Below are 288358 nucleotides of genomic sequence, written 5' to 3' on the forward strand. Positions count from 1 at the left end.
GGATCTGGAGCTGTCACAGGTGGCTGACCAGTGATGCTCTGCCTGGTCCAGGGGGCTGCCTCTCCCTCAATCCTTCTAAAGGCTGAAATTTGACATGGCCTTGCAGGTATGTCAAGAAAAGGAAAGTTGTTGCTTTGATTATGTTTTATCTTTTTGTCCTGAAAAGTTGCTTTGAAAGCAGTTTGCACAGCTGATCTACGGACACCTTTCTCCTGTAATTCTGCTGTGACCTTTTCACCATCCTTCCACAAGTAACTGAAAAAAAAAACCAAAAAAAACCCCACAAAAAACCCAAAGCCAAACCAAAGGGTTATAAACAGATATTTTCTTTCTTCTGCCTTCAGAGAGTGTGGGGTTTTTTTTCCCCTCACAAAACATATTCTTGTTTTACAGGCTTCAAATCTGAAGGAATCAGAACAAATGGTCAGAGCCATGGCAGCAGAAAGCTTTGGACTGAGCACCAGAGAGGTGCAGTCTCAAACCAGTTTGCACTAATGAGCAATACATCTTTTACCTGTGGAAAAGGTCGCACTTGAATTTCTATTTGGTGTTAATATCCTCTGGAGAAGTGACAGGTATCTGTTGGGACAGGAGTTGAAGGGAGAATATGAATATGAAAAAAAAAAGAAAAAATGAAAAAAAATGAAAAAAAAAAAAAAAAGAAAAAAGCCCCAAACAATCCAAGCCTGAAAATGAAGTGGAATTTTTGGCCAGACAGAAATGTTTTAAAATCTTCACTGCTGATGAAATTTTGAACACAAGCTTACAAGGGGTTTAAGGACACCTTTCAAATATGACTGAACTATATAATCTCATTTTGGTCAGATCTGGAGGCTTTGAAATATCTTGGAAAAGGAGAGCTTGTGAATGGTATTTAATTCTCCTAAAAAATGAAAAAGTTGTATAATAAAAGCTTCCTAATATCACCTGCTTTTGTAAGAGCACTTTTTTCCCTCACAGGGTATATTTTCACATGCCATGTAAAAGCACTCCAGTTCCTAGATTTTTATATTTTTGCAGAAACACAAATCTGACCTGTATTCCATGCTTTCTAAGAGTTCACTGTCCCAAATCTATTATGTGCCCCTAAGCCAAGCTCCAAGCTCTGGAGATGACACAGTCACTGGTATGGATAATTTGGCTCCTAAATGTTTGCTTTGTGCCTTGAAAAAACATCTTTGAGCAGTTTTTAAAATGTCATTCCTTGCAGTACACAGAGCAGGCAATAAACAATAAAATTATTCACCTTGAAGAAACCATCTGCAGTCTTCAGGGACATCACCAGGTTTTTTGTTGCTTTGAATGGTCCTCTGGGATGCTGTAAGTGTCATTTCAACGCTGTGTTTCCCATCATCTCCGTGCCAGCTTCATTTTGCTTCAGAAACAAAAGCGATGATGGGCAAATTAAGAAGAAATTCCACTCTCTATTAGTTCCAATATTTCATTTATTTTTGTAACTGCCTAATGTAACTCTTAGCATTTGGAATTCTTATTTGGAGGCAGCATGAGGAAGGTTTCTCCCTGGAATGAGCAGTGCTGTGGGTGCAGCAGGGTGACCCAGCTGCAGGCTCTGCTGCCCGTGGTGATCCTTGCTCAGCTCAGGAGTGCTGACCTGTGTGATGTGCTCAGCCTGGCATGCAGAGGTTACACTTAATCCAGGCACATCTGTCACCATTTTCCTCCTGTTTTTCTCATGGGTGGAGCAGATGTTGCCATTTTCAGTGGAAGCTCAGCTCCCTTCATCCCCTTCCTGCAAAATTTGTGCTGCCTGCTCTGATCTGTTCCTCTGCAGGGGTGACACCCCTGAGAGCAGCAGTGTATTCCTGTGCATGGGGACATCCTTCACAGCCTAAAGAGGACTGGTCTCTGGTTCCCTCAGACAGAAATCCTCAGGGGAAGGCAGGCAGAGTTGCTCCCACTGCCTTCTTTCCTGCTCTGCACCAAGTCTTTGTTCTTTTACTGAGTTTAAAACAAAATGCCCCCTAAAACTCCATCCCCACTTCATAGGAAGAACCTGAGGCTCGAGATCGAAGTTATGGAAGAAACTGCAGGAATGTCCATCTCAAAAAAGGCTCTCACTCTCAGGACATAGATTATGGGAGATGAAATCCACCTGCATCCACCTCCAGGCTGAGCCCACTCCTGGCAGAGCCCTTGGCATGGGCAGCTTCCAGACAGGGTGATGCTGCTGGGCTGGGGGATGGAGCCCAGTTAAAGGTTAGATAAGATGCTGCTTTTCTGAGAGAACAAAGGCTGAGAGCTGCATTTGGAATGGGCTGGGAGAAATAAAGGGTTTTTTTTTAAATTAGGCTCCACTGTTTTAAATGCTGTATTTTTCAGGATGTGCCAGCTTCCTCCTAATGAAAGCCTGCAAGAGCCATCACTGATGCAATGGTCTCTGCCTTGCAGGGTTCAAATGTAGTTAAAAGGTTGTGAGGTTTATTTCTAGAGGCTAAATTTACTGTATAAAATCTTTCCAAGTGCCAGCTAGCTAATGTAATGAAAAAGCAATCAAACTCTAAGAAAGAGCCATTGCAACAGAGACAACCCACTATTATTAATCCAGCTAAAACCAAAGGCTAAGGTCTGTCAGCCTTAAAAATGGAATGAATTCCTTCTTAGCTCTACAACCTTTAATTATTTTCACTAATCGATGAGTTATAAAAATATAAAGAAAAGATTTCAAGCTAAACCAGAGCTCCTTTTAAAATGAAATTAAATAAGAGCACAGTAGAACCAGCCCAAGGTTGGAGTGGCACTGGTTTTGCTGTTGTGCTTTCTGATTTCAGAGCACTCTGTGATGGGATTATTTCTCCATGCCTCATGATCCATCCATTATAGTGCCCATATTGTAGACTTCATGTCACAGTCAACAATAAAAAACACCCTTGGCAAACTCCATTACATCCTGCAGTTAATTTGTGTTCTCACAAAGTGCTTATATTTACTATGAGTGATAATCATAAATATGCATGAGACCTTAAGTGAGGGAGAATGTGCTTAGGAGCTAATACAGCAGGAGGTTTGCCTAGAAGAGATGTCAAAATCAGTTCACTTTTGTTATATATGAGTAATTTAATTTCCTCTACAGTGTTATTAGGGCAAGAATGAAGTAACATTCTTTGGTGTAATTGAAGCAAATCCTGGCAAGACAAGAGGATAACAAAGCTTTTCCATCTCGTCATGTCAAACTCTTACCTTCTATTCAGTGCACACAGACGGGTTCTTTGTGCTGAATTAAATTATCCAGTTGAGTTTATTAACTTGTGATGTCCCATGACCTTCAGCATATTTACTGCTGGATCTTTAAAACTGTCTATAATTTACTCCTTCACAACCGGCCTCGCTTTTGTGCCAGATCAGAAATACTGGTGGCATTCAATCCTTCCTCAGCTCTTGATTTTCAGCAGCAGCATCCCTTGTTGAGCCCTGAAACATGGAGCATTTCCAGTGCTCCCAGACAGATTATAAACCCATCAGCCAAGGATTCCTGGGACTGGGGAGGAGATGTGGGAAGCTGCTTCCATCCTTTCCCCACATTCCCTGTAGCAGGGTGATGCTCAAAGGCATCGTGGCTGTAGCCCAGGGAGACCAAAGCCACTGAGAGCTGTGGGACAAACCTGCTGCTGGGGCCTCTCAGGGAGGGTGATTTCAGTCAAATTTAATTGAGTTCAAGCTGTAATATTCTTCAAAGGATAAACTGGAGCTTTTTCAAAAGAATGCGTGGATCACAGGAAAGTCTGTTCTGTAGGTGAGCCGGGCCATGGTGGCTGGACCCCTCCAACCCAGAATTTCCAACCCTGCATTGCAACTCAGAGCAAATCCTCTGACTCCAGAGCTTGGTGGCCAAGTACCAGGGCTTGGGTTTCACAGCCCTGCACTGCAGGCACTGACTGATGGCCACTCAGCAAGATCTGCCTTTGATATTTATTTGATACTTACCAAAATCTCAGGCAGTACTGATCCAGCATAGCAAAGGCACATCTCACTCTTGCTGAGTGACACTTGCCTCTCCTGCTGCTGCCATCCCTCTTACCTCATCTGTAAAACAGGAATAAATGCTATTTATGCAGCTGGGTAAACACGTGAGAGCATCAGAGGTGAGGCACTGTGCATGTGGCTGTGTTATTAGCTCTATTCATACAGGGAAAAATAAAATGACAACACATAAGCAATTTGCAACACCTCCTTTTAGCACTGTTCAGCCTGGGAACAGTTGCTGGAGAGAGAGAAAACTCCCCAGCTCTGAGCAGAGCTTGCCTGAAGGAGGAATATTCCCTACACCAGGCTCAGGCAAGCCTCAGCTCACACATCAGCTTATCTTGGCCATGCACAAGTTACCCTTTCTTCACACGGTATTTAAAACCCTTCAACTTGTACATTCCTGAATATGTGAGATAAAAACAAGTCATTGCAGGATGAACCTTGGCTCCCTAAATCTCCCCAGACAGGAATGGAATGGATAGAAGCAAAAAGAAGGAGATATTTCCCAGGTGTATTGGGTGGAGCCACATATTTGTTGCAGATGCTGTATGTCTCATTTATCACATTGTTCTACTCTTGGCTTGTTTTTAATTGTTTTCTTGAAATGTTATTGCTACATACCTGAATTGTGGGACTGTTTGAGAAAGGTGGTAAATTGCAGTCATTTCTGGAAGAGAGTAGTAGATAAATAGCAGCAAAAATAAAACAAAATTGAATATCAGCAAGTAAAACGAGGCTTTCTGAAATTTCTTACAGTGATAAATCAATGACAAACTCCTTCACATCCAAAGAAGGGTAAATCATGGAAATTAGGAGTAGCCTGTTACCTTTTCTTGGACTTAATGGATGATCTACCTTTAGGTATTAGACATTTTCCAGGTGTTCAGGATAATTCAACCCTTTAGCCTTTGGACAGAGACAGTTTGCTGTCCCCTCACCCTCAGCACAGCAATAGGGATCACTGCCCTTCAGGATATTGAACTGGGCCAGGGAGCTCATCCCACATTTAGAAAAGGAGAGTCAGGAGGTGCCTGCAGCCACCTGGGTCCATCAATAATGTCTCAGTTTAAAACATACTCCTTGGTGAGTTTAAAAAAAAAAATTAATTCTACCCTGTCTGCTGTGCCCTACATCAGTGCCAAAACTGCTGTGTCCTCACTGTGCTCCACATATCCAACCTGAAACACACCTCCAGGGAAATTAAAGGCATGTGTTTAGAGCACAGCCAGAGCTTCTTGGTGGGCTTAATCGAGATGGGAGGAACATTTCACCGTGCTTCTGTTACGTGCCTATAAATTGATGCAGTGATTCTGAGATTTTTAAGGCTAGAAGAAAATACAATCATCTGATCAGAACTCCTGAATCACATGAGATCACCCACAGGTCGTGGGTGCTGTCTGATGCTGGAGGAGTGTAGCAAAGCTCCATCTGTGATTTTACCCCACTCCAGACCACTGTTGGTGGAACTGAAATGGAAGCTCTTGAACTCTGTCAGATGTGGAATAGAAAACTGTCTTCTGGCTGGTGTAGGCAAAACTGCATTAAGCTAAGCTGCAGATGAAATTATTGTTATATTCATTGTGAGGGCTGCTATGACAACAGATGAATGCTGCAGGTAATTTAATTACATTTCTGTCAGCCCCTGTGCCTTTCAGGAGACAATGCAGAAGTCAGCAGCATTTTCTTTTAATATTGCAGGTGGCACAGAAAATGCCAAATTCTCCTCCAGAGGGCCTAATGAGAGCATTTCACTTGAGTCACAAAATGTTATTTAGGTATCTTGAAGGATCACTCACAGTTTTTTCCCAGCATTTCCCACTCCATGAGCGTTCCCTTCACTCTGCTCACAAGGCTGTGCCAACACCTAGAGCTGAATCCTGACACAAGCTTTCTGCACATCTGCCCACCCCACCAGAAAACCAGATTTGTGCACCCTAAGGTGACTCTGATATCCCCTTCCTGCTTCTCTGCCTTTCCTGGGTGTTTTTGGGAACCACCACTCACTTGGCTGCATTAATGGGAAAGAGCATCAAGGGATGGAGGTGAGAAAATTCCCTTTTTCCTCTGATCATGAGCTGTGCAGCAGAGAGAGGGAAACAACTGCTTTAAAGACAAGGTATTGAGTTACAGAGCTGAGGGAAGTTAATAGATATTGACTCCCACTTGTTTCAAGTAGGTCACACAGTGCAGGATTGCGTTGCACGGCCTCTGAGGGTTGAGGGTAGGGAATTCTTGCCACAAGGAGCAAAATTTTAAATATTGCTCTGTGTGTGTCATTTCCTCACACTGAAGGACAGTATTTTCCTATGCAAAAGTCCTATTTTCTGTAGAGCTGGGTGAAAACCTGCTCTGATGGACTGCATTGACTTCAGTGGGTGCTGTGTGAGCTCAGCATGACTGGAGAAGTGATCTGTGTCTTACCAAGGCTGGACCCAAGATCATTCAAATAATCTTATAATTCACATTATATTAAAGTAGGAGCATGGCAGTTATCTATTGTTTATCTGAGGAAACCATCTGAGGAGCAATTCTGCCATACCAGGGTATAAACTCAGTTGCCATGTAATTAAGTCATGGCTACAGAAGCACTGAACAAATGTGCAACAAGATTCAGATAATACCTTAATGTGATAAGAAATACCCAGGCATTTAGCTGGCATTGAGGAAATTAGCCACACCAAATTAGATATCAATGAACACATTTGCTACCATGTCAGTTACCATTCTGAGCATAAATTGAAACCTAATCAATTATTTCTACAGAGCTCTTGCATAAACTCAGATTAGGAATTGAAAAAATACTGTTATTTTATCATGTTATAAATGTTGTTCTATAAGTGTGTGTTTTATGACACTGACAAAGATGGTGTGACATCACTGCCTTCTCCCCTGTACTTCCCTGGAATGAAGAAAGAAAGATGGAATAACAGCAAGACACAGTTTAAAGTCAACACTGAAGGTAGTTGACAAAACTCTGAAGTCTTGGGACACCTAGCCTTTTTCTCATCTCCTGAACACCTTTGTGCCTTGATTTCTCCTTTGACATGTGGAGGTTATGATATTTCCATTGTAAGGAGCTCTGAAATGCCTCCTGATGGAAAACTACCAAATGACAAGGATGCACCCAAAGCTGCCCACAGCCTTTCCTCATCACCTTCCTCTCAACATACTCCAGGAAGAGTTTCTTGGGAATTCTAATAAAAGCTGGTGCCTCCATCCTGAGGCAAAGAGGGGACTCTCCTAAGGGACACACTCCAGGATCATGAGCTCAATTCCCTGTGTGTTGCAGTCCTTTACACTTACACAGAAGCATCTAACCCACTAGATTTTTCCATATGCATCTTCCCCCAAACACAGTGTGCTCCACGTCCATATGATTATCTCCTAGCATCCCTACAAGATCAGGACCCATTTCCAGTTTCTCAAAAATGCAAAAATTGCCCTTTAGCGTCCTACCACCACCTCCCTCTCTCTGTGAGGCACAGCCTCTCACTCTGGCTGTCAGTTTTTACATGATTATTCATAGTGCCTTTATTCATCCTTCAGAGATAACTGTCTGGCATCTTCCAACCACCAATTTCTCTCAGGGTCTGTCTTTTTCTCCGATGAAAAGGAAATATTTTGGTATGTGCATCCAGCCTTGCTGCTCAGACAGTTTAATGAATACATCAATAAAGCACCGACCAGAGAAAGAGAGGGAGGTGCACAGTCATTAGGATCCATCATTAGCATTTTGCACACCACCACAAGCTTTTGTGCATGAGCAATTAATACAGCAATAAATACCACAATGAGCTGCAGAAACCTCATTGAGGCTGGGAAGTGTAAACAGTGCCCTCCACTTAAAATAATTGTGAGAAGCATTTAAGAACCTTCACGGAATGGAATGGCTGAAACTTCTGCTGAAGGCACAAAAATCCATTCATGATGGAGAAACCTTCCACCATCTTAAAAAGAAGCCATCTGAGGGAGTCAGAACAAATGCTGGCCACATATCAGCTACTGAAGCAAATATCTGAATATCCTTCCAGGTCCATAAGCTACCAGCCCACCAAAGTGCAAACACTAGGTTTAGAAAAGTGTTAACAGGGAGTTAACTCCAGTCAGTTTATCCCCAGACATGATCTACAGCATCAACTGGTTTATTCTGGCTGCATGAAGGAGGACAGGTGATACCTTGGTGATTGGTACACCAAGAATTTTTGAACATTCTTGAACAATGGGTTCAAGAGTTTTTGCAAGAAAAATGTTTTTCTCTGTATCTTTGACTTGGCGTTACAAACCCTATTGCTGGATTTCCTGTCCTGTAAGACCCTGGCTGGAGATAAGAGTGACAGTAATATGGGAATGTTCTGTATGGCCAGAGACAGGGCCTGGCTCTGCAAGATCTGTCCCACATGGAGTCAGAATCCTTGCACTCATTTCAAACCTTTGCCTTGGGTACAATTCTTCACCCATCCATCTAAAACACCTCACAAGGTTAAGTTTGCCCAAGGAAAGCATGGGCAGAAAGAGTCTTCTCCCACAGTTTGCTTGTACACACCAGTTACCAGCAACTTTGTTAATAACACATTGCCCATGCAAATTAATTCAGCTTAGAGAAACAAGTCTTGATGATTATAAAATGCTGCAATCACAGTATTGCTTCCGGCCAGCTGAGAGTAAATTCATCAAGCATTTGTTATTTAAAGCTGCTGTGGTGATAAATGCTTGACTTCATTTATGATTGTACACCAAGACAGAGAGAAAATGGAATACATAAAATGACTGCATGATGGGAATCCCAACAGAAACCACCCGAAACAAAGGCGGGGAGATGGAATCTCTCACCAGCGACGCTGATATGCAGCCACTCATCCTCCTGTAACGAGGCTCTGCTGGAACAACAGCAACAACAAACACCAGTTTTGCTCAGACAGAAGTACTGAGTGTGCTCTTGTTGGCTGCATCTGATCAAAGCCTTATTATGCCAAGGTCAAGGACAGGGGTGCTGCGGTGTCTCTCCTGCCCAGCGCTACACACAGAGCAGCTGTTATGATTACGGATGCTCCCTCCATGTGTGCAGAGCATATAAAGAGGAGGATAAACTCCTCTGAGTTTTTGATAACAGCCCTGCTGCTGCTGTGGACCTTTGCTCTGTATATGACATTACAGTAAAAACGAAAGGAAAATGAATCCAACAGTAAATACCCACAATTACACTGCACTAATTGTTTTAATGGGTTTATGTGGAGTCAACGTTTCAGGCAGTGCTGCCCATACAGAGCAAGTAATTAACTCCACTGGTATTCAGAGTAATGGCAATTAAATACAATGAGCTGTTCTACTAATGAATGTGGTGAGAGCAGTGCAAGGCAGGGGGAGTTAGCTGTAACTTTTAATTCGATGAGCTCTGCCCAGCTGCCTCCTGGCAAGTAGCTGATGGCAAGTCGATCAAGCTGATGATCATGGCCAGACCCAAGAGCATCTGAGGGTGGGGGGCTTCCAGGAGATGGCCAGAGGCTGTTTTTCCACATTTGCCATCAGGACTCACTTTGTCCTGTGGCAACCACAGGGTATCTCACCAGCAGGATGCTGGTAGCAGCAGCACTGACCTGTGGCTGCTTGGCTTTGTGAGAGTCTTTCCAATATACGAGACAGGAAACGTCCTTGTGCAGTGTGGGGATGTTCAGCATCCTCCAACAGGTCCCCTGGGCAATGCTTTATAAATTCCACCTGTGCTGTCCCTGGGCAGGGAGGAAATGCTCCTCTGGAGTGGGCTGGCATATCAGAGTCCTGGTTCCAGGTGGAGGGAAAAAAGAAGATCTAAGGACAAGAGGAAGCAGAAAACCCTTGGACAGAAACCTCTTGGCAGACTGTATTTGCCAAACCACTGTTGTCATTTATCCTAGGATAACATCTTAGAAAAAGGAGCTGAGTTCCCATCTACGGCTCTATAAGGAAATTATAAAGCAGCTATCTATTTTTTCATTAAAATTAAATAATTGAATCTGTCCAGATTCATGTACTTTCCCCCCATGAGATATCCAGGAGAATTAAGTTTCAATTGACTTTCCAGACCTTGGTTATCATAGGAAGCTTTTAAAAAATCGGGACATTTGGCAATTTGAAATTCAAATAGGTTTCAGTCAATATGTTTACTATTGCTAGACAGGCATCTTTGTCCCCTGGGTGTTTAATGCCTCAATAAGTAATTGGTCCTTTCATCTTTTATAGGCACAGAGTGAAGAGTTTATGGCTCATACAATGAATTGTCAATACAAAGGATCTTTGCACCAGTTTTAAATAACCCAGCTCCCAGCTCCATTAAATCCTATTTAAAATTCCCCCATCCCTCTACACACCCACTACTAGCCTTGAAGCACTTCTTCCCTCCCCTGATATTCAGTGGCATCCTTAAAGTAGCTCTGCTTCACTCCCCAAGCCCAGACACAGGCAAAAAAGGGGGTCAACATAAAGAATAAGAATTCGCCCCCAACAGACTGAAATTCCAAGGATTTCCAGGAAAATTCTTGTTATGCCTTTATCCATTAGGTCTGAAACTCAAAGTAGCCAATGCAGAGCTGTCTAAACTGAAATCAGAATTTCTGTTTTCCATGAAACTGTCACATGATTTTTTGTGTTCAGTTTTTTTTTTTTTTGCTGTAAGTTAAAATACTTGAGACTAATTTTCAGACCACTGAAACACTGTGTTTCAAGCAAGAAAGAAATCTGTCATTGAAATTGGACAACACTTTTATACGTTGTGCACTATATACACATTCATACCAAGTGCAAGTATTAAACCCCAAGAAAATGTTTGGTTTTTTTCCTGAACAAAAAATGGTTGTGTTAATTTCCAAGAAACTCAGAACTGAAAGTTATCTCATTTATTCAAAACAGGCAGTTTCATAATGTGCTTTTCTTTCAGCGAGCCAGGATTTTGCCAGAGGAGCTGTTTCCCTTGGCCAGTTTCCAATGAGGCAGGACACCAGGAAAAGCTGTTTTCCTCTGTGGAGCTCTGACTGTGTTACACACTGGCAGCAGAGGTCTGAAGCAGCTCAGGTTTGCACTGAGTTTGTGCCAGCTGCAGGACAGATGTCACCTGTGCTGCTGCAGAGCCACGCTCACCCCTGTGCGGTCACACCGAGCTCACAAGAGCCTTTGTGCAAGGACCAGACTCTGAGAAGCACAGCCAGCCTTCTATATTTTCCTTCTTGAATATGGCACTGCCTGCCACTTGAGGATGTGGAGGAAGCCTAATATCAAAACTTGCATTTGGGTTTTGGGCTGTGAAGAGTTGTGGGATGTGCAGAGTTTGATTTAACTTTCTGTAATGATGGGGATAATTTATCTTCTTGTGTGCGGTGTTTTGTTTATTTGTTGGGGTTTTTTAAGTCAACCAGCACTAAATATCGTTCTCAGGCTAAGCTTCTAATTTAGTCAGATCTAAAAAGGTTTGGGAAGTCCCATTTCTTGAGGCCTTCAACCCAAAGGGCTGCCACATGATTCTGGTCAGCCAATGCTGCTTCTGAGCCACAGAGATTTTTCTCTGACTCAGCACACAAGAAAATATCGAGCCTCTTCACACTGGATCTCCTCCATTACCCCTGTCCTGGCCCTCAAATGGGGATTAGTAGAGAGGCTGTATGGATTGATACCACATCTGGCAAACTGCTTGCAGAAACAGGTTTGTGTTGTGAATGAAGGAATAACTCTGCATTACTTTTCCTTATCAGAATGGCAGCATGTCCTCTTGGCAATGAGACATCAAATGCATCTACAAGTAGCAGCTATCTTATCCCTTAGTCTGTAAAGCCAGTCAGAATCAGAGCCCAAGCTGATCAGGATGAAAAAAACCTTCTCTTCAGTTTGTCATTTTTTCAGTCCATGTTTGCTCAGCCCTCAGAGGAATAAATAGACTATAAAACAACTTCCAGAGGAACAGTCCTTGTATCAGCTAAAATATTACAACAAGGAACTTTGCTGGGTATTTTGCCAGTTGTTGAACCTGCTCTGGGACTGTGGCAGCTCTTGGCCTCTGCTGTCTGAGCAGCCACATTGTGTTTATCCTCACGGGCTCCTGCTGCTCGTGGTGCTGCAATTCTGCATCAGCTTCCCGTGGCTTGGCATGAGAAATGTCTTCTCCTAGGATCAGACAAGGCAAAATTAATTAATAGATAAGGGTCCTCACAGTGGAGACTGATTTGCTTTCTTATCCAAAAAGCATTGCAGATTAAAAACTGGAACTGAACAACTCACAGAAAACTGGAACTGCTGGAGAAGTGGGTGCTTTCATCCTTTGCACATTAGGGAGACCCTCACCTGCAATCAGGATTGCAAAATTCCCCAGTCCAGCCTGGCCACTAATCATTCCCTTTGCTTCATTCAAAGGAGCACAAAGGGAAATTTCCTTCCCTGATCAGGAATGTGGAGAAGGCAATCACTGCCATTTGCATTCAATCAGATGTTTGTTCCCAGTGATAGAAGAGCATGAAGACTACTTGAAAAGCACCAAGAAAGTACTATGCCATTTCACTAATTAAACCCAACATTCTGCTCTAAAATTGATGAATAATGACACAACTTGACTCATAATCCCTTTGTCTTTTATTATTTACTCTTTTTAAACAATGATTTAGGGGAAGGTAGTGCTTTCATTATTCTTGTTAATTACCTCTGTTCTCTACTTCAGCTTGTAGAATGTAATTGCCTGAAACATAAATCTAGTCTTGCCACCTATGGTCACACATCATTAATATTATTCCGGCCATTCCTATAAAATCTTTATAAAACATAATTTTACCTGCACCACTCAGTGCCATGCTGTGTTGAAGATGCATTAAGCATTTTCTGAGGACTAAACTTTTCTGTGTATTAAACTTCCCTGTTTGTGCTATGTTTCCCTATGTTCCCTAAGGACAAAAAACCCAAACAGCATTAATTGGTCAGTGACTGTAGATCCAATCCACAGCCCTCCATGAGCCCAAGCCCTGCTAAGTGGCTGCTGCCACTTCTGCACAGGGAAGCAGAGGCAGCTCGATGAGCAATGAGCTCTCCTTCACTCCCCACCCCTGGAAACAATAATTTCATTGCATTCAACAACAATTACTAGGCAAGAGGGTAGCAGACTACTCACTTGAGTGATTATCAAGTTTCTTTCTGTAGGTAATCCCCAAACAAATTATTTTCATCCTCTCTGCACTTGATACCTCAAGTCAGACAAACTGAATTACAGAGAGCAGACACCTTCCAGAGGCTATTTTTTCCCCCCACTGTAATTTTTTAGTATTGCTTATGATTATATAAGGAAAGTATTGCTTATGATTATATAAGGTAAGGAAAAATCTATTAGAAGGAGAGGAAAGGCATTATCCCCAGCTTGTTGTTGACACGATATTAGCTCAGTGTTTGTCAGGTTTCTGGTAGTGAACAAGTTTATACACAGCACTTCATCTCTCCAGCAAAACACTTGGCTATATGAACAGCAGTAATATCCCAGCTGAGCCTACTGAGAAACATCTCTATTATCTCTCTCAACGACAAAACCAACCAAAAAACACCCAATTCATTTATTGCAGATTCATCTACTGCATTATTTCCTAAGTGTGCATTTGGAGGTACTGGATCAGCTAATGGGAGCCCTTCAGCCAACAACTATTATCAAGTGTATTTCCATTAACTTCCATTCCCCACAATCATAGAAAGGACAGTCTATAATACACTGCAATTGCATTTACAATTGTTAATTACTGTAAATTCAGTGTTTGAGATAAGAGCATTTGCTCTCTCCAGGTTTTCTACCTGATGGATGGTGGCTATTTCAGCTTTTAGTTGGATTTGCAGCAACGAGGTCCTGCCTGGGGGGTTTCTCCTGCCTTACACCAGTGTGCAAGATCCAAATCAGACCTTCCCAGCACTTTGAAAACTCAAACAGCAATGCAGATCTGAGAGGCATGGGCCAAAGGGAACCAATGGGGTGAAGTCTGATAAATGAAGTCAAGACATTTCTCTGTCTTTTCCTATTCTTTCGTCAGCTGCAAGGAAAAATATTTCCTGCCTGAGTGCACCTGGGGTGATGGCATTCTCAATAATGCATTTTATCTGAGGAAAGCTTTGTAATTTGGTTACTTTGGGGGTGGAGGGGGGAGGGAGGGTGGGGAAGCATGGAACAGGATAAGAAATATCAGTCTTTAAATCAATTTTGTAAATCTATGCCAGATTGGGGCAGGGAGCATGAAAGAGGTAAATCAAAGGCCATACTCACCAACAATTACAGTTCCCAGAATAAGAAGGCAGCTTAAATTTTTTCTTTTCCTCAAGGAAACATTTATTTCTTAAAATCAAGTCTATCTGATATAAACCATAGAGGCAAACAAAGTTCTGGGACTTCTCAGTGCAGATGCACTACAGAGGTGCATGTGCCTTCTGGAGATTTCAGGCTCGAAAGGACTGGATAAATTTCACTCCAGTCCTAATTTAAACTGCTAGAAGTGACTCTCCAGCCTAAAGCAGTAACCCAATAGGGTCAACTCTGAGACATCCAACCCCATTTTAGGCTGGTTTTGTAGGAAAGGTTAGCTGGCTTGCTTCTTGGCAGCCTGTTTTTCTACATTTAGATATCTGAGATGTCTGCTGAAAGTTAAAATTCTGCCCTGGTGGTTGAAGCCCTTCACTTGGGAAGTGCCTCCCTGTCTCCTGCCTCCTGACCTCCCCACCAATGCTGCTTTGGAATAGAAGTGTCCAATGGGGATGGTCAGCAAGGAAGGTTTCACCACCAGGGGCTCCTTACAGTCAGACACTGAATATATTTTCATGCCAAGCAGGTCCCTCTGCAAGTGATTTAATTAAAACTTCTGAATTAATAAGCTTATCCTTCATTAGTAGTCAGAGTAATAAAAGCAGCATGGAACTTCTCTTTAATGAAACAAAACATATCTAAAAAGCAAAAAAGAACGTGAAGAAGCAGCTGTAGCTCTGTGAGCTGCTTTTGCTGCCATTAGTGCATTAATAGAATGACTATCAGGCAACTGCTGGGTGTGTTTTAGGGAAGGAAGAAAGGCTGGACAAAGGAATGTGTGTCAGAAATAATGGAATCAGCTTTGGAGGTTAAAAACACAGGGATGACAGGAGAACACTGAGGTTTGGTGCTGCTCAGTGTTCTTATAAACCTCAGGAATGCAGAGGTGATTGCTGTAAGGCACCTGATCACTTCCCAGGAGTGCAGTGGAGCAGATCAGCTAAAATCTCTTCTCCCTTTGACTTTGTGAGGAAAAGTCATAAAAACACGGAGATCCCAGTCATGGCAGATACTGAGACCAGATCACAAGGCTGTACATCAGGCTCATCTTTAATTCTGGCTGCATCACACACCACTTAATGCCTTTTGTCTTTTCTTAAAGTTTTCTGTTGTTTCATAGTTCTGCCCAAGTTTTACAATCTTCTGTTACAAACCCAATGTGATTGTATCTCCTGCACAGCTGGGGGTTCCTGAAGCCAGATTTCTAAAGAAAATGTGCTTTCTATCCATTGCTTCCATGAGCCTCCCTACTGAGAAGAGTTTATGCTTAGCTACACTAAGGACATAATAAATGCAAAAGAAAAGGAGGCAGAACGAGGATTTAAAGACCTGTATCAAATTTTATCACTGGAAGGCCTGGCAATGAACAAAATCCTATTTTTTTTTCCTGTTTAATGCATTTTGGAATTCATTTTTTTCACAGACACCTCCACATCCACCTAAGGGGTATTTTTTGTTTTTATTTCAAGTACCTAAATGGGTGAACTGGTCAGACTCTTAATTGTGTCTGAAAGGCTGCAGCTGACACACACTGGAGACTTAATTATGTAGTGTGTGGCTCCATCTGTCAGCTGCAATATCTTTTGTTACCAAGAATCAGGCTGCCATAGAAGATGACTTGACAGATTCAATTTACTTTCACAGGGATAAGAGTTATGTGGGCATTTGAATGATGCTGGAAATGAGAACTGCATTTACACTCCTTGTGTAGAAATTGAAACGCTATTTACAGCAGAGTTTGTCCAAAATATGAAGCCAAGATTGAATGGGTGGCAGTCAATGTGAAGCTGAAAACCAGGAAACAATTAATTAAATTATCATTAAATGGAGGATAGACTTCAACAAAACTGCCTGAGTAAACATGCACCCATGCACAAGCAGAAGAATTCTGAAGAGTGCTTTTGTGTTAAGTTACTGTAAACAGCAATTGTACTAAAATTCAAGCACTTCTACAGGAAATTTGAGAGCAAAATGCAAAGATAAGGAAATTCCATTTGGGAGGGAGAGGGGATAAAGTTTTCCCTTAGAATAGAGATTTTTGACCTTTTTCAACCTATTTACTAGAAATATTTTCCTAGGCTGATGCAGGTTACTGTAAAACTCTTTAGACATGATGGCTGTAAGGTTGTCTTTCTGCCTTTGTAGACAGCTCACAGATCATATAGTGAGGTACACATAATTTTTTCATAATTTTTGTTAATACACACCTCTCCCATTTCAGTTTCTGAAGCCCAAACAGACAACATGGGAAGCAAAGCAACCAATGATGGCATATTTACAAAGAGAAAATACAGAAGAGTGAAAAGAATACTGTAAGGGATTTTGATATTTGCTCTAAAATGAAGCCTTGTTAATTAGGAAATGCTTTTCACAACGGATTTAATTTGAAATTTGGAGAGGACCCTTTTCATTTGCTTATAGGCTGTCATATATTTCAACTGATGAACAACAACATTATTTTTAGCAAGCTATACATTCATCACAGAGAGATGCATCTGGCAGTCTAACCTGCCATTAAGTCAGTAGGCAATGAACAGTTTTGAAAAACTCCCTATATTTATCAGCTCTTGAATTCAACGGTTGCCCAATTACCCCTAAAATTGTTATAATCTTAGTTTTAGGTGAAAAGCTTTTATTGAAAATTTACTAGTTATCTTCCATAAATGTTAGTCATAAACAACACCACTAAATCATAAAAAATACAACAGCTTGTGATTAATCTGGAAGGAGACTTGTATTCAGTTCTAAATGTTCTCTCGCCCCAGCACCCGACCAGGACTGATAAATTGAATTAGCTTACTTGGTGTGAGGTTTGCTGTGAGTTTGCTTGCAAACCTCCCTGGAATTTCTATTTTAGCATCCTGGCAGAAGTGTGAAAATTCAAACTCCAAACCAGGTTTTCTGAAAATGGGTGAGGATCTTACAGAATCCTCTATCTGCACTCTCCTGAACATGCCTCTAACATTCATTTTGGACTCTGTGTCTGTGCAGGTTTTACTTCCCAAAGGCCAAAGTAACCCGAGGCCAAGCAAACCATGATTTCTCCATAACTCATCCTGCATCAAGCCCACCCTTTCTGATCAAACTGAGCCCTTACCCTACTCTGTGTTTAGGTTTTCAGTGTGAGCTACAGCCATGAAACAAACTGGAGACACGAGCACAAGGGGTGGGCACAAGGACAATGTTCTGGGCTGGTGACAGCTGCAGCTCAGAGCCAGGATGAGTAAAACCAGGACTTTATGGACTCCACCAAGCATATGTGGATGCATTTTCCACACTAATTTCTGCTTTGCAACTACTGAAATACACCCTTTCCTCTGCAACGATTCATTCACATCCACTCCCCGTTTGACAATCTGTAACTGGAGCTGGAGCTGAGCAAGAACTAATTCTGGTTAATGAGAATTCACTAAACACTGGTTGGAATATTGCTCTTGTTTGCAGCCTAACTTGAGAGCTGCTGGAGGAAACCTAACCCATAAAACCAGGGCACCAGTGCTGCAGGCTAAGGAAGGAATGGCTGAAGGGAGGATGCTGCTGGAGCAGCTGCAGAGATCTGCTCTCCCTGGCAGGGAGGTGCCCAGAGGGACAGAGCTCAGGGGGCTGCCCCAGGCCCTGGGCTGCTCCCAGCTCCCTCCTGGCAGCCTCTGAGCTGTGCTGGGGACGAGCCATTCCCTGCCAGCAGACAGAGCCAGCCTGTGAACTGACTCCTGCCAGCTGGCTGCAGCCCTGGGATGAAGGTGCTTTTTATTTCATCCCCATATTTATCTTCTCAAACGCCTCCCCTTTGCCTCCTTGCCAGCAGAACCCCCCTGAGGAACCCCAGGGCTGGGGGGACAGAGCAGTGGGGGATGCTGGAGCATCCCAATGGAAAAGTGGCACCTGCTCTGCAGAGTTTTGTTTTGCAGCCACACGGGCACCTTGGTACCTTCCACATGCAGATAATGTTCCTCACTTCCCAAATGTGCAAATCAAGCAGAAAAAACCTCCAGACCTTTCAATTAAATCCCATCTAACTGACACCACAGGAGGCTTTTGACCAATGCAGAGAACTGAGATATGTTTCACTTCAGTAAAATGGGTAAATAGTTTCTGCTGCACACCAGAAAAATGTAGACGACATACAAACTTTAAACAGCCATTTGGCATTAAATACTTGTAAAAGCCTTTTTTCCATAGATTAATATCTCACATTTATCTGCACTATACATTTTGGAGACATGGTGAAAATTGCTTATTTCTAATAAAATGCAGCAACAGTACCCTGAGGAAAAATTACTGTGTTATGAGATATTTTCCCCCTCTACCACAGCCAATTTAGTTTTCATTTAAAATTCAATAACTGCATCATACTCAGAATCTTCCATGACTGTCATAATGACTTTGAACAAAAAGTGTGCTGTAAACAAGGAAGATTAGAAAGACATTATTGAGGTAATTTCTCCCCAAGTTTCTCTCACACAGTCAGGGATGCAGAAAACGGATGCAACAGTTAGTGGGGATATGATTTAGAAATAAGAAGGAGAAAGTAAGCACTTTGTTCTGCAGATACTTTGGTAATAAAAGCATTACTGGCCCCATTTTATTTGAGATATATTTTACTGCTAGATGGAAGGAAACACTTTGTTGTTTTCTCACTGAAATGTTGATGTAAGTGAAGAAGACAAACAGTATAACATCCTTAGGAAAATGCTGCCTACTTGCTGTAGCATCTTCTTTCCTTGTTTCTCCATAAGGGGCTCTGACAGCAGCACTGGGATGGATCTGCTGGGCAGGGGCTGCTGCTCCAGCCTCTCCATCCTGCACCCTGCTGCTCTGTCAGTAGCACCATTTCAGGAGAAAGGGCAGAAGGAAAAGAATCTTTTCCTTTCCTCTTTGCCTGGTGAGTGGCTTGTACAGTCCCCTTACATTTTTAAGAACCTGCTCTTCCCTGCTCTCTCCAGGGGTGCACAAAAAAGACACCCAAGTAGCTGCCTTCTCCCCAGAGAAGGACTGAGTGCTCTTATCTAACAGAAGCATGCAAAGTCAATTAAAAAAAAAAAAAAATCTGGTCAGATTCTTTGCCTCTTGACTAATCTAATCAATGGATTTTAAAATGCTGATAGCAAATTTCTGGGGCTTGCCAGGTAATTAAACCAGAGGAGGTCTCTGTAGGCCAAACCCTGATCACATTTATACCAGACAGTCTTGCTGTCTGGTGTTCTACAGACACAGGATCATGTTAACAACATTGACTTTCTCCCCTTTTCATTCATCAACATTTATATCCCAGGAACTGATAGGCCACCTGCAACCAGAGGTAGCTTTTACATAGCTATGGCATAGATGTCTTATAAAGCCCAGGAATCTTTGGACAAATTGATTATGAAGAGCAAACAAAAGTTTCAAAAGTAAAATAAACTCCTGTAAGTGAGCAAGAAAGTTGTGGTGGGCTCTCTGCCACACACAGAGTAAGAACCAGTCTCATTGCACAGGGTTGTCCTCAAAAGATAACTGACTATATGGATTTTCTACATCTCTGTGGTGGGGTGGTCTCTATCAGTCACAAAGAATTGGGTGCTCTGGTTCACTCTCTGTTCAGGGCTGGATCTGTGATTTGCTATAAACACTTGGCCCTAGCCCTCAGTTTTGAGAAAGGTAAGAAGCAAAAGGATGGATTCTGCTTCATCCTCATGCCATGCTTTTGTGCAAGAGCAAAACAATTGTGTGGGTACTTTCCTACAGCCTGGCCACGCCACGCTGATTCAACAGTTGGGATTATGAGATAAAAGGATGCTGTTCAAACTGATTAATCAAACCCCCTTATGCTTGCCAAAGCCTAATTATTCTTTGATCTACATTAATGACTTCAGAAAGCATAGCACACCTGGTGGGAGTTCTCAATGGGGAGCATTTTAGACTAAAAGGAAAACTCCACCCTGTGTCACAAAAACCTAATTTGCTTATATCAGTAGAATCAATTGTTTTATACAGAACTGTGTCTCCCACAGGTGCTGTTGGTTGTGTGGGAAGATAACTTAGGCAGCTTTTACTTCTATTTTATCAAAATGGTATTGTTTGACAAATAGCAAACTCCATCTCAGGGTAACTTGAAAAACCACATTGTTATCACAAACTATGGCTATCTGCAGCTTTTTATTGAACAACCAGGCTGTAACTCACATGAGCACAGGGGTCTTATCTCATGGTTTCTGCATTCTCTGGGAGATGAGTGAGTGGCTCATACCCCAATTTAAAACTCAGCAAGAGATTAATTTACAATCCAGATCCAGAAGTATTCACATGGATAAGGATGACACAGCATCAAAAAAGGAAAAAAAATCATATTTCTGAATAAAGCAATTCACCCCAGCTCTACTTGATTTAAAAAAAAATCCCAATGCTGAGACAAGTGAAATGTTGAAAGCATAAGGTCTGTGCTTGTGCACAGGGAATTTACTGCATCAAACAGCTCTTTATGATCATCAAACAGAAACATCTGAATATGACAAAGTTTTCTCTGGCAAATCTACCTGGAACTGAAATTTTAAGATTGGCATGAGTGACAGACAAACAAAGAGGTGTAGGTGAGCACCACAGACAATAATAGAACAAAGGCTTAAAGAACAGCATTTGCAACCAGAACAAGTCGTGATAAACTGATAATGCCCACAGGGATCTTGTTTTGGTCTCCTCTATACTGTTGAGGATAACCTTGGGAAGAAGATATAATTTCCTTTAGAAGGAATATTTGCTCAAATCCCAAAGCCAGGAGTACAATTTCCTGAGCTTTTGTGGATGAGACCACCTTGACGACCCTCTACATTTTGAGAAGCTGATACTCTTTACAGAAAAATTTAACAAAGGAAACAAAGAACAACGTTTTCACATCAGAGAGAAGGACATCAAAACAGGTGTTGTCTATGCAGAACTCAGAGGAAGCAAAGAAACCAACAATCTGGTGTTTCTCTGGGTATATGAATATTTGAGAAGCCTGGAATAAATCAGTGCTGGAGTTTTGCAACAAGATGACAGGCAGGAGTTGTGTTTGCCAGATAATCTTGGAATGTATCAATTTCACAGCATCACAGGGAGAAGAGAAGCAAATCTGCATGGCACCAACAGTCTGCCAAACCAGAACACATCCCCCAAGGCTCCTGCACCTTATTTTAGGCCCTTTGAATTTTAATGCCCTGGGCACAACCTGTTCAAGGTACCCGTGGGCCAAACTCTGTGGCTGTAGGGCAGCTCATGGCTGGGAGAAAACAGCACCTGGGAGAGATGTTTGTTATAAACCAGCCCTTTCCATCCACAGCCAGCAGGTTTCTAAGGACCTGCACAAACCATACTGCATGGAACAGCCAGGAGCCTCACCCTGCCAGCCCAGTTCAGGGACCAGGGCTTTAGCTGGTCTCCATCTGTCAACAGGACTTCACTTGCAAGAGCAGACATTCCTGCCCTGTTATGTTTGCTCTGTACTATCATTTTCTTCTCATCAAGAAACAAACTCAATTATACTTTTCTCTGCTCCAGGCATAACTAATCAGCAGGCAACTCCCTCAGTAAGCCCAGCCATTTCAAACGCCTCCTCACACACAGATATCTCAAATAAGAAGTGTTACGTCTATACCCCTCAAGGGGTGCAGGCACAGTCATTAATCTTTCTTTCATCTCACAGAATGCTAATAAAACAATCACCTCGCTATTTCTGAATTGGGTAGGTCCTAATTAACATGCTAATTGGGCAGATCTTCCCTAATGACTCCCAAACCTCAGCAGTAATATGTTATTTAGATAGAAAACAGTTATCTAAAAGATAGGTAGAATTAAAAAACTGGTGAGACAGAGCAGAGTTTGGATAGGCAAAATACTGAAATAGATATTTCTGCTGTGAAAATTAAAATTCTCCACCTCTCTATGCTACAGATCACAGATCCAGCACCTTGCAACGTCAGGAGCAAGAATTATTTTGGAGCTAATATACAGCTGTAATAAAGAATATTATTCATGCACAGAGAAGAACCATATGGGTAACAGCGATGTTTTAAAATATATTATTAAATCTGTTCATTTTAATATCTAAATAAATATGACTTTTATTATCTGACACATAAATGTACAAGTTGCTTTGCAAGCCCAGTAATGCCAGCAGCTCTGGCACTTTGTATTCATGAGCAACTTCAAGGTGGATAGTTCAAGTCTTAGTGGAATTAGTCCACTGGGGCTGGTATTGTGTTTATTCAGTTAGAGGCTCAATATAATCAAATTTCTCAAAGACAGCATTTGCTCTCTTCAGAAAATAGGACTCAATAATAATTTAAATCCCCCGTTAAGCTAAAATGAAAATATTGGCAGATGCCATAAAAGTAATTGTTCTGAAGTTTTCTTTCATGCACACCTCGTAGGTAAAAGCTGAGTTCTTCCAGGAAGAAATTAGGTTTGAACCTTAGAAAAGAAAATCTTTGATGTGTATTGCTTGAAATACACATCACTACAGGAGTCCCTGCAAACCTGGCCTTGCCCTGCTGCAGCTGTGCATGTGCAGCTCCAGTGAGCACCAAAATGCTCTGAAAAGCAGAATTTCTGTACATGCCACACGTGCAGCCAGGAGAGCCTCACACCCTGGGCCAGGCAACTGAGGCAAACCTGAAACCTGGGCCCTAAACTGGAAAACCACAGAAGAAAAACAGATTTTTTTTTTCCCCTTGTGCTTTTGGAGCACCAAAAATAAGAAATGCTGGCACTGGGACACCATGGTGTTATTTTGTATAACTTTCTGGACTTTAGCTCCATTTAAAAAGCCATGAAAAGCAGTCAAAACATTTCACTGAGATATTTTGTTTGCTCATGCAGAACAGTTTTTCATTGAAAGGTTTTTTACAAACTGCCAAAAGCGAAAATGAAATGTTTTTGTCTTGTGTTCCGCTATTCTTTCCAGTTTTGATTTTTACGACTCTTGTTCATAAAACCAAGATTTTTTCCTCTCCCCCTCCTCATTTTACAATGTCTAAAAGTAAAAAATAATATCTCCAACTATTCATATGTTTTTCTTGCATAAGAGATAGGGACAGGCAATGCAATTCTCATTACCCATGGCTGGTACAGACCAAAAAAAAATGAGTACAGCTGAGCTTTTAAGAGTTCAGGTCCTGTTTTTCATTATTGCAAATCTCCTCTCACTTCTGAAGGCCCATTTGATAGAGAATTTGCTGGTTTCATTTACTGGCAACTGCAGTACAAACAGTGGCTTTAGATGTATCATCAAAAGCCCTGTTAGGGGGTCAACACCCTGCTCCACTAAAGTCAACAAAACATTGATTTAAGCAAAGCCCCTGAGCCCCTCTGGCACCTCACTGCTGCTCTTGCCTCCACATGAGGCAGTTTATAACATACATTTAGATAAAATACAGAACAAGAAGCATCAGTCTGCACAGATAAGACAGCCTCAGTAATATAAAATAGAGCCTAAAAGAAATCTATCCCCTTTTTATGCATGCAGTACTGAAGTGCACAGGATCACAAAGACACATCACTTTTCATATCCATTGTTTTGAACAATATCAGGTGTTTTTTTAGGAGCTGCTGACAGAAAACAACATTACAATGGAATGCAGAGTGTCTGGGGCTCACCTGTGTTTCTTGTTGGTGAGATGTAGGATCAGGGGGCTTGGGTCAACACTGCTGAGTTCCAGACCAGGCTTTCATTCCACAGCAAGCTCTTATGGAGCATTCTCAGCCCTGCCTGATCAATGTCTGAGCACCCAGAACTCTTTGACAGAACCACTAAAAAGCACCTGCTTATGGTGTCTTCATTCACCAGCAGATAAGGGGCCTGCCACTGATGGCAATCCCCAATGGTATTTACAATAAAATAACTCTTCTGCCTGGTTGAATTTATAAAGCTGACTCATGCTCCACACAGCAATCAGACATTGGATATTTTGCCATGTGAAAAGGGACAGCTTTGTACCTGTATTTATTTATCTAAAAATACCTGTAAATGCATAGATATACTTTTTTTTTTTCCTGCTATAGAACCTCTTCAGAAGACAGCATCAGTATTTCTGTGCATCACACTATGGCAATGTGCTGCAAAAGCTGGGCTTGAAGGAAAGGCAGTCATGGAAAAAGGCTCTCAGACAGAGGCTCAAAAATAATGTAGCCAAAGAGCTTTAGGGTGAGGTATCTTGTAGGGTGTGTTTTTCTGTCAGAAACACATTTCCCTCAGCTGCATTCACATCTTCTGCACACTCACATCATGGTTCAGTGATATAATTTATCCATCTTAGACCAAACCTGCTGCAGCTGTTAGACACAGAGCACTGACCCACTATGAATTGGCTCCGCTGATTCAAATTTTTCAGAGTTGACAGGTTCAGTTTTCACTGTCAGGATCATGTACCAGCTGTCTGAAGCACTTTAACATTTTCTGAGATCCTGTATCCTCTTCAGCTATCAGAAAATAAACAGAAGCTCCTTGTTTTACGTTTTACCTAATCCACTAGAGATGCAATTGCATGCTTGATCTGATTCCAATCCCTGTGGCTAGATGGTCCCACAGGAGCATGAATTTGGTCTAAAGACTGGAGAATGACCCCCTCAGCCTCTGCTGGAACGGTTCCAGGATGTATTGCCCCAGGGCAAAGCCTCTGGTCTAAGCAGGGGGCCAGGGGAGTGCTCAGGGTGGCAGCAAAAGCCCCTCTTTGAGATGTGGAGCCAAAATCACAGTGAACAGATCTGACCTGAAACCCAAAGCTGGATTTGCTAAGGTTGGACCAGTTACATAAATACACTTGAGGTAATGTGGACTGTGAAGCTGTTGAAAGGCTCTTTTTGAAAACATAGCCTTTTGCTCTTTGTTTCAGAATTGCTTTTCTCCCTTTTGTCTTCTTTTGGTGTTTTTCAGAAACCAGCTTTAACAGAAAGAACTTTCAGCTGCCTGGAAAGAACAAAACAAAGAGAGGAAACTTTTGATTTATAACCTTTTCTAAACAACAAAAAACCCCATGTAAAACATCCCCTGATGAGACCTGGGTCATGATGCCACCCCTGCTCAACTGAAGGTGAAATGGTTCTAAGTGAGCTCAAAGAGAGCTCAAAAGAGAACAGACTGCTGAGCCAGCTGAGGGTCTAACCTAGGTCTTTCTGAGATGACCTGTTTATTGAAGTTGCTGTGTGGAGTGTAATAGATCAGTGGGTTTTGAAAATTCACTAAAGGATGCGTGGGCTGAAAGCATCACGGCTATGTAACTGGAAATTTTCTTTCTAAAAAGTGAAATATGCAGATTTTGCTCATTGCTTCTACATAAGCGAGTGACCAAATGAAAAGAAAACTGATCAAGAAAAATGTATGCATAATAAAAATGTGTACATGCTTCATCTAAAATTCATTGCCTCCAAAGCCTCACCATATAATTACTTAATCTTGAGCAGCTGCATGCACAATAAAATTTGCTTGCACTAGGTCTGAACAGAATTAATTCTTCCTGAGGATTGTAACATAACCAATACCCTCCAACTGTTCAGCAAGAGGCAACTGAAAGCACCATTGAAGTAACATGAATCAAAAAGAACCTGCTCAAACCAGATTGATTCTGAGCTGACATTTGCTGGGTTTAATCATGTACTTCATTGTATAGCAGCAAGAGCCTGAAGAAAAAACAGAGCTACTGCACACAGAAGTTTATTAATGAATCAGATCTGATCCCTGCCTTGCTCTGCTCAACAAACATGAGAGGCTTTATGTCACAGCTGAAATATTTCATTCCTGCTGTGAGCTCAGGAAATTTGGGCCCTAGGCAGGAGATTTTAGACATTGTGCCTATTGCCATGTCTTAGTTTCCTTAGGTTCCCAGAAACGCTGTAGGCTGGAGTCTGAGGAAGGGTTTGGGGCATCGTGCCTCCATGTGGAAGGAAAGGGAGAGCCTCAGTAATCTTGTTTGAGCAGAACTTGAAAGGAAAGATTCTCTCCACCCTGCCCTTTCAATAAAATCACTCCTGTGCTGACAGCAGGATTTGTTTCAATGTGCCTCATCTTTAAAATATCTGTTCCCATCAAATTCCCTTGAAAAATGTTTATTACTGGGTCACTTGCCTTGAGATGGGAGCTGCAGGCAGTGAAGTGACCAGGCTGATTGCTGTCCTGGAGCACTGCTGTCCTTCAGCTGTGTCCTCACCAGCCCTCCTGCACTGCTGCTGCTGTCAGGAATTCTCTGATTGCCAGTGAATTATTCTAACAGCTCTGTGCTTGCTGCCTGTCCAAACCACACAGGAGGTGACTGACCTGGTTACACTGGAGTTAAGAGAACATCTCCCACTGACTGGACCAGACCCCAGGCAGGTGTACAGAAAATTCAAAGTCCCAGTCTCGTCAGCTTAAAAGTTTAAATTTGTGAATTTAAAAATTTACTCCAGTAAGAGGAGCTGCTTGACAGAGATTCAGCTCCTACAGTGAGCAGGGGGCTGAGGGATGTCCTGAATTTATCAGGGGTAGCTCTTCCTCACAGAACCAGGCTGCCCACTGCCATGCTCAGCTGTGAAATAAAAGAAGTTCTACACTAATCACAGGACCAAAAACTGCCTTTCCCCTCCCCAAAATCCAAAAAACCCAAGATCAAAATGCTTGGGATGACAGCTGACAACAGCCATAGCCAGACAAGGAGGGTAGTGGCCTGTGCAGTTTTGTAATTAAGCTAGGTTTGCAAAGTTTTTATTTTGGAGGAAAAAAAAACCTCATCAGGATATCTTAAAATTGGAAATGAAACGAAATGAATGCCACTACTTTTATTCTGGTAGCTGAATTCCAGTAATGCTTAGCAATTGCTGTGTTTGTAATGTAAATTTACTACTGTCGCTGCACTGAAATAGATTTCTTCTTTCCCCCTACTCATCAAAGTAAAAAATTTGCTCCAGCTGCTGCTGATGAAGAACTTGGAGAACATTACCCAGACTATCAGTATTCAGCACACACTGCCAGGTGCACAAATAACTCACTAGAATCTCTCTCAACCTAGTTAATTGAATCATGCCTTGATTAGGTTCAACAGACAATACAAAATATTTTCCAAGTTTGAAAAGTTTGACCTACCTTGGATGAGTAAAGAGTGATAATGGACACGTCCAGAAGAAAAATCAGCTTTTCCTGTCTCATCTAAATCCATGTTCAATTTTCTGAGCTCTCTGGTTTTAATTTGCTTCCTTCTTCCTATTTCTGTTAGTGCTGGAAGACAAATGAGCTACCAGGTATCACAAAAGGTCAAAAGACAGAGCAAGAGAAATTTCAGCATAGCTAGATTTTCTCATCCATTGCACGATTCTGCTGCACACAGATGGGATTTCTGCTCTGGCTGTGCTCTCACCCAGGGCTGCCACAGCTCCATTTGGCAGAGGAGAAGGGATACTGAGGAAGGTTTGAGCTCTGGTCCATCCAGCTGAGTGTCCTGCCTCCCCCAGGAGAGCACCAAGGACTCCTCCAGGCTGCAGTGTCTCAGCCTACAAAACAATTCTGTGGCTTAGAATAAGCACAGGTACCCCCAAAGACAGGGAGAGATGTTGGTTTGCCTGCTGAATTCACCTGGAATAGAAGAAATTGCAAGGGAAATGAGGGAAAGTTACAGGTGAGAGGATCTTTGCTGCTGTGCAGAAAAGCCAGACCTTTTCTTAATGGAAACCCCCCTTTTTAATGGAAGCAGAGAGTCTTGTGCTCCTAATTGTCCAAAGGGTTTGTGTATTTGCCAGAAGTAGCATGGAAATCAGCTGTGCCAGAAGAACACACTCTCCTGCTGTGTCTCCTGCTTTTCTTTTGCCTCAGCTGACAACTCCCAAACTCCCTGTCTGCCATGCTGGGCTGTCCCAGATCTCTCCCAGCCCAAATCCTGGGATTTAGTCCCATCTCCAGCACAGCCACAACACCGAGCCACTGAAGGGAGACCTGCAGAACCCCTGCAATCGCAGCCAGATCTGGGAGTCTGAGAAGCATTGCCTGGAAAGGAGCAGAAGGTACCAGGGCACAGAGCAGGGTGCTCTGTCAGCACCTCAGCACCGACAACTTTCCAATTTCTTGGTGACCTGGCACCTAACAATGGGGATGAAGGCACCTGGAGACCCCTGTGAGGGTTGGTTTTGGGCCAACACTGGCATTTGCTGCCTGCTTTGTGCTCAGGTTTGACCTTTCAGACCTATCACCACTGCGTATTTTCCCACCTATCACCCCCTGCCCCTTTTCTGGATTGCAACAGGACAAGAGTCACAGTGGCTGTAAATCACAGCACACCTCCAGCAGAACTCACAGGGCTCTGCACAACCAATCTCTCATTCAGAAGCGCCCACAGATTTTATTATTTTGTGAAATATTAGGCATTGCATATCAGGGATGAATTTGGGTAATTCTGACAGAGTTGAACTTCCATTCATTAGCATCTGTATAATATTTTCAATTTCCTTGTTTATTGAAAATGGGGATTTCCTACATATTCACCAAGGGTACTTTCTAAATAGACATCAGCCTCAAATAACTGGCAATCCACTCAAACTCTATTTAATAAGCTCTGGAGTAGAGCTTTCTCTTCCAAATCTTGTTCTGTTTTGGGCAAACTTCAGTGAAGAACAGGCCAGCTCTTAGCATCTAGCTTTGTTGTGTTAACAGCCATGTGGAAAAAGAAAAGGCCCATCCCATAAAAAACAAAATACAAATCAAGAATTAAGAGCTTTCAGCTGCATTCAGTTGTCAAACAGGCTCTGGAGTATTAACAGATGGAAACAGTACATATTTCGGTGTGATAAACACAGAAAGAGAAGAGTGATGGTGCAGAATTAAGCATCAGATTCTGAATTAAATCCAGGTTTTATCTGCTTGACAGAGGAGTGCTTTATTACAGCATGACTCTCACCTGCACTGATACAGTTCAGGGTCTGTCAGCATTTTGCAGTCTGTGTTCCAGAGGGGGAAGGAGGCCTGGGCTGTACCCAGCTGTACCCATCCTTTCCAGTCACTGCTCTGGCACACAAAGTGTCCTCTGGGAACAGCAGGGTTTGTTCTGCTAATTATTTTTCCAACTGGTTTGACTTCTTGTTTTTATTTTAAAGGAGAGTTTGAAAGGAAAAGTGTGTGCGGGTCAAATTGTGTTTTCCACAATTTCAGATAACTTTTTGCGGCTTGAGATATTTTGTTTTTTAGCAAAAAAAAAAAATTGTTTTTCAGTAAGCACAGAACACGGATGAGATGCTAAATACTGAATATGCTCCTTCAGGTAATTGATTCTAACTCTTCCCAGAAAAGACCTTTAGGCTGTAGGACTAATTTGGATTCCTTCAGATCCCAAAGATGTCAGTGTACTCCAATTTGGTTTGGATGGCTGTTGACTCTAAGTCAGACATCTTTGCAAACAACACACTCTTTTTCAGTGTTTTTCAGGCAGGGTGGAAGCAAGGCAGTAAATAAATATAAAGCTTCTATCAGCAATATTACTCCTGCAAATTTTTGAAATGAATATGGTAATTGGAAATTGTTAAAAATTGATAAACACATGTGAATGAAAAGGAATTGCTGTGAGACAATTTAAACAGAGAAACCATAGAACAAAGAAAAAGAAGCATTAGAATTTTTTTTTTTTTGGCACATAAGCAAGTTTTTCTTCTTAAATATGTATGTACACAAAAAACCAGAAGATATGAGAGAAAGAAAGTTGGAAAATATTTCCATGAAGGGACATGTACGATCCATCCAGCAATGCCTTTGGAATCAGAAGATAAAAAATGGGTATTAAATAAGCACTAGCAGGGAACTGGTTTTGACTCCATCAGTTATGCTTATGCTGAACTTGGAAGAAGTTTTGATGGAAAACCTTAGGATGAATTATAAGGAACCTCAGAATAAGAGGCCTGATCCTGCCACATCTGGGAGTTTGCCTGAGTGAGAGTGGTACAAAAACATCCAGATTAAGAAGCTGCTCTGTAAAGAGTGCCTATTTATGACAGCTTGCCCTCAGAATCAGAAATTGCAGCCAAAAAGCTGGCATGTCAAACTCTAGAGTATCTGAAGATAATAATAAAATGAGATAATCAATAGTTAAGATAATGAATAAAACTTTTTTTAACACATGAGATTAAACTGGGTATAAGGATTTAATGAAAACTCTGCTGGCTGCAGTGCATAAAGATCTTATAAAGAAAAAGGATTCAGAATGTTGGTGAGAAACTGGGACTAATCTTATGCCACAAATTTTGTATGTTCAGACAAAAGAGAGAAAGAGAGGACATAGCTAAAGAGAAAACTGAACCATGTCTGTCACCTACAGTTATAAAAATCAGGCCAGAGTCTGATTTTGCCTGAGAACCAAATATTTCTGGCAAGTGGGAAGTGTCTTGGAGCAGCCTGAACCCTCAGCAAATGATGTTGTGTGCCATGAAACCCTGGAGAATCCTTCTCTAGACACTGATGGGGTGTGGGGAGATCCATTTCACCATGATTCTCCTTAGAGGACTGAGGCCCAAGGACCCCAGACTAGAGGTAGATATGGATATTCATTTCTTAAAAGCTGGAGGTTTACAAACACTTAGCAGCCCTTCTGGGTAGGTGTCATTTTTCATCTTCTTTGACTGCCATGAGGTCCTACAATATTTACAGCAGCTCTGCAATATCTCAGTAACTTATCCAAGATCCAGCAAGTTTCCCCATCTGTCACACTTTAAGTATCCAGAAGGAGTCTCCTGAAGAAAAGATGCTCTTGAATTTCTCTGCTCAAACCACTCTGACTTAAAGACCAAACACACCCTTCAGAAATGGCACAAACCTGATTGTTTACACTTGTAAGGATATATTTATGCCAGAAGTTACTTTGGACTCTCATTCCATGTGTGATTGTGCTTATCCTTGAACAACATTTTCAGACTTTAAATCAAATTTGTTTAATCCATTTAGAAGAGGGTTTCATTCAGAAAAGGCACTCCTCTTCCAAAATAGGAAAAAACAACTCACAGAGCCAATTGGGAGCCAATTATGGCTTGACATTCAAATGTAGCATCTTATTTTACACTTTCTTGAGAATAAATCTTGGCTCACCTCTTTCTCCTTCCCTTACAGCCATCCCCTACCCAAGGCCATTTGAGAGAGATAATTCAATGAGGGGTGAGATAACACTTGCCTGAATAAAGACACTGTTAAGCCTGCTGCAGATGCACATGGAGAGCTTTCATCCCAGCCCCTCTCTCCTGTGCTGCCACAGCTCCTCCATCAGATGCCGTCACTTTGCTAAGGCACACAAAGCTGGAGCCATCTGCTTGCTTCAATTAATTACAACTTGCTCCTGAGATTTCTGCTGGGACTCTCCTTTTACAGGCGTGCTGAAATGAGAGCTGCAAGCATTAGGGGAATTGACCATGTTGTCCCACCTTTTAAATGAGAATAAAAACAGATGCCCTCACTAAATAAGAAAAATGTAGCATTTCAGCTCCCTCAGAAGTGTCTGGAGATGTCTTTCTCTGTAAATGACTTCACCACTTGCACAAATAAGGCTGGGAATGGCTGCAGTGTCAAGAATAGTTGAATTTTCAGGTACTTGCTCTTTAATAAATAATGACAGGCTGCACTTGGAGTTCAGCAGAGAAACTCCATTGCCTTTCTCCTGCCAGGACATCTAATGCATAATTACAGGATTGGACACAAAGTTTCCTGACACAGCAAGGTTAGTGCAGTCATGCACTTGAAAAGATGACCCAGTGAAATTCAGGGTCGAGAGCTGATAAGTATTAAACTGCTCAGGTGTTATGCACTTGGGTTTTGACCTGCTCCATTTGCATGCTTGCTGGAGATGTGTTATGGGGAAACTGGCCATGAACACAGTGACTATGGGGGCTCACTGTAAAAGAGAAATGTTCATAACTCTGACAGGGAGATTTTTCTAAATACCTAAGTTGAACAATAGTAATCTAATTTGCCAAAATTGAAGCAAAATTTCTGGCTCACAGCCTAAAAAATACCATGGTATTTTTCCTCTCCTCTCAAAGGAAGGTCATGAAGCAAAAAACCCCCTCACCCTTACACGAATGCTCATGTAAGCATATGATGTTACAGCTTCTATCACAAAAATATTGAGTCATCTGCCTAATTATTTCCAAATCATTGAAGTAAAATTTCCATCATCTACTTCATCTGACTGCTCTTTGATCAGATCCTGGAGAATCATTACCTTGTCACCAGCCTTATGACCTGTTCCAAGCACAGCTTGACATTGCAGCATAAAGAACAAACCAGAATTTTGCTGGATTATTCCCAAATTCACTAGAACCTCCTCCTCATCAACTCAATGTGAGGCTAAACATAAAGAGGAGGCTAAGTCTAAGTGCTCTGGTGTTGCTCAGAGTCAGCCAGCCAACAGCTCCTTAAGGTTCCTAGCAGATTCACCCTTCCTTCCCAGGAGAATTCAGAGCACTTGTTTATGTTAGACTAGCATCTGCTGGCTCATCCCAAACACAAAGAGAAATCTAAAAGGCAAAGTGAGTTTGCAAAGCATTTCAGATTTGTGTCTCTCCCTGGTTTCCAGCCCCTGCCACAGAAGAAATGAGTTAAAATGCCCTGAGCTCAAGGGGAGCACTGGGGTTGCAAGGTGAAGTGAGAGCAGCTTCATTAGCAGCTCTGCTGCTGGCAGGAAAAGTGCTGGCAGTTTCTCTCTCAGTTCAGTCTGCATGGGAGAAGGAACCAGAATGGAAATCAGTGTAACCTGCTCCGTTCACACTGCCTTTGAGAGAGCCACAGCCTCCTCCACCAGCAAAACCTGGCAACTTGCTCTGAAATACAGAGTTAGGAAATTTGGAAGCTTCTGAGGAGGACTGGCACAGTTTATTAGTTTCTGCCTTTTGTTCACAATATATACAGGCATCTGAAGTCTAAAGGGTCATAAAAGTCACTGAACAAGTGCCACTTTAAGAGATCAACTGCAAATAAAGGAACATATATCCAGCTGTTAAAATGATGCAGCCCATAAATGCCAAGAAAGAGTGAGTGTTTATAAGAGCTGTACATCTGCTGCTTCTCCCTCTCCTTCCTATCCTTTCTGGATGCCCTTCAGAGTCTTCCTTCTTGTAAAAAAAGGAAGAAGGGAAGGGAAAAGATGTGAAGGAAGAGCTTTAAATCAGAAACCCAGGTTGTGAACTCTTTTTTGATAGAGAACTGAGTCTGACAGTTCACCAGCCTGAAACCTGACTTCTCTCTCCTACTCCCACCACAAAATGAAGGAGATGGCAGGTTGCAGCATTAGTTCATTAAAGTCCCTTCTTAATCTATTCTTGCCAAGCAGCTGATTTTGGGTGAACTTGCTGACAGCTCTGTAAACCTTTCTAGACTAATCTCTGCCAGTGACTGACATTCACAAGGGTTAGATGGTCAGATTACAACCTTGGGCTGGAAGCCCTTTACAGACTCTCAAATTCAATAATCTACTGTGAACAATTTAATTAGAGAATCATCTCCAGTCAGTTTAACAAGAATGTTCTTCACATTATGTTCTAGAATTCACTTTTCTTCAATAAATCAGGGAATTTATTCTCCCTGTCACACATCATCTACTTGTTATTTGCTTGGCTTAAATATTTCAGCAAGTGCTTTAAGAACACTTGCTGTTAAAAAATTTAGGTGGTGAATAAATATGCCAGTTTCTTATTTCTTAAGCCCCACTGATGCCAGGGACCAGATATTAAAGGCAACACTTCTGCTGAGATCTCACCACCAGAATTATACATTCACAGTGTTGTCAGAGGGCTTAGCACTGGATTGAATCAGTTCAGTGCTCTTAGCACATCATCCCTTTAAACATCTGTAAATGAATAAAGCATATTTAATGAAAATCTGTCATGCACTAGTCATCTGCATTAGCAGGTTTTAGAATTTTAATGAGAATTATGTTAGGCCTTAATAATAATAAAGAGCCCAACCTTGCCCACATGGAACATAGGGGAACGTTTTTTGCCCACAGATTAAGGAGTTTTAAACATATGAACTGGACAGCAGAACTTGCATCAGGGATGGTGAAGAAAAACATCCATGGTCTAGAAATTATTCACAGGTTACAAAGAACATAAGGATCAAGCAAGGAGAATTAATAAAAAATATGTACAAGGAAATGTATGTACACTGGATTTATTCATATTCATATTGAAAAGAGAAGAAGTAGAAATCTTTATTTTAGGGAGGCCAGTCCACACCTCATTAAAGTCCCATGTACCTAAAGCTGGGTACACCTGGACATTTGATTAGTGCTGAGTTCAGCCAAAGTAAAAATGTGAGAATTACTTTTTGGGAAAAGGCTCTCTGTTGTGGCCAAGGAATTACCCTCACTTTAGAATAGGACTTATTGATTCTCTTCCCAGACTCTTGGGATTTATTTCCTGATAATTGTGGGTCCCAGAAAAATCCCCCTCATTAGTAGTAACAGCTTAATGAGTCAGATTCTGGGAAAAAAATTAAACCAGACCCCCATGAGATTTTATCAAGAACCTAAGGAGATTATCCCCTCTTTACCCAATCACAAACTATCCATGGGATCGAGCAGCGGGCCAAACAAGAACCACAAACATCTCAGAAGTCAGTTGAACAGTGGGATGCCTTTCATGTTCCCCTTTCCTGTGGGATCAGTCAGAATGACAGACAGCAGCCCACTGCTAGCAGAAAACAATGCTTTGATGGAGCTGCACAGCCTGCCAGAGCTTTGCCCAGCACGTGCCTTTGCACAGGACGTGTCAGCCACCTTCTGAATTCGTGCTCCCACGTGTGCAAAACAGCACTGAAAGGTTTGCTTCACTACACAGCAGACAATGAACAGTAATTTAAGAGCCTGTCTGCCTAAACAAGACTTGCAAGAAATGAAAAATGACATTCCTGATACAAGGTAATTACTGTAGTTCCAGCCATCCAGTTAGGGGCAAGGTACAAGGGAATGCTTCCTGCATTCCATTTCCTACAAAATCACAGGTATTAATTAACTTGACTTTTCAAAAAGGTGCTGCCTTTGACATTTGAACACATGCAGATTTTACAGAGGTTTGTAACCATCTGTTTTTTGAAAATTTACCCTGGTTTCTGTGACCTGACTGAATGACCATGGAGAGCAGCATTTAACTGCTGAGAAATAGAATTATTTTCTTTTCTTGCTTTATCCCAGATATTTAGCAGCTGTACTAATAGAACAAACTCTGTTTCAGATAAGTCTGCTGACTTTTCAGCAGCAGTAACAATTTCTGTGGACATTATCCAGGGGAAGTAAATAAGGAGCACATTCAGAGCTCATGACCATGCTGGTTTTCTGATTAGGAAGTAGAGGAGGTGAGTTAAATGACCAGATTTAGGTGAATCTTTGTTTCAATAATGAAGCACTAGGGAAACTGTGATGCCATACAAGACTGGCAAGCCATGGATATCTTTTCCTCCTCAAATCCTAACAGTTTTTCCAAAACAAAAGCCTCTCCTAGAATGAGGCTGTTAAGTCTGGCTGAGGGTTCTGCTCTTCCCAGAATCTGAAAGGCAGCATCTTTCTAAGAGCCTTGAGATCAGTAAAATGAAAAAATAAAGTCTGCTATTTCAGCTCATGCCACATCCCAAGCCAAATTTTCATCTAATTATCATTACACAAAAGCAGCTTGGTCCTTCCCATGGGGTCAGGGCAGAAACTTTGCCACATCCCCATGGGCAGCAGATGCCACCCCCCTCTCTGAACATGAGCACAACTCCACTCACAGACTGGCACATGCTCCCCACACCAGCTGCTGCATCTCTGCTTAAAATTCTTTGCTTTCTGTAAGTAGGAAAATGCCTTTGTCTGTCCCGAGCATCCCTGGATGAGACGGTACATTTAAAATCTGTGCTGTGGTAGCCTTAATCCATCGCTGGCACCAGGCCTCCAGAGATGCCCTGTGAGCTGATCCAGTGCCACAGCTGCTGACAGATGTCAGAGGCAGCAGCCAGGTACCCACACACTGAAAGTCCTCACTGCACAAAACTGAATATTCCCCTGGCTCTCATTAGTGCTCCTCACAATTCTCATTTATGATCTTTCCACCATACTTACAAGTGTCTGACTGTTAATAAGCACTATCACTCCGGCTATTATGTTTCTGATAAATACATTGCAGTAATTAATAGAGAGTAACAATTTGATTTTAAAGATATTGACTATACCCCAGTATGAAAAATGTCTTGACTGTCACTGCAAGCTCAGCTAGTCCTCCATTAGATTAAACATGCAGTTCGTATGGGGAATCGTACAGAAATCCCTCATCAGTAAAATTATATTCATTAGCCTGCAGTTTAGAAATGAAGCTGGTAAACCAACTTTATCTGCTCTCTGTGGGGTGAAGAGACTTTTGATAACAGCTTTTTAATTAGATGAGGCTCCTTAGCATCAGCATGCAGATAAGTGGAACTGCATGAATTACCTATACTTTGTAGATCCTTTGATTTGGAATACAACAACAACAAAAAGATTTTAACATCAAAAGTACTGGGGACAAGACTGCTTGTGAGTAATAGCATCTGTATAAATTATAGCAGGAGCAGCTGCAGCAGAGATGAATGCCTGTAAAAATGAGCGTGCTAGAAGAAGCCTGTTCACATCAAAACTCAGAAAAATCCAGTGCCAAGTGAATATTAAAACTTCCAGCCGGTTCCCACTCGGATGAGAGCTGCCTAACACTCACTTTTGCTTGTGGGACCTTGATTATAAAACATTTATCACATTTTCATCCCTTGTTAAATGATTTCTTCCAGGGGAGTTCTTTACTGGCAAGCATATCTAGTGATTCCATATGCCAAGCAGGCAGGAAAAACTGCAGGAGAATGGTAAGGCTGAATATTTCATTCAGTCCCTGGTTGCACAGGTTTATGCTTCTGGAGCACTCAGCACAAGGTACAAGGTTTAAATAAAGCTATTTCCAAGAAAATGGCTGCTAAGTTTCCCCCTTTGCACCAGCAAGTCACACAGCTTCTCAGGTGGGAAGGAACCCAGAGCAGACTCAGTGGTTCCCACAGGAGCACTGAAACTGGACTCCTGAGAAAACTCACTTCCTCACATCCAGTTTTATTCACACTCGAGGCTTTCACAGACACCCCACATTCTCCCTTTGCTGCTCTCTGTGTAGAGACAGGAGGAAAAAACAAGATATTGGCCAACAAGATGCCTGCAAAGGCACCTGTGGGAGGAGGAAGGGATCCTGCTCTTGGCCTCCTAGTTTTGGTAGAAGATTGCTTTCCATGCTGGCTTGGAGCCTCCTGTTTGCTCACTCATGGAGCTTGTCAGGGTTTGGGCACTCAGAATCAGGAGATTGCTGCATTTGTCTGTGCCTTTGAAGATTCTGATGGGCACCTCTCTTTCTCCACAAGGTGAGTCTACACACACTGAACAATGAACCTGATGTGTATTTCCCTTCAGCAATTACTGGGCACCCCAAGCTTGCCCTGAACTTCCTCTCATCATCCCCATGCTCTAGGTGCAGAGACAAAGTGCTGCTGGCACTCAGGCTCAGAGCTGCCATTTCCATGGTGAGTGTCCAAGGGCAGCACTTCCCGACTCATCAGCCACTCCTCTTTCCCCTGTCACACCCTTCCTGGCTGGAGGTACCCTTAAATACGTGTTACCTACCAGAGCCTGGGTTCTGAAGGCAAAATGTAACAATCCAGCAGCCACAAACTGGCACAAACCCTGTGCCCACAGGGGTTGGAATCTTCCTGGGTAAAGGTTGACCACCAGGTGACCCAAAGCCCAACACTGAGGTGTTTTACAGGGACAGAGCTTGCACAGAGAAGCAGAACAGCAAAAGCTAAGCCATGGGCTCTATTCTCCTTTCCACATGGTTTGCACCACCCAGCCTGGCTCAGAAACCACCTCAGGGTCCTACACGTGGCAATTGCACCTATTTCTTACCATTCTGTGTAAGAGAAAGATTATTGTCATCGAAGGAAATTGCAGAAAATGCATTTTCTAGAGGCTCCAGGAACTGCAGGATTTCTGAGGTCCAGGCCAGGATGAGACAGGTTCTCACCTACTTTACATGAGTTAGGAAGCACAAACATCCTCCTGAGCAATGACTTTTAACACCAGGGTGCTGGATAGGAAAATACCTGGGCTGTGTTTGAGGTGTATCCAGTCCCATGGGAGCAGGGATGAGTGGGATATCTCGGGTCTGATCCTCACCTTGCTGTTCCAGAGTTGCACCACAGAGACCTGCTGCAGGAAAAAAATCAAGTGTGCCAAATTCCCAGGAGCTTTTTGTGTCCTCCCAGCAGGCCCCCAGGCCCAGGATCCCTCTCCTGGCCTTGCAGCCCTTCCTCCTGCTGAGGTTCAGATCCATGAACACGCTTCCCCCGAAGGATTCCTCCTCTCCCAGTGCACATCTTTGCTCCCCCCGAGGCAGAGAAAGCCTCCTGCCACGCAGCTCTTCACTGAGGCTCTTCCTGTTATCACCAAGTTCTCCTGAAAATTCTTTAATACTCCCCTGTCTGCTCAACGCTGAATTTTGTGGGGAAAGGTCTTGCCTGGGTTTGAAATAATTGCGGGGAGAGAGGAGGCGAGCAGAGGAGCACACACACCTTGCTGAACAAAGACAGTTATTTTACATACCACACAGCACCACTGTAATTTAAATGATGTCAAATGTAGCTCTTAGGAACTCTCTGCTCCAAGAAATAAACTTGCAGACAGTTTTAATACCATTCAGTTGTCAAACAAAGTAGTGATTTACATAATAGCACACTTCTGTGTCTGCAAGTCCCAACTCTTCCATAAGGCTCCTTGGCATAACACTTCTGCCTCCAGGAATATTTACATTATTTTATTCAGCACAATGCAGCTCTTTGGGTCCCAGTGGATTGAGCTGTACCAAATGTATTTTCCTTGAAAATATGGAAGTCTTTTGTGCTTTTTTGACAGAAGAAACTCGATCACCTGGTCTCAGAAGGTTTGCAGAAGCTCACTCTTGGCTCCAGCACACACCAAAGCTCCTGCCTGCCAGCTCAGTTATGGAAATGCCTCTCATGCATCCTCCAGCTTCTCAGCAAAGGAGAGGTAATGAGCAGAGATGGGAATAATTAAAGCCCAAATTTGATTCCTATTTTGCACACTAATTCTACTTTGTGCCTCCAAATGCACTGTGGCTAAAGAGGTTTTTGTTCAAGCAGTCACTAGGGAGGTGACAGCACTGACCACATCAGCCCCAGCTGGTAGGGACACAGCAGGGCAGCCACACCCCAAACAGCTGCCTTTCATTACAATATCATGTAATCTGATTAATATCTGCATTCTAAACTTCCATAATATCTTCCCAGGCTTTATTTTTTTTTCTCCAGCAGCATAATGTGAAGAAAAAAAAAAAAAAAAAAAAAAAAAGAGTGCCTGGAAGAGAGCTGAAATCCCCCTTGTTTTGGGAAGCAGGATTTGTGCCCACACTGTTATTGCTGGCTCAAAGGAGCAGCTTCCTGCACACACTCTGGGAGAACCTCTGCTGCCCTGAACAAGAACCACTGGGAGAGGTTTCCAACAGATGATGGAAGAAGAGGAGATTGTAGGGCCTGTAGTGGCTTTCTGAAGGTCACACATTCTGTTTGCACAAATCTTAAGAGTCCTATCACCCCAGCCCATTTTAAGCAAAATGATATTTTTTCACCTTGAGTGAAATTTTCCACCATGATGGTTTTGTGTGAAAAGTGTAGGTTCAGATACAAAATAAGTTCCTAAGAGCAAAGCCAATTTGAGAGATGCCTATCTTGGTTGTCTTCTATTTTGGCAGGTATATGATCTCCAAGCTGCTCTGGACACTGCAATTTCCAGGAACCTCAGCTAACCTGAGTTTGAAGAACAGGCTGCTGCATTTGCCATTTCTGCGATGTATAATGTCAGGAAAAATACAGTGATTCTAATCACAGCTTTGCTTCACACAGGGCAGAACAAGGGGGATATAAACCAAAATGCTTTAGCATGCAGAATGGATTTTGAATATATATATATAGAATAATATAATTATGCCAACAACATCAGTGACTGATCTTAAGGTTAAAAAAAAATCCTTCTCACAGGTATAGGACACCACCCTCATAAGGTAGAGCAGCTTTACCAAACACATTCAATTGTATTTCAGCCACTTTTTTTGTTCTCTTGGTTGCAAGTTCTGAACTGTGGGATCATCCAGCCAATCCCAGAGCTTCCCTTTTCACTTGAGCATTACATTAGGACAACTCCCTCCAACCCCCCTCCCCCAAAAGCTACATTTCAGCTTGTGAAAAATCATCTAGAATACTTCTCCAGTGGTCTGTGCACATGGTTAGCCAAGAACAGCTCCACTGTAGAATTACAGCTCAGCTATCTCAGTGTTTACTTCGATGAAAATCTAAGCCTTGTTCTTGCCTCAGCAGGGCTGTCTTGGCTCAGTCTCTTTGCTCTGATAACACAAGTAGCTGCAGCTCACAACTTTCCAGTGTGTGTGTGTGTGTGTTGTTTTGTTAGGTGTATGCTGAGCATTTTAAAAAGTGCTGCAGTCATTAATGAACAGAATTTCAATTTACTATCATCTAGCCATTTAAATGTGGGGGCTTTTTAATTCTCTGCTGTTAAAACCCTCACTCCTCATGTTTCATATTGGCTTCCAGGTATTATAACTACTGGTCTTGCATCTAGAATATTATTTTACAGTATTACAACTTGCTCAAGTTAGTCTTCAGTTGAAGAAGCTGAAGTTAAATGAAACAATATTTTCATTTTCTTCACCGTAGAGACATATAACCAACTTCAGGAAAAAGACATCTTAAAATGCCCAAAGGTTTTCCAAACCAGGATAAATAAAGCCAAGACGACAAAAGAAAAACCACATGTTACAAGCCTCAAATAGCCCTAAACACTAGGAATACTAAAATATTTCAGCCCCTCTCCCTTCAATTCATCCATTAGCATCAGAGCAGTGCTCTAAATAGTGCAAATATTTATTTCTCATTTTGATAACTCCAACAGAGTTCATTGCATTTAGCACTGAGGAGACACAGACAGAGATCCCTTGAAAGTGAACTGAACTCATGTCTCCAGTAGCTGAATCTCTCCTGTATCCCAGCATGGGTTATCCATGCAGGTAAGCAGCCAGAATCCACACCTAAGTAAATCACCTCATTTTGGGTGAAATTCTCTCTTTGCCAGGGAAGCAGGAATATTTATTTTAGTATGACACAACTTCTTTCCTTTCCATCCTTTCTACTCTAATTTCCTCAGAAAGGTGGGAGGTCACAATGGCACCCAGATTCCAGTTTCCTGGATAAGTTTCTGCATATGAAAAACAGGGATTCAGAGTTCAGTCTTAGTACATCAGAATGTCAGTGGTAGAAATGCCCGCAGGAAAAAAAATCCTCTAACTTTACTTCAAGTTTTTAGCACTTTCTTACATATCCACTCTATATACTGTAGTAATGTTCATTTTTTTTTTTTTTTTGTCTCTTACTGTTTGTGGAGATGGCAAAGGTGATACTGATGCAATTATCAAATAAAAATTGTGGTTTAGATATTTTGCAAGGTCACCTAAACCTTGGAATAGCTGATGCTTTGGTAGAGACAGAAACAGATGAATCAACGCGCAGTCATTTTTCAGAGTGTTCAGCTATGAATTGGTGATTAACCTTTGGAACATCTCATGAGGGAAAGAGGCTGATTCTCCCTCTCATTGCCTTCAAATCAAAGCTGCTCATCTTCCATAGCCCAGACCAAGCTACTCTGTTCAGCACAGGACTATCTGTCTGAAATTCTTCACCCCATTCTTTACAGCAGAAGAGACCACATAAGCACATAATCTTTTCCAGCTGAAGCTCTGCCTACCATGGAATATAATTTCCCAGCCACTATTTTAGTGTCCAGCTCACAGCCTCATTTCATCTTTCTTTAATACTGCGTGGAGAAATTGCAGTGTGTTGGTATTGTCACATTCTAAGCTTCTAGAACCAGTGCACTTGTCCTGAATTCTGAAATTTCCTAATGCTTTTTGTCAAATTAGATAGATATCACCTTCTCCTGGCTGGGAATCACTGCAGTGGGTAATGGGAAAAGAGAACCAGAACTGAGCAGGCATAGAACAGAACAGTGGGAGCAACATCTAACATGGGCAGAAAGCACTGTCCATGCCCTGTAAGTGGAGAGAACACAATTCATGAGTGACAAATTAATCATATTCCTTACTGGCATTTTTTGATTTTTGGTGTACTTGGTCTTCATATAAATACAGCACAGACTTCAGATTTGTAATGAATTAGGAGGACTTGCCCTCTATACAGTGAATTTTATAAGAGGGAAAAGCAAATTTGATGTCAAAATACTTCTCAATTAAGATTGTTCACTCCTTCTGAAACAAAGTTTAAAACTACAGAAATCTTTATTAGATGGCTAACCACAATATGTAGTCATGTGAGTCCATCCAGAGATGCACTGGCATCTTGCTCTAGGCTGTGCTGTTGTTTATTTTGGAAGAAAAGAAGATATAGCAAATAGTCCTGGCACACCTTCTTCAAACTCAGTCTTCTGGGACAGAAGTCAGTGAAGGACTTGCTTTGTACTTGACCTCAAAGAAGGACATTTGACTTTTGAGTAACCATACTAGAAAACCAGGTTAAGAGAAGAACTTTAATGAGAACCAGATGCTGCATCTGAACTGAATTTTCATGAGTTCATGAATTATAGAAACCCCAGGGGCAGAGGTGGTATCAAACTTATAATTCAATTTCAGTTGCTATTTCAAAGTCCTATTCCAGCATATAGAGATCCAGGGGGAATCTGAACAACTTTTGTGAGGAATTCTTTTTGTTACATTTGAATACCAAATAATTCACTGATTTGCTTCACACCTCAGATAAGAAACCTCTAGTTCTGATTCTTCCTCAGCTATCACAGCAGGCAGTTTCATACCCAAACACCCTTAATCTGGGTAGATGTCACGTTTCAGAAGTGTACACATGGTTAAAGAATTTGCAGGGCAGCTGAAAAACAGCTTGTCTTTGAAATCATGCTTAGCCTTGCTTGAAACTTCTCCCAGCCTTGCTAGATGCTTTAAAAATGCAGCCAACCTACAAAATATTAAATAAAGGCAGACACTAAACAGCCTTCTCATATTTTTGTAGAAGATTTTAAAAAACCATTGCACTCCCATTATTTTAAAGATGCTATTGGTAACTACAGCAGGTGGAAAAGGCTTTTTCTGCCTGTGAAATTTGTTCTATGTAGTTTTGCTTCACTTAAACATGAGTGTGCACATGAAAACAAAATGTAAAGTTCTGAGCTTATTTATCTTTCCTCTTCCTGATGAACTGATGCTGAAAGTGGCTGTTTGAAGTCAGCCCTTTTATCCACAAACCAGGAAGGCATTGGATAAAGCAGGACCCTGTCTGACAGCAGCATTTTGCTGCTGTTCTGCCTCAGGTGCTGCTGGTGGAGAAGCAAAGGCAGCAGCGTGGAGCAGATGGCCCAACGTGCTTCAATAAACTCATGGAACACACAGTGCTGTGCATCTGCACAAAGCTCCACTTCCAACCTCAGGCCTCTCAAGCCCAGGTCTGTCTCCTAAATTATTTATTTCTCAGATCAAGCTTAACAATAATGTAGGGAAGAATTTGGTTTTGTGATGAAGAGCGGTTTAACAAAGCTAACAGTGTGCCTGTAAGTTTTGCTGAGGCTCTTCAGCACAAAGGTGAATGTTCTGCTGCTCTGTTAATGATTATGAGTAGTTAGTCATCAGGCATTACCCAGCTGTCATGCATAAAATCTCTGCAATCTACCAATTTCTAGACATATAATCTGGGCTATGGACAAAGGTACTACCTTCTGGACCAGGTGGTAGGAGCACAAGCTGCTGCAGTTTACTTTGGTTTTGTTTTGCTGAGAAACTGGCACTCTTTTTGTTTGGATCAACCCTAATGAAACATCTGCTAGGTTTTAATTAAAATAAAATGGAATGCAGTTTCCTGAACAGGTGGAAGCAGGAGATGATATAGCATGGAGCTGAAATCCCTCCATGTGTTCAGAGACTTTGCAGAGTCCCAGCTATCGCATCCATAAACCAGCGATGGAGAGTGTCAAGAACATTTTGATTGTGCACATGAGTCTGCTTAAAAAGGCATCTACTTAGTCAGGAAACAGCAGCAAGATAATATTCCAGCAGCCCTACATTACACCCAGGCATCAGTTTCTTGCTTCTGATCTACTATGTGGTGGTATTTTCCAGTTGTGAGAATTTGGACTACTCAAATCACTCACAATAAAACCTTAGACATCAAAACATCAGCCAGATATCAAAATGCATAAAGCACATAATGAATGTGATATTAAAAAAATTGCAAACCCACCAAAATCTTGATTACTGCTTCCATCCTGTCCCCATCCTTTGCTGCAAAGAGCCACCCCAAGAGGTTGTGCACCTTGAGCCAGCTGCCAGAGTGGGGCAGGATCAGCTGCTCCAGTTCATATTTTGTTTAGGCATAGAAGAGAGGTGGTGCTCTTCAATAGTCTGCTGCCCCCTGAATTTGGCATGAGGGTAGGACCTGCCATCTGCATGTGGAAGGAAAGGGAAGGTAATGAAGAGTCAGAGTCATGCTCCAAACAATCCTGGCCTGGCATAAGAGGAAAGGAGGTAATTCTGAGACGTGCCTGGTAAGTGCCCAGTGGAAGAGACAGTCCTGGAGCTATCATTTATGGACAATTTAAGTTTTTAATGACATAAGTGAGCTAGAAAACCCGGCCCTTTGCCAAGGAATGCTTAAAACTGATTGCTTTAAATTAGGTCTGTCCTTTAATGCTTTTATGCATCTACTGTCAAGGAGCCTGTAAGTGTTCATCTATTATTACTTTGGTGGGTACTTCCTTCTAAAACCATAGTTCCAGAACTAACTAAATAACTAACTAACTATCACACATGAAATCTGTAAACCTCTCTCATTTCACTCTCAAGAAACATGTCATGAACTTTTCCTGATGCAAATAAACTACTACAGAGATCCTTAGTGTGCACGATGATAATCAGTAGATAAAAGCCATTTAGTGCATGGGGTATTTAGCTTTAATAAACTTTTCAGTCTATGGTTGAAACAGTTCAATGTTATAAAATACTCATGCTAGAGTTGCTTTCCATACACAAACATCCACTAGTTCTTGAGATATAACACATAAAGCTTTTCTGATTTTTGCTTTCAAGATATAAAAAGACTTCTAAGGACTAATGGTTTGTAAAATTTCAGTTCAATATCAAAGAATAGGGGAAGGCACATAGCATGCTGCATTTGAAGGAGCTCTTCATTTCAAATAACTGCCAGGATTGTAATTGTGTACAATAAAAGGTAACATATGGAGCTGGAAGTTTGACCTGCAAGCCCCCTGCTAGTTCTGCTTGCTCTATACTTTGTACAGTAGGTTGATTACTGGTTATCTCCCATGAAACAAGGACTTGTCTGACATGCTCAACTCTGTAATTTGTAAAAAGTGCTTTGATTTAGAAAATGAAACAGCAACAGTATAAAAACACATCGAACTTGAGTAAAGTTTTGCTTTCCAAGGGATGCCATCCAGGCCACTGCTCCCAGGCAATGGGTCATGAAGCCTAATGAGGCACAAGCCTGACAGAAGCTGGTAATTGAAACAATTTCAGAACTGTAAAAATGGTCTGGAGACAGCAGAGCATTCAGAAGGAAGGATGGCCTTGGTATGAGCCAGGTCCTTACCTAACCCAAACACATGCTGTCCTATCCAAGGGCAAGGAAGTCACCAGACCTAATTAATTACAACAGATAATTGAGCATGTTCAAAAACATCTGTCTGTGATGTTTCAGTCCATGAGATAATCCAGAAACAAAGCACTTGGAAGGTGGGTTGGTTCTGACCTCCCATATTGAGGGTTATTTCCATAACTCTTCTTGCAACAACTTCACGTCCCAGATGGAGTTTAGGGTTGAGCCAGGATTTTTGGACACGCCTCCCACAAAGCAGGCTGCTCTAGCAAAGTGTTTGCATAGTTTAAAGCCATGTTTCCTTCCACTCTCCCTCTGCCATCTACATTTGTAGATCACAACTTCCCTGGCAGCTGGTGATTGATTTTCTACTGGTTCAGATGCACAAAGTAACACTTGATATGGAAAATCCATTTAACAAGTTTGTTTATTTTTTAAATCAGTTTCTGCTGTCCTAAAATGTGAGTGATACACATTTTAACATGTCACAGTTTATTTTTGAGTGTGAATTCCATTCCACATTAAACAAGAGAAGTCTCTCAAGGAAACCTTACAGTGATGAAGTATAGGTATAAAGTTGCACACTGTGATAGGAATATAGTTCCTAGATAAGGATGTTTAAACTCTGGGCCTGTGTGGTCCAGGTCCCTTGATGCCCTGACCCACCTGCCTTTGCTACACTCCTCTGTGCTTTGTACAATCACTGTGTTAAACCTTTGCTACAACCCAGACAAAAAGGCAGGAAGATATTTTTTGTCCCTTTGTGCTCATTTGTTATGCCAGTTTGTGAAGACAAATGCTCAAGAACGCAAAGAATCAGGTAAAATAATAGTCATGGGCCAAGACAGGAAAGGCAGGGAGGTCCAGCAAATAATTAGACTTTTTGTGATGTGATAGCTGACTCAGAGTACTTGTAGAAGAGAAAGCAAACACACCTGATATTGCACAGGAACAGCCACAGGCCTGGTTCATATTAGACAAGAAGTTGGCCAAGGTATACAACAATGGGTAGAAATAGGAGCAAAGATGGAAAAAAGTTGAATATTGGGTCTGAATTCACTTTTATGGCAGTTGCGTGATCCAAGTTCTCCAGGTAACACTGGGGCTTGCAAAGCAGCCTGAATTTTGGATTTTATTATGTACCATTAAAGTAGATAAACCATTTAATCACAAAGGCACCCACTGTTCTGGTCTGGAAAAAGAAGTAATTGCTACCTCTCATAACACATTAGCATGCAAGCTAATCCTGTGTGGGGTTTCAATCAGCAACCAAAAATGCTTCAAAGAAAGCCAGAGAAACTCCACAGCAGACAATTATACAACACTCCAGTGGAGATAAAAGTACTTGTTAACACAGTTAATGCCTTTTTTGCCCAGAAGCCTGATAATCTGTATTGCACCAAACCAATTTTCTATGCAACTGAAGAAGGATTTGGCATTTAAATGTGAAAACATAAGGCAAGTTGTGTCATCAATGCTGCAGATAAAAGGCTTGTGCATTTGCACAGGTTGCATCTCTCCAAGCTCTACAGGAGATTACAGGGATAGCAAATCCAGCTGGCACCATTCTCTGTGTAAGAGACTTATCTGGAAGACCACTGAGCTTTTATTGTTTAGGGTTTACAGATAAAACCATACTTGCATCATGAATTTAAATATTTATATTATTTGTAACACAGGCAAGCAGATGTCTCTGACTTCTTTGCTATATGAACTCTGTCAAGGCAGTAACTTCTCAAGCACCTTCTAAAACAGATTAATTCCTTTTCTTGGACACATGGCAAGCAGTAGGGAACACTGAATTTACCACAATTTTTAGCATCAACAGGACATGCTTCTGAATGCACATTGCTTCCATTCTGTAATCTGGTCTCCCAAGTACTTTGGGTTAAAGCTTTTGCCAGATCAAAAAAGAAAAAAAACTTCTGTCTCTCTGGTGCTGTGGGGGAAGAAAAGCACCATCTTTGGACTCTATTTGAATACAAAGTGTTTGTCTATGGGCAAGTTCTGGGATTTGTGGGAAGCACAAAAGGCTGGGAATATTTCACAAGTCAGGCATTAAGTTTACTCAGTAAGACTGAAGTGGTTTAGGATACTCTGTCAATGAAGATTTGATTCTCTTTTCTCACCAGCTTTAATAATGAGAGTAAAATGAATCCCCAGTGTGCCTTGCCACTGACCTATCAGGCAAGTTTAATAACCTTTCCTCTTAAATATTATATTACACAGGGCCTTGAGATGTCTTTTCCAATTTATAACCTGTCCCAGTCTGGGCTAACCCTTTTATACTTTTCCAGTCCCATTCTTTTCTTTCCAGAGCTACAAATTTGGAATCTGGAACTCAGGAGCACAGGTAGCTCCTGCCTTCCCCAGTGAGCTCAGCCTGAGCTTTACTTACACCACTGCTTCCCAGCTGCATAAAAATTTAAAAAAAACCCAAAATCTCTTCAACACTTGCAATACCCAAGCCTAGCACTTAATTTTACTAAACCAGAACAGATTGCCCTACTTTTTTTACATCCTAGTAATTGTCCATTAATAAATCCTACTCCTGCTCAGCCTTATCCTGCAGTTACCCAGCACCAGCAAGATTAAATCTGAAATTGTTCCCAGGAGGGCAATAAGAAGGAAGGGAGCTTTTGCCCTTGGCAGATGTCAGTGATAATGGTGAGTGGTGGGGGCTGACCTACATCCATCTCAGAAACACAGGAGCTAAAGGAAGCCTTGAATGGCAGCACTTTGATCTGCCTCTCTGCCCCAGAGTGTTCACAGGTATCACAGGTTTGGAATTAGAGGGGTTTTTAGTGGCCTAAAGGTGGGGGAGCCAGGGAAATTGTGCTGTGTAAGTAAACAAGCCAACAGCTCCTGGGCTGCCCAGTCACTAACCACTGGTGGCTGTAGAGAGGAGCAAGGGTGAGGGAGGAGAACACACCAGCATTACACCTGGAGCAGAAAATCCCTTCACTCTGAGCCATGGAATTGTTCACAAGCCCCCTCGTGGTGCTCCCTGCCAGCTGCACTCCAGAGGTGTCGAGTCACTGCAAAGATGCTCAACACAAGCTCTGCCTACAAAACAGCAGTTCAGGGCAGACAGCCCTTGGTTTGATCTAACCCAGAGCCTCTGTGCCCTTCTCATCTGTGGTGTGGGGAGAGCGAAAGTTACAGGAGTAACATATCCTTGTCCCCATCCTAACCCTGGGCACCCTGCTCTCCAAGGGATGAGGGAGTCCTTTTTTAAAATTATTGTCCAGCAGCTATTTAAAATTTGCTTTGCTTACAACTCTCTTCTCTTTCCTTGCCCTCCCCTGAGCAAACAATTTCTTTCTCTTCATTTTGTTTCATCAGCTTCCAAAACAAAACCTTTAAACCTCCTCGACCTCCACATTTGTGGTGGCTTTTTCAAATATATTTAGAAAAAACTCATTCCAGGTTCTGGGAGGACAAATCAATTTTAGTCAACAGACAACTTAATTTTAGACTGAATTTATGAAGAAGACCCGGAATAACCCCAATTTAAAATAAACCATTTTCCCCTGAGATATCAGAGAGCTGGTATGAAAGTGGTTAAATACCACACATTCACAAAAGCAAAGTCTCCATCCCATTCTCAGTGTGCCACTAGAATTTCCATCTAAATTGCTGAGAGTCCAGAAGAAAAGTTACAAATCAAGGTCCAGCTGGGAAAGTTTAGCTCTTTTTATTTCCAAGCTGAAAGATGGTAATAAAGAGATAACATTTGCTTCAGGGAAAAAGCTTTGGAACAAGTGTCACCCTTTTGATCAACGTGCTGTCTACTTTGTCTGCCTCTCCTCCTTTAAAAGGCTAATAAAAAATTATTTCTTTAGAGACTGCACACCATGATAAGTGCCACAGAGCTGCAGACCTCTAGTGAATGTGCTTATCAGCCACTTACAAAAGGGCATGGAAATGAACAACTCCTGACTTCATCAGCAAATTGGGAAAAATTCAAGCACTCAGCGTGCCAGGTATTGCCACCAGCAGAGCTGAGTGTCTGTCTGAAGGCTCCCAGGGCTAGCACTGCACCAGCTATTCCAGCCAGGGACATGCAGGGCAGCAACATTTAGATTAGCTTCTAAATTTAGCTCCCTCCACTTCCAAACAGATTTTACAGCTCCTGCCTGCTCATGTGAGTGCACCCAGCAAGAGCAGCTGGTTCCTGGCACGAGGTTTGCCCTTCTTGGGTTGTGCTCTCTGTCTCCAGCTCGCTGCTGCTTTCTGTTCACAACTGCATTTCCCAGGCATTTTCTATCATTTTACCCTGCAGCATCTACAGTCATTGTCTCACATTTATATCCAGGGAGGAGGCAAAGAACCCCTCAAAAATTAAAGAGTCTGATGCTCCCAAAGATGATCTTAAATTTTGAAGCTTTCCCAGAGCAAGCACCATAATTGCTGTGGCACTGGAGCTCACAGGACACTTCCCCTAGAAAATATCACACAGCATTCATTCAAACTAAAGATCATGCTGAACTAAATAAGAAAAATGAGCAGAAATGATCAGTGGGAAAGTGGTACAGAGAGCAGTGTTCTGGCCACCACACAAAGCACTCTTGTGCTGAAGGCTGCTATATTTATGTGCTTCTTTTCTCACTACTGAACGTCACCATTTCTAAGCAGAGCACCTTAGCAGCAAGCTCCAGGCACACATTTCCATTTAATAGCTGGAGGAAAGAAGGAGGAGGCAGAAAAATAAAAGAAAATGAAAAACTAGGAAGTGATTGTTTCTCAAAAATCAAGGTACAAGAGGGCAATCAAACCCCACAAACACTGTTTGGGGCTGCTGTCAGCCCCACAACTGCTCCCTTTGGTACCTCATGCTCTCAATCATCCTCTGCACGTGTTCTCTAAAAAACATAACTCTTCTTCACATTTGTGTTTATTTTTCAAGCTCTATTTGCCTTAAATGAGTTCTAGCAAGCTGATCTTGGGATCAAACAATAACTAGGCTAGGACTCATAAAAGAGGTTTATGATTTATTAACCACTGGTCATGCCCCCTCAGCTTCACTGCTGACATGTGCCTAGTCCTAGAATTTGGCATTTATTCTGTGGTGTCAGTCAGGACACTCCTCAGGGGCTCTGTGAAGAAGAGTAATGTTGAAGGAGAACAAGTAGCAATGATGGACACAGTCTGTCTTTGTCATCCATCAGCAGAATGTTGTGCCAGGAGTCCTGTCCATGCATTTCACCCCACTGCAGCTTGCCGTGCTGTGCTCTTCCCTGGACCCCAGTAAAACCCAGCAATGAAAAGCCCCAGCCACACACCTCAGCTGCAAAACCAAACCTCCCTCCACTTAATTTCAGTCCTAGCCAGTAAACTTGGCTCCTTTTTCAGTGCTAAAACATGACTTTCAGGGCTTAACCTGACATTGCCTGCATTTTAAAGGGTCTCCCTGCCTCCCTTTGTATAAAATAAAAGTGTCAGTCCTTCAGCTCATGGTTAATTGAAATGGGTTAGGCTGTGCAGGGCTCTGCTGAGGCAGAGTCAGCTGTGCTTTAACCACTGCAGGGAGCAGGGCAAGGCTGGCAGAGGATGTTTTATGGGGCAGTGCTAATGGATTGACACCGACCTTGCTGAGCCCAGTCCTTGCACAGCTGCTGGTGGGATTGCTGTAACCCTGGGGTAGCTGTTCCTGCTCCCAGCACTGGCTCACACACTGCCTCAGAACTCAATTTACTAAAATAGAAAACTGTCTACCAAGCCATCACATTCTTCTTTGGGGAAGTTACAGGGCTTCAGATTTTTATTTTTATTTTTAAGTAGAAGACCATCAGAAGACCACAGTGCCTCAATGGACAAGAATTCCTGCCTGCAACGGCTCGGTAAGGAAACAATGGCACTTTAAAGATGTGCCTGTAGAAATGTTTCATGGATTAACTCTTTTTGTTGATCTTTTCTATCCAGCTCTCCACAAATGACCTGCAACTGCCCTGAAGCAGCATGTTTTGGAAGAGCTGTGTTATTACAGGAGCTTGATTAGGGCTTATTGAAACTAATGGAAAAGTTGCCACTGACAGCTTCTTTTTGCTGGGTCAGTTTCAAATGTTTTCACAATAAACCTGCCCATTTACATAGCTTAGTGTCTAATTTTGGAAGATTGCTTTTGGGGCAAGCAATAATCAGCCAACCTCAATATTTCACAAAATCCGGTGAGTAAAACTGGTAGTTAATGCCTTTACAAACAGCTCCCAGTGCCATTTAGTTCTTACAATGGGGAAATTGGTTCTTTCTTGGCAATGAAAAGCAGAAGAGAAAAAGATCTTATAAGATTACAATCAAAAATACAAAACACACCCTTGGCAGGAGCTGCAAAGCAGTCAGTTTTTCAGGCAATGAAAATAAGCCCCAGCTCAGAATGCAAGGAGCTGCAGAAAAATCAATGCAAGGGCTGAACACTTCTCCTGACACCTTCCCTTTTCTGAATGGCTCTCATAAATTAGTTTTTTTAGCTTCTTGGAGTGCTGTGCTTCATAAAAGATTTAGCACTATCTGCATCCAGCATTCTAGTCACTCCCCAAAACATAATGTACTTGCTCATCCCAAAAATAATTATATAGAAAGCAAATTAAAAAATGCAAGATATATCAAATCAAGGAGAGTTGGTCTCAAATATTAATGCCTCAGGTCAAAAAGGTACAAAATTATAAAAGCACTCTTTATTGGCAATTGAAAAAGCAGCAGCTTGGCAAGAAATCAAGAAAACTGAGGCCGTGGTATATAGGTCTGCTTGAAGTGGTTCAGCAGAAAAATGAGGCTCCTATTCCTTGGAGTACATAAATGGGTGCATAAATCCCATGGTTTCTAACTGGATGCTGCCCTTGCTCATTTGTTTTGCATCACAAGGGTTTCAGGGAGATGAACAAGAATTTTCAGGTAGGGGCTCCAGTTCTACAGAACCTGAATCTGGATTAGAGCGAGAGTTTCATGTTTGAAGCAAATTCACTAGTGGGGAGCCTCGGAAATGTCATATTTTCAGTTCTACTTACTTTGTCCAATTATTAGTACAACACAGGCACAGGTTTTTATTCTGTTACCCCTTCAGTGGACAAACAAATTCTGTTCATTTAAATCTAAATCAAAACTGTTCCAACAGGCCACAGTGTCTTAAAGGCTTGAAGAGAGAGGCAAAAATCTCTATAGCAACATGTTCCAATTGGTAATTATGCTCAACTTTAAAAATAAAAGTATAAATACCCCACTTAAAATGTATTTGGATTTCTTCTTCAGCTCTTTGGCCTTTCAAGTTCACTTGAAGTGAATGAAATCTGTCCAAAAACCAGGAAAAATTTCAAAGTTTTGGTATTCACTCTTGGGAGATCATAACAGTCGGACACTTCTGGGCAGTGACAGTGGTCTTGGTTCCCTTTTTGTAGTCACAAGCAATTTGTAAAACTCATCAGGGGCTGCAAGCAACACATTTGCTGAGTAAGGCTTACTAAAATATCTTTTACCTGCTGGAGCCCTTCCAGGAAAGTGTCGGTACAAGTCTGCTGGTCAGTGCCACACCACCACTGACCTCAAAGTAAATTCACTTCTTTCCCCCTCAGTCAACAGTGCTGGATGAACACAGCAAGGGATTCTGGCTTGCACAATATGATGCAAATAAACAACTTCATTTTACTCAGGATTGAGCTGCCCATGCTCCTCCCTTTTCCTGTTTGTTCTTTATCATGGCTAAAGTTTTTTTATCTTGCCATGGATGTGTCCTCTGCTTTTACCATCACCTCTCATTTTAAAAGACTGTGGTTTCACTCCTCTCCTTCAGGCATCTTCATTACAGAGTACTTTAAAAAAACCCAACAAAACCATAGTGCAGTGTGCCAGTCAATAGTGAAATTATGAGAAGTGTAATCTACTCTTCCCACCCTAATGAGCTGATGAGTAAATAACTGCCAGGCCATTGCTCTGAGCTATTGATCAGGGCTTCCCACAGAGCTGATGCACTGCAGAGGTACCTGCTGCTAACCAGCAGGGATCGATACAGGAAACTTCTGAAAACAATAATGAAAGGTTTCAGGCTCTCTCCACGCCTTCCCTCGTGTGCTGGGGCAGCAGATCTTCATTGCAGGATCAATTCTCACTCTTAGATCACACCTCCCACGCTGCTTCCTGCCTTTCACCTTGCAGAGGTTAAGCTTGTTCTGTAAATGTGCAGTACCCGGGCACCGAAGGCTGAGCAGGGGGAAGTTTATGGCAGGGAGTGAAGCTGAGGAACTCCACCTGCAGTGAGGGCTCCAGAGGAGATTTCCTCAGAGACCCCAGCCTTGCCTTCTCTCCCCTACCCATCTCAGCCACCACATCACACATTGGCTTCCTGCTCTGCCCAGAGCCAAGGATTCAAATTGCTTTACTTCCAGAAGCTTTGGAGGGGCTCCTCCACTGGATATCATCCTGTGTCACTCCTCCTGTTTTCCACACCCCCTTCCTTCAGTATCACATTTCAGGGCAAGACTCTCAAATTCTGCTGCATCTGTCCTTTTTTTTTTAAACCTTTCTTTTCAAGTATCAGTTGAAAATTTTCTCCCCTTCTAGACCTCAAGGTATAAAATAATCTGGCCTCTGATCCTATTATTCTCTTGGATGGTCCAATTTTCTTAAGATTTATCAGAGCTTTTGTCCTCACCTTTTCTCTTTGAAACCAGGCACACATATCAGACTTAAATGTTAATTTTGAAGTTTCCTTTTTATCTTTTTACAAAATTACATCTAATTTGAACTCTTATAATATTTAAAAAGTTCAACTTACATAGCTCCTGTTTTAAAGCACTAGAAGGTCTGAACAATTGCAAAGACTTTATTTCATTTGAAAAGCAGTCCAATCCTGGAAAGCTTTTATAAGCTGTAAAAATAATCACATGACATTCAAATCTCTCATGATTTATTCACAAACAGGTCTAACTCAAACTTCAAGTGGAGTGAACCAGATACCATGTCTAGATCAACAACATATGGAAGCCAATTTCTCCTTCCCACGGAGCTGAGAGTCTGTAAACACAAACCATAAGCTTTGTCTTTTATTTATGTATTGTCTCTCAATGACAGAAATCCTGAAATAAACATACTCTCTTCTTTCTATGGACTGCTGTCATCAATCTATATAATATCAAACTGACCACAAATAAAAACAAGATTTCCTGTTAGAAAATGGGGCATGTACTATTTTTAAATACTTTTGCATCGTATTTTTCAGATGGGAAAATTCAAGAAAACATTTGTGTCTTTCCAAACAAACAACATGGAATTTCAGTAGCATGGAAAATCTTCCTTGCATAGGGAGCCCTGATGCACAGCATGTTTTCAAAAGATTAGGTACTAAGTTTTCAAAATCAGTTTCCACCCTGACATATTTTTTCTGTGACAGAATAAAGTTTCAGATCATCAGAGTTTTCTGCAGGACCGAAGTTGCTTTTGGTGATTTGTTGTAGCAGTTCTTTGAGGCATGCACTGCTTCACCAATAGTGCCTTTTTTCCCCAGCATTCTTTGTATGCTCTGAATATTTGGCTTCCTCACATACCCCAGAAGGACACAACTGCAACAGTTATTTTAAATAATGTCAACCTTTTCCTGCTCAAACTCCATAATTAAAGCTAAAAAGGGAAAGTAGATTGAACAAGACACTGTATCCCTTCCTTTTACAGTGCCCCAAGTCATTTTATCTCAGGAAGATCCTGCAGCAGATGGGTACCTGTCTCCATTAAAATGCAGCAGAGGAAAGTCTAAGAATGATCAAGGGGACACATTGGAGTCTTCATGTTAAATAAACAAGAGAATTTGATGTACAACTAAGAAAACAGGGAGTGAGAAGAAAGCTTAGACAAGAGATCACAGAGGATAAGTTATCAAACAGAAGACCTTGAAGCAAAGCATATTTTGTTCATTTCAATAAAGAATAGAAGATTACACACAAGAAGATTATTACTTTCTCCTCTGACAGATTCATGCCTGTATCTTTTTTAAAATTTATTTTTATATACCTGTACTATAATCAATTCCCTCTTTAGTCTCCACTCCCAGGCTGTAGATCTCAAGTCCCAAAAGCTGAAGTGCAGTTGAAGTTACTCAGTCAGGAGGTACTGTCAGCTATGACATTAAGGAAAAAAAAAAAAGAAAATAAGAAACCTGAAAACTATGAGGCCTTTAAAATGAACAATGGACAACAGAGCAGAATGCACTGAAAGCTATTGCATGCAGCAGTATCTAGACTGTTAAACTTGATATAAATAACTTGCAAAAAGTAAAAAGAAAATGTATTTCTTCTTAAGAAACAATTTATTGCAATCTAGACTCCCAACCTCATTTGAGCCATAGGTAAAAAGGCATAAAATACTGTGGTATAGATGCTAGTGACATTCAGCATTGGTTGTAAGGGCTCATTTCTAAGATTTTGGTTCATGGACTAAGTGGAAAGATCTAATCATGCAGAGTGTGAATTCTGCATCTACTAATTGAGGAGAAACACACCCACACTTCAGTGAAAACAAAGATGATATATGAACACAGAGGATAGGAGGGACCATGAAAAATGCCAGCCTCTCCTCTGATATATCAAGCAGTAAAAACAAAAAAGTAAAAGGCAGCTAGTGACCAACCTGGACCTTGCTCAACATTAGAATCCTACCAGGTTTCTCCTCTCTTTTCTTCGTGAGGGTCACCTTCCTCACAAAGCAAATCTCAGCGTCCCTGTGAAAGTGATAATCAATAATTCCAGGACAAAAGATGGAAGATGGTAAAGTTCTCTTCCCATCACCTTGGGAAATGGTGCTAATAGACAAAGAAGAGCTGTGGTAAGTCTGCAATCACAAAAGGATAATCTCCCTGTCAAACAGAACGCCAGCAGACATCAGAATACTAATCAAGGAAAAGCTTTTCTGGTGCTCCTGGATGTGACTGGCATTACACTGTTGATGCCTGGAGTACAATGGTTTGACTGCCATAAATCTGGAGGTGCCATGTGTTTTCATGCAGTTAGGATCCAGCACAGGTTGGATTTTGCCCGAGAGCTCATGCATAGCATCATAACTGCTTTTCCAAAAATTGGATATGCAGGATAAAACAAAAAAGACCCCTCTGTATTTGAGGCTTGGGCTGCCATATGCCAATCCTATAGGGGTGGTAGCCAACACTAATCAGAGCTACAAATGGCAGATTAGGAAAAAAAAAAAGAAAACCTACACTATGCAGGCACTTCATCTGACAGTGTGTAATTAGGCTGAGAAATTCATTGGCCACTGGATGCTCATTAAGGCTGAAACCATCCATCAAAGTTGAAAGGGGAGTGGGTGTCAGACAGTTATGCAATGTGGGCAGATGACCCCAAATCTTCAAGAAGGTCCACAAAACTCCACTTCCTGGTCTTAAGCCATGTGAGTTGTTTTTTTTTTTTTGTGACTAGACATTAGCACAAAAGCTTTAAGGCAGGGGAGAGGCAGCACAAATTATTCCTCCTCCTAGCTTTATTCTGGACTCCCACGTTACAGGTCAGGAGATGGGCCAGTAACTGGATGGAGGCACAACCTGGCCATTGCCACATCCACAAATGATGCCCAGAGATTCCTGCTGACATGCTGTGCCATTGTTCCTGGCATGCACTGGCTGCTGTTCCAACAGGCACAGGAGCAGCCCATGTCCTGCATTCCCTATGTGACAGGCAGGCATTTTAACACAGGTGCTGCCTTCCCATGCACAGCACAAGAGCTCCCAGTGTCTTTTGCAGCCTCCATCACCCCATTCAGGCAGTGCAAGTGAACCAAAGAAGGGAATCAAGGTAACAAGGTCTCTTCCTTTCCCCCAGGCACCCTTGTAGGCTCCTTTCCAACTGGAGGGATCGCAGGAGAGGAAAGGTTGGTGGGCTTCTTTCTTGCAGATCTGGCTGCAGTCCACACCCAGGCATCTGTTAGAGAGCTCACTAATGCTCTTTTATAGCAGATTTGGCCAGTAAACCTGGGAACAGCTGCACGAGCTGTGCCTGTGATCCATACAATTAATTTGCAAGCCTGTCATTGTTCATCACTAGATGACAGCAATGCACTTCTGAGCATGCCTTGATCTGCTGCTGGGGGCACGACTCCAAGTGCCTCTGTGATTTGTTTCCCTGCAGTAATCACAGCTCCACCAGGAAACAGAGTGAAGAGGATGCACTTGGGGAGATAACTCTGCACGGATGAGGTGCCACAGTCCCAAAGGAAGGAGACATCAGTTCAGGGGAATACAGATTAAAATAAACAGTGGAGCTCAGGATTTATCCCAAGGAAGAGACTGAAATATTGGCTCTCCTTTCATCAGCACAGGGACAGAGGAACGTGTCATGCACGACTTCCCCACATCCACAGCAGCAGTGCTGCTGCAATACAGGGCAGAGACATGGAAAGAGAAGCTTCTAACCATTCCATGTAACTCTCCCTGCCAGAGATACCCATGCTGGCTGCAGAAAACAGGTACCACAGGAGGAGTGAAACCATGGAGATGGGGATGGAGGAAGGAGGAAAAAAAGTAAAAAAAAAACCCAGACAAATCAAACAGAGTAGATGCATCACCAATTCACAACCAAACACTGCTTCAGCTGGAGCAAGTATCATTTAATCCTCCAATCTCCATAGGAAGGCAGCCTATAAATTTAGTTGCATACATATATATGTACACCCACATTCACATAAATCCTTGTGTGAGAACGAGGAGCATGAATATCTGCAGCTTCAGTAATTCCTTGCCCTTCTGGCAAGAGAAGAATAATTTTTTGTTTGTTATGTCTGACAAACCTTTTATTTACACACAGTTTTTTCATACTGCCCTTTTTCCTTCTCACCTGAAATTTTGCCTTTGCTGTATAGTTTTTCACTTATGATAATTATTTTAATTCTGAGGTAAGCTTTAGGGTAGACAGTCTTACAGAATATAAATGAAGCCCGTGGCCACTTGAGGCCTTTAGACATTCCATGACAAGAAAATTATTTATGAGTAAGAAAAGTTAGTTTTCTGTACCTGTAAAGAATGAATTGATCCCTGGTAAGGGGAAAAAACCCCACGGAAACCAACCAAACATAAAAATTTTACCAAAAAAACTCCCCCAACAACCCCTCAAAGAAATACAAAGAAAAACCACCCCCTTCTAAACCAAAACCAACATAACAAAAAGAAAACAAAACAAAACAAAACAAACCCCCAGAAACTCAAAAAAACCTCCAAAAAATAACTCCCAGCCCAGCTATAAAAGTACAGGGATAGGTTCAATTGAGAAAAAGGAAAGACTCATGTGTGAATCTCTTCTGAAATAACAATTTTTCTGGGTTATCCACTCACAGCTGTCAGGGAACCAAGCCTTGTTTCTCTCTCACTTTAGCATAATAATCTATGGTTATTTCCTTCTAGTTGGGATCATCAACTAACAAGCTGGTCATTTTGTCCTAGTGGAAGCCATCAGCCAGAATTGCTCATCCTGCATAAAATATCTTTATAGAGTTCTCATTACTACAGGAAGAAAATCTTCTTAAAAGAGCTTATTAAAGGAAACTGCCAGTTCAGACATTCACCTTCATGACTCTCATAAAAGTCCCTTTTTTTTTTTACAGAAATGAGGGACGTGGAGAAGGTAATAAACATACAAGCAACATTAATGTAATGAGTATTGATGACTGACTGGGAAGAAAAAAAAATAGCAAATTTCAGCCCCACGTTCCTTGTAAGGTCTAAGAGGATCCAGTCTGACTTCCCACTAGGCAAGGTCAGGAGGCAGAATGGCTGCTCCAGGAGATAAATGCCCTATGTTATTTTGGCTTTAATTTGTCTAGCCAGATGAAAAAGAAGTGGGCTGTTTTCTTCAAGAGAAATAGAATGGGTTACTAGAAGTTGAATCCTTGAATTTTTTGGCAAAGCAGTGAAAATTATTTTCTGTAGAATGAGAAGATCTTAAAATGAATGTCATCCTAAGAATAGCCCCACCCTCCTCAAAACGAACCTAATTAGTTCTTCAGTAAATGAACCCAGGTAGCTTTAAAGTCATGATGTCTTTTCAAACTGAGCACTCTCCTCTGGTTTTATGATTGTGCACAACACGTGTTGCTTTATCCATCAGTGCAACACATGATCTGGCAGCCCAATACTTCACTGCAGAACTGCCTCGTGCTTTTTGTGCACTTCCATTCTCCCTCCTCTTGTGAAATTCTCTGCCTCGTGTTCACTCCCCTCCCCACCAGCAGCTGCATTTGCCCTTTAGCCCAGCTGCTGGTCTGCAGGAAATCTCTCTTCCAGCAAGCATGACACTTGTTCCCACAGCCCATTCAGTACCTTGTACCTTGGAAAATGAAGTTCCTTAAGAAAACAGGAGACAATGTCACTGTGCTTAAAGGATGCTAATGACTGGTAGGGGACTGGCTGCTCCCTGTAATGAAAGGGAATGTGGAACCAGCCTCAACTTTTGCAGCTCTTCAGGGAAGGGTTGTTGTTTTCCCTCTTTAAATAAATTTTGAGCAGACGACAGGTGAACTCTAACTGCAACTCCCTCTGTAGGCAATAAAGCATCTGATGGAATTTCTGCACATCTGTGAGTGAAGTGATATGGATTAATCAACATATATCATCATCTACATGGAATGTATTAAAGCCTCCCCTGGACTGCTGTGCAAGTACATCCTCCTGACATTATTTTGATATTCATATCTCAGCCGTTATTTGTTCCTCATCTTTTGAGGTGATGGATGAAGATTAGAAAAAACAAATCTCAGGGAAGAGTTTTCATTTGAAAAATATTTGCTCCAACCTTGCACACTGTATGTCAGGGCTGTTAAAACCAGATTAATTTTGTCCATTGGTTTTCATTCATAGGATGGTAGGAAAAACTGGCTGGTCATTTCTTGACATTTTCTATCTCCTGACCTTCAAATGGAAAACATGTAAAAGTGACATTTCTTTTCAGAGAAAAGGTTTGATTTACCATCTGATTTACCATTTCATTTACCAAAACTCTCCAGTGAGAGCTTTGCAGTTAGTAGAAAGTTCATTTTAACTTACAATGGGAATTTGGAAAAATGTTATTGCAAGTTAATTTTGCCAATGTGCAAATGAGAAACTGAGATCCTCTGAAATGGTAGAAATTTACAAAACTGTGCCTTCCAAACTTCATTGGGGTGGGAAGTCCAGCAAACATCAGGTTGTGGTTTGTAAGTTTGAAAATATATAGTTTTCAATCCAGTAGAATACATTTAAATAAAAATGTATCAAAGATCACAGAACTATAGAGGAAGCTGTATTTGTCTCAACACAGATATAATTTGATTAAATCATATGGATACTGGAAATATCAGTGTTGATTTATGCATTACTCTTTGAAATTTTGGCTTTAACAGCATCTCCCACTGAGTCTTGAGACAGTCTTGCAAGTTTTGGAGGACTATCTTCAAAGAATAGCTGTTCTTTGATGCCACATGGGCTTTCCTGTCTCAGACTGATTTCAACCAACTTTCTCTAAAATTCAGTTTTGTCAAAAAAAACAGCCAAACTGAAACACTCAATTTAAACCATGATATGATAGTAAGTCTTCAAATTCCAGTCTAAATTTATCCAGAGCCAGTTTTTACATGATTTAGTGTTTTCTCATCAACACCATTCTCCAGCTCAAATAGCTATTTTTTATATTTGTAGTTCCTCCTAGATGAATCTTCTGCACCTTAAAACTACTTTTCAGCCAACCTGGCTAAACAAATGGGCCTATTCATCAACTTATCCTCCAGAATGTTCCCAATTATGAACGTGGTTCAAATGCCAGATCAAATCTTTCTAAATAAACCTCCTCACCAATCTTTGTGGGTAAACATCTGTCACACACTTAAGTCAACTGAAGGGAGAAGGAGATTTGTGGCCAGACAGGTACTTGCTGTACTCAATTTCTCTTCACTGGTTCATCCCTCTGGTTTCCTGCAGCTTGGCAGGAGCAGGAGGCATGTTTGTAGCAGCCAGCTCTGCATTTGGGAAAGTTTGCTAACGCCCTTTTTATGGATGTATGAGGACACAATTCACAAGAGAGGTGTTTTAAGACAGACACAAGTACCTGATCAAATGCCACCAGCAGCAGGACATGCTGGATAACGAGGATATCCCAGTGAGAAGAATGCCCAAGTCCAAACCCAGCCGTGATTAGAGCAACTAGAAGAGCTGGTGAAGGTGTTTAGCCCTGTCACAGAGCAGCAGCCAAGCCCTAACAAGGGGAGCTCAGAGTTTAATTTCTGCAGGCACTGCACTGCACCAAGGGCTGCAGGTACCAGAGCAGCTGGTGCTACCAGCACTGGAGAGAAGCCACTGGACACAGCAAACAGATTTTTTACATGACAAGCCCCTCAGCCAACAACACCCTCAGCCAATTCTCACATGTACTTTTCTGCTTAAATCAATGGCATGATGAGGAAGGACTTGCCTTGTGGCAGGATTGTGTTTCATTGGTATCACCTGACAGAGAAGAAGAAAGGAAGAGGTATTCAGGAATCTTACAGGTCACCAAAAACCTGCAGCTCCACCTCTGCAGCTTGCTTCCTTTACACTGGCAATTCTCATCTCTACTACTTGTCAGCTACAGAATAAAACAGGGCATCTTTAGCAGCAACAATGTACCCTAATTAGAATTTTGAAAGAAATTACTTGCTTAAGAGCTCACTCAACACTATTAGGAATACACATTCCTTTTTGTTATAGAATAGGAGTGTTTTGGTAGTGACAGCCTCTTTTGACTAAATTTCTCTCTGCATCCTGACAGTGTAATGTTGATTTAGCACTATGCCTGTCAGTTATCTTAGCATGATAATTCTGTCTTCCAGCTGGGGAATAAAGCTTTAATAAAAATATTTATGGAACATATGATTTTTCTTAATGATGCCTAAGTTGGGCAGGCTCAACTTACAGTATCTAAACAAAATGCACCCAAAACAATTATAATCAATTCTTTTCAATCTAGCAGCACTTAGACTTGAAGCATTAACAAATGCCAGACTGGGAGCACTGAGAGCAAAGTCACTGAAATTAAACCAGTATCAGGGAAAAGATGTACTAATCAGCAATCTGAAAGGACTACTCTGCAACTGCTTGGACATCTGCACCCTTAATGCCTTATGCTGCTTTGGTTGGGTCTTTTTGAATCAAATGCTCAAAAAGTCACTGCTTGGCAGTTCCCAGAAAGTGACATTTAGAAGTGTGGTCAGGGGAAATAAAGTGAAATGCAACAGACAAGGCTCAGCAGAAGAGAGCCCATTCATCTTTCACAAGTGAGCAGGTGGAGGAACCAGGGCAGATTTAAACACAGACAAAGGAGGAACCAACTGAGCAAACCAAGAACATATGGTCCAGAGTTGCCATTGCACCATCTGCCTCCGTTTGCGATGGAAATGCCAGAGATGGGAGTAAATCCATCTTTTGAGCAGTGGCTGGACAGCCCCTCATTCCACAGGGAATGCAGCTCCCTGAAACAAGACATTCCAGGAAGAACTATTCTTGTTTACTTATGAAAAGCTTATGCTTTAAATTTTGGCTGCTCTCATCTAAAGCCTTTCTATCTTGCTTCCATCCAAACTATACATCTCACAAAACATAACTGGCAGCCCTAAAATCAGGAATAGTTGCTGGAACAACTGAAGTAATCTTTGTAGTTGGCTGAAAGTCATCTGAGACTTTTTACAATATTCACAGAAATGTCGACTGAAAAAAGCCCAAAACAAACTAAAAATCAGTTTCATCAGTAGTAACATGTTTACAACTTGAATGTTTTTATTTATCCAGGAACCAGCAAAGAAAATCAGTGAAAAGGATGAAATGAAGGCTGTTCCCCCAGGGCTGAGGCTATTTTAGAGGTAGATTATCTCCAACTTTCTCCATAGGAGAAACTAAAGGTGATAGCCAAGCCTGATACCACAATCCTATTCTGCAAAGTGGAAATACTCATCAAAAAACTTTCAGAAAAGAACAGCATTTTCCTGGCAGCTAATCAAGCAAGAACTACTGTTTTTCTCTAGGAATGACCAATTCATTGTTTCAATGTCAGCTTTTATTTGGGGGATACAGCACAGGATATCAATGAAGATGTGCAGGCATGGAAACTATTCTTTCTGACAACTGTCATCTTCAATTACTGTTTTCCTGCCTACCTCAGTCTTCTTGTCTTAACCTGTTGTAGTGAATTCTAAAATCCCCCCTGGGACCCTGCCATCATGCAATAGTTCCTGGCAAAAAGGGATTCCAGCCTGTCTCAATTAGATCTGTGACTTGGTGCAGTCATTACACAATTGCACAGGAGCAGCTGGAAAGAGTGAAAGTAGTATAAAACACACATGCACAAGTGCAGCCCAGAGACACATTTCTGTGCATTTGTAAGCTGTATTGCTGTAAATTAAAAATTATATTTTAAATTACTCCTGAGTTTTTAGCCAGCAAGCAAGTTCAGCACAATCTCACCCAGAGATATTAAAAGAGGCAGCAGTGGTTCCACTGTGGAAATCAAATGAGGGCTAAGTTTTGATACAATAGGAGCACACATGGACTAGAAGCAGAGACCAGGCAGCTACTATAGCACTGAACTAACCTCAAACTCCTGTGAAAAACCCACTGGGAGTTGAAACAACATTAATCCATTTTCAAGTGCTTGGAAATCAATCAATAGATTTGTACTATTGGCAAGGCTCAGCCCACATCTTCTGAAAGAGCTGCTGATTTGCTTTGGAGAACAGCAGCTTTGTCTTTTCAGGAGAAAATTTTGTTTAGCTACAAGTCCAAGGAATTCCCTCTGAGAAAAGAGATCAGCTTGATCTTCAGCCAGATGTCTGCCATTAAAAGACAAACAGTCACTTCCTCTGTATGGGGCTCATTGGTACACCTAGAGGCTTAGAAGGGTCTCCACAGCAAGGTGATGCAATTCTTGTGCTTCTTGCAGTGTAACCTGGACCACACAGGCCTTGAGGAGTCAGAGCACTTGTGCTGGAAGAATTTTAATACCCTTAAATATTATTATAATATAATAATTATTCCAAATATGAGCCAGAAAGCTGCTGTATAAACATCCCCCAAAGCCAGTGGGACAATATATGCTATACTAAGCTGTCTTGAATCCCAGAACACAGGAAAATGCAAGAACATTTAAGCAGCATTTAATTCTCTTTCCATCACACCTAAATTGCCTATTCTGTTTGAGAACAGATTGCTACTTTCCCAGTTTCTTCACAATAAATCTTCATTACAATCTGATCGATACGTGACCTTTGTCCCCTTGCAATCAACTTTGCCAATAGTTCCAGATGCATGATCAATGCCTGTATTTAAGCCTTTCCCACTTTGCTGTAAGTTACACTTGTAGCACACCTGCTCACTTGTGTTTATGGTACAATAAACAGGTTACTGATGTAAACTTCACACACATCCTTCCCTACAAGATCTCAGTTTTCCCTGGGAAAGGTGATGGCTTTATAACTGAGAAATTCTTGAGAATATTACTGTCTTCACAACCGTGAAAACAATTAGATTCCATGAAAGAATAACTATGATTTTATTTCAAAATTAAATCAGAAAAACAGGAAATTTGTGAGACTGTACAGTAATTAAAGTAATGAAAACTTTCATATTCTGATTTTGCTACATTTTCCTAGCTTGCCTTGGTCACCAGGAAGTCATAGTTATTCTGCTTTAAGTGGCAGCTTCCAGTGCTCATTTATTTACACACACTGTGCACTGACACATTCACAAGTGTGATATTCTCTGCCTCTATCTGCTGCCTTTTTTTGACTCAATAAACCCCACCATAAATTGACCTATTCTGTCTTAGTTAAGGCAAATCTGCCTTACGGTTATCACAGGCAGCAACATTTAATTACCCACCCGAATTTATTCATTTTCATTTAGGCCTGCTGCACCTCCAGCATGCTGTGACTGATGTGGTCCAGGAAGTAATTTGCTCTAAAGAAGAATAAGAGTCCTTGGCATTTGTAAAGCAGTTATCACCATCAGGTACTTTCACTGAAATCACAGGGCAAACTGCTCGTTACAACTGCAATTCATACCAAGCCTAATTTCCAACATGATGTAAATTCATCATGTTGCATTGTAGAAGAATACATTTGCCTGCCTAGTTTCAAGGTTCATCTTCGTTAGGACTTAAACTCCACAGTTAGCTACAATAAATCAGCTCTACAAAAAAAAAGGCTCTGGTAGCAGCAGGTTTCCAGTCTTTGTTTCAAATCATCCCTACCTGTAATTAATGCTTCATCATTGTCCTTGAGGGAGAGCATCTGTTTCCACAGATCATGCTAATGCTTGGTTAAATACAACCATCTTTACTGTTCCCCAAAACATATTTGGCAGATCTTAAAAACAGATTGTATCAGATTTTTCAGGAGGTTTCTACAACTGCTTTCCTAGACATCTTATCATTCCCTTTGCATGTCTCAAGCAATGTTTTTTTTTCTTTTCATTAACTGACAAGGAATTCCATCCTACTTCCACTGCCTGGAGACAGAGCTGCAGTATAGACCAATATCCTTATTGTGTTATCATTATTCTCAATTACAGTAAACCACAGTCACAAACAGTGCAGGATACGACCATTAGCAGCCCCCCTATTAGTACTGGGGAAAGTAAAGGGTGAAGATAATTGGTAAAGGGATACCAAAACTTGCAGCAAACACACATTCCTCAGTGTAAGAATTTCAGGCCCATTCTGTCCTTGGAGAAAGCTCTGCCTACAGACACAATGCAGAAAAGGCAGTAAGTCCAACCACAATTTGCTTAACCCCTTCCTTTCCTTATCAGCCCAGCTCAGCTGCAGAGACAAAACTCATTGTCAGTGATCACATGTGATAAGAGACCTGAGTGCCTTTTAAAAATTTTTTTGTAGTTGTATTTCTTTTATTCTACAAAATACTGATGCTTTCCCTGATCTCTACTGTTTCACCACAAAGCGCAAAAGCCACCAAAAGACACACCATGGTCTAACAGGGCAATCCCATGCAACACCAGCAAAAAACACAGATTATTTTTCCACTGCTGTGTGGGAAAACAGCAGCTGGGACACACCAAATTTATGGCACATGGCTAAGCTCTCATGAGCCTGAGGTAGGAGCACAAATGGCAGGGCAGGCTCTGACACCCTCTGCAGTAACAGCTGCCTGGGCTTCGGTGGCTCACACCACCTTTCTGCTTTCCCTACACTGCAGGCAGAATGGGGATAAACAACAGGGATGTAACAGCTGTGGGATGTAACTCCTGCATCCAGCCTAAGCCTGTGCAATTGCTGTGAACACATCATAAAAACCTCATTTATTAACATGAATTACAAGTATTTGCTTGCCTCACTGTAGGTAGAATAAGGCTGGCTCAGAGTTTCATTCCTCTAATGGTTAAGAACCACTATTTGCTGTACATTACTAAGAGAAGCACCAGCAATTAATAAACAGCACACCGATCTCCACTGTTACAGATCTGCAGAAATTAAAGAAGATATTTAACAGCCAATGTCCCATGTTTCTGGGAGATATTTAACACCCACTTCCCATTATTTCACTCTACAAGTTGTGGTACTTTGAAGTAAGGTCACAGCACCAGCACCTTCAGAAAACTCCCAGCTTAGACAGATCATAAGAATGCAATATGCTTGAGATGTTTTAGTCTCATATAGGATTAAAAAGAGCATAGACTCCATGAACTGTTGGTTAGGGCATTGGGGTTGAGCCAACACAAATCCATTTTCAAGACAGAAATTATATTCTAACTGCAAAGTAAAAGAGGATAATTCTAATGATCAAAGATTACAAAGGCAACAGTCTTAGGATCAAATAATCATATTGCCAGCAGAACCATTTTATGGAAAGTATAGCTCATGATAGAGTTTGATAAATAGCACCTCATTAGCAGAGACTCAAGGAGCCAGAGGTTAGTGGGAGTTAGAGTCCAGCCAGATTTGTAACATCGTTTTCAAATTAAACCATTCATTTAAAACAGCCATGCAAACTAAAAGCTGAGTTTTACAGTTCCTGTACATTTGTTACCCTAATCAGGTACCTGCCATCATTTTCTCCCCAGTATACTACAAAAAGAATGATTTTCCCATTCCCCCTGTTACATCGGTACAATTGTCTGGTGTTTTCAGGTAAAAGCTTTAATTGTCAGCACGTGGCAAGTGTAACAATGGAGGAATTTGCACATCTGATGTTCCTTAAACAGGAAGCAAGCCTCGCAATCCAATTAGCTGTCTTTCATGATAACTCTAATTTCTAACCTTGGGTAATGCTCTTCCATGTAAATCACTTTGTGCTCTGATCTCCCAGTGTGCCTGGCATTTATTTGTCACTGTCAAAAAAATTAATACCATAAACTAACATATTTTAACTCTGAAAGTTAAAAAGTAAGGGTATTACAAATGCAGCTGATAACAGCATTCACAATCCCATTCCAAGCTTCTATTGGATTAGTCATTGTACAGAAAAGAATAATTGAGCAATCATATGACAGGGATTTCTGTTAGGGAAGAGTCTGTTATGAATTCAGACACCCAAAAAAGAGCAAGAGCAAGCTAAGAAGATTCTGAGTCATCCCAGCAAGAGAGCAAAATAAGCACCAAGTGATCTCCCACCAGTGGTCCAGCTCCAGCAGACAGAGTGACAAGCTCATGCTCTGAAGTCTCAAACTGTTTTGTCCAACCCATTGAGCAGAAAGTGACAGCGTTTAACTGCAAAGAGCGTAGAGGAAGGAGAATGTTAAGCTGTTGTCTCCTTCTAACAATGACATTCAACTGGTTATTACTTCAGAAATTGTGAAGGCAATTTCTGTTTAATTCTTTCAGAAAGTCCCATCTGACTCTGAGTTACACCTGCAGGTGAACTCGTCTGAAACCTCTGAGGCAGAGAAAAGAGACTGCACAGACAACAGATCCTGGGAGCTACAAAGCTCCTGTTTTTTCCTGAAAGGCTCCACATGACAAGGATCACATACAGCACTCACACATCAAAGACTACCCCAGCACCAGGCACAAGTTTTAAAGCTTATTGCAGCACATAAATACCACCTACCTCCCATCCTGGTACCTTAACTTTGACTTGAGGCTTTGAATCCACATCAGGAGTTTCCTCTTACTTTGATTCAAACAAAGCAGTAAGGGCATATGTACTTTGCTATCATCACATAAAATAATCCTTAGTCTTTTATCAAATTAGGCTTGTTTTATTGTAAGACTGAGTGATCCTTGGAGAATGAATAAGCTTTTTTCCTTCCTTCATGTATCTTTAGACAAATGTCACATCAGGTTAATATTTGGTGCAGAATTTGGTCCTTTTGCAATGAATTGCAAAAGCTAACAAATAAAAAATAGAATAAACAAAAGAAAAGACCAGGCAAAAAAAATTATAAGGGAAAACAAAATGCTCATAGCCTTTATGAACTCACCAGTACAAGTTCCCCTGTAGTAGAAGGGTAATTCAGTCTTCTGTGCAGCTGACAAGAGTTGTCTCAAAAGCAGTCAGCAACTCTCAAGTTTTTTTTTTTTATTCCTGGGAGTTCTTCCTATTACAATATTTTACTTGTAAAATAAAATACTTATAAACATAGTCAAGAGCACTCTTGCATACAACAAGAACAGAACAGAAATAATTTCCCTTTCTCTATAATTTCAGAAGACTTCTCTAAGACTTGAAAAGCAGAGCAGCTCAACCACAATCCTTTTGTATTGCTAAAGGCACCTGTTTACCAAATGCTAATTGAAGTTAATCAGACATCAGTTAGGAGAGGAGGCATTGATTTATTAAAGAAATATGGATATTGATCTAGCACCAATATCCAACTGTGACGGACAAAAACTCTCTAACAGTTTTAAAGTTAGAAAGTGTATGTTCATTGCGACGCCGGGCAGCGTTCAGGATAGCTCCCAAATACACACAGCGCCTTTCAAATGATTACAGAGTCCTTTTATCCACACAAGAATTGAATACCCAAAATACAGATACATATTCATCATTTTGGTCCATCCCATTCCTCGCTTTGCATGCTAATCATTCCCAAAGCTATTAAGCATGCGTAGTTTGTTCCTTGAAATGGGTCGGTGGTCCCTTTCATGGAGAGGGGTCCCAAAATGAGGAAGTAAATGAAGTCTTCCTCATTCTGACCTTTCTACCTTTTCAATGCAAATATGACAAATGAGCCTTGATAGAACTCCCATTCCCTGTCTTCAATTGGTTTCAGAACAGAGGAGGCCCACAATTGTCTTATGTTCCTAAAAGCTATTTGTCAGTTTCTATATTCTTCATTATAAACCCAGCTAACTAAACATTGTGTTGACAAGCAATCAATTATTAGTTAACTACTAACTCTTAACTTCATCAAGGCCTACTTACAGAATCCTTTTATTTTAATTAACTCTAGTAAGGCTTGTCTCTAACTAAAATCTTAGCTCCTCTAAAATCTCTAAATCTCTTAAAGTTTATGTTTCAGCATTTTCACCTTTTCAGATCAAAATCCCCAGTAGCTGTAGCTTGTCCAATTACCCTGCTCTAACTAGAGAAGGAGCTGCCTGTCTGTCTGAAGTTACCTTCTGCCTTGCTGACCATTTCGATTTGTGGCACAGAGTTTGCAACTTGTAGTTTTTGACTTGTCTGTTGCAGTTACAGAATTATCTGTGTATAGTTTCTCTAGTAAATTCCTCCTGGGTAGTATTTTTACGAGCAAAATAAACATATTTTTGAAGTAGCACATAATTTTACTAAAATATTCTGTTAAATCAAAAGTAATTTTTCTAATTAAAATGCTTTGTTAGTGAGGATAATTCCTCTTTGTAGGCAAATCCTTCTTTTTAGCCATGAAAAGGAGTTCTTAACAGTGTGTATGCTCTCATAAATATTCTTATATTTCTTCTCAGATATTTAGCAGCATTCTTGTTGTTTACACTTCATTTGTTTGCACTTTATCAAAACTGCAGTGGAAGCTGGCCTGCTGCTATGATCCATATCCTTCCTGGTCTTTCTAGTCTGATAAAACATTAAATAATATTAAAAAAGAAGAGAAAACAAACTGAGGGTTTTGTTTTATGAAGCCATCCAAACTTTAAATTTTCAATTTTCACAAATAAAAAGACACCCAATTCTGGAATAAATAAAAAATTAGCTCATTATTATAAAGATAAATTTACTGTAAGTGAATAATGTTGATATCATGGGTGCTTGATTTGCAATAATTTACTTATTGAAGAACTGTAAGCCAGACAATTTGCATTACAATGGTTAAGTACTTTAATTCAATTATGGAATTACTATTGGATGATTAAAGACTGAGTACAAATAACAAATAAGTCTGAGTTCATTTTATTTATCTACTAGCTGCTAACTACATGACTTAGCAAGCTGTTTAATTAAACTTGTCCCTATGGGAATTTTTCTGGTATTGCTAAAAGTAAATATATACAGGAATTCACCAAGGAATGACCTTACCTTCCTAGGAATGGTTTGAGATTGGAAAGCAAGAACTTGTCTTTTTTCAAAACCATTGGGACAAAAACCTTTCATGAACTTCAAGTTATAAAACCAAGAAGAAATATCCCCACACTCTCACTTGGGAGTTCTATAAATAAATCCATACAAAACCGGACGGAGCACAGAAGAAAATAAAAATTGGACCATAAATCTGTGGCTGGCTTCTCACTCAACATGGGTTTACAAAGAAAGAACGAATGCCTTGCTCGTGTGCAAGGTTTTAGATCAAAGTGAAAAGCCTTTGCTATCTGTTGGGAACCTGGCTTAGTCAAGAGGTATTTAGTGAGGTTGCAGGTTCCTCTTCTGGTAAAAGAGGATTTCCTTGCAGTTAGACACCCAGCTTCAGGCAACAGGCAACAGGCAACTCCTGCTCCTTTGGGCTCCTCCTGGGCCCTAAACATTCCTTGGCTGTGCTCGCTCTTGGAGAAATGAAAGCTGGAAGTTGCTGTATTCTACAAAGAGGCCAAATTGTAAAAATCTCTTTATTTAATGTACTCATCCTCTCATTTGTCCCTTTGGCACTCCAAGGTTATTGTTAATGAAAGTCACAATTCTGCAAAGTATTATTAAATCTGCTTAATGGGCAGCAATTTGCATTGAATGTGCATGTGTGGTGTGAACACACACAACTCCTCCAACACCACCAAGTTATTGTTCAAGTCTTGGACTACAGTTGTGCTTTTTGGCATGCTGAAGACCACTTGGTAATGGCTGGGAAGCTGGAGTGTTTTGATCACTAATTATAACTCTTCCATAATTGCATTACTGGGTTATTGACTTCTCGCTCACCCCATCTCTTTAACTGAGTCTGTCATTACAGCCCTGATAGATTTTAACAATTTTTTGGGGCACCTGCCTTTCTATAAATGCTCTGTACAGCACAGGCTCTGATGGGCCTGACTCCTCTAGTCACACAACAGACCAAAAAAAAAAAAAAAAAAAAAAAACCACAGAATTTTTTAATTTTTTAATATCAGTAATCATTAGCATATGGTTGCTTCCCAAGGATAAAATATGGGCCAATGTATATGTATATTCAAACCCAGCATTCACAGTATTTTCCATTAAAAGATGTTGGCAATTTAAATATTTCTGGTCATTTCCTCTTATTGTACCAATCACATTTCTAATTTCTCCCAGGCTCTTCCAAGAAAATGATTTAACACACAGTGCAGATCTTCCATGTAAAAAAGACCAGAATTTTTTAATTACAGTCGTTTCAAAGGATCTAATAGCAATAAGGTTCCCATAAATGTTCAGAATCTAACAAGCTTCATAGCACTTTGCAAGGAGTAGCAATCATTCAGCAGAAATGTTAGAATGCCCTTTATTCCCTTTCTCTATTTCCCAGCAAGCATCCCAGGAGAATCATGAGTTTTAAATTTGCTCAGGCATGAAGGGATTGTGCTCCCCTTGAGCCTTTGTATTATGATAATGCATACATAAAGGTAAGTTTTATTAATTGGAGATCTATCCACAGGGGTTACTGCAACAAAGGAGGCAGGGGAAAGAGAACAGAATGGAAGAAGGAATGACCCTACTGTGCAATGATTCCAAGATCCAAAATTCAATCCTGATACACTCCCCTTTGAGCTTGCACCTCCTTACTTGTGCACTGATTTAATGTGAACTGTTCCAGGCAGCACTAACTTTTTACAACTCACTCCAATTTATCGTCTTTAAAAAAAAAATCAATACTCCAAACTCACCTTTGTACTTATCTTAAGAATTGCTCCCAGGCAAGATTGGAATTCATTACTGTAGCCTTTGCATAAAAGTACTGTGAGTTCATGCTCTGTGCCTTCCTAACAGCTCTCCCTGCCTTAACACCAGGAGCACAGATGTGATAGATTTCTCAGTATTTTCCTCATTGCTGTCAAATTACATTATATTTCACTCTTTCTTATTTGTGTCATATCTGTGACTCCTCTCATTATTGCTTTCTTCTTATTTCTTTTCACATTTTAATAGCTGAAGGATACCAGGAAGTTTTGATGGTGCCAGACTCCTTCTCCCATGTACAAACATGAGTACCTGTTGCAGATGTCTTCCCCCATCCCCAAAGACTGAGCTGTAGAGGTGAGCTTCTGCACTTTGGGAAACAAAAGCCTACATGACAAATGCCTTCTTGCTTTCATATCAGCTAACCAGGCTTTAGAGGGAAGGAAGAAAATAAAACATGGTGTCAAAGCTGCTCTCCTGCTCCATCACTCACCTGCTCCGAGAGCCAGCAAACTTGTGCTGTGAAGAGAATCTGTGAGCTCTGATTTGTTAGGGGGAATGTCATTGTGAAAATGCTCCATATTCACCAGAGTAAATTAAAAAGGCACCTGCATCCAGCTGACTGCCCTAATTATGCTCTCACAGATTTGTAGTGGTTTCAAGTGAGACACCCAGAGAGCCCCTCAGGGCAGAGGCCAGTCCAAAGACAATAAATACTGCAAAGATCCCTGTCATGTATCAGTGCACTTGAAGAGGGGAGCAGGAAACAACTGGCATAGGTTGAGGACATACAAATAAGCCTTCAGATATATTTGGACAAGTTAGAGATGTTCTTTAGGTAGCAGGAAGAAATTGTATTTTAAGGGAAAATAAGCAGGTTTTAAAAATTTTAATAGCTAAATTCAGTGTTATGTTAAGAAATCACATCAATAACAAAATTTCTTCTAAACCAAGAATACTTGTGTCAAATTTTAGCTTGGAATGAAAAGCTAAAGTGTGGCATTCAGGCAAAGCTAAAAGAAAATTTGTTTCCAGTTGTAGCCACCAAACATACAAACCCCCCATTATTTGCTTGGATCTTCTACAGAAGTCAAGATATCTAGTATTCTACAAAGATCTCTTTATACCTTATTTCATATCATTTCAATGGAACCGCAAATAGTATGATCAATAAAACCAAATGCTTTAAAGCGTCTGCAGCTTTTTGGGTTGTTGCTTCTGTCTCTAATGCTTAAGCAGAGTCTTTTAACAGTTAAAAATTAAAACACTTAAGGGGCTCTTTCCTCTGTTTTCTGCTGGAGACTCATTCTCTTTTGAGCTAAAGGGCACAAGCAGCATGTAGCTAAAATAAACTTTGTAGGATCTTATAGCTGACAGCTGCAGTTTTTAAGATGAGTTTGACAGGCATTTGGAAAGGCATACAGTGACTTCAGGAAATTCAAGCAGAATCAAAGAAGGCATGAAATGGGCCTCACTCTTCCATCCTGCTCTGTGGCTGGCCCATATGTTCTGGGTATTCCCAAAGCTGGCTCTGAGCAAAGGATGCCCTGAACAGCCAGCAATGTTTGTGCATCAAAGGGAATTGGGCACTTTTACAGATCCCTGTTTTGCAGGAATTGAGCAGGCTTGGTCCCCTCCCTCCATTATGTTCTTAGGGCATTCTGTGCCTTGGAAATAGGCTCCATGTTGTACAGCATATGAGGGCTGGTAAATAAATCTGACAGCACCAAGCAGAGCTTGAATCAGGGATGTCTGTCTCATTCCACTATCAGCCTGGCAAAGATGTTGTTTATCATATCATGCTCACACACATTTGTCTCAATGTCATCTGAGCATCCTTGTCTCCTGTACATTCACCTGGGCACAAAGCAAAGTATTTAACCTCATGTCTCCATTTAGCAACACTCTACCAATCCAGCTGGAATAGAATTATTCACAAGTTTTCATTGAGCCCTCCCACACCTCCCATATATCAGAAAAGAATAATTTATTAACAAAGGCCTTGCATAGTTGATATCTCCTCAGGTAGCTCCAACTCTGCTGGCCCTCTGAGTTACCTCAGTGCTCCAGCAGAAAACAATAAGCAACATTCCATTTCCTAACCTGGCAAGTAAGGGCAAATTGACTTAGAAAGTTTAATTACTTACAAAAAACCCAAAAAAACTCATGGCATTAGTTGCCATGGCAGCACATTCTCATTAGGTGGCTCAGAAATGGCAGTACTGAAGAAACAGCCTCTCTTTGTAACTGCTAGTCCCACAATAAAATATGATTATTAACTGTAAATGCTTTTTTCATGTTTAGAACTACAAATGCAACAGCCAGGTATTGCTTTTGCATGTAGTGCTAGAGAAATTTGCGTGCTTATAGCCCTGTGAGCTGCTTTCCCAGTGAGGCACTGGGAAAGAACAAGCTCTGTTTGTGTAGCATATGACAAAAATGATGGGTGGGTTTGGAGAATTGGGAACAGCTCACCATAGTACAAAGTTTGATTACTCAGAAAAATATTCATATGAATGTCCTGGTCTTAGTCTTTCCTTAAAGCTTGCTTAAAACTGTCCAGGGACTGCCAGTGTTTTAGGGAGGGAAGTGGTAAAGCAAACCAACCGATGAATAGGGAGCCTGGAGCACAAGTTGTTGCCAAAGGGGAAGGCAAGGTCCAATCTTCTGCTCTCATGAATGTGGAATCCTCACTTCCTTCTCCAAGTTTTCCTCTTTTTCTGGCTCTTCATGCTCCTTCTCTCATTTTCTCTCAGGATTAAAGCTTAGGTTAAAAAATATATCCTGGAATAATCATCTTGGGAACCACTGACAAAGTGATGCACTGTCTGAACATAAGCACTTCCTTTTTGTTTAAATATTTTATCATTTAATTATTAATACAATTTTTTAAAGTAGAAAAACCCTACAGTTCTTCTTCCATCATCTCAGCTCTGCCCTTCAACAAACTTGATAGGTATACATGAAGCATAATTCAATTCTCAATTTTCCCTTTTCTACTCTTCTTTCCTTTTCATCCCCCCTCCCTGTCCCCCAGTACCCAGCTGGTATATTTTTGCTGGCTTAAATTTGGTCTTATTTCATGCTGCCTAACCCTTGTTTACTCCAGAACATTTAATTTTGAGGAAACTTTCCAGGTGATAATAACCAAGGTGAGCAATGAGTTCTTTAATAGCATCTGTGCTACTTTTTCTTAGAACAATTGCAAAAGAAAACCAAGAATAAATCTGAGCTGCAAAAACCGAAAGACCAAAACAGAGGTTCTCTCAGTAAGTCTATATTGTGCAAAAGAGTTTCAGAAGAAAAGAAATATTTATGTTGAGTGAAATAAAAGACAATTTTAACCTTCTAAATTATGTATGTGTTACATGGCATAATAAGGAAGCAGATTTTTCTTCCTTACTCTTGACAAGATAAAAAGATACAAACTAATCCAAGGTTAATATGACTGTCCTCTCTTTTAGCTAACATTTCCCAAAATTATATTTTGCTGTTAAAAATTCATTTAGTAATGCTGAAGCCTTGCCCTTATCAAACAACACATTGGATTTAACACAGCTGAAAGATTTTTGCTTGCTGTTATCCCTGGATATTTGTATTGTAATAACCAAATGAAAGAACATATGTATAATGAATATATGGCACAAGCTTCCCCCCAGCCTCCAAAAGTGCAAACCACAGCACTTTATGAGGATTTTTTAAGCTTCTACATTCCAAAGTCTTGAAATTCACAAATTATATGCATTTTCCCCACTTTACTATTAACATACACCAGGAAAAAGTAGTAGGAAAAGGTCAAGGAGTAGTTTTCCACAGGACTTGGTAACTTGAGCCTGTCATAAACAAAGTGATGGGTGGATTGAAATTTCTAGAACCCAGCATGCAGTTTCTGCAGCACAGAGCAGCTATTCCAGTGCAATTTATGCTTGGCTTCTACCAGCTGCTGCTCCTCATGAAGGGGCTGCAGTCACTGCTGCACTAAATCAGCACCTCCAAAGCAGCCGATTTGCACCAGTGGGGAAAGACACTCCAATGTTTCTGTATTGTTAACATTCAGCCACAATGAGCTGCATAAAGGAAGATTGATGCATCAACTACATTTTGGGCTGATTTGAAAGGAATAAATCATCTCTTATCAGCTGGACCAGTGCCAGCAGACCACAGCAAAGCACAGGACCACCTACCTCTGATTCCTCTGCAGCTTCCCATCAACTAATACCTATTTAAATGCTTTTTAATACCTTTTAAATGCTTTAAAACACCTTTTTAATGCTCTTTAAGTTATTCATGTAGGGTTTGATAATTGTTGTCTGTCCTGGGGAAAGGGCAGGTGCCAGATGTGGTGTGGTGCTGTCACACTGCTTCTCACCTCTGTTGTTCCCTTGGGCTGACCAGTGCTAGATCACAGTGACACACGGACCATGCCAGACATTTATCTCCTGGAAATCAATAGGGATGGTATTAAGAGCCTATCTAGAACAGCATAATAACATGCAGAGCAACTCAGGAGATGGAAAGAATAAAAGGAAATTAAGTCGGGGTGACAGCTGGGTATCAGAGCTGGGCCATCCAGAGGTCAGGCAGGTCCCTTGCCCAAAGGAGTCCATGAGTGAAAATTTACAAGCAGAGTTCAAACACAATGAAGTAAGCAGTGGAACTGTGAGATGGGGATTTCAACAGAAACCTGTCAGCACCCTATTTCTTTTCAGCTGTTAATGCTTCAAGGTGTGGAAATAATTGAGAAATTTTATGTCATATTGTTTAAATATAAAATCTGGATTGCTCATAACAATTTGTAAAATTACAGAGCAGAAGAAAACAATATTTGGTTTAAGATTGAACAGCTGGAAGGAAAAAACTCCCTAAATTTTATTGTATTGATTTTGCTTATTGAGATCATAAAGATCCTTTATCCTTTTCTAAAGGAAAAAAAAACACTATTTGCAGCTGTGTACTGGAGTTTGGAAAGGACAAGTTTTGCTTTTGTTCTGTCAATATATTTGTGAAAAGCTCTAAGAGAGTCTGCCTGCAGGTGAGGATTTTGCAAGCAAACAAAATAAACATTTTCAAGTGTCTTTCAAAAGCTGACCTGGGAATCCTAATGGTAAGTACACATTCAAGGTATAAAGTTATCCCCCATATAAATGGCTCTGAAATATTCTCCACTATCAATTTTGAAAAAAAAACCCAATAGCATATACAACAGCAACATGAGATTTCCTGTGGAAGGCATTACTCTCCCATTTGTCATCCAGCATTCAGAAGAAATCTCTTTGGGTTTTGCTTTATATGAATACTAGGAAAGAGCTTGTCATGCTAGCACAGCGTGGAAAACACAAATGGATATTGGATTGTTCCTTTAATGCAAAGGATGAGCAGATAGTCATGCAATATTTATCACTGAAGGGCAGAGGAAGCAATCAATAGTGGTTTCCCATGTGGGCCATTTTCCTCATCACTTTATAGAACAAATCCAGGTCTCCAAATATGTGCAGCATGGAAAAAACTCACCCCTGCAGTCAAGGCCATTGTTAAGACTCATCTGTTTCTACTGCCCTGACTTGCAGTCTGAACTCTTGCACTGGTTTCTGTTTTGCCCAGCAGATATCAATTGCCCTAAAGCAGAGCCATGTACAGGCTTCTGAATTTCACCAGTTAAAAAGGCTTATGACATGCTCAATGGCTTGGGTTAAAAAAGAGAAAACCAAACCTGAACAAACAAACAAAAAAACCCACCTAAACCTTGACTTGCAAGTTGGGAATAGTCAGTCTTTCTTACCTGCATTAATCTCCTTACCTCCTACTTCTCATTTTTTCCCTGCTTTCCTTCCTCCTCAAATCCAGGTAGAGTTATTCTTGGTGCTAACAAAATTCACCAGATTCAGCTAATTATTCCAAATATAAAACAGGGAAAGGAAGATCTAGGAAAAGAGATGAAGACACCTAAAGAGGAACAATAAGAAATAATTATCCTTCATATTTATTTAATGACTAGGATCCTTAAAGAACCAGAATTGATTTGTATGGGTTTCAGAGCATGCACCGTACTTAAAAAAAAAATCAAATAAAGAAGTTATCACATAATTTGAACTTATGTCTTAATGATAAGTCATTAAGAAAAATTATTTGACAGCTATAGGAAAGGAGAGATAAATTCAGGCTGCCTGCTGTTCAACAAACAGTTGTTCTCACCCTCAGAATGTGTATCGAACCAGACCCCCAGGGTTCAGAGTTTAGCAAAATCTCCAGCTTTTCTTAACACATGAAAAATAACATTTAGCAAAATGTCATAAGCTTGCTTCATATTGCTGTTTTGAGGATTGCAACAATAAAGGTATTTTCTTGAAGTGTCAATTTAATTAATTTCACAGTTCTTCTCATACCTTCCCCTACTGCCAGCAGCCTTTGTTCTCGAGCAAACAGTGAGCTCCTAGAATGGAAAAACTGTTAATTTTTCAAGTTTTTAAAGAAGCAAGCAAGCAAACTTTAATTTCAAATGCTTAAAAGAAAGACTGGCATTATTTTTCACTCACATGTGTGACCCTAAACTAGTTTGATCACAGCTTCAGAAATGTTCAGGTTTGAACAATACATCTTACACCTTGAATCAGAAAGGATCTTCTTGTCAGCATTTTCTTTCGCTTGCAAGGTCAAGGTGAGGACATAGCTTGTTTCCCTCTTTAAAATCCTTTCCTGTGATTAAAAGCAACGCTACAGAGCAAGAACGTAGAGTGGAAAGAGCAGGCACCTGGCCACACATCATTACATTACACAGCCCTTTCAGGTGGCAGGCAATGATCAGCAGTCACCCCTCCAAAGGACCATCCTGAGCTTTGATTCTGCTGCTCCAGAGCCCACGAGACTCCAAACCCACCCAGTGACTCCTGAGCAAACCTTATTGCTCCTTACTGCACCTCCAACACACCACGGAAAAAACCAGCCTGCAATCTTGTTACAACTGGAATTATCTTTAGCACAGTAAGCTGAAGTCATTATTTATTTATTCCCTGGCAGTGTAGGTAGATAATTAGCACATAATTTGAGGTTTCTTAGGCATGACAGCCTGCTCTGATAGCTGCCCCTAGTCCTGATTAAATCTCTGCCTCAGATCTCCCAGCAGCACCTCATATAAGAAAATTCCAGTCTGTCAGGATCAGGTTGCTGTCTCCAAGTTTGAAACCATCATGAATGTCTAGGGAGAGGGAAGAATTTTAGGAACAATTTTATTTTATTTTATGAAGATTTCTGTGACTAAAGGTTGCTTGGCATCCAAAGAACCTGTAAGAACACAGATCTGACTGCAGGAGAGCCAAAGGGATATTACACCTGAGACCTCAAAATGGCTTTGGGAACAGAGACATGCACAGGCTTCAGAAAGGAAAACAAATTTATCTGAGTGCTACAAAAGTGAATTCAGTGCATGTAGTGTATTAAGACTGCTCTAGCCCACACCCTACGGAGAATACACAGGAGGTGTTGTGATGAACCCAGTCTGTGTCCACATTTTGTGCCTCCTGCACTGCAGTGCCCAGCTTCCCAAGTGTCCTGGACTGAGCAGAGGCCATTGTCTGGCTCGGTGGTGCCAGCTCTGCCTCCAGGGATGGACAGGATGGGCAGGATCCTGCAGTTTTCCCATTAAGCAGCCCAGAGCATCCTGTGGCCGACACCACAGGGTGTTGGCCACAGCCGACACTCATGAATGCTGACTCTTTTGGGGGTGCATGTGGGACTGTTCCTCCAGCCCCTCAGGAGGAAAAGGAAAAGACCTTTATCCCATCCCTCTGAGGCCTGAGCTGGCTGGGAGCTCCCCTGGCCCTCCTCCAAAAGTGTCCCGGTGGGATCTGTTCCAGGCCTCTGTGTCCCTGTGTCAGGGAGGACAGCTGCACCACACCAAGCTCCCCCTGGCAGGGACCCACACACAGGGACACACACAGGGACACACACAGGGACACAGGGACAAAGGGACAGTGGCAGTGTCCCAGCTAAGGGCTGCTCCCAGGCAGGACATGGCCCCTCCAGAGCAGGAGAAGGCCTCAGCCGCCATTTGCTTGAGGCCTGGTCACTGAGGGCTTGTGCTGTGCCATGTCCCCAAACCCTGGGGAACAGCTCTGTGTGCCCGCCTGTCCCCCCACCCCAGGGCAGCGGGATGGCAGCTGTGCCTGGGGTTAATGAGGTGACACTTCTACAGATGGTGGCAGTGCCAGTTTCTGCCTGCGGTGCCCGGATTTGTTCGCTCCTCGGGAGATCGGCAGCTTTTCTCCGTGGTGCTGGGAAAGGTCACGGCTCTCTGGAGTCCGCAGGCTGCTTGCTCTCCCCTTCATCCCTGAGCCACTAAATGCCGCTTAGCTGAGCGGCCTCAGGCAGCAAATTAAAACCAGTGGGATAAAGTGGATCAGCATCTCGGATGCATGAGTGGGGTTCTGTGCAGATATTTACTTAAGGCTGTTCTGCTCCCATAGAATACCTGAGTTCTTACTGATTTTTTTCTCCATGCTGCTGCTCCTCTTTTGTTCTCGTTTTCTTACTGATGGTGCTCTGCCTGAAAATGCAAGAACAAATGATGGCAGAGCCCAGCCCAGGGGCTGCCTGGGTCCCCAATTTTCTGTGGCTCACCAAGTCAAAATTCCAGCCCTGTGAGCCCTTCTGAGTGCCAGGTGGTGAACATTCAAGGAGAGAGAGAATCTGACCCCCATTTCATGCTCAAAACAAGGAAGAAAGGCAATGTCCAGCCACTGCTCATGCCATTAGGCTCCAGAGGAGATTATTACTATTTTTTTAAAATTCATCATGTCTTCAGAGTGTATTTGGACATGTCCAGAAATGGTGGTGGAAGGTAATTGTGTTATTGATCTGAGATCTCCCAGGTCTCACACACAGGCCTTTCTTTCCTGAGCACCTTCACAGCAGAGGAGATGCAGGACAGCTGTTCTCACCTTCTCTGTGACCCAGTCTTGCTCGTATGGGGACCAAAGAGCTTCCCTTGGGAACCACCAAGGGACAGGAGGATTCTGGCAAACACATTGCCTAAATCTTTCTATGGATATAGACTTGATAAAGGCACCCTTGACAAAGACTGGCTTCTGGAGGCCAGTCAACACCTCAATCCATAGATGTTGAATAGATGTCACCCCAAACTTCCATCCCAAAATACTACCTCTCAACATCTTAATAAACACAATTTTTTTCTTTCCTTGGACAGACCCCTCATTACATTTCAAGGGCTAGCTTGCAGAGGACAGGTTCATTTGTTAATACATGAATCATTATTGCTTTGAGCCTCTGAGCTAGCATTTTTATGAGCATATTTCAAAATGTATTTGATTGCTGTTAGAAATCATTTCAGTTCACGCTCGACAACCAGGCCAATCTAAGCCAATATGCTCTGCCTGGCACTGTGGAAGGATGTTGTGAGCATTTAATTACTAACTGCAAGTTACTGTGCATATGGCAAATTTTAAATGTAGTGGGGTTTGGTTTTGGGTTTTTTTGCCTCCAAGATAAAACCACTCAGTTGTTTAACTCCAGCTTATTAAGATTTTTATCTAGCATTTCTGATAAAATTGTTTCAGATTGTACACCCTACAGAGAACAGCATGCTGCCTTTTCCTGTCCATGAGCTGCTTGCTGACCATAAATGTCATCCAAGCCAAAGTGAGTCCTCTTTGCCCTTCTGTAAGCCTGATTTGAACAGCAGAGATTAGATTTACTTCATTGCCTTCATGTAAGAAAACTTTTGGAAAAACATTTGTTTTATGTGATAAGGGACAACAAAACATCACTAGAACAGAACTTAGTTCTGGCAGCAAGAGATTCACCTTAGGGAATGAAGGGAGGGAGGGAGAGAGGGATGGATGGTGGAGGTGTAGACTGTAAAAACACATTTAAAATAGTTTTTACTTGTCATCTCCTTTGCCATTATTATGATGCTGTTGATGCTCTTCTACTGTTTGGCCTCTGTGTGCCATAAGAGCTCTGTGATATATGTCACACTGATATTTACACACAAAGTCAGAACCTTATCTTGAATCAAAATTTATCAGTACATTAACAAGAGGAGGAGAAGTAGTTTTTACAGTGTTATTTATTTTAGAGTGTTTAGAGTAGTAATATATAGATGATATGTATGTATGGCACATTAAACCCACAGGTTTTCCTAAAGTCCTCAGGCCTGGCACAAATTAACTGATTAGGAGCCTCATTTTTCTAAGCAGCCAGCATTTTTCTACTGAAGCTGAATCTTCAGAGGGTGTATCAAAGAATAGTTCTGTGAGACATGATGCTGTGTGCTTTTGCCTCAGACTAAATTTATCACCCATGCATTTATCAATGCATTTCAAAGGAAAAGAAAGAAAGACAACCTAAAGGTCTTCTGTTTTGACTTGTGCTCAGGCAAAGAACTTAAAAGTTTACTTCAAAAACCATTAGAATTGTAAGGTCTTGAATAGGTTTAATAGTTACACAGTCATAAAGAGGGAGAAAAGCCTTGTGTCACCGTGGCCTGATGGCTGGCAAAAAGGGTCTCTGATTCAGACTTAAGAAAGATGATTTGGCTCCAGGATCAAAACATGAAGCAGGCCCCCAAGAGATGAAAAGTGTCGTGACTTTTTTCCAATAAGGCTGAACACAACACAAATCCCTCACTGCCCCTCAGGAGCCCACTGAAGCTTTGAAATTCCTTTCTTTTCAGAAAAAGAAGGCAGAATGCAGTATCCTGGGCCTCAGTATTATGTTAGCTTGAGACTTTGAGGAAAAAACACAGCTTCGACATGCTAGGATGTATTCTGAGTAATTTAAATAAAAACTCCAACAGGGTTATCATTCCAAATGTACCTTTCCAAAGAAGAAGGAAAAACATTTTCAAAATACCTGTGCAACTTTACTGAACCCACACTCTCCTCTCAAAAGTGACTCAAAATGACTTGCACCATCTAAAAAGAGAAAAGTGGAGCAAAAGTTATTTAGGTTCAGATTCACAAAAACATTTAACTACTTAATTGTGATGAGTTGGACCTCAACTGATCTGCTGGACTTGCATTTGCAACCTTGATGGAGATTGTAATCTCATAACTCTCCTTTTGGTTAGCAAGACCAGAACATCCAGGATCTGCCTAGCCTTGACCTCCTCTGCAGGGTGAGAGTGGCCAGGTCAGCACCTCAGCCAGAATCATCCTGAGCAGCCCCAACATCTTGCTAATTGCCTTTTTAATATAAAACAATCAGCTTTGCAATGAAAATAGCAGTTTCTCCAGTTTAAACACATCACTTTGGTGTTTAATTTCTTCCTTTTTGATGATAGGTGGCACCAGCTTCTCCTCAGAATGCCAGTGCTTGAAGTACACAAAGAACTTCAATAGGTTTTGGCAAATGTTTCACTCCTAACACACCACAGCACTGACCTATGTGTTTTGGAGCTCTGTCAACAGATTAGGCAGATTTCACTGTAAAAAACCTGCAAAACCAGAAAAATCTTTCCTGAATCCTGATTAAAATCCCTTTATTAAAGCTCAATTATTCATGTAAAGAACCCAGGGCCTTATCACAAGGTGAATTGCTGTGTGTCAGTTCATGCTTTCCAGGTTGGATACTGCAGCTCAGTTTTCCTTTAACTCTCACTTTTCCACTTCAAGGGAATCCTGATGTGCCTTGTCCTTGCCTTCCCATCCCATTACTGTAACTCTGAGTTCCTCAAGAATTTTTTCTGCCAGCTGGGCCCACCCAAAGAGTCACCTTACAGCCTCCACTGTCAGCAAGACAGAGGGTGTTGGGAGGCTCTGCTTGCCTTTTTAAAAAATAATTAATGTTCCACACATGGCCCAATGAATGTCACATCACTTTGCTGGCCACAGCCTTACTCCAAAGTTCTGAAAATGACAGAATTTTGTTAGTTAGAAGGCTCTTTTTTATCCAGGGCAGATTGTCTACATTGGTAACACACCTGAAAGAATGACGGAAAAAGTTGAATCCTAAAAGGAAAATTGTAGGATTTGGTTAAGCAGTAGAAGTGGGCTAATGATAAGAAGAACAAAGTCCAGAAAAACCTTGCATTAAATTTGCATGAGTTTTGTTTGATGGTTCTTAGGATTACAGTTAGTTTTAAACACTGAAATAAACTCTTGGATTAATTCATAAATTAGGAATGTTTTATAAATTAGGAATAAAGAAAGGGGGTTTCATTTGTTTGTTTGTTTTTACCTCAACATTACAGATGGGGAAAATACCCCAATTCTTGTTTCCTTGCTTTAAATTCCAGATAATGAGTTAGGATGCAAAAGCAAGGCTAACTAATAAAGGTGCTCAACTACATTACAGTAACAATAGACAGCCAAAACAAAACAAAAACATGACCAAGCCATTATAGGCTGAAAAATCATTATCACTTCCAGTCAGTGCTCAGTTACAGGCACATATTAATGATTCACAGTCAATTCATGAAGATTTATTGAACAAAAGGGTGGCTACATCCACGGAATACATTCTTCACAGTGAAAAATCTGATGCTTAGAATAACTTCTGCAGTATGAATGTTGTCAGATGCAGTACTGCTGACAAAATATTTATACAAACCTAATTTTGCCGGATATTATTCACAAAACATTCATTCTAGCAAGCATATGGTACCTTCAAAGGTGATGTTTCTCCTTCCAAGAAATGCTGGCTTGATTACAATAGGAAGTTGGGTCTACAGAATGCCTTGGCTTGAAACAGAGCAGTGTTTCTACAGAGTCCTCAGTGTGAAGTTACAATGAAATGGGAAAGAATGCAAAGACTGATCCTGATCCTGGAGCTAAATTTGCCAAGGCTGTATCAGGCCATTCCTTCTGAGCCTGGTGGTATTGTCACCCACCTGAAGACTACAGCCAACCCTACCTCCTCTGGGAAAACCAAGGAATCAACAGCTGCTCCTCCATTTAGGCAGTCACAGTCCTTGAAGAAACTGGGAAGGAAAAAGCTTGGGCATTCAGGTGTCACCCAGCTGATTCAGCTGAACCAGAGGGGTGTAAGAGAGTCAGGAACATGGGCACATGGCCCATCCTGGTCACTCAACTGTAATCCTGGGTGCTCCACAGCCTCCTGACAGCAGGAGCAGCAGGGCAGGGAAGAATGAAAGAAGGACTTGGATCCTTTCTCAGATGCTCTGTTGTCCTTGAGCACAAATTGCAAACTTTGTCATACACACTGGAGAAAGAGCCTGGCTGAGATCCAAAAACAATGTTAAAACCAGCAATGTATGTTTTATCCCACTGAGCAGCTCAGGAACCCTGGTTCTCACCCTGCTATCACCCAGCACAAGAGATGACACAGACCATCTGCTTGTGCAATTACAAAGTTGTTTGCTGGTGACACACACACAAAAAAAAGACAGTCAGTTCAGAAATATATTTTAAAACAGGATGACAGAGGTCAAACTAAGAAGGGTGTTAAAAAAGAGTTGGCAGCAGTTATTCACAGTTTTCACCATAAGAAACCTACAGGGCATCCTATGGAATGAGAGGCTGTGGTACTGACTCACAGCAACTGTGCTATTTATTACAGCAGGATGTTGTGATATCCAGAGCTCTGAGTGGATTGGATACATACAGGTCCAGTGCATTAAATCTAATGGTTGGGTTGGTGTGTAGAGCTTCTGGCTTGGGAAGGCCTTACTCTGACAAATTAGGGGGAGATATATGGTGAAAGGATCATTTTACATTTTCCCTGCATCCTATTTCATTCTTCTAAACACCAATTATTGACTGTTTGCAGTGGTGAGATGCTGGGATGTGTAGATGACAGTAGTCTGCACTGTTATCAGTCCACTTTTGGATGTGCACCCCCAGGGCCAAGTCTCTTATAAGAGTGTGGTGACTACCTTTCACAACACAGCATGTACAATTTAAATTTTAAAATGCCCATATGCTTTGCTATTCTAGTTTTCCTTTGTGTGAATCTTTGAATTTTAATACATGTGTCCAAATGTACAATGATAAAACATGCAGCTCATGTCAGCAGTAAAATGCATAGTAATTTATTAACTTTTTCAGTGTGAATACAAATTGATTTGATGATGTGCCACATAATGAAAAAATATTTGCAGTCACAACTTGCATTCTAGTTGCTGCATTTTTTAAAATTAAACATTACAAAGAGTTTGAAAGCTGCACAACACTTGTTGATGGCCAATAGGAAACACTAATACTATGAAAAGTAATCAATGCTTCTACATGTCTTTGAAGACACTCTTGATTCAGAAATTGTTTTTCACAATCAGGTTGCCATATATTGTTTCACTGGGTATTTGCAAGCATTCTTGGCCAAAACCCATTGTTTTTATTTAGGACAACCCCTGAACTCAATACCTTTTAGTTACATGTCATTAATGCTTTTGCAATGTAAGTCACTGTATTTTATGAAGCCATTCTGAAATCAATTATAATGTACTAAAGAGGTCACTGTAGTTTGGGATTCTTTCCAAAGAGAATTTTTGGGTATTAAGTTTCCTATGGTGGCATCTAGATCTACAGACATGTGAAGATCTGATCATTCCTTGCTTTCTGTCCAGCCTGTTATCTAGATCTTCTAATTTGCAATACCATCTTTTATCTGTGGTATGACCTCTACCATTGACTTTGATCAGCAGTAAGAAGCAGGTAGTCAAAATAGCAGCAGGAAAAAATAGAACATCATTGTTAAAAATGCCTTCAATCAAGTGAATTCTGGTAGTTGTTCTTCCTCTCAAAGCCTCTCATGAAAAAAACAAAGGTATTTGTGCTCAAACAGAATAATAATATGCTAAACTCCCTCTGAACTACAACTTCTATTCTAGTTCTTCCTATAGCCCAACTCCCTGGATCCTGAAACAGGTCATAATGCACTCTTGTATGGCTGGTAATGAACCACTCCAAATGAATACTGGATACTGAAGGAATTACATGCAGTGTAATTGATCTAGAGAACAGATTAGGACTGGTGCTATTTCGTTAAATCTCACTAGCTATGATTTAAATACTTAAAATTGCAGCTATCCTGTGTCAGATAGGTTACACTCCTTGTCACATGGCAAGTGAGGTTTTCATCTACTAGAACACAATTTTTTAAAAGGGACAGGCTACTGAAAAGGACTATAAATGAAGGACCATGAAGGCTTCATCTTCAGACACATTGAGCCCCAAATTATTCATTCAGCTGAGAGAAATACTTCAACACTTTCAAAATACGTATGAAGACCTGTTGTATGTTTCCATATTTTGGTCTTAGATCATTTCTGTGGAACCTGAGTTTGTTTTTTTTGCATGTGTAACTGTCCCGAAGAGTTCTGGTGGGTGAGCACAATAAAGATCTTACATGATTGCAGGGGAATCCAGTGGGTCTTTCCAAAGCATCAACTTTTCTCTTGTTTCCTTCCCACTGGAGCTTAGCATGCCTCAAAAACCAGCAAGCCAGTAAGGCTAGAGGACAGTTCTGGCTGAGGAACAAATAGATTCAACCAAACCAAAATTAAATTCAGCTTGGAAAATAGTTTGTAGCTCTCAAAAAAGAAAGGGCTTTTATTACCTTAGGACTCAAGCTAATTTTTAGGGACCCTAACATGCTTACAAAAGAATATCTTTCCTGGCTTGGCTTTCACAACAGTGTGCTAGTCTTTCTTACCTTCAATTCTTTTGTCCTATGACCTACTATTTAGCTCCATAATCCCCTAAATCAAACAAAATAGCATAGAAAGCCTTTGATCTGAATTTTCTCCACAAGCATATTACACTACATTGAATACTTTTCATGAGATCTAGAATGCTGCACTGTGGGAAACAAGACTGAAAATTTGAACACCATTAAGCAGGATTTCAGATTATACTAAGGGGTGAAATACTGACAAAAGAACCATAGACTTTGGTTAAAACAGATAATACTCAAGGCTTTTTTTATTATTATTCCTTTGACGAGAGAATATTTAAGACCCTCTCAACATGCAGAGTCACCATGTTAGTACCACAGCCAAAGCAGTGGTTCATACAGATAAATAATAAAGTAAAATTAATCCAACAGATGTGTTTTGCAAATATAAGAAATTGTTCCAGCAAGTCTTAAAAAAATGACTATCACATAAAATACCAACTCCACCTTTTAAGAGTTATTTGATTTCTTTTATATTGTTATGTAAATCTCAAAGCCGTTTATCTACCACAAAAAGCTGTTTTCCTTCTTGTACTCAAGTCTGGTTCTTGCAAGCCTCCTGCAGCCAGTGGTGTTGGCACTCAAACCTGCCAGGACTGACCGCTCTCAGCCAGCGTGGCCACAGTCAAATGCTCTGCGCTGAGCACTGAGGGGCCAAATCCCAAGACACCCAATTCTCTTTGTTCATGGTGGTGTCTGAGTGAAGGTTTGAAATCTCCCTTGAAATCTCTGCCAGTAAACACAGATCTCTCTGGTCCTCTCAGCCTCAAAGCTCCTAAACTGCCCATGCCAGACTCCTTTTAGGAGAGTAGATTGAAACTCTGGCATTCTTCTAAATCAGCTTTCCGTTTTCATTTACCCAGGGTTTGAAAGGCTTGCTTACCAAGGATCAAGTGTAGATTGCTAATTCAAGACAATGAAAAATAAAAGGGAAAAAGAAAGCACATGGCATATTTGCTTCTGTTCAGTACTGTAACTTTTTACTCTAATAGGTATTTACTAATCACACGGATATATAATTAATTTCTACTTCCTGCCATGTTCACATAAAACAGTTAGCACTTACTCACTGGAAAGATTAAAAATGGTTGTGAATGACCTGTTATTCCCGCAAACTGTCACCTGGAAAAACCAGCTTTTCCTTCTTTTGCTTTCTCACCTCCCTCAAGGAGTAAAACTCCATCAGAGCAAACAAAAGGAGAATACAGCTTTCATACAGTTTAAAAGGTGGGAATTGTATTAGGAGAGAAGATGAAAACTCACTTGCAAACTCACTCCTGTACAAAGCCTTCAACATCTGCTGCATAGATGGTAAATATAATTTTAAATTGTCTGGTAGCTTAACATAAGGAGGTTAAATGCAGGGCAGCTGTTCTCAATCTACATTTAGCCTGAAGTTTCCTACCTGTTTTGGACCTGCAGGAAGACTTGAATACTGAGATTGTCCATGATTTTATACAGTATTGCTTGATTTATTAAAGATGCTATTCTCCCTGCAGGTCTTATTACACTGTTCAAAAGGTTGTGTACAACTTAGCATGAACACATATTTTTAACTATTTTTGTATCTAGAATCTCACACAGAATTATTCTTTTGTGTATGTTCATGTGTAACCTGGTCCATGAGACATGAATAAAGATCAGCAATTAGCCACAAGTAAACTCCAGGAGAATTGGCTTTGTATTGCATCTTGCACACTCTATTTCAAGAATAAAACCGGGGCAAAACACAGTGATATGCTTTCTAGATACTAACCAAGACTTGACAAGATCTGATGGATTTTGCATGTTAAAAGTAAAAATTTTATTACATATCATGCCCTTGAAAAATTAACTTTGTTTCCATTAAATTTTGTTCAGCATGCCTTGAAATAGGAATGGCTAAAGTTATTCAAGGAACAGATCACCAAGATTCACGGCACCACAGTGACTGCAATTACCTATTTTCCTGGCTCAGTAAAACAAAACATTTTTTTTTAACTATAAAATATGAAACTGTGAAATTAACAGATATCATCTCTGTCTCTCCTTCAGTATGACTGAAATCATCTGTACAGAAAAGCTGTGTGCCATGGACCCACATCCAGAACCTGCTGATGACAGTGGTCATCAGTTTTGACAGCCTTTTGGATAAGATCTTGTTACTGCTCTGTCCATATGCACTGACCCTCCATGAACCACTGGACACATTATTAAATTCAGATTTACAAAGATGCTGCCAATGGGTCAGCTACAGTAAAATATATTTATATTTCAGAGTAACAGTATTTATATATGCTCCTTACCTCTTGCTCTAATTTGCCTTCTTATCACCAGGCTTGTGTTTGTTTTTAAAATGCTGAAAAGACCTTGTTGGTTTGTTCAGGAAATTTGTCTAGACAGTGCTCACACAGCATATTTGCTCACATTTGACATTTTCACAGGATGGGAAACAAAATGGAAGATCTGAGTTTTTAAGCTCCACAGATGGCACCTAAGCCAGTCAACTTGTTATTTCCAGAATAAGGAGGATTTGGAGTATTCTTGTTCCAGGCAGTCTCTGGAACAACACAACAGTGACCTGCAGGACAGGACACACACTCAGGGCTTTGGGGACAGCTGAGGCCTCCTGAAATCCATCCATCCACCAGGACATTTACTGCCTCGGAAGAGCCAAATATCCAAGTGCTAAATTGTGATGTCTCTACAGGCAACAAATGTAAAATGTGGCAATATAACAGAACATGTGGCTATTTTACCTATTCAACATTTATCTGTGTCTAACTAGAAGAGGTCTCTAAAATGCTGCTCTCCAGCAGCCTGAAGGTTGAGAACCACCTGTAAACATTTGCAGAACAGTCTCTTACTAGAAACAGAGACTCCTAAACAATCAACCTTGAAATGTACCATATATTATAATATATTTCCAATGTTATTTACAGATCTTCTTGTTTAGTACAACGAACCAGACATGCTGAAAAGGTAGGATTTTTCTAGTCCTCTTTTATACGAAGTACAATAAAAAAGGCACATAATTATTCACCATAGGAGTTGTGCACCAGTCCAAAACTTAAAGCTAAAAAGCTACCCATCAGAGAACTCTCTTTATGAGGCAGAATTGGGATGTCTCCTTTGAAATCAGCATAGAAAGATCTGTGTGTCAATTCCTCTAGGAGAGCTTAAGGAATCCACTTTCCTGTTGTGTTCTGATCTTCACAAGATTTCCAAATCAACAGAAAACTCTCGTTAAGCTTCCCACATCATCTGCTGGAGCAAGGAAGAGTCAAACAGGGCATGTGTGCATCTGCTTTCCTTTTTCTTCTTTCTTTCCTTGGAATGCCCAATGGAGGACTCTTGAGAGCCAAGACCTGTTCAAACTAATTTGCTTTAAGACAAATGCCTCAGGAGATATGGCACACTGAGCAATGGGCACCAGCAGGAGAGGCAGCTCAGCCCCACAGTCAGTGCCGACCATGTTTGATCCAGTTTCTAATCATCCATTTCTGCCCCGAGCACCTTTGTACAACTAATCTGAGCCCAAAATTTGCATCCTTTGACATTTCCACTTCTAGACAACGGCCTGTGTCTCTGCTGATGATTGGACCATTCTGGGAAAAAAAAAAAAAAAGAAGGGAAAAAAGGATTAGAGAAAGGAACACAAAAAGAACAGACTAGAAAAAACAGTGCTAGATCTGTAAATCCTTAAAAACCATTATAAAATGCATTTCTGTATATATCAAGTGATTAATGCCCCAGAAAGTGCTAGAAATTCCTAGGAAAAGCTAGCTAATACATAAAAAGTACCAAAACAATTCCTTGAAAATTGTACATTTAAAAATTGCTGGGAAAATCCCCCCAAATCTCAAGAAAATCTCTAAAAAGCACTAGTGTATCCCTATGGAACCCAAGAAATAGGAAATCTCAGAGAGTGTAATAATGCTTTTGAAAGTCTTAAAAATGATTTGAAGATTCTAGATCTTAAAAATTGCCTGTAAAGGTGCTAGAAAAATTCTAGAAAAGTTCTAAATGCAAAAACTCCTGGACAGTAAACAATAACAAGCATGTTCTTGACAATCAGGACAGAAATTGAGACTATTCAAAAACAGGATAAGTAAGAATTCCTAGAAATCATACCCCAAAATTTCTAGTAATAACGAAAGAATATTCCTGGGTAGCACATGATCTATGGAAAACATATCTGACTATTTCAAAAAAGTACTGGGGGAAATTCCTAGTATAGCCCTCCAAAGACCTCCTTGGCATCATTCCTCTCTAATTCATCTCTTCAAGGCTTCCCCAGCTCTTCCACACCTGTGTGAAATCCCAGAACCTCTGTGCTGGCCTCAGGACGTCTTCACACTTCTTGAGGGTGGGTGTCCTGCCCTTGCCATCGTCCACCAGGCATTTGGAGTCGGGCAGGAAGGCGGTGGAGCCCAGTGGCCCCAGCTGCAGGACACCTTCCGAGCTGTAGCGGACGAGCTGGGGGAGAAAGGAGAGTTCTGAGCTGCTGAGGAGCCCTTTGTGCTGCTGCACGCCGGCTCTGGCACGCTCTGCTCAAGGGCAAAGCTTGGCATTGTTGGTAAAACCTAGAACACAACATTCCCTTCTCCCACACTTCTGCTCCCCACCACTCCCCACCCACTATGTCACTGCAAAAAGGGCAATCAAGGAAGTGAAGTAATCAATATGTAAATCATGCCCACTCAGCAGGAGTTGATTTAACAAGGACATGATGTCAATTTTGTCATGCAGTTTGTTCTTAAGAGCTCTGTTAGAGGCTATTAATAGCAACAAGTCTTATTAGTTTTTGTAAATAAACATTACTGAAAAAATCCAACCATGCAACCAGTATCCAAAAATATGAGAGGAAAAAAAGAAACCATGAGGGAAATGGCAGTACATTTGCTAACATATGCTTCAGGCCTACATAATAAAGAATGACACTCTGGTATTCCAGTTTTGTGTAAAGCACATTAAAGTGAAAATGCACGATGCTAATTTGGCAGCAGGCCAACACGTCAAATCAGACTTATCTACTTCTCACTTCTGTGCTTAAACCCAGAGTCATTAAACCAGCATAACATTTTGCCCTTCTTACTCTGCAAGTGCGACACCCAGGTGCCAAAAGACTGCAGAGTGGAGTCAGCTACGTGGCTTGTGTGCTGTCAGACTGGATGCTGCAGGGTGAGGATCTGAGCCACCAAAGAAATGCAATTACCACCCAGGAAATTCACTGCCTGTCTGGTCCTATTGCTGTTATATGGCTGAAATTACTTAACAAGAAAGGGAAGGAAGGTCAGAAGTGCCTGCCATTTATTGGATACCACTGACCAGTGTGTGAGATATCATTAAGAGTCAATCAAAAAAACTCAAATTAGAGTCTGGCTTTCTACTGCCATCCTTATTAACCTCAGAAGAATCATGCTGTGAATAATCATTTCTTGCTGGGGGTAAAAAGAGCATGGTCTACTTCCTCCCAGACCAGATGCTCTTTGACATAGTATGTGTTCATTTTCCCACCTGCCACTTCTGTTCAGAGCAGCCATGTGAAGCACAGAGGTAGAAAAGAGCCTACATCAGAGAGATAACCACATGAGGATGCTCTGGGTATGAACGGTGCCTTTGTCATGGGCCAGTCTGTACACACTTAATCAAGACACTTTTGGGATTTTTTTCCACTTCGAGGTTAGGAGCGACATATGTAAAATAAGTTCAAGCAAGCAAAGTAATTCAAAATATGAAGGGACTGTCAGGTCAGACAAATTAACTTTGTTTCTTCACATAAAAAGGAGCTGGGAAAAAAAAATACAAATCAAACACAACATTTTGTCTTTTTTTTTTTTTTTTTAATAAAACCAGACAGTCTAGTTCACACTTCTATTTAATGGGTTTTCAGCAGAATTCAAATGAACTGCAGGTATGGCTGAAACACTGACCAGAAAATGTATTCATCTTGCAGTCTTTATTATCTCTCTGTAGTCCCAAAATACTGCCCCACAAGCTTGTTGGCTTTGCCTTAGGTAGGTAATCAGAAGCACTGTTTATAATGGGCTATGTGTTCTGTAGGATAGGATCAATTTTCCTTTTTGAGATGAGCAGCATTTTCTGTCGTGGTATTAAAATGGTCTAAAACATTCCTTGTCATCAGAATCTCAGTAGCCAGAATTATATGTGCTCTGTGTCACAGTGGCCATGCACTTTGTTACAGAGCAGCCTGTCAAAGCAGGAGGTACCAGTCCAGCTTAGGCTTTAGAGGTGGAAGATACATTAACTCTATTCTAAACTTTCTGTAGTATTGAAAGTGGCAGTTTGTGTTACAGCTCAATAGGGTCAGGGATGGCTCAGTGCAGGAAACTGTTATCTGTACAATCTTGAGACAAATGGAACAGCATGGGCCTAATTTCCGCAATCTGCACTTTCTGTCAAATTCTTATGGCTGTTCCAACAGTCATGAAAACTTAGGCTAATTCCACAATAAAATAGAAATCTAAAAAAACCCACCCAAAAAGGATTATCTCAGTTCAGACCATATTACATAGGAAAGCTGTAGAGCTGGCTTCTGCAAAATCAGACCAGAAATTAAGGTTCAAGAAATGACTATACGATTAATAACATCTCCCTCCAAAGAATTCCTATCTTAACTTCCTAGAGACAACATAAGCTGTGAAAATGAAATAAGCATTAAAATAAGTTGCTTATTACTATAGGCTAGAAAGCAGGAATGGGGATACAGCCAATTAAAATTGTACCTCCTGTGTTCAAACTTGATCTTAAGTGTCACTAACGTATCCACAAAGAAATAATTCCTATTTATGTTAGGACTGTGGGCATGATACACCATGCCAAATCTATTCCCAGTGCCAACCAGCCAAAATCAAATGACAAAGTTCCCTTTGTTAAGAAATATGAAATCTTATGAATTTAAAAAAAAAAAAAAAATCTGTGCAGGCTTTGATGGGCTGAGATCCTTAGATATCCACACACTCCAAATTGCAAGCTGCAGTACAGAAGCACACTTTTATACATCACATTGGGATGGACCTTCACTCAGTTTTTCTCTTTTATCTAGGAAGAGCTGAAGGATTCAAATGACACCAAAGCCAAGAGCTCTATTAAATACTCAAGAGCTAATCCTGATACCATCTGCTATACTGATGTATAGGATAGTTTTCCCTTCAACATTCAAAAATCAGAGGAGAAAGCAAAAGATGTCAAAGGTTGTTTATCAAAGCCACCACACCTGGATCAAAAATAGTCAGTGCTGCTGCCTATGGAATATGATCCTCCAGGAATATTAATGTGGTAAGAAAATGGCAGCTTTAAACTGGAGGTTTTGACTTCAAAAACATCCATTCCCGCTAATTTCCAGTCAAGTGAAAAAAGCACTAAATGATTGCAGGTAATTGTTTGTAGGAAACAATTTCTAGGATGGGCCTGGTAGCTTTCCACACTAAATTTAACCTATCTCTCTCACTCTTGTTCTCCAGGCATAAGGAAATTTTTAATGGTTCCCCAGTCCTGCAGTTAAGGCAAGCTGTCAGCTGACACAGGAACTGAAACAGTGAGTAATGCACATCTCCAGAATACCTGTCCCCTCAAGGCAAACAGATCACTGGTTATCAAACGTCCAAGTTTCAGAATCCCACCCACTGCTTCCTGCAAGTGGAGAAACCACCTGTTCATCCACCCTGCTGCCCTGCACACAAATCTGGCCAGCCACAGCTCTACCCAGCAAAATGTTAAATACCTGCCCTCTAGCAACAGTTTAAGCAGAGCCTTTCATCTTCTCTCACTCTGTTTGTGTAGCTGCAGCCCCAGGAATCCGAGCAGGGGGCTCTCCCTTCCTCTGGCTGCTCTCAATGCAGAGGGAGTTCTCGCTTTCACAGCTGCAGGGCCTCCCCTCTCTCTGCTGTGAAAGGGAAGGGAGGAGGGTGGAGAAGGAGGCTGCTCACCCTGGCCCTTCTATCCCAAGAAGACATTTCATTACGTTCTCCTCTCTTTCACATACCATATAATCAGCTCCACATCATGGCATTCAAGGCAGACTCTGAGACAGGGAATTTCCACTGGGGCTGTGTAGTGCTCTCAGAGGGTTCAAAACCTGCATGTCCTATGAAGCTTCCAGAACAACATGTTCCACTTTTGGGGGCATCGTATCTGTCCTCACAAGTCCAGTTTTTTTTTAAATTTATTTTACAACAAAAGTGCATAGAACCACTGGGCTTTGCAGCTGATTGTACAACGGAGGCCACACACAGAGGCAGAGCAGTTCAAGACTCCAAATATAGTCCTCTATTTACAAATCTTCTGTAGCCCTGGACTGTTTCTCCCAGTAGTATTTGCAAACTTTTTTTCCCTGAAAGCCATTAGACTCAAACTTCAGATCCAATGAACACATATAAAAAGAACACTGCTTTGCTGTAAAATAGGTTTTGAAATCGACTCAGACTGATGCAAAACCTTGTCTGGATATTCTTAGCTATTAGCTTACAATGATTTAGCTCAAGTCAAACTCATTAAACTAAATTGATGTAAACTCAGGCTAAATGCATTCCAGAGCATCCATAAAAGAGCTTGTCCCTGTTTGAATAAAGAAATTTAAAAGCTGATATCATTACAAAGATGTGATTTATCATGGTGAAAATACACATAGGGAAAGGCAGTCACAGTGGAGTGGTTTTATTTTGCCACTGTAATGCAGGACAACAACATCCAAGGGAAACAGAAGGGTAAGACATAGAGAAAAAGAACATTTTATCATAGATGAACAGTAATCTTATTCCTAACTCAGCTTTCTTTAAACACCTGCCTGACTTGAGTGGGTTTCAGTGGAACCATGTGTACACTAAAATGACTGGTAATCTGCTTGTCAGAATTGAAGAGTATGAAAAACAAATAAGGCTGTAGCTAAACAGGGAGAGGCTTTCACACTGGTAGGACATATGAACACCAGTGATAACCCAACTGGGGAAAGGGAGCTCCATATTTATAAGAATTTATATTCAGTAGGCATGTACAAATAACCCAAATCTCGGCTCAGTAGGGGTATTTTATGTCCTACACTTGAGATGAAAAATGTCAGAAATGGAAAGCTAAATGCAGCAGACAACTATGCTCACCCAGGCTGATTAGAAGAGGGGCTTTAAAAATGTTTATTTAATATATTAAAACCCTTGCTGTCAACACCTTTCATGCTATGTGCTTGAATATCCTTGATTAGGGTTTGTGCAGCTGTGGTTCTCACACTGAATTAATTTTGTAAATTGTGGTGAGATTATAGAAGTTTTCCAGCTGTGTAATCATTAATTAACTTGGCTGCATTTGAGTGGCTCCAACCCATGCTTGTCTGTGAAATACTCAACTTAGATAAAACATCACCTCTGCCTTCACTTGGTGTTTCTTGCAGAATGAAAACCCTTTTCCTGTTTTTTGTTGGTTGGTTTGTTTGTTTTAAATGGAAAAATTCACTGTAACTTATGCCCCCATCTATTTTCTTCCTGAAGTCAAAGCCTACTCTGTGAAACAGGAATCATGGAGGCAAACAAGTAGGTTAAGGACTTAAATTGCAAAATAAATTACAGTCAGAACCATTTATTTCATTACTCTTCTGAGTGCTAGCACACTATGATAGAGATTAGGTGTTGCTAAGGGACTTTCAGGAAGGACTTAAATTTGCAACTTTCTGTTCTGATTAGGATGGAGCAGGAGACTGAACTCTCTCCGAGTGCCTTGACATCTCTAATGAGAGTCTTCTTGAGAAGCTAATTTACATCTATTTAAGCAATGCTATTTTGTTGCCTTATTCAAAGGCTGCTCCTTCCACCTCTACTAGGAAAGTGTCAGTCAAATACTCCATAATGACCCTGCCAAAGGTGGACATGGTGCCAGTAGGAATTACTGTCTGTCTCACTTTACCTCCGTGGTGATGCACAAACCAGGACTCCCAATCCATATATGCACGACTGGACCTCGGATAATTGTTAAGCCTGATAAGGTCAGAGTTTATTTACACATGAGAATGTTCATTAATGTAGTTTTGATTCTGATGCTACTTCAAAAGAAACAAGAATTGCATTTCAGAAAAAGCTCAATTCTGCATTTAAATAATATCCAACTTGTATAAGTAAAATCACTATGAGCATGGAAAGAAGAAATGTCATTTTTAAATCTTCAGACATCTGAAAGAAAATACTAATATGCACAGGGACTGACAAAAAAAAAGAGCAATCTTCTATTTTAGAAAAGTCTTAGAGGATATTCTTAATTCCCTTTGAAGTTGATGTTAAATAGGTGCTTAACTTTTTGCCTACTTGGGGAATCAAATCAGCAGCTTGATAAATAATTTCTGCCCAGGAGCCTGTTGGACCAAGGAACAGTTAAATTAAAGAGGTACCATGAATAAGTCATGTCATAGCAAGAAGAACTGCTCACTCACATAGACTACCTAAATTAATTACTCTTCAGTGAATCCCTGTTATTTAAACAAAATAACATTATTCTTCTGTTTTCCTAACTGGCAACTTCAAAGTATGGATTCACATGCTGGACAACCTTGGAAAAGGCACCTGCCAAGACTGGAGTAAAGCCAGACATTTGCCTTTGCAGCTCAGGAATTATACTGCCAAACTCAACCAAATACATCCACTTACTCTTTGTTTCTTCTGAATATTCTCTAAGTTCAAGGTTTCTCATTCATGATGGGATTTTCACCATTTACCTGGGAGGACATTCCATGGCATGGGTAAAGGATGGCTTTGTCATCCTCTTCGGCCCCCTGGTCCAGGCAGTAGCCACTGGCTTTGCTGTTCCGCACCTATAACCAGATGAGAATGAGAACACCTCAGCTGGAAATGAATCCCTATTTTAGTCCAGTCCAGCTAAATCTCAGCTGTGCTGCAGCTCCTGAAAAAAGTACTATGTAAAACTGCTCTCAGAGGGACACACGCTTCTCCTTCAGCTATGACAGGGTGCCAGCAGTGAATCTGCTCCAGGAAAAGACATTATTTGTACAACCTGCTGTCTTTACACACCTTGGGATAGAGGTACGTTTTTGGCAATTACTCAAGGATCAGAACTTCCTAAAATTCACCCTAAGAAACCCAGGCCAAGTGTTGCTCCAAATTGCCAATGTGCAAACATAAATTTTGACCCTGTATGTTGAGAATGTGGCTTTACAAACAGGATAGGAGCTTCCCAGGATTGGTGTTGGATGTGACATGCTTTTGTTTCTTCCTATTGCTGATTTAAAACAAAAAAAGCATGTGAAAAAATTTTATCTGAACTGAAAATATAGTACATAGTTATGTACAGAAGTGACATAAAGCACATTTTATGAAAGGGCACAGGTTCAGAGATCCAAAGAAGTAAAAAATTCCTGGGCCTCCCTAGACAAGAAGAATTTACAAGTCTATAAAGACTGTGATGGAGCACTTGTGAAAACCCTTCCAGTCTTTCTCTTGAGGCTGGAAGCATTACACACATATTTTGAACATAGAAAAACTTTAGTGATATCATAAACAAGAAGTTAGACAGACACCTCAAAAAACTCAACAGGTCAATTTTGGTTTAGACTGTGAAGTACCTGTCTGGCCACCCCCATAATTTAGAAACAGCTGCTGCATAAGGTGTCAGAAAAAACTCAGTATATATTCCTTCATATTACCATGTACAAACATAACAGGGAATCCAATTGGATAAGGGGGCCCACCAACAACTAAATTTCAGGAGGTTTATTTTATGGCTTGGGTGCTATAAAGGCTAAAGAAAATGAAGACAGCTTTATGGGATGGCTTTAAAAAAATGGGAATTGAGTCACTAGGAAATATATTTTTACTACTGTTTCAATCTGTTTCACATCTACTCAATACATTTCTTTTCCTTGAAACTCACAAAAATCCAGACATCTTTTCCTCCAGGAAAATAACCAGAAGAGAAAGTACTTTACAACAAGCTTGATGTCATTAGGATGAAGTCTAAAACCTAGGTTGGTTTATAACAGGCAAATACCTTGTGTGGCTCTATTCTATTAAAAATGTTAAAGAATTTGATATTTGCATCACTGAATCTCCTTTTTGACTCAAGAACCTTCTATGTGACAGCTCAAGAGGAACAAAATTTTAGAGCCCAGATTGCTCAGGGTCTGGTACAATTGACACAACATTGGCACTTCTGCCAATGTTCTTCACTGTTAACGACCTTCTCAGAGCTGACAGATACCAACAGCTCCTCTTGAATTTACTCAGCATCTTTTCTCAGTTCCTGATGGGGATAGTTACACAGGATGCAAAGTGATATTATGGAATAAAACTTGCACTTTGTATCAATATCTCAAGTGCCTGACATATTTTTGCATGAAGTCAATCAAATGGAAGAGAAAGGAACAGTCTCCATTTAGTTGTCTTGTGGGAAAATATATCGCCTTCGGATTTAATTGCAGCTCACGTAGACAATTATTTGAGCTCTGTTGACCACTGACGTTTTCTTTATGATGTCTGTGGCATCTTATTTAGGAAAATGATTGCCTCAAACTTATGTCTCAGTGTTTTAAAATGAGAGCCAAGGAAGTTGTGTGTAATTGTCAGTAAGGATGACTTTGCCTGTGCCGCAGCATACGTCACAGTTGAGATGGCCACGATATGCAGAGTGTCACTGTACAAGTTCAGAGGGCTTTAAACATTTGCCCATACAGAGCAACATCACTACTTCAGAAGTCTGCAAGCATCTGCCCTTCTTGTTCTTTAGCCCAACCTTCTATACCCCTCATGTTCCTGCAGTGCCCCTGTGTGCCCTCTGCTCCCTTTGTGGTTGGTCAGTGCCCCTGGGCACTCCATGGCTCACTGCTGTCAGTGCTGCTCACCTGCTCCTCACAGCTGTGCCCATGGGGGATGAGGTTGGGCTGAGCCCCACTCCCAGTCACCACACACTGTGTGCCTACAACCTGCTGCCCTCTAACAAAAGGAATGGGGCTTCTCAAAGCCACACTCCTTAGTGTTGATTAAAAGGAGAGGAGGGCATTTTTGTTGCCACTGCTGTGCTGATGTGTAATTGCTCTGTACATCCTTATAGCCAGCTCTGAAAGCAGAGGGCTGCTCGAGTGCAGCTGTGATGTGTTTCCAAAGGCATGCTGTACCTCTCCATAAGTGACTGTGTTATTGTAAACCCTCATCTCAGGGTACACGTTCTCCAAGTACCACTTAAAGCTCCGGCACTGCAGTCGCTGTCGCAGAGCAATTCTTTCAGAAACGTCTCCAAAATCAACTCCGGGGTTCTGCAAAGCAGAAAACGAATAAAGAAATCTCACTGCACTGGCTTTATGGTTGCTATCTTTACTGAAATCAAACTGGAGTTCATTTTGTATACCAAGCTGTATTTTCCTCTTTTCCTTCTTTTGTTGTAAGCAGCAGCTCATGAAACAGCTGCTGTTGAGTGCATACAATAAATATTAATGAAAGCCAGTGGAAAAAAGGAGCATAAAGAACAAGCAAAACCCCAAAATAAATCAAAATAATAAGAATACAATAAGAATGTTGTTACTTACAGCAGTTCTAAGTGTTTGCAATCAATCCTGAAGCCTTTGCTTTCAGATTCATTTAGAATTTAGGCAGTAATTCTGATCTAAAATATGGCAGCTTGGTCATGCTTTACTCCAGTAAGAGATTTGAGTATTCAGTAAAGTAAATGATGTCAGAACAGATCTGTTAAAACTTCAAAGCAAAGCTGCTTAAAAATCATTAAGCTCCACTAAGCATTCATATAGACCAGTATTCAGTTTTTACTAGAACTGGAGCTCATCTGCAGACTTGAGCCATAGAATGCAGTTAAACTCAAAACCTTTATAATTCTACTTCAGAATTTAATTCACATTTAAATACAAATCCCATGAAAGATAGAGACTGGAAGATTCAAGTTAATGTGAACAAAGTCAGCCATTTAAAACTGGTGAGTCCTAAGTTAGAGTCTGTTGATTTAAAGTGTTATAAATCATCACAGTTCAACATTAAGACAGTAAGAGTTACCTCATGCAAAAACCTTTTCCGACACTATATTAATCAAATGGACTGAAATTGGGGAGTTTTGCATGAGATCTCTCTTAAGTGCCTTGTGCTTTTCCTCCAGAAGAATATCTATACATTTTACAGATTGTTTCTGGTGCAGGGTTCCAAGAGAGCAGCAAATCTTAGCTCAGGGTTTATTAAGATCCCCAACAGATGCCTGGTTTTCAGGAGAGAATACAAGTGTAATACTGAACAGGTTTTCCTATTTGCCACATAAAGAGTGTGCTGTGCTCACTGCTGCTTGCTGATGCATGCTCTGTCAGGAGCCCTCAGTGCATCATCCATTCAAATGAATGTTAATTTACGTAGTACTTGAGGCTGCGTGGAAGGAGAGCAATCCTCTGAGGCACTCAGTGCAATAAATCATCCAATGTAAGATTCCTTTATTGCTAAAATTGTCGAGGAATAAATCATAAGTGGGGATGTACCAAGTATTTGGTTAACTGGAATAAAGCTGCGCTGACCTGCTGCTGAAGGTTATAGGAATGTGGTCTTGCAGGAGTGCCCAAGACCATCTGCTGATCTAGAAAAACATTATGCACACATTCTCAATAACCTCTGAGTTGTGAAAAAGATGGTGGGAAGAAGAGTTAATGTGGAGGAGTTAAGAATATGAGTTAATTTGGATTGGTTTTGTGGTATGGGAAAGTGCATGTGTTTTACCTGCCTCTTTTCTGCCCCATTTTGAAATGAGGCAATACAGTGCCCTTTTTTGCAGTGCTGTTTCTACAGAGCACAAGAGCAGCAATGAAACCAAACTGAGCTGTGCTCACCCTCTGTGCCAGCTGCAGTCACCATGGGCAGGTTACAGCGTGATGGCACAAGAATGAGGTGTCCACAGGATTTACTTTGTGGACATTTTCTTTTCAACCAGCTAGCAAGGTTTCTAATTCCCCTGCAGAAGATTTTTGTGATGGCTTATGCCAAAAGTACAGTACTTTTATCATCTGTATTGAATACTACAGTGAATAATGTAATGAACACTAACATCAGCTTCCTTTTCCTGAGAGCTAATAGGCTTATTTTTATGATGCACATTTTATCAATCAATCCATTTATTTTATGAAAAGGAAATTTTAATGTTCAGTACTTCTGCTGATTTTATGTCTTTTATTGTAGATATGCCTGGGTTTTTTTAAAAGTTCTGCTGCATAGCTCAGTGCAGAAAACTGCATCAATAAGTAATCTCAGAGAGATTAAAGGAAATCATGTTTTGGTGTAAATGCTTATTTAAATATCATCTTTTCTCAGAATTCATTTGCACATGTCATCAAACAAGCAAATTTGCAGAGGTTAGTTTTTCATCTCCTAATTGAAAACTGACCACTTAACAAGTGTATTTTATGTGTGCAGACAGGGCCAAAATGCCCATAAATTTTTAATGGACACTGCTCTGTCCTCCTCCTACCATCACAGAAATCTTGTGTAGAAAAAGTGATGCAGTATTGCCTTTTGTTAAGGCAAAATAATTCTCTGCAATTACCTCTTGTGCCAAAAGAAGTCACCAAAAACACATTTCAGAGACCTTGCACAGAGTGTCCAATATTGAACGGCAGTGAGTGAATTTAGAACTGTGAAAATATCTGGCATATTCAGACATCAAATGGACAAGGAGGAAACATTGTTCCTCCAGGTATGTGTATTCTAAAAACTGTAAGAGGAAAGAACAAAAATGGGGTTTCATGTATTAACTAGGTACTAAATATGAGTAGATGTTTATGACAGACTAAATCTAATGAAGTCTTTAACAAGACTCCCATTACTTTGATGAACTCCAGGGCATAACTGAATATTCCCAGACACTTCTGGGTTTGCATATTTTCCTGTTCTGATAGGAACATTCCTCTACCTATTTGCTTCAGCTCTGGGCAAACTCCTGCTGTAAGGGTTAACTAAACCATTCTTACCTACAGATCAGTGTATGTTACCCCTCAGCTGCTCTCCTTGTGCCCCTTCACATGAATAATTTGAATGCAAACACAGCCAAGGAACACAGCAACAGCCAATCCACCTGGCTGGGATATAACATGAAACTCTTTCCTTCAAGAATTATGCTCAGTGCAGATGTAAACCTACAGACGAAAGTGACAAATGGAACCCACAGTTTATCTAATATTTATATGACATGGATTCCTAGAGGCTCCCACACACCATCTACAATTTGTATGCACAGTGAGAAGCAGAACGTGCCCACATTGCACCTCTCAGCCTGTGGACAATAAAGCTATTTAATGTGTGATTCTTTTATTGCATACTTCGTTTTTTATGCTGGTGAGGTCTACTGAGTCTCACTATGAATGATGATATTTATTTATGGACATTTCTGTTGTCCCCACCGTTGTAGCATATGAACACCTCAGAGTTTAACAGTGCCCCAAATTAACGACTTCTGGGGGAGCACATAAACCTGAGACATTTTGCTGTGGTTAAATTATAAATCTGTGTCACTGCATACAACAGTCAGGACTGAGTGCACAACTAAAGTTAGACTGAGGAAGCAAGTTCAGATGGCAGAACTCTCCATACTGAGCATGCACCAAAGCACTTTCCCTGAGCTTTGCCCACTTCGTGCAGCTGTCGTAACACCCTTCACCTCCAAGAGCTAATTAGGAACAGCTTCGTGTTTCTGCCTCTGTTCAGGACAGAGTGTGAGCTGTACTTACTGCCATGGGGATGTTCCAGGCCATGTAGACGTGTGACTTGAAGTCATCCATCCAGACCTCGGCGGCGCGCAGGGCGTTGCGCTTTGCATAGTAGTCGATGTCGTTGTTGTAGGGCTTCTTGGTGCGCTCGATGTGCGCCACGCGGGAGCAGGGCAGCACCTCCATGCTGCCCCCGCACTGCCACACCTGGGGGAGGCACAGAAAACAGCCACGTGGCTTCTTTGTCCCCTCTAGAGGCAATACAAGTGCTTCCTTGCAGGTGCTGTGTGTAGGGTGTTTGCTAGTCGGAGGTGAGGGCTGTTGAACCGTTCAAAAGGAGCGCCCAATTCTCCTCTCGCTGCACGTGGCAGGTGGGTCTCGGGGGATGCAGATGGCTGCATTAGGTACATAAGTTTAGAGAGACAAGTCCTTCACCATAATATCTCTGTTCTTGGGACCATCAGGCCAGGAACAAATTGTGAGGTGGTAACCTCTGCCATGGGTGCTATTTTAATCTAGTCTTTGTTACTGAAACTTCAACAAAAATCAGCTGTGTCATCTGGCTGTTTTTGACACATGAATGGGGTACTGGAAAGGGCTCTAAGGTCGCCCCAGAGCCTTCTCTTCTCCAGACTAAACATCTCCAACTCTCTCAGACTGTCTCCACAGGAGAGGTGCTCCAGACCTCTCATTATCTTATCTCTGTACCCCTGAGCTGATGAAGAGGGCTAAAAGGGGCTGGATGGAGACTATGTCACCCAGCCTGCCCAGACACCATGGAACCCACACTGTGCAATTTCCTCCCTGCCGATTGTTTACTGTCTGAGCTCCACAGCAGGGGACAATAAGGACTTGTCTCTTTGCATCAGCAAGATCTGGAGTGATGCAGAGTGAGGGAGGCTTATGGATTCAGCTCCCTCAGGTCTGCACCTAGTAGTAGAGCCTGAAAATGAAAGATATTAAAATATAAGCAATAATTCAGTACTTTCCAAGGTTGCCTTTTACTGAGAATAAAATCTCATTTCCATACAAGATGCATTCCAGAACTGTACTGGGGCAGTTCTCCACCTAACCTGCCTTCTCAAGGACAAAGATAAAGTGCTTGGGAAGTGGCAAATAAAATCTCTGCTCTAGCTTTTCTTTTTTTAATACTTTGTTAGGTAATATTTACTTGCTGCTTTCCAAACAGTTCTGTAGTAAATCACTGGCCACTGAAATTTACATTTGATAAATGGAATACACTGAAAAACACACTGCTCATAAATTTGGACTGACGTGTGCTGAGGGTTTCCAGTACAAAGAGGAAGTGCAGCCAAAAAAAAAAAAAAAATTGATTTTCACAATCAGAAGGAGAAATGAGCAGGACACTTTAGTATACTGCTGTTTGCCCAACCCAGCCTGGAAGTCAGCTATTCAATGCATAGCACATTTTTCTTTCTATTGATATGCCTAATGACCTTGTAACTCTTATTTATGTATTTTGGTACCAAGGGCAAGTACATTATCTGAGTGACAGATTTATTTCCTTTGAATGCCAGTGCTCACACAAACGTGAAAATGAAAAGGTACTAAACTGCAACATTAAAGAAAACAGTTTAGCTCATCTGTAAATTCAACACAAATAGTTATTTATCAGTGATAAATTCTCCACAGATGAAATCCACAGGGAACACAGACACCTGGCTTTGAAGGAAGCACAATAAAAAAGGCAGTAGCAGCCTCAGGCCAGATAACTCTCAATCTGTCTGATCCTGGTGCTCAGCTCTCAGTAGGGTCTGGCTGTGGTGTGACTGCCCCATCCATAATCCCTTGGACTGCTTTCCACTGACACTCAGTCACTTCTTCCCTTTCCCCCCAGCTCGATTTTGCTCTTTAAAGAGCCAACATCTGCTGAAGAGGAGGAAAGAAGGAAGGAAACAGCCAGAAAATACTCAAGGAAATTTTTCTCCCTTAGAAAATGCTGAAATTTACCCCAGATGACTTGTTTTTTTCTGGGAATATGTAACTTTTAACACCAGCAGGGGATGTTTCCCTGGATAAGAATGGTGTTTCCAATCCCAGAGAAAGAGAAGTGGATGTAGAGCGCAGGGGGCAAGCAGTCAGATATCTGTGTGTCACCAGGTGAACATCATCATGCCACCATTTATCCACATCCCAGACAAATGTCACAGCTCCTCAGCTGTGGTCATCTCTTTCCTGGCCAGACAAGGTCTCCTGTTTCACTTCATGAGGATCAGGTGCTGTTCAGTGGAGCACAGACACGACTCAGTATCCTCACACCCTTTCAGCACATGGCTAAGTACAGGGTAAAGATCTTGTCTCCTTCCCTTCCAGCCCAATAATGACTTAAACTTACACTAAATAGAGGAGTTTCTGTAGTAGAATCAAACATGTGCATCCAAAACTGGGCAAGATCCCTGCAGCTGAGAGCCCTCATGTGAGATTTGGGTAAATACTCGAGACTTGCGCTCAAAGGAGGAGGATGGGATGTTCAGCTCACCTTCTTCTCTCTGGACACAGACTTGAAAAGCAGAAAACCATTCCCTGTCTGCTTCTAACAAAGGGTGAAAGAATGAGAAAACTTTAACTGTACGAGTCAGGTGAGAGAGAGGTGAGTCAGCGGCTGATCCTGAAACGGATTGATTCCCCTCCTCTTTTCATTCTCAAAACTGCACTTAATGACCCATTTTAACAGTAGCAGACAACACATTTATTTCCACATCAAACTATGAAATTATGCCAGGAAAATAATTACATGCCTCTGTAAAGCATTTATCAAGGAGGATCCTTAAAGTACCTTACTGGGGGAAGCAAACTATTTCTAACTGTGAACATAAAGTGATGCCCAAGGCCCTCCAAAGCGACACATTTCAGACAATCAGAGAAAACTGCCTTCCATATCTGTGGCTTATCTTCTGGGATACCAACACATTTCCAGCCCAAGTTATTCCTCTCATATGGAGCTGCCAACAGTAAATGTGTGTCTCGAGGTTCATTTACTGAGCTGGTGGAAGTGTTACAGCCTCTGAGTTGCTGCCCACAAGGCTGCACATTGCTGAAAATCCCACTCCCCCTTCTTTCCCCCCATGGAGAGACAAATCCCTTAGAGCAATTTTTTTTTTTTTTTTTCTTTTTTTGGCTTCACAGCATGCACTTATCAAACCTGTACAGTGGGGCAACAGTCCAGGCTCCATGGAAGGCCAGGAGCAGCAGCAAAGCAAAGTGTGTTCTCCTTGACTGGTGCAGCTGAGCAGCCCAGGGACTCAGCTTTGCCTCTGTGAGCATCACACTGTGTAACATTTTAAGACACGATCAAGTAATTCCAAGAGACACTCAATTTATTTGCTAATTGTAGCTAATTTCTAATTTCAGCACTGCTCTTTAGGCTGCTATAAACAAAATTGATGGCAATTTAAATGTTACCATAGCCGTGTTACCTTAGCATTTTTACTGCTAATTATCTCAATCAACTTTTCTATAAACAGACATATTAAGTATTGAGAAGAACAAGTACCCCCATCAGGAGTAAATTACAAACTGAGTGATTATGTTTGTGGCTTGCACTATAATGATTTACTGACACCAGTTATCAGCTATTCCTGTACACCTGAGGTGTGGCTGTCCTACAGGAAAATGTTTATTTATGCAGCAGCCAGCTGGACATCACCTTTTATGCATCAGAGAAAATCTGACATGAGGCTGTGTCTTGTCTACCGTGGCCTCAATTGTGCATCAGCAAAGTTCTCTGAAAACAGGTTGGGTACATTATTTAGAAAGGCTAATAAGGTGCCAAGCTTTAATTCTTGCCAAACGAGAATAAATTTTCCAAGGAAACACATTTTCCCACAAGTACTTTCTGCTGAAGATTGAAACCATCTTTATCAGGATTTTAAAAAAATTAAAAAGAGTTAAACAAGCCTGGCCACCACTAAGGAGGAAGTAGAGCTGGCCAGAGTGCTGGGCTTATCAATTCCTGAATCTTGGCAACATACATAGAGAGAACATTGCTGATGTGTTCTCCTGCCCTGCAGGTGAGACCTGCTTCCAACAGCATCATGTCCTGCAGAGAGAATGTCAAGAGCTCAGAAATATCCTGAGATTTAATATTTGCCATTTTTAGCATTTTAAATATTATTCCTGGGATTTAATATTTGCCATTGGCAGGAGAGCAGCTCCAGCTCCCAAGAGTCTCTTGCTAATTAAAGGGAGGGCTCTTCCCTCTCTATGGACGTGGTGCTCTGTACATTGAATATCAAATTATTGTGTACACTGAAGTGACTGCACAGAGTTATTTAATTTGGTACAGATGATCTCACTATAAGCAAAATCAATAGGTAAAAATAAAAAAATGGCATCAGTATGAAGGAAAAGCTGGGGAGACAGTTTTAACTTTGAAAACCTAGACTGGAAGTAAAGATTGTGGTCCTTAAGAACTTTGTAGCTTGCTGTGAACTTTGCAGTTTAAACACCCTGGTGCTCAGTGAGAGAGAAAAAGAAAAGTCTCAGATTCTCTGTTACAACTCTTTTTTCCATCAGATAGACCTTTGATTTAAGCAGCTGGAGAGATGAGGTATTCCAGAATGTGTAACAGTGGAAAGGACACTTCAGTGTGTGGAGGATTTGCTTCCAAATAAACACCCTTTGCCAACACTTTTGTACCCTCTTCATAGACACACCAGTTCCAAACATTCCTCTCAACACCACAGGTTTAGAGATGCCACAGCAACTCCAATGGAGTGTGACCCAGGCATTTACAACATGTTGGTCTCCACCTCTCTTAAAACCTGACTTTTCCAGGAGAGCTGGGGTTAGTCCAGATTTTCTAATAATATAGAACATTGAGCAATTAATGAAATTTTCAGTACCCTGAGGCTTTGAGCCCATTTTTCATAGGTAGCAATCTCTCTGGAGGCGTCACTGCACAATGTGCATGGGTGCTTTATCTGCTTCCAACAAGTCTGGACATTTCAGTGACCCTTTCCTGAAAGGAATAATCACAGTCTGCACCTTCCAGCTGTAACAAAATGGAAGGAACCAGCTTCAGAACACATATGTGGCAGCAGGGTGCCTCATTCCTGATATACCCAGCAGAGGATGGCACCTGGCACTCGTGCCATGGCCCTGCCAGAGGCAGCATTTCAGATGTGGATGTTCTGCACATCTTGAAGCAAAAACCTTGTGCTGGAACAGGGCTCTGATGTTTTGTGGAGCAGCCCTGAACTCCGCCTGAGCAGCACTTCACAGAAGTAGCCTTTCAGATTTCAAACTTTCTTTTCTGAGTGAAAGCAGCAGAAGAGTTGGAGGAGTTTTTAAAGCAGCTCAGATATCCCTGTTTTATGACATTCCAGTGTGGGAATTCTTAAAAGTCAGGGATCTCAGCCTTTCTTCCATTTTCAAGGTAAAGCCTACCAGAAACAGATATCTTCTAGACTGCCTACACACACCTACCGCAGGATTGGAAAAGATTTTTCTATGATGAAAGAATTTCCACATGTTTCAGAAATTTTGTTGACCTAAATTTTCAAGAATAACATCAATTTAAAATGTTTTCACTAACTGAAACACAAGCTCTTTGTCACCTCCACCTGTGTTCCCCACAAAGGTTTTTCTGAAACTGAGTAACTGATGATTTTCACAATATCTGTTTGGTGTTAAAAGCTTTTTCAATGTAAGATTAGATATATATATAATCTGAAAGGTCAGTTTACACTGAAAACACAAGCCTTTGTTACAAAAATAGAACAACACAATCATTTGATAACATTACAACCAGTATTTGTTGTCCAGCAATTTTGCCAAAGCACAGAGTGTTCAAAAGAAATATTTTTGGTTTAATTTATCAGCTGGATCTGACAGAGGGATCAAATTGTGGTTCCTTGAGGTGACAAAAGTCTGATTTCTGACAGAGGTTGCAATACCTGAAGGGCAGGAGGACACATAGTAAATTCACAACAGCAGGCACCACTGAGCCCTCTCCAGCCCCTGTAACAGCACAGTGTAAAATAAAATCCATGTGTACTGCAGAGTAGGAGAATTCCTACTCTGGTGAAGTCAAACAGAAAGGTAACTCTTAATTCTTAAAAACCTGCTGTTGTTTCAGTCTCTCTCTCCAGCCAGCCACAAACCAACAACGTCTAAATCAGAAGTGATTCTTCAAAGTACATTTGAAAGATGACAATAAAATCCTCTTCCCTCTGAAGCATGGGAGCTCTGCACTTATCCTCCAGTCCTTAAGAGATGTGCCAGCTCTTCCAGTGCCCACACCAGAACCCAAAATTTAATAGGAATAGAGCACACTTAGTGTTCTTGCATCTCTGCTATTGCCAATTTATGTAGTTCACTGAAAACTGATCTTTCAAAGTAATTTACAGCCTGACATTTTCTTGTTTTCTAATGGAGTCTTGTGGATATTCTCTCCTGCATGTATTCTCAGAGCTGCCTAGACAGTCATATTTAATCAGCTGTGCTAGATAAAGTGCTCTCTCTCTGTTTTTCACTTCACATAGGAAGCTGTTAGAGACTGGGGAACTGTCACATTCAAACACATCATATGGAAAAATTAATCACATGGTCTCGTTTTGTTCATCAACTGCATTTTTATCATCATCTTTAAAGGCACCCATAATTATGATTTAAAAAAGTCCCAACTGTCATTTCCCTAAATAGCCTGTGCTAGTTAATGGTGCACTTCTAGAGCAAAAATCTTTCCATGCTGGGACAAACCAGCTTCCATCAGAGAAACTTTTAGCTGCCAAAAAGAGACTTGAATAAAGGAAGAAATCACATCTCAAGATCCACAGATCTTTGTTTTGTCAGAGGTTTCAGGATAAACTTCTGACCTATGCTTTCAAATTACAGGACCCAAAAGGGTCCTTGGTTGACTGGTCCTGACATTGACTTGGTGACAATCCTTCCTTTTTGCTCTCAACTCCTCCTCAAAGCAGTTTGCAGATAATCTGCTCACAGCAGATGCAGAGGGAGTGTGACAAAACCTCAAATATGAAAGCTGATTCTGTTATTAGGAGTCTTCTTACCCTAGGTGTGTCAGTACCCATCTTTTACTCCTGCTGTCCTGGAAACACAGAGCAGTGTTTTTGGACTAAATTTTGGAGAGTTGAATTTCACCTGGGGCTCTCCTCATGGCTTTTTTTTCCCTGGCTCAAACAGCAAGAACTTAATTTGAAGAGAGAAGAAGAGATATGAAGGATAGAGAAGTGTAGCCATACAAGTCTTTAGGTTATGTCTGGCTCTAGCATTACTGCTTTATGATTATTATTTTTATCAATATTTCAGTAGTCCCAATGAGGAATACTTGGAAGCTTGCTGCTTTTCCCACAACTATTACAATACAGTTCAAGGGTGTGCTGCAAAATCCTCCTGCAGAGTAATTTAATGTGAATTTCACAGCAGACTCAAAATGATACCTTTTTTTTATAGAAAAGCAAAAGAATATTTTCATAGGTACTTGATTAGCCTTCAAAATTTGTTAGAATTTTTTGGAGTTTCACCTCTCAGCTTTGATCCCTCAGGGTTTTCTGGTATTTACAGATGATTTGCTTTCAGAAAAAAAAAAAAAAACGGCAGTGGAACAATAACATTCTTGCAATGAGACACTCAACACATGCATGTTTTATATTTGTCTACTGGCTCTTCAGTAGCAAATTTAGAGGCTGTCCTTCACATGTTTCTTAGAGGTTATGCAGAACCTCAAGCCAGTTAAGATCTCAGATGTGACAACAGCAAGAAGATAAAACTCTTCTGTTAACCCTCTTACAGAAGGAAATAGATAAGCAAGAAGAAATTGAAACATGTTCTAGAGAAACTCACACTCAGCAACTGCTATCTTGCTGTAAAGATAAACTTTGTGTGTAAAGAACTAGGGTTGATAAATTAATACACTGGATGTGTATTAATGCAAAGGAGGAGGTAGGATTTAAAATGATATTAAAAATGCCCCATATGCTTTAACCACTAATCCCATCTCCATAAACCACTAATCCCATCCCATATTTTGCACAACTTTTACAAAGGGTACTGCACTTTTGAAAAGAGCATGCCTGAGGAAGAAGCAAATCTCTCTTCTGCAAGGAAAATTCCAGACTCTCTGAAATGCCTTGCTGCTGGGGGATGGAAAGTGCAAACCCCTTCAAGGTGAGAAGGGCAGCCTGTACAGGCAGGATGCCCCATGCCACACTGGGCTTTGCACATGGACTTCAAATGGCAAAGAATAAAATATCTTAAGCTCCAAAAGGTGGTGGTGGTTCAGGAATTCTTGTTTCCTGCTAGGGAAGTTCAGTCAGTGCAGTGATGCTGGCCAAACTCCCCCTGCTCCAGTCTCCCTGACATCACTGCTCAGGGTCTGATGGGCAAGCAAGCACTGAGGAATGGGAGAAGGGAGAAGGGACAGCCAAAGAGCAGAGTTTTCATTTGCAAAGGCTTGCTTTTCTTAGCAAATGAATGAATGTTGGCACCTCAAAATGCTCCAGGAGATGTTAACAGCTCCTATCATGTAAATGACAGATGTAGGAAAGAGACTGCTTTGAGGCAAACCCTCAAACTTCATAGACTAGAGATAATAACTCTATTTTCTCTGAATTCTCCTCAAGTCTAAAAGAGGCTGCAGATTTCTTCTGGTCTAGTACCACCCATATATGTTGTGTTTTGCAAGCACAAATCATTTTTCCTCTATAAAGTAAATGAAATTTGGTATCTCTAACGTAGTTTGCTAATTGTCCTAGGCAGATGCTTCCCATAATGTATTCTTTCAGAATGCATTTGATGAGAATAATTTTCTGCTTTCTTACAAATTTACTCAACTTTTTCCCAAATCAATAGAATCACTGTCAGTTATTTCTGTAAATATGCCAGCACAGATCCTGTTTGTACTATAATTGTTAAAATTCAAAAAATTTGTCTTGGAAAATTACAATCTATATAGGATATATGAAACAGCATTAAAGACCAGCCTGTTATTCTTGCTCCTCACATCTCCTTCATGTGATTGCTTCAGGTTGTTTCTCCTCACTTATCCCAAAAGACCATAGATAAAATCTCCCTCTAAGTTCAAACCCCAGCAAGGGATAAAGTCTTATGTACACTAAGCTTACATGAGAAAATCTGCAGCTGAGCTCCTGCAACACTTAAGTTCTTAGGAAAATACCCCTTTTTGCCAGATAGTACTTTATTAATAACCTGCAGCAAAGCACCAGACAATGCTGACTGGTCAGCTCAGCAGCTGGAACACAAGAACAGGACAGTCACTGCCACAGCCCAGTCCACAGAAAATGCCCAAGATTAGATCAGCTGAGCATGGCAGCAATCTCCAAACCACGCTTAATCTCTGGCAGATGCCAAGGGAAGATCAGCAAGAATACTTTAGGTCAGAGTAGGGATGTCTTGCTTGACATAGAGGTGTTCACATGACAACAGAAATCTCTTGAAGAGCACAAAATTCACCCTGCAACAGCATCTCTCTTCAATTGCCACCTAAGCTAAGCCTGAGGGAAAATAAAAAATAAAAGTTTTTAAACTTTTTCTTTTTTTGACCAAAGTGAATTCTCAACTTTCTTGTGCAATACCAGTAGTTCACACTTTCAGCCTTTTGCTAATGAAATAATACTTACTGTGTGCTCAGCCTTCAGGAAGAAGGCTGAAAAATGATAAAGTGCTTCCTGACATTTTAGCTGAGACCACAGGGAGGAAGAATAAAGAGTGGAATTTATTGATGCTTCAATTAGAATAAAGTCATTCTTGAATGAGAAAATATTGAAACAGACTGACTAATGAAGTGATCACAAAAGGTCTTTTCAAAGGACCCTAAGTGGAGTCATCCTCATTTGTTTTCTCTTTCCACAGCAGACCCTTAAATGATCTTTGCATATTGTCTACACTAAATCCTGCAGGGTTGCTATTTCATTTTAAAGAAAAAAGCTTTTAGGCTGCAAGGGATTCATTCAGTGAGAGCTATTATGCTTATTGTGGCTTTGCTGCAGAGCCAAGGGATTTACTATATGCTCATTAGATCCTGCTTTGTTCCAAAACAATCTTTTACAATGCAAATTTCAGCATGCTGATCTACTTAAAATAACATTTAAAAAAAAAAAAAAAAAAAAAAAAAAAAAGCTGTTAAAGTAAAACCTTCTTCCAAGGCAGGAACAGTACAAATTCAGATTAATTACTAATATTTTAGTCAATGAAAACATCTGATGTCTCAGCTTAAATTCAGCTGTGAACATGGCTACCAGAAGTCCCAAGAAGTTGGTGTTAGGGGCACAAAGCAGTGACGTGGGTGATCAAACAGAGCTCCAGAAGCCACATTATGAAACCGTCACAGATGAGGCACATTTGTCACTTGGCTGCTTGGTGGCTGAAGCACAAAAGGTTTAATTTATTCAAGCCTTGGCACCTGAGGCATGCTCCAGCAGAGATGTTCACTCAGCAAGACCCCTAAGGAGGATACACAAGGTGAGAGCTGGGATTTCTCCACAGCCCTGCTCCATAATGGTCTCCAGGGCAGTGCTGACACAAAAGAAACAGGAAAAAGCGAGGCAAAAATGGGGAAAATGGCAGAAGTGAGGAAACCCACTGTCCTCACGCTGGATGCGTGGCACTCAGGGAGCTGTGGCAGTTTCCATTTCTTGTCAGTGCTCTTTAACCTCACCTGCAGATGTACTGAGGGTGAGGGGGGCACTCCTGTTTTTCAGAGCATTAATTCCACCTTGTTCCTCCTCTGTGACCTTCCTGAAGGAGCGGTTGTACGAACACAACGATGAATATTATCATCCAGGAGATCTACCTGATAGCTCATCCTTAATAGTTCTATAAATCTTGCTAAGTCTTAGTGCTTTAGGTGTACAGCAGAGATAATCCTGCTGTAGGGAACTGTGTGAACTCATCCCTCACATGCACAGAGCCCAGCCAGGCTAGTGACACCACATTAAAGCATTCTCTCCTCTGCCCTGAACAGAAGAACTCACACTGGAGCTAGAATTTACACTGAAAACTGATCTCTGGGAGGAGAATTAGTAAAATACCCGAGGTGAGCAATAAGAAAAAGATCACTTTGCCAGTAGAAGTACTAACAAATCATTACAGTAATTCCAGGCAGTCCTTCCCACACTCCCATCCTAAATTAGATCAGCAAACTAAACATGCAATTTATACTTAAAAAACTCACAAATCATCAGCTGCTTATAATGGACAAGTTCAGCTAGAGCACCTGCTCACTAAAGCAACACATGATTACTGAATTCAGCTATGTCCTGTTTTACACAGGAAGTGCCAAATCCTTAATAAACTTTAGATGCAGATGGGTGTGAGCATGGCTTTCACTGGGAATGCTTATTTACCTGGCATGGCAAACCCATAATTAATATTCTCCTCCCAGGGCTATGGGAAAGTGCCAGAGGAGGGGCAATGCCCATAAATGACTGGAATAGGATATTTGAAACATGTCTGAAACTTGGAAAATGCCTCTGCCTACACTGCACTCTCACTCAGGCCCCAGCAGCCTTGGCAGGTACCTGAGCTGCAAAAAGAACATGAGAAAATGCAAAAATCCCCCTCTGGTGAGTCTGCTACAACATGCTTTGACTTTACTTTCCTGCCTATCAGACAGCAGATGTCTGGAATGGTTTTTGGATACCTCAGAGAAAATGCAAAATGGCACAGAAAAGGAACTTTTAGAGAAGAAAGTGCCATTATGTCCTAGTGATTCACTCGGCTTAAATGCTTTATTGCTGCTATTAATGGACAGATATTAACATGAATCACAGGCTGTGAAATGAGTGACAAACGAAGCTGTTTCGTACATCACCTAAAGAGCTGGTAAGGGGATGCAATTTGGGCAAAGCACTGAGGAAAAAGGCTGTTTGTGATTTTGATGGACAGCTCCCTAAAGAATCTCCAAATTCCAGGACTGCAAAGTAGGCTGTCACATTTGCAGACTTGTTGCCTCTCCAGGGAAATTTGAAGTGAGGTATATCACCAGACACAGCCTTTTACTGGTTCTTTTAACTTCATTTCTTCAAGACCAGTTATTCCCATTTACAAAAATTTAGATTAGGGTTTGCTTTAGCTGAAAAATTGTTTTGTTTGGTAGATTTTCTTTTTGGTTGTTTGTTGTATTGTATAAAGAAACCAACAGAAGTTTATCAATGGTGACATATAAAAGACTTTGCTAGGCATGTTTTTATTCTTTAAGTTACCTAGGCCACATTCCATCTAGCATAAGGATGGGAAAGTACACACACACAATTGGCAGTATTTTTCCCAAGAGTCAGAAGTGTCCTCACAATTGAACTCTGCAAATATTAGCTTCAGCTTATTGGGAAGATAGTGCCCCATATTATAAAAGTGCTGAGCAAATAAGGGATGTTCTTTGTTTGCCAGAGATTTCTAGAAGTTAAATATATAGAGATACCAGATATGGTTTCAAACTGAACCAAAATGGTGCTTGACATTTCAAGGTGTTTGACAACTCAAAGTATGGAATGAAAGTTCATTTCAGATCCAGCAAAATATTTTTTTTCAACAACATCTGCAAATAACCTTTTTGAGGATGTTATATAATGGTTTCTCCTTTCTCAGCACATGCATTTAGATACACTTCCTTGCCAAATCCATATTCTTTCTCAGATAAATTAATTGGCAAATTCATGTCCCATTATAGACAAAAAGATCATTAGTTGATTACAAAGAAGGCATTAACATTTACCTTTTGCCTTTTTACAGTTTCCCTAGTTAAGCCATTCATCACCATTCTTCACTTGTATCAGCACAAAACTCACCCTAAAAGCATGTCAGATGTGACCAGAAAAATCCTGCATTAGAATAAATACAAAGCTTACACGGTGACCCACAGCATTTTATGTTCCCAGTCAGTGCCTGTACTTTTACTTCAGAATATACACTTCAGCTTGGCTAAAATAAATAACTAAAAATCCACTCCTCTGTTGCTCCAGTAATTTTTTGTTTCTGTAGAATGGCAGTAACCATTAAATGCTACTTTGCTTCATTAAAGTCTGAATTTCCAAGAACTGAAAGAGAGAGTGCCACAGGGTTAAGTAATTCTTTCATCACATGCTTGATGTGTTTTATCCCTGCTGGGTCACAAATCCTCTTCATTTACCGAGCTCCAGGTTTCATCCAGCTATTTATTTGTGGAGCCTTTGTTGTAAACATTCGAAGCTGCCAAAGAAATTATCAAGAGTCTTTCTTATTCAACCTAAATACAATTCTGTAAAAAAAAAAAAAAAAAAAAAAAAAGTTTGCTGCTAAAATGGGATGGATGATAAAAAATAACCAAACCAACAGAACAATTACAGGGGCTGCATTGCTTTGCCTATCATCCATAAGAAAATCTGAAAAAAATATAGCTTTACATCATTTTTATGAAGGTACTTTTCTGGACTTGCAGATCATTTAATTTTGCCCTGGAGCACGTTTGCTGTGAGTAACATAGAATACAAGCCACTTGTCTGTCCTCTTGTCTCTAAATAATCTCTTTCCATCTTCTCAGAGTCAGGCTGTCACAAGCAGCTAATACCTCTACAGAGATAAAATAAGACAAAAGCAATAACCACAGTCAGGGCCCCTGGGGATTTCTTCTCTAGCTCTAACTACAGCGTCCACTCTATCAAAATCCTGCCTTGTTGCCCTGTGTCAATGTTTACATGCTCTGCTGCTTCTACCACTCGTGTTTTCAGAGGGATTCCAGCCTTATCAACCGCTCTGTCAGGTGATGGCAACAACTATTTCCTTTCCCCATCTCCCCTGCTTCTGTCCCCTGCTGCCAACCAGCTCAGGCATCAGCTTCTGCTCTACGATTGAACTATGCTGAGCAACTCCATTTTTACATGAGGGATGATGTGTTTAAAGGAATAATTTAAGTACCCTGTAGCACAGCAGCAGAAAGGGCTTTGTGTCCTTTCTTTGTGTCCTGTGTCCCACTGCTCAGACTGAACTGGAGGTTGGTTGGTTTATTTTGGCTGGGCCAAGGAAAGACCTGATCCCAGAGGTGTTTGTGCCAGTCCTGGTTCATTCCCCCTGCCTTCCATATTCCCTCATCCCTGCTGCTTGAGCTGGCTGTGCAAAAGCTCCAGAAGTTGGGTCAATTATAATTCAAGATGATACAGTCTAGTTTAAACAAATAATTAGATATTGCATCATTTTGACATTTTTGAGAAGGCTAAGCAAGCAGCTGAGGTTTAAGCAATGGTAATCTCTTTTTCAGAATGAAGATGAAGAGGAGACAGTATTTCTGGTAGCTTTGCTGGAAACAAAATGCCAACTATAATTTATGTTGCCATTGACCTGTTAAAGGGTAAATTTCAGTTTTTTAAAAGAGGAGTACTGTGCCTGTTAATGTGGCAGCAGTTATGGAAGCCTCAATTACATCCAGATGCATTTTGAAATACGGGGAGCTTTTCATCCTCTGAAAGATAGTCATGGACAGAAAGAAATATTTCCTCCCATCTGCCATAGGAAAAAAAAAAAATAATATACAAAAATAGAATGTCTTATTCATAATGAGATCTGAACCTACAGCAAAGCCAGAAAAAATGAACCCAGGTTTCCCAATTTTTGAAAATCTTTAGCCAAAAAATTATCCTAACACAGCCAGCTGTGGTGAGTCTCTGGAACAGGCAGAGAGTTGTTACTCATTAGCAGATCTCTGCAGGATTTCTGTCTAGAAATCATCAGTTCTGCTCAGTATTTCAAAATTAGTTTTCAAGCCAGTCTTTCTCACCTTTCTTGTTTTGAAGAGAAATCCCCCTTGGTGCTCTGACAGGAGCTGAGAAGCACTGGCAGCCCCAGGTGAGGCAGGCCAGGGCCCCAGTGAATTCTCAGCCTTTCCATGAGTTTCCAGGGTCCCCAGAGCTGCACATGGAGCATCCAAAGGGGCAGCCAGGCAGCACCAGAAAGCTCTGCAGGTAAACCTGTCCCATGTCTGCACTTGTCAAAGTGCTCAAACTTGTGCAAACAGACCAGGAAAAAGTCCTTGTCTTCCTCTGACAAATTAAGTGTATTTCATTGGTGTTCCTCCTAAATAGCAGAAGTGTGTTTTTCAACATCAAAAATGTGCAATAGAGTGAGATGTAAAAAGCCCAATCTATTTTCTGAGAGAAGGCCAAGAGACAGTTTAATAAGCAGCTGCATGGAAAGAAATTCCTGGCTGTAGCACTTTAATGTAGCAGAAGACATAATGAAATCTAATAATTTGTAGATCATGCTAGAGAAATTCTGACTTCAGAATAAATTGGAGCTTTTTAAACAACAAAGATAATTAAACATTGTACAGCTTGCTGACCCACTGTGGCAAATTCTCTACTACTTTGGGAGTTTTTGCAGTCAGAGTAAGTATCTTCTAAAACCTACCAAAAAACTCAAACAGAAATGATGGGGCTCTCTGTGCAAGATGCTGGGTCAGGATCTTGGCCCTTTGTTAGCCAGTTTCATTAAAGAAGCCTGATGGAAATTGGGAATTCAACCTTGTACATCAAATTCACAGAGTATTAGGGAGGAAGAAAATACCACAGCTCAAAAGGAAGTCTGTCAATTGGCAAACTTTACTTCTCCAATGTTTATAAATTGTACAAAACTTTTCTGTAATAAAAATTAATCTTCCTAGACTAATTAAGCTTCCTAGACTGGGCTAAATTCAGCCTAACGATCCTTTGATGTAGAATTAGAGTTTCTTCAAACAATATTTCTTTCCTCAAATTTCTCACACTACAATTACTGTAGTTACAGGGCAAGAGATACAGGTGGAGATTAACAACTCCTCCACGAGCTGAAAAATAATGAAGGCACAGTGCATCAGTTTCTGGTGATGCAAGATACAAAAGAACAATGTCTTCCTCTGCCTTTCATGTCTAAGGATGTGCAGCAAACCAAAAGTTATCAAGCAGAGCACACCTACTGCACCTGTGAGTGGTACAGTCATGGTTTTACATGAATAAACTCAAGAGTAGGCAGCAAATAACAGCTATTACTGAACAGACTCACCATGGCCAGGACTGAGCATGCTGTGTGACAACACCTCAGAAGCAAATGCTCTGTAGATGTCTTTCTCCAGCAGAAAGTGGAAACTTTATTTTGAAGCTGGCCCTTGGGACAGGTGCTATATGATGCTGGGTTAAAACTGAAGTAAAAAAAAGCTAGCAGCAGAGTTAGTGGGAAGAGGGGAGGTGTAGTGAGGTGCTTCCAAACCCACCCTCTGCAAGCAGCAGAGCAAAGGCACCTCCCAGCCTGTCAGGGTGACTGCACAGGACTCCCAGGGACTCTGGGGTGTCTCTGCAGGGCAGTCCCAAGGCAGATGTCAGGACTTTCCCTGTATCCCTGTGTGATTATCTCTACCTGGACCTTACTTCCAAACCACTTTCCATTTTTAACCATTAGATTGCGCTTTGCCTTTGCCTGCCTACATAAGGAAACGTGCAAAGAGAAACTTTTTATATCCTTTGAGATCGTTAGGAAATGATGCTTGGCTGCTGCTGCAGCATGGCCTTACTGAGGGCAGGAAAGCAATTTGCAATTGCCTGTAGTTCCAGATCCAGCCAAGCACTTGACTGCTTGCCTAACTGCACAGCCCTGTGTTATTCCATTGACTAGAGCAGGACCACTCACACAGTTAAAATTAAGTGCCTGGTTAAGTGCCTTGTAGGTTTTTGGCTTGTTAACAATTCACAGCCAATACCTCAACCTGCTTAGGCTGTCTCTCCTCACTGCAGTGCTCCTCTGGAGTTTAAAAGCTCCTTTTAACTCCAAATTGAACAAGTAAATGTGCTCCTGAAAAAACCCCTGAGAAGATCTACTGAAGAACCTGCTATCTTTCCAACTTATGTAATTTTTTATAACAGATCTGTACATCACACTTATCTCATTAGCAGTCATCTCCTCAGGCAGTACATACAGTGTGGGTGGGTTTTCCTTTTTTTGATTTACCTAGGAAGTCTTGCTGTCTCTAATTTTCCATGAATCTCATGAATTGCCGCTGAAATCTTTATAGCTACAGTAGCCTGGGATGTAATGTTCTAAACCAATTTTATACCCAATAAAACAATTTAATACCTAATAAACTTTATGAAGAAAGTGGCACATTTCTAAGTAGTGCCTCTTGCTAATGAAATCAAGCCAAAGATGCTTGAGGGAGAAAAGCTCCATGTCTGTGGGTAGCAGCCTTGGGTGTGTGCTGACACTCAGGACATCAGAGACCCCACAAACCAACTGGTACAATCTGATTGCCCAGCCAGATTTGGCAAAGCTGTACCAATGGGCTCATCAGTGAAGAATTACTAATTCTTGTCACAACAGGCATAACCTCCCCAAAGTGTTCCGCTGCAGGTATGGAGGGGGAGTCAAAATGCAACAAAGCCCAGTGAGGGGGCAAGGAGAGCTCCTGCCACTGTCCCCCTGGCAGGTTTTACTTTGGGTGAACTTCCCAAAGGCACAGACTTGGCTCCCCAGAACAGCGAGGCTGGAAAAGGCACAGAAACAGTCTCTCACCTTCCTCGTTCAGCTAAAGCCTGGAAGTGCCTGAAAACCACCACATATGTGAAAAATGAGAGTTAATCTTGCAAGAACTTTCTGGAGCACTCACACATTGACTACCAAAATTCTGGGAAGAGATGATTTTTGGGTTTTATTTAAACAGAGAATAGCACATGTAACCTCAGGATGAAATTGGCGTTCTTGAAAACAGAACTTCACTTGGGAGAACAGTCTCATCATTTTGCTCCATAGAGCAGCATGTAACAGATCTAATCAAATAATTGTAATATGCTTCAGCTAGAAAGAAGGGTAAGGAAGAAAAACAGTGTGCAAAGGAAAAGAGGATGGGTCACAATAGCAGCAATGACTTATGAGGGTTATTTCTCACATCTGAAAGCCCAATAACTCACAAGTACCCCAGCCATAAGTGAATTATATGAGCCTTTTGTGCAAGTAAAATTTTCCATTATGTACCTAGTCTGATGCGCTGTAACAATTTGTCTCTTTTCACAAAATCATAAGGAATATTTCCCACAGAACATCAAAAGCCACAGAGGTTAAAAAGCTTCCTCGCCTGAGAAAATGCCCATACCTCAATCATCAACACTGCTCTACATTTAAAGCTGCCTCAGTGCTCTCTTGTGGATGCTCTCTAGGAGGTGTGCCCCACAATACATCATTGACATACAGTCTATCTCCTCTGTTTCCTTCTCTTTTTTCCTCTGGCACTAAGACTAAACTGCACTTTCAGTTTGGCTGCTGTCGATTTGCATTGACTCATTGACTGTGGGGAAGTTACTCAGAACCTAAACCAGCCTAAAGGCAGCAGCTGGCCAGAAGAACAGCTTTTGTAATCCCCTCATGTCACCTGATTTGTTACCACAACTGGACCTGGGAATGCTCCATGATTTCAGCATATTAAATAAAGAGAAGCCAACTGATAACAAAACTAGTGGCATATTTCTGCAATTTGCCTTATGGACCTCTGGGAGTAGTTTAGATGCTGTGCTCAGCTATGTAGTGAGCTGAGCATGTTTCTAAACTTACCTTAAAGAAAATGAACTTCAAAATGAAATTTCTGCATTATTTTTTATCTTATGGAGAAGCATTGTAGAGGGTGTTCATGTGCTTTCAGGAAAATTGTACAGATAATAGACTTTGAACTTCATATTTTCAGTTTCTCAGCTGACACTTCCAGGGTTTGAAGAAAAGGTCCTCGATGTCATAATGACTGTAGAGAAGTAGAGACCTCTGAGTGACCTCATGACAGAAGACTGCTCCAATTCTAACCTCTGACTGCTTCAAAGGCTAATTCAGAACAGCAGTCCCTGTTATCTAAACCAAACTGGAAAATGCCAGCCCTGGTTCTTCACTCCAGCTCAGAATACAACTTGAAGAAACCAATTTGTGGCCCTGAGATACTCAGCCTTGGCTAAATATCTGAAGTCTGTGCTTTATACTATGGTAACAAAATTTGCACATTCCCTCCTGTCCATATTCTGCTCCATCATCCATTTCTTCATTTGGAAAAGAAAAATGAAGCAGATGGGTGCACAGACTTAAACACATGCACAGTTTTAAGCATTTTCCCTGGCCTGAGTGGGAAGTTAAAACTGTGCTCAAAAACCTCTATTATACAGGAATGGAATTAAATCTGCCCTGGGTGCTCTTGCATCTCTGCGAGATGGATCTGTGTAATCATCTTCCACTTAATCAAAACACAACACAGCAGAGCTGTGATTACACAATTTCAGATGACAAGTAACAGTCCTCATCGTTTGTTTTGATGAATTCTGAGTTCTCTATGTAGATAACATGGTTAATTTGTTATTCAGATATGGCATTTAATCATTGAAGGATATTCTGCGTCTGACCAGGAAAAAAACCCAAACAACTCAACAACCAAAGTAACAATAATCTAGAAATATTTGATAAATGTGATATGTTTTGAACAATTTTGTTTAAAGTGTTGAGTTTAGCAAAAGCAGGCTAAGTTAGCAAAAAATGTGCTAATCAATAAATGGAAATCACCCCCCCAATCCTGCCTTGTTTCACTTCTCTGATATTTCACATCTGCAAGTTGCTGCACAGGAGGCAGGTTTTCTTTTCTTAAATCACAGTCGTTTTGTATTCTGAACAAATTCACTTGCTCAGCAAGAGAAATGACATTAAACTGCTGACAAAAATGTACAAAGCAGAGCTGGTTTCAGATATTCATGCTTTAGACTGTGTCAAAAGCACTGCAAACATTAATATCAAACCATGACTACTTCTAATAGAAACTATGAAAGAAGCCAAAATAAAGTGTGTTTTCTAAAGCAAGAAGCTGAAAATAACGTGTGTCAGCATGATAAAGAGACAGTGGAAAATTCGGGTACTGATTTCATGGGTATTAACTATGCACAATATACCTGTGTAAGAAGGCAGCATAATCTTGTGGGTAGGGCATTTCTGTAACCCTGAGAAGAGGAGCTGCCTGGAATCCTTGGTTCTGTCAAAAGCAGAATTTTTGAATAAGACATCCCACTCTTCAGTGTTCTCCATGTAAAGGGCAGTTAATAAAATTGCCTTCTGTTGAAGGCACAGGAGAATCAGAAGCTGAAAAAATACCAAGCAATTAAAAGACCCTGGAGCAGGTTTTTTTTGTTTTGTTTTTAACAAATCAACATCAGAGTTTTGAAATACTGTTGATTTGCTCACACATATTTAGGCAGGATTTTCTGTGCTGATTTAGAGTGAGGGTCCTCCAGATATCCCTGATTATTGGTTTGCACATGGCAGATCTGGGGCTCCTCAAAGTCAACAAATGCATCTCATTTTAGCCACCTGCAGTTATTTCCCCATTTAGCAGCAGCAAGAAGATGCTGGCTGAGCAGGGTGGCCCCCTTTGTGCTACTCCCTACTTCAGCACACGGTGCAGCACCTCACTCCTTCTGTTGGGTGGATCATCACCAGTGGAATGCCATTAAATATAATTGTCCCCTAACTGAAGTGTCATCTGTGCTATGGCTACTACTCCCAGCAATTTGATTAAGACACATATTAGGACAAACCAGTATTTTATGTCTGCAGTGGATGATATCTACAACAAGAATGGAGTAAATTGTTCTTAAAGTCTTTGATCTTTAAGGGCAGCAATTTAAACCATTTATACACAGTGAACATTTCAGTGTATACAGCTTTCATCATTTTCAGCCATTTTTAGCCACAGAATAGGTTCTGTCTGTACAAACGTTAGCATCAGGGCGACTGCTTTCTTCAGAGTTTCCCTAAGCAAAATTAAAAGTGGCATCAGGTACTGGGACAGCAAAACTTGGCTCTCAAGTAGGTCCAGAAGAGGAAATTCAGCGAAGCTTGAAGGAGAAATTATTTAGTCTCCAGCTCCCCTTGCCTTTTTGCAGCCCTGGAAAGAACAAAGCATTTACACCCCAGCTGCCTGGTGGTCCCCTGGCTAACCTTAGGGGTAGGTTGGAGCACTCACAGTTTGCTCCAAGTTGTATTAGGCTGGCCCATCTGTTGGTGTGGAAAATGTACCTGCAAACACAGAAGCACTGGAAGTGCTAGGCTGTGCCATTAGTGAGGTGATTAGTGGCACTGGCACACTGTCAGGCAACTCTTGCACTCAGAAAGAAACAAAATACATTTTCATCAGCTGAAATACAGAAACTGAACCTATAAACATAAAGCATCTGCTTTGTGAAAGAGGAGAAAAACCAAGAGAAACATTGTGGCTTTAAAATGATAAAAGCTCTTCTAAGAACCACACAGTGTATTTGCTGAAAAGTCTGCAGCATCATTTGTCAACTATGAAATTTTAAAGTGAGGATCTGAAGGTACTGAAGATGAAGTAGGTACATGACACCACTCTATTTTTTGTTCTCTGGAAGCCTTACAGTGCTTTTAGCACAAGGAAACATGGATGTGGTGATGCCACGTGTGGCAGACGTGTTGTGGGCACGGACAGCAGCAGGTGGGAACCTGCTGAGTGCAATTAGCAGGCACAAGAGTGACAGCATTGGACATCAGACCACATGTCAGGGCTTGCTGCTGAGGAGGGAACCAGCCTGCTCAAACCTCTGTCACAGGGACACCAGCACTCCCTACCAAGGCGCCTTCTTCTCCCATAACCACCTCAGTCCTGCCACACCAGGGAACTGATGCTTCTACCAGCTGCTTTTCAAAACTCAGCTAAAAATGCAATGAATTCAGGAAAACAAGATCTGATATTTCTGTTTACACTCTTTAAGAGCAGCCCAAGGCTGTAAAATTTTGCAGGAAACATCACTCTCATTTTCTCCAGCTGAATGATACAAAACAAATTTCACCCCTGCTGTAAAATGATGCTTAGTGATGTTACAACCATGCTGTTTAGGGACAAAAAAACATGAAGAAACGTCTCTGTGCTCAAATACTTCCTACTTTTTCTATGCATGCATGTCAACTAATAAAACATGTTCTTCCTATTGAATACGTGACTCCCTGTCTGCTTTAATACGACTGCTTCCTTCTTCCACAGCAGTACTTTGGAAATCCAGTCTTGGACCCACAGGCCTTTGCACCTGGCACTCAGAAACAAAGATCCCATCAAATACCCTCTCTTTTCACCAGCCACACATCCTGGCATTACAGGGTGACACCACAATGCAAACAGTCTCATAAATACCATGAGTGGGAATCCGGACTCTTGGCTCAGCCAAGTGCACAATAAAGACACTGCATAAGAATTTAAACAAAAATTTGTGGCTGAAAATCCCACAAACAACCCAACTTTCTTATTGCTCTGATATAACCTGAAGGGTGCTTCAAAAGAGAAGAGTGGCAAACTCCACAAGGAATGGCTGTAGAAATGTGGGTAAAGTATTTTGCTGCCTGAAAAAAACTTTAAATGTTTTAAAGAAAACAGAGCAAGAAAAAGGTCTTTGGAGAAAACTGCCAGAAACTGACAAGAGTTTTGCCTGACTGAATTCAAAATACAGCCCTGCTCAGCCTATCTACTGAAAGACAATGTTACCAAAAAATCCAGCTTTTGTGAAATTCTTCAGAAGACAAATCTCATTGACTTGTCAGCAGGTCCTTACTGTTCTGCAGTTCCAATAGCATATGGTATGAGAATCAATATTAATAACTTTGTTTCTCAGGAATGCTTCTGGAATGTAAGGAGGTGTCTCTCATGAACCTGTTGCTTAAAATGATTGTGATTTTTCATCTTAGATGAGCTCTGAAAGCCAGCACCACTAAGTCAGAGGGGAGCAGCTTTTACAACTCCTTCAAGTCATTCAGAAGAAACAAAGCAGAGGCAGCATTTGGTGATTTGAGTCACTGAAGAGCACAAGCTCTAATTGTTCTGCTTTTTAGAAGGTGCATTGGTTCACACCATCACTCCTGGCAATGCAGCATCACACGAGGGCATCATTGCACTGTAAACACACTGAAAGGAAACCAGCTCCTACCTCAAATACTCACTGTCCTCTCAGACAAATGGAGAAAACAGATTAAACAAAGGCAGGAAATTCCCTAAAAGCTCAGTTTTTATCTAAGGAAAGAGACAGCCATGGAGATGGTGCACCTATTTAATAACACTTCCCAATCATTTCTTCCTCCCTCCCTCCTTCCCTCCTTCCCTCCCAGTCAGCATCCCCTTCCTCACTGTTATGCATTTTCAGTGGAGGACCACATTGGTTTGAGCAGCTCCCTGCTGTTTTCTCACAGATTTCTTTGTGGTGTCTTTGTGAAAATCAACGCTACAACACTTTTCAAATGTAACTGTTTGGTTTGAGGCACTCATTTTTGCAGGATAACACAGACAGGACACCTCCCAGCTCCCCTGCATCCATCTCCTGCAGCAAAACCCTTCAGCATGTGCTTAACTTTAACCAGGCACTCAGTTCCTGCTGACATCAAGGGGACTTGCACGAATGCTTCACTGATGGCAAAGCCCCAGAGATGCAGTAAAAGTTTGGGTCTGCTCAAATGTCTGGCTGCTGCACCTCCCAAAGCTTCTCCAAGTTATTGAATGAAAAATCAACATAAACACAAACCACTGTGTTCTCCTACCCAGAAAATCGGGTTAGAAAATTTGAACTATTTTTATTCTATTGTTGTTTTTATATGTGAATCCTGTTATTACTACATGTATGGGTGCTCTGACACACTATTTAAATTTTGGGAGCATGTTCCCTTGTCAGTCATTAAAATGACATGGTGGTTACTTTGATACAAAATATTAAAATCACATAAACATATGTCTAATTTTAGGATATGGTGTGTGTGTATATATATATATATATGTATTTGGGATAGATATATACTCACTCTTGGCATCCTTCCACAAAGTGTTTTTGCTTGAGGGAAAATGCCCCAGTGCTAAGTTCCAGATCATTCCAATTGAACAAACACCTCAGCAAAAGTAACACCACAAGTATGAAATTAAATCTAAGGTGTGCTACAGTGCTGGAAGCTCCCTGCAGAGAGGATCTGACAGAGCTACAGCCAAAGTGTTACCAGGGAAATTTTCAAGTGAAAATTCAATGGGATTTGGACATCCAGGTCATCAAACATCCTCTGGAAAATTTCACCCTTTTTATTGATTGTTCCTCAAATCAGATGCACACCTGGCTTTATAAAGAAACAGAAATGTGACAGCACATGTGCTTGGGAAGGGGGAGAGGAAGGAAAAGGCACTAACCTGCTAGCCAAAATAATACTTATTATTACAATTACTTTATTGCTTCCACTCCACTTGATTTTTTGGGCTAGCAATCAAGTCAGAAAGATTTACATTATCAGAGGACCTGGCCCTCATTTTTCTTCTGAATTGTCTCTATTGGCTGCACATCAAAATAAATACGTCTTGGGCATTTGACAGGGCAAAGAGCCAAGATTGCAGGTTCATAGAATTTTTTTGTTTGTTTTGTTTGTGATTTGTTTGTTAGTTTTCTTAAGCTTCTTTGGGAAAGGTTTAGTGGTATTTATCTACTGCAAGCAAGTGGGCAGGGCTTACAAGAGAAGCTTTGTTCAGCAGGCTTTGATGACAGGGAGGCTTGCTGCCTTATTTGAGTACCTCTCCTTTGTGCAAGGGATTTGTTATTTGTTTGTTGTCAAGATGCCTCTGGGCATTAGCCCCCACTTCTTATAAAGAGATTATTTTTCTATTATCTTTCACACTGTTCCCCCTCAGCAGTTTCAGCTGCTGTAACACTCGAGGATGTTCCAACAGGCAGACGGATAATGGAGGGACACTGAAAGAATTTAATGTCGTGCCTTCAGATTTTCTTTCCTGACATCATTTTCCTTTGAAGTGGCTTCTCAGTCCCCAGATACTGACTCTCCTTTCCTTACCCTGCTTGATCTCTACTTTAATACAATTTTTTAAGTGCTGCAGCTTTACTTGTGTCCACATGGCCCCATACTGCTATTACCAGACCCTGCAAAATAAAGAAGGATCAAGAAGCCTACCCCTTCTGGCAAGGTTGACCCTGGAAAATGAAAAGCCTCTTGGCATTTTGATGGAAGTCATAAGGACTTTATTTTCTCCAGAACAGCTAATTTTCTTCTTGAGCCACTTACCTGGGAACTGACCCAGTTTCAGCACCCAGGTCCAATTCCTATGCTGGATCACACAACCCTTCACAAAACCCAGTGTGTCTGGTCTTTAAAATGGGAAAGAGAGGTCACTCTGGACAGGAGGCTTAATTTGGAAATAAAACCCCAAGTCAGCAACATGGGAAATGCCATTAGGATAATCTCAAGGCAAGAGTATGGGGAAGAACAGGCAGACAGGGGAAAAATTAATATGACAAGGTCCTATTTCACATCTCAGCAGGCACAAGGTATGAACTTGACAGGTTTGTCCTCTGAGCAGCTGAAGGAGCGAATCCCATGCACGGCGCATGAGTTCCAATGGCATAAGGCATTTCCAAGCTGTCAAAAAAACCCCAGCACTAAATTCAAGCTGTTCTGATTCACTGGTACATGACTATAGAAACAGTGAGTCTGGCACCTTTCAGCATTCTTCAGGATTGCAGCTCTAAAAGGATGATGTCTGGAAAAACATCAACAGCTTTCAGCTTGCTAAGGCAGAAACATTTCACACAAGGCTTTTTAACACATTTGAGAAATAAATAAAATTTAAGTGCTACATGCCTCTGGATCCAGTACAGCTTCCTGGTTTATACCCTGAACTGGTGTGGACTGGCATCTCATTACCAATTTCAAGGAAACCATACTCATCTGTCAACTGAGAATGGGACATAACCCCTTTATCACTGGCCATAACCAAGCTTTAGGACATATCTCAGAAGTTAAAGAAAATGCAGTATCAGCAGGTTTACACAGGGCAGATAAATAAAAGCCTAAAGGAAGTGATGGGTAATAACTTGCACAAAGGGGTAGTTGAGGTGCATGAAAAAGAAACATTAGGTTGCTTCACAAAAATCAGACAGTAACACCGTTCAAAAAGAAAGTTATCTTGAGACACTGCACTAAATCTAGTGATGAATGTGCTGATAACTCAATACTTAGCATTGTGTCACCACTGTAAATCAGAGGCAATTTTTCAAAAGTCTGAATGTTGTTCTTTCTTAGTCCATCTTCAGCTCAGAGTTCTCAGCTCTAATGGCAAGAACAAAATTTATAGTCCAGAACTTTGAGCTGATTCTTATGCTAGATGGGAGCTTGTCTCCAAGAGGTTAGGCTAACATATTTCTTACTCTCACAGATGCTTGAAAGTTGTTAAGGAAGTCTGAGATTGACAAAAAGCAGAACAAGATATAGCCTAGGACTCAGGGAAGAGGTAAGAATCAAATTTAAACACTTTCTAATCTTTGCCATGCAAATTCTTCCTTCTGGAAATGTTCTCTTGTTCTTCACTACCAGACCAATATTTTCAAGTCCTCAGATATTTGTTATCATGTCTAATATATATATTTATCCATGAACAAAAGTCACTGAGCCCAGGGCTCTCCCACCAGCACAACATGTGGCCCTAGAACAACGGAAAATGCACTTAAGGGCTCTGTGCTGCAGGACACAATATAAAACTTTTCCTTTTGATCCAGATACTTCAGGGCTTTTCAACACAGAGCTAATTAAGACCAGTTAACTGATAGATATCGAAGTGAATGTGTATAACTAAACATAGTGGGCTACTCTGAAATCTCTAATTGAGGTGGAATTCTCTTTACATGGAAGATCTGGGTTAGCAGTCGAAGGCAACTTTGCACACAGATGTTTCCTTCACACTTAGAATTGATTCACTCTTTCTGAATCAAATCAGCAAGACATTAGTTTCTTTGACATCTTCACTGAAAGGATGTGTCAAATTCTGAAAACACTTTGAAATTTGTCACAGACATGTAAGTGAGAGAAGTGATTTAGTCTTCAGTGTTGACATGAATAAGTAGTTTAGTGGCACCCTTTTGAAACACTGAAGAGTGAAACACATTTATGTTGGCTGGAGGAGCAATCTAAAGCAATCTGAACCTGGAGTTGGTAAACACAGAGACAACAGACAAGAAGGAAAACAACCTCACTGAGATGCTTGGAACAAAGGCAGAGAAAAGCCTTTCACACTGTCAACCTACTGCACCCCATACAGCTTTTTTTTTTTTTTTTTTTAATGAAATGAAACCCCCATGACCATGCAAACATGGCCCAGCACTGCCCAGGGCTGCCAGATGTCCTGACAGCAGCTCACACACCAGACTGGCTGGAGATTCTGTCCACAGCAGCTGCTTACAAGACATGTGTAATGCATTACTGAAAACTTCACCTGCAAAGCAAGGTAACATCAGGCTCTGACTTAGATCTCATCACTGAAACCAAAGACATGGATCTATTTAATAGATCCATTTTTTAATAGGCTCATCATCTGTACAACCATCTTCTCCCACTTGCACATGACAAGGAAGTGTAAGGCACTCGTGATAACCAGCTCTGTTCACGTCTGAATCATTCAATTAGCTTTTTCCCCTTTGTGAAAAAAGAACAGTGCAGATGACACAGCACACACAGAGAAAATCCTTCTAATGACTTCATGGATGTCTCACACTGGAAGAAGCAGTAGATTGAGCCCAAGGTTTGTATTACAGCCTGATACTGATATTTAAGCAGCCTTTTCTAACTCACCCATTGCCTTTCTAACACTCTGAAGGGGCTGAGTTACAGCAACAAACGCTGCCACTGTGTGGTCAGTTTTTTTTAGCATTCAGGTAAACACAATACACCTTTTGTTCTTTATTCCCTCTCCTCAAAGGGGAAAATGAGAAGCAAGTTGATTCATCTTGTTCTAGTGATAACCTGGATGCAGGAACAAATTCAGGCTTAAAGTGTGTTTCTCCAATACCAGCACATCCCACTCTACCTGTGCATGAACAAACTCTAATGATCTGCACACAGAAGCAAAGATGAGAGAAACACGGCTAGATGTGAATAAAACAGAGAAGAGAGAAGGACTGAAAAAAACCTGATTTTTTTTTTCTTCTGTATCATGGGGATTATTGAAATGCACTTTTCAATAGAGAAAAAACAAATTACAGAATGAATCAATGTTAGAAATCTGTCCTATTTCAGAAGAGAAAAACAAATGCATATTTTAAATTACATCGGTAATGTGTTATTTCTTCTCATCAAATTGATTTACACAGTATCAAATATCTAATTAAAACACAACCACTGAATTGTTTCTCTGGAGGACTGGGAATCAGGCAGGACAGGAGGGCAGAACTGAGGCTCAAACAGCTACAGCACCACAGCTTCACATCTGGCCTTAATCCCAAGCAGCTTTCAGAGTGTGAATCACTGAGATATTCTGTCCATGCAGGGCACAGCTAACATTTGCCCCTCTGTGATAATTTCTCTTCTGGTCCAAGCACATGAGGCCAACAGACATAGTGCAATAAACAAATGTTAATGTGGCTCATTCTTGCCAGTTAATTAATAGTTCTTCTCAGAAACCATTTAGTAAATTATTTGGATGATGCATAGTGCTTTGAAGGCGTTTTGCAGTTACTAATAACACCATTCTCCCTTCCTATTCCACAGCTGGTTTTATTAATGGAATCTTTTTATGGACAAGGGCTGATCTGCAAGAATATTCACAAAAATAACACCAGAAATATGTTCCATATAGGCTGCTCTGAATGCCTAACCTCTACGAGGCACAGGTGTTTCAGGAAACCATCAGTTTGCTAGCTGAAGAGAGTGATTGCTTTCAGGAACTCAGAGCCTGACATTCCTGTGTGAGAAGGTGCTTGCTGTGACTTTTCTAACTTTCCATAAGACACCAGAGTTCCTAACAAGGAAAAATTCACTTGCTCCATCCCTTATTGAACTCTACCAAGTCTAATGGGCTCTACTGATTCATTTTCACTTAATTGGCTCTAAGATGCTACCTCATTATTAGTTCAGCTGCAGGCATTCATACCATCTTGGAAAGGTAAATTAGACCTAAAACCAGGGAATTACTCCTTTAATTAGGTTGGATTGATCAGAAAGGCTACAAAGATCACCTGGATTAACTACAAATCAGCATATGTGCCCTGCTTAGAGTCAGGGAGTGACAAATGACCACAGAGGCCCTGTCTTGTAGCACCCAGCAGTGTGAGTCCAAGCTAGGGGATGTTCCAGTAAGGCCATCCATCCAAGGGGCCACAGACTGCAATCAGGCTTAGCTGAAATTTGTTATTGTAATGAACTGAACCTTCTCAAAGTAGCAGATGCCAGGAGGGAAGGATGTTATATGGATTTCCAATACCAGCCAAACAGCCTCAATCTTGGAGCCAAAATTCTGTCACTCTGATGCTCCATGGAGTGTCTTGTTTATGGACTTTTATTACTTACTCGGCTTTGTAAACCACTCATTCCAGAGCTCCCTGTGGTATCAGCAACTTATCACTTGCCATCAGCTGTTGCATATTATGTACATTAGTAAAGCTCCCCACAGAAACACAGAACAACAGAAGCAGTTTGGTTTATTTTCCCCAGCAAGAAGAAAAACAAAATCAAGATTTCCACAGAAAAAAGCTCGCGAATATATAAAAATTAATAACAAGGCAGTAAATGTTTCTGTGCCAAATGAGAGAGTGGGCAATGAAAAGCTCTTCATTGTGTGGGTGCCTGGCTAACCTAATGCACATTCTGGGAAAGACTTTAAGATTTGCCTTGTGCTCCTGTAAGTGTCCTTTTTCAATGACATTTGTGTCACAGCTGCTCAGGTGATCTTAAGGATTCTCCCTTTTTAGCACCCAGCCTCTGCCATCAGACAGCTCTCAGTAAGAGCTGAACCACATGGGGGGCATGCAGAAGTCACTGCTGCTGGGATGGTGCCAAAATGTATTTTAGGAAGATTCCTGTTGCTTTATTAATTTCAAGTTCCATTGAAAAACAGTCCTTAGTTACAATACAGATACCCCTACTTACAAAAGCTCATAAAGCAATCTTGGTTGCATGCAAAACATCTGTACTCTGTGTGCTGTTATGGCTATAAATCTGCATTATGCTCCTCTGCACACCAGTATTTATCTTTGTTGTTTAGTGCACCCCTGCACACTGGAGAATTCATTAGGAAAACGACAGAGTCATGCAGTGTGGCTATAAATTAGTGGGCTGCTGCCTGAAGAAATGCTATTGATTTTGCATGGTACTCCTGGATTTGCATGTTTGCCAGTTAGCTTAACCATAATACCATCATGTGTATCAAAAAATAGCCTCAAGAGTTGAGTCTGCAGCCCAGCTAAAGGTACATTCTGGCAGAATGTGAAGCCTTCACAGAATGCTAGTGAGGAAAAAGGCCCTCAAACCAATTAACTAAGTGGCTTAGATTTAACCAAGCATGAAAAAAAAAAAGGGGGGGAAAAAAAAGAGGAGACCGCTACACCCAGGGCAAAGTAGGAAGCCCCTGCAGGACTGCTGGAAAAGTGTTACCCAGGAGATGGAAGACAGGAAAATCCAAGGAGGAACATCTGTTTGCAGGCCTTGGTTTGTGATCTCCATGGGCTGCAGCTGCCTTGGCATTTTCACCTGTGACAGGGACACCCCTGTGTCCTGTTGTCACTTGGCTACAAAAGCTGTGAGTTGGCTTTGATTTGTTGGCAATCAATTATTGCAGGAGAGCCAATTGATCACAGATCATGATTAGCCAGATAATTTGCTCCATATTTCCATTAACGAGCCCAACGGGCATGATTAATTGCTGCAGGGGGTAGAATTTCAGCATGGCTAGTGGGGAACTTGCTTTGTAATACTGTGAATCCCATTACTGTTAATGGAAATTTAACAGCCAAATCCCCTGTGGATCACTTAGTAAAAATTACTCTTTAAGGTTAAAGGGGATTTCATTAATAGTATTCCAGGATGCTCTGATTTAAAAGTACTGTAAGTCTTTAGTGTCACACAGAAATATGCATCCCACTGTTTTTTGCATATCCCTTGTTATTATATCAATCACTTTACCCTTCTCAAATGGAATTTCAAAACATAGCTCAGCCTATTGAAATGTAAGGCACATTAAGGGTAAATTTTCTAAAAGTTATTCAAGGAGATTTATCTGCTAAATTCCTATTAATATTAACGGAATTGCCCAGACACTACTCTGAAAATGAACCCCAACAACAATTTATCAGTTTCCTTGGTTCTTGATGCCTACATACAGCAGAACATACACCACATTCCAGCCCAGATTTGGGCTGGAAATCTGGATACCACGTTGTCACAGCTGATGACACCTAATGCTTCATCTGGCACTAGTCTGAGATGTAGACAGAGTCTTACAAATTACTGTCTGGAGCCAACACATGGATGTCACTTGAACCTAGCTAAAGGATATGTAGAAAAGTGTTAAGTTGTCAGTCTAGAGTGCCTTCCTGACTGTCAATCATTAAGAAACACCAGTGACAGAGTGCTCCTATTGTTGGGCAGTCAAGTTGATAGAGAGTTAGGTTCCCCTGAAACGTAAGGCTTATGTTCTCCAGAAGCCAAAACCCATTAAGACAGACACCCAGAGGAGTCGCCTCCTAAATACACATGAAACAAAAGCATAACTGCAGACACTAGGTAGTGTCTCTCAGACTGATTACACCAATCCTTTAGATTGGATTTGGCCATTTGAATTTCAGCAATATTGCAGTGTGTGCATGGGCTCACTCATTTAACCTCCACCATGACCATTCAGTGAAAACACAGCCTTCCATGCAGGCTGATGCGTGTGCACACCTCTTTGATAGGGTGTTCAAATCATGTGGCATTGAACATCCACAGGAACTGCTCCCTGAGACACCCTCCAGTAACATTTTACTGATGCAAACCAATAGAAATCCACAGGTGATTGCTTAAAAAAAAAAAAATAGGTACTTTGATGTTTTGGTTCAAAGTGAGAGAAAAGACTGACTGGATCAAAATTCATCAGCTGGCACAGTTAGTGTCAGCCACAGCTTGATGCCACCACAGCCAAGTTATTGGCAAAACCCCCGACTAGTTTGGGAATACTCATGCACATAAGCTGAAACATCCAAATTAATCAACCAAAACAACCTGTCTATGATATCCAGCAGTTATTAGCATTAAAACCATCCCTGAAACAATTTGGCTGCCCTGGACATTAAGAGGGATTCCCCCAGCCCAAATTTCCAGGATTTAATGATACAAGGCACTGTAAAGATTTAAAATTTGTTTTCTGTTCCATTTCTACACCCCATGATTGTTTTTGTACTAAAACTGTGTCCATATTATGCAATCTGCTCCTTGTGCAGTGTGGGGCCTCAAGGTCTGTTTTCATCAAGTGGGAGAAAGGCAGCATTGGATTCTCATTAGCATGAGATAATTCTGAGCTACTTTGTCCAACTACCTGAGGGGAATGAGTGGATGAAAAGAAAGAAGGCAGCATTAAAAAACAAGCAGCCACACAGAGAAAGAGAGACCAAAGGAGCAGAAGAGACAATCAGGCAAGAGATAACAGAGGTACAAGAGATAACAAGGATACAGCAGACAAACCTCAGAACAGGATTCATTCTTGAGACCTTGAGGGTTTCAGAGACTTCTCCCTGTGCATCCAAGTCCGGCCCTCCTTCAACTCATTAATCAGATTCTATTTACCTTCACCTCTGTGTTCATTTCCTGAGGTCACTATTTCAAATTTTACTTTCAAATGCATAACACCTCTAGAAGTCTTTTCCCCACTATCTTTCTACAGTCAGAGGGGATGTCAAAAGAAAGCTCTATGATCAACAAAGGCTAATTTCCCTACAAAACATAAGCCTCTTCTATTTTTCCTCTGAATTAATTTCTGCTCAAATGAAAACATTCCCTTTACATTCTCACTTCCTGTCATAGACAGGACATCTGGTTAGCTGTTCTTGCAATTGAAAAGGCATCTATATTTTTCTACCCTAAGTAATGGTAACCTGAGAAGGTTTTCCCCTTCTCATCTAGTCTAGGCTTCTCCTATTAGGCAAGAAACTCCTCAAACCTCTAACACTTCTCTTACTTTGAACATCCATTGTGAAAGACATTTATGAGCTTTCCTGGGAGTTGCTAAGGTACTTAAGAGGTCTGGTGTCCACAGCAGCACTGAGCTCATAAGTCACTGGCACAGCTAGAGGAGAATGTGGAACATTAAGGTCTGGTGGAGCCGAGCCAGGAAAGGCGGAGGGAGGGACAGGAGAGTGATGAAATAGAATGAGATACATTGGCAAAGGCAGGAGACAGAAGGTGGAGAAAAAGTCTAAAGACTTGCCAGAAAGAAAGGATTTAAGACTGGGAAGAAAGCTGAACCAAGGTGGGAAAATGGTATGAATTTTCAACACAGCCCTTGGACAGCTCGGGATGATTTGGTCCTGGGCATTTGTCTCACACACTTCAGTGCCTCATCTCCACCATCCCCACAAAACACTTCCCTTGTTGCCAGCTCCACATGCAAAATGCAAAAGATATCCAAACCTCCATGACTGCCTTAGGGAGGATTTAATGAGTGCTGCTTGCACACCTCACCTGCCTGCCAGGGCTGAGAACTGAGCAAAGTCAAACATGTACCTCCCTCTGCATCTCATTGTCATGGTTGCCAAGCTGGTGCCTGTCACACAACCAGCCTGGTTACATCTACACCTTCCTCAGCCCTGCTTTGGTTCTGTATGTTGAAACACTACCAGGCAGAACTGACAGCAGATCTGTGTTTAGCCCAGAGACTGTTGTGAAAGCACCTAGGGATAAATAGGGATGTGGCTGACAGTCAGCCCTTCACATCTAGACTCCAGAAAAAAATGCCCCACAAGGTATGCAGAATGACAAAATTTTGTGTAAAGATCTAAAAAAAACATCTTAATAAGTGTAAGAATTTGCTATATTTTCATGTAGGAACTGCCTTTGACATTTGACATGACAGGAAACGTTGCTCCAGTAAGATGGACAACAGGGCTGTGCCTAATTAAAATAGGCAGAGGGAGAGAAAGTAAGTTATAGCAGACAGACACATCACTGCATCTTCCTGAAGAGATACGGAATAGGGATTAATGAGGAAAGAGAAAAATGAACCACATTTCCCTCAGCAATTATTTTTGCTGTGCTTCCAGCTGGAGACAACCATGAGTAACCTGTACAAATGAAAGCACCTACAATGCTACTGAGCACACAGTGACACCAGCCTGGGTCTGAATGCAGCTTTCCAACATCCCTTCCCACTTCTGCTGCGGCCCAGGGAACACCTCAGCACAACCCCAGGAGCAAAACACATTGACCCTCAAGTTAAGAAATGGCCTAGGGAGGAGATGGGAAGGAGGAGGCAAGGTAAAGTAGGAAAGTCAATGGACTGATTCAGTTTATACCAGGTCTGGCTTAACATTGAGGGTGCTCACTGAAGAACACTGGGCTTGGCTCCATGATCTATTATCTACAACTCCATCCCCTGCAGGGATGGGCCAGGTTCATTTCAAGCAGTTAGTACTACCACAGGTAGTTTCTAAACTGACTTTACCAAAACTCCACCTCTCCTCTCACAAGGTTCCTGGCAAAGCTTGGTTTGACACAGAATCAGAGCCATGTCCCACTCTGCTACCCTGACCCCAAATCAGAAAAATAATGGATATTATGAGTGGAAACAGGCAAGCACTTTTGTAGGAAAGCAAAAAAATATCCTTAATAATCTCTGCAGCCTTTTGACTGAAGATCATTTGACTTTTAGGAGCAAATCCCTCCATGTTTCATTTGGCATGTGTTCAAGAAGCCCCAGTTCTAGCAATACTAATGCTTCTCTCTTATCTATTTAGTTCAACAGCATTTTTTTTTCTGCAGTTCCTAAGTCTGGCACAATACTTCCCTGACCCTCAAAATATAATCTTCATCCTCCTCCCTATTGCTTTGTAAACATTTTGGTTTTTTTTTCCCTCTAATACCAGTAATCAGAAAAGCACACATTTTGAGGCTTGGAGACACCTGCTTGCATTGGCTAATCTTCCCAGAGCTCCTCTATGATTCTCAAAATCCTTCTTGCTAGGCAATTTGCTTCCTCCCACTCAGCACCACGGCTGACCCTCCTTTCTGTCACACACCCCATTCTCTCATCACTGTTCTTAACAGCATCCTTAGCCCTGTGAGTGCAGGATACCATCCATCTGGTGAAGATCTTGTATTAGGAAAGGCCCTTTCTTCTTCCCAGCCTTTTCTGTCTTGATCTCTGTCTACCCCACCTTCTTTTTATATGAAAAAAGGCAGTTCTATACAGGTAAAAATCCCTTTTAGTAACTCCTTCCATTCTAACACTACACATGTATTGAAGATGTATCAGTTCATCAGAGCACGCAAACATTTTGGCACATAAACAACAGATTTGTAAGAGTCTCTTTTAGATTATACATATGTTATTGATTATGTGTACTAAGGGGACAATTTATGTACAAAACTGGTGGCTGTATATTTCTAGTTAAGACAATGGAGCTATGCAGAACACTCACAATGAAAATTTAAAATCCACTGAATTTAGACTCTGTTCTGCTTTCATTTTGTAAAATCAATTGAGGCAAACCCAAAGTTTCTCTCTTTAATTCTTTTGCTACAAAATACAGCACATCCATATCTTTCTGCTTTTGGAGAGAAAAATGCTTCTGCACTTGAAATTGTGCATTTCAGATTAGCTGTACTATGAAGCTCAGCGTCTCAGCATAAATCCAAGTATTTCACAGAAGCCCTTGTGAGGAAGAATGGCCCAAAATGAGCACTAGTCCATGATCTCTACTAACATATAAATATGTATACACAGACTTACATACACAAACACACAGATGAGTTATCAAGATGGGGAGACAGAATGTGTGCATGATGCTGCAGAAAGAGGGCATGCTTAATTAAAGGATATCAGTAAAAGAACAAGTTGACATGTCTGTGACAAAAAATCTGGCTTTGTGATGCATCTGATGTTGGGGAGGATTACAATATTTGATTGTAGATTGAAGAAAACTGAAAGTTCTTAGGTGGAGATATATGAAATAGGAGCAAAAAACTCCCACCCTATCCTCAAATTCTTTTCACATGCTCATATAGCAATCAACAAAAGAGAAAAACCTCTTATTAAAAATAAAATTACCTAGTGATTTGCATTGCTAATATTCATACATAAGATGGAAATGAAGCATCCCAGTTATGTTTTACAGAAAATCACAGAGAAAGAAAGCATGTACTCTGTGTCATGTGAGTTTCTGTAAATATCAGCATTGGTTTCTAAGTAAAAAGACCCTGCCAAGCCAAGATCTGACATGCAGAATTCAGTTGTGGCTTGACAGTGTTCAGCACAGTATGACAACATATCAAGAGACTCTTCCAATGCCTTCTACTTCTGTTTTACTGTAGTTAGAGACCTGCTTGCTGTTTGGGACCCAGAAGGCCTGAGCCCAGGTCATTTTAACACCCCTGGAAGGGTGGGAGGGCAGTGGGTGGGACAGGCACCAGAGCTCTCTCTCTTCACAGCACACAGCAACCCAACCTCCTTCTGACAAAGGAAATCAATACCACAGTCAGAGATGTGCCCTGGCTTGGCACAGAATCTCAAATGAACAAAAGGCCTCCTTCTGCCTGAAGATCACCCCCTGAGCACTGTATCAAAGCTCACCTCATTTAATGCAAGCATCTGCAGAGGGTATTTTCCCCTCCAGGCCTTCCACGTCCTTCTCTAACATTTACTGTTTGAGATCAGTAGTCTATACAATTTATCGCACCTGTCAAGGCTAATTTATTCATGCGATCTGGCAGTAATCAAAAAGACTGAGATCGATGTGCCAGCAAACCCTGACATTTATTCATATTTTAAAGTCCTGTTTGACCTTGAACTGCAGCTAACTGGAGCTGAGCTGTCAGCAGCTCTCTGAGGCTCGCGGGGTCTGGCAGATCGGCGCCTCTTGGCTACAGGCATGATGTCAGGGCAGCAGACGCTCGGGCCAGCAGCAGGACAGGCTGAGCCACAGACAGAGGGTAGGAATACAGCTCCATTCACAGCTCAGTGGTCACAGACCCACCAGCCAGCCCAACACATGCACCAGTGCAGCTGATGCCTTAAGATTTTAGATTTCGTATTTTTCAAATCCTACACTGCATCAGTGCCTAGCTCTAAACTCCATAGGAAGTGTAGTTAATTGTCTTCACATTTTAGTTAGACAAAACAATTCCTCTGAGCCTGTGATCCAAGGACATGCACACATTCTGTTTCCCCATCTTGATAACTCATCTGCATGTTTGTGCATATAAGTATGTGTATACATGTTTATAAGTAAGTACAGATCATGGACTAGTGCTCATTTTGGGGCAGCCTCAGGCCCTGAAAAGTATAGACAGAAGTAAATCAGGGAAGGAGCAAACTAGGAGAATATGACTTCATTACCTGAAGCTCTAATTGGAGGATTAATGCCTGATATGCAAATAGACCACATTTATATCTGCCTGAAAATCTTGTGACCATTGCCCATCTTGGGTGTAGCCTCTGCAAGGCTTTTGGCTGCCCAGGGTGTATCTTTTGAAGGCCTTTGATAAATACCCACCTTGTCCTCCCAGCTCTGTCTAGCCTCTGTTCTAGGCAGCCATTCCAAGGCATCACAGCTTGAGACTCCACATTCCTGCAGTACAAGTGTTTGGGAGCCAATGGATTTCTTGATGAGGGATAAGAAGGGTGAGGGAAGGGAGAGAAGAAGGAATATGACGTGTGTGCACAGGCAGGATGCCTGTGATGTGGTGCTGCCACACTGTCCTCAGCAGACTGCTGCCAGACTGGCCCCAAGGGCTGCTCTTGGCAAGTGGAGGGGAGGCAGAGACAGAAAACGACACCACCTCTCCCCCCTGGGGCATCAGGGACAGTGAGGGTGAGCTGGCCACAGAAGATCTATCAGAAACTCTGCAAGCCACCAGGAACCTGTCACCACAACGTGGCAACACAGCTGGAAACAGGAATGGGAAAAACAGATCTCAAAAGGATTGCTTTGGATGTGCTCTCACACTCCTACTCAGACCCAGAAATTAGGATTCACTCATTCCTTCTGAAGTCCATCACACTTGTCCTTTCTTCACTCAATCAGGCCCTAAAGGAGCACAGGAATTTCAAATGCAATTCTTATAATGTATGCAGGTGCTGTAACCTCCAGTAATCATTTCAGGTTTTGAATTAAGACCAATTAGTAGAGAAATACAATAAAGTTTGTTTTAAATAGTTTCAGCCTGGCTCTACAATCAGATGACTCTCAGACATCCCATGAGGACATCTTTGGAGCCTTCTGCCTCAGTTTCCCCCTGGTTAAATGCAACCAAACTCATTTATCTGCTTCCTCAGAGCATGCCAGGAATTACAGACAGGACCTGCTCTGAGGTTTCTGACTCATTTGCTTTTCTTCTGATAGGAAGGTATTTGTGCAAATGAAATTCTCTCAGAGACACAGAGGAAATCTAAGTGGCACTTTAGGTAGAAATATGCAGCTAGAGTTTTACTAAAACACGTGAATAAATTATTTTATCACAGTCAAAACACTTGACTATGTGATATGCAGTTGCACCCAAAACAGATTTTGCAAATGGATTTTGTTGCTTCTCTGGGTTCTCCTTGGCTGCATTTCTCATGCTATAAATTCTGTATGTCATATTAAATATGATTTTTCAGTGAGATCTGCTTTTTCTAACCCTAGAATACAAATAGAAATGATAGTTGTGTCATTTTGTGTTTGTTTTCTCTCTCTTTTAAATAGCTAACACCTTTCCATTATTTTGAAAGAAAGCTACCAATGGAAAGCAATTGGCATTTTGACCAATGCTTTTGTGCACATTAAATATATGTCTAACACTGCCATGAAATCTAATCTGATATTCATGGAAGAGGAACAATGACATATGAGGATGCAGAGGGAATTTATCTATGTGAATCTAGACTGGCTGCAGCACACAAGCAGTGAAGCTACACGCAGAGCTGTGTTACAATAAACATGCTAATAAAACATTTCAGCCAACTTGTTTCCCTTTTTTTTTTTTTTTCCTGTGTAGAAAACAAAATTAAAGAGCATCTTGAAATTTTGTGGCTGTAAGTATTTTAATGAAGTTTTTTTTCTGTCTGTGCTCAGCCAGATAAGGATCTGGTTTCCTGGCTCCTCTAAGAGGTGGTGCCAGGTCTCACTCCTCTGGGAGCTCTTTGGGGGAGAAGCACCAACTCCTCTCTCACTGCTGGCTAATTTGCTGCTGTCTTCTACACAAAATGCTCTTTCAAGCACAGTGTTAAGCTGCCTTTTTTCCATGTGTTACACACAATGCAGATAATGATAAATTTGGCACCAAGGAGTGGACCTTTATCCAACAACACAGCTACATGCATTATTCCTTCCCTGCTCCTGCTCCTCAGCTCAGAGGTATCTGTCACACAGGTCAGCTCAACATGCTCTGCCTTATTCAGGTGACACTACTGCAAGGATAATTATTAGTCAGTTAGAGATTTCTTTAGCAGCCCAAAAAAGGTACAGCAAGAAAATGTCACATCACCTCGCAAAGTCTTCCAGGCAGAATTAAAACAGAGCCAAGCAAACCTAGGCCCCACAACTCTTAACCCTCCAAGCCTACAATTCAAAGATCACCTCTGTTACCCTCATGCTTCCATGACAAAAAAACTTCCACTTGCCAGTGGTGATGATTTATAGGTTTAACATCATAAATTATGGTGAACTGAACACTCCTGCAAGGGTAACACCCCAGCTGTACATTAAAATATCTACAACCCCACCTCCAGACCTGCACTCAGCCTGGAGGAACTCAGTCCTAAGGCTGGGAAGACTTTTCCCAAATGAAGTCATTCACCTGGAGGTACCTGGGGAAACCAACACAACCACACATTAGCCCTGGTCACTGCCAAGGGAAGCAGTTTGGGCTGTGACCCACACATCCACTGGCTGCTCCTCCAGAACCTAGCCAGGCTGCTGGGCTGGGCTGGGACAACCACACAGGACACTGCTCCAAGCCAAATCTTTACTCCAACTGCAGAAATATGGGTTGAGAGGACTCCTCCCATCTTAAGAGCCTTTTATACTTCCTAGAGATTCCTGATTAGACCTCTTATCCCCCAAAAAATGAAAAACAACTGGGGAGCTACTCAAAAAGTCAATTAGGAAAGGGGCATCCCCTCTCTGTGGGAACAGCTGGTATTCTGGATCACTTTCATATCTTGTTTTTTTTTTTTTTTTTGTGTGTGTGAAAAAAGGATGCATTCCACAGAACTGTTTTTTTTTTTTTTTTAAGAGTTCTGAGAGAGATTCAAAATGGTTCCAGAAAAACTCAAAAAAATCTTTTGCCAGGTGTGCTGGGACCAAGCTAAAGATGGACAGTTGGGCACCTCTGGGCACAAAACAGCCCAAGCCAAGCTTTCAGTAATCAGCATCAAAATTTAGAGTTCTACAGACCATTTGGAGTTCTGGACGAGCTGTTATTTTGCAACACAAAATATGTTGTATCAGAAAGTTTCTGAACAGCTGTAGCTCATCTCTAGTGTTTGGTTCAGACTCATCATTAGGCAAGTGAAACCTATTTCAATCTCAATTAACACTCTCCTCTTCATTTTCCCCCCCTCTCTCTCTCATCCAGTTCACACTTGCCTCTGAAGAGGAACACATGTTAGACTGAGATCAAACCTGCAGGAAAGGGGCTGAGAAGAAAGTGACAAAGACTAAGGAAGCATTTTTTACCCTCAGTTCTTTTGCTGTTCTCTTTCTGAAATTTCCAGCCCTGTGCTTTGATAATGTCCTGGTACATGAAAGAGTTTGTAACATAAAATGTTACACTTGATGGAGCATGATGTGATACTGGAGCCAAATGGCCAGATGCTCTTTTCTGAGCTATTTCCAATGCTCCTACTTTAGAGAGTGTTTTTAAGGGTACTCACAAGCTCCAGTCCTGTAGTGTGCTGGCAGTTCCATGCTAGAGCACCACTGTGCTGTGTTCTGATGAAACCACTGTTTCTCATGCAAGCTTAAAGTTATCCTTATTTTAATAAAAAGAAAAGTAATGAAGAAAATAAGAAAGAAAATAAAAGATATGGTTCAAAGTAATTGAAGACAGGTAGGGATTTGGGTGTTGTCTCCAAAACCAGGATCATACATCCCATTAAAAGTACAATTAAGACTAAATTAATAATCTGGTCAGAGAAAAACCCAAGTACTCTTAACTTCATCAGAAGAGGCCCAGGCCACGTTTTAGCTGTTTGGCTTTGCTTTACACTGTTTGCACATCCTGTTCTTTCATGTGGGGAAGACCCTTTACAGAGGAAACCCTCTGGTTTGAAATGTGGCTGAGGTCAGACATTTGAACTCTGTCCCCAGTGCTGGTTATCACTGGACTCAGCCTGTCCTCACCTGCTTTCCCACCATCTCCCTGGATCTGTTTTGGGGTAGGATCTGACCTCAGAGCTGGGATCAGGGTCCCTGGCACTGCTGATAGCTCCCTCCCAGCTGTGAGCACAGATATTGCCCTCTGCAGCCCATGGAACTGGCCACTGCACGTGGGCAACCACCAGTGGTGACTCTGGGTGGTTTTTGGTGACTCTGGGTGGTTTTGGACACTCCAGGGCTCAGCAGGCTGGGGTTTAACACCTGCAGGGGCTCCTTCCTTTGCCACAAAGTCTCCTTTTCCAGAACTGCTGGAATCTGTGCAGCTCCAGTGGAATTAGGAGATGCTGAACCCTTGGATGTGCTGAGGGCCTGGCTCATCACTAATGCACATCAGCACAGAACCAGCTGCTCCAGTTCCTGCTCTGCAGAGGGAAGGGAGCTGGGAATTTGTGGAATCCAGGGAATTCATGGAAACCAGGGAATTCATGGAATCCAGGCACCACGACTTCAATCCTTTCATGAGCTCTTGATGCTTGGCTCCACAAGCTTAGCATTCTTTTACCTGAGGAAATAGCTATGAAACTGCTAAATTAAACTGGAGATGGAAAAAGGGGACACCTTTACTTACACACTTTATCTGGAGGGTGAGACCTGGGAGATTTATCACTGAGATCTTTGCAGCCTAAGCACTGGGGCAACTTCCAATAACAGAGATTACATCACTTACCAGGATTTTGCTTAGGCAGTGTGAACTGCTCAGAAACATTTTAATAGCATTTAACTTCATGCTGAAAATGCTGATTTATTGCACTCCAGTGTGAATAGGCATGTCTAAGGACAGAGCACACTACTTTTTCAGATGTCAGCAACTGTGGGGTTTTGTTAACATCGTTTAAATGATTAAATGTTTTTGAACTAAAAGGGTTTAAGACTTTGAAGTCAAAACTGAATTAATTTATACTAAAAATTACAGCTTGGGAAGGGTCAGAATAAAAATGAAGGATTTTCAGATTCACCATAATAAGACACTTTGATTGACCTCTATTTTTTGTACAATTTTCACTTGTATTTTACCACAGCACGTGTGAAAAAATGCTGGAAATTTGAGTAACTCACCAGAACTGAGTTTCTATTTAGCTCTAAGACTAGGGATCTGGCCTCATGAATCACACAGAGCAAAAAGCATTGTCCAGAATTCAGAATTAAAGTTTGCTATACATAAACCTTGTGACATTTTTATTACAGCATACCAGTCTGGAATCTGCATTTAAAACACTGACTGCTCAAAGGAATCTAAATCTCTTTAGCTAAAGGTAATAAAATGAGGTCAAAAATTCACTACTCAACAATCTACCATTAGCATTTTTGCTCGGAAAAAATGTAGTTCATCTATTTTTAAAGGAAGTAAAGGCAGGGCATATAACATAAGTTTGGAAAGTATAATGATTTGCCTGTGTATGGAAGTCCATTAGGTAACGAGCTTCATTTCCTTATAAAGAGATTTTGGTGCATCTGCATCATGATTTTTTTACAGTACACACAGTACTTGTGTAAGCCAGAAGTGGGACTGCATTTCTGTTTACACAACCCATGGTTTCAGCTTGGCTTCCATCACCAACTAAATCACAGCAGCAGAGAGCACACAGGGTCTGAGCTGGATCCTGGCTGGGGTCAGCTCTGTTCAATTCTGGGGAGCTCTGTGCTCCCAGAGACATTCCACTGACAGTGACCACAAAACTGGCTAAAGTTACCTGGGACACACCTGCTGATGCTGCCTCAGTGCTACTGAGAATAAAGCAGCCTGATGCTGGCCATAAAAGAAAAGTTTTACTTGCAGTTATCAATGTGGTGACATATTTTTTTTAAATTTAATTTGTTTGGATTCTTAATGGTGGAAGCAGAACTTAATTTCTGCTGCAGTATCTTTTAAAATAAATGCTTGATCTCTTCCCACCCACCATTACAGCTGATGGGCACAAAGTAAAAAGAACAGCAATTCATTCACCTTATCACTGGAGCACCAGAGGAAGAGAGGGATCCTTAGTGCAATGATTAATGACTCACTATAAAAAGATGCATCATAAACTGCTTGTATTAGGTTAAATCATAAACTAGGCTTTTAATGTTTATATGATCCCTTTCTAAATAATTAAGTGTGTCTGTAGCTCCCACTAGGAATGGAACTCACATGATGCTTGCAAAGCATGCAGTTCCTCACAGGGCCATAATTTGGGACCCTCACTTAAAGGGACCCCTGCCTGCCACCACATTCAAGCACTGCTTGAATTTCTCTTCCTATTGGAACATCTCTCTGTACTACAGGTCACAGAAACCATTTGATGTTCAGGAGCAGCAAAGATGATCTACCCTGAATTTAGAGTGTCTTCAGCCTGTGCTCATGAAGGGCAACTGATCCACAGAGGAGTCAGCCAAGTCTGGATGCTGTAATTTCCTGTGTTTAGGTGCTAATAATAATAACTCTCATCAGCTTCAGTAGCTGGTTGGGGAACAGTGAGAGAAGAGCACCATTTGTCCTAACAGTCCCCCAATTTATCCATTTTGTGCTGAAACTGCCACCTTTAAAAACATAGTACAAGGTGACATTATGTGTCCATCCATTTCCTTACTATCACAAGCCTGCAAATGTGTCTGTCTCCCTTTTATTTCCCAGAACAGCTGGGTGCTTTTTCTCAAATCTTCCTCTCTTGGCAAACAGACATTGGCTTCAGTGTAAAGTCACCCCATCAGAAGAATGTTGCAGCTCTAACCACTCTAACCACCATTATTTACTCAAAAAATAATAAGAGTTTGAAAAAGAGCTGCAGAGCCCTAAATACTTTCAATAGGCATAGTAGGTAGCCCCAGTCTGTTGCTGCACTGCTTATTCATAGTCAATACAGAAAATCACTTAGCTTAATTATTTAAATATTTCCATCTATGGAATTCAGAAAAGGGCAAAGCCAACAGGGGAATACACAAGATCATGATTTTTTAATAAACAATAGATTTCATGGGAGTTAGCTGGGTTATCAAACAGCATCCTCCCAAAACAGCTCATTAGTTTCACTGAGTTTCCTTATTTCACTTTATTAAAACAATTTAAACAAGGGTTCACTGGATGCAATGTAATCTATTTCAGACACTCCAAGATTAATCCCTTTTGTCTTAGCAGTTACATGATAATAGTTCTTAAAAAAGTTGAAAAGTATTATTGTTACAGCTATTTCAGATAGGGACTGTTTTCAGCCAAGCATGGGCCACCACTTTCCCTACATCTTATTATTTATTAGTATATTAATTTTTGTTCTTTACTTATTCATTTATTCCTTCCTTTTTCCATCTTTCATTGCTTCACACAAGCAGTCACACATGGTCAACAGCATCCCTCTGTGCAGGTGGGGGGATGCACCTGCATGGGTCACTGCACCAGGCCTTAGGAAAGAAGTGATTTTTTTGCAATTTACTTGGAGGTTCTGGAGTTTAAAAACCCCAACTTGGTAAATTCACAGTGGTTTTATAAATAGCCTAGAGAGAAGGGAGAAGGTTCCTGTGCATTTTCACACTGTTACTTTCTGACAGCTCTGAAAGACTCACAGGAGGGGATCACACACAGGATTTGCAAATTAGGAGGCAGACACTGTATATTACTTACCAGGCTGGAAAAACAGAGTAACAGACCTGTGCTATGGACACACAGCTTATTTCACAACAAACTCATACTCCTGTATTTTGATAAAACCTTTTCCAAGCAGTAGGGCTAGCTTTTCTTATAGGGCAGAAAAAAAAACCCAACCAAAATAAAACCCAAAGAAAAAGAGCTGGTTTCTAGATCCAAGCTTTCTGCAGGCTTTAACAGGTTCCCTATCCCTGGAAACCCATCCTCACTCACCTCAAACCCTTGTCTCTTCAAGCAAGTGCCATTTCATAATCCTATTAAAACCTTTGCCTCTGTTTACCAAGAGCTCTAATCGTACTCAGCAAGTTCTCCTGGTCTAAGGAAGAGTGACAGCTTTCAGATTTCTTAGGAGGCTTATTCATCAACCACGCCAGAGTTTTGCCAGAGTGTTCAATCTATTCTGGGAGCAGCCATGTGGAAAAAGCTTCAAACAGCTCAAAGCCCTGCACAATGATAAAGGAAAGCTCACACAATCCTGGTAATAGCCTGACCCTCTTAAGGAAAATTGGATGATTTGTGGTAGCAGTTATTCTGTCCCCTATGTGAATTCTGAACCTTAAAGTATAAGCAGTGTATTCACACAGTCCCATTACAAACCCCATCCCTCTTGCAATGCTGGAATAACAAACACACACCCATATGTGAAAATAAACTCTTGCTGCAGTGACCTTCCTCCTCAGTCCAATGGTGTGAAGGAGTTTGTAGCCATTTTAGAAAAAGAGAAGAGCCAGATAAAGAATGGACTAATTTGATGTTCAGTGTTTCACCATAAGCAGAATATATGCCTTAATGAGCACATTACATGCACCAGGGACATGTTACTGGGATGCAGGGGATAAAGAGTAAAGGGAAAATAATTAAACAGTCAGCTTTATAATGAGGAAACTCTGCTCATGCAACATTAAGCGGCCTAATTTTCAAATGCTAAGCAAAGACATGTTCCTTGGGCTTCAGGAGGACTTGCTGGCAAGCACCACCTTGAAACCAAGGGCAAGAGATCACAGGTATCAAACCTCCTTTAGGTCCAGGCCACAGGGATTGATATTCCAAAGTCATCTGTCCACACTTCACACTGACCTGTCCAACAGGATTGAATACCTGCACCCTGTATTTTTATTCTGTAAGGAGGATCCTTAGAGTTGTGAAACATCCTAGCATTGATAATGTGTGTATGATGAACATTACAACTGACTTCTGCCAGCCTGGCCTTAATTTTCTGTAAGTATTGCATCTGCCAGACCACAAATGTACAACCTCAGCTAAGGGCAATGAGCACATGGAGACTTAGAGTGGCTGTTTGCACCAGGAAAGATACTGGGAAAGGGGAAAACCTTTCTCACTGGGTTCAGACACTGACAGGGTGAGCCAATAAAGCATATTCAGTTCTCTCAAGGCCCACGAGGCCAGGAACATTCATTTGCTGGCACTGTCACTTCCAGAGAGTGTTGCAGCATCAATTATTCCAGCATAACAGCCCATCAGTCAGACAGCAGCTCTGCTGGCCACAAGCTCCCCAGCACTCTTTGCACATGCACAAAGTCTCTTTGTTACTCACTCTCATGCCTAATTCGATGTTTTCTCCTCCATACACCTCCATGCCAGGGTCAAGCAGACCAATCTCACCAAAATACTCTCGGTCCACCACAAAAGAGCATCCGATCATGGCTGGTGTCCTGCACGGAGAGATCAAAGCAAAAAATTAAGCCATTGATTAGCTCTTACAGACCCCACCTCATAACAAATTTACACAGATTAAACAGTTCTTAGTCTTCAAGTTTACACTCTAAATTTAGCAATTAGCATCAATCACATGGCACTTCATGTATGCAAGAAATCCCAGTACTTCTCTATTTGGTGCTGTTATTTCTGAAGACTTCCTGTTGAATCACAAACAAAACAAATACCACACAGGTTTTTGTAGAGCTTTGAGACCACTTCTAACTAGAGAATAATTCAACAGAAAGACCATTTGAGACCACTTCTAACCTGGATACTCCTAGCTGGGCACTTCCATCCTCTGCTGATGCATATATTTATACACCAGGATCTTTGCATTTATAAATTCAAGTTATTTGATAAAATGCATCTTCCTGATTATATTTCCCAGAGCCAAGCCTGGAAACAGATTTGCCTAAAAAAGCTGAGAGCTCTCCTGTACACAGGATGAGACATATCCCATATACATCTTGATTTCACATCTTGTACCACCGAAAAGCATATCTTAGGCTAACAAGGAATAAATTTGGTCTTGGGACTAAAATGAAAGAAAGACACTACCAAGGTAAGGAAATTCAGTACCTTTGCAATGAAATAAGCCTTGGAGGGAATATTTCAGGTATCTTTTTTAAGTTTTACCCATGATAAAAGAGGGAAGGAGATGGGGGGGGGAGAAACACACACCACTTTCTTAATTTTTCTTTTCATGCATTCAAAACTAAACACATGTTTCACTGGATCAAGGCATCACTGCTTTGCAAAACTGAGATGCTAGTTTGGGCTTAGACTCGTTCTTTTTTCCAGCCCCATCTCCCCCACAGAAATCCTCTGGAGGCAGCTCCTTACAGCAGTAGGATGTTCCCATGAGGGCATCTCCTCCCTTTCTAAAGAGGAATGGTACTGCCAGGCTTTGCAGACTGCTCTCGGGTGCTGGAATCTCTCTCTCTCTGGGGGATGGATTGCTGCAGCTGTAGGCTCTGTCCATTAAACCCCTGAGTTGTTAATTGAATGGGGGTGGGAAATACATTTCAGATGCAACTACATAATCATCACTCACAAACAAATGCCACTGAGTCTTTGCAACTCCCTCTCTCCCTTCTAGGGTTTATTTCTTCTCATTATATATATTCAAATACAGACTTCACAAGCTTTCACAGCATTTTCAGAAAAAAAAAAAAAGTGTTTTCAGGAGTGAGCAACAACAGCAGAACAATGACAGAAGGAACAACATCCAGCTTTTCTAATTTTATACTGGACTACAATGTCACACTGACATATCACAAACACTTTTCAAAAAATGTGCTTGAATTAAGCTCAAGGCCCTCACTTGGCATTAGAACTGGGTTTTTTTTCCAGTACCTGAAGTACTGCAGTACATCCACCACTTTTAGTGCAGAGCAGCAGTCTTATCTTGAAAGCTAGAAATGTCCACATGAGCAAAAGCAGCTGTGTTAGCACCTCTTACCCACTGCTCACTGCCCAAGGGGCAGCACATGAGAAGGTGAGTGCCCCCAGCACTTCACAGCTTCAGAGCACAAGATATTAACCTGCTTTATATAAAACAACCTTTTCCCTCAATCATGCACTCTCTAGTAAAACACAGACACTTCTAGAAGGAGAAAGCAGCAATTTAGAAGTGTGCTATTTTTTACCAGCACCTCAAAGGTGTTGTGAAACTTAACTGATCTGTGGAATATTCTTTGACACAATGGAGGATGTTATAAGGATTAATTATAGTCAACAGCAGCACTCAAAGGATAATGTGGGAAACACAGAAAAAATGGGTTTTGCAGTTAAAAGCTTAAAATGCAGCCTAGAATTGTATTGATTCTGCACTGGAGAAAGATACAGCATAGTCAGTTTGGGGGAATGGCCTGATAGCACTGCTGTTGCAAGGGAAACATGGCAGAAACATTTCTCTGGGTAATGCCCTGGGAAAGGGAAGAAGCACAGAGAGGTTTCTGGTGGTGGACTCTCCCTCCCTCCAGCAGCAGCAGGAAGAGAGGCCCTGTGTGGGGAGGGCAGTGGCTGCCATGGGATGGGACACAGGGAACAGAGGGCACACTGGCCAGGGAAGAAAGGCATTTGCTGCAGGTCTGAGTCAGGGCTGTTTTGTGTCAGGAGCACAGCTCTGATGGTGAAATTCCAGCAGGTGCTGACACCCATTTCTCCAGCCAGGTGCATCCCTCTCCTTCCCCATACTGAAGGGAGATGCCTGGGGGCTTCACCAAGAACCAGTGAAGGAGAAAGGGATGGGGACTAAACTGCACATGGCATAGTCAGTCTTCCTCTGCCTTATGCATCTTTCTCTCCTGCCTTAAGGTCAGCATATATTTATATATATTTGTTTTTATATATATTTATATATACATATGTGTACAATGCAATCAAGTCACATTTAAAACAGTTTCCTGAGTAGCCAACTGCAATTTCCAGGAAAACTGACAAACACAATAAACACATACATTCAAACACAAATAGAACCATAAATAAATATATAAGCATAAATGTATATATACAGGCATAATGAGAGAGACAAGGAGTTTCAGATGACACATCACACATCATATCTCTGAGTGTTCCACCTCTCCCAGCAGGATGTTTCTTTGATTCAGGTTCTTAAGCAGCACCTCAGCCCTGGTCTGACATGTAAGTAGGGAAACCTGCATGGTACCTGCAGAAGTATTTCTATTTTTCTTACAGCTCATGTCTTCTGCAAGAAAGAGTCACACCAGGCCTCGAGAACAGAGCTCAAGGACAGATTTGCAGTCAGGAGATACAGGGGAAAAAAGACAAGATGGCAAGCTAATGCTCATGTAGAAAGGCAGTGCAAATACGGATGCAGAATAACTCTCTGGTGCCCTGTGGAAGTAAATTTTTTGGAACAGGCAGGACACCCATCAGAACCTGGACAAATAAAAGCAAAACTGCTTTGTTACAGGCTCCTGTGAACCAGAAACTGAAAAGATGGCTATAAGCAGTCAATAAACACTCACCAGTTTTATTATTACATGGCAGCATGGTTTCTAAATGAAAGATTTTACCTCCTGAGCTCAGGTACACAGGTGGATTTCTTCCCAGAGCAGTGAGGGTCCAGATTGGCTTCAATTGTTACTGCAGACCAGCACGGGGCCTGACTTGCACGTGAGATGGGCACACACAGTCTCAGCTAGAAGCAGCAGCACAAAACACTTCACTGGGGGCACATCAAACTCTAATTTATGTCCATGAGCAAGGAACAGGCACTCTCTGGAGCGGCTGATGCAGTGCATGTACATACACATCCCTAGTGGTACCAAGCTATGGCATATTACAGCAGTAAGTGAGAACATATGCAACAATGAAATGCACCACTGCTGCTGGAGGAAGATAAAATGGAAAGCTGTGCAGCGCTTGGCTGGGTGAGGCTGACTAATGACTCTAATGTTAGTGGCTGCTGATCAAGAAATCAAATGCAGAGCAGTCCATCATAATCACAGCAGGTGAGGGAAGGCAAGTCAGAGCCAGAGTTCAGAATACCAGAAACCTTCCTTGCTGTTCCAAAACCCAGGATAAAAAAATGCAGCATGCATTAAAAAACCCAGCTTGTTTCAATGCATAGTCAAATTCATTAGAAGCCCTCTGAAATAGATCCTTTGTTACACAGTGTGTTGCCAGATGATAAGGACATTTTTGGGCAGCGTGCTCGCAGGAACACGAATGGAAAATGACGTGATGGACACAGCGTGTCAAAATAACAATCCTCATTTAAATCTTCACGTTACAGACATCTTCCATCTCAAATGTCAAACATGTAAAATGGATTGCCTGCAGAAGCCAACTCGGGGAACAGCAATTGTTCTGAAGTTCAGAGTATTAACGTTGGGGGAGGGGAAAAGAACCAACTTTAAAGTGCATCAGAAATCTTTACAAAATCTGACACCTTGTTCTTGCTATTTCTTTACCTTTGTTAACACTTCAAGGCCACGTCCCCTTTGTCACTTAGCTCACAACAGATGATGTGACATTTTATGGTGCACACTTGACATGATTGCCCAAGAATGAACCACTGGTGTGAGGGACAGTTCCTGCTCTTCCCCAGCAAGGCTGAGTAGAATCACACCACTGTCAGTGTACAAGAAATTAGAGGATCAGGCTTCAAACAGAAAAATTCTTAGGAAAGAAGCACATCTGTTGTGTAGTCCCAGAAGAAAACAGGAATTGGACCCTGCTTTCCAAATGCCTCAGCCAATTCTGCACATTGATGATATTTATTCATACAGTGCAAACATGAGAAATGCCAGGGCTCTGATCCTTGCTGATACCAGGGTACACATGTTCTTTAATGCTGAAAATCTCTAATCCCTTTGGAGATCTGGCAGAAAGGATTCAGCTACACCAACCACAAAACCAGTCACAGGGTTATTTGTTACCAGCCTTTTCTTTCACAAAACACACAGAGAGGCACAAACCAAACCCACTGCTTGCTGAAAACAGTGTCAAACAAAGCCTTAAGAGGGACAGTGGTAGCAAGGACTAAATGGACTTGCAGTTTTCATGCTGATGAGCAGCTCTGCAATCTTATGATGCATTGGACAGACACATGGATTCAAACACCTTCAAAGCACACAGTTTCTGTCTTGCAAAGTGGACTGAAACAGGAATCATGGTTGCAATGTGTGATTTGGAAAGCTGGTTACAAAACCAAAACCTGTACCAAACCAAGTCACATCTGAGATTTTTTTAAAATTTTGCTCACTAGCCTGACTTTGCCTTCCACTTGAAAACACGCTTTAAATATTCCACAGCTACCAAGTTCCCACCATGAGCATGTTCAAATCTGAGTCCTGAGGACAGACTTCCTGATTGTTTTCATCAATAACACTCACACAGTCACTCTTTCCACTACCATAATTACGCTGGCATATCACTTAAAAGCCACAAAATCGCATTAGATTTCCACAGGCAGGAACAACACAACAGCCAAATGCTTTAGCAAATCCATCCAGGTGCTACAGCTTCTGAGGCCCCTCAGCACACAGTGCAGTGTGGCCATAAAGGGGATGCTCTGCTCTCCTAAATCCCTGCCTTCAAAGAACTTGTGCCCAGGGAGACATGGAAGTGTTGCTGTTGAGTAAGAAATGACACAGATTCACTTAGAAGGTTAAAAGAGTAGTTTTAATACGAAAAATTATCTTTTTTTATAGATAGCTTCGACACATTCTACTTGATTGGTTAATTAACAAAAACATCTTTCTCACAAACAGGTTTTGAGAAGAACAGAAAAACAGAGTAGGAAAACACCACTTGCAGGCTGTTTATACTAACAAGTTATTATAGTTTCTCTACAACTCCCTAAAAAGTTTCACAAGTCCACTGTGAGAAAACGAATCTTGTTTTCTTGCTCTCTGACCAGGCTGTCACATCCCCATGGAAGTGTTCATGGTTCCATGTGGATGTCTCTGCATTTTAGGACATGGGATTGTTAATTTGCACAAGAGATGCTTAGGCAGTGGCAGTGTGTCAGTGCTCCTGATATTTGCCAGCAAGGGTTGGGTGTTCTCCTCCTTGTGCTGCTTGTCTCATCTGTCTCTGGGCAGTTTATGCACTGTTGAATTGGAGGGTTTCTTCATTCGGGTTCAGAGTAAAATCACTGCTCTTGGGAGCCAGCTACTCATGTGCATCAGATTTTAACACTGCTCAGTGCTTGACTTTTGATTTGTTCACTTCTGTGTCAGCCCAACTCAGTGCCAGCGTGGCACCAGCAAGAGCCTGAATGGAAATCTGAGGGAAGTTCATGGGAAATCAGGCCCTTTATTGCTGAGGTTTAACCTCTTAGTTCAGTCTTATCTGCTATGTGATCTATGTATCCAGAACAGAAGATACTAAAAGACTGGAGCAATCCATGGGAAAATTACTACAATGATTTCACATATAAATTGTGAGTCATGAAGTGCACAAAACCTTTCAGGAGGGAAAGCTTTGGATGATTAATTTTCCTTTATCAATAAACTTTCTCAGGGCTGAGTGAAACAGATATAAAACATCTGCACTTTTAAAACAATGTGAGGCGAGCAGGACATGTTATCCAGGAAAACTGATTTCCTAAGTAATTACTTCCCTGCTTATTGAGGTTTCAAGCCAAGCAAAAGGTCAGTGATGATGGACTGTGCTGTCCTGCAGTAAATAAGGTTAATATTACTGTATAGCTCTGTTTTGCAGTCATGGGGCATGAGAATGAACCTGAGCATAATTTGCAACACTTGGTCAAATACAGATTAAAATATTACTCTTCACGAGGGAAGGATCCTGTGAGGCAGTCCCATCCCTCTGATCACTTAGAAATGTGATAAGTGTGTCAGTGTCTTTTCACTTCCAAAAGATCACTGGCTTTTTTTTTTTTTTTTCAGGTGGGTGTGTTGTTGGAAGTGTTTGGATGAACTTTTCAGGATCTGGCAACTCAAGCTTTGCACTGGAAGGGAAGTACATCAGCTCCTCTGCCAGAGCCCACACTGGAACCATACACTAGAGTTTTAGCTTACTTTAAGATGAAGCCAATATACACGAAAATGAAGATGACTTTAAGCTGGTAATTTGTGTCCTTCTTAAGAAGTCTGAAAAATAAGAGCATCCTAAAGTGCATACTTAGGCTTCAAATTTTTTAGCATTTACTTCTAGAGTTGGCAACAGCAGTACCCTTAACCCAGCACAATATGTCCCAGAGGAGCTGTTAGACAAGCATCTGCACTGGAGATGAAAGGCTAGGAGACGTGAATTTTCAAATGGAGGGGAGAGAAAGTCCTTTTCACACCAGTTCCAGTTTTCCCACTGTAACAATTCACAGAAATACCTTCACAATTCCTGTAATGGTCATTCCTCAGAAAATTCCATTTCTGTAATGTACAATGTTCTCTTGTAAATTGACACCCTGACTACATGGTCTGGTGTGGGTTCATTTTAAAATTCAAGCAATAGGAAAACTCTGAACATGCACAAAGTTCTCAAAAAAAAAAAAAAAAACCCAAACCCAAAAAAACAACAAAAAAACCCCACCAAACAAAAAAAAAAAAAAAAACACAAAAAAAACCCAACAAAACAACCAAAACCAAAACCAACCAACCAAAAAAAAAAAAAAAAAAAAGAAAAAAACCGAAAAAAAAAAACCCACAAAGAAAAGAAAAAAAGACCAGCTCTCAAACATAGCTCCTAGTGGTGCTCCAGGGAAGCTCTGGTTTGGACTGATGACCAAGACTGCTGCATACAGAACAGGAGTGAAAACAGCCTCTTTATAATCACACACACAATTCCTTTGTTTCTCATGCACACAATAGGCCAGAGTCCACTGGAAAATAAAAGGTTAGATGAAAAGGATCCTGCTGTCCTGCTAATGGCTAGAACACGTGCTTGAAGCACACACCCAGAGCCAGAGTACTCGTGCACATTGTGGGGCAGCTCTGAAAGGCAGCACACACGTCCACAGCTTTTGTGGAGCCATCAGTTTTCTCCAGACTCATTTTGTTATTCCTGCACAAAGCCTGTAGCTTCGCTCACCTAAATTCCCCCTCGGCAGACAGCCGAGATGGAAACATCACTCGGCCCAAAGTGACAGCACAGGGGAGATTTACCTGATGGGAGCTGACTCATCCCCTTTATCAAGCCAGTCCTGTGGTGGGATTATGTACATGCACCAGAGCCCCCAGTTGTAGCCGTGGGCTGCGTTGGCGTATTGCTGCACTTCAAAGGTGTTGTACTTGATGTTGTCGATGGCGGGCAGGATGATCCGCTTGCGATCCTCCTTGATCCGGGTAAGCGCAGGTTCCGCCCTGAGAGCAATGAGAACAGCACAATATTTTACAGCCATCCTGTAAGCCCAGGTCCTGCTTTGCAGGCTGGTGAAATGAGGTTCTCTAATCCTGCAAGCATCAGCGCAGTGAGATGGAAAAGCCAGAGCAGGGCAGAGAGGGATGGGGTTGAGACCGCAGCCGGTGTGGGGCACTGCACGCAGCACCTGCACGGGAATTACCCCCTCTGTGAGGCTGTGCCAGAGCCTAACAACACAAAATTTGACCAAGTACTTATTCTGAGGCCTGGAGACTGTTAATTCACTTCACAATGGACAAATGTTGAGAGACACCATCACCAATAGCAGCTAAATGGTCTCCTACTGGCTACACCACCAGGATTCCTGGCAGCAATTAAATACTGGCTGGCATAGCCTGAAGAGCTAAACACACACTGCAAGAATCTGAAGGTTACTCAAAGATTTTAATCCTGTTTCCCAAGACTGACCCCATCACATCTAGTTTGAATGACAAATGTGGCTGCATTATGCCTTCTAAAACCTCTTTGGTGATGAGAAGATTTCAGGTGCCAGATGGTGCAAAAGCAGCGAACTGCAGGAAATGTTCAACCATTTCAAAAGGCTTTAAAACATCAATGTGCTTTCCACAGAAGCTACATCCCAAAAGGAAAGTAAAAAGCTTCAGTACAAACACTCATTTCTGACCAAGATAGTCTGAGTTTGCTATGAATTTACAGAGAAACTGATCCAAAGAGGTAGCAGACTTACATAAGGGTGGAAATCATTCCTCAAAGCAGTATTAGAAAGAGCCACTGGCTTACTCCTGTGTGTTTCCTCTTGAAATGTGCTTTGAAAATTTTGCAGAGCTCTCACATGGATCTTTAAGGGAATGGTGGTTTGCTGCAATTCACAGAGGTAGGAGGATTTGAACACTGATCTTTTCTCTTTTCTTTTGCTGTTGGTCAGAAGACAATTGCTCCTTGGAGGTTTCAAGTCTGTTACCTCATATTTTGTTTGTTACCATAAATGTTCTTTTAGGCCAGCAGAAGGTACTGTACATGGTTCAGACTCTCAATTCATATGGGTTTTAGGTCACACTTGTGCACCCCCATGGAGCCAGTATGACCTACCAGATCTGAAAAAGCCACTTCCATTATTAGTATGAGATTATATATTATACTAAGTGTTTTAAAAACCAGTGGGTGGGTAGCAGAAAAACTCTTGCAAATTTACAAAGCAGGGAAAAATGCAGAAAAGCTGAATCTGCTTTGTTCTTTCCATCATGTTATCTCTGCTCAGCAGCAGAAGAAAATACAGAAGGATGGACATGCCATCACTAGTCTGGTGACTCCATGCCTGGACACAGGCATAAAGCTCTCCTTCTCCCTCTAAACTCTGAAACAAAGGATTCCAAAACACCAGACAACAGGTACAGGTGCCACTAATTGTTTGCTTGACTCCCATGGCTTGAACAAATGTATTATGTTTGGGTCTGATTTCCAGACCTGCCCTGCAGAGCAGGAAAGCTGCTTGCACACCTTCTGAAGCAAAAATCTGCAAATGGGTTTCCTTTGCAAGAATCAAACTCTGTCATTCACTACTGTCTGATTCTGGAAACAGGTCTTTGACAAACAAGGAAAGACTGGGAGTTTTCCAAAATACTTTCATCTCCCTTGGTGGGAATTCTTTGGTCACCAAATCCTCAAGTCCTCAATTAATGGCATGTTTATGTTGATACAAAGCAAGACTGTTTAACCATCATACCCAAAACTATCCTGGAGGTTCCGTGTCCCTTCTACAGTTCCTTCTGGGGTGCTCATTTTTCAAGTATTTTACTTTGTAGGGTAGATTGAGGTTGTGTAATGGAAAAGCTGAAAGAAGATAAGGATTTCTTCTCCCTTAATGTCAGATACCTGCAATGGACCTCCTGCATGCACAGAAATTGCCTCAAACTTTCATTCTCAGCAGAGAGAGGCAGAGGCTGGCACTTTTATAGTCAGATGCTTCTCATAATAATGTAGACACTGAAACTGGGTGAGATTAATAATGTTCCAGAGGAGCCTATTTTGAATATAAAGGGAATTTAGCCTGCTACTTCGCAAGACATCTTAAAATTGGACTGCTGAAATATATCCCAAATAATGGTTAGAGAAATAATGTGAAGAAAATATTCAACAGTCACACTGGGTTTTAGCCCTTAATCATATTTGTGATTGTGTTAATCCAATACTTGAGTCTTGGAAATGCTAACCTGGGTCCTCATTTTCTTCTTTACGTGAAGAACAGTCCATTCCCTAGAGCTGCTCTCACACAAACTATTACCAAACTACTCCTGTCACTCTACACCTGAGGAATTTCAGTGTTTTCCCATTCATGTGGCTCACATTTATTACCACCTGACATGGTGTTTTGCATCTTAATGGTACAAGGGGGGATCTTTGGAGTGTAATACAACAATTGGGGTCAAAATGCATGATGGAATCCCATTACTCTCTATCAACCTATTAATGTGAAATCACAGATTCTGAACTTTCATGAAATGTGAGGCATCTGTCCTTGTGGTGGATGTTCTGTTTAAGTCCCCTGCACTCAAGAAATGTAAATATTTAAGATATTAATGTTTCAACAAGAGTTGATTTCTCTACCCTCAGGTTACAAATGAAGTCAAGTGCCGTGCCAGGGTTATGGAGTCAATTGATATGAAAGCAACTGCTGGAACTTCGTCTTCTAAACCTCCCATCTCACCCATGGAGGTGATTTCCTAGCTCTCTTGGTACCCAGATGTGTGGAAATCACATGTGTTAGGAAATATTCAGTATCTGGACAGACTGCACAGCTACCTAATTTCCAAAATATTTTCACACCCACAAGTAAGAAAGTAGGCTCTGAGTCACAGATGGAAAGAGAAAATCCAGGACAGAGCTGTTCTCTTAGCAAAAACGCAGAATGGAGAGCCTTTTAATTAAACATTGCATACCTGAGAGATTTCATAACCTGTCCTGCCCTATAAAAGACAGCACAGAGAGCAATGGGGTGTTCAGAGGCTCAGCCCAAGCTCATCTCTGTGAGATCTGCAGGAACACTCAAATCCCAGATCCTGCCAGTGCCCTCACTGCCAACACTGCTGGTGGGCTGTTTGTCTGCCTGCCAAGATCCCCAGGTAATGGCCAATAAAGGACTGTGAGTTTGAACAGCACTGGGAAATGCACTCTGTTTGCATTGCTTATCTTGAGTAATCCATGGAATAGAGAGAGTTTCATTGCTATTCATGGCTTGAAAAGCCCAGCCTCAGAGTTGCTCTGTAAGGCTGAGCTGAGCTGCACATTCATCAAATCCTTTGTCAACCTTCCTGGTCACTCTGGCTTTATGTAATTGCTTCAGATTTTATAAAGAATTATGATTAAATTGTTCCAAGTAATTTCTAATTTTTTTCCTAATTCCAGACTGCTACTTTATTGTGTAGATTTTCCACTCCTCTTTATAGACACCAGCATTCTTTCCATGTGGTTTTTTTCCACTTTGCCTTGTTTTTTCTGCTATCCATCTGCAGGAGTCAGGTGCTTCTGGCAGCTCCCAGGACTGAAAGGATAAGAGGGAAAAGGTTGCTGAAATCCAAGGATGTCCAAAACACTGAGCTGATGAGCTGCAGTCCGTGCTTGGAGGATTGCCTTTCCACATGGCCACTGCTGGCAGCGAGGCAGGATTCAGCCCTGCCTGATTAGGTGCATAAGCCAGATGTGGATTTTGGGATCCATCTCCATTTTTCATAGGTGCAAAAATATTAGGTTCCTAGTTTGCATCTGATTCAAGGTACTTTATGGGCAAAGAGCAGCACACATTGTTAACAAGTTATTTACTGGAGCAAGAGGGAAAGTTCTCCCAGGCATATTCATAGACATGATGGATTTCAGTAAACTAAATATAATCAAAAGATTCTGCTTTAAACATAGTGCTTCACAGCATCCAAGTAGGTTTTTTTTCCACTTAATAAAAATCAAGCAGACAATTTGGACTGGAATTTGAGTGACATATGAAGATCCTCTCCCTTCCATCCTCTCTAAAATAATGTATTTGTCAGTGTCCTCCTCTCTCTCTGAATAGATTGTTGGTGAATAGATAAAACCAGAAGAGAAAGGACAATAAATTTAGTTCTCTTGTAGACTCCACTAAGCTAAAGGGTATTTTCACTTCAATTTTATTCAGTTTGATTTGTCCAAGTCTGTTGAGCACATCACTAAACAGAACATGCATTCAATGCTTTTGCCTACCAGTGGAAAGATCTCTTCATTAACAGCGGATTTTCCAAGGTGTTGAGCACCCATGATGACTTTATTGGGAGTTCCAGCAATGTTGGTTCTGTGGGATTCAAAAAATAAATGCTCCCAAGATAAACACTGGACGTAGGAAAAGAGTTGGAAGGCAGAATTTAAGCCAGAGTACAGAATAAGCCTGTAAGAAGATTGAGAGCAAAGGCAGGGGCCATACTGTGATCACACAGCCTCTCTAATCCTATTGTAAGTCTATCTCTGAACATATATGCATTCTGTATTTAACACTGGCTTGATTCAGAGCAGCTCAAACCCCATGGGAAACCACAGCAAACAAAAACTCTGTGTTGTCTTCCATCCTTATCAGATTGCTGGAGAATTCATGCCAAAGGGAAAGCCTGATTTGTCACAATGCTAAAAAGAACAGCTTCTTCCAGATAAAAAACAGATAAAAAGAAGTTAGTAATGAGCTCCTCAGCGCACATGATTATATAATTCACCTTTTTAAATATGTAAAAACACCTGCTGACTTCAAGCAGACTTTTAAAAAGGCACAACATCAGAATAAATGCACACAATCCAAGGGAATCCACATGCATGCCGCAGGCCAGATCCTCTGCTGCCCAACTCTGCCACTTCAATGGCCTTCACCACTTCAGGGATGCTTTGCTAACATGCAGCATCTGAGGAGCAGACCTTACCTTCCAGTTCTTACTTAGAATGGCTGTATGAGGCATTTGTCAATAAATTCCTCCCTGCAGCCCAAATGTCACTTTTTCTAAATTTGTTCAAAAGTAAGTCCTTTCCTAAATGACTGCAGGAATCGCACTGGGAAATGTCTCTCCAATTCTGCCCTGTCCTAGGTGGGTACCCAAATACCCTGATCTCTGGGCTCTTTTGAGATAAACATGCCTCTTTTTTATTTTTCTTCTCCACCATCACTATGCTACTTTTTACTCCAATAAAAAATGAAGAACTAGCATTAAAAAAAAAACCAACCTTCTTTGTCCTCCTTTCACAAATCAGAATTTCCTCTTCTTGCAAGCAGTTAGGGAAGAGTCCTTATAAGACATAAATGAAAGACAACATGGTCTCATCTGCTAGATTTTATGGCTCAGTGGGTTTAACACTGTATTTTACTCTGGCTCTACCACTGTCAGGTACCATGAAGTATAAACTTAACAGAGAAATGCAAGGAAAAAGAAAGCTGTATAAACTGAAAGCTTATTTTGCATGATTTTACACGCTACCTCACATTTCACTGGCAATATACATTTATCAGATGCAGACAAGCAGATCTACTGACATACATAATTCTTCACTGAGGCCGTCTGCAGAATATTTAATGTGGAATGCCTTTCCTGTAAATAAGTGTTCAGAGAAGTAAAAGAGAAATAAATTTCATTCTCCCTTCCTTGGTCTCTAAGAGAACTTCCCCATCTGTCCTGCCTGACATCTCTATCAGCATTCCCATGTGCCCAGGGAAGTTTCAGACCCACAGTCCCCAGCTGGAACAGAGGGAACGCAGCACCAACGCCTGCTGGAGAGTTAAGGATCAGCTCTTTGGCTCAAAAACCTCAATGGCTCTTTTCTGCACCAATGAAAAGCAACGAGGGTGCTTCAGTGAACATTCTAGGTTGTTGAGGTAGATGAATAGTTGAAGCTGCTTTTCTGGTACATCCTCTGTGTGTAGGCTGGCATCATCCCATGGGTCCCAAAGGCCCACATGGCTTCTGTTGCACGCTCCACTCAGATTATATTGCTTTTGCTATCTACAACATGTATTCCATTAAGTTACCAGAGTGATCCTAAGGCTTTGGATGAGGAAGAATTCCCTTAAGTCCTTCCCTTTTCATTTGGGTTTCTCAGGTCAGCCTCAGCCCAGGGATGCTGCTGTAAGCCATGTCCTGAGCAGGAGTGATGTGCTTGAACACTCCAGAGGGGGAGACTGCCCAGGAGAAGGACTGCAAAGGTAATTTCACCTTCACCACTTCTCTCATTTAGAAGGAAAGAGCCACCTGGACCTCGTCATGTCCCCAAAGAGCCACCTGAGCTCGAAAAGGGAGGACAGGGAGTTTACCTGAAGGTAGAGATTGGCTTCCAGTACATGGCATCAAAATGTTACTGGGGAGCTCTTAGGGGGACACACACCCTGTGGCTTTGTCCCAGGACAGCACAACCACGTCTCTGTTACAGAGTACTCGGGATAACCAAAGTCAGTAGAAGATTAGGAGGAAATCAACTTCCTTTCTCCTTTACACACCTTTTTGAGAATCCATTGCTCATGGCCACCACAACAAACTGCATTACACCTTACAGTATAAAGTGGCATCTGCAAAGTAACATCCACAGGCCTGGGGATCTTGATCTCTAGCTCTTCTTAGTTTATTAAAACACCAGTTTTGTATATTTTTAAAACACTGTCAACTTCAGGGATAATCCATAAAGACGGGATGTGTGTGACACAATCTGTTACATTCTCAACTTATATTTCATGTTCTCTTTCTCATGTCAGGCTCTGTCTGGCTGGTATGTTGAAATCTTTTGATTAAATCCTCTTACTTCACTGCTTCCTTATTGAAACTCACCCTTTGTCTGGCAAAATTTTAATTACTGCAGGACTGCATAACTCCATTCAGTGCCCTGATAATACCTCTGTGATAGGAGCAAAAGCAATTCCTAAGATAGACTGCAACTATAATACTCTATCATTATGTCTTCTTTTATGGCTCCTAGCACCCTCTTTATGGCTGCTAATATATTGTGGTTTCTGCCTTTCAGGTACTGATTTCTGCTCTCCTTCACTCAATGTGTCCTTTTTCTCACCCAGAGAATTAACACCCTATCTCTGTAATCTCTTTCCTGCTCCCAGACATAATGTAGGGAAGGTCTCTTCTCCTTGTCACTTTATTCTTTCCCATCTCTCAAAGACAGGAGTTTATACAATGCTCTGCATGTTCTGCAACACAATCAGCATCCAGGATGTGCTAGTCTGCTCTCAAGGGCTGCCTTCAGGCATGCTGGGTGGACCTAACCCAAAAGTCAGAGCAGGAATGCTCTAATCTTCAGAGGACTGAAGGAAAACTGAACTAAACAAGATGAACTACACCCTCAGAGAGGAAAGCACAGCAGTTTTTCCTCCCTCTTGGTTCTGCTGGGTTGCTGACTCCCACTGACATCAAGTAACCATTAAAATCAGACCAGCTTCTATTCCAACAGGAGAAGTAGAATTTTAGATATGAAATGTACACATACATTAGCCTGTAACTGTGATTTAAAATTCCATTTGAGAATTAATAGCAATGGCCTCCCTTTCAGGCAGTCCTCTCCACTCCCACTCTCACAGCAGCTGTATTGGCTCACACTATCAAAAGCCTTAAGGGGAACAGGTCAGTCGAAAATCACTGCTCTGAGATAACATATTTCTACACCTGAGAAGCCAAAAAGCAGCAATTAAGCACAGCAAAATAAATAATTCAATAGCTAATTTGACCTGCCAGGTTGCAGAGTATTTTTTTTATATCCTACCAGATTGTAATTTAGTTTAGAAGAAGTGTCCCTGGAGAGCAATGCTGTGAGAGCCCATAAAATGCTATAGTATGATATCAGGCAAAAAGCCACCTGTAAATGGGCCACTATTGTTTAAAGAAGTTATTTTTGTTGTCAGTCCTGCATATTTCATGAGAAAGTTATGAAGTCCTTCTTTGATTCTTTATGAATTAATCTGCCAACTGATTAGGCAGGTAAAGCAGCCATAGATTGGGAAACTAAATTGCACTGCAGGAACTTGACTTATAGATGGAACACAAACCAAACAGAAAGCTAAATGCTCTTTTCTGTGGTAAAGGAATTGGCTTCTTTTTAATTGCCTCACAAATAATCCATAGACAGCTTTTAGTGGGAGCAATCCATGTGGCCTCTGAATACATAAATAAGCATTGAAAATGGGGGGAAATATTCATGCAAGGTGCAACTTAGTGGGAGAATAGAACAGCAGAGCTTTAACAAGAGACTCCCAGCTGATTCCTGAGTTTATAGGGCTGTGGAGTGGGGGCAGTGCTAACCTGGTGGGAAAAAAATAGAGTAGTCCAGATGGAAGGACTTCAGTTCCTCCCAGTCAAAGGAGTTGAGATGAAAATGGAGATGACAGGCAACCACATGTGCACAGGTGAGCAGAACTAAAACTAGGAGGAGCTGGGTGGAGCAGGGTTTGAGATGGCTCTGAGCAGCCACAAAGGTTGAGTGGAACAAGAGGAGAAGCACAGCAGGGAGCACTCTGAGCCCACAGGTGCAGCTCTGAAATGAGGGGGCACAGGAGGCTCCTGGAGCACGTTTCTGTCCCCGTTGATCACCGAGTGCCCCACAGCAGGGGCAGAGCCTGGCTCAGCTGAGCACCTGAGACCTGAGAGCTCTGCTGGAAGGAGGGTGCACCAGGCAGGGGGCAGAAAACACAAACCTTTTATCTTGGGCATACACACTCATTTACTGAGCATTCCAGGTTCTTGCTATGCTGATCTCAACCCTTTCTGACATTAATGCAAAGCAGTACAGTAAAAAAACCCAAACCCTAACAAACCCCAAAGCAACCACAAAGCCCTTTCCTGCTAACTGACACCATTGCTGATCTTCCCTGGGTACAGTACATCAGTCAGATCTCAATGTCCTTATAAAATGATAACAAAATTCTCCTCAAGCCCCAGAAAATCCTCCCCAGCTTGGGCAGGACAGGCACTGGGGACAGCACCCAGAGCATGCTCTTCCCAGTCCCTGATCCTGCCCCATAGCTGATATTACCCTAAATTAATATTTGAAAAAAATTGAAAGAACTACTTCCTTTAAAAGCAAATAAATATATCAAACCAGCTCTTAAGCTTCTAGAAAATTACTACAGCTGCTGTTACAGTCTAACATAGTCCTAAGGAAAAAAAATGGGATGAACATAAAGCAGGTGCACTACAAGACTTATTTTATTGCATCTTCCATTTTATAAAGATATTCATGAACATATAAAAATAAACACTCTACTCCTTTGCAATTAAGTTTCTCTCTAGTTGTAAGTACAGCTATTTTTAGTTTTAATTTGAGGATATCTCCCAGAATTGCAGAGCATAATCATTTCCACCATAACTCTGCATCATCATTATCAAATACCAGCCTATCTTTGGAAAATGCATGTTTTACATGCCAAAGGTCCCAGAAGTCCTTTTGCAGCTGATGGTACAGATCAGCTCCCACAGTCCCAAATTCCAGTAATGCTAAATGTTGGCCACCAAGTGGTGCTGCAAAGGTTTATTCCAAATGCAGTTCTGGCCCATTAAACCAAAAGGGGATGAGGAAAGGCATGCTAATTTCAAGCCCTATTATAAAAGAATGCAGGCAATAATTTAATGTTTCCCTCAAATGTAAATGCAAGGAAATTTATGAGGAAATCAGATTGGTATTCAAGTTTCTAAGAAGAAATTATAGAAAATGACAAGGAGGTAAAAGAAGCACTTGAAATCCTCCAGCCCAGAGCCTCCTTAATGGTGTCTCCCCATCTGACTGCTTTGGGATTTCACACCCATTGCGGTTCCCATTACTTCTCTCTCCACAGAGCCGTGCTAGACCAGGCACAGCAGCTCTTTTACGGGTCTTGCAGCCCCTGCAGGAGCCTGCCAGCAATGCTGCAATAGTCAGGAGCACAGCTCAGGAGTGCTGGCTGATGTGATCCCAGCAGCTGAGCACAGCCCTCCCTCAGCCCTGTCCCAGTGCCACCAGCACAGGGCACAGCCAGCACTCACCAGCCAATGTTGAACTCCACGTGGGCATCGAAGAAGCCGACCACAGGAGAGGTTGCTGCTTTCCAGCCCTGGATCCTGGCTCGGATCAGCCCCTCCCGTTTGTTGTTGCGCACAATCTTCACCAGGCCCGGGTACCTCTTATGCACATACTGGTCCAGGTTAAACTTCAGCTCGACTGCAGGCACAGATAAAACCCACACAGACATTTAGAATGAGAAAAGCCCTGCAGTGCTGTGGTTTATTCTGCAGCAAAGAGGGAGAGGAATCCTTAAATATTCCCAAACCCTTGGTGAGTCTCACAGATACAAAGCCAGTACTGCAGCTGAGGCATGGAGCAGCTCCAGGGGTTTCAGCCCAGAGAAATTCCCCACACGCCACAGACTTGCCCAAATTTAATATGGCCTGATGGATTTGAGTATAGTGTTGAAGAGGGAGTTTGTCTATGTATTTTTAAAAAATTACAATTCTGATTCTCTGATGGTTTGCATTAGGTTACAACCAGCCTCTGGAAGAGCAATTCTGACAATAAACAAGTGTAACATGTCAATCTGGTGATTTATTTTTTCTGATTTATGCTGTTCAGTAGGAATTAGAAAAATAACCTCAACGGATTTGGGTCAAGATGTAATTCAGATCACAATTAATTTCCCTTAATTTTCAGGATTTTCCCTTAAATATAATTAAGATTCTTCAATACCAGGCTTCTTTCCTTTTTAACTAAATGGATATTGAAGATCTTAAATAGACTTCTCTTTTGTTCATTTTCAGGCATTCAATCACAGATGGAGGAGAACTCATTCACCCTTTTTCAGCTTCATTTCAAGAGGCTTATAAACAGGCAAATTACCAAAATGGTCTCTCTATTTTTTTTTTAAATCAATGTAGTTTGGTAATTCATTTACACTGAAACTTATTCATAAAGTGGCTTTTGCCTAAATATATTTATCAGAAAAACTAGTAGAAGCTTCCAGGACATTAGGAGCCTCATTTTTCTGATCTATATTAGACAGTAGAATCATTATCATTAGAATCAAAGAGTTGATAAATCTCCAGTTATTTAGAAGAGTGGCAGAGAAAAGCCATATAAGAGTTCACTGAGAAATGATGAGTTCAATTCTCCTCAGGATTGCCTTGACTCAGACACTTTGCAGTCTCACATAATTACTCCACAGGTTACACTGCCATAATTGAAATCTGAATTGCATAAACATTTTCTTAAATCTATAGGTTTTGGAATTTATTTTCATTTGAGTTATCTCTTCTCTCAGCTCTCCCTTCTCTTCGGGGATCTCGAAGAGTAAGAGCAATGTAAAACTGAAAGAACTTAGAGCTGTTGATCTGAGGAGGAAATGCTAAATTTTAGGCTTATTGGAAATAAATATGATTTCAGAAGATGAATCAGTTCTGCAAGTGTAATGTGCAAACTTAAACATGACAACACTAGTCCCTTGGATCCTGAGAATGACTACATTGTGAAACATGCTGATAATAGCATCCTATATGCTCACCAATATTTGGATTTTGGATTAAATAATGAAGAAACAATGTGCTGCCATATAAAAGAGTGGAAACTATCTTTAAGGAGAATCTGTAGCCTTGCTTTTCCTTGGCAGTAGAATTTAACTTTTATTCTATTGATGATGATATTCCTCTGGATTTGGAGAAAAGTGTCCTATTAAGGTTGCCTACATAAATGCCACCCATGTTATGATTTCAATGAAACCAACAGGCTTTTCACACATAATGTTTATTTGTTATACAAATAGTCAATATTTTCTCACAGCTTTGTGCAAATGGCTCAATGAACCCTCTCATCAACAAACACATTTACATTTCACACCTAGAAATCACGCAGGGCACCGTGCTTAGAGGCAAAGTGGCAAAAGCTCACCATTGTCACTGTTGTCATCCACCAGGATGATCTCCTTGAGCAGGTGGGATGGGGTGTGGTTCACCACGCTGTGCACCGAGCGCAGGATGACAGAGAGAGCCTCGTTCACAAATATAAACACCACAGAGATCTGGGGCAGGTCCTCTGGGTAGGTCATCTGCTTGCACCTGGAGAGAGGAAAGACACAATTAAAACCCAAGCAGGCACTTGCAGGCAAAACAGACTGAGGAGCATCCTCCTTTCCTTGCTCTCCATCTGTGTAGGGATTTGCAGGCTTTGTCCTTTCTTGTTGCCTCAGGTTTTAGCTTTTATATTTTCCAGATTCTGTACTGCTTTAGTGTGTGGGTCTGAGCTTCATATTAGGGGATGGTGAGCTCTCTTCACAGAGCAGGGAGACAAAACAATTCCTTCTCTAGCTGGGGACCAAGGACAAATGATCCAAATCTCAGGCCCAAGAGCATCAACAATGTGGGCTGAAGAGAGAAAAACAAGCAGGATGGGACTGCATGGGCTAAAGCTGGAATTGGACAATGAACTCCAATATGCAAATGGACCAGAAATTATCAAAGTGAGAGACCCCGTGACCAGTTGTCCATTTTGTGACCATTTTGGGTTCATCTGGGGTATAGGCCTGGCTGGGCTCTTGTGCTGTCCAAGGTGGATCCATGGAGGCCTTTTAATAAATCCCTGCTTTATTCTTTAGCTCTGTCCAGTCTCTGTTCTAGGTCAGCCTTCATGAGGCATCATTCTAATCCCAAGGAAAGATGTGGTAGAAGCAAAAAAGAATCAGCCTGGTTAGGAGCAGCACCGTCTCCATCAGCCCAGCATAAAACACAGGGTGTGTGCACACACACAGATTTGTAGCACCTCTCATTCCCTGTGAAGTTAAAAGCATCTCTTGAATACCAAAGGACTATCAATGCCTCTGCTCAAAAACAACCTGGAGAAGGCCTACAATGCCACACCCTGGCTGTGCTCCATGGGGAGCCAGCAGCAGCTCTGCTGCTAACTCACAGCTGCATCAGAGCTTTAAAACCAGCACTGGCTCAAGCTCATTTGCCCATAGAGAGAGCACTTGCCACCACTCCTGACTGCACAGTTTGTGCATCAAGAACAAACACATGGTGGTTGTTGTACAGGCCTGCACTTGCTGAATTATCTGCAAACAGGTCTGCTCCCTCTGAGATGTTGCCTTGCTAGGCTGCTACATCCTCATTCACAATTTCCTTTTGTGCTGCTCACTGATACATATATTTTACCACAGACCATTTTGAGAAGAAAAACTGAGGCCTGGAGAAGTTGCACAGCACAGAGCAGAGTTCCTGCTTCCCAAGTCCTCGGCCCATGCCCTTCTGTAACACCACACTGCCTTATTTCAGTGGGATTCTATCCCATTAGCAAAAAGGCTAACTTTCAAAACTACCTACCTGTTCTCACAGTCAAAAAGACACTCAGAATTACCATAGCAATTGCTGAACTTGCTCTCTAAAATACTGCTAATGATATAACAGAAAATGACTTCTGCTCTTATCAAACTTTCTGACCTCTATGCTCATTACTTTGGCATAACAATCACTTTTTTTCCCACTATCAGCAGTCACGGGGATAGGGCAGGTGACAAATGCTTGACTGCTGAGTAACCTCTGCAAGTCAGTTATGAATTCTAGTAAAGTGTAATTATTCATAATTCCTGATCCCAGCACTATTTGCTCAGAGACCTGAGCACTCATCATTGATTCCAGTGCTACCATAGCTACTTACTGGCAGCCTGCTGGTGGCCTGTGCCACACAGAGGACCACTGTGTAAAACTCCTGGCTAAGCAGCATTCTTACACAGCCTGAAAATATGCCTGGAATGAGGAGAGAGGTTTTCAGGAGGTGTGAATGTTCTGACACAGCCCTCGTTTTTGAATTGCTTTTTTGAATGCAATTTTCCTCTTGAGCACACCGATGTATAAAAGAAGTGCATCAGGAATATTGCAGTAACAGGAAAGAGCCATCAGCTAAAAACATGGATCTTGCAAGATTTCCTGTCATGGGGGACATCTTTTACCTGACAGCAGTTTTCTCTGGAGTCTCACTTGTATCAACACATCCCAAATTGCACCTCAGGAAATCAGACCAGTCCCCAGGGAGTGGGTGCACTGCTGGTGCAGGTGAGGCAGAGGAGGGAGCCCACCTCAGGCTATCCCTCCTTGTGGGATCCTACAGCAGCACTCAGAGCTGGCAGGAAAGGAGGCAGGGAAGGAAAGTGTGAAACCCATCTGTGATGCCTCAGGTTTTAGCTTTTCTGTTTTTCAGATTCTGTGCTGCTTTAGTGTGTGGGTCTGAGCTTCATATTAGGGGATGGTGAGCTCTCTTCACAGAGCAGGGAGACAAAACAATTCCTTCTCTAGCTGGGGACCAAGGACAAATGATCCAAATCTCAGGCCCAAGAGCATCAACAACGTGGGCTGAAGAGAGAAAAAAAAGAAGGAAGGGACTGCATGGGCTAAAGCTGGAATTGGACAATGAACTCCAATATGCAAATGGACCAGAACTTATCAAAGTGAGAGATCCTGTGAGCGCTCGTGCATTTTGTGACCATTTTGGTTCATCTTGGGTGTAGCCCTGGCTGGGCTCTTGTGTTGCCCAAGGTGGATCCATGGAAGCCTTTTGATTAACCCCTACTTTATTCTTTAGCTCTGTCCAGTCTCTGTTCTAGGTCAGCCTTCATGAGGCATTATCTGGAGACAAAACATGAGGTTGTGGCACAGGAGGAGGAATTACAGAAAGAAGGAGAGGTCACTCAAAGCAGCACTTACTACAGAAGGGACAAGAATTAAAGGAAAGGTGGGACCATCACTAATGCCCAAAATAGAGAGGCATGTGTGGAAGGACCAAAGTTACCTAGGAACAGACAGGGAACCACTGAAATACTACAGGATCTCAGAGAATTAGGAATTTTGCTGAACATTGCTGAGTAAAAAGTATTTGTTTTACTGGCAAGTGATCTGAAACACCTGGACACACAGCCACGTGTTCCTGGTCAGACTGATAGGGTAACTACAAGTGAGACTAATTCCTGTGCTTTTCTGCCATCCTCCCACTTTCATTCTGAGAAAAAAAATATCTAATTCTAGCTTTAAAACTAACACACCTAAACCATAACCTCCTAATTTTTGATTTATTTGTTCTTCATCACATTAAATCAATGCATTATTGTCCCAAGTGTGGCTCCGTGGCCTTGCTGGTTCACAAGACTTTTCATGCCTTAGTTCTCAGTGATTACTTACACTGTAGGGCATCAGGGACTGCTTCAGATAAAAAGCTGGTTTGAATTTCTTATTCCACCTGGATGAAGTCATGCCTGTCACTTCTCACTGCAACCTTTTGTCTGTTAGTTCTTCCCTTCTTTTTCTCTTAGGACATAATTGAAAAAATGCATTTTGACTGCATTTGGAAACAGCACTCCAACAATATATATTGGAATATCTTTGGTAGTGCCACTGCAACAAGAACACCTAGATGGGAAAAAGCAAACCTCAGAATTTAGCAGTAGTTTAAAAGCTGTCATATATTTATTTATTGCAGTGAGGATGAAGAACAGCAAAAGCAGCTGTTCAGCTGAGCACTTTCCAAAGCACAGCAGTGATTTAAGGGTTTATTTCCTGCAGATTTCAAGTCAACCTTGAACTCTCAACTCCTTAGGTCACTTCACAAAATGAGATTGATGTGCTGAGGTAGTCAGGAGAAATTACTGGTCCACTACCAAACACTTCTGATGATGTTTGAGAGCATGAGCAATCCCAGTTAAGTTGTCTTTCCTTAAAAATCAGTGGGTGCTTAAGTGCTTTGCTGGATTGTCGCCCGAGTTCTTCCCAAAGTGTTCTCTAATTAGACACCAGCCACAGCAATTTACAGTTAATACTTCCTTCATTCCAAGAAACTCTAACCAGAGTTTGACACTCCTAGCCAAACAGTGACATTAGCAAGCCTGGCACTGCCAAAGCACACCCATGGCTGTCACCTCAGCCAGAGGCTGACAAGTGCACTGCAGTGGGTCAGCCAGTGGTGCCTGTAAGCAAGGGACACAAAGAGTGACAGAGTCCTCCGTGCAGCAGCCCTGGACTGGCCCTGGAGCAAGGCAGCAGCAGGGGACAGTTCATTATGAGAGAAAAGGAAAGGCTGTAAAAAGCCTGTTGACTTCCAAGGAGCCAAAGGGCATCCTTGCAGAAAATGGCTGGAGCAGCAGCCTGGACACAGAGGAAATCATCAGGCAAGAAAGCTATGAGCTAATGATGGGGCAGCTTAGCACAAGACTAGCCACTTTGATTATTTCTTTTGAGAAGAAAATTACCAGAATGGGAAGAGCTCAAACTGTACAAAATGCACTAGCAAGGCACACATTTATAATCCTTCAGCCTTACTGCCAACAGAACTGTAGTAAGAAATTTGGAAATCATCCCTTTTTTAGCCCTGATGCTGCGCAGTGCCTGAGTGTTTCAAGCCCCCAATGCTCTGCCAGGGAAGGGAGTTGGATCCCACCACAGTCTCCACTTCTCTGCACCAGGTCTGACCACACTGTGAACTGTGTGAAGAAGAACAATTTCAGCAATTGACAGCTGAAACCTGGCCTCGTTAACATCCAGCACTCCTGAGTTTGGGAAGAATTGAGTGTACATTTGACTTCTGTGGTAACTAAAGATGGTCTGAGCTGGGCAGGCACAGCTTACATCTAATATTCCTGTGATTTCAAATCAGCATTCAGAGCTGTCAGCAGGTCCCACAGAGTACAACCAGCAGAGGAGCCCAGGTCTCCAGGGCACACAGGTATCTGGGCAGGGACACACTGCTGGATGTCTGGGATTCCAGCAAAGGCTGACAATGCCATGGCTAATCAATTCCATGGGCCTGCTGAGGACGGATTAGACCTGATGTGTGAAACAGCCTTGCAGGCACCTTTCATACAACATGCCAAGCAGCAAACCTGGGGCATCCTGCTGTTGTCTTAGGAAAGGTCTTTGAGTGTTCTCATTCTGTATTTGCTACTGCAGAGCTTGGCTGGCAACCCAGACGTATTTCCTTTCAAATAATTTTCTCTATTCTAGAGACGATTTTCACTCATTCATTCCCTTACATTGAACTGGCTCCTTAAATGAACATTTCCCAGCCAGCTTCCTGAGCCCAACTGTGAGAACTGTCTTGCAGGCACAAGAAAATGGGAAAAGCTCTTTGGCTGGCAGATCAGAAACTTGGGGAAAAAAATCATGTCTAACATAAAAAGGGCATAGATCAGAAACTGGGACATGAGAAAACAAAAGGTACTCAGCTGCACATGAACCTGCTCATGGCAACCTTGTAAGCTTGGAGGCATTAAAGGGAAGGAAATTTTCTTCTGTCTGAACCTTCATTCCCTGATAGATGTATTTACTCTATTTGTATCTGATCCAAGAGAAACATGTGAAGTCCTCTATTTATCAGGCTGCTCTTACAGTCCATTTGGGTTGCACTATTTTTCGTGAAGGACTGTCATTGCAGCCATGCAGGTAGTTCAGTGCATTGCCAAAAAAAAAAAAAAAAAGAGGAAAATCTTCCCTGCTCTATTTCCCCTGCCCTTTTTTTTCCTGTCTACAAACTTGCTAAACTCCAAAAATGAGTTTTGCTCACAGACCTTAATATACTGAGTTTGGAAATGGATTAAGCAATGCATTTAGAGATTTCTGACAGCTTTACCCTTCAGGAAGAAATGCAAACAAAATTAAAGCTGCTTCATGAATCTTTAAAGTGTTTAATACAAGATATGTTTTTCCAATGAACTACTGGGATGGAGATGACTGAAGGTTTCTCTCCTTCACAAACTTGATGAAATTCCTGGGCATGAAGAAACATCTGCAGTTCTGGCAAAAAAAAAAAAAAAAAAACCTCCTACATGCTCTGTACCTTGAAAGCTTCAGAATGATCTGTGTTCATGTTTTATAGCCACAGCAGGAGAACAAGTTGGAACAGCTCCTTATTTGGTACACGATCAATGAAAGGACAAAGATAAATATTTTAAAAGATTATTGAACTCTTTCTCTTTAATGCTAACAAATACTACTTTTAATCATTAGGTCAATATGTATTTTGAGCCCTGTTAAACCAAAGGCTCAGACTAATCTTACCTACATGGTTACCTTTTAGCACCTAAATGCTACTGTGACTCCTATAGGCACAGACGATTTACCACAGCTAAATCACTAAATTTAGTGTCTAGCTCAGTGCCTGATTTCTTTCTCCAGAAACCCACTGAGGCTTTACAGCTAGTGCTGGATGCAATAGTAACTTTTGAGCTGCAGAAATAAACTAACATTACCTTCCTCTTCCACACTGGCACAACAGAGGAGACGTGACAAGCTGCAAATGTCTCGTTGCCCAGCATGGGATCCAGCTGCTGACCAGTCTGCAGCAGAAGCAGTGACAGGCCACAAAACTGATTAGCTTCATGGATCATGAATCTGTCAGCCAGAGGCTCCAACTCCTTCCTAATTAATTCTCCTTCTCAGCAGAGGATGTTAACTGTATTATGGCACAACATTCTCTTTCTGTTGAGGGTGGATTTTCCTGCCCTATCCAAAAACCCAAATGGAAAATTCTTGAGTTCAAGGCTTGCTCTTACTTTCTCCCCCTGTTTTGCAGCTCAGGGTCAGTATTTCCTAAGAACACATAATATAAATTAATTTCCTGTATATTCATTATATATTCAAATATATATTAATTTCCTAAGAGCACATAATATAAATACAGCTATGAACAAGAGAGCAGTGGTACAGAACACTGATGCTCTATGCACCCTGAGAAAAACAGCACATTGTGTTGAGAAGTTAGGTAAGAAGAAAAATGAGCCATTTTCAGAAAAAGCCTCGAAATTATGGTGATACCAGAAGATACCTTCTTCACAGTCTGTGGTCCTTATGGAACAGCCTCCATTTTGAAATATCCTACAGCAGAAAAATCAACACCTTCTTCCTGAATTTGTTTGGAGAACTGCAGGTACAAGATACAGTGCAATTCTTGGTGGTGCTGTAAGTCTAAAAGTCTAAGTCTGGAAATCCACTAAAATAACCTTTTCTCCATATTTTCTTATATACAGTGATGCTGATTATCATTTTCTCATAAAGTGAGATCTTAAATCTACTCCATACTGTGGGAATTCCCACCAGCCTTTTTCACATGCTCCTTGACATATTTTTCCTTATTTTGCATCCAAAACTCTAAGAAAGAAGTCCCCTACATTCACCAGAAAGAAACCAATATCTGAGCTAACCTCAAACACCTCCTGTACCAAGGAAAAATGTCCTTTCATGTCAACCACAAACAAAGCAATGAGTTTTCCAGAACACATCTGGTCATGGGAATTTCCCACATTCCCAGGCTGGACAATTGAATTTGATGTCTGTAGGATTTGCAGGCTGAAGAACAGCAGCAAGCTTCCTAAAATAACTGTCTTTTATACCTTAGGACTCTTCACTGTCCCATTTCCTACAGGAAAGACCAAAGTTACAGGAATTTCTGTCCTGTAATATTTCTATGAAAGAGAGAACCCTTTCAAGCTGGACACAGGCAGGCTAAAGCTCCCCATCAATTTTCAATACCACACAATGGACAAGGGTTCCCTGAAAATCACAGATTTGTTTTTTGTTCTTTTTCCTTTCTTTTAAATTCCAGGCCAGTACAACTGTGACTAATTGCTCTGCTCATAAAAACCCAACACATGTTTGTGCCTTTTGTTTTATAACACATTTGCTCTATTTGGTTTAATTCCTCCTTTCTCTAAGCAAATTATTTTTATATTTATAGTAGAAAGCCCTGAGAACTGTCAATCAATGACTGATAGCACAATATATATGCATAGTTAACATATGCAGCAAGATGACTCTACTTGTAGAGAATATTAACCCTTATATTTAAGATTATTAGACTCTTCAAAAGTAGCTGCTGCACACATAAAATAAGAGGCCTTCTATTTCAGTGAGCTATTTCTGGTTTTCCTCAGGCAAACAATACCAGAAACATGCCATTATGTCTAATACCCTTATTGATTTATATATATAAAAATGCTAAAACTAGTTTCAATCACTTTTAAAACAAGCCTCTTTATTAACACGAAAAATGGCTCAAAGCTCATGCTCACATCCTTCTGTAGTAAAAAGTCTTTGCCTTTTTTTTTTTTTTTTTTTTTTTTTTTTTTTGGTAACTTAACTTGAGTCACTAATATGTTTTGAAATACCATCTGTAAAAAATTTCCACTCTATCCCCCAGTGTGCCTGTCCGGATCTGCCTCTGGCTGTATGCATGCTGCATCACAAAGCATTAGGCTCATTGGAAATTAATGGAGAGGCTGAAATCTGCTTTCAAATGCTTTCCAAAAATCCCCAAAGAAAACAGATCCCCTGTGCAAGTTTATTTTTAATGGTGCTGCACTTAAATTTAAGGAGGAGCTCAGCTAAATTCCAAGTGACATGTATTCTGCCTCATTTTAGGTGATTAAAACAAATGGCTTGTTTAGTGATTCTCAAGATTTTGCAAATATCTTTGCCTCTGTTCCAACTGGATTCTTAGCTTGCATCCTTTTAAAGTAAAAACTAGAAAATAATTGTCTTTTAAAAAAGCCAGTTAAAGGCAGATTAAAAAAATTCTGCTTTGAGATTGGAGGGCTCTTTGAAGTTAAGTGAAATATAAAAATTGGTGAAACTGATGAAACAATATTAAATAAAGGCCATACTAAAGGAATTGTGACAATTTTATTTGAAGATCTTATCAGCAAAATACATTCAGGAAAACACTACCTTTTATGCGACTTTTTGAAAACTTAATTTTGGGAACCATGTTGTCTGTGGGTAAGAGAGAATATAGACTCTCATTTCAGCTTTGCCAAAACTAAAGTCTCATATTTCAAATAGGGAAGGTTCACAAAGAGCCATCCATGAAACCAGAAGATGTTTTCCAGAGTGCATTCACAAAATTGGCTGCTGCCCAGTGGCACCACTCCTTGTTGCTGCCACCAAGGGTCATTGCTCTCCAGCAAGCCATGTGAAGCCATTTAGCTGCACTTCCAGCAGTGGCTCTTAGCACTTTTCCCATTAAAGAAGTACTTTTCCACTCAAGGTGATGCATCAAGATCCCAAAAAGGTTCTTTGTGGCAAAGGGATAATTAATCCCAGCATGTCTGCAGGGAGTGAGATGGTAACAGCCCAGATGTCCAACAGCAGGTTACCTATCTGAAGGTACCACCTCCTCTGAAGCTCCTCTCCTATTGCCTACTGAGCCCGTGCCAGACATAAGGGAAAAGCAGTGGAACTGATGAAATCAAAGGAATTATTTTCAATAAATAATGCATAAGAGTAAACTCAGCCTTTTCCATTTGCACAGAAGAGTTTGCTGTACCCTTGAAGCTATTTGTTATTCAGATAATAATATGTAAATACAGGAAGTTATCCTCGACTATTAAAAATGTACTGCAAGTATTTAACATTAAAAATTCCAGGTACTTTTCTTTCATTTTGACTATCTCTCCGCCTCAGCTGGTGTTGCTGGTGGTGGACAGAGGTTGAGTATCACAGTAGGGCAATAAAAAAGTTTTCAAGGTAGCTGCAGAGCTCTTCATGAATTTCATTAAGGGTTTGCTGTCACGTTGCAGTGTAGTGGTGAGGAGGAGAATAGAGGAATGCAATATTTTTCCATTATCACTTCAGCTAACAATGTTTTTTATGGTCTTGAGAGGATATACAACAACGTTTGGCAAACAATCCCTTCTTTAATAGGCTCCAGTGTATTTCACAGGAGACCAGCTTTAATCTTTGGTCAAATTCAGTTATGCAGCAGAATGTTTCTTTCTACCTATGTACAAATACAGGATAGTTGGAGGAGTAAACCACCAAATGGGAGGTCAGCCATAAACTGGATAAACTCCACCACTACCTGCCGAAATTGTAGTGAGAAGCTCTTTAATCCTTTCTTGTCCCAACTGCTGCAAGGCTGGTTGTAGCCCAGAAAGGTAATGGTCCCCTGGTAATCACAGCACTTTTCTGAGGTGGTGCACAAGCTCATTTGACTAACCAGCAATAGCCCTGAAACGTTTGAACAGTAGTCACGGGCTTCCTCCTACTTTAAATGATCAATTCCTATCAGAGTAAAAACAGAACCAAGTTTATGGTATGTGGGAGGAATTATGGTTCAAATAGAGCAGTGTTCCAAGAACAAATGCATAAAGAACATTGATTTAGCACTGAAAATGGGAGTATTAAATCCACGATGTTTAGATGCTTTATATGGGATTGAGGAGAGAGCCTGGTGGCAGCAGCAGAGTGTTTATGAAAAGTCTGAGTCAGGCAGAGAGGACAAAGGAAGGTGCATGTGCTGTGTGTGGGTAGGAAGCTGCCTGACAATCAGATGATGGAGCACATCCAAAGCTCTCCATGAGCTCTAGGTCAGGATTCCATAGGATAAATCATTAGGCAAGAGCAGCCAAATCCTGAAGTGCAGATGGGACTTCACTCGTCCCTACATCCTCCTCAGTGATACTTGCAGGGTTGTTCTCTATGCATTACAACTACTCTGTGAAATGTCCTACTCAAGGAAAGCACCTAAGCTTGTCTTAACTTCACTGAGGTTATTCATACACTTAAAACTAGGAACATATTTAAGTGCTTCATTGGACTGGAGCCTAATTGCACTTTTATAGCTTTTGTTTAAATTAAAGGCTAGTTAGAGGTGAACAGCACAGTATTCGACAATTTCATGCACTTAGAAGTTAAATGTTAACAGCAGTTCCCTTCTAACTATTTATAATGCTTCAGATTGTATAATTTGAGAAGACTCTTGTGTTTTTATTTAGCTTTGGTTACATTTGGAAATGAAAAAAGTTTTCAAAAATCCAGCCACATTTACTGTCTAGCACATAGCTAATACCTAGAGCACACACTTTATAGCAGCAGAACAGTGCAATGCATGGGGTTTTTTATATTTATGAGCTCTTATCCTAATTTAAAGAAAAAAAACAGGTCAACATGTGCTTGCTTTTCACTCAGGTTGACAGAAATTGGGCACACGTCCTAGACCAGGCAACGTACTTAAGTAAGGCTGTGAATTTGAGCAGGGCAAGGACACTCAGAGCCTTTTCCTGGCTCTGACATTTGGCCATTGCAGCACCTCACTGTTCCTGCACAGTTCCTGCCCAAACCAGCCTGCTGAGAAACTACTTCCCTCTTCACTTCATGTTGTCTGGTAGCTCTTCTATCTTGTCCACAGACCACAAGCATTTTAAATTCACATCCTCGGTGTTTGCAGAGTTAAATTAATTTGCCACCACAGAGAAAGGCAGGAGTGAGTACCATTACCTGCGAGCCCAGCAGGCTGAGGTTCTGTTCACAATCCTGCCCTTCCTCATCCCTCATCTGCAGACACACACATTCAAGCAGATCCTTCCAGGCTGTTTGCTCAGAGCTGCACTTAGAGAAACTTTCCCCCCAGTGATTCCATAGATTCCCAGCTCTGTCAGGCAAAGGAGGGGAGTGCTCCTCTCTGAGCAAACAGAACACAAATTCCCTGTCCCTTGGTACATGGGTTAATAACTGCAAGGCAATAAGCCAATGGAGTAGCTAGAGGTCAAGCATTTGTTTTCAGGCAGTGTAGAAAATACAGGAGCAAAGCTTCAATGTCATTTTTATCTTGGGTTTAATGTAAACTTCACCATGACCCTCTGGGAAAACTGTGTCCTAGTGAAACATCCACGGCAGGATGAAAGCTTACTCCAGTCACTGAATGAGACAACTGTTCACTTTGTGGATAGAAATAACTAAAATTTATGCCTTTCCTCTGAAATTTTAGGGGTACAGACTAACTTAGCAACAACACCCCAGGGTATTTTAGTGCACTGTTTTAATTATTATTGCTGCTATTAATATTCCACCATTATTCAAGTCTGGAGCACTGTGTCTGCCTGAGAGGTGTGTTTCATACCACCCCAGAGGCCAGCCCACTGCTGGGGCCTGTAGAAGACAAAATGCATAAATGCAGACTAACAGAAGTCTGGTAGCATAGAATAAATAATACACTCACCCCCTGAAGCAAGGAAGAAAATAAACTAATTAAGGAACTATTTGACAACCTGAAGGCATCTCACACAGGTAAAATGCAATTCCAGAGGGTTTCTTGTCTAGAAGCTGAGAAACAGGGAGCTTGTGCAGAAGTAATACACAGAGATGGTATCTCCAGTAATAGAGCCTCACTGATAAATCCTGACACACCAACACCACCTGAAACTGTGAGTGCACTTAGACCAAGCTCCTTTGGTGATGCATTCAGCAAGGTGGCCTGGGTTGACTGTGGTTTGGTTTTGAGACCACAGCAGAAGGTGTAGAAGCAAAGCAACAGAAGACAAGAGCCTTTCAGAAAGCAGCAGGAACAGAAAATAGAGTCCTCACACTCCAATATCATAACACTTTCAAACAGCTTAACTGGCAGGTGCTGTTTCAGAGAAACCATACCTTGGAAAGCATCTAGATCAAGCTAACCAAGACAGGGAGCTAACATTTGCCAGCCTGTATCTGTCAGGTACTTCTGGCTCTGGCTACTTTTAAGAGTCTCTCACTTTTATTAGCACTAAATTCACTCAAAACAGGAGACACAGGCAAAACAAGCACGAACTGACACTATTAAAATGAAACACTGCATCAACCTGGAGTTCACAATTCAGTTTTATTTCAGACAGAAGAGTAAATTGTCTGACATTTTGGCCTGTTCATGTTTTTATCACAAAGACACAAACAACAACAACAACTACTAAAAATCCTTGAGGTTATGTGACCTGAAACCTTGACTTTCCTATACTATGAAACCTATCCAAATAAAATAGGAATAAGAACTCACTAATTTTTAAAGCTACATCAGGAAGACATCTGGAGATAATACAGACCTCACACTCTCAGCAGAACTAAATTTGCATAAACCTTTTAAGAAAGAAACGGGAAATATTATTTCAAACCTTTAGAACACCTTCAAAGCCCTACAAAGAATCTCAGGTATAGTGTAACAGAGGTACATGCAAGGAAACATAAAAGGAAAATAATACCAGCCTGAATTCATTGCCTGTCTTGTTCTGTTACTTCTTTTTATCCTGTAATGTGATATCATGGAGTGTAACATAACATGACAGTTCAGAAATTTACAGGAATACCCTTCTCTCCCTGGAAGTGATAGCAGGCAACAACCAGCCATGGGCTCAGGGGAGGGAAATGAAAGAAATTCTAAAATGCCAGCACACAGCTGCAAGTCCTGGCTGGATCTCAGCAGTGCTTCTGCACTACAGATATGCATTTACCTATGAAAGAACAGCTCACAGAATTTGTAGACAGTATCCCACTATCACTCTTCTTTAGGAGGAACTACTCTTTCTACCATGGAAATACTGTGGCTTTCTGGTTTCAAGTTCAAAAAATTACCACAGTCTCTGAAGCATACTATAAAAGGAAAACAAAAAACCAAACAGTAGTGCTTAAGGTGAATGTGCAGGTCACATGAGACACCTTTAGTCTGAGGATTGATGAGAAAAACTGAGGGATGCAAACCAGCTTTTTGATCATTGTTTCTTTTCCTCCCAGCTGACCAGGCTGCCCATGCTGGCAGGTCATTTTTCAATGAGTGTTGCTAGTAGAGAAATCTGGTCTTGTTTTTGCATGCCTCGGAGCAGGTAACACTTTGGGCTGGATTCACCTGCAATCCTGTTTAAGCTGGCTGCCCATGGTCCCTGAGGGAGGGACTTGCAGGGCACATTACACCCTGTACATGATAAGCAATGCTGCCATGGCATCTCCATCCTCTACACAGGCAGCCAAGTCAATCACCCCAAATTAGATGCCTAATTTCTAGTCACTGTTATGCAACCCACCTTAGGTAAACTATTCATGTATTCAGGAGTACATTCTGGTGCAGACAAATTGCAGGGAATGGCTTCCAGCCTCGCTGCATTTAAACACAACATTGCAATCAGTTATTTTTCATACTCCCTAGTTAATCAAATTCAGCCTTCACTAAATCTACATTTATTAGTGCTGACAGTCATGCAGAACTTGTCTTCAACAATTAGTATACACAAAGGCACTGCAAAAATGTAGAACAGGAAAATTATTGCATTTGAACATAAGGTGGCTTTTTGGATAAGGTTGTTCATTTTTATGGTTCTTTTTAATTTAGTCTTTCTGGTGCTCCTTTCATCCCACAGGTCAGTGTTAATAATCAAGACCTATGTTACACACTTTGCAGTATAATTAAAGTCACTACTTAATTGGAAAGCCTAGCACTAAACAAAAGGGAATCAATAATGAATCTAATGGGAAAAGCCAGAGAAAACATCTATTGAATATCAGAAATAACTGTGAGTTACTGCCATGTGTCCAGCACTGCTGCTATGGAGACAGCATGGAGCCTGGTGATGGGGAGGCTCTGCTCATGAGCCATGTCCTGCAAAAAACTGTGGTACTGGCCTCAAAAAGGGGATGAAAGATTTCTCAATATCTTTTTTATTATTATTATTGAGAAACATAGTCACTGTTCCTCAGTCTTCTCACTGCAGTAATTTAACATTGCACAACTAACTAAATATACAAAGACTTAAAGGTGACCTGGGATTTGGGAGACCAGGGTTTGAGCCCACATTCCACCTAATCAATCATTATTTGTGCAAGGTGAGCAAAGCTCCAGCAGAGGTTGGGAGAAGACCTGAAGTACCTTCATAAACAGGGTCAGGTCATGACTCCAGCACCCAGCGACAGCTACAGAGGGACTGTGCTGATACAGAGCAGTATTCTGATTTCCTCAGAGTGTTCTTGCCCAGCCAAAGAAACAGGTGGATTTTTTCCCTCTCCTTTGAAGCTTTGCACAGTTCCAGTCTGAGCCCCTTACAGCCAAACAAGAAACATTTCCCAAAATGCAGTGACAAGCCTGTGGCGTACACAGGGATACACAAATAAGCACAGCTGGCCCAGGGGCAGCAGTATGAGTGAATTGAGGTTGTCAGCTGATATCCCAAATGATCTGAGTCAGAACTACAACACCAAATGCTGAGGAGGAGCTGGTCAGAGCCCAGCTCACTGCAGAGGAAGCAGCACAGGGATTTACTCAGTCTACACCAGTTCCTCCTGCTCTTGGGCAAGACAAGTCAGCTGAAATTGGCTGCATCTCTCTGGGGCTGCACCTCCAGTTGTCCACACAGATAATGTGCATGCAAAGGTGCTGTTTGTAGGGGATTCACAGCTCGAGGAAAATGCCCAGCCCATGTAACTTGACAAAGCTACATAAACTCCAGAGCATGTGTCTGCACCCCTCCCCTTAGCCCTGCTCAAAATCCACATCTGGACATTGATTTGGGATCTAATTAAAACACTTCAGTTAGTTTCATCTCTTACTGAATTTCCCTCCAATAAACAATCTTAATCTGTTGCCCAGAGGTAATTCTGTCTGTTCCATTTTCTCTCCCTGTTTTTCCTTCTCTCTGCTTCAATTTATGTCATATGTTCAGAATGGCAAAAAAAAAAAAGGATTTTTCAGAATTTTAGCATGGTTTTTTAGATTGATTGAGAGTGGGTATCAAAGAAAAAGTCAAATACTTTCCTATAAAAAATAAACCTAATTGAAATCAAAATATCATGCCTATGCTTTGATTGTGAAACACTGTTCTGCTTAAAAAAACCAAAATGCTTAATTTCAATTAATGTTTCATTTTACTGTGACCTGATATTTAATCTAAAAGTATTGGTAGAAGCTAGTAATGGAAAATTCATAATTTCAAGAGTGATTTTTTAAATGGGAAACTAAAGGTTTCATTGCTCTAAACACTTTGTTTAAACAGACATTTCACAGAAGATGTTCAGCCTAACACACAAAATATTTTTAGGCGATTTTTTTTTTCACTTGTCATTTTCTGCTAATCAGAAATTCTGATTCCTGGAAAGCACTTCAAATATTCCTAGTGAAAAAGGCCCATTAGATTGCACTCTAGCTAACCTGGAAAGAATCCTAAGGGTCTGTTTTAATTTGGAGTTTCTTGTGTCATTTCTCTAAGTGGCTCAAAGAACACTCAGCATCCCCAGAGGATCTGAAAAACAGGGCACGAGGCAGAGCAAGCAGCAGCGGTGGGGAAAACCAAACAAGCCCAGAGCCAGCCTTCTCCAATGCACTGATCCAAAAGCTGATGCTCTGTGAAAGCCACCTGCCTTGGTGCCCTGCTCCTGCAGCCACGTCCAGCAGAGGATGGGCAGGGCCACCCAAGCCCAGCACTGAGCCTCCTCCCAGCACAGGGAAACTGCAAGCACACCCATGATGGGGCTGGAGAGAGCTGCTGACTGGTGGCTGAGATTTCACAGGGACACCACAGAGACCTGCTGCCAAAAGAAAGGGTCAAAGGGAAAGGTGGTGGCTCTGCCTCCGCAGACAGCTGGAGCTCACTGGCCACTGAGGACCATCTCTGATGGCAGGGCTGCTCTCCTGCTGCTGTTATTAAACCTTTGAATGAACAAATCAGAGGTCTATTTACCAAGCCTGCCCTCTTGGTAACACTATTTGATCAATTCCGGAATTCTTTTTGATAGGTAATTAAAAAAGCTTTTCCTTAGGTATGGAGTGGATTGAACCATTAATTACACTGCACAGCCCTAGAGACGCAATTCTTTTGCTATTGTGAAATGTCTATGGCAAACCACAGAAATGCTCGCCTCCATAAAAGAACAGAATAAATGAAAGCAATTTCCTCGAGACCCAGATTTCTCTGCATTTTATGGCTAAAGACTTGAGTTGCCACAGCATTAATAAGTTTGTTCTTTAGGGCTGAATTTTCTAAATGCAAATGTCCATGACCGTAACACAAAGAAATATCTTCTTCGGCTGATAGAGCCAGCAGACTGAATCCATATATTAATATTATTGTTATCCCTGAACTGCCACAATGCACTCAGCATCCAGTTGCACAAAAAAAAGATCAGTTAAATTAAAGATCCTCACCAAGCAGCGACGATTTTGTGTAAAAGCCAATTTAGCCATTATGGAAGCTGCAGGATCATATTAACTTTTCTCAAAAGTATGCATAATGCATGACAGCAAGTGGTTTTGACAAGTGACTGAGTGTGTGTGTCTGTGTGTGTGGATGTGTCCTGCATGTAAAGAAACCTCTGAAGTTATTTAAGTTGCAAAGTCAAGTGATAGAAAGATAGCAAATGCTGAATTTACAGGTGTTGCACCTGTTCAATTCAACCCCTTGCTATCCAGCCTGTGCATCAAAAAGAACAGGGGAATTGATGTTATCCTGAGAGACAATGCTTTTGTCTGAAAGCATCTGGTTAGCTGACACTTCCCAATTTTCCAGCATGCTACACTGTAAAACAAACAGCTTTTGTAAGTTTGGGGGCCTTTCCCCCTGTCTTTGAATGACATTCCCTAAGGTTTTGGACATTTCTACTTCCTTTAACTTTGATAAAGTCAAAACCTGGTGTCACATGGGGCTTCAGCACCTCTGCCTTCATGCATGATTGGGAAGGGTTGAATCTGATCCTTTGTTACTGGAGCAGGGGCTGATATTTTGGCTAGAGCTGGCAGCAGTGGAGGCTGTTATTCCCCAAAAAGGGCAGGAGGATGAATTCTGCCAGCCTGTTGTAGCCACACAGGGAAACCTGCTCTCCTCTGCCCAGTGCCTGCGGGGGTTTAGGTGGCTGACCCTGAGAAGTGCAAAACCTCCACCAAAATCTCAGCTCTGTTGCTCCAGGTCTGGTTTTGACTATTCAGTCAAACATTTTCCCTTTGACATTATGGTAAGAGAGGCATGGACAGAGCCCAGGAGATTTTGCAGCATTCCCAGGGCAGGATTCTGGACAATTCTACACCTAGACATATTGGGAGAGATAGCTGACAGGAATACAAGTTCTTATGCTTCCTACAAACAAGGTTCATTAGCATCAGTAGATTATTTTCACTTAGTGCTCAGGTTTTTTTCAATTACAACACTCATTTTATATATGGAAGAACATATATGGAAATTACTCCAATAACACTTCACCATCAAATAACACTTTTCCCAGAGAACCACAGAACAAGCTCTAGCTTAGCTGTGTGCTTGCAAAACAAAAATAACCTGTTCCTTGCAAGAAAAGCTTCTCTTTCTTCCATTTCATAGAGGAAATAAGATGTGTTAGTGAGGGCTAGAAGTCCTCACTAATAAAGCTGATACTTTACTGCTGCAAAGAAAAATCAGGACATTAAATATTCTGAGCTCCCTGCAACATATATTCTACAGTGGTATAGCCCTTGAAAAACTTAAATATTATATTATTTATACATCTCTGATAGATATTTTAAAATCTCTGATATTGAGAAGAAAAAGCTGGGATATATTTATCATACCATGCTCGAAGCAAACTGTAATTTTGTAATTATTGTGTGATTTGTAATCACAAGCAAGAAGTTTACTGCCATTGCCTCTATTTGGCACACAAACACAACATGCACAGAATTTGCTTTTGTCTCCTGTACCAACAGAAATTTGTATCCTAAAGAAAAGGTTTCTGAGCTAAAAGGAATAAAAGCAGTGGCAGCAGCAGGTAGGAAAGCAGAACAAAATGTGAGAAAAGCGTCTTGAGGGCAGGAGTACCCACCCAGGCTTGAGACTTTGCTGCAGTGGAAGGACAGGGGGAGGTGACTCCAATTTAGGAGCCTTCATGGTCACATTGGCTGACTCTGCACCTCTGTAGTGCAACATATTTTTTCATTTGCTGCATGGGGATGAAAATACCTCCTGAAAAGCAATTAAACTGCCAAATATTTATGAGCCTATGCTTGTAGATGGAAGAGAAGGCTTATTCTATCAGAATAAGAGAGTGGACAACAGTAAGAGGGGAGTTTAAATGCACTAAAATACAATATTTCTCATCAAGCTTGGAATATTACAAGTCCTGAGTTTGCATACTGAAATCATGTTTACTTTCATAAATTGTGCCTGTGCAGTGTAGACTTGAGTATAAATTCTCCCAGTTCATATCTTTAATACTGGTTTGTGAAAATTCATAGATTGAATATTTCAAATGGAAGCCAGAATGGGGAGAAAGCAGAGTTTAATACTTTGGGAATGCAAATTCAGATGTTTTTATTCAGACTGGCCATGGACTTTGTACATAGCCTTGGACATTGATTCTACCTTGCCCCTCAATTTAAAAATCAAAAGCCCTCTCCTGTAAAAAAATGAACAGTTCTGAGAATGACAGGAATATAAAGCACAAGCAAACTGACAAGCTCAGCAATGGAGAGGGGAGACCACTGGGCAGGTCTGCACACAGAGAAACTGGACAAGAGTGCTATTTCAAAGTCTGTCTCAAGCTCATGGAGGTTCAGTTCTCTCCAAAACACAATTAGAGCAGAGTGTTTAAACCAAAGAGCCAAGCTCAGCTTTGGGACATGTGCTCCTTGAGCTGGGTGCAGTTCCAGGTGGGGTCCCACAGGAGTGGAGCAGAGGGGCAGAATCCCCTCCCTGCCCTGCTGCCCCTGGTGAGGGATGAGCCCAGGGCACGTTTGGCTTTCTGGACTCTGGGTGCACTGGGCCATGCTGAGCTCCATGTCAACCAACACCCCCAAGTCCTCCTCCTCAGGGCTGCCCTCAAACCTTCTAAGTGGGAAAAAGTCTTCTTACACAAAGACCTTCTAGCTTCTCCACACTCTCACTCATTTTCCGTAGCAAATTCAGTCTGAAGGGTTTTCCTGTGACTCATCTAGAGACAAGTGCATCAATTGCAGCTTCTAGATCTAACTAGAACCACCTCAGAAGTGTCAAAATGCAACAAGGAAGGCAGTTCTCCCAGTGACACAGATATTTAATCATGTGGCATGGCCTGATGAGATACCCACAATGAGAATGTCAAAAAGCTCATCTGAACGACTCATCAAAGCTTCTAAGCAAAACCGTGGGAGAGCATAATCTGAAGTGAAACATCACTGCATTGCAAATGGTGTCATGCCTCTGACAGCTGCTGGGCTGGATGTGAGCTCTGCAGCCTTTGCTTTTGCATTTCTTAGCAGAACACATCTCATTTATCCTCATCCCCCTGCCCACAGCAGTAACAGCCAGGTCAAACCTCACCGACCTTCATTTGGGAAACTTCACTTTGACTTTAGGGTCTCGGGGCCAGATCTGAGGCACAGCTCCAATATTTGCATAACTACAGACTCCTCTTTCCCCAGCATAAATCCATGATGGAATTTTATGATACATCAAGAGAGGAGAGATGAGAGCATTGAACAAGTCAGTGTACTTGCATCAAATGTGCTATCAAGGCAGCAGATTGTTTTCTCTTTGCCTCTTCTGTTACCTGAGTTTTGTTTTTGTAGCAAGGGTTTGAGAAAACAAACGCTGACTCAATACTTCTGAGATCAGTTTAATGTGTAACACAGCTAAAGAAATTTGTAGTTAAGCTGAAGTTTTGTTTTTGGCAGCTTGGACTGCCTAAAATCCTAATTCAATTGCAATTTACTCACAGACCACAGCGTTTAGCTTGGTTAAACTTTTCTCATCACTTAATAAGATACTTTTTTATTTAACTTTCAGCTCTTCCTAGGAGCCCCAGTGGGTCTTTTAAAACAGAAGATTATTATTAGAAATTAATTAAGTATTCTTTTCAATTCTGTCTCCTGAGAGCAACTAGGCATTGTTGCTGATCTCCTCTGCATTAAGACATTACTGATTGTCATTCATGGGATGATAGTGTGGATGTCTCATCTGGAAAATATATAACTCCATAAATATGAAAGATTTGAAAGTTATTTAATACAAAATATAATAAATCAGTGCAAATAATAAACATGTAATTGCAATGTCAAGCATAGCACAGGCGTGTGAAGACTATAAACACTGGAATAAAAATAGACACACATTCCAAAGACAAAAAAAACCCTTACTGCAATTACAGGACCCCGATGGATTGCACTTAGTCCATGTTTCAGCACACTGCAAACCCTGACTAAACAATTCTAAGAATATCAAATGCAATTAAAGACAATTGATTTGATAAGCTGAGGTTATTTTTAAGGGACCAGAGACTAGAAAGTGCTTGTTGCACTGCCCCCCCCCACTGCACATGACTACAAGAAGCACAGACTAATTCTGCCACCTCTGAAGACTTTTTCTAAATGAACCAAACCCCAAAAAGCACTGATATGCTGATGTAATTTAATGTACTACTGACAGAATTAGCTATGCATTTAATATGGCACTTCATGCTTGAGATGGCAGTTGGTCTATTTCATTTGCACTCAGCTCAGGGGTATCTGTACAAGTAACTGCTGTCATATTCCAACCAGGAAGGGATGTGAAGAATGCCACCATGGATCAGCAGAACAACAATCAATCCCTTACTCCAAATAATAATGCAGAATTCAACTTACTTTTTAGGTCTGTAGTCAGGGATGGACCTGTCCAGTGATATCCTGTCACTGAGCTGGGCATTGTAACCATATTCTTCATACTTAGTCTCTGATTCATGGCTATCATCTCTCAGGGTAGCAGCCATTCCCCCCTGGCCCAAGCCTCCTGGACCTTCAACTAATCCCATGGGCTTTGCCAGACCTAAATGAAACAGAAAAAAAAAAATCAAATTATTAATATAAAGGATATAGACAGAACCCATTCTGTGACACAGAATGTTTTCAGATAAATGAGATTTGAACTCCCAGCTCTCAAACCCTCATGGCTCTGTGGAAATTATCCTCAGCTTCTTAAACCAAAGTCCAAATCAACACATCTTATGGTATCTGTGCATAATGAGCAAACTATAAAGAATCAATTAGCAGCTTTCATGATTCCTTCTTTTTCCAAAATGGCTAATTATTGTTAAGATAATTAAGAAAAAATTTTCCCCATTAGAACTGGAGGGTTTTCCCGTGTAGCCCATTAAAACTTCATTCATTTTAAGGGAGAGATGCTGAATTTCTACCACATGTGGGTGTGCCAATTTAACTCCACATTAGTGTCAAGGTTTGGTTCCTGTGTTGGGGACACAGCTATGGACTGGTCACCAGCTTCTGCTGGGTAGGAAATACAGGATCAATCTGATTTCACTGCCTGAGTCAACAGATGAGTGATTTGGACTCAAATACACACCCTGCCCAGCCTGTTGCCACAAAGATGTGCTAAAACTATTTTAATGGAGCTGACACTCCACCTGGGAATCACTCCAGATTTCCTCTGCACTTCACATCTGACAAATGAAATATGTAAGATGCTCAGCTCTGTAGAGCTCACAGCAGCAGAAAGTTTGGACAGTCAGTAAGTGCTGAGAAATCAGCCAATTAGCAATGCATTTACAGGTTTCATTCATTGGTCAACTCAAAAATAAAAGTAAAACAAAACTAACCCAGCGTAAAAATGCTCGTATGACCACATCACCAGGAACCTCTTCCATGGCAACAGGCATTTAATTTGGTGCTGAATTCTCATAAATAAGCTCCTCAAATATCCTGTGTTTAATGTCAAAGCTGCCCTTTCCAAAAGGCTCGCTATCAACAAGTCATTATAAGTGACAAAGTCATTTATAATAACCCTGGGAACACCATACAGGAATGTGTGACTCTCCCCCAAATAATTTACAACACCAAATAAAGCAATTAGAGCTTGACCCACTTAACATTTTTCAAATCAAGACTTTTTCAAGAGGAAAATGCCATTACTTCAACAAAATGATTAAAAAGAAAGAAAGAAACTGCCAGCATTTGGTAGCAACAAACACACATGGCAGTACAAACATGGGATGGCTTCTCCAAGTCCCACTAAGGAGGGCAGTTCAGACCCTTGTGAAGGAATTATCTTTCACCTCACTGCAAACAATGTCCTTACTTGCTATAGGTCCATCACCAGTTCTGTTTAATCACAGGACAGCACAGAGAGACAGTGGTTCATTACTGATCTGAAAGAGCAAAATTTTGCATTTTCTCCCACAGTGCTTATGACAAAATCCTGTGCTGAGGTAAAGTGCAACAATACAAACAGTCACAAATTAACATAAAAGGAATTCTGCTACTGAATTTCAGACACTGCCAACAAAAATACATAAATGCTGCAGTCAGTGGTCCTGAGTCAGGACAGATCTTGTTTGTGTTTGTGTCTTTGATGCCTTCATGCTCTTCATCACCATGCCTGAAACATGACTAAAACTCAAGACTAGTCTGGATTTCAAACCAGAGAAATTCTAGTTTATTAAGTGAATCACTTCAATCCATGTTCAATATTCTGAAAATATTTTAGGGAGCTTCATTTTGAAGAAAATGGTAACATTTGTCCTTTTTGTTCCAATTTAGGATGAGAGGCTACTTGGCACTTTAACTTTCCTTTGGAAAAATTAGAACAGAGGGCCCTGCATGCCTGGCCTGACAGTGATTCCTTGCTTGAGTAATTACAGAAATTACATGTCTGAGATTCTACATCTCTCCCCATCCAAAAGGAAAACCAGAGCAGCCTAATCTTCCTGCATGATACAGTCTTAGACTTAGACACCACCAGCAGTGATGCTGCAAGCTCTGCCTGACATGCCCAATATATGGAATCTAAAAGGGGCTCAGTTTCTGAGAAAAGTCAGCAGTTCCCTCAAAAAAAAAAAAAAAAAAAAAAAAAAAAAAAAAAAAAATTAAGCACTTTAAAAGTCAAAACCCCAGAAAACTTGACAAAACCTATGTCCTTGAAAGACCATAATGTGGAAATTCATTTGATGATCATTTGGAATCATTTGGGCTAGGTTCTGATGTAACATCAAAGCAAATTGAAGATGATTTCATTAAAATTAACTGACCTGCTTTAATGAAAGGGTCTCCAAGATGTGGTGTGCTCATTTGACTTGAAGCAACAATCTAATTCCAGTAGTTGAAAACTTTATTTTTCACACTATATGCTCTTGCAGTTTATGGAACAAAACACTTGAGTCTTTATGGCACAAGTAATGTGAGAATGAAACTTCCACCCCATGGGAAGCATCAAGCACTTGGCTATTTTACTTCTGAAAGAATTGCTTAGACAGCCTGCCAAACCATTCATGATGACAATTATTTCATATACCTTTTTCTAAATCTGATATTCTAGCTCTTTGTGCTGCTAATCTGATCTCGTTGTGGGGAGGAGTCATCATTTGTCCAACTTCCTCTCAGAGCATATTGCTGTGAGCTTTTTGCTCCAGCTACCAAATTGTAGCTTAGTCTGACTGACAGTTATCCCAGCAATGCAGTAACATTGACCAAAATAAAACAGCAATTAAATAAACGATATCACATTGCTTCCTTCTTCAAAAAGAGCACTAAAGTGTCTCTAGAAGTTCATAGGAACAATGAATATAGAGTATTTTATACATGTGCATGTGTGTTAGAGACAGCAATTACAGGCAATGTTCCTCAATGCATGGTTGGTTAGCCAGACCATGCCTCACATATTTCCATTGCATTTTCCATCTCAAAGTTGATTTGCTGTTGCTTCAGCAATTGTCTCCTCAACAGAGAGCTTTCTCCCATCACTTTCTACATCAAGATGATGACTTGCTAACCCCCAAATCCACAGTTACTGTACTGGTCAGCCTTTAAAAAAATAAAAATAAAATAAAAGACACATAGAAAAGGAGAAAAGGAGTTTCAGTTCAGCAGCTTCACAAAAATAGGTTGGTAGTGAGATGGGATCAGGGGACAGGTGATGGGATGAGCATCCCCAGCCTGGCTGAAGCAGAGGCTGCTGGTGAACACCTCCCAGCACATCCTCCAGGCCCTCATCTGAGAGCACTTCTCTGTTTTCTTCTTGTTTTGAAGCTCCTTGCTGACTTCCAGCTCCTTCTCTTATCTTTGGCTTACTCACCTGCAGACCTAACTTGCTCCTATTTCTCCACAGTATCAGAAGCCAATGAGGGGAAGGCACAGAGCCAGAGCCAAGGACTGAGATCCTGGGGCCAGCTCTGAAACGGGGATGTGCAGAAAGGGGGATGCCCAGTGAGCAGCTATTTTTAAAGCTGTCTTTTCTTTAAATTTTCTAGACTAAAAATATCTGCAGCTGATACACTGGGAATGGTCATAGACTGTTCCATGCTGCAGATGACAATGAGGTCACAAATAATTAGTGTCTGTCATTCATTTCAGATTTATTGCTCTCACTGCAGAGATTTCTGTGTAGGACAGAAATTGTTGGGAGAATGGAGAGCAGAACAAGCCAGCCTTAGTTCCTTAACCAGATTAATTACTCCACAGGATGCATAATTTTCTAGGAAGAAAAGAGATCTTCTACTTTTCATCATAAACCCTGTCACAATGGGAAAAGTACTAAGGAGATTTATATGAGAAACTATGGCAAAGGCTAGATGAGATTATGGCTGTGATTATTTTACTATCATTTTTTTCTTATTTGCAACACAATTACAGGCAGCTGTAAATCAGGTTCAGCCAAGGTTCTCAGACAAAATTAAACTTCTGACAAATCAAAATAAAAATAAGTGACTGAAAATAATAATAGAATGTCATAACACTGACAGAACTGCTGCAAAATCTCAAAAATGCCCTTGCTGGCCTGTCTCAGCCCCAGCTTGAGAAGGGCTCCAAAGCCAGACTTCTGAGCTTTATCTACAATTACATCATCTGCACATTTGAATAGCTGCAGAAAATTATTTCAGTTTCTAGCACCTTAAAAGGAGGGGATAAAACATTTCCTTCTATAACACCTGGCATAGGTCAGAACATCTGATATAGTCACCCAGCAATTCTACCTGTGACTCCTGAAACATTTCTCTCTTTTAAACAGGAAACATAAAACTCATCAGCAAAAGAGTTGTTTCCTTCCTTCTCCAATTATTATTTCTCACCTGAAAATACCACTGCATACCATGTAAAGCAATAAAAATCTCTGGATCCTAGCTTAAAAAAAAAAAAATCAAGGACAATAGCAACTCCACATAGATTGACAAAGCTGACTTTCAGCATTTCCAGTTACAGCTTTGTAAAGAAAAGAAAAAAGGTTCAGAGCTTCTGGAATAGGTTCAGTAACAGCTTAAACAGGACTCAGCTTACAATGTCTTTTTAATCTATTTTTACATAAACCCACCTGTTTAGAGGCAGGAATTAAAGCAGTTCCAACTATTGAACCAGCCCTAATGCTTCCACCTTGAGTTACTGTATTGTGCTAATTCTGTGCTCTTGTTCTGTTGCAGCTAGAAACTTCAGCTGAAGGTTACAGCCTCAGTGAATGGCATGTCTGGAGGCATGGAGTGAAGCACTGATCTTCCTCCTTCAGGAGCTGCATGTCAGAGTGAAGCAGACGCAAAAGAAAAGCAGCTGTTTGGAGGAGGAGGAGGAAGAAAAGTGCAATGCAGGTGAGCCATTCAACACTAAGCTAAAGGTCTCCGCTCACCAGCTGTTTATAACTTCATTTTAGTCATCCCCAAAAATAACTATTAGCTGATGATCTCTAAAAGAACATGCTCCCACCAGAGAAAGGCTCACTGCTGTAAGCAGCCCCTTGCCTCTCACACACACCCAGCACAGCCCCATTGGCATAAATTCAGTGAATGCATTGGCAGTTCACTGCACCAATATTAAACCTGAAAAACTAAAAGCATTTTTCTGTTGCAAGCACGAGGATCAACAATATGCAGAAAAATAAATATCTTATTTGGAACTATTTCACTATTTGACAGTGTTTCAGCCAACTTTGCAAACAGTAGCGTGCAGCATAGGGAGTTGCTGGTGTCTAGCTCATGATTCAATCTAAATGTTAAACAGAGCCTGGCCCTTAATTTCTGCATATCCCAACTTTCCATGTCCCAAATCAGTTTCTCCCACCATGACCCTGAAGCAAGCCTACATAATATGTAAGATTTGCTGCCCAGAGAACTGATCTGAATTTTGCCCATATCAAAAGGTGCTTGCTTTCTGAGCTAGAAGGAATGCTGAATGTGGAGATTTATTTTACATACAGCAACATTCAGCAAGTCACATCCCACAGGGATACAAGCTCCAACTTTTGGAAATTGGAGAGCAACAAACAAAACCCCATCTAATTTAAGTGACTCCAGCACTTCCATTTATCTGAAACCCAAAACACAGTCTTTTTTTTTATAGTTGTACTGAAGTTTGCTGCATCCTTGCTTGAAAAGTTTATGTCCCCTGGTGCCTGGTATCAGCCCCAAGTATCTCTGCAGATATATCAGGGAGAAAACAAACAGCATCCTGCAGCTGATGGCTTGAAAAGGAAAAAAGTACAGCAACTTGTAAAGCTGAAGCACTTGATATGCAAAGTTTTGTCTCTAGAAACAGGAGGTGCAGTGGTTTTGTAGCTTAACCTCATCTCCAGACCCCAGTGGAAAGCCTGAGACAGCATTTCTCAGTCTTGATGCCCAGATGAGAGGCAATGCTATAAGACATCCACCTGTGAGAAGATGAATGATGGGGAAGGGATGAAGTGATTTGGCAGCTCTGCCTGTAAGGGAGCTGCTCCTTTCCCACCCCCAGCAGCCAGTCAGGCACAGAGTGCACAACCAGGAGCCTCAGCAATTATGTGGATTATCTGGAAAGAGGACTAACATCCAACCCCTTGTGTGCTTTGCCATATGTTTCTTCTTCAAAACAGGGACTTTTCCAGGTTGCAGAGAGCACTCTGAGACACAACATGTGCATATCTGTCAAATGCTCAAAATACATTTTATGGAAAATTCCATGAAGATGCCCAGGGCTATTCTCAGCAGCTGGGCTGGAAGCTGACCCTTATCCCATCCTACACACTCTGCTCCCACCATATTGATGCTTTAATCCTTGAATCCTACAAGGTAACTCCTACCAGGACTGGATTTGGCCAGAACCATTTTTTCCTTAGAGTTTCCATGGCAAATCCTGAGTCCAGACTCAGGATATCACTGCAGCAGATGCCACGTGAGCCCAAAAAAACAGATTCCCACCCCAAAGAACTCACCATCAATAAGGACAAGAACCAGATGCAAGAAGGATAATGAAGAAAGAAGACATGAAGGCAATATAACAAGGTCAAGGTGTTTCTGAAATTATCCTTTTTGTAGAAAAGCTTGTGATAAAAGCTCCTTAGTCATTCAGGTCATTTTGAGATGATGAAAGGTGGCAGTTCTGTGTGTAGAGGGAAGGAGTTCACCTCTGGTAAAGCTGCCCCATGTCAAATGCAAGACTTAATACTTTGAGGAAGAGGAGAGGAATATCTGAGGAAATAAAAAGACTTAGGGCCAGGTGTAGAAGACAGGCGTAGCAGGACAAATTGTGTTAGTCATCTTGGCACAACGTGGAGAGGGATCTGCTTCATCAGTGTCAACAAAAGGCCTGCTGGGGACAAAAAGGAACAGGATGTCCTTGCAAAGTGTTCTCTCTGAATCTGCTGTTCAGTGGGGCAGCACACACACCACTGCCCTCTTACAGCTGCCTAATCTTTTGTTCCTTGGCTTCACAGAAACGGCAGCATTGCGTAGGCTACTGCCTCTCTAGACACAAAATTCATTAGTGCTTTTTAATTGGAAGAAATACTGTGTTTTTATGTACAGATATCTAATATCAAAAGTAATTGCTTTTATAGAACGCTCATTTGGAGCTGGTTACCCCTTGAGATGAGAAAATGTATTCTAATTACAACAGATAATTCAGGAGGAGATAAACAGATTGAGGACTGGAAGGACCAAGAAATAGCAGCTGTACAGTCCACTGGAGATGAAGATAAAAGCTCATTTGTGAGGTAGGACACCGATCCCAAATTTACAGATAATAAGAGAGGTGCCAGAGTTTTGCCAGAAACTTGATATAAACAAAAAAATAGATTTCCTCCTTAAGCAAGGAAGAGCTATATAAGGATATATTTTGAGAGACAAAATAAAAAGCCCCTACCCCAGATGCATAATTTAAAATTATATGTGTATGATTCTGATTTTTTTTGAAATTTTCCTTTCACTGATCAAAAAGTTCATTCACAGAGGAAGATCACTTTGTTATCTTTAAATAAATAACAGATGCCACGATTCTTCTAGAAGTTTTTAAATCCCAGATGACTCGTGGTTTTTGCTGGTGAAACATAAAATGTATTTTTCTCTTCAGGGCTTTGGAGGAAAGCCAGAAAACTCCTCTGGTGATGGCATAAATCTGGAGTTGAGGGGGAGGAGCTGAAATGTTGGTGTATCTGCCTGGCAGCCCACTGATATTAAAAGGAGACAAAATCTGAGTGTCATCAGTTTGGCACCTGTCCTCTGGCAGTGGCCAATACCTGAGGCTTCAGAGGAAATGAAACACAAACGATAAAGCACTTGGCCAATTAAACTCTGCACAGTCCCTGGAAGCAGAGTTCCCTTCTGAACCCCACAGGCAGGTAACTAAAGCCCTGAAGCATAATATTAGATTACCCTCATTATCTTAACTCAGACAGGTAGAAACAGGGCATAAAACCATCCAGTGTCCTTTAAAAGCCCAGCCACTAATATTAGATTCAATGGGCTCCTGCAGCAATGAATTCTCTGGTACTGTCACGGTCAGAGTGTCACCAACTCACATGAAATGGATCATCTGTATCAATATATTAGATTTTCTTTAATTTTTCCAGGGAAACAGAGGTGAAAACTCCTGGGTGAAGTGATCATTAAAACAATAACAGAGCCATTCTAGAGGAAGGGAGAGTGACTTCTCCTTGAAAAGCTCCACAGTGCAAGAGCTAAAACTTTGGGGCTCTTTAATTAGATTCAGGAACAAGCTGGTTCAGCCAAGTTAAAGGGTTTTAATTTCATAAATGAGGAAAATATCTTTTGAAAAGCAAGGAGTTTGCTTGTGTTAGTCAAAGGCAGGGAAGGGAAGCAGTGGACCATGGTGGGAAGGGAGTTGTGACCCAAGGTCTGACAGGATGGAGCCACAGCTGGAAAGCTGCTGTTGGATGCAATGACATTTCCTTGACCCTACAGAGCTGACTGCGCTCCTCTAATCACTAAAAATACCCCTTTGACTTCTGATGCAATTCTAGATGAGAAGTCCCTGACTGCTCTATTCTCAGACCAGCTCCACTACAACAGTCAATCCCACAGGTGTAGGTTCCAAAAGGAAAAAAAAAATCTTTAAACACAAGGAACCAAAAAAAAAAAAAAAAAAAAAAAAAAATCTATCTAATTTCAGGTCCTATGCAGGTTCATGCTGTTCTAGACCCCATTGTGCTGATAATAAAGTCCAGACTCATCAAAGGCTCTACCACATCTGACATTGCCCAACCTGCCAAATTACTGCCTTTCAGCCCAGGATTCACCCTCGGGTCTCTGTCTCAGAGGGATGTTGTCCAAGGTTAAGGAAGATTCTTCTCTCCTGCTCAAGGGTGTTTGGAGAGCCCTGACAAGGGCCAGACAAGCCCATCTCCTGCAGCATCATTTTGCAATCATGCTCCACATTATTTGCAGACACTCATATGCCTCCCTGCTCATTTACCTAAACAGCCTGCTATTAAATTAAACTAACATAATCACACAGATAGCTTTCCCAACAACAAAGTCATATAGAACGCTTTGCTATTTGTAAGGCTAAAAAGCTCCTGGTTGTTCAGCTCATTTTGCACAGCAGAGGATGGCAGCATTAAACCCAGACGTGGGAGCTGCTGGAACTCAGAGTCACGTCGTGCTTGAAAGCGGATCTCGATTTTCCACTCCTGTGAAATTAGTCACTGAGTTCACCCCTGGCAATGCAACCACAATAAAGAGCCAATGTTAACAACTACAGACCTGCTGGCTACAGCCACTGCTCTCCTTCTGTGCTCCAAGAGTCCCTGCCTGCCCTTCCTATTGGCATCAGAGAATGAAATGATCTGAGAAAATCCCTGGGTTTGTCAGAGCAGGGCTGGTTCTCTATCTGCTGCCTCTCCATCTCATCATTGGACATTTCTCCTTGGGAACAGGTGGGAGAAGACATCAGCTGCTGTTGAGGATGAGAAATTTCAAATACTTCCACCCAATATCTTGGAAAACAGTTAATTTGGATATAGGTTTTCTCAGGAGCCAGAGAGAGCCTTGATTCCTCCCCTTTCCTTTCAGCCTTAAAAGCTCTGTAAGGGTGACATACTTTTTTTTTTTTGCATCATCGCACATTGGTTTCAAAACATACTCATTTCCCTGACAGACTGTCTATTTTAGATCTGTAGATCTGTGTATTTTTCTTGACCTGTCTTTGTATTCTTCTTTCTCAGGCACATCTTTGACACCTCTCAGGGAGCTTGGCTTGGGAATTTGGTTGAGACAGAACCTTCATCTCTGTTTTTCCTCCTCTTTCCTGCCTTCACTTTATTTTCATATCTCATGTCAACACACACCACAGCTGTGCCTTGCTTGTCAATGCCAGGCTGCAATGCCTCCTTCCATCAACCTCTTAATGTGTGCATGATTTAATTTTCTGTCAGCAGGACAAGTCAGCTCAAAACCAAACACATTTTAAACAGCAAAAAGACAGCACCTAAACAAATGCTGAATCCAGCACCTAAACAAAAATGCTTACAAATTAACAAATTATGGCATATTTGAAACTAAAATGGATGAAGTTATTATGCAGAGTCCTTCTAATTGATGAGATGAAGTGACAGCCACATTTATAACAGATCTATCCACAAGAGGATGTGCCCAACTAAAGGTCTGAGTCTCTCCTGCTCACAAAGGAGGAGCAGAAGGAGTCCACAGTGCTGAGAATCTTACTTGGTTTTGAAGTGCCTTGCTATTGTTAAAGGAAATGCTCAGTCTGGATTTGGTTTTGGCTCTAGAAAGGAAAGCTTTAGCTCTTTATATTCATAAAAGAAAGCCTATTTAGAAATGAAAGACACGATGTTGCATGGATAGCGTATAACATACAATTAATCAGGGATTTATCAAGGACAAATAAAAAGAATTAGGTAGCACATTCTCTGGGGGAAGCAAATCAAAGGATGAGATAGCATTACAAAAGAAAGGAGAAATGAAGATAAATAGCAATTGCCAATAAATTTGAGAAAATAAAGATGTAATGTTAGGGAAAAAAATATTGGCACAATGTTTTATTTAAAAGCAGTAATAAAAACATTGCTTACTTTGATTTCTGCCCTTTCTGGTTTATTGTTGATATAAAGATAAATTGACTCAGACTTCCAGGAGCGGGAAAGCTACAATCTACTATTACAGGCACTGTAAAAACCAGCCCTACTATAATAACTGATTCATTATTAACAAGATTGGCTTCATTGCATGTGGGTATTTGTAGGAATTGACTGTGACCCAGGGCTGATTTGGGCCCTGACAAACCCACAGCAGGACCCCTGGGCTTGCCTTGGAGAAGACAGGATGCATTTGGTAACAACGTGCTGCTTTGATCTACCTACAGAGCACGTTTAAATTACCACACATATATAGAATTCAGATCATATATAAAGACTGGCCAAGTTTTTGAAATTGTGAATGAACCTTCTTCAATTTACCTTCCTAATGGCACTGACTGCAACAGTGCTTATCTAGTTTTCACCAAGGCAATGTAAAAAGAAACTCAAGTTTACAGAGTCTCAATTTTTCCTCAAGCTTTCCTCTCCTTTGTGCCAAAATTCCATGAAAGAATGAATGTCCCTGTCCCCTGATGTGTCTCCAGTTTGTACTTACGACTACATTATGAGGTGTTAAATTACACAGTAAAAAGAGAAATGAGGACAGTGATAGAAGGTGCCTTTATACAGGAGAAGATCATCCTTCAGTGGAGAGACTGGTATGAATCAAAATTTGAATTTCAGGACCCCGAGTTCTGAGTTTACAGCTTGGGCTCATCACTCCTCAGGGACACAAAGCAGACGCGCTCTCCGCTCACGCTCAAACTTCAGGTCACACCCACATTTCTCCTAAGCAGCAAGAGCTTCCCAGCACCAAGTGGTGCCAGGGAAGGGCAGGGCTGAGCCCTGGGCTCTGACTGGGATGGGATGGGATGGGATGGGATGGGATGGGATGGGATGGGATGGAATGGGATGGGATGGGCAGCAGGATGTGCGTCACACTGCTGAGCACAGAGCACTGGGATCGCTGCTCTGCTCGCTCATAATTTAATTATTTACTCTACTGAAAGGCACTGAGACAGGCTAGTGGGACCCGAGTCTGCCATTTCAGCAGGCTGAAAATAAGGCAGGCTCTCCTGCAGTACTGCTGGAGTGTCAGGGAAATGTCATGCTGCTGTAGTTATTAACTGAAATAAGCAGGAATGTAGAGAAAAAAAAAAAAAAGCTTGTGTTAACATATTGCCAATTAACAGAGCAAGCAAAGAAGTTCAATGTGGACATCTGAGTCTGGTTCCTTTAAAAGCTCAGAACTTAATTTGCATGATTGTGTTTAAATAAGTAAAAATCCCACTTGTCACCAATATGATTTTTAGGCTGGTTTGCTAAGAAAAAACATTTTGTGGGATCATGCTGTCTCCATTTGCCTATCAGTCTGCTTCTCTCTCCATACTCTCCCTTCACTCTGCTTGTTAGATTTTGAAGACTGCTTCTAACTTCAGCCAAAGCTTGGCAGACAGTCAGAGGTCTCCAAAAATTGCATTTCTGTGAGTGTCACAGAAGCTGACATCTGGGAAGAAAGTGTCATTAAAATGTTCCTACTGAGAGAAGAGGTTTGGTGAAAGATCAAACACAAGAGACCTGTTGGAGCTGTTAGAGACTCCCCAAGAATTCACTTGTGGGATGCCAACCCACAAGAAATTCCATTTTCTTGGTTTAGCTGCTCAAGGAACTGAACACATATTTTTAGGATAGAATGTGTTAATCACTGGGTGTCCAGATCTGTTAGATGCCTGGCTGTTATATACACCTCTGATTAACAATATCACAAAGTTAACCTGAGGACACAGATAAGGGGAGGGGATCAGGGGAGCAGAGAGATGAGCTGTCACCACAGCTAAAGAGCCCAGGACAGCCCCCCTGGAAATGAAGGCCAGATCTCCTGGGTATGGGACTTGTATTTCAGCAGCTTAAAATATTGTCTTGACCCCTTCTGTCCCCAGTTCCAGTTCCTGGGAGCTCACACCCTCTGCTTCTTGTCAGGGGTTAATGGCAATGATGAGAACCAGGGTAAGTGATAAAAAAGCGTGTTTTCTGATCACAGATTAGGGGATTCCTAATAAAATCATGAGGATTCCATTTAAAACTACTTTTCCATATTACAGAAAATTCACATGGAAATGCCCGACTCACTAGATTAGCACTTCGACCCTTGCAAAGGGAGAGCACAGGCTTAGAGGTGAGACACCCTGACAGCAGGGCACACCACTCCGTGCAGCTCTGCCTGTTTCCCCTGGAATTAATTAAAAAATTAATCCTTCTGATTTCTTATGGTAGGAGTGCTTTTCCCTCCCCACCTTTGAAAGGAATATAAAGCATGGTATGATCCTAAAACCCATGAAGCCTCATGAGCAGAGGAGCAAACAAAACCTCTCTTTCTCTTTTTAACAGGGAATTTGTCAGTTCAGTATCTGTCAGAATACTTTTGAAAATAATCAACCTCTAGTTTTACAACCATATGCTGAGGCACTGAGGAGCCACAGGCATGCAATATCACCCATCAAACAGATTAGAAGCATCTTCTTCCAGCTCAGGGACAAAACCAGATCATACACTGATTTCTGCTTCTAAAATGAATTTCCATCCTGAAATATCATTTTGCTTTATGACAGTACAGCATGTCTCAGCCTAGTCATGTCTAATTGGTGCTGAGCTTTCCTGTCCTCTGGGCTTGGTTCTGACTTTGCTACTCAGTGCCATAAGGAATCCACACAAGAGCTTTTCTCTCTCGAAACTGGTCCACAATAACTATCAGCACTCCAAGTTAAGATGCATTGTCAAACTGTGGTATGGCTGTCCCAGAGTGACCTGTCCTACACGGTGCTGCCATGGGGAGCTCCACCTCTCCTTAGAGCCAGAACAGTTCTGCACAGTTCACAGTGCACAGTTCTGTTCAGTTGGGCACAGACCCTGACCCCAGCTGACTCATCCCATGAGCACTTCCATCCACTGTAATAAGGAAAATTTCACACTGGCCTCACTCTTCCACAGGCTCCACTGTGTCTCAGACTCTATTTGTGCTCCAGCTTCTTGTCAGGCTGATTAAAGGCTGAGAGATGCCTAAACAAGAAGTCCTGTAGCATATGCAAAAATCCTTCTGCAATGATCATCTCCTTCTCCTGCATCACTCAGCCTGTGTCCCTTGGCACGCTGGGCTGCTCCATCCCAGCTTCAAAGTTAGGGCCATGTCTTTGTTCCCTCATAAATATTTCTCCTCCATTTATGCACATCTTTTGTTCACTCTTCTCATTGTGCAAAGAAGACTGGAAATTCTCACTTTGTGAACTTTTTAATGTGTGACAGAAAGAGGGAGACAAAGAATCCAGTTATTAGGCAGATCAGGTTCAGAATGAATCACAGAAGAAATTCTTTGTTCCATGATCTCATCTGAGAGGGCTCTCTGCAGCCTGGCTTTGAGTTATGTGGGCCTGGAATGGGAACGTAGCTGTGAATATGGGACCCATACCAAGCTGCCTCTTTCAGGAAACAGAAGGTTTTGCATACAACCCCACTGGATACAGGCATTATAAAAGGCACTTCCCTTCTGGAATTTATTTTCTGTTGAATGGAAATGCATCGAGACAGATGTATCTATTTCAGGAGGAGCATCATGCTGGCACAGGTCTAAAATCAAAGATTATTAGGTTTGTGTATTCAGAGCTGGAATAGCTGAGGGTGAAATGTTCAGTGGAGGTGCTGACATGGTCTGTGCCTAAAGGAGCACCCCACGAAGGATGTGTTGAGTGAGTTTGCCAAATGTTAAATTGAAGAAATTTGTGAAATTTATAATTAATACCTGCAAACATTTTTACTGCTCCTTGTGATACTAACAGTGGATAAACAAAAGACATTTTTCAACTGCTGAGAAAGTTGCAGCTTCTGGCAGATGCAAGAGTTCATTAAAGAGTGGTAGAAATGACTGGCCACCTGGAAGAAAGGTGGCTCCAGTGGAGAATTTGGCTGCCCACATCCCTGTGATGGTTTTGGAAAGTCAGCAGCCTAAATGCACAGACCTGGGTCCTGGGGAATCTCCAGGTGACACACAAATTATGCAAGAGAACTACCTAAAAAAAAAAGTGGTTTCCAAATGCAAGGCTAGCACAGGTTCACACCCAACCACCCACTTTTCCACCCCAAACCCACTCACTGCATGTGAAAATTGAATGCAACAACTCTTTCAGCAGCTGGGCAGCTCAGCATTAGGCTGTTTAATAACTCCAACATGCTCAGCTCACTCTCCCCTCATGCCCCACTCCCATCTGTTACATGGAGCCACCTGCAATCCATCAGCAGCTTTTAGCATTAGCAGCTCTGTGCTGGCAAATCTGTTTTTCCTGTTAGAGGTGTGAACAGTGCCTGGTCCCTGCTCTGCAGCCGCAGCTCAGTGCTGGTGACACAGCCAGCACTGAGCCCCAGCTCACAGCACAGCAATGGGTGTCAGCACTGGCCACCAGCTGAATTCTGCTCCTGGAGCCACCAGTGGGGCTGAGTTTTGCAGACACAGAACTTTGCAGCTATCAGTAGCCTCATTTTACACACGGCTGCATGACCAGAAATCTGTCTTACAAGGAACCTATAGAGCAACTGCAAATTTTCATCCTGAGGAAAACTAACCTTTGGGTTATACAATGCTATTTCAATTGGGGATATTTTTAATCTTATCATTGCCTTCAGTTCAGCGTGCACAGGAGAGAATACCACCAATCTTCGGTGGTACAACACAAGGCTTGCTTGAAAATGAGTTAATATAACAAAAAATACATTTTTATTTACAAAAGCTGTTCATCCTAGAGGCATATGAGAGCTGTAGAAAAAAATAAACTCAATTTCTAAAAGGGCAGTAAGGCCCCATTGCCAAATAAAATACAAAACCAGCATAAAAAATCCAAATGAAAAACAGCCAATTAACCCTACCACCCCACCAAAAATGCTAGAGGGAAAAAAAAAAAAAAAAAAAAAAAAGAAGCAGCAAACTTCCCCAGTACTGCAGCAAAGGCCTCTCCAGCTGTCTTCATGGATATCTTCCAAGAGAAACAAAATCCTATGCAACAAACCCCCTTTTTCTTTGCAAATGGTCCTGCAGTACCACGGGCAGTACAGCCACCATGAAGTGCTCATCTGACCTGGCCTGAGAACTTCTTTTTGCAAAATGCAAACTGGAGCCAAAGAGCGCAAACACAGGAGCAAGGAGAGCCCCCAGAATTAGGAGTCAGAGGCAAAAAACCACAAAGTTCACCAGACCTCTACTAGAAAGGGGAATCCTTCCAAAACCTCCAAGGAGGAAGAGCCCTGTTCTCAACCATTCTGAAGCAGTACAGGGACACAGCAAGGCTTCATCCTTCGTGCTACACACACATCATCATGACTACCAAACCTACTCCTCGTCCTGTGGCAAAAGTGCCTTCACTTGGCCAAATTTACTTCTGGAGTTACTGTACTGATAACTACTGACTGTGCTGATGCCTCTGGATCAATAGCAAAGATTAATTTAGGCAACTGATTTCTACAGGACTAAGTGCACGGGTGAGCTGAGGAGAATTTGAATCATTGCTGCAGGGATAAAAACCCTCTTGAGGCAGTCACCCCGTGCAGGCAGCAGTGTCTGTCACCCCCCACACTGCTCCAGCCCAGCAGGGCTGGCAGCACCTGCACTTTGCTTAGAAAGCAGTGCCACTTTTGTACCTGGCTTAGATTCCCAGCTGAGCACAACTGCTGACTCAAGCACAGACATGGCTTTCAACAGCTCCCCAGGAACCAAATCCAGCAACACCCTGGGAACCCCAGAGAGCCCAGCCAGCTCTGTGCTGTTGATCCTGTGAGCCACAGGTCACACAGGCCTTTGCACAGCTTCTTTCCACACAGCTGTCCTGGCTTTGCACAGGGGAAGGAGGTGCCAGGAGCCTGCTGGGGGAGAGCAAGGCTTGGGCCAGTGCTGTGCCATCTTACAGGGGCTGCTCAGCCCTAGGGAGAGCCTGGTGTCGCAGCAGCCTCTTGGGCTCGCTGCTCTAACATGCAGCCCAGGAGGTTGAGACTGAAGCAAATGCACACTAAAGAATCCCAGAAGCCAAGCAAGTTCCTTTGTATCCTCACCCACCACATCTGGGTTATTTAAATGTGATTCCAGACACTGGAATTCCAAACATTATGCTGTGAAACAGATAACTCTCCTGTAGTATTTTGGCATCAAATATCTCTGCCTGACAGAGCCATTTTTAAGCAGTAGAAAGCTACTAAAACAGAAGCTCTTTTGAAAACCTTCTCCTTGGTTTAGTTTTCTTCATCATTGCCCACTCTCCCAGGATGACATGCAAATTACAGCTCATGTATTAAAAGTATAAATCAGACCAGTGGCAAGTGAAAGTGCTTCTAAGAGAATGGCTCCATGGGAGGTGATACAGGGCTTAAGATATTCAGAAATCTATATTCTCACCTTCTCTAACAACGTTTTGCTCATTTACTTCAACAACTCTTCAGCCCCCAAGAGAACTCTGCGTCCACACTGCGCATGATGACAAAGCAGAATCACTCTATTGTCTCCTCAGCTCTCTACCCTGCTGCTGCCCTCAGACTCTCCTTCAAAGCCAGTAATCAAGGACACATTGGAAGGAAAAAATAAAAAAACAACAAAAAAATTAGGCCTTTTACCATTTGTCAGGGATTCTCAAGACCAGCCCATTTCTGCTGCATTGTTCCACTAAGGACTGCCCTCAACAGGGATCCAAAACAATTCATGGCCCCAGGCTCATCTTTGGTTTGTGAGAAGATCCCTCAGAACAAGTCATCCAAGTAAATTAAACACAAACAGAATTGTTCAGAAATGAAATGGCCTGACAAGTGCAGTAAGAGGGGCAGGGAACTGGTGTGAGAGCTCCCCTGGAACACCCATTCCATTTCCCACAAAAGGTGCTGCTGGACTGTCTTTCCACGCACAGCAAGGAGTCCAACTGAGCTGAACCAGGTGAAATAAAAAGTTCGTGCGAAGAACTGCAGAAAGCAAAGTCCCCTTCCCTCACTGTGGGAGGAGAGCATCAAACCAGAGGGATTAGAGAGCAGAACTCAGCTCCAAAATACCACTTCCTTGGACACCTACAGACGTGCACATGCTCACAGCTCGCTTCATCTGGACCTACACCAGATCATGGGTGTGAGGTCACTTCAAGAAATAAGAATTCGAAAGCCCAACAGATCAAACTGAGAAATAACAAATGGAACCAAGGTTGTCACCTTTATGCCCAGCAGCACTACTGTGTGTTTAAACTCAAAGTAACCCCAAATAAATCAGAGGGCCCTAGACCAAGTTGAATCATTGCTGCCTTCTGTTGAGTAAGTTGAGAAGTTTTGGCTCAGGAGTTGGCCTTATACTCCTTACATCTCCTACAGGACTTGCTGAGTAAGCAGTAAGTGCCAGTTGTGCTGTACCTTTCTTCAAAACTGTCTGGAGAACCTAGATATTCCAGAACACCTGAAAAGATAGAAACTCTAGGGCAGAAAGAGTTTTTAATCTGTTTGCACCTGCCCTGCTGTCCTAGAAATGGGTTTTGCCTCCACCTCTGAAGCTTTCAGATACTCACAGGCATTTCCATGGCATCACAGCTGTGAGTTTTAGGAAAAGCAGACACATCCAATTAGTATTTGGCTGGTTTAGCTCTGTGCTCTCAGGAGAAGATGACTTTGGGTCACTGGGAGGATCTCTCTGGTTTTCACTCTCAGGAACTCGAGGTGTCTTATTTCAGAGGACAGTTTTGATCAATAGGACTAGAACAAGGTTGGAAGCTGCTCTGCTGTCACTGGCTCTCATCCTTCCTGTTATCCATAACATCACAGGCTCCTTTTATTTTCTACTTTTCCTTTTTCTGTCCTACAGTGTGCTGATTTAAACTAAATGATGGTAATGACTACCACGAGAAACCCCACAAACAACAGCAATAATTAAAAAGTATGCCAAGTATGCTGAGATAGAGAAACTGAGTGCCCATTAGTAAAGTTAAAGAGGAGCATTTAAAAATGGCAGATTCGTTAAACATGACTCATTTATTTTCCTTCCTTTCACAAATCTTAGTACTTCCTTGGATAAGTGCCACACATTCAGTGACTGGAACCTCATTCTAAAATGATGCTCCTGGTTTAACTGTTACCTGCCTTTATTTACTAAAAGATCAAACAAACAAACAATAAAAACCCCTAAACTCAAAAACCAGTTTCACCTCTCTCTATCAAGGGTATTAAATTAAAGCCAGGTTTTCTAATCCTCTAAACCTGTGCAGTGGCTGTAGGTGTGCAGCCACCACACTGCAGCTCCTCTCTGCGAAGATGACAGACCCATATTTGTTTTTCCAATTCCAGCTGAATGTACAAAGAAATGGAAGAATACTGAACCAGAATACAGCTGAAAAGGCAACAAAACCAACATCAGGCAAAAGTTTCCTTTCTGCCTCTGTAAACATTGCTTTTAATCTCATATGGTACAAATGATTCAAGTTCCACACAAATGAGTCAATGATAAAATTACCACATTATTTTTTTTTCCTGTCAAAATAAGCTTTCTTCCCAGCTACAAAGGTAAAGAGCAGAAACATTACCTAAAAAATAGTTTTACCACTACACAAAACACAGAGTACAGGGAAAGACTTTAAAATCACTGATGTGCTACCAGAATGGAGACATAATTTTTTGTATTTGTCAATATTTTTGCAGAGCTGAGTGCAGTTTTGTCTGTTTTACAAAAGAGAGCTACCCTCTTTTTAAACTAAACTTTTAGAACTTTTCTTCCTAAAGTGCCTAAATAGAGTAATTTTATTTCCAATATTACCTTACATTTACACAGGGGCTATCTAAATAGTGGCTCATTATGTTTTCCTTCTGTTGTTTTAGGGAATAAAACCTTGACCTTCCTGAAAGCACTGATTGTGAGTTCCCTCAGCTACATAAATCAATACTAATACAACCAAAACAAGTATGATGGGGAAATTGGTCTGTTGGACTTGACCATCACTTTGCAATACAGGAGGTCAGCCCTGTCTGTAGCAATGGCGACTTACCCAAGCTTGAGAAAATGACCCAGCACAATAGAAAATACTGTGTAGGAAACCAAGAAATGGCAGCCTAACTTAAAAAAAAAAAAAAAAAAAAAAGTTGGCATTTTTCCCTCCTGCCTTCATGAGAACCAACCTTGTACTTCTTTAAAAACATCCTCAAAACGAGACCATGTGAAGAGAAGCCCATCACCAGAAGGAAACCACATGGCTGAGAGCAGAGCCCACACGTGAGCTGATGCTTCTGGAGATGTTTGGGTGCTAATTTTGCCAGATGTATGTTAGCAGCAGACCATAAACACATAAAATAGAAATAGTTCTAAAACACGTGGGGATGAGAAGGTGCAGTTTCATTGGTACAAGGCTGCAGTCACACTAAACGTGACCTGTGCATGTGTGGCTTTACCTCTCTCCTCTGCCAAGGAACTGCTCTTCAGCTGAGAGCTGCCAGCTGTAAAAATTTCTTTTTGACAATGTGGACATGTGATGTGGACATTCACATGACTCTCTTGCAGCCTGTTCCCAACCCTTACTTTCAAACGTGGAAATTTGGACCCATTTTCAACCAGTCCAGAGCTTATGAAGAATAAACTGCCCTTTAAAAAATACTACTGTAACTTTTACCTATGCAGATTGCCAGGCTGAATTTTAAATGCAATCACTTGGCTTCCAGTGCACTCTAGAAATCAGGAGTCTCAGTCAGCAGGAATCAGTACTCTGCACCCAGGACCTGCTATTTCCATCATTTTAAGCCTCTGTGCTGCAATTATGTGAATTGTCCACTTTTTCCCCCAGCATCCTCCATGAAATACATATGTAATGTAAACCCCATTTATCACACTGGAAATTGCTATTGCATTTAATCTTCCCAAAGAGACCAAAATCAAATTATGATGTGTAACGAATGATAACCTGTCAAATTCAAGGGAATACTCCCAACTTATCCCTCCACATCTAAAATAGAACAGGTCAAAGGGGTCTAGTGTAGAAGACATGGGCAGGAAGACATGATGTGAGAATACATAATGAGAAGATGAAAGCTCTCTAAATCTTTGCAGATTGAATGAAATCTAATTACATGCTGTATTGATTGTTGTGTATTACTGGAAAGAGACAGTGAAAAGGGAAAAAGGCAATTAGACTGAAATTGTAGTCTGACCTTCAATTGCTTTTGGCATGAAAGGTTATGCTCTACTTGGGGCATCAAAAATTCTTTATCCTCTATGTTGAATCATTAGCTACAGACTTGGATGCAAAAGTGATTAGGGGAAAAATTCAGTCAATTAAATAATTTTTAAATTTTTTCTCTTTAGAAAAAAAGTAAAGGCAAAGGAAGAAAATATGAAGGTGTTATCATTATGGCATTTAATGAATTGCAACCAAGTCTAGCATGTATGAGTTCTGTTGAATGACAATAAATTATATCCATCCATAAATTATTGTTGAATGACAATAAAATATATCCATCAATAGCAATACCACAGCAAAAAATAATAATAAAAATATATATAGATTGCTCAACTAGGTCTCTAATAACTCTGTTTTTCAAAATAAACATTGTACCCAAGGTCAAACATCAGGAGGTAATACAAAATTCTCACCAAGAAAATTCCACTGACACATTTCATTGCTTTCCTTTCCCTTTACATGCTCCATTCATTTGCTTCCACCAAACCCAGCAGCAGCTGAGGGAAAAGAAAGCTTTCAGAAATACTATTTTCCCCAAGTTGATAAAAAACCAGAGCACGAGCCAAATGAAAACTACTGTTTGGGTGAATGTCTGCATGACTCTGCAGGGAATCATGGCAATTCTCATTCATCCTATTCTAAAAACTCGTGTTCTGCCAAAGACAATGGCAAGGACCAGCTTTCTCCTGACTTTCATGCATGGTCCTCTGCGTTCTGCACGCACCTCCACAGGCACTGCACTCACTGATTTCATTCAGACTGAAAAGTTAATGAGTTCTCAAGTCATCAGTTTTGGGTTGCCTCTTTATACATTTGTAATGTTACTGCCTGTGTTTCTTTTCCTTGCAGAAGGTACACACTTCTAAATAACATTTCCTTGATTGTATGTAAACAAATATGTGTGACAGAAACAAAATTCTGTGCAGCTGCAGGGCTGGTCTCTCACAGAGTGGCTTTTTATTGCACTGGATCATCAACAGAGTCACTAGAAAATCCAGATAGGTTTTACAAGTTCAGGTCTCATCTGAATAGAAGAGAAAAATAAAAGAACACTGAGATATTACCAAAAACATACTTAATAGGTAGCTCTAAATTTGCTGATCTCAAAGAGAAAGGACCAAGAGCAGAAAACTCAAATACTGGGCTGACCTGCTGCAATGATAGCACTGAGCTGGACTCAGACTCCTGGTGCTCTGAGAGGTTCTGGGTATGCAAGGAACTCGTATTCCTCCTGAATAAAATCTGTTTACCCGTGTCTGTCTCTCCACATAGAGGAGACCTCGACCCACCTTATGAAAAAGTGACATCCAAGACAGCCTCAGTTGGCTCTCCAAGCTTGTGATCAGGCAGCATGTACAGGACAGGGGCTGAGAAACCTTACTCAACACTGAGGGGAAGCTGCAGAGCTCCAGAGCACCCAGAGTGTTTGTGTCACACCAGCCCTGCTGTGTGACACAGCACAGCCCTGTCAGACAGGCTGCCCTGGATCCCAGGGCTACCTGAGCAGCAACTGATGCCCCTTAATGACACAAATAATGAGTCATGGTATTACAAACAGAGCAGCAGCGAGCAAAACCCAAATACAGATGCTTGGTCCTGATTTCACTTACAGCAATGCAACTCTGATGATTTCAGTGGAGCACCTCCTAATTTCTTAGGACTTTTTCTTCTTGTTGAAACATGATGGAGGAAAAAAGTATTTTTTTCATAATGATGATGAAAGAATTAATCTATGTTTATGTACCACTGTGTAATAATAAGAAACTCAACAATCACATCAGAGAAAAATTAATGGGAAATAACAGCTCAGCTTGAAAAACTTTCTGTATTTTCCTGTGTAAGAACTTCCAGGAAAAGAAGACTGCCTGCAGTGTTTGATATGACCTGAAGAAATAACGCAACACTAAGTTCAAGTAATTTCACCATGAAGATCCATATCCAATAAATGGAATTAAAGAAGATGAAGAAAACAGTTCCCAAAAAAGAGGCATGCTTCACAGACAACTTCCAGTCATTGCGTGCAATGGTGCACGGTAAGGACTCCTGCTGATTCTCCAGGGATGAACACAGCACAGGGAAATCCTTCCCAAAGTCTCCCCTATAAAGAGCACCATGAACAAATCTATTTGGACCAAAAACCCCCATTCATAGAGCTGTAATGGATATATCTTGCAGAGTTTGGGAACTTTGTGGCTTGGTGGAATTAACGAGAATGATTTTCCTCTTAAATCCTACATTCTTCAAAACTGTTCCAAAATATGGTTAGAAAACACAGCTGTGGACACTTTCCCTCTAATTCTTGAATGTGTGGGTTTGGGACTAACATCCCACTCTATGTTGCCTCTCTCTCTGCCCTGTTTATCCAGAGGAGAGTGTGAGGGGATGCCTTTTCCCTAACGCTTGTGGGCACAAACTGCACATTTCCATAACAGCCTAACTTACTCAGATTTATACATTCATTCACAAAGTAGTAACAGGAAACATACTTTATGCTAACCCTCCTATTTGTCTGCATTTTGAGGCTACAGTAGCCTTCCTTAAATCAATGTTACAAGTAAGATTTCCACAAGCAGTCTAGAAGCACACATTAAACATATTTATTCTAAAAATTTTATTTGCTGCAAAACACTGTTACATTTATATTATAATCTTATGCAAAAGTTCACTCCTTCAGCCTTTTCTTGTCCAATACACTGCTGTATTTAATCACATACTTATTTCTTTCATGTCTCACACTTAGAACTTTACAAATCTATGCAAATACAAATGCAGTCATTTTGAAGAATTAGTTTCTATATGAAATGTTATCTGTCCTATAACAACTTTGACGGCTTAGCCTGTTCTAACTACCATGGAAGGGTTCTTTGCTTACCTACCAATATTTTTCAAGGCTGGTGAATTAGAATGGTAAGTCATAAAAAGAACTGGTGGATGCTTCCCTTCCTCATCAATGACTATAACAAATTTAAATTGCAAAATCATTAGGGAAACATATGGGTGCTATGTTTAAACAGACCATTAATAGTGCACAATGTAAGAGCTCAGCAGAATGTTTTTAAAGTAGTTCTGAAACCAAGTATTTGACTGCCTGCTATAATCTAACACTGTATTTGCTATACAAACAACTTCCTATGCAGAGTTAATATATCCAGGCAAACTGTAAAACCTGGTACAGTTTGTAGGGACTTCCTCTGATCCTGAAACCCCTGAACTGCAGTCTCCTGAACTTTGTACCTATTGAGGAAGTCCTGACTTTGGACCAAGAGTTGGCAGAGAGGCAGGGTGGTGGTGGGAGGCTCGACAAACCCCTCCAGAAAAACCCTGCACCACTTCTTGCCCTCGGTTTTCAGCACTTCAGCACTGGGGTCGCTGCGATCGGTGCCTGGGCTCCCCTCCCCAGCGCGGGGACACTTCGGGGGCTCTTGCCCATCCTGCAGCACCCTCCCGGGGCACAGGACATCCCCTCCCCGCCCCTCGTACCATTGAGCTGGTTGTAGACCACTTCCTCCAGGTGGTCCAGGCGCTGCAGGATGGACTCCCTGTCGGCCAGGCTGCCCACCTTGGCGCCGCGGCTCCTGGCCCGGCGGTCCGCGCTCCGGACGATCTGCACCAGCTCCTGGGAGCGGTCCTGGATCCTGCAGTAGACGGAGAAGAGGATGATGCCCACGAAGACCAAGATGTTCACCGTCAACAAAGTTTTGATTTTCCGTGCCACCGCCATGGGAGCCGCGGGCGCGGTGGCGGGGGGCGCATCCAGGCGCGGCGAGCGGCGGCCCCGCGGCCACCCGGCGAGGGGCGCGCCCGGGGCGCGGAGCGGAGCCGGGGGGAGCGGAACGGAAGGCAGCGGAGCCAGGGGGAGCGGAGCTAACGGGAGCGGAGCCGAGGAGAGCGGAGCTGTCCTTCAGCACCGCCGCGCCGCTCCCCGCCCCGCGCCCGCCGTCGCCCCGCGGGGCCCGCGCCGCGGCGGGCAGGGCGGCATGGAGCGGGGCCGAGCGCTGCTGCTCCCCGAGCCGCCGCCGAGCCTCCTCCTCCTCTTCCTCCTCCTCCGGCGGCTCCCGCTCGCCCGCCCTCGCTCGCTGTCCGCCGCCCCAAACGCAGAGCGCCGGTGCGGAGTGACGTGCTCCGGGGGATCTCATCTACATGCACACGGCGGAGCCGCGCCGCCCGCCCCGCCTCGCCCGCCCCGCGTCCGCGCCCTGCGGAGCGGCCCCGCCACCGCCGCGGGAGCCATCTCATCGCCGCTGCCCACCTGGGGAGCGCTCGTCCTGCCCGAGCAGCGCCGCGGGCACCTCCTGAGGGCGGCAGGACGAAGGTGTCCTTGGCTGCGGTGCAGCCCCGCAGGGGAGGTGATGCCCCACCCGTCGCAGCGGTGGAGAAGAGATGAAACAAGTTCGCACGCTCCCAGCAAGAGAGGGAGCTGGCATCGCGCTCAGCTCCGTGGGTTTCCCAGCAGCCCGAGTACAGCACTGGCTTGGGATCCTGCATGGAAATAACATGGTTAGGACCACATCCACAGGCTAGAGAAGTTCTTGCCAAGCATCCATAGAAATATAAAATAGTTTAGGTTGGCAGAAATGTTTAAAAGCCCATCTGCTCTGACCCCCCTGCAATGCGCAGGGACATCTTCAACTAGATCAGGTTGTTCAGAGCCCTGTCTGAGCCGACCTCAAATATTTCCAGGGATGGGGCATCCGCCACCTCTCTGGGAAACTTATGACAGCATTTTACCACCCTCATCAGAAGATATTTATTCTTTACATCTAGTCTAAATTGATAATTTCTCAGGTCATAACCATTAACTCTTTAATCTCAATACCTATGGGCATTAAATACACCCTTTCAACAGCTTCTCCATTCATGTTCACAGCGATCCTCCTTTTATACAAAAAGATATATCCATCTCACTTAGAGGGTTGCATGCTCTAGGATATGTCCTGGTGCTGGGAATTTTTCTCCTTTCATCCTTCCTTCTTGGTTTCAGGAGCTGCCAACTCAAAATCTAGCAAAAGTTACAACCTCCCTGAGTTCATTCAATCTTGACAAGTCCTGCTCAGGGTTTCCTGAGATATAAATTCTCCACTGCTGGTTCTGCTTCTGACCCTCCTGCTGCTCATCTTCTGCAAGGCCCCTGAGGGTGCAGTTTCTTTGAGAAGATGTGTTTCTTTCCTAGAGGAATTCTCCCTTTGGCTTTTGAGGATCACCAGTGTTGAGCAGAAAAGACCTAAATGGGAGTTTCACCATCATGTAATCTTATCCCTGGATTCTTAAACACAAATAATGCCTAGGTGCAGGATCAGATCTTTCACTCAAGCTGTAGCAAAACTCTCTTAGTCACTGAGCAGAAGCAGCTCAGAATCTGAAATTTTCCAGTGCTTTGATTATTTCTGTAGTATTCTTATTGCAACTCACTCACAGCATTACATTTTCCTAGGATATAACAATTTGGTTTAAGAAAATATTGAACTAATGCTCAAGTGCAGCTTATTTGATGGCTCCACAGCATTTAATATATTATAGCAACACCTGCTGGTCTTGATATGGTTAAGAATCTGTTGCATTCCTATTTCCATTATAAACTCCAAGTTCACAAGCTGGCCACGAGAATTCAGATTGGATTCTGACACAACTTTATAGTTTGTCCCAAGGCTTGTAAAACACTTTCAACTTTCTCAGAGAATTTACCAAGTTTTGATGAGGATTTTTTGCACCACTGCAGTTTTAAACTGTTTTTCACGGACATGATTTCATCCATGACTGGCTTAGCTAAAGGAAACCACTTTTTGACCTAAGTAAATTTCTTAAATGGTCAGCTTAAAATATTCTTCTGTACACATCACAGACTATGTTCACATGGCTGAAACCTCACCCAATATCACTCAAATAATAGCTAGCTCGTGTAGCTCGCTGTTCCTTCAGACAACTCAAAGCAAGTTGCAAAAGAGATACTAGAGCTGACTGAAGGACAGCAGAGGTGTTTCTGGACAAATTTCATGATCAAATGATATTTTTTTTTCCTCGGAACCAAACAAAAAAGGCACTCTAATATTTTCACACAAACAGCACTTGAGCTGAAGCCGCTGTTTCCTTCCCAAAAGGGACAAGTTCCAATTTTAATTCCCACAGAAAATACTTATGTTGCCAAAAGAAAATTTGATCAAAATCAATATATATAACAGCTGGATTTCAGTGAAAATGCTTTACCTAAAACCACAGGAATCAGCTCTGATTGCTGATCCATCCTGCAAACGGAGATCATGGGAAGGCATTGGTAGCTGTTCCCAATCAATGGCGCAAGCCAGAGGCAATGCTGGGATTCCATTCCAAACCACAGATCCAGTTCCTCTCACTGATTTTCACTCCTATTCATCTCCACAGGGTTCCTCTTTCCATTCATCATTGCAGATGGATCAGGAAGATGCTGTAAAGGCACACCAAGACACCGTGCATTCAAATGGCAGCCCACAGGTGATCACACTCCACATCCCTGTGCTCCCACTGTCCTCAGCCAAAGGGAACACCTGGATGAAGGACAGCTGGCTGCAGATGTGGTGTCAAACAGCCAGAGGTAAGTACTGAAAAGCCAATCAGCCCTCTGAAATATCCATCTGCCACAGGCATCTCCCCGAAAGCAGCAAAGATGGTTTATTGCCTTGGGGCACTTCTGAGCTGCTACTGGGCTGTCAAATAGCTGAGGCTGTGATGGTAACAGCAGCATGAAAAACCAAACCTTGCTGTTGTCTGGGCTCTCCTTGCAGCTCTGCTTGGTCTTGTGCAACGTTGACCTTACAACAATTATATTTGCTTCCATTAACTCTCAGTTACTGCAGAATGCTCCATCTTGGCATGAAGAGGAAAACTTCAGCTGCTTCTGCATTTATAATCCTGTTCTACTTAGCTACTGAGCTATGAGACAGAAAATTTCACTTAAAACAACAGGGAACTAAAATATTTTGAAAAGAACTTTAGTAAAGCATCAGTCTTACAGCCATTACGTACACAGCCTATCATGCAGCTCCTCAAGGCACCAGACTCCAAGTCAGCCTGACCCAGTTCATTTGGAGCTACAAACCTCAACCAATACACAATTATTTTTTTTTTTAGCCAGCTACTGAAATCTGTAGATTGTACAACAACTGAGTATGATCAACATATCCACCATCATCTGGACAGTTCTCAAGCTGAGTTTTCCCAAAAAGTGCTCAGAAAAATGTATTAAAAGAGACCATGTGGAAGTGCCATCCCTACAGCAGAACCCTTGGAGGCACCATGCCTCACCCAGGTGTGGTGAGTACATGCTCAGATAACCAGTGAGCTTTAATTTTCTATGACGTGTTTTATGTTGAGTTTCATTTTAAATGAGATGTAGGAACTGGCTGATGAAACAAAAAAAGTAAGATTTTACTTTTGAGAAAAGGCAAGAAGAGGCTGATTAAAAAGTTGCTTGAAAGTTTTTTTGAATTTTAAAAAGCCTAGGTTGAAAAAAAATATACTGAATTCAAGTTAATAACCATAAAATCATTCCCAACCACTCTTCCAAAAGGACAAGATTGATTTACCATTTCTAAAGAGACATACCTTTCTGATCATCCTACTGCATGATACGAGACATTTGCAGGAATGAATAATGTGTAGAAGGGAAGACTTTGATGTTTCAAGTATTTGAACACTAGCTTTAAAGAAAGAAAAAGACACCACAGACAAAATATTATGCCAGTGATGATCTGCAACTGCAGATTCCAGCTGTAGTTACTCACACACAGACATCACCTACCATTTTCCCAGTGAAACCCCAACTGCATTTGCTAGGACTTTGCTTAGAGTTTTAACACAGCCTAATATTTTCCTACTTAATTTTCTATTTTTCTACTTATTTAGAAGAAAACAGCATCAAAAGCAGCCAGCAGAGTCTCAGCTCTGTTGAACACCCAGACACACAGAGCTGAGGCCCTCACCCTGTTGCAAAGAGGCACTGCAGCCCCTCAGAGATGCCTTAAAATCTGAACACACATTTCAGAAATTATATATATATATGTGTGTGTGTATATATCCTTTTAATCCTGGCTGTAATTAATCACTTAATAAGTCAATAAGATTACACAAAAGTTTCATAAATGGAATTTGGGATGCTTCCTCTGAAACTGCAGCTATTCCCACTTGCACATGGGACAGTTCTTCTAATGTACAGCTCATGCTGTGCTCCACCACCTGTGGCTGTGACACAAATACGCACTTCTTTTATATTCTCCCTGTTGCATTAAAGCTACAGGTTGACCCTGCAGAGTGAATTTATAATAGACAGCACAATTGCCAGCAGATCTGCTGCTTTCAAGCCTGTGAGATTGTGCTGATGACCACCCTGTAGTAAAAGCATACAGATAAAACTCAACAATTATCCAAACATGCACTAGAACCCCTAATAAACCTGTCATTGTAAAACCAGAATATAAATAATGCCAAGACTGAAATATTCAACCCACATACTTACATTTTACAAAGCTCTAATTTATAAACATTACAGCTCTCAGCAATTTTAATAAGAATTGAGTGGAGCTACCTTTTTAAAATCCAGCTGCATAGTCCTCCATCCATTTCCTATTATTATCTCCTACTGTAATTCCTGAATAGGTGCTTGTTTGCTAAGAGAGGATTATCACCATTCACCATGATCAAAAATTTCTTGAAGGCATTTGGATTTACCCATGCAACAAGAGAAAAAGCTTCCTTGAGGACCTTATCTCCCCCAGGTGACAGAGAGGCTCAGCCCACCTGCACCTCAAAAAAGGGAAGGTGGCTGGGACCTGCCATCTGGGATTCCAAGTTGCAGGCTGATGTTTTTGATCATCCCCATAACTTACTGCAAGGAATTTCAGAGTTGCTGTGATAAGATAGAGACTCACACTGGAAATAAATCAGGGAAGCTTTCAAGGATGGCTTCTATGTTTATGAGAGTTGCAATAAAGAAAATAAATGTGCAAGAGATATATAAATGTAATTTAATATCCAGCTATTACAGATATAGAAATTACCTCATTATACTCCTTGAAATCCATCTTTACTTATTCCTGACGCCAGAAAACTTACAAAGCCCTAAACAGCCCTAAACAGCCCTAAACAGCCCTAGGCTGTTAGCATGCTGAGACTTCTACTTTTCACACTGTCCAACATTATCTTCTGGTTCTGCATGTTCCTTTTTCTGCTGCTCTCGTGCACTGCACAGGCTTTAAAACAGAGACTGCTTTTTTGATAGGGCTGTTTTTAAAAAAAGGATTCATGAATGATGCTCCTGATTCCAAGAGAAAATCAATTTTCAGCTCTGTCTGTGACATCTGTGGATTGTGATCCTCAGCTCCTCCTTGGAATCCATTTGTCTCATTTCCACTTCTACTCTTAAACAGCCAACCTTATGGTGGCACGATTTCCTGTCAGGTCTTTTATTAGTCTTTGATCAGATATTATTTTAGGAAACCTGTCCAGCTCAGGTTTCCTATTCCAGCATGTTTTTAACACAGCACTGCTGGCTTTGGGGAGAAGCCTGTTCTCAGAGCCACGAGGAGTGTAAGAGCTCTTCACTGGCACTAAAAAAGGAAGGATGGAAGGATGGAAGGATGGAAGGATGGAAGGATGGAAGGATGGAAGGGTGTTGCTCCCTGTCCAATGCAGCTGAAAGCTGGTGAAAAAGCTGAACATTATCCCTGGCTTAGAATAGTTAAAAATATTTTGTTACTGGAACTGCACTGACTCCAGTAGGGCACATTAATCTTTGGCCATCATCGTAGCAGTCCCAGTTCTGCCAGGAGGAACAGGTTTGTGGGATTGTGCAGGTATTTGTCCAGGCTGATCCTCTGGTAGGAAAAGAAGCTCATACAATATTCATTACTGACTCGTCTCTGTCTTGAAGCACATTATTAAGAGCTGCTTGGCCCTCCAGCAACATCTTCACAACAAAATTAAGAAACACAGCCAGCCATCATGTCAAAGTCCTAAGAGATTAAATATTCTAAGTGCAGCAGCACCAGGGTAAATTAGTATTGTTACCTCCTGACCCCCAGAGCTGCACCCAATGCTGGCTTTAAACAATAAAAATAATGAGATTTTTAGATTCCATTTATTTTGAAACAACAACTGGCAGCTTGAGAGAAGAAAACATGTTTTGGCAAATAAAGTTGACATTGACATTTTTAGTAAAGAATAGCTTTATGGTGCCTTGTCACTGGGCAAATCTGAAGAATCACTGCTGCCTCTGATGTATGATGTTTTTCACAGGGACAGTGTATGTATGAGTAATAAAGAACATTTAGTACAGTTTGTATCTGCCTTTAACAGAGATGTTCAGAATATTTAAATAGAAACCAAAACATTTCTAGCAGTGAAGTCTTCAATGTATTTTTAAAATATTTCATCTTAAAGAAAAAGAAAAGTTAAAGGCTGATGCATAATAGAATTCTATCCTAAAACTATTCCAGTGAGAAGCCTTGACAGATGGAAGTAGGATGACAAAACCACACTCATTTAGTTGGGTTGGATTCCCTAATATTCCCAGTAAAGGGCAAGGTGCAATTTAACAGTTTTGGAGAGAGTTTTTGGGGGGCTTTTTTTTTTTTTTTTTAATACACTTGAAAATGAGCCAGTCAGTAGGAAAAGAACATTTAAGACTATATTGGACTATGCAAATGCTTTCAGAACTGTTCTGTCTTTTCCTGCTCCAGACCACACAGCTTCTCTAGCTTTCAACTTCTCCATCTGAAAACGGGGGACAGCTTGCCACAAGGGAAGTGACAAAATTTGCTTTTATTAATCTCCCTCTCAATTGATTTGGAGACTATATGGAATTTAAAACAAAAAGAAGTCCAAACCAAGAAAAACAAGGAGAACCAAGGGATCTATTAGGAGGCACCAAAAGTGCAATGGTGAGGGGAGCTGCAAGTAGGCAGAGACATGGAGGTATGACATGCACACATTCCTCACCCTTTTAGCTCTACATGCTGGGAAGACATTCTCTATTATTCATTACTTCTGTGGTGAGCAGACAGATTAAGCATTTTTCCCTATTAATTAATCTTGCTCTGGGCTACGAAATTGAAAAGCATCATTTATTTATATATTTACTCATTTTGAGGGAAAATGATTTCTCAGCAAAGCCCTCCCCAGTGAAACTGCAGCATCAAAGCCTCTGGCCAAGCTCCCAAGCATTCCATACTGTGCCTGCCTTCAGCCACTACATCACAATATATAATTACAGACACAGATCACTCACTGCTTTTGATACTAAATACAGGGAGATATTTTACACTGGGGGCTTGATTGTGGTACAGACATTAATAACAGCCATAAAAGACAGATCACATCCCAGTGATATAAAGGAAATGTGAAATGGATCAGGTCTGCAGTTTTCTTTATATTGTTTAGTGTTATATATTATATCCAACACACATCCAGTGGTATCAGCTCACAAAAAAAAAAAAAAAAAATCCTGACATTAAATCCTTTCATGTCCATTGAGCTGCTTTAGATTTGCATAAGCCAAGGATGAGCAACAAGCAGTGTGTGGGCTGTCCAGCCCTGAGCAAGGGTGTTATTGGTGGTGGGTATTGCCCTCCACCCCTGAGGCACACAGATCCCAGGAGGGCGTGGCTGGACTGAGCTTAGCAAGGACCTGCTTTGGCCTGAAATCCTGGGCTTTCAGCTGCTGTTTAACAGAGTGTTGCAGGGAGCTGCACTGCTGCCTGTTAGCACACTTTGTTCAACACAATTAGTACAATCCCCTGCCAGAGAAAACACTGAGGGATAGCTCGGTGATAGACTGGGGTTATTCAACTCTTGACAAAAGGTTAGGAGAATTCTCTTGAACCAGTAATTGTCTGTCACATGAAATACTGCAACTTCTTGAGCACAGAAGGAGAACACCATATCATGAAGTGGATTAGGGCAGGAGGAAGCTAGAGGCAGGCAGGTTAATAGAGAGGAATCCAAATGGACTTGCCAAAACAGTCTAGGGAAGAATGGACAAAAAAAATAAAGAGTAGAAGTCAATAAGGACCTCAATTTTTTTTCTGATGTTTGTAGGTAAAATAACTGGTTTCCTTCCTGAAGGAACTGAAGCTGGTTTCCTTCCAAGTCTTCAAGATTTTTGAGGTCAGTATGTGCACAGGGAACTTCTATGGTATTGCACAGAGGGGCCTCAGAGGAATTGGCACGTGAGCCAAAACAAGACAGAATGGCATAGAAAAAATAATGTATTTCTTGTGGTGACAACATTCACTACACTATGAAAGGAGACTCACATCATAAACACATCATCCCAAAGTTCCAGAGCCCAATCCAGACAAGGTGCCACTGTTCCCTGGCTAACTGGAGGCAAGGAAAGGAGATTGCCTGCCCAGGAAAATATTCTGCAGGTTTGGTTTGAGGAAATGAGATGGAGGAAGCCTTCAGAAGGGGCACACCCTTTTCAAGTACATGAGTGCACAAGTCAGGTTTGGAACAGAGGGTAAGAAAGGCTTAAAGTGAAAATTTATAATTTAATCTTGTAATGGAGCCAGAAGTGATGTTCACAGCACACATTTTACTACATTTGACTGGTCACAGATCCATCTATTGATTACCACTAAATTAATTCTGTTGATAAATCCTTCAGTATGTATCTTACAGTCCTCTTTTCTCCCCCATGATACTTTCCTAAATTTTTTGTTCTCAATGCCTGCATGGAGCATTTATCTACAACAGGACCCTGGTCTTGACTGGGACAGGGAGCTGCTTCCACCCGTCACACACAGACAGGACAAGTGAGAGCAGCAGTGGTAAGAACAGAGCATCTTCATAACACCCACTCTATGTAGGACATAAATGAATACATCAGATTATTCTTTAAATAGCCTACTCTAAAATTAGATGAGTGAATGCTGCCATGTAACACTAATGCTAATGGAAGTGGAAGAGCTGGATACCAGGAGCAGACAGTGTTGAGAAAATTCTCCGCCTTGAAAATGTTAATTCATTTAATTGCCACTAATTGTACATAGCATCAGTGCAAATTCAAACACGAGAACTGAACAAGCAGTTCTGAGCCTGACCTGTGCTGGGTAAAACCTTCAGTTTAAGGAAAACCTGTCTCAGAATCTGCAATGCATTCTCATGCTCACCTAGCTTTCCAAAGCACACTGCAGGTGTGCAGACAAGCCCAATACTAAGAAAAATGTAGCCCAAATTCATCTCAAAGTGCAATTTCTGTGGCATGCACAACAGTTCTGAGCCACATCTTCCATCACTTTGCTCCTCAACTGCATGATTATGAACTTGCAGCAAACCTGGTGGTGTCTTAAAATAGCCAGAGAAGGGGCATTTCTATCCACTCCTCTAAACCACAGCAAGTCCTGTAATAGATAATTCAGTTTTATGGTTGGTCTTTTCCAACCTAAACCATTCTATGATTCTATAAAAATTCCCAGCCCAATGGGATTTTGGGGTACAGAGAAGAGAGAAGACAGGACTCTTTTGTTTTATGGAATCAAAAGCTGAGATCTGATAGCCAACAAGACACTGAACAGTGCCATGGTGGACACAATTTGGTATGCTAGAGGAAAATTCTTGAGTCTTTTGGGAATTTATTGTCACAAGCCAGCTGCTTATACTGGATTAGAAAGGGAATTAGAAAATACACAACCCAATTAAAAAATAATGTTTGTTTGTTTGCTTCTTGCAGTTCTTTTGCTCTTTCATACTAATTCCTTCTCTTTTTCATTTTTACAGAATTCAATATTAATATTGATATTCCCAAATAAATCCCAAGACTCATGTCTTTTTAAAATGCCTCTAGCATTTTTTCACTCCATGGCCTGATCCTGGAGCTGTAAATGGAGCTGCTGCAGTTTCCACCAGCTCAGGATACAGCCCCAAGCATGCCTTCAGTGGGAGATGACCTCAGAACACAGTGACCTTTCCAGAACATCAGACCAAAATGAAAAGGCGCCCCAGCCTCTCAAGCAAGGACTCTGAAAGGAATCAATATCACTTTGCACAGATTTACAGCAAAGCTGAAGGAAGGATCATGCTGAAGGCAAAACAGAAGAGGAATTTTTCTCTGTGTGTTTTTCTGCTGGTGAAAGTTGGAAATGGAGCTGGCACGTAACAAATGCTGGTAGTTAACTCTGCTACCCTCTGGAATGGTCCATTAAAATAACAAGGACAATAACAGGTGATATTTCAAAGTAGCACTGAAATTCCAGCAAACAAACTGTAGCACTGACTGTAAATACCCTGCACAGATTTTAAAAAATACCCATCTCAGATTTACCAGATTTGAGGGTAAATTTCCATTTTCCATCTAAGTACAGAAAAATCAAATTACACAACTCCTTGGACCTATGAATTCTCTGTTGCTTTTAGAAGTAAAAACAAGTTCTTCCTTGTTGAAAGGAAGAAAAAATTCCAGTAATTTATTACATTCCTTTAAAACCTGTGAAAAAAAATACAGATAGAAAGCTTGTAGCACTCTACTTCTTACTTTCAGGAAAGAATTCACATGATTAGAAAAGAAACACAAACATTCTATATTGAGTTGAAAGAAAAACTTCAAATAAGAAAAGAAGAAATAGGAAAAAGAAAACCCTCCAAAATGATGATCTAGAAAATTCCATTAGTCTTCAGTTGAATAAGATTATAATATTCAGATGATAGTATTTGCATCCCATTGTCACATCTGACATTTTGAATGGTTCCCATCCTGATAACTTCTCAATTTGGGAAGTTTATACAGAACAAGGAATCATTCAACACTTAGATATTTGCAAGTCCCATTGTTTCCATTTTTTGGTGCCATTTCTGCTGTCATCCCCCAGCTGGGCCACCTGGCTGCAAAGGGGCTCTGCTGCAGCCCTGCAGCACCCTCAGCTGCACTCTGGTGAGCTCAGCAGGGCAAGGCATTTGAATTTTAAATTGCAGAGTTCCCTCCATCTTTTGAGTTATTCTTGTTTAATGCTTAAAGCCAGGAAAGTCAATTGAAACTTAATTCTCTTCTTCTTTGATTTATAGCAGCTGTGGATTAAGAAGCTGATTTGGGACAGATTCAATTGTTTCCTCACTGAAAAAAAACCCCAAAAGCATAAGAACTTTTCTAAGGTTTGCACCTTGAATAATGGTTGTGTGTGTTTTATTGTATTGCACCACTATATTTTATTAGAAGGCTTTATTCAACCCTTATTTCCTGGAATTTCACCATGGCATTAATGTGTTGTCAGAACATGGGAATGACTGAACAGAACTCTGTGCTCAGGACACATGGGGACAAAGGGCTTGGCTAACCTGGGATTTCATCCATTGAGAAACAGACTTTACGTACCCCAAAATGGGCCATATGGAACTGTTAGTAGGACTTTTTTTTTTTCCCAAATAAGCTTTAAAAGCGTGACTTTGTTTCAAAGTTTTCACATCTTTTCACACTTTCAAGTTCTACATTTCTAAATGATGCCCTGACATGAAGTGGACCAATTCTGACTCTGAAGAACTTTAAATTTTATATACATATATATATATATGGCTTTCACTATATATTTTAGTGAAAAAGCTTAAATAATTCATTTTGGTCTGGATATTTCTCTTTAACGGTGTTTTGATTTAGTCAACAAAGGTACAAACAAACCAATTATTTGTATATCTCCAGTCTCCTTAGTAAAGCCTTCCCTATTCACGTTTGTAGGAGACAGCATGCTTCAAAACAACCCATTCTGATCTGGGGCTTAGAGAAAAAGATGTTTAGTTCATATAAATCAATATACCCTCAGTGAGGAACATGAAACTCTGCTTTCATGCCAGACCAGGATCCTACCTGGTTTTACTATCTCAATTCAGAGTAACTTTTTATTTGAAAATATATATGTTTCATCACTCACAAATATTCAGTTAAAAAAAATAATAATTACAGAAAACATGAGTGATGTATTTCCCTAAAATACAAGCATTGAAATGCACAAAGTATTGGAAGATGGGGATGTGCTGTACAAAAAACAGGACCCCTTGACAAAAGAGGAATGCTTTGAAAAGATAAAGGGAAGATCAATATGTTCCATCTTTATAGGCTCTCATCTTGTATTCTCCTGTAGTCTCAAGTCAAAGCCTACTTTTGTCTGTAGTCTAACAAAGAGTATCGGTGTTATGAAAGGTACAGTGGCTCCTTCTTTATGCTCCCTGATAACTCGTCATTTACAATCAGTCTGAGATTCAAAACAGCTTTTTCTTCACCTGCCTGGCTCCCCTTGCAGAGCAGCCCAGGCCCTGCTGCAGCGTGGAGCCGTGGTTCCTGCAAGGCTCTGCTCCCTTTGTCTGATCCCTCCCTGCAGAGCCTGGCTCGGCTCCCTGCCAGCACTGGCCACAGCAGAGAGCTGGGGGAAGAACAAATCTGTTTCTCTGGTGGACCAGGGGCTGCCATACCTCACAGCTGTGTTACACACTGAACGAAAAACACACCTCAGAAATACCTTCACCACAGGCGAGGACGTGGCAAACCCATCCCCATTCACCAGAGCTACAAACACAAGGTGCTGCTGTGGTGCCACATCTGCCCCAAGGATGTGCTGCCTTGCCACAAGCAGCTGTGTCTTGGCTTGGAAAGACAGGTGTCTGCTAAGGAAGGCAGGAGCCTCCCCTGAAATGGAAAAAAAACAAATCAAACCAAACCAAAATAAAACCCAAAACAAAACAAAAGTAGACCCCCTCCCTCCGAATTGTTATAAATTTGAAATTAAGGGGAGCAGGAATAACAGTTCTTTATTAGGGAAGAGAATAAAAAGATAAAATAAACAATGCAGTGAACCAAAACAACACTGACAGAGTCAGAATACAACCTAACACCCTGTTGGACAGAGTGTTGGTAGCAGTCCATTTGGGAATTGTGACTGCAGTCCTCCCGCAGTGTCAGGTGTGGTTCTGTTGGGGCAGTGATCCTGTAGAAAAGGGTGTAGTTTTCCTGCAGTGGAAAAGGCAGCTGTTCCTCTGGGAAATCCAGCGCAGGAAAAGCCGTGCTGGTGTTCCAGAAACTCCAGATTATATCCAGGTAGGAATGCTTGGCTCCTCCCTCTGGACAGAGCATCTCACAATGGGATGTTCTAGTTCTTATTAGTCACACAGTGACACTCAATAGCCCATTATCAGCAGATGTCTCCCCTGAGAGAGGATTGGTTGTGGAAGAGAAGGAAAACTGCCCACTTAAGAGAAGACAACTGCCATGCAGATGGCAAATGGAATACATCTTGCCTTTCAATCTGGGACAAGTTGAAAGCTGAGGCACCCACAGAGGTTCACCTAAGCAGCCAACTCTGCATTGCTCCTGCAAGTCCTGCCAGGTAAATGTAAAACAGCCCTCTCAACAGGTGAATAAAAACCAGCCCCTCAAGTGCAACCCACAGCTGCACAGCAATTACAGAACAAAGCTTGTTCTGAGAGAAGTACCTGGGTGTGACAGCAATCACTTGTACATAGAGACACCACTTTCTTCCCTTTTCACCTAATTATCTGTGTTTAAGCTGTGCCTGTTTACAAGGAGTCATGCAGGATGGAACAGGAAGTATAAAATCACACTCGCCTCTTCCACAATAACTTAAAATAGCTTCCCTGGAAACGCAGAGTCCCTGTGATATTCCTTGGTGTCTCAGCCAAGAAAACTTTAGCAAGTCCTGAGTCGTGAGGTACACTGTGACTCTGTTATTTTTGCTTGTATTTATAGCAAGGTTTTCCTCTCCAGTTAAATAGCATTGGTATTCAGCACTATTTTGAGAATTTCTGGAGGAGTTGGGGGGAGGAGGAAGGGACAGGGGATGGTGGGTGGTCTGTCTGGGAAGAAACATCCCTCCATTAACTCACGGCAGGGCAACTTGCTGGACCACCTACATGAGTTGTCACTTTCTGTCTCCACAGACAATTCATTCAAGAAAAAGGAATTCTCTTCAAAACCAGATTGATTGATTTCTTTCTTTCTCATGTGTCACCATTCTGGCCCATCACAATTACATCAGGAGCAGACTGGTTAGCTCAGAATATTCCATAGCTACTGCACAAAATAAAGAGTGGGGTGTTAGAGGGTGCAAATGAACTCCTGCAAACACAATGTTTGTCCACCAAAGCAGCTACACTTACAGGAGCCCAGAACTGGAGGCAGTGGAATGTTGTTGCTTCATTTCTGAATCCCAGAATCCATCATTGTAACATCATGGATTGCAGGGAATCAGAAAATCCTTTTCCATGTTGGCTCTGATCATAAAACCCCAGCACTATGCACTCATGCAGAAGCCCATGAAAGTATCAGATGGGCTTTTCTAATCTGAAAAATCAGTCAGGACCTTCACTTGCTTGCTGCCCACCTGTCCCACCTAAGGAAAGAAGCAGGGTGCCCACCCCATGCAGAGGGCAGCCCTTGAGCCTGGGGCAGCACAAGGAGACTTGCTTCCATAGCAGAGGCTGGAAATCAGAGACTCGCTTTATCCTGACATAATTGCATTTGTTACTTGTGTTACAGCAGATAAGGAAGTAGCCAGCAGGACAACAGAGTAAATGATGCCCACAACCAGCCTGCAGCTTGCAAACACAAAAGCACCTTCTTTAGAAACTCAGAACCCTGTTAGTTGAAAGCCTGAGTTCTTGATAAGGAAGCAGATGTATCCTTGGAAGAAATGCTAAAAAGACAAAGTTCTTTTGCTGCAGACAAAGAAAGGCTCTGAGGACTGAAACCCATTTCTTATCTTCCAGAGAACTGTTTTGTCTGGATGCTATTAGCACAGCATTCCTCTGATCATTTGTAAATGTCATTTACAAACCCTGGCACAATTGTTCTCTGCAGAACAGATTACAGGTCCAGCCTTCCTCCTTTCAGAGGCCCTGCTCTGTGTTCAGTAAGGATGCTGCATATTGTGTTCTTCAGTTCATGCCCCAGTGCCCACGACCCACGTGCTGCACTGTAACAAACCAGGCCCTGCACACTGCTGAACGTGTCATGTGGGACACACAGAGCAGCCCACTCCCAGTTTCAAAACCTGCACTCCTCTTCTCACAGAGCTTTCCTTGAAGTCACCACTGATCCTGGCTGGATCAGAGAAGTGGGCTGAGCCACCGGGAACCAGCTGCCTGAACTCCCTGTGCTCACAAAACTCTCATGCACACAGGGATTTCTGGCCCTATTCAGGACTGTCTTCACATCTGGGCTGATCCCTGGCCTCACACCTCCTAGTGTAACACCAATTTGCAGTATTTTTGATACTTGTTTTGTTTTTGCCAAGAATATCACAGATAACAACTGCTGTTTACACAGACCATATTGTCATTTATGTTGTCTCCTCAGTTTTGATTTTGATCCTGTGCAAAGAATTGCACAATTGATCCTGTGCTAAGAATTGCTAAGAATTTCTTGACTCAAATCCTGCCTGCAGAAAGATCTGAAATTCGTGCCAGTAGTGTCCATTAAAGAGATATTTGACACACCTCATCTCCATTACCTCTTAAACAAAACAGGCCCCAGCTACCACTCCACAGCATCTGATCAGCAAAACAATGAGGCAAGGACAAGAGCAGACATGGCAAATAAAGCTCTTGGGATGGCACACCCCAGACAGAATTCTGTTCTGGATTTAATTGCTGCATGCAGGCAATCTAGGAATATAGAATACAAGTAGTGGATGCTTCATCAGCCATTCATATGGGGGCTATATCTGCTTGCTTAATTTTAAAATTCCAGCTATCAAATAAACATGCTGAACTCTGGGCCACATGAAGCAGATGTTGTATGTTTACTTCAACTTTGAGCTGTAAGGTGTGCTTTTTTCTTGGTATTTTAGTGACAATGTCCAATTCTGAAAGGCACTGGCTGTTTATTAATTTCAAAGGAGGAAAGGGAACTCTCTGTTGAATTAATTAATTTCCTTCATTTCATGCAAGGCTTCAACTTCACAGTTTGTGATCAAAGAAAGGACATCTGAAATAATGTTAAATATGATTTAGGTTTTACAATGTGCTATCTGCTAGTTTGGTTTCCACTTCTCTAACAAATCTCTTGCAAACACATCACGCAAGGGCTCTGCAAAACACCACACAGGAATGACAGCAAGGGCACTGGAACCAATGTTGAAACCAAACAAAAGCCATTTACTGCCCTATTATTACCAGTTCAGAGCTGAAATGGCATAACATCTCCTAAAAACTACCCTCTCAACCTCCTCAAAACCATCCATGAACAAACACCTTCAGCAAGGGGACTGGTACCATTTCATCCAGAGGAATCCAAAGTCAGGTGATTCCCAAATGCTGCCAGGTGCCAGATCCCATCCTGGTGACATCTGGATTTCTCTTGGTGCTGCAGCTCCCAGCCAGAAGGGAGTTTGCTCCCTCAACACACTCCAAAGGTGTAGAGCTGGTGAAACTCCAGCATCACAGAGACTCCACTGATTCCAGCCCAACACAGAGAATTATGTCATGTTTGCCAAAATATTAATGTGTGTTATGCTCCAGTGTTAACTAAAAACATTTCTTAATCCGTCGGCTAATCCAAACAAACAAATTAGTATAATTGGAGAGTTGTGCTTGCGAATACAAAGCACAAAGAGAGGGAACATGAATTGTCTTGTTGTCATTCCTCTCAGGCAGCATGTGCAGCTAGTTTTGCTCCTTGCAGTCTGAGCATACTGGTATAATTGATGGCAACATTTATCATAACAGCAGCGCAAAAGCATCAACTGCTTGATGAATTTATTTACTCCTGCCCAGAATTGAAGCTATGATTGGACCACTTTATAAACATCAAACTGCTGTAGACCTGGTCTGGTGTTGTTGATTGCACAAGGGGAAAAGAGGGGGAAGAAAAAAGAATTAAAAACAGGGCAACAAAACCTTGATTGGGAGGCTGGTGGTTCAGTGAAAAGACAAATGTCTTTCATTAGAGGAAAACAACCATTACTTTATCTAATTAAAAAAAAATAAAAAATAATGACTCTTGCATCCATGATCAACAGCTGCAGCATTGTCTGCTGCAGAGTTTAGTCCTTTCTCTGGCAGGTTTCTTTTCCCCAGCCCACAGCACTCCTGGAGGCAGAGAGCTGGTAAAGAAAGCACCAACATTCCAAATTAACATGACAAGGACACTGGGCTTAGCAAGGCAAAACCAGGAACCACACCAAATTCCTATTTTGTCATCTCTTGTCTTCCACAGAGAAATGTGGGGTCATGTTCTTTGCCCTGACACAACGCAGTCATCTGAACCTATGCAAAACTCTGCTACTTTTCCTGGGTGGATTCTGCACTTTTTGTCCCCAGATGGAAGTAAATCCAATAGGAAATAGGTCCAATGGCTCCACATTTGCTAAGTTTCCAGACTGTATCTCTAAAAGGGTCTGAAAACCATGGCTTGAGATGGAATGGTCTGCAACAGTCTCCACACTAAATATCATTGTTTTTCAAATAATAGTTAAAAAAAAAAAAATCCCTTTTTTCCTGGTTGGCCCCTTTGAGTCCCCTCTGAGAAGCATAGAGGACAGCAGTATCTGGAGATGAATTTCAAACATCCAGTTGCTGTTTGGAGCAGTCTCTAGCCAGTCTACAGCAGAGCCAGCAGTATCATCACAGGATGATTCACAGACAGGGAAACAACACGAATTCCATTACAGGCTTCTGCAGGGTAAAGAGTTCATCCTTAATGAGATCTTAATGTCTTATAACTCACTAGATAAAATTTAGTTTATGATTTTATGCTAAGACACCAAAATGTAGTTAGCCCTGATACAGTCAGGCTCTAAAGTCCATAATTAAGACTCAGTACTTCAAACTGCTGAGAAACTCATATCTGATTGAGCATAGATTTTTTTTTTCCTTTAAAATAATAGGTTCTGTGCTCAAAGGTGTCAACTTTCCCAGCACTGGGACAAGGAATTCCAAACATGCCTTGCAACAAATAAATTTAAAAGCACACGGGGGTACATCCCAAGGGGAAACAGTGGTGAGCTGTCCTCCAGAGGCTGTGCAACCTAGCAAGGGTGAGCATTGTGTAGGGCAGAGACCAATGTGCTCCTCAAGCACTGCAGCAACTGACAGCTGCTGTGTCAGGCCCCAAGCAGAAATAAGTGGGATTTCAGAAGCATCTCAGGCCTCAAGAGCACAAAGGTCACTCCATTTCTTTGTTTGCATTCCTTAATGACTTGGGGGCTTTATAAAATTCCTGCTGAAACCTTTTAAATTCCCTTCCTAATTATGCTGCATCTAGCTCTGAGGAGCCACATAGCAGGCACTTTGTTGGAGAGAGTGGTACAAGCACCACGATCCCAGTAAGAGCCTGGGAAGGAGAATGGGAACAAGCACACTGCCTCCAGTGCCTGCAGGACCAGCCTGGTATTAATCTAAAGATTATTTTTATGAGTGGGACTCGTGTCCCCTTTATGTTTTATGCAGCACTTCAAACTCCAGGTCAGTGTCACACAAAGAACAATAGGATAATCACAGTAATAAAATGCTAATCTATCCCATTAACCTCTGCCTGGAAAATTGCAGCAGACCTGGCCTCCAATAACAACGCAGGGAGGCCTGAGGAAAGGGCAGATTAAACAGATTCCAGCACAGGGAAATAGCCCATCAAATCCTGCTGCATCCAGTTGCTAATGTTATACACCCCATGGAAAATTGGATGACAGCAGCAAGAACTGCTGGTGGCACAGTTTCCATCCTGGCTGCTGAGCACAGGAATTGAGTGAGCCCCGGGCAGCCCAGCCAGGGAGGGAAATGGCTATTAATGGAAAAGAAAAGCCTGCATAAGTAGGGGTAAGCAGTTTCCACCACACTCATCGCTGTTCAATGAAAGGCACAGCTGCACCTTTCTCTGAGTTATCAAAGATTATTTCAAAAGAGTACAGAATGGCATTTACAGCAAGATACATCCCACCCTCTCTTCTGTCACTCTGTTCTACAAAGCACTGGGATGTGGTTCCCTCCCTTTAGCAAAAGCCTCTGGGGGGGCCAAAATATTGCTGCCCACACGAGGTGGCTGCTCACAGGTGGCTGCTCGCAGGTAGCCCTTACCCAAGCCCTTGAGAGGTTGTGCTCCTTTTGCCAGAGAGGAGACAGATTTCCAACAGCTGTAGTTGGGACTTAGAGGAGAATTTAAAGTCTCAGACAAATGCCTTGGTAGATGAACCAAGGCTGGCTCTGCTTGCCCCTGCTAACAGGATTCAGCCCAGGCCTGGCTCTGCTGGGAGCTGCCAGAGCAAACAAATGCTGTGCATGGAGGAACTGAGCACAGCATGAGAAAACCACAGAGCAGGTCCTGTGGTTCCCTTTTCAACATGAATCTCATGGTTACTTCAAAAACCCTGTGAAGGAAGGCAAAGGGACTCTCTACTGGCTTTCAAAATTCAAGAGGCTTTCAACTGCAAGGAATAAATATCTATCAAAGACAATTATTTTTGCTTTTAGTATAAGTAGCTCCTTTAAAAAATAAAACCACAACAGCATGTAGCAGCTGAAGACTTTGCTTCCCCCATACTAACAGCACCTCTGCTGTAATCTTTGCTTTCCTTCCCTTTTGCATGACAGAATGTTCAATGACAGAACAAAAAGGCAATGGCATTTCCATGTGGTTACTGCTCTTTCCACTGAATACAAAGGAAGGAGTTTCTCTGGAGTTACACCTTCTTGGAAGTCTGAGCAGCTCTTCCAGCCCCAAAGGCAGCAGAGGTCCCAGGGGGCTGAGGGGTCTGGAGCTGGGATGTGCAGATGTCCAGCTGGCTGGTCAGCTCAGCACAGAGCTCTGGGCAGGTGGCTGCTGTGAGGAGGAGCAGCACAGATCAGCCTGGCTGGACCTGCTGGCACCATTCATGGGCATTTCAGGACAGGCACCAGGGCCCATCACCAGTGCTGCCCTGAGCTGTTCTGTCTCACATGCACACACCCTCTCACAGAAGAGAAAACCCCATGCACCGTGGTTTGCAAAAAGTCCTCAACACCATTAGAGTGAATCCGTCCTTGCTATCCAAGTACACTTTTGAGGGATAAATTATCGTAGCTTTAACTGGGTTTTTTAAATCATTAATATTGTTTATAACTATTAATACTCTTTCTACATTATTTAACTATTTCACAAGCATGCAAAAGCCCAGCCAATTAACAGGCATTTCTCCGGAAACTATTAATAACCTCTCAGGTATGCCCTGGTCCCCAGAAAGATTATATGCAAGCAACAGTGGGATGAACAGCTCAGGGCAATACCAGGACCACACAGTCAGAGGCAGGAACAAGGCACAGAGCTGCCAGTCACAATTCCTTAGCCTGGGTCTGCTGAGGAAGACCTTCCCCCCTGCAGAGGAGATGGAGCTTTCCTGCAAAAGCACAACACTATTGACCACATTAGAAGGGCATGAACAGTTTTGCTGTTTATTTCCCATTGTCTTTCTGCTCATTTCTTTTCTCTGCTGTCTTTCTGAATGATCTCATCCACTTTCTCCTACTTCACACATCAGAAGGATCACTAAGAATCATTCACCCTCCAGCCTGAGGAGAAAGGGGAGCAATGCTTTGGGGAACCCAAAGGTGCTACAGTCAGAGAGGAGCCTCAGTTTGGGTCCAGGATCCCCTCTGGCCATGGCAGCACTAATCCCTGGGGAGATGAGCTCTATCAGGTTCCTCTTGCCTTTCTGGGGAGCTCTGCATCCCACCCTGAACTCCGGGCTGATGGAGCTGCACCACAATGAGGAGTGACTCTAGACCCAAACTGAGGATGCTGTGCACCACACCTGCAGGTAATGTGAACGAGCACCAGTGTCAAGGCAGATTTATGCCAGCTGATAAATCTGTTTTCTCCCAGCCCACCTTGCAAGAATAAAGCATTTTCTTTCCTCAGTCATGAGACACTAGCAGGGTTTGCAGGGCTCTGTCTCCAACTCCCTCCAGAGCCAGCCCTGCCTCCTGAGGCTGCAGCAGTCTCACCCAGGATGTTTGGTCTTTAAATACAATTCCCTTAAACCAACAGCACTGCTGAGGCTTTCCCCTTCTGTTCTCATCAGCAGACCAAATATGTTCTAGAATGAATTGCATAATTATATCAGCAAATCCGTTTTCTCCTGCAATGTTTTTTCCAGTTTTCCAAACTGTGGGGCTTCTTTTTCCCTGCAGAACTCCCCAAAGAGATGCCACAAAGCAAAGCAATCATGCAAAAAGATTTATGACAGTCATTTGTATACATGAGTATGCTCACAGACATTCAAGTTCCCTCTTCTGTCTTCTCCTTTTATTTAGTGTGAAAGCACAAGCTGTTCCCAAGTCACATTTATACATTTTTCATAAATCAGATACACTACTCATATCATTTTAAAGATGGACATGAGGGGGGTTTGTGTGTTTTCTTGTTTTCAGGGTCCCAGCATATCTCATGCTTGGCCTGAAGTCTTTAAAAAAGCATCAAATTTAACTAAAAGGGACACTCACCTCATAATTAACCATGACCTGGAGTGAGCCTTTGCTCAGTTTAGGACTAGCACAAAGTGAGGGGCCTGGGGAAGGAATGGTGCTGCAGACACAGCTCCTGCCTCCCCATCCCTTGTCTGATCCTGCAGCTCTCAGCAGGTACAGGCTGCATACAACCTTCCAGGTTGTATTCCTGCTCAGGAAAAGCAGGACACAGAGCTGAGCAGTTACACCCCCAAAAAGAGCATGACAGGAGTTCCTGCAGGGCCCCACCACAGCCTGGCTCTTCTTCAGCATTAAACCAGTGAGATCTGGTTAAAACACATGATTCATGAAAACTTATACAGATCCCTGGAGCTGCTGTGGACTTGGATAACAAACACAGACATCTCCTCTAGGTTTTCCCCCATTTCAGTTTCCTATTTGCAAATGCCTGCCCTATTTTACAACACCACACAGCAAATGTAGAACATCTGTTAGAAACAATTTCATCCTCAGGTTCTTCTCCTCAGCCCATTTTGTTCTCCCTGAAAAAATAATGGAAGCTGAATAAACTGGGAAGAAATGTATATTTTTTTTTCCCCTAAAAACCCCAGCAGTATGTATACGTCACATCTTACAATCTGCTGGAAGAACTAGCCAGGTCACAGCTTGATTAGCCCATGTCTGGCTTGTGCTGTCCTTTGCTTTTCTCTGTGCAAGGCAAAGGAAAAAAATGCTCAGAATGAGAAAAGACAGGTTCAGGTTGGAACCCTGATATCCTGGATGAGTTTGGGCTGCCCTGTGATGGAGGGAGATGTAACATTCACATTCTCTGGACAGAGAGACAATTCTGTCTCTCAGGATTTCTTGGAGAAGCACAGAGAGAAGCAGAGAAAACAATCTTTATCTCTGCTCCTTTGTTTTCCCCATGTGGAATGTGGTATGGAGATTGTTTACCTGAAGTGATTACTTAATTAGATTCTAGTGAAAGTTGTTAAATTTCAATAACCAGTTGGATCCAGCTGTGGCTTGGGCTCTCAGCAGAGAGTCATGAGTTTAAGTTAGTTAGACAGGTAAGCAAGAAGTAAGTATGTAAAATAGTATAGTATCTCTTTAAATAGTATATTAATGTAATATAGTATAGCTTTAATAAAGCTATCCTTCAGCCTTCTGACCTGGAGCCAGACATCAGCATTTCTTCCCTGCAGCCGGGGTTCACCACATTTTACTCTAGGGAGAGTCCCAAGACTTGCACAGGTTCCCTGAGCGTCACAAACCCAGAGGAGGTCGTGGCTGCATGTGGCAGATCACATGCACACAGCACAGAGGGCTGGAAGCAGCAGGCACTTGCCTTGCTCTGCTTTGGCAATTCTCCCCTCTGACCACATCAACATCTGAAAACCAGGCAAGTGGCAGAATCCAGGGCAGAACCCTCCCCTGCTTTGCAGCCTCTCTACGCAGGCACACAGCCCCCTGAAGGGCTTGGCAGGGGCCGCTCAAACCTCAGCACATCGTTTGTCCCGTGTGCCTGGCGAGTGCCTCAGCTCATTACAGCACCAACTGGACACACAGAAGCACTGAGTGAGCTCCTGAGAAGAATGTCTACCCTATTACCCAGCTGAATGCTTCCAAAGACTTACCAGAAAATATCAATCTCCTGTGTTCCTGGGAACGTGCAGCACGGAGAGTTGAAGGCCAGGGAAGACTTCAGCCCTCCAGAAATATTTCAGTGCTCAGCACAGAAGCTCCTCTTCCAGCTGCTCTCTCAGGAGGCAAAACCTGGCCAGGGTTTGACTGACATCAATCACCCAGAGCACACAGATCCATCTTTATTTGTGTTTAGCACATGTTTTGTGCTACTTAAGGCAAGTGTCTTCTCTGCTGCAGCAGAATTGCCAGAGTTAGGATTAGTTAGATATTTTTTTTTTCTTTTCTTGGGGAGAAGCTGAACAAAGTGTTTTTCATTCTTGTCAAATGTACATTTTGCAAAACACTGGCATCTATTAGACACAAAAGATAAAGAAGGTGACATTAAAAGCTGGGTAAAATGAGAGTTTGGGCTGTTTCCTGTGAATAAAAGACAAAGAATTACTAGACAAAATCAGATACTTTCTGAAAACATTTCACTTAATTGGATATAAGCACTTTGTCTGATGATGATGTTTGCCTGGCCATGATGTTTTCCTAATACACAGGATGCTGAAGCTCTGCTCAGAAGGGCTTTGAAATGACACTGAAAGATGCCATTTCTGTACAAAAGCAGTATCAGAAAATGTTCCATATTTTAGCAGTCCAGAGTATCAAGATCACTCAGCAGTGGAAGGTGGTGAAAGGAAGAGGCTATGAAGTTAACAAAACAAGAGGAGAATCTGTCCAGATTAGAGAGAACTGTGAACAAAAAGTCTCTTTATTTTTAAATGCTATGTTATTAAAAGCCTAGCATGACCAAATTATGCTGAAATTGTTGCTAAGTGTTGAAAGAATAAAGATGAATGTGACAAGAAGAAGGGGAAAACAAATCACATGTTAGGAAAAAAACCAGTTTCTAACTGATAGCAATTAAACCTGGGTATGAAGGTTAGTCTCCTGATGTGATTTTATTTCTAATCACTGCAAAAGTGGCTGTGTGAAGCTGTAAAGGCAGTCAAAATGTGTCTATCTCAAGATCTATGGATTATACACTTGGCAGATTATTTCTTACAGGGACATTATCAAGCTGCCATTCCCAGTGCTCTTTTAAATAATCCTGTAAAGATAACAAGTAGTACTCTAATTAAAAACATTCTTTCCAATCATGTAAATCACTTTAAAGATATCTGTGACTGATATGGTGGACATTACAAATTCTGGTAGCACCCACCCAAGCCTGTGCCAGCAGCATGCTGGTATATAATTTTATCTAATTGATCAATTAAATTAAAATAATCTTTGAAACAAGCTATAATAAGAGCTGTATAATTCCAGTGCCACCTATTATATTCCTTGCCTCTTTATCTCCTCTGTCTCATTAAAATATTCATCCAGGCCCTGGCTGAGTAATAAAATGGCAGCTCTGATGGTTTCATGACAGAGCAGTGGATGAGCTATGGCTGAACAGTTCAATTAATTCCAGCCTCTCCCCGTGTTAACTGTGTCTTACCAGTATAAAAAGTATTGAACCAGGTCCTTTTCTACATCCCAGCCACTTCACTGCTTGCAGTGATTCTCAGCCTTTAGCAGACAACCAAAACTAACACACTCCCCCATGAGATGGCATTTTCAGACAGCAGGTTCTTCATGGGGATGCTCGGTGTCTGCTGGGTGTAGACAGGACCTTCTACAGGAAAATTCACACTGTACTTGTTTTCATCTCATCAGTCTATGAACAGTGTCAAAATGTGATTATCTCCACCTCTCTGTCTTTTGGAAGAAACAGCACATGTGATACCCTTTTCCAGGTGGTATTTATAGGTAGTTTAAAGTGAGTTCTGATTGCTTTGCATTATTTGGGGACAAAAAAATCCCACACGAGGGAAAGCTGAGAGACAAATGGTCTAGGGGATTAGAAGGAAAAAAAAAAAATTAAAAGAAGGGGAGCAAAGAACCTGGAAAAGAAAAACTGCAAAAACCCCAGTCCGACATATTTCACAAAGAAAATTTCATCTTTCATATTAATTTACAACCATTTTGTAAACCTTGAAGAAAGAAATCTAAAAATCTCAGTCTTACTTGGGAAAGAAGGAAGCTAAAAGAGATATGCTGGCCTGCCCAGATGACCACAGCCTTCTTTGGGATGCTGATCTCAGGAGGGTGAAGTTTCCCTTTTTTTTCACAACTCAGTATATTGCAAATGAAATGTATTGGCTCAGGCAGACAGAATGGGGAAATTCTATTTCATTCAGCCAAGATCGATGAGCAGACTACTGACTGGTAAGAGAGTCAAGAATTAGCAAAGCAAAGGACTTTTTAATGGAACTTTATATTGTTGATCTCCATCTGCCATCCAGAGTCTTCAGTCAAAGCAGGAAATTTATCCAGACATTATAACCACCTAGCCTTACTCTGACACTGGGACTTAACATGCTTTCTCTTGTTAATATCATTCAGCAACAGCTGCATTATATTACCTGTCAAAAATTATTAATCCAATTCTGTTTTCATGTATATTTATCATTTCCCTGCCAACCACAGTCAAATGATTCTGTAAGACACATTGATTTCCTGAATGAATTAAATGAAAAGTGTCTGTTATAAGTTTTACAGACAGTGGGGTGATTTTCAGGTACTCAGTTTTTTGCTGTATTTTATTCCCAATAACCTGCAGAAAATCAAGGAACAGGGATATAGTCATAGTTATGAGGCCTTTTTTGCTTCCTTTAATTTTACTTGCTTAGAAGAACTGTGCCATGGAGCCAAATATTCTTACCTTCCTTGTATTCTTACTCCATTCTTACTCCATATTCTTACTTGTGCAAAATACTATTTTATCATAACTGTTTATCTGAGTAGTTCCCAGAATCAGAGATAACCAAGTTACAGAACCACAAAAGGGTTTGGGTTGGAAGGGACCTCAAAGCTCATCTCGTTCCAAACCCCTGCCATGGGCAGGGGCAGGGACACCTTCCTCTATCCCAGGTTCCTCCAAGCCCTGTCCAACCTGGCCTTGGACACCTCCAGTGATCCAGGGACAACCACAGCTGCTCTGTGCCAGGGCCTCAGCACCCTCACAGTAGAGAATTTCTTCCTAACCTAATCTAAACCTACCCTCTTTCAGTTTGAAGCCATTCCCCCTTGTCCTGTCACTGCAGTTCCTGCAGAAGCCCCTTTTAAAAAAACCACTCTGTGCTCCTGCCCTTGCATTCAAATCATGACACCCAACACATGGGAAGTCACTGCCCATCTCCCAGCACATCCCATGACAGCTCTCACACCCTGTTTAAACAATTCCCCATTTACAAAACACTGCCCAGGTGGTGCAGTGGGGCACAGACTGCACTCTGCCTTCCACAGCTGGGCAAGAAGTGCAACATAGCTCCTGCAGCTGATGAATATTTACCATTTATATCTAGTATCCATAAAGGGAATGTAATGCACAGCAAAAACCAAGTGTGAATTGTTGAAAGACAGCTGGAGGTCTTGGACATTGAACTCAAGAGACCTGAGGAAACAGGACACTTCTCAAGCAAGTCCCTTTCATTATTTTCTTCAAATGAAATTATAATAAAATTCACCCTGCCGAAAGCAAAAATTAAAGTCCACAGGGACTTCAAAAGTGACAAAAGGATAAAAGCTATATTAATATGAACAAAGAGTTTCCTTCAATCCAGAGCAGGAGGTGCCAATCACCTGGAGATAACAGACAGAACCTTTCAATGACATTCAACTGACTGGTGAGAAGTTGTTATTTTTTCTGGAAATGTCTTTTCCTTTCAACTCCCTTCAAGTATTGATGAACTGAACAAAAACCTTGACAAGTTTCTTTATCTCCCCTCCAGCCCGTATCCGAGAGCATCTTGTAGATGTCCCAGTGTTTGGAAGCTGCTGCATCACGGGGAGGTTCAGCTCTTGCACAGGACCAGGACTGAGTGGGGAGGCAAAGTGAATCTGACTGATCTCAGTTTGATAATGCCAGTGGGAACACCCAGGTGACCCCAGAGCTGCTCATCTCTCAATTTCACTGCCTCCATCACATTCCTCAGGATACAACTTCATCCATCCTCATTACTTGCAGGCAGTAAATCTTCCCCACCCTCCAAAGGACCAAGATGCAAAATGCAGCATTGTTTTCAGGGATCTCACTGCCAGCAGCTGAGTGATGCTTCTCAGAACGACACCAAATGAGCTGTGGAACGCAGCCTGTTATGAGTTGGACCTCGTGTGCAATACATCAAGCTTTTAAATGTGAGACACAGCACTGAGCAGGTGAGGTTTGCTGCACGGGTTGTAGAACAGGCATGGTGCTGAACTGGGGAAATGACAGCTCAGCAAAGCGTTTGCTGCTCGTGCTCTGGGCATGTAAAAAGCACAGCAGCTCTGACCAGGGCCCTCTCTGGCAAACAGCACATTCCCCAGACAACTATTTCACTTTAGTAAACCATGCATAATAGTGAGATTTTCCATGTTTTCCACATCAATATCTAGGGAGAGTTTGTCCCCTACTATTTATTCAGATGCAAATATGTCTGGGAGATGACAAATGGGGACAAAAAAGGGGACAATCTCCTCCCCTCGCCATCTACCTCTTTTGGTCAGCTCAATATTACCCAAATAATCTCTTAGCGGGAGAATGTGAAAGGAGAGCCTCGATTTGAAGGAGCTCCCAGGAAAACAAGAAAAGTGAGAATCAGAAAGATGATTTCAGCATTTGTAATTGTGTCTGGGTCAGGCAGAATTATGCCAATTTTAGGGACACTGAGAGAAAGCTACAATATTTTTTATTTGGAGGCATGACAGTCTAGATAGGAAACCTGACTGAACACAGAAAGAAAAAAGGCATTTCTTAGAAGCGATAAAGAAAATAGAGTCTGTCCACTGGCTGAATGAGGGAAGGGAATTTGGGATGAGACAGTGAAGAGCTGGTGTCTAGGTAAAAGGTCTAGGTCAAACTGAGCATATTTCCTATGCTACCCCTGATGCTTTACTGCTGAGGTAAGAGGCAATGATTTCACATCCCCACCAGGAAAAGCAGATCAGTAATTTCTCCAGGATCATCTTGATTTCATTCTCCTCTTTGAATTCTAGCATTCTGCATTAGGTATTTCCTCAGCAAATTTTTCTGTAGCCACCATGAATAACAAAACCATCCTATTTCTACTCTCAGTATTCCCAATTCTGCTGCTGCTATTTGCTCTGGCCATATTGACTCAGGTATCCCACAGCCCAGAACTGCTTCAGTACTGTTTGCAAAATTGAACAGTTACTTACTGAAATCCTACATTTCTCACACCCACTCTTGCATTTAGAATCATCTCTCTGTGAAACAGCTAGAAAATATTCCTGAGTAAAGAAGCTGCCTTTCCTCCCCTTGTCTGACAAAATGGGAAATAGGAAATCAGAGCACAGTGACAGCAGAGCCTTGGCTCAGGCTTCATTCAGGCCTTTGAGAGGTTTTCTCCCTTCTCCAACCTGCAGGGAAAGTAATGTCTCTACAGGTGTATAAGAAGTGCTACTGACATCCCATCCCACTCCTGCTGCACACTGAGAATATCACAGAATGTGGAGGTGTGCAATAATTCCTTTCTTTTCCCCTCAATACTACAATGAGGGCTTATGCAGCTGCTCAAGAAGCTGAAAAGTAACCTACAGTTGGATCAATGGAGATTCAGACTCAGACCATGTGTTTGCTGAGAAAATTTGTGTCCCCTCCCAGAGCAGCTCCCCAGAGCTGGGGCAGGAGGAAGCCCTGGATCTCAACATTCGGGTGCAGATTTGTGCTGTGCTCAGAGGGGACAGCCAGACAGCTCAGCTGGACAAACCCTCAGCTCAGCTCAGCTGCCACTGGGCAGCTGCCACTGGGAAGTCTCACAAGCTGTTATAAATAAAAGTAATGAATTGATAGCAAACTGCTCCTGGGGACAGGAACAGGTTGGAGTTCAGAGCGTGCTGAGTCGCTGCTCTGCGGGGCTCCCGCGCCAAAACTGCCCGCAAGCCCAAGGGGCCCTCCGGGGAGCACCTTGGTTTGTCTGAGCTGCTGTCCCCAAATACCCATCTGAAGCTTCAGCTGGAAGAGGAAACGACATAGTGTACATATTAAAACAGCTACAACGGAGGAGGAAATTGCCTTTCATTAATTTTCCATAAGTAGATTACACCAAGCAGAGTGTAAACAGTCCCACGGGCACCAATTACCAGGCTTATTCTATAACTGAATTGTCCTAAACAAGCACCATTTTAATTTGAATATCAAATACTTTACACAGCAGGAATGAGAAGGAATAAACCGACCTAACAATGCATTTGTTATGGATTTCTACAGAATTGCTGTGGAAACCTCTGTGTCCCCAGTGGATTGTGCATGGTCTCTTCCCACATGCTCATGCTGCACATCTTCCTCCATCACAGGAGAGGCAGCACAGGCACATGCCAGCCCTTGTGCCATTAATAAAATGGCCTCAGAATCTAAGGAGAGACCAAATAATGAAAGCAAACCAACCAAACAAAAATCCCACAACAAAGCCCCCTCTGCAATTAATTAGATGTGGCATAATTCCCTTGTTTTTCATTTTTTTCTCCTTTTAAGAGACTAACTTACTAGAGCTATTTACTGCTTCTAAAGGTCTTAATGAAATTAGACTTCAGGCACAATTTTTCTCTAATAAACTGGAATGAATAAATCCCTCATATGTCCAGGAATGAGTGAAGCCAGTGGCATTAAAGAAACAGAACCCAGCATTATCCAGGTCAGTTCTCCAGCATAAAAACAGCAGCACACATTCCCATGAAGATCTGGAAAATCCTTCTCAATTCCCAAACTCTAGCTTGTTTGAACTATGAACATTAGGAACATCAGCAAAAGGCCAAAGATTCAATAGATGAAATTAGAAATTAGATAATAAAATGTTCTACTGTGTCCAAGGACGGCAGGGAACTTCAGAGGACTCTCCACAACTCTTTCAGTCCTGGTGAAACACAAAGTTTTGTCTTCATATTTGTATATAGTGCAGTTGTGGCTATTTCAGATCAGCCCTTGTGAGTCTTAGCCTCACTCAAACACATTAAAGCCCTGTAATTTCTGGTTGTGGCACTGAGAATGTGCAACCTATTTGGGCTGGAGAAAAGGTCTGAGAGGGGGCTGGGCTATCCCAGTTTAAAAAGCAGGAACCAAGGCATGCATTAACTAGTTTAGCCAATAAAGCTCAGGCACAAAGCCTGAAGAACATCTGCTTAAACCACAGGGCTCTGAGCTCTTCATCTTCTCTCAGAACATTCATCCTCCAGAAACAGTAGCAACTCTGGAAAAAGCACCAGAAAGTCTGCCTGCTGATCTGAATCTCCAGCACACCCTCTGACATGGCAGAGCTGCAAGGTGCTGTTCAGAACCTTTACTGGTACAAGTTCAGCAATCCTGCCACAGCACACTTGACACTGCAGTGTGTTCCAACAGACCACGCTGTAAATTGAAAGCCAAGTGTTCTCTGTAGAGTTCTTGAAAAAATAATTTAGTTCCTAGGTGAGGGCAATGTTGTTAAACGTATTTGAAGCACTGAATACCAACCAGTCCTTTTTTTTTTTCCTACTGTATATTTTGGGTTTGTTTTATATCACATAGATGAATGGGCAGGGAAGAGCAGCCTTCCAGAAACCGAGTTTGGTCTTTGCCCAAAAACCATTATTCATTTCCATGTAACAACAGCGAGAACTGCATGTCCTCCACATGTACTTACACCATTGAAAGAAAAGGCGCTGAAGAGAAACGTGGGGAGAAATTTCTACATGTAAAACAGAAGTTGTGAAGTTTCCTGTTCTTCAGTTTCATTTAACAGAAGAAGAAAGCACAGCAATTATTTGGACTGAATCTAACCATCCTGTTTTATAACCAGTGTCCAAAAAGGCCAATCCACAGCATCTTTCCATTAATGTCTATATGAAGGCAGGATTGAGCCACTGCATCAACACGGCCCTGCAGGAATGAGTTTTCTCTCTGCTCAATCTCTCTGGCTGCTCCTACAGCAGCAGAATTGGGGCCCCTTTCCCCTCCCAGTGGCAGACTAAAGGTGATCAGCCAGAGGGCTTTGTGCCCAGATATGAAGTGCCCAGGAATCCTGTCCCCATCTGTGCCAACCTGTCTCCTCCTGTGCCAAGCCATATCCAGCTGAAGCTCCTTGCTTCCCCCATGGGGGACTTCAGCCAGCCCTGCCTGGCCATGGCCCACAGGCACAGACACTGCTGTGGAGCACTTCTGGAACTGGCACTTCCTCTTTTCCTCTCTTATTAGGCTGATACATGATTCACAGAAGGGGTGAAGAACTGCAAATACCACTGTCAGCTGCAGGTACAAGTAATTTCTAGACTGCCACCACTGAAGAAGCAAGAAGGGCAGGCCCAGGATAAAATTTTCAGTCATTCCTGTGGCTGCCAGGATCCTAAGCACCTCTCTTGCTCATTACACATATTTATTGTCATTTCTTCCATGTTCCTGTATTCTGCTTGCTGCCTGGATCTGACAGGGCCACATACTTCTGTTTCAGCCCCATCCATTATTACCAATCCAATGGAAAAATCATTCTAGATCCCTCCCCCAGCACAGATTTCCATGTGACCTTGACCAGGTCACTGTACCTCAGTTGTTCACTGGGGCTCTTCAATAGATCACTGAAAACATAAACCACAATTTCCTGGAACAGATAAGTTCCCAAACATGGGGATAAGGATTAAGGATGGTTAATGGGCTGTGCATGCTAAGCTTTACTACAGAGGTCACTGGATTCTGTCCCCCACCGCAGCCACTGTGTCCCAGTGTCACATAAAGTCACGTTAGCATTCCAAACCACATCCAAAGTCTCCAGTTCAGCCTGTAAGATGAGATCTGTTGGATGAAAAATAGCAGCAACAAATTTCAGGCTCAGCAGAGAAGCTGCCTGTATATTTATGAGCCTAAGTCCAACCTTTAAAAACTCTCTTTCTCCCCAGTGCAGTTTTCTTCAACAGGAAGTCATGGATAAAACAAAAAGAAGGTGCTAATGATAGAATAGTCAGGCAGAAATAATAGATTTTTTACTTTTTTCACATCCCTAGCAGCACAATTGAAGTAGCAAGGAGCATCAACAATTTATTTACTGGTCTTCAGTACCACATCCTGCTGGTTTTCCACCCCCAAACAAGACCCTGTGGGTTTAATTAAGTTTTCAGAGGAGGCTTGGGAGACACGATTTCAGTCAGTCTATGTCATTTATTCCATGTTTTCTATGGATGCATGGGGAAAAAACCCTACACAGCAATATAAATCAAACATGTTCCTGGTGAGCAATACAGCAGACAGACATGGCAACCCTCCCTTGTCCTGATATTCTCACACTGCAAGAACACAGTGGAGGGAAGGCCAGAAAACCTCTGCTCGTGCAGGGCGAGGAAGCCCTCCAAACTTAGCTTCTCATGGGCATCATTCTTCACCAGGGAACTGGAGGAAGATGTACCTGAGTCCCCTGATGCACCTTTCCTCCCTCCCTTGCCCATCCACATGCCGCTGCCTTATCCCCTGGTGTCTCTGATGAGCCTGGCATTTCCAGTCTCACATTTGAGATCCCACAGGCCATGAACTAATGCTGTGGTCTGGACAGATCCCCCAGGAGTAGGTCCAAAGCAGTATTGAGACCTCTGAAGATGCAGATGGGCATCTGCAAGTGGGAGTGCAGCACTTACAAAATCCACCAGCAAAAAGATGCGGCTCTTGGGACAAGTTAAGGATTTTATATATTTGGCCCTATGTTCCTGTCTCAGTACTTCACCTGCACTGCAGGAAAACAGGAATACCTGACCTCTGTGGGACAGTGTGGGAGGCTGGGAAAACACCCAGCTGCTCTAGGGAGCTCTGTTTGTGCAGCAGGATTTGCAGACACATGCACTAAGATCCCTGTCGTACAGCACATTCAGACTCACAGAAATGATGCTACAAAAGGAATCAGGATTTCTTTTTACACCTTCCTGATGAAAGCCTAGGCTGGTTAACACCCCCCTTTCAAGTCAATCATCCAGCTAGTGCTCCTGTTTCATAAAATACTGTGTTCATGTTGAACACAACATGCTCTGCAGAAAGGATGAACCATTTTTGCCAGGTTGTTTCTGGCAGAACTGTGCCAATGATCTAAACCTTTTGCCTCCACTTTTTTTTTCTGACACAGTGAATGTGTTCTGCCCCCACAAAGCACATGCTAAAAATATTGTCTTTTGCCCCAGCATTTTGAAGTAATCTCCCAGCTGCATTGTCTCTGTCCTGAAGTCCTCCTTCATTTTTGGGAGGCTCCAGGTCAGTATCAAGACAGTCTCTTGTGTTCACTCGTGAGCACATTGACTCTGCTGTCTCTCCAGAGGGAAATCCTCTGCCCTGACTCATCATTTCCAGCAAACCATTTGAATTTCAAGGCAGTTTTTGCTTTGGCATTTCAAAATACCAAACAAGAAAGAGACCATTTCCCATAGCTATCTTAAAAATAAAGGAGTTTAACACACCTATCCAAAACCTTAGCTGAACACTACAAGCAGTAAGAGGTTCAGGAATTGTGCTTTTAGAGATATTAAGGTCAATCCATATTTGAGGAACATAACTAGAACCCTAGAACAATAACTGGAAATAATTCCCAGGCCTAAGCCTTCTGTCTGCCTCTGCAGACAACCCCCCCCATCCTTAAACTACTTAATCTCACAGGCCCCTGTCAGTCTATTTTTCACGATTTAAAAAAATGACTGGGTTTATTTGCTGTCTTTGTTGTTTTTAAGCCAATGTCTTAGAAGCCTGAAAGTGAAATATATTTCTTTATCAATTCCATGTTTTTCTCCTCCTCTGCCACCCATGCACAGTGGTTTGCTTACTGAGGCTCATTCAAGTGTAGGAGCTGCTGGCATTGATGTATTTTCTTAACAGGGTGGAGGGTTTTGTTTTTTATATTTTTAGAGCTGGCTGGCACATTGATTTAGGCTGGCAGAAAGAGCAGATGAAGATGATGTTAATTTTACAAGCACAAATCAAGCTGGGATAGAATGCTGGGCTCCTGTACCAGGCTACCACACAGACAAGCTCAGGACTTCCAGACTGTAATTCCCTGCCAGATTTACTGAGACGGATGACACACAGGTAAAGAAGTTCACTTCTTTTTCTTTTGAAAGAATATTTTGTGGAGATTTTGTAATTGTTTCTACTCTGACTCATGGAACACTGCTGGTCACTTGTAGGTAAAATCTGAATGTGCACAGTGGCAGTGGGAGCTCTCTGTTACTCCAGGAAGATGGATGTACACCAATTTATTCCTTCCAGCCATTTTTCAGTTCATTAGCCCTACTCAGTGCCTCACTCAAAACTCTCTTTGTGGATATAACACACAAAAACCCAAACAAACAAAAGCAGTGATTTGTTTCTAAGTGTTCTTTTCACAGGAACACCAGCCTGGGAGTGAGCACTGCCTTCCTCAGCCATAGCACACACACCCAAACACTGTCTAAAAGCTCCTGTACCACATGTAAATTGTCTCTTGCACAGAACCAGCTCTGGAGGCCCCTTAGCAGGTAGCAGCACATTTCAAGCCTTGTGGCAAAGATGACCCACAGCAACACTGATAAAAAATGCATCATCTCCCATCAGGTCACAACCTGCTCTCTACAGAGAAGAAATGTAAAGATCCACTGGTCCTCTTCCATCCCCAGCATCACTGAGCAGCATCTGAATAACTCAGAGAAAAGTTAATTGTGGCCAGGATGAATCTGATTACTTTAATTAGATGCAAGCTTTCTGGAGGGAGGAGGGAGGCTTTGTCTTCTCTTTCAGAAAGAACAGCAATATTTATCTGGAGGAACTAAGACATACCAGGGATCCTGCAGAGAGGCTCATGGTGCTCCACTGTGAGACAGAGTCACAGGGAAAACACAAGAAAACAGCTCCAGAGTTGATCTTGGCCACTTCAGGTCCTCACTGAGCACCTGCTTGAATTTTACAGAGGGGTCTTTCCCCTTGCAAACACCTCAATGCACTGCAGAAAGAAAGGACTCCCTCTTCTTTCACTCTGCTTCACCCATCTCCAGCCATGGGAAATATCAATGCAATATCAATAACTTTGAGTTAAAATCCATCTTTTAGCTCCAGTATCTCTCATGGCTGCTCATCCACATCTTTGCAAGGGCTTTGGGTGGTGCATGAAGCCATCTTGCAGCAGTGCTTTGCACACAAACACGAGGCACACATTTCAGACCTGCCCTGAAAACATGCTCATGCTCATGCTCCATCTGGACACGTTTGTGTGTGTTAAATTTGTCATCTGCCTGGGAAAGGCTGAGATCCTGCACTCCACTGGAGGCTGCTTTGGAACAAGAGCTGGCTCCGACTTACACCAGTATTTCCTCTTCTCCAACAATAAGGACAACTCAGAAGGAATCTGAGAACACAGAGAGTTTCATGCGTTGCTTAGGGTCTCTTGTAATATCACAGATTATTATCCCTCCATATTTGTTAAAGGAGTTTGGAAGAAAGAGGAAGGATTGCTGGAAATTGGCTTTTAAATCTGGCTTCCCCTGAGAAAGATGGTCATGCTCTGAGGTTTGTGGTATTACTTGATAAGCAGTGATTAAAACAGTAATCCCAAATTGTAATCAAAAAGCAGTCAAGGCTCTGAAATTACTTTTTACTAAGCTTTTTTCCCCTTTCAAAGACAGCTCTGTATGGCAAAAGATAATAAAACACCACAGACGCTGTTCCAATTTCATTTAGAAATATTTGAGCCATTAATTTACAGTTTGGAAAAGTTTTTCCTCTTGTCTTTAAATCCACCTCAAAAATAGGTCTGTAGTCTAGGAGAAAGGGGGAAAAACTCTTTCCTGTGTCTATATTGCTCTTGAATACCTGATATATTTACATGTCATCACAGCATGAAGCAGAGAACAGGTTTCCCCCTACGAGTCAGCCTTCCCCAAGCTTTCCCAGGCAACAACATGTCAACGTGTGATTGTTAGCAAGAGCCTCTCCTAATTGATATGGTTTTGAGATTTCTGAAAAACAAAGCTCCTACTGACTTGATTTCACAAGGAGAATTCGGTGCTCTGACTCCAGGGTTGATGTCTGCAGGTTCACTGGAGGAAGAGACCCTGAGTGGTTGTGCTCAATAACTTCTCCTTCAGCCCACTCAGCCAGAGCTGTGTGTTCACATTTCCCTCATCAGATGAAAAGCACACACAATAGCTCGTGACAGTTTGATTTTCCACACAGCAAGTGGCCAAACTAGCAACCAGTTTGTTCTAAAACAATGATGTTGCCAGAGGAAAAAAATAGCAGCACATGTGCTTTTTAAAATTTCAGACGTAAGTACAAAGCTTTCATTAAGCTGGAAAATTTTCCATAGTTATGTGCAATGATTTGTGATTTTTCCCCTTTGTGCTGATTTTGCAAGAGAGCAGAAATAAAATTCATCAGGCTGTAAAAATCAATAGTGATGCTTTGTCCTGTTTAATAGAAAAACTGCAGAAGTTTATCAAGCTGAACAGCAAAATTCACAAAGGAGCGCAGGTCATACCAGAGGGAGGAACTCAGCCTGTGTGTCCCAGTCTAACCCCACACTCCAGTCTTAGTCTTTATTAGGGACAAAATAAAGACACTACAAGGTATTGCCTTTTGCCAAACATGCCCTTATAGCTCTGCAACCACATTTATTTATTTTAGAAACAACTTAGAGATTTCTGCTTTGTAAATGCCACTCATGGGTTACCCTGAAACACAACTCACACCATTCCAGGTCTCACATTTCCCCCAAAGATCACTTAAGTGTTTTTTTTAACCATACCTCTCCACAATATAGTTTTCAGCCTGACATTTCCCCATATTTCCTGCACATTTCCTAAAGCCAACAGAGGAATCCTGAGGAAACAGGATCAGCTGCTCCAGCTGCTGCATGGACATAGATCAGCCCCAGCCTGAGGATGAAGTGCCCCAGGCACCTCCCCATCCTGAGTGCCTTTGGAAAAATGTGGAAAGAAAAGCAGTAAACTTGTGTGTGTGTGTTGATTATCCAGTCACACTCCTGACAAGGCCTGCTAATAAATGCCCTTGTTTTACGGAACTTGATGGAAGCAAAGCTATAATGCAAACTTCTAAAAAACAAATTTTCTCAGTGATAAATGCTTCCCTTCTGTTCCATTTAACAGCTGGATAGTGAAGATGAAGACAAAGCACACGTTTTATCTGTGGATTAAATTAAACCCTGGATTACAAATTGTAATTGAACATAATTATTTCAGTAGTAGAAAAATTTAAGGTTGCCCTCATGAGGCAGAATTTGCCCCACAGAGCAGCATTAACATGATCAAAATGGTTATTTTCTACTAACACACATTCTGGTATTCCATTTTCAAGCAGCTAGCAAAACATCCTCCATTTCTTGTGGAGGAACAAAAAATCCCAAGATACCTTTATGTTTTATGCTACTCTGTAAAACCAGCAAAGTGTAAACTCCATAAAATGGCTTTTAATCTACCACAAGTTTACTTTATACCGTGTGATACAATCATTTAAAATAAATGTTGTGGGTTAAATTTGGAAAACAGAAGATGAAACCTAAAAAACCTCTCCCTTTTAATGTCTGAAGAAGAAACCCCAGCTGCCTTTCATAACCAGAAGACTTCAAACCAAGAGAATATTCTATAAGCAGTGCTGCTCAGGTTTGCTTTTCTCCCCATAGAAGGAAAACTCCTACTCTTCTTTGACCACATGAGTGCTACTGTTCATGTCAGCAGGGCAAACAAGATCTGACTGACAGAAAAATAGTTCTGTGCAGGATTCAGAATCTGTAATAAATGCAAATGCCTTTTTATTATTTTGTCATCCAATCTCATGATCTTACACTTGTGTAACTGGAATAAACATAATGCAAAAATTAAATTAAAAATATATGAGTAGGACTCTGCTAGAAATCATAAAAGTCGGGGCTACATTGAGGAGGAGATTTATTTCCGGCAGTGTCCTTTAGAGACAAAACTAGGTACTCTGGACAACAGACAGAAACAGACATCAGGTTTGCTGTAAGGACAGGCAACTCTCTGAGCATGTCCAAAGTCATCAGCTCCCAAAATATGGAAAATCACTATTGAACAGTATCCTCAAAAACCCTAAAAACCCACATAAAATCACTATGTTGTTTTTTGATTTTTTTTTTTTTTAAAGTATGGCATGGGTCAAAATGTCAGCATATTAAGTGGGATGTAATAAAAGTGAAAGTAGTCAAAGGCAAAATTGACTCAGTTACATTTGTATTACCAATAGCAAGAAGCATCTGACTCATCAGAAGATGATTTCATCCAGCCTTTTTAGAAGGATAGGGATGAATGTATTCAGTATCCCTCAGATGATTTGGGATGCAATGGGAACACTCAGAGCCCCAAAGATCAAGGGGAGCCCATTTTTCTGAGCAGCAAGGGACACCAGAGCTCCTTTGGAAGCAGGTGAGTGATTACAGATGCAGGAGAGAGTGGGAAGCTGGTTCAGCATGAAGGGCAATGCAGCACTTTTAGTGACAGTGGTTGCAGTACATCCTGCTGAAGGGAAAGGGAGCAGTGATTTGGGAATAGGACAGAGATGGTAGCAAGAGAAAATCTGATTATCACAGTGGAGGGGCCTGGTTTGATGGGCTGCAGGAGGGGAAGCTCTCCCTCATGAGTAAAGGAGGCAAAATAACAAAAGAAGAAGATAACTCCATTCCAGACATCAACAGGAGTAAGACTGCCTCTAGGACAAAAACAGGATCACAAAAGGCAGAATGAAACCTGAGAACAGGGAATGCCTAGAAGAGAATCTCGGTTTTGCAGAGAATGAACTAAACCTGAGACACACTGGATAAGACAAACCAACAGGGAAGCTGAAAAACACAGCAAGGAATGCTGTGAAACCTTCAGCTCTCTTGACCCACAAGGCACTGATAGAAAATTCTTGGGTTAACCTTTTTGTTTCTGGGATTTTTTGGGTTATTGCTTATATAACTTTGTTTCCATTGCAATAAATAGAGCAATATACTAATAAATACAATGCAGGATGAGCATTCCTGCCTGATGTTTGTAAGGCATCTCCAGATGGGAATAGAAACCATAATGTACCCACACGCCATCCAGACCCATACACACACCATATATAAATCTGGATAAAGGTCAGGTTGTGTCATTAATCTGCATTTAGGATCCTTCACAACACATCAGGATCTTACTGCACTAAAGACTTACAGACCAAAGCAAGAGCTCCAACCATATTATCAGACTAAAAAGTGGTGGATCATAAGGAAGAAAGCAAGGTGTTACTGGCTGACATAAAAAGTAAGCAAAAATGAACTCCAGCTGTGGTCATTTTTTGTTGGTATCACAGAGGAAGGCAGTTTGAAGATTTGAAAGAAATGAACAGTAAAGCTCTATGGACTTTTAACAGAAAGCTTTTCTAATTCATCTCAGAAATCCCAGGTCCTACTTCCCTGCACATCTCCTTCAGACCTGCTGTAAGTGCAGCTCTATAAATACTCAGATCTATGCAGAACACAGGCATGTGTCCCACTTCTGCCTCTCCCTGTACACAAGTGAATTGGGGTCATGATTTGCAAAAAGAGGAAATTCTCACTCTATATTCAAAAGGTAAATAATTACTCTGACCTACTGTTCTGACCCAAGACAGTGCAGGCTGTCCTTTATCCATCACTTTCTCTCACAGCATACAAAGCAGTACAATCCAGGGAGTAAATTAATCATTTTCTCTCTCTGCAGTGTACAGGATATGGACTGCTCTACTGAGTGACTACTTCTTTATAAGATAAGGTTAATCAATAAAGATAATTAGACACTTCTGGTTAATACATCCATGTCACTGAAAAAAACCCCACATTACATCCTGCCATTCCCTGCTGAAATACAAACAAACACTGGAACAAATCCAACTGGTATAAAAATGACCTAACTGTATGGCATTGAAAAACTCAGATTAAAAACACTGTGTGGTTTACTCCAACCTGAACATTCCTGAATCTCAGAGGAAATCACATCCTGCCTTATCTCCCACAGTCTGAGCCACGAGGTTAAACCTCTGCGTTCAGCCAAAGCCTTCCTGATTTTAGTGGATCTTTGAGCAATTTGTAGCAAGTGACAATTTGTCAAACCCCTAGAGCTGGTATTTAGCATCTGGGCAAAACCAGCTGAGTGAAAACCCAGTTCTGTTTTGGGCACAAGGGTTCAGCCACAAAGAAAAATAAAGTGCACCCTTTTAAGATTGAGCCTTCTTCATTGTTTCTGTGGCATCTCTGCACAGCAATCATAAAACCAAAGTCTGATTAATCTCACTCTAAGCCCATAACCTCTGCCTGCTCAGGCTTCTTTTGATGCAAAGGGAGACTGAAGGATGGGCAGTTTGTCCGGGGCACAAAGAGGTTCTGAGGTGCCCACACTGCTCCCTTGGAGAAATCCTTCTTTGCCATTGCACCCGTGGCACCTACAGCTTTTAATCTTAATTCCTGTGGTCTGTCCCAGATCACTGCTCAGTTCAGAACAGGGGGGCAAGATAAACCTCTCCAGATACCAAGGAGAAATCTATAGCTGTGGACAACCAGCAGATCATCGGGCTAATCTCCTCTTGTCCCACTTTAACTGAAGCTTTTAGCAAACAAATATCGATCCATTGTTCCACAGCCACAAATCCTCAAGTAATTCTCAGTGAAAAGCAGTGCTTCTTTTTGTCAGGGAAGCTGTCTTTGAACCAAAAGAGAGAAAAAAAATCAAATAAAATATTTTTTAAGATTTTGTAAGACCAGCAGTCACAGATATTTTGCTCCTGCGCACAGACCAAGAACTCTCACTAAGTCACACAATCCTATGTTTTGCTTCCACTTCTTCTGGTTAACATTTCATCCCCAAGTAGGATTTGGGCATAATTTTACTTTTCTCATAGCTGTGCTATTGAGTGCCCTCTGCTTTTCTTGCTCACACTTGCTTTCACTGGCACTGCACTAGAAGCCTTCCCTGGCTTACTTTCCTCAGTAGAGTTTTCAGTAGAGTTTTCCTCTTTCTCAATTTCAGAATGAGGGTGACAGTGCCATGACTCCATCTGAGATGTCACCCTCCTATTTTTGCAGGTCCCAGTACAGAGCCACATGCAGCAGTGGCTGCTCAGAGTTCCAGGGATGGCTTGCCATTGCCTAATCTAAAATATCCAAGTTCATTTTTTTCAGAAGAGATGGTAGCAGCTTTAATGAAAGTGGGGAAGAAACAACAACAAAATAACATAAACCCAGCAGGAGCCCTGCCTGAGAAAGCTGTTGCAGAGAATAAGTATTTTACTTTTCCTCTTTAGGAATGATAATGGTTTCTTTTCTACCAGCACATCTCAGCATGTCCACACTAGTGTTGTTTTCACCTAGGTGGTTGAAATTAAAAACAAACAAACAAACCTAACAAAAACACAAACCAACCAAACAAAAAACAAAACAAAACTCAATCAGCTAAAAAAAACCCAGAAAAACAAAAAAACAAGTGTTATGCTGGAGGTGGAATTACATAACTTTGTGAGATGATGACCACAACCCAGAGGAAACATGCACAGAACTGGCTGTACCAGAAGTCTGAAATGATGGGCAGGAATCAAACTCAAGTGGGCCACCAAGCCCTTCTGATGGAAACCACAGGGAGATGCTCCACACCAGGAAATGGTGTCAGTGATTTCACCAGAGTGCTGCTCTGGATCAATGGGAAAGGGGCTGCAGAAGCACAGACAGGACAGTGCCTAGAGCTTATCATCACAATACACCACAAACAGGAGGCAAGGGAGGTGGGAGATGAGCCCAATGCCTCTACTTTGTTAAATGGAAGACAATTGTGGCTAAGAAAAAGCCATTTCAGTGTTCTCATAGCTCAAAAGATCTCTGTTGCCCTTTGAAATTTAACTTGTGTAATCAGGTGGATCTCTCATGAAAAATTACAGCTTGTCAAACTGTAGGTGACACTACTGCCTGCATTGCAAAAAGGGAAAGCAGATGATCACCACTGATCCTGAAGAAAATTAATTTTTTTTCAGATAAACAGACTTTCCCAGTCCAGAAGAATATGAAGGGAAATGCTCAGCTCTGCCATTTTTAGTCTTAAATGGTTTTTTTTACTCTTATTCAACTCTGAGGTCAGAGACAATTTCACTATAATGAAAATTCCAGATCTACTAAAGATTATTCCAAATCCTTATGTCACCCAGTTTAATTGTTTTCATTATCTTTGGAGTTTTATTATTTTAATTATCTGTGTGCTTTTATTATCCTACATATTGATGATTTTTCCTTCTAATTAAGCCTATAGTTAAGATAGGAATATGTTGAACTCATTTGTAACAAATAAAGCAAACCTTTATCCCCTTGGTGCCATGATGGGAGATGGAATCCAGCATCTGGAAAACTTCTAAAGAGCTGAATTCTGTTTACAGGATGTGAGAATCTGAATTTGATGCCAATTTCTACCCAGAACCGAGGAGCAGGGCATTGCCAACTCCCTGGCACAGCTGAGCTGCAGGGGGGGAGCTCTGAAGGGAAGAAATTCCTGATTTCTGAGCTGATTCCAGCTGAGCTGAGCTTGGCACAGCTCACCTCTCCTGGGCTACACTGGGTGTCACTGCAATGCCAAGGTTTGGCAAGCAAATCCTGCTTGCCTGGGTCTTGCTGCAGCCTTTTGCTCTGGTGCTGAGGAATTTATCATGACATGCCATATTTCATTTGGAAAAATCTATTTTGCATGGTTCCTCCTGCAATTTGCATGTGCTTTGCTTGCTCCTCACAGCACTGCACGTGTAACAGGCACTTGTAGTAAAGGAAGAATATCCATAGTATGGTTTTCTGTTCAAATTTGGTTTTGTTCCTGCTGAGCCAAGACTTTGATGCTAGGCAGCAGTGGAAGGAATGCCTGAACTCAAAGCATTTTAATTTTTTTTTAAATATTTACAAAATGCATTAAAGTGGTGTATAAACACAGAGTATTAACAATTCTGTGGCAAATAAATTATTAGCTCTTTATGTTGTAGGATAATATTTTTCTCTTGCATTTCCTTTACAAAGGGGCTGTTAAATATTTATGCAATAAAAGATAAAGATGGTGATGCTACAGAGCAAACAATTAGGCTTTCCTAACAAATTCCTCCAGTAAATTAAACATGTTCCTGAATTTTGAAATCCTTCTCCACTAATTATTTCAAACTGTATTCCAGGATTGCATCTAGCTTTTATTGTACTGTTTTGTGTGGAATTATGTAGGCTAAAATAAAAACAAAACTCAGGATAATGATCCTTATCCTAGAGTGGGTATGGGAATACTGAAAATAGTCCAAATAAACATACAGGCTCCTGTGTCTCATCTGCTAATGCACAGATGGATTTTGGATAAAGCCATGTAGGCCTTCAGCAGAAATAAAAAGTCCTGATCAAGTATTTTCCATCCCAGGGCAGAGGGAACAAAAGATGGATCTTGTGCAAGTGCCTGAGCATGCAATGATAGGGTGAGACATTGCACCAAATGAAGCAAATCCATCCTTACAGACAGCAGAAATTGGTGATTATTTTTACACTCCTCAGGTTTTCTGATTAGCAAGAAGCAGCCCTGGCCCAGCTGAGCAGCAGGACAGCCTTTGCTGGGTATATAGGGCACAGAGAGCTGCAGAGCTGCATTCTTGTTCCTAAAGTAGAACACACTACAAAGTCTTATTAATAACAGAGTCCATAAAATTGTGACAGTCCCAATGATTTGATTTGTGAGGAATGCAGAAACCCCTTAGTCAGAGGTAGACAAGGATCCAGTATCAAGCTGAGTTCTGCTGATAAAACATTGTCATTGTAGCTGAAGAAGTAAAAATGGTCACTTAATTCCAGAGAAGGCACATTGCAAATACTTCTGCAAGAGCTAGACAAATTTCTGACTGTAATTCCAGGGCATGTCTCAGACAATGGCCTGGCCAGACACTACCACTCTGCATCTTCCTGTTCACATTCAGATTTCATCTGAGTGCACCCAAACTCCAGACTGGGAAATTCAGAGCAGCCTTCTGCCTCGTGGCAGCTTTATCACCTGCTGGAGCAGCTCCATGCTGCCTATCTGACAGGACTGTCAATTCATTTTAAACTTGATTCTTAAAAGCAGATGCACAGCTTCAAAACCTCCTGGTCTGTCACATATGGAGATGCCATCTGGTTTGTTACTGCTTCAGTGTGACCCAGTCACTCAGCTCTTTCCTTCAAGATCTACTGAGTGCCAAGACAAAGTGAAGTTGGTGATAGAAGAGGGAGGAGAGTCAGATTTGCTTTTCATTCTGCCTTGACTAAGAGGATGAATAAGCAATAGAGGTTTATTCTTAAGTACCACATAAAATTAGGAAGCCTCTCCTGAGGCCAGCTGTGCACATCTGATGGTTCTCCAGGAACTAGAGAAGCATATTTACTTGCCACCCTGGTTTCTTCTTCAGTTTTGTTCTGCATCAGAATGGTACAGGTAAATGAAAATAACCTGCTGAAACATTCTACCCATTCAGATAAATAAAGCATTCAAGCTTTAGATTGACCTTGAAATGTACAGCCAGAACCTGGACATTTAAGAGTTCAGGCACAATGAACAAGTTTTTCTTGAACAGTGAATTGGAGAAACATGATTGAGAAGTGAAGCCATTGTTAAAACTGATAGAGAAAAATCCTGTCAATCAGGATCCTAAAGGGAAAAAAAAAAAAAAAAGAGTCCTATGGGGTGCTTGAAAAATTGATGCTTAGCTACCCATTAGCTTAGGAAGGATGGTAGAATCATTTCCATGGCTCACACTATTTATAGACTACGCCTATCATCCCTAAAATGCCAGCAAAAAAAAAAAAAAACTCAGAAGAGCCTTCTCACAGTAAAGGAAGAGAAGATCTAATTCAAAATCCTGGATATCAGCAGCCAATTAGCAGCTTCAGCACAGATGTGAGCTATCCTTCTCCCTGCTCCACATCTTGTCAGTCATGCATAGGTAATCTCACTTCATCCTTAGTTTATCTCTTTCATCAGCTTTTCAGGACAGTGGCCATGGTAATAAATGACCCTGTTGCTCCCACAATACAAATGGAAGTCAGCACTTGCTACTGTACATGGAACAAGAGGAAATATAAAGTGATTGTGAGGGGACATCAGGCAAAAGAACACTATTCAGACATTGTAAGACCATCTTTAAGGCAAATCTTTACTCTGGATAAAGATACACAGATTGGAATAATATATTTACACCCCTCTATACCTGGTTATGGTCCAGGTCTAGTTCCACATCTTTGACAGAGCCTCTGAAAATAATCCAGTCCAGATGCAGCATTTGGAGTCATCAATATGAGCAAACAGTCATAACCTGTCAGGCCTTCCCAGATAGTGAAATGAAATATTAATAACAAACCTAAGATATAATTCCTCTGATAAACCAAAGGATAACACAAAAGCCACACTGCTGCTGTCAAAAGAGCTTTTCTTTGAGAAACCTCTGGAGCTAAAACATGAGTCACATTGGCTTTCCCACTTGCTGAAAGCATCCTGGGTGATTCAGCATCTGCTAAGATGTCACATCACCCTTCAGACGTGTCACTGATGGTGCTTCAGGAAAGGCTTTCAAAGCAAGACCTGGAAGGCATTTTCTTCTCTTTTGCTGTTACTAACACAGAGAGTTTAGACCAGATTAAAAGAGCTACTCCACACAGGCAAAGGTCTTCTGTTTTGCTGAACTGCTCCCATGCTGCCCTCAGAACTTGTATTTGTCCAAAATTCCTATTTCAGGATGAAACCTGGCTGAGGCTACAGACTGCTGGAAATGGGGCAGCCACCACTTCCTTTTGGACCTTTTGAAACCCTGGGCCTTTGCTGTGTGCAGTCAGGCTCAGCAGTAATAGTGCTTCTGGCTCTGCTGTGGAATCCCTCAGGTGAACCTCCTCGAGCACATGGGGCCCTCTGCCATGCTCCCAGATGTGTGCCAGATGCGTGCATCCCCCCAGGGCTGCAGTGCCCTCTCACTACTGCTCCAGTCCCACTGAATTTGTCACTAAAGGTGCCAGGATATCAGAGCTAAGTCCACAAAGGTTAGATCCCACCCACATACAGACAACTTCGTATCCTTGCCCCCTGATTACTCCTCTAATTGCTGAAAGGAAACTCCTGTTGAGAAGAGTGGATGCAAACCAGCACAGAGTTAAGTGATGAGAACCACTTGGCAGCTTGTTAGCTTGGTCACCCAAAGACTTATCAAAATCTCAACAAGGAAATCTGATTGCAGCATGATTAATGCCGGTTGTTCACCATTCCTCCCCCACATGCTTCCAAGGATGATGTTTTTCCACCCTGGCATGTATAATACAGTTAATGCTGTGTGGCTAAAGGCAGAAGCAGGAATGCACAGAGCCAGATGGGAGCAGAGGAATGCAGGGTGTGAGTTGTCCATGAAATGGAGATGATTATGGGCAGTGCAATTAGCAATCTGTTTCTCTGCCTGCCTATGACTCCCCAGGTCAGAACACACTCCTATTGTTTCAGTGCTGAGGAACATTCATTTGCTATTGCAAGAGGATATGAAGCAAAACCCTCCAAATAATCCTACCCTGAGAACATTTATCAATTAGTGGCAGACAGAAGAAAGCCCCACCACATGGTGATGCCACTACAGTGAAGACTACAGCAAGAAACTGCCCCACACCTCCATTCTGTTGAATATTTTCCATCTCAGAGTTGAGGGTGCACAAACATCATGGTCACCTGCGGTGAAAAGATTCCTTCAATTCAAGCTCAAGCCAGGGAGTTGCAACACTGCAGTTTCCCCTCATCTTGTCTCAATCAGGTCCATTTCCATCATTTCACTGTGCCCAAGATCTGCTTTCTCTGCAAACAGGCAGAATTCTCACCTTTACTGAGCACAAATCTGTGACAATACCCAAATCAAAGAGGCTACAAAAGGGAAGATGGGAGGATTTGGTTCTTCAGGACTGATGCTCCAAATTGATTTTAACACCACTCAGAGAGCATTAGCTTGGGTCTGGCTTTTCAAGAAGGCTTGGCCCTGCAAGTTCATGGCAAGAGCTGAAGTAATGATGGGATTGTTGACACCTCTGATGGTGCTTTTCTGAACAGGCAAAAACTCAGATGCACAAAAAAAACACAACAAGCCCCCCCCCCAAAAAACCCAAAATAAAAAGAAGCCCAAAAAAACATCCAGCAGAACTAAGGCAGGAAATGTGATAAAATCCTTCATATTGCCTTCATCACTGATTTTTTCAATGTTCATGTTTTCAGTGCACAAAAATCTCAGAGGAATGCTACTTCTTTTCTGTATCTGTTCTGAATGTGGCTTTTTTTTTTTTTCTTATGGAATTTAATATATTCCTAACATGAAACATTTAATGCCTGTTGCACAAATGTCTAATAAAATTCAGCCCCGTGGCTCTTTTACTGTCAAGCTAAATAGGATCCATTTGAAACAAACGTGCAGCTTTAAAATTTCCTCATCTGAATTCTCCTGTCTTTGAAGGGAGCAATTCTCTTCTCCCATTCCCTACAGATCAACAGGGATTTAGAGGAGCAGTAGGTGGGAATCTTTCAGCTTTGGTTTTGTTTTGCCAACCCAGGGTTTTAGACGGCAGAGCTGTGCCCTGCTGCACTGAGGAAAATGAAATCTTCCTTAGAGGCACTGATTTTTGCAGGTTATTAAAAGTGTACACAAGCACAAGAAGAAAAGCAGCCCCAGACATTTTCAAATGAAGGAGAAAAGGGGTTGAGATATGGTACAAAGGGTAACTACTGCAAAGAAAAGTCTTCCTCTAACTTAGACCTCACATCACTCAGGGCAAATCACTCTTTCCCTAACACGTGAGGAAAGCTGCAGTCTTTACAGACAGCTATTAATTTGAAGTTTTGTTCAGCAGACACCCCTGGAGGAAATCAGTGCTGGTTAGCAGGGCTGGTTTTCCTGGGACTTTTTGTTGCCCTCTAAATCTGTAAGGGTAGAGAAGACTCCCAGGAAGATATCATTAGCTTTCAGGATGGCATTTCTGGAAGGCAGAACTGTCAGAGTACTTGCTCTGTGGTGGCCTGTGTTCCAGCACTCACAGAGGTATGTAAATAAAGAGCTGCATTTAATATACTGATTCTCTGTTGGCTCCTCCACAGGGAAGCTGATCTGCACAGCTCATGTTTCTTTAACGTGCAGCAGCATGTCCTCTTCTACACAATATCCAGAAGAGACACCTCCACTTTCTGAATAATGAAGCATCTTTTTACTTTGAAAGAGAAAAAAAAATCTGATTATAAAAGCCCCTGCTGCAGGTAATAATGGGTTTAAGGGATTTTGTGATTAAGCATGTAAATGCAGTTTTACAGGTAGAAAATAGACAACTATGACTTAACTGGTACATTTAGAGAGAGAAAAGGAAGTTATTAAACCTTCATTTTGTTAAACGTGTAGGTAAGGAGTTTTAAACACAAAGAGGGAGAGAGAAGGATATTGTACATGCAAGAACTTCAGACTCAGTCTTACTAGACTGAACATGCAAACAAAACTTACATCTAACTAAACATTTCTTTTAAATGAATCATGATATAAAAGCATTAATTCAGGCTTCTAAGTAATTTTCCAAAAGAAATGATAATTATATTTCTAACACTTAGCATTTCTGCTTTGCAAACGTGTTTTAGCCACTTCATTCTTATGCAGCGCAAGAACAAGAGCTGAGAGCAGAAAATAAGTCAAAAAACCAAAAAGTCCTCAACACTGCAAAATACAGGATGAAAAGGACAATGGTAACTTCCAGGGGCAGGCAGAGCCCTGGGGGGCTTACGGGCTTTAATTGGGTAGCAAAGATTTCTGCACCACCAGCTATCAATTACATGATGCCTCACATTCTCCTTATGCCAGTGGCCATTTCTGTGGAATTCCTGCAAACTGAGGCCACCCCTGAGCTCTCAGCACGAGGTTTGTGTCACATCTCCCCCTGTGAGGACACAATGGGAATCCCTGATGTTGCTGGAGCCCTGATGCACAGACGGCTGTGCCAACAATTGTTGCTCAGATCAGAAACAAAAAGCTAAATCATAAATACATCTTTGGGCACAGCTTAGGCATCACTGCACAATAACACCTGTATTTTAAGACCCCTCACTTTTTGCAGCCAGCAGGTTGTGCAGGGAACCTTTGGCAGAGCTCAGCTGTGACCAGCTCAGAAATACAAACTCTTTGCAAGAAGTCCACAGTTGGTGCCTTTGCACCAACACCAGTCATGTTCACTGAGAGGTGGTGGGGTCTGACAGACCCAGCACACCACAGCTCTTCCAGAGGCCTTATTCCACCCCTTTCTGGCCATTTTCCCAGCACAGAGGAGTCTTGAGCAACGTCCACAGAGTTTCCTTTGCCTTTTATGACAGGGACGTGCTTTCCGTGCTCACACTGCTCAGCAAAACGTGATCCCTTTACACTGAGGTATTTTAAAAACTATCCAAGCTCCAAAGCTGTCAGATGTCTCTATGCAACCACAACTCTGCAATCACCGTGCCCTGGTAATTTAGGGTGGAATGGCACCATTGCAGAATCCTCCTTGCTTAGTGATTTATAAAGTCCTAATGCAGAATAGCATCAAACTTCAATGCCTATCCCTAAAATTCTCTCTAATATTTATTCTGCTGTTTTGTCTACCTGCAATTTTTTTTTCTTCTTTAATAGGAAAGTGTTTAAACAGCTCTTTCAAGTATTGATTAGGCTGGTACTCAAAGAAGAAGGGAGGTGATTGATGAATATACCTGTTCATTTAAAGCAGGTCTAAGGCAGCAGTGAAATTAGTTGCTGACTTAAGTAATTTGGTCACAAAATTATGCTCATGTAAGTAGCAAATAGATTATTTCTGCTGTGCAGTCAGAAAGGCAACTTTGGATGCTCCCAACAAACAAGAAGAGCTGTGTGTGACTTCTTTACAGCACCTTAGATCAGTGTCAGACTGGTGGATTTATGCAGGAAACACACAGTTAAGGGTTGAAAGCCCACTGCTTTTTTAGCCAGTGATAAATCATCTCGTGCAATTTGTGAGGCTGTTATTTGTGGAGCTGAATGGGGAACTTACACTTTTTCCTTTTTAAATACACTTACACTTTTTCCTCTTTAAATATATGTCAAAGCTAGAAGGAATTACAGTGCTACACACAGTGAAACCTGTCCCAAGCACCTTGACACATTGGTAAGTCAGAAATCACCTTTGAAAGACTTTTTTTAAAAGCCCATCTTGATTGTGCTTGGTTTTTCATAGAGCTACAGCAGAAATGCTTTCACAGCTTTGGAAACTGCTTCAGCAGGCACAAAAATTCAGGTGTCTTGAAGGACAGAGAGGTAGGAATGCTGTTTCATCCATGGAAAGGAAGGTTGGCCCATGCTTACAGCACTTTTTTGCCAGGGGTAGGGAGGCTTTGCAGAGGAATGAGTACCCCCACCCAAACTCTGGCAGTTCTGGGCAAGCACTGAAGATGCTGCTCAGCCTGCAGGACTGGAGAAGTGCTGCTCCAAGAGCCCTCCCACCCCTGTGCACCTGGAGGTGTCCAGCACCAGCCTCTGCCAGAGAGGAGACACGAGTGGACGAGGGCTGGGTCCCAAAGGAGCAGCTTCTCTGTCCCCAGCAGGCAGGATGTGATACAGGAACATAAAAACCATCAACTGCAGTCTGCAGAAAACTTCTCTGCTTTTGTATCACTTCACATTTGAGGTCCCTTTCTCCAAATCAGAAGCAAGTGGTCCAGCACACATCCAGAATAAATATTTAAAGCACAAGTGAGAAGAAAAGCTCCCTTGTCTTTCTTTGCCAATCTCTTCATCTTTCAGCATCACTAACAGGCCTGCTGTTTACAGAGCAGTGGCAGAGCCTGATTAGGGATGCAACTTTAAAAAAAAAAATAATGTGGGGGAGAAAAAGGAGCAGATATCCTTGAGATCAGATGATTCCCCAACATGTTTGATCCCTCAGATCAAATGCAATGTTTTTCCTCCCACTGTGCCTCTGTGTGTGCATCTGCACCAGATTACTTGCAGGTACCACAGTCCTTAGAATTCCTGATCACAGTCATGGGGGAATTACCACAGAAAGGAACAAACATTGTCCATTAAAAGACAGCCTTGAGTTGTTTTTTTGCCAGTTTTCTTGCTTTAGGCTAATACTTTGGTGTTCATTCAAACCACTGAAGTCTCTTATCAGGGACAGCACAGCACAGAACTTGAAATGGAAAACATAGGCTATCTGAGTCTCCTTAGAAAATATTAGAAGCCTAACTTTGAAATGCCTTAATTTTAAATTTCTTTCTTTTCACCATTATCATTCCTTAAAAGCAAAACTATGTCAGTAAAGTAACAGAAGGCAAAAAAATAGAGGTTCAAGAAGATGAAACTAAAAGAAGCAGAAGAAAAAAAAACTGGGATGAAAATATTACTTCCCTAGGGTTTTTATTCTGCTTTTTCCTGTATATCATCCTAACTGCAGAACACGAAAATTATCTATTAATCACATTAAACTTAACCATCCATTAAAAAGTATTTTAATATCACCTGTCTCTCAAAACATAAAAATCTCCTGACAGCCATATCATTTTCCTGACTTGCTCCTTTTTCATGAAATGAAGTTGACACCAAAGGAAACCCAGGGATAAATGAGGGCCTGTATCACCATATTCCCAAACTTTGATAACCTGAAGTCACTGGGGATGGGAATGCAATGGTGAGAATTAACACTTCCACCAGAGCACAAGGGGTTTTTGTCCCTTCTCCCCATTAGTGAGGGCTCAGGTACCTCACCCAGGGCCTGGGGTCCCTTTCTGGGTGTGCCTGTCACCCTCCAAGCTGTCCCTGCCAGATCAGAGCCGTGGGACACACATCCCTCATCAGTGCTGGGAGATTTTTAGCTGCAAAGCTGATTGCAACAGTGCCCCAGAGTAAGTGATCTACACTTGCTTGACACCCAGCAGAGCTCATGTCCTGTCACAGCTCAGTGTTTGACAGACAATAAGAGGTGGAGAAATCCAAGTGCCTCTTGTTGTTTAACAGGCCTCGACGTGCAAAATCATTGGTCAACTACCCAAAAGAATCTCATCTTTTAAACTCTCCTTTTGAACCTATTTTGGTCTTCAGGTGACCAAGAAAGTCATCTTTATTCGTTGGTGATTTTTTTTTACAGCTGCCTGTAATCTCCCAACTTTCAGACTGAAAATCATTTAAAAACAAATGAGCTTCCCTGCAGATAAAATTCAGAGTCTTTCTGAGCTTTCAAGATAATAAAGCTAAAAGGCAACATTAAGTTGAAAGGGGAGATGAAAAACAGAGGAAACCAGAAAGTCCCATAAAGTTCAGAATTAAGCCTTAAAGCTAGAAGAAATGGACAGAGAGTAAATTCTCCTTTTCAATACACTATTTTATGGAAGTGGGATGAGAGCAGCAGCAGGGCACAGTATCTCTATCTTGTTAGCACTGTTCATATTCTCATGTGTTTTTGTATGTGTGTGTTTGTACTCCAGCTGGGCCTGGTGCCATCACATATTAGATATTCACAGCTTCAGACTTCACAGCCAAGATTTTCAAAAAGCTCCAGTAGCTCGAGGTGCCTCCAGTGCTGAAACATCCTAAGGCAAGCAGCTTGGCAGCACTCTCAGTAAAGGGCTTTTTAAGGCCTCTCAGGCTGGATATTCAAATAGCCTGGTCCTCATAATCATCAATTTGTGACAAAACCTGGCAGTGGCACGAGGCACATTTCCATCTATATAAACTGCTGATGGAGCTGGTGGGTGGCTTTGCTTGGACATTGCAACAACATCTGATATCAAATACAGCATCATTGTAAACCTGCCTCCCTCCCCTCCATCCAGCACTTCAGCATTTTAATGAAACTGCTCCCAGAACTGCACCTCTTGTTTGTCTAATACCAAGCATAGGAATAAATTACTTCATTTTTCTGCTGTTTTTACAGATCCTTACAGACTTGAAAAAGTTGTATGTGTGATACTCAGCATATGATTTTTGAGCTTTTATAAAGTTTCCCTTTTAACTTGAAGAAGTACCTTGGAAAAAACTGCAGTTCAAACATCCTTAATCATATTGCCTTCCTATGAAAATTCAGCTGCACAGCCTCGGCCTTGTTTAAGCTCACAACAGTTTACCTTCCTTTAAAATTGGCCTGCAAATGTCCCCCTCTGTGGCAGTTCAGCCACTCTGGTCCCAGTGCCATGGAGGGAGCTGTCCCCCAGCTGGGGGGAATCACTCATCCCCTTCCACTCTACAACCTCTGACAGCCTTAGCACATGTAAGAAAAAGACTTACTCATCAGAAAAGATGACAGGCACTGGGTAACAAGCTGCCACTACTGTGGAAAAAAAAAAATAATTGCTATTTTACTGGGGAGATGCAAAACAGAGAGAACAGAATGGAGGAAGGCTCTTGGGCAAGCAAACACGCCCAAGAAGAGGTTACATCTCTCAGCACATTCTGTGAAGCTTTGCACATATGCAAATGTCCCCCTGAGCTTCTGCACATCAGCACAATGGAAAAGACATGGGGGCTCTATAAGGGGAGGGAAAAAAATGAGGCCAAAGGAGCTCCTGCACACACAGCTGTTCCACAGGAGAGAAAGGGAGAAAGGCAGTGCAGGGGCTGTGTGGATGGGTTGCAGAGGCTGTGTCCAGGCATCTCAGAGCAGCAAGCTGTGGGAGCCAGCTGCAGGGCAAGGAGGGGACCAACAGAGGTGCTTCTGAAGCAGCATGAGGAGCAGAAGACATTAGCTCTTGCTACAAAACCCAACCCTCAGAATCCCTGCCTACTCCCCACTCGGGGTTGCTGAGGGCAGAAAACACGTTCTCACCCTCTTTGCTGTTTCTAAGAGCACATGCAGAGGTACAAACCCATTCCAAACAGTTTTTGTGCCCCAGTAACCCAGCACTGCCTTAGTGTCACCTAACAAAGGACACCAGGTCCTTGTGGCACCTCAACATTTACATGCTGAAATAAGAACTGTGGGCTGTCCTCAGCAGAGAGAAGGGAAAAACCAAAACACTGTTTGACCTCCAACATAGCAGCCTCTTCTGCCTCTGCTACAATCCTCAAGCTGAAGAATATCCTGTCCCTTCTGAAGAGGATGATCCATATGCAGCAAACAGGCAGATCAAATGAATCACCATTTGCAGAGTGATAATTATCAACGTGGGACTGAGGGCTCTGTGATCCTGTTTGCTGCCTCAGAGAAACAGCCAAGATTCACCAGAGAGACCCCATTAGTCTCCTCTCACAGCAGAACCCCAAAGCTGCCCCAAAGGCACAGCATGCCCACAAACAACATTCCTTAGCAAGATCCAGGCACTTTGGAAGGTTTCATTGTTGTCAAGAATGATTTCCAAACTGAGTTTTATTTTTCCAATCTAAATGGAATGAATGAAAATAAAAAGTAGAATAGAATTAACCTTGGTTCACTGGCCCACACCAGTCTGGTGCTTGCCCTCACCTTTTTCTGTCCAAAAGAATTCACAGCATAGAGCTCTAAGATGTGTCTCAGCATTGTCTGACTGTGCTTGAGCCTCTTAGACATTTTGGACGATATTTAAAAGATCAAAGTAAGTAAGTGGAGTGTGTTTTCAGCTACACTGCCTTCAGTCAATTAAATACATCTTTTCAGAAATATGAAAAATGTAATTATGTGCATTGGATCAGCCAACTCAGCATGCTAGTCCTGGATTATCCCTTCTTTCTCTAAAAAGAAAAAAATGACAAATACCCAGCAGAATTCCCAGTCTGGGCCCAAGTTCCAAGCAGGACTGTGAGAGGGGTCAGAGGAAGCATTATGATAAAGAATTGCCACATCATTTGGGAGAGAACTACAGGATTTGCCATCTGCAGATATTTTCAGAAGTGACAGAGACAGCATCTCTACCTTTATCAGCTGGAGCCAGAAAGAGCCAGTCCAAGGAAGAACTTTGGGGTTTTTTCTGCTGCTCCTGAAGAATCAGGTGAACCCCAATCAGCAAGGCATGAAGCTGAGATCACTTATGAAATGCTGGGAAAGGTCAGAATTCTCTCAGCTTTGCAGGAAAGTCCTGCAGCACTTTTGATCAAGATGGTGAAGCACAGATTGAGTTAAAAGCAAAACCCCCAAACAGCCTGATGCTGTGCTTAGTGGAACCTCACATTATCTAATCTAACTATAAAATATTTAGCAGTTTAAAATTCAGTCATGTCGCTGGAGTTTAATTTCTCTTTCCCCTGTGGATTTCAAGTGTCTTTTTGAAGCTTTTTGGCATTAAAATAAGTAGAGAGGAAAAATAAAAAAAAAAGAAGGAAGCAGACTTCTGTACTTCCTATAGAGCTTTGTGCTAATAAATGAGGGTGGGGGGGCTGATTGAAAGAATAAAAGTGACCATTAGGATAACATACACAGCACCTAAACCAAAGGCTTACTCAGTCTCTCAAAATGGATATTATACACTTATTATATATTAATAAAATGGATATTATACACTTATTATTATATACTGATTCATCTCCAAGAATGAACATTATATACAAGACACAGGCAGAAATAAAATTTTTCATTCTGTAAATTCTGAGATTTACGTTTGCTTTCATTTCTTACTGAGAGGGGGAAAAACCCCCAAACCCTCAACCAAATAACCCAAAAAATAGAGGAAATAATTCCATAATATAGAATTGAAGTGGCTGACCTGGGAGGTGACAGAGATGAGTCCAAATCCCACTTCTGAATCATTTCAGCCTAAGCTCTGTCACATTTCAGTGACAGAAATTCAGTTATTTAAGTGTAAGGCTCAAAAAAACAAAAAAAGCCATGACTGCGACATTCACATTCTCTGGACAGAGAGACATAATTCTGTCTCTCAGGAGAAGCACAGAGAGAAGCAGAGAAAACAATCTTTATCTCTGCTCCTTGGTTTTGCCCATGTGGAATCTGGTGTGGAGATTGTTCACCTGCAGTGATTGCTGGGTTGGATTCTGGTGAAGGTTGCTTGGGTTCAGTGACCAGTGGGATCCAGCTGTGGCTCGGGCTCTCAGCAGAGTCACGAGTTTGAGTTAGGTAGGTAGGTAAGTAAGAAGTAAGTCTGTAGAATAGGATAGTCTCTCTTTAAATAGTATATTAATGTAATATAGTATAGCTTTACTAAAGCTCTCCTTCAGCCTTCTGATCGGGAGCCAGACATCAGCATTTCTTCCCTGCATTTTTACTATACCATGACCAAAAAAAATCCATGGCAAAACAGAAAATTCACAGCAACGTGGCCTGGTGGTTAAACCACACACCTACATGTGTGTTTGACAAATCCTTTGCAACAGCCTTTCAAAGATTACTGTTCCGCCTTGTCAAGATAGCTGTGGAATTTCCCTGAAGAAGTTGTCTCTTTTAGAAACCAAAGTTACATGTGGTTGAGAAATGTAAAGAACGGGACAAGAAAGGAGGAGTTTTCAGCCTTAGTAGGGAAAAGCTACAGGCTACATTAGAAAAAAGTATGGAATGCAATGGATCAGCAGCAATAAATTTTAATGTGCCTAAGTTCCACAATTTACCTTGTGCCCTGTGAAAAGAGGGCTTGAAAACAAAAGAGCCCAAAGAATTCTGGAATACTATCCTGATACAAGGATCACCAGAAACTACTCAAAGGTTTGCTTACATACTGCTTAGGTTACAAAACAAACTAAAAATTGCTGTTATCATTAAAATTATTCATAAAATCATTCTTTTTTGCCCTGGCTAATAATATTCATAATATCAAACCAGTTGAGCACAAACAAACAAGTTTTAAATTAGGAAGTGGTACATCAGGCTTTTTTGTCCTCCAACACTCAAGGCAGTTTCCAATCCAACACAAATCTATCTTAGAACTAAATTCATGACCCTTCTTTTGCTGAATTTTTGTTGTTGCTGTTATATTAAGAAACATAAATTGTATTTCATTTCCATCAAAGTACCAATCAGTTTTTTGTTTCTTCAAGCATGGGTTGAATTACAGCCCCTTTTGCACTTTGATTTTGATTTCTGTTGGCCGGTTCAAAGAGCAGGCAGTGGAAGAGAAAGATGTAGAAATAAGATGGCAAAGTCAAGCATTTTCAGCTATGATATACAACAGATGTCAAAACTCTGCAATGCATATCACACTGCTAATCTAGGTTTGCTAGGATGATTAGAGGAAATCACCATTTGAAGTAAATAAAATAATTTGCTAAAATGTATGCCACCTCATGAAGATGCAGACATTCCCATATATTTGCAATTGCTTCTTAGCAAGGAAATAAATACTAATTCTACTGGGGGAAAAGAGATATTAAGGACTCAATCTTAAACAATACTTGTACTCTAGGAAATTGAAAACATCAGAATTCAGCTCTTGTTCCTGTGACACAAAGAAGAACAAGAATCTTTCATCTGAAACAGTAAAGACTAAAGCTGCAAAAAGATATTTGAGAAGAGTGGAAGATGCCATGTTTGAAACAAAAGCTTCTGTTCTTTAGAAACAACAGATGAGAGTTAATTGCTTCATAATGGAGAAGGTATTGAAGTATGAAAACAATCTGTATTTTGGAGAACTGTTCTGTGTCCACAAGTTAAGAGTTCATTATTAATGATTTATTCATTTCTTTTAACAACACTGCACTAAATTCTGACAATAATTTGTCAGCTTGCATCAGATATCCTTGAATTTTAGCAGTTCCATTCTGGAAATGTTGGAAGCAGATAACAGAACAAGTGTTTATGTGGATACAAATGCTTGATAAACCAAGCTAACCAAACAGCCTCTTTCCTGCACCTGGGAAAGGCACTGAGGGTTCCACTAAAAGAACCCCTCAAACAAACAAAAACAGGCATCAGGAACTTCTCAACCACAAAACCAGGAGCAGCCATTGTCTGCAGTCATTGTCTGGTTTTCTTAGAGATTAAAAGAAAAAAAAAAAAAGAAAAAGAAAAAAAAAAAAATCCCCCCCCAGGTTCCTGCAGGCATTAACACAGAGAAAGACAGCCATAAACCACATTTTACAGCATCATTAAATTGACCAGAAACCACAGGTTTACCATGGTTAGTACTATGTATACTCTTAAAAAGTAAGCACACATGCAGAAACAGAGTCAGTATTTGGAAAATATAAGACCTGTAATAAAACCCCTCCTTGGCTCATTTCTGGAGGTCTCCTTGCCCATTTCTGAAACGACCTTGGAAAGGAAACACAGCAATTTCTCCTCTCAGCCTGGGATCCACCAAGCATCCCCCACAAGGCCTTGGCTTGCCCTCTCTCACCACAGCTCCCCATTTGCCCAGTGATTCTTGGACACCTCTGGCATCAATCTCAGTAAAATAAGCTGCTGATACCCACAGGGAGCTCAGAGTGCTGAGCAATGGCCCTTGGAGGCAGTTTTGCCTCTGTCATTATTGTACTTTCTATCACAGGATTAGGCACTTCAGGAATTATTCACAATATGGAATGTCCACATCCACGCAATAAGGTCATCACAGTCCTTCCTTACTGAAAGGCTTTCAAGTAAATATCTTCACTTGCTGTGGCCATTGGAAACCTCAGTTCATCCAAAATTCATTCACTACAGGCAAATGGCTCAAGATGTTCCTCCCCACACTTCACTAGCTGAAGCCTACTTTGGGTGCCTGTTTCAGAAGCATGGAAATACTGACCTAAAGTTTCCTTTAAAATACAATTTGCAAGCCTGGCATGTTATTTATTTATCAGAGGGAGATGAAACTGTTTCCATATTTCCCTAAAATAAATGTACCATGGAGCATTGAGTTAGTTTAACTAACGCTGCCTTTGGTTTGACCTGCCCTCCAGCTGCACAGCAGTTCAGCTGTTAATAAACTGCCAGACCACACCTCATCTCCAATAAAAGCTGAATTCTAACATCAGCAAGTATTCTTATTGCAGAGACTTCGTGGACCTTCAAAACCCCAATCACTGGAAATTTCTGCTAAACTAGCAGAAAATGTCCAGGCTGCCTGTGAGAAAATGGGAGCTAATTTATATGTAAACCCATGTAACACAGTGTTCATTCTCCAGGCCTGACTCACACTGATAAGCTGTTAGCCCAAATAAGGAGTGTGTGTGTGGGGGGGGGGGGGAATCATCTTTTTTTTTAACATAAAATTAGCTGTTGAACATCCTGCTCATTCATTGTGTGCCTGATCTGAGGTCTCTCAGTGATATGGAAAACAGCAGGAGCAGAGAGCAGCACTGGGGGCCCCCAGGGTGTTTTGCTTCGCTCCTGTAACAGAGGAGGCTTTGGAGGATATCACACATCCAGGAAGGGAAGAGGTGAAGTCAGCCACACCAGCTAGGAAAAGCACCTTAAGGCAGCCTAGAGGGATTGTCCATCTCTGCACCATCCATGGGTTGCACCTGTATCTCCCTGGCAGGAGGGGAGGGATCCCCAGAGACAGGAGCTGCAGGTGTCCCAGGAGTGGCCCCTCGGAGTGCCCTGTGAGCCCTGGACATGGTGAGGGTCTTACAGCCCAGCATCCAGATTGCCAAGAGTGCATCCCTGGGGACAGCCATCCCTGCTGCTAATTAGTCCCCAATTATCTCTAACACGAGATTGTTCTCCAGTCATCTGTCCTTAGGAACAGCCTTGGAAAACATCATCTGTGACACTCACAGGTAGTTTCTTTGTTTCGATTCTCTCACTTTTTCTCATTTTCTACAGTTCCAGGCACTGGGTTTTTTCCCCAGGCCTATTTTTTTCCCTAATTGCTGCTGCTAGAGGTGTCACACCTCACCTATAGCTGTGCATCCCAGGTGGAATTCATTTCTCCAGCTCACACTGACCGTAGTGTTGTGAACAACTCATCTTCTCTATCTGTGGGAAGTCTGAAAACTATGATGGACCCCAAGACAAATGTGTTGGGTTTTTTTCCCATTTTGCAAATGCCTGCAAAAACGTCTTGATTTCCATTAAATTCATTTAAGTAATATGTATTTTTTTTTCTTTACAATATTTTTCTTTGTTTGAAGCTATTGTTTCTAACATCTCAAAAAAAAAAAAAATCAGAGCATTGGGGAGAAAATATTGAAAGCTGAACTATATTTTAAGTATTACTCTAAAAATAGCATGATCATAGGTGGAGTTGAGCATGATTTCTCTCCACAAAATTTTGTACAATGGCATTTTCATACCCTTCTCTGCTAGGACTATAACCGTCCCTCAGAAAAACTAATTAAGCCCAAACAATGCAAAACAAAATCCTGTGTCATGTTCAAGGAACCTGCTGGGACCTATCTGAGCTACTGTAAGATAATTTAATGAGTACTCATTAAATTAACATCTACCCCCACAGCAAGTTCAGCAGTGAGAGATATGAGCAGAAGAGCTTTAAGTGGCTTTTCCTGCTCTGGGGGCTCCTGCTGTCTCATCTGGTTCAGGCAGCTCCAATTCTGTGCCTCCACACTCTGGGGAAGCCCAGGCTGGCTGCAAAAGAGCTTCACAAAATTCATTTTTCCCTGTAAATTTCCAGCATTAAGAGGAAAAGAAGATCTATTAGCCTCAAGCAGAGCTGCCTGAGGAATCCCAGTGTATCCCCAAGGGAGGTGTGCTCAGAGCTGCTCAGTCAGGGCTCCCCACTGCCTGAACTGCAGGAGGCTCGGGGTGCAGGACACTCACCCTTGGGGTGTCCCTGCAGCCACCAACCCCAGGAAGGGCATGGCATTCACATGCCTTCTGAACAGAGAGAGACTTAGTTTTCTCAGGATTTCTCCTGAGAGAAGCTGCGAGAGAAGCAGAGAAAAGAGAATCAAAACAATTCTTATCTCATTCGCTGCCCCTGTTTGTGCCCATGTGGAATGTGTTCTGGAGATTGTTTGCCCGAGGTGATTGCTTGATTGGACTCTGGTGATGGTTTTTGGATTCACGGACCAACTGGATCCATGTGTGAGTCTTGGCAGAGAGCCACAGGCTTTTCTTATTAGTGATATAACTAGTTAGTGATAGTTCTTGTTAGTGTAATATAGTTAAAGTATAATATAGTTTAATAAAGTAATTAATTAGCCTTCTGAAATCACTGGAGTTCAAACATCATTCTTCCCAGACATTGGGGGCCGCTTTTACAATAGCAGGGTGCTGCCTCACCCACTCTGCAAGCTTTCACGTGGCCTTGTTAACCCCTGATTTCCCAAATGCAGGATGGTTGTGGAAGGTGGCTGTCTAGTGGGCAAAACTCCTGGCTGGCTTGGAAGAGCCCTTGGCCTGTAAATGGCTTTTGTTTTACAGAGCCAGGCTGGAGCCAGAGGGATGCAACTGAGACAGGGGTGCAGTTTGATCTTACTCAAACTGGGTTTCATGGGCTGCCCACTAATTACAACTAAATAAATATTTTCCCTCTCTAGCAGGTGATTTAGATGCACTGGCAGGGTACTGTGGAGATCAACAGGGATGTATCAATGTTTTATAGCAATACTTAGATGGACACAAAGAAAGCTCAGCCAGGTTTTGTGCTGACTCACATGCCCTGGGTAAAATGGAGATAACTTCCCTTTGAACTCAGAACAGGTTTGTTTTCACAGCCTGCCAAGCTGTTTGCTGTCTGGATAATGTGCTTGGTTCAAAAGGCATCCACAGACACCAGGCACTGTGAAAAGGCAAACTGCTTGATACATTTTTAATATTAAGGTACTACAAAACAAGTTCCCAGTGTTCAGGATCACCCACCAGCAAACAGTATCAGCACAATACATGAGGAATATCATGGCATATTAGGAGAGTCCATCACTGTGTTAAGGACACTCACTCTCTTACAAACCCATTACTAGCACCTCATCTGGGCTCACACAGACTTTAGTCTCTGTCAAAGGAGCATCCAAAATTAAATTTATTCATGTACACACAATCCTGAATGATACTGAACTGTTTAAAGAAACAGTATGTGTCAAAGAGCTGCAGAACAAAGCGAGTGGTGATGGTTAGAAAAGCACTCCCCAAATGCCCTACAAATGCCTTCTTGGCTTTTGGAGAGCCTAAAAGGAGAAAAAACCAACAGCTGATGAATCTTGTTTAAGCTTTTTTTATCCCAAAACAATTCAAGGGACTGCATTGTTGAGCTGGCAAGGAGTTAGTTCCCAAATGCTAGGCCCTCAAGTCTGGCTCCAGCTGCCAGATTTCTGCATTCAAAGTGCAGCAGCTCCAAACTGTGGGACAGCTTTTGGGGACGTGTTGCTGTCAGCCCAGAGGTGGACCCTGCCAGGGAAAAAAGGAGATATTCCAGAGAAACACTGGCTGGGCACGTACCTGCCCTTTGCTACCAAACCTCTCTCAGAGCCAGGATTCTAGCTTCTCCTCTGCCAGAATTTCAGAGGCTGTGCTGGAACCATTTGGGAAATAATGCCTGGGGCAGTCTTGCTAAGAACAAACAGATCCTCTGAGCACAGCCAGGACACGGCAGAACGGCGCAGGGAAATCAAGAAACAAAACTCTGCCGTGAAATTGTGTAGACACAGCTTATCAAAGTCTCGACAGCACTTTTATTGCTGCTTGCAGTAGGACTAAAGTAGTGACTTCCCAAATTATTCTCTCAAAGAACAGAGATGAAGATATTTCTATCCTATAATGAGAATTTGGAGGTGGAAGGATTTTTTTCCTGGAAAATAAAGTATATTGTATCTCCCCTAGAGTGACAGGGATATATGTGGACCTGGGTGGCAGTAGAACAAAAAGTTGTAAACAAGAGGCAAGAATAGTCTTTATTCCCTACAGAATGTTTCGGTATGCTTTTGTTTGTTTTGCAACAACATGGCAGCCCTGTGTTCCCCTTGGCATGCCTTTTGCATCTGCAGTGTGCATGGAGCTCTGGGCTTTGTGGTTTTCTGAACCCCAACCCTAGGTGTAACCCTAACCCTAGGCAGAGCAGTAACAGCAGCCTTGGGCTGAGGCTGGTGCCAAGCAGAAAGGTGTGGAGGGAGCCACGTTGTGGCAGTCCCCTGTTCCCCTTGGCACGCCTTTTTGCTGCTCCCTAGAGAATGTGCTTGTTTTGTTCTAATGCTGTGTTTTCCCCTGGGACACATGTCAGGTTGCTTCTAGCCAAGCTTCTTAAAAGGCTGTGGAAGCAGGCAGTCTGAAGCCTGGATTGCTTTGCAATAATGCTGCAGCATTTAGGCTTCTGCTACTGTTAAATCTACTTTTATGAGTGGGCCATAAAGCTTGATGTGGTGAAGCAGGATTGCACCCAAAGGCCAGGAGCAGTGCCCAGCAGCCTGGAAGCCATGCCCACAAACACAGCTTAGGGTAAAAAGCAAGTCAGTCTGTTTAAATAAAGCTCACTGTGACACAGAGAGACTGCTCTGGGACTGACCACTCCTTTTGGTCAGGAGAGCTGAATTACTGCAGCCCTTGAGAAAAAATTGTTTCACTGATTTCTATATGAGTGATTAGTTTTAATGAAGACCTAGACCCAGATTATTTTCTGGCCCATATTTAGTACAAGAAAACACCATCAGGCATCAACTAGCCTAGCTTATCCTAAATGCTCCTTCAAAACTCAGTGGAGCTCTTCAGCTTATAGGAAATACAGACTGCCAGGCTAGATGCCTCTCACTCATATACACTGAGCTTCCATCCAGCCTGGTGTCCCAAACCAGTGCCTCAAACCAGTCCTAGAACAAGGCAGCATTGATTTCTACCCACCTTGCAGTCCCCATTGTCCTGGTAATCCAAGCCCCAGGCTGATGACAGCCAAACCTCATAGTCCCAGGTCAAAATGTGCCCAGACAGACCTGGGTCACCAACAGGAGTGTCTGGGCTTGGCACTTTCTGTCCTTTACCCAAACTATAACTCCTATCCAACAGCTCTTCCCAGTCCTAAATCCAATCATTGTCTAAGTCCAGTCAATGCCTCTAAGGCCCAAACCCCACGTTCAACCATATTGTCCCCAAGGACAAATCCTCCCTGTCCAACACCAAAGCTAAGCTGGTTGCTCATCTTAATTGGCAGACTTCTGTCACAGTCACACTTCTGCTGGTTCTTTATCTCAGTATTTCTCCTCCTGCCTCAGGAATTCATAGGCACAGAGGAGCTCATTGCCTTCACCAGCTGTGAAGGAACATGAATTACTTCCAAAAAAGAGAAAGGCGTAGGCTGAACAGTAGGAAGCATCCTGTTCTCTAATGGGTATTTCCAATCAGCTGCTGAATCAGGGAACACTTTCAGATTCGTGCTGCCACTCTTTGGAACACACATCTTAAATGATATTGATTTCCAAGACCATGAGCTAATTTGTTGAATACTTTGCCACTTACCAGTGTTTTACATGGAGTTATCATCATCATCCTTCCGGTGGCATTTGGAAAGCCCTGTTCTGGAGAAACAAGCTCTCAGGGAACACAGCTACAGCCAAGGAACACTTAGTCATTAATCCACCTTTGTGATGTTTGTACTGAGCTGTACAGTCAGATGGATCCTCAGAGGTACCAGCTCTGAGGGACTCAAAGCAGCACACATCAGCCTTCAGATGCCTACACACATCAGAGACCAGAAGAGCCTTGTGCTCTCTTTTCCATTTTTCCATTGCTGAAGCACAGGCCATGGCTGCTGTCACAGCAATCTGCACCCTTCCTTTCCCTTTGCAGAGCAAAGGAGCCAGTCCTGACACGGGAGATGAAAGGGTTTGTAGTTCTGAGCTATGGGCAAATCAACTGAAGCCAAGATGCAGAGCATGGAGTTAAAGACATTTAAAGTCTTTCTGCACAGCAAACCTATCCCTGACAAAGCAAAAGCCCAGGAAGCAAGCACTGCCTCAATTATGAACAACAGTTCTCGCCAAAAAACACCTCCAAAGCGTGGAATATGTACCTCCCATATATACCTGATGTGCATTTCAACAGAAATAGCTGCTGCTGTGAGTGATCCACTAAAGGAAGATACAATTTCAAGGCTACTGGCAGTCTTAGCCAGAGTACATCTCTACAGAGACATGAACAGGGCTGTAATTCCAGTCCTGTCATCCCTGTCATCCTGAGATGAGTGCATTTCCAACCGCACAGGGAATTCAAAAGTCACCCTCAGCATCTGCTCCTTGACTGTCAGGAGCCATCCAGCGAGAGGCCTTGCTGTTTGCAAGTTTCCTTACAATTTAACCTGGCTCAGGGCAAACAGAGATCAGCTCATTTTTTAAAATTAACCACTCTATGCACTGATGTGCCCAGGCCAATAGAGTTGCTGATGGCAGCACACATCAGCAGCTCTGATTATCCCAACCTAGATGAACACATGAAACAGTTTGACAAGAATTGTGCTGTCAGAGGATTTACCCAAGAGGCAGCTGCATGGCTGGGCTCCGGGTTAGATGATAGCTTGAACAGAAAAAACTTGCTCAGAAGAAAACATTTCCAAGTGACCTACAATGCAAACGTGATCACTTCTCAGACAAAAGCATGCAGGAGAGCTCATAAAATACTGCTCTCCTCCTGGGCAGGGCTAAAGCTCCTGGGGTAGCTGCCTTTCTACACACAGTGCCTAAAGGCAGCACACAAGTGCACAGTCAGAGGCATGTTCCCAGGACCAATTGATTGGAAATGTGCTAAGACACAACTTCTTCTGAATTGACCAAAAAATCCATGTAATACCATGACATTTTTTTTCCAGTAGGAAGGGATTACAAGAGTCAGAGGCCAGTTTTTATTTATACACACAGAAGCACACAGTGTGCGTGCACACATACACCCACCACTGTAAAAGAGTCTCTCACAGCCCAAATTGAAAGATTAGTTCAGGCTTTCTTTAATGTGCCACTGCCTCCGACACTTCCTTTGTCAGTGCTATCATGCACTCTGGATTTGCTGCGAGCAGGAGCTGCCAAAACCCTTCTGCTCAAACTCTCCACATTCCCTTTTGCAATTGCTGCCAATCCCTCTTGGACACTGATACCTCACCCCACACCCACAGCAGGACCTCAATCCAAGAGCCAAAAGGAAAGGGTTTTCCAGGCAAAGGAACAGATCAAACAGAAACAGAACAAATCCCACGAAGAATTTATCTCTGCACAGAATTTTCTGCCAGCAGCAACCCCCAGTTTATAAAAGGAAACATCTTGCTTGGATCAGCTTGGAAAGAGATGATCAGCCTGGGTTGTGCACTGTGCAGAATTTTTAGGATGCTTAGCTTTCTACAAGTATCTATTTTCAGAGAAGACTTGATTTATGGCTTCATTGGCATTGCATTGCAGCATTACAGCAGTGGGGGACTGACAAGGCAGCAGCAGAGCCTGATCACTGCAGGCTGGGGGAGTCACAGGGATGCTGAAGGATGAAGTGCTCACATCCTCAAAGGTGGGAGAGAACACAAGGAGCAGGATGGCATCTTACAACCTTAAAAAAGGCATCGGTACTACTACTAGCACCCTGTTCTCTTATTCAAGACCTTGTTCCAACACATCTTAATGATGCAAACCCCAACATCAATGGTACAATGCCCCACAGTGAATTTTGAAAGTTGGCAGCACTTTTTGGCAATGAACCAGTGGTGCTGCACAAACATCTCAGTGACCCAAGCTATCAGGGAAAATCAACACTAAAGCAGATGAAATATATAACTATCAGATATATGCAGGTAGACTCAAACTCTAGAAAATTCTTTTACTCATGGCCAGTGTAACTCCCAAGCAATTAGTCCTACTGATATCCTTACCCTACTTCAAATATTCAAAATTTAGATACTTACCCTTCACTCAACTGGTAGTAAGATTAATTGATATGCTATATGCACCCCTAAGTGAAATTTCCAGTTATAAATACCAACCTGCATTCTGCCACACTAAATTTGATATGCACCAGTAATCACATGAATTTGAAAGTGGTTTTTCTCAGCATCCATCATAATTTGGAGTCATCAAAAAAAAAAATTAAATTGTGTTATATAACTTTTGCTATTTTGCCCTGAGATTCGTGGTAGGTGATACCTGTCTCCCTTCAAGAGACATATCAGCCATACTTTCCCTAACATTGTTTCCTGGTAAGGGCAGTTGTCCAAAGAGAACTGTAAAGTGATCTGTGCTTATCTTCCACGGCTATTGCAAAAATCAGATCCCTCTGAAACAAAGTCCTCTGCAAGATGAAATTAAACACGAACTTGTGGGCTTAATTGTATTACTTGGAATGGAGTATTGATTGTAGCTAATTTTATCACCCATTTTGAGGGTTTGCTTGCTGGCTGGCTAGCTGTCACTTTGATAAATGGGAGCCAGTGGATATCTGAAGAGGGACTGATATTTATAGTCCAGAAAATATCACCACTAAGTTTACAAGGAGAAATAGCCCCCCCTCTTTACTAACTATCACAGGAGCAATTAGGTTTGATGAGGCACAGGAACACCTACTGTAAAGCAGATGGTCAGCTCAGAGTGTCTGGCTACCTCAAATGGCATTTTCCAAGAGTCTTTACAGCTCAGGTGAGTTTGGCCCCTGCATGAGCAGCAGCTGCCACTTGGAATTTCAACAATATCCCACTGCAAAGGCCCTCAGGACAGTCAGGCCATTTAGTCAGGACAGTGACCATCCAGACACGAGATAAAAGTGGTTGATGAGATAAAATGGTTCCAGGAGCCAAATGAGCAATCTGAATTTCAGCATCAGACACTAGGACTGTCTGTTTGTCAGATTTGGGGCATTATTGTTATTCTTTATATTTTCACAACTGCAGGTGAAGTTCCTATGACTATAGAGGATAGTGGTTATCAAAAAGCATTTGTTAAGACATTTTACTCTATTCTACAATGTGAACAAAAGTGCTGTAATCTTAAGATTAATTTCAGGCACTCTATGCATTTAGGCCACCAAATCCTAGTATTAGGACTGTGTCTCATATTTAATCCAAACCTTTTCTTTGTAGACCATTATATTCAGCTCGATTTGCATATCAAGTCCACTTAATGATGTCCAACAGCTGTGTCTGAAACAGATAAATGAGGAAAGGGCCACAAGGCGCAGAGGTGGTGGCATAGTTGTACCATGAAAATAACCACCTGATGATTGATTAGCCACAGCTTTGTTTTAAAATGAAATTTATTCATACTCGTAACCATTTCCATTGCAAATATCACAAGGATTATCGCTCTTATTACACAAGGATTATACTTATTATGATTCTTTTAGCCACAATAGCAGGATTATCATATCAGATGAGTCTTGATTTGCCTGCCTCCCCTGACTTTCTGGCTCTAATGAGCCATCTGGGTGACCTCCTTCTCCACAAGGTCCTCACAGAAGCAGCTTTTTAACACACAAAGCCAACAATAAAGAGACTGCACAGAGCTCCTGCCAAAGGAGAAGGAGGAGAATATTGGTGCAGGAGTGGCTGACGTGGGAAAGATGCACAGAACTCCATGACATCAGCAGGCTGATTAGTTACTTTATTATACTATAACTATATTACACTATAGTACACTAACATATTTGGAGCTCCATCAGAAAAACTTAACAGTTTTAACAGGGTGAGGCAGGAATATTGGCCAAACGTTACCACAATGTGGGAAATTCTCACACAAAAGAAGTGGACCCAATTGGTCAATGAATCCAAACAACAAATCACTCTTCAGGAAACAATCTCCATAACACATTCCACAAGTGCACAACAACCAGGAACAGCGAGTGAGATAAGAATTGTTTTTCTTCTTTCTCTGCTTCTCTCAAAGCTTCTTCCAGGAATTCCTGGGAAAGTTGTGCCTGCTGCTCTCTATGAAGAGAGCTGCGGCCACAGGAGAACAATGCAAAACCAAGTTGAACAAGCAAAAATGCTCACCAGCAATATCCCTAACACTCTCAAACTTCCCAGTAGCTGGCACATTTCTTGCCACACAGCCACAGCAGAGTGGTGTGAGCAGGCAGAACATCTCTGGCAGCAGCAGGCAAGCTGCTGCTGTCCTGCAAGAGCAGGCAGGGAGCCCTCAGGAAAACAGGCACAGCCACCACGGGTCACCCACCCTGACCACGCTGACAGGAACAGACAGGACAGCAGAGGACTGAGCTCTGGTGGAGAACATGAAACAGAATAACAGGAGGAGGGAGACAAGAGGAAAAAAATAGTAATGAGATTTTAAAAAGAGACAGGGAGAAGTGGGGGGAAAGATTAGAATGCTGAACTGAGGGAAAGAAAGTGAGAACTGCAGAGGAAAAGAGAACAAAAAAATTAATATCAGAAGAATATAAAAAAGCAAATGAAAAACAGGAAAAGAAATGACTAAAGGAAAGAATTAAGGGGCTTAGTGCAATAGCTTTATTATTCTCTGAAAGCTCCTTTAGTACTAATAAGAGCGGAGATTAAGGGTATTTCTTTCAACTTGCAAATTTAAGAAATATTTCCTCCTACTGTCTTTCATTCCAAATCTAATTTCCCCAAACATTAAATTAGAACTAGGAAAGACTTTCATATATGACTAAAACTGGGATGAAGTCAGGAATAGGCATCAAATGGCAGCATCTTAAATAAGGCGTCATTATTTCTGAGGAGATTTTTGTTTTCTTGCTTATTTGCATTTTAATATCAAACAGACTTTGAATTCTGAAAATACAGGCAGTGGATTCCACCTATGTTGAACTCCTTCCCTTTCCAAGATGCATCAAATCTCCTACTGAAGTCATGGAAAAAAACCTGCCACTGAAGGTATAGAAGAAAACCACTCACCCTTGTCACAGCAGGACTAAATCTGCCTTTAAAAACCTTGTGCTGCAGCTGGTCTCTCACATCTATTTCCCAAGAGATTTCCTTGCTCACCAGCTCTAAGCACAGACATGGAAGGGTTCACAGGTGACTCAGAACCTGAATATCTCCTACAGAAGCTGCATTTGGAGCTCCACCAGAAAAACTTAACAGTTTTAACAGGGTGAGGCAGGAATATTGGCCAAACATTACCACAATGTGGGAAATTCTCACATAAAAGAAGTGTTTTCTTCAAATTGAAGAAAAATGAAAAGGTGACTTTCAAGATAAAGCGTGGGGAAAGTATTTTTCTGTTTCAAAATGTAGTCATCACCTAAACATTTGTGAGGGAAATGGAGACACTGAAAATCCAAAAAGTCTTTGGCATTCTCAGGATTTCCAG

At 41.7% G+C, this 288358-nt stretch overlaps 1 protein-coding gene and 1 long non-coding RNA gene across 14 annotated transcripts; both read right to left on the reverse strand.

Annotated features, from left to right (window-relative positions):
• Positions 1 to 74049: 74049 nt before the first annotated feature.
• LOC128816380 (uncharacterized) lies at positions 74050 to 80900 on the reverse strand. Its single transcript, XR_008439875.1, has 4 exons — positions 79559 to 80900; positions 78973 to 79118; positions 77545 to 77614; positions 74050 to 75939 (listed from the first exon to the last, which is right to left on the reverse strand). It is a non-coding gene; the product is annotated as an uncharacterized LOC128816380 (long non-coding RNA).
• Positions 80901 to 85596: 4696 nt separating this feature from the next.
• Positions 85597 to 217942, reverse strand: GALNT9 (polypeptide N-acetylgalactosaminyltransferase 9). Of its 13 annotated transcripts, XM_053993957.1 has the most exons (13): positions 193351 to 193417; positions 185825 to 185898; positions 178253 to 178505; positions 175194 to 175421; positions 171919 to 172085; positions 170028 to 170202; positions 159804 to 160001; positions 152039 to 152156; positions 105520 to 105705; positions 101932 to 102069; positions 99520 to 99615; positions 93114 to 93281; positions 85597 to 92410 (listed from the first exon to the last, which is right to left on the reverse strand). In XM_053993957.1, exons 5-13 carry the CDS (start codon positions 172073 to 172075, stop codon positions 92264 to 92266), a joined length of 1383 nt encoding a protein of 460 aa, XP_053849932.1. In that variant the 5' UTR covers positions 172076 to 172085; positions 175194 to 175421; positions 178253 to 178505; positions 185825 to 185898; positions 193351 to 193417; the 3' UTR covers positions 85597 to 92263. The 13 variants fall into 13 exon arrangements, 11 of the variants coding, with proteins under 11 accessions (XP_053849932.1, XP_053849929.1, XP_053849933.1 ...); XM_053993954.1 differs by lacking the exons at positions 175194 to 175421; positions 178253 to 178505; positions 185825 to 185898 and adding exons at positions 194798 to 194867; positions 217702 to 217785 and having other exon boundaries at positions 193351 to 193531; XM_053993958.1 differs by lacking the exon at positions 185825 to 185898 and having other exon boundaries at positions 193351 to 193419.
• Positions 217943 to 288358: the final 70416 nt, after the last annotated feature.

The sequence above is a fragment of the Vidua macroura genome, chromosome 18 (genome assembly GCF_024509145.1).
Source record: "Vidua macroura isolate BioBank_ID:100142 chromosome 18, ASM2450914v1, whole genome shotgun sequence".
Classification (NCBI taxonomy): domain Eukaryota; kingdom Metazoa; phylum Chordata; class Aves; order Passeriformes; family Viduidae; genus Vidua; species Vidua macroura.

Excerpts from the sequence above, each read along its gene's own strand:
- GALNT9 (XM_053993953.1), bottom strand. The coding sequence starts at position 217,942 with ATGGCGGTGGCACGGAAAATCAAAACTTTGTTGACGGTGAACATCTTG. Across the intron at positions 193,532-217,701 it reads GGTCTACAACCAGCTCAATG|GTCTGGCAAAGCCCATGGGA; the intron begins GTACGAGGGGCG and ends TGTTTCATTTAG. Across the intron at positions 105,706-152,038 it reads ACATCGAATTAGGCATGAGA|GTGTGGCAGTGCGGGGGCAG; the intron begins GTGAGTAACAAA and ends TGCCTCCCCCAG.